Source organism: Engystomops pustulosus, chromosome 10 (genome assembly GCF_040894005.1).
Source record: "Engystomops pustulosus chromosome 10, aEngPut4.maternal, whole genome shotgun sequence".
Lineage (NCBI taxonomy): Eukaryota > Metazoa > Chordata > Amphibia > Anura > Leptodactylidae > Engystomops > Engystomops pustulosus.
The window spans coordinates 75,718,891-75,977,524 of NC_092420.1; the positions used below are offsets into that span (position 1 = coordinate 75,718,891).

At 41.9% G+C, this 258,634-nt stretch overlaps 7 protein-coding genes and 7 long non-coding RNA genes across 19 annotated transcripts in view; 11 read left to right on the forward strand and 3 right to left on the reverse strand.

Moving 5' to 3' along the window:
- Positions 1-2,889: 2,889 nt before the first annotated feature.
- Positions 2,890-4,789, forward strand: LOC140104858 (uncharacterized). The gene is made up of 4 exons (XR_011850434.1): positions 2,890-3,089; positions 4,310-4,361; positions 4,442-4,508; positions 4,587-4,789. It is a non-coding gene; the product is annotated as an uncharacterized lncRNA (long non-coding RNA).
- A 1,594-nt stretch (positions 4,790-6,383) lies between these two features.
- On the forward strand, positions 6,384-13,944 carry LOC140104857 (uncharacterized). The gene is made up of 4 exons (XR_011850433.1): positions 6,384-6,583; positions 13,465-13,516; positions 13,597-13,663; positions 13,742-13,944. It is a non-coding gene; the product is annotated as an uncharacterized lncRNA (long non-coding RNA).
- Positions 13,945-15,538: 1,594 nt separating this feature from the next.
- On the forward strand, positions 15,539-17,454 carry LOC140104849 (uncharacterized). The gene is made up of 4 exons (XR_011850430.1): positions 15,539-15,738; positions 16,973-17,024; positions 17,105-17,171; positions 17,250-17,454. It is a non-coding gene; the product is annotated as an uncharacterized lncRNA (long non-coding RNA).
- A 2,488-nt stretch (positions 17,455-19,942) lies between these two features.
- LOC140104891 (uncharacterized) lies at positions 19,943-21,833 on the forward strand. The gene is made up of 4 exons (XR_011850442.1): positions 19,943-20,133; positions 21,352-21,403; positions 21,484-21,550; positions 21,629-21,833. It is a non-coding gene; the product is annotated as an uncharacterized lncRNA (long non-coding RNA).
- Positions 21,834-26,984: 5,151 nt separating this feature from the next.
- On the forward strand, positions 26,985-28,882 carry LOC140104873 (uncharacterized). The gene is made up of 4 exons (XR_011850436.1): positions 26,985-27,184; positions 28,403-28,454; positions 28,535-28,601; positions 28,680-28,882. It is a non-coding gene; the product is annotated as an uncharacterized lncRNA (long non-coding RNA).
- A 6,654-nt stretch (positions 28,883-35,536) lies between these two features.
- On the forward strand, positions 35,537-61,379 carry LOC140104230 (uncharacterized). Its single transcript, XM_072127663.1, has 30 exons — positions 35,537-35,590; positions 35,676-35,742; positions 35,825-36,047; positions 39,229-39,280; positions 39,371-39,437; positions 40,507-40,732; positions 42,467-42,518; positions 42,605-42,671; positions 42,755-42,965; positions 46,735-46,786; positions 47,125-47,179; positions 47,272-47,353; positions 47,659-47,710; positions 47,797-47,863; positions 47,966-48,179; positions 50,347-50,398; positions 50,482-50,548; positions 50,656-50,869; positions 51,926-51,977; positions 52,063-52,129; positions 53,159-53,372; positions 54,930-54,981; positions 55,070-55,136; positions 55,220-55,433; positions 58,796-58,847; positions 58,933-58,999; positions 59,096-59,309; positions 60,776-60,827; positions 60,919-60,982; positions 61,082-61,379. Exons 3-30 carry the CDS (start codon positions 36,026-36,028, stop codon positions 61,256-61,258), a joined length of 2,844 nt encoding a protein of 947 aa, XP_071983764.1. The 5' UTR covers positions 35,537-35,590; positions 35,676-35,742; positions 35,825-36,025; the 3' UTR covers positions 61,259-61,379.
- A 9,768-nt stretch (positions 61,380-71,147) lies between these two features.
- LOC140105090 (cysteine-rich secretory protein LCCL domain-containing 2-like) lies at positions 71,148-88,826 on the forward strand. The gene is made up of 9 exons (XM_072128989.1): positions 71,148-71,231; positions 77,974-78,026; positions 78,919-78,954; positions 80,964-81,015; positions 81,107-81,173; positions 83,736-84,183; positions 85,555-85,606; positions 87,922-87,985; positions 88,644-88,826. Exons 2-9 carry the CDS (start codon positions 77,975-77,977, stop codon positions 88,815-88,817), a joined length of 945 nt encoding a protein of 314 aa, XP_071985090.1. The 5' UTR covers positions 71,148-71,231; position 77,974; the 3' UTR covers positions 88,818-88,826.
- On the reverse strand, positions 72,186-94,701 carry LOC140105095 (uncharacterized). Its single transcript, XR_011850497.1, has 3 exons — positions 94,418-94,701; positions 93,250-93,347; positions 72,186-72,606 (listed from the first exon to the last, which is right to left on the reverse strand). It is a non-coding gene; the product is annotated as an uncharacterized lncRNA (long non-coding RNA).
- A 33-nt stretch (positions 94,702-94,734) lies between these two features.
- Positions 94,735-100,405, reverse strand: LOC140105094 (uncharacterized). The gene is made up of 3 exons (XR_011850496.1): positions 100,122-100,405; positions 98,954-99,051; positions 94,735-95,179 (listed from the first exon to the last, which is right to left on the reverse strand). It is a non-coding gene; the product is annotated as an uncharacterized lncRNA (long non-coding RNA).
- Positions 95,660-114,382, forward strand: NPL (N-acetylneuraminate pyruvate lyase). 4 transcript variants are annotated; one of them, XM_072128990.1, is made up of 13 exons: positions 95,660-95,973; positions 97,430-97,501; positions 102,904-102,975; positions 104,341-104,414; positions 105,038-105,125; positions 105,350-105,407; positions 108,508-108,583; positions 109,500-109,592; positions 109,784-109,926; positions 110,016-110,062; positions 110,970-111,054; positions 111,579-111,618; positions 113,248-114,382. In XM_072128990.1, exons 3-13 carry the CDS (start codon positions 102,908-102,910, stop codon positions 113,391-113,393), a joined length of 918 nt encoding a protein of 305 aa, XP_071985091.1. In that variant the 5' UTR covers positions 95,660-95,973; positions 97,430-97,501; positions 102,904-102,907; the 3' UTR covers positions 113,394-114,382. The 4 variants fall into 4 exon arrangements, with proteins under 4 accessions (XP_071985091.1, XP_071985092.1, XP_071985093.1 ...); XM_072128991.1 differs by lacking the exon at positions 95,660-95,973 and adding an exon at positions 97,021-97,306; XM_072128992.1 differs by lacking the exons at positions 95,660-95,973; positions 97,430-97,501 and adding an exon at positions 101,121-101,447.
- Positions 114,383-119,582: 5,200 nt separating this feature from the next.
- Positions 119,583-219,040, forward strand: LOC140105093 (speedy protein C-like). Of its 2 annotated transcripts, none has more exons than XM_072128994.1 (2): positions 119,583-120,052; positions 217,957-219,040. In XM_072128994.1, the coding sequence occupies exons 1-2, from the start codon at positions 119,810-119,812 to the stop codon at positions 218,605-218,607; spliced, it is 894 nt and encodes a 297-aa protein (XP_071985095.1). In that variant the 5' UTR covers positions 119,583-119,809; the 3' UTR covers positions 218,608-219,040. The 2 variants fall into 2 exon arrangements, with proteins under 2 accessions (XP_071985095.1, XP_071985096.1); XM_072128995.1 differs by lacking the exon at positions 119,583-120,052 and adding an exon at positions 216,162-216,249 and having other exon boundaries at positions 217,655-219,040.
- On the forward strand, positions 125,561-146,050 carry DHX9 (DExH-box helicase 9). 2 transcript variants are annotated; one of them, XM_072128871.1, is made up of 28 exons: positions 125,561-125,714; positions 126,833-126,964; positions 128,147-128,287; positions 128,400-128,553; positions 130,721-130,836; positions 131,207-131,355; positions 133,478-133,524; positions 134,731-134,867; positions 135,065-135,154; positions 135,379-135,540; positions 135,867-135,944; positions 136,049-136,240; positions 136,316-136,457; positions 136,539-136,621; positions 136,784-136,940; positions 138,088-138,188; positions 138,341-138,554; positions 138,653-138,747; positions 138,846-138,919; positions 140,247-140,399; positions 140,539-140,699; positions 141,187-141,298; positions 141,381-141,542; positions 142,371-142,498; positions 142,668-142,897; positions 143,331-143,446; positions 143,937-144,137; positions 145,497-146,050. In XM_072128871.1, the coding sequence occupies exons 2-28, from the start codon at positions 126,854-126,856 to the stop codon at positions 145,876-145,878; spliced, it is 3,888 nt and encodes a 1,295-aa protein (XP_071984972.1). In that variant the 5' UTR covers positions 125,561-125,714; positions 126,833-126,853; the 3' UTR covers positions 145,879-146,050. The 2 variants fall into 2 exon arrangements, with proteins under 2 accessions (XP_071984972.1, XP_071984973.1); XM_072128872.1 differs by lacking the exons at positions 125,561-125,714; positions 126,833-126,964; positions 128,147-128,287; ... (1 more) ...; positions 130,721-130,836; positions 131,207-131,355 and adding an exon at positions 133,229-133,287.
- On the reverse strand, positions 147,933-188,126 carry SHCBP1L (SHC binding and spindle associated 1 like). Its single transcript, XM_072127768.1, has 10 exons — positions 187,650-188,126; positions 182,341-182,487; positions 178,918-179,132; positions 172,527-172,613; positions 166,141-166,359; positions 164,860-164,965; positions 162,007-162,160; positions 150,549-150,799; positions 149,995-150,120; positions 147,933-148,761 (listed from the first exon to the last, which is right to left on the reverse strand). The coding sequence occupies exons 1-10, from the start codon at positions 188,073-188,075 to the stop codon at positions 148,513-148,515; spliced, it is 1,980 nt and encodes a 659-aa protein (XP_071983869.1). The 5' UTR covers positions 188,076-188,126; the 3' UTR covers positions 147,933-148,512.
- A 5,915-nt stretch (positions 219,041-224,955) lies between the features above and the next one.
- Positions 224,956-258,634, forward strand: part of LAMC1 (laminin subunit gamma 1) — a 78,368-nt gene continuing 44,689 nt past the window's right edge. Inside the window, exon 1 of the mRNA XM_072127886.1 lies at positions 224,956-225,623. Coding sequence (XP_071983987.1) covers positions 225,254-225,623 — 370 coding nt within the window. The 5' untranslated portion in view covers positions 224,956-225,253. The remainder of the gene's footprint in view (positions 225,624-258,634) is intronic.

The window sequence follows — 258,634 nt, forward strand, 5'->3', positions numbered from 1 at the left end:
GGAGAAGCCACTGCTGAGGAGGTCACTGGGTGCAGGGTGTCACACACCTGGGTGCTGCTGTGAGTGTTATCTTCATTCTGGGATGTGGGAGAAGCAGAGAGGAGCTTGTAGCAGGATCACATGTAAGTGCCTGAATCTAACATTACGCCTTAACTGCGCCAAAATTGCGCCTAAACTGTGTTAAAGTAAAGTGATTAATAAGAGGCAGGAAATTACCTTATCACAGATGGTTGTAGCTTGTGATAATTCTGGAAAACAGTGCGCCAGAATTTAGGCGCAACTACTACACTTAGGCGCACAAATGTGATAAATGTGGCCCTTTCTCTCTTATTCCCTTTTATTTTGTGAGGTTTTTTTTGTTGGGAAAATTGACTGATACGATCAACATTCAATCCTCTTCGCCTAATGTGACTACACCGCGACCAGAACATGTCCATAAAGTTATATGTAACACCAAAAACACACACATGTCCTGGAATAAAGTTTTTATTTCCCATCATCCTCCATTATTTCCACCGATGTTATGACATTCTCACTCTCATTCTTATGAAGTGTGGAGGATTCTGTTATTGTGCAGCTAATACATTGGCGCACATCTAAAAGTGACTTTTATTATCTCATTAGAGAGGTTTATGGATATATAGTTATTTATTTGGGTTACCATTGTGTAAGGAACAGACAATGATAGATCTGTGATCTGTGATCTGTGATAGATTTGGTGAATATACACATGTGGGGTATGTGTGATCTCCTCACATCTTACTGTTTTAGGAAAGTAGATTTTCTTTATATAAGTATCTGGATTTGTACATATTTTAGAGGAAATTTTGAATGTTAATTGCCAAATGCATCGCCTGGTTGTCTACTTTCAAAATTCTATAGGTTTTATGGTGCCTTTACTTTTTATTCTGTTTTATTGATATATTTTGCAGGTTGTGACTGTCTAAAAATGTCTAGCTAAAAAGCAGATCTCTAGTTATTACAGTTTTAGTGATATTATGTGGATTTATTCATGTGAACATATCAATAGGGCACATTTGTGAACTCTACAAATGTCCATGTTTGGATCAAATTTTTTGCCATCAAAGTCAAATTTTAAGTATTTTAATAAAATTTTGAATCAAAATTGCATGAAGGCGCCTATGTCTATAAAATCTTTGATGCAATTTTGAAAATGGGGCAAGTGTCTGCTTTCAGAAAATATCGGTCCCTCTCCCCAATGGGCCTCACAGTTTAATCAACCTACCAGTAATTTTTTGGAGTGTGGGAAGAAACCGGAGGACCCGGAGGAAACCCACGCAGACACAGAGAGAACATACAAAATCTTTGCAGATGTTGACTAGCGCTGCAAGGCTGTAGTGCTAATCACGGAGCCACCATGCTGCCCATAAATCTCCCTATCATTTATCATCTCCTATAAAATTCTCCCATATTACAGTTTGTTTTACCATACTAAAGGAGCCTCTTGCTGACTGTGACTGGTCATAAAATAGTTTTATTTTGGGGCCCCACTTTTATTTTTGCCCAGGGCCCCACTTTGTCTAGAACCGGCCCTGGAGATAAGCAAGGACTGTTGCCCAGTTACTGTCAACCTCCCAAATCAATTTCATTGTAAAAATTAAAGTGAAGCTTTGTGCCTGTTTTTACAACAAAAAAACACATTTTGTCTCATACAATTGATAATTCATTGCAGTGACTGCAACCTGTACAACCACAGCCAAGGACATAACAGGATCCTCTGCTAAGTAAGAAGATTTATATATTGTCTAGTTTTACCTTTATCTTCAATTTTTTATTACCATTTTTAAATTATTTTTTTGCATTCCTTAGTGTTTTATGCCCAGCTGAATGCCTCGCTGATGGAACATCTGTGTGGGGAACTGATGTTTATACTGATGTAAGATCAAACCAAAACCATTATTCAAAATTACAATTGGTAATAAGTTAAGCATTATAAATGTATCTATAATTTCTCTTAGGATTCCTCTATTTGCCGAGCTGCTATCCATGCTGGACTAATACCCAATGAGGGAGGAGAAGTCACGGTATGGAAGACACCTGGTCACGTCAGTTATAGTGGATCCACAAGGAACGGGATCACAACAAAACATTATGGAGCATGGCCCGGGTCATTTAAATTTTCTAACTCTACAGATCCAATTACTCCAAAACCCACAAACATGATAACACAAAATATTCCAGGTAATTTACATTACATAAAGTTTCTGTCTATCTGGTATCTATACTCAGTGCTTGTTATGGTTCACATTTGACTAAGCTTGCATGTATTCTGTCTGCTTTTTTCTAGTATCTTATGATTCCTTGACTTGCATTCCTGGTTATCCCTTTGTCTATTGATTTGGTACTTTGTGTTACTCTTGTTATTCGACTTGGCTACTTTTCTTATTAGTTTTTATGTTTTCCCCTCATCTGTTATCACTCAGAGATAAGCAAGGACTGTTGCCCAGTTACTGTCAACCTCCCAAATCAATTTCATTGTAAAAATTAAAGTGAAGCTTTGTGCCTGTTTTTACAACAAAAAAACACATTTTGTCTCATACAATTGATAATTCATTGCAGTGACTGCAACCTGTACAACCACAGCCAAGGACATAACAGGATCCTCTGCTAAGTAAGAAGATTTATATATTGTCTAGTTTTACCTTTATCTTCAATTTTTTATTACCATTTTTAAATTATTTTTTTGCATTCCTTAGTGTTTTATGCCCAGCTGAATGCCTCGCTGATGGAACATCTGTGTGGGGAACTGATGTTTATACTGATGTAAGATCAAACCAAAACCATTATTCAAAATTACAATTGGTAATAAGTTAAGCATTATAAATGTATCTATAATTTCTCTTAGGATTCCTCTATTTGCCGAGCTGCTATCCATGCTGGACTAATACCCAATGAGGGAGGAGAAGTCACGGTATGGAAGACACCTGGTCACGTCAGTTATAGTGGATCCGCAAAGAACGGGATCACAACCAATAACTATGGAGCATGGACTGGCTCTTTCATATTTGTTAACTCTTCAAGTCCAGTAACTCCACAACCAACAAAAGTGGTTACACAGAAGCCTCCAGGTATTCTAATTTACATTCTTCTTAAATGGAAAAATTTGAAAAGCAAATGTTTCCAAAGATTATAAAACAAATTTTAATTTTCTGTCAGTTCTTATCTCCACAGCTTATATCTGTGAATTTGCAGGGCACTATTAGTGGCTGGAAGGAGAAGTTACTTTTGTTCTGCGCTGCTCCTTCTTCCCTAGAGCTTCTATGTCATCTAACAATCCAGTGACCTGTTCTCCGTCTTGTTTCTAGCAAGATGGAATTCAGGAACATTTTCTGAAAGAAATGCAGAGTAGGAAGTACAAAGGGAAAACAAAAAGGGCAAAAGTGATGGGGGAAAGAAGCGCTTATATCTGATAAGTTATAGTTTTTAAAAATCTAGTCACTTGGATTGCTGATTTGATGGAAATGTTCTTATAAAGTTAGTGGCCATTGAAAAACATTTTAAGGAATTGTTATAACAATGGCTGTTGAAGTGCTCTCTCTCTCTCTCTTCTCTCTCTCTCTTTATATATATATATATATATATATATCATTTATATATTTATATATATAATTATATATATATATAATTTGTGTGAGCTGTATTGTTAATAGGAACATTCTTTTTAAAGAGGACATCGTTTTCACACGAGATTGCAATAAGCTTCCATATATAAGCAGTTCAGTCACCTTTGACATCTATACATATAAATAAAGTTTTAAAATATAAAATGTGCTCAACTACTTTAGGCACCTGTACATACAGTTAAGTTGGGTGATTGCGTAGGCACAGTGCTGCCCAGCATAAACCCTGCAGGTATATATTGTATCAAAGCAAGACCTTAATTATTTCATACAGTGAATTGTGTGAAGTAAAGCAATAAAACATACAAAACAAGTGAAGCGTACCATAAAATGATGCAATTTGAAAATTCATCTTCATCCACAAAAAGTCCTCAGCCAGCAACATTGTTCGAAAAATGTAACAGTGCAAACTTTCAGAAGGCAACGCTAAAAAAAAGCATAGACATTGGTGGCTCATGTGCAGGCGGTTAGCATGGGAGTGCCATTGGGCATTTCAGGGATTTTAAGACAGAAAACATTTAAGCCCTTACAGGTCTTTCCCATTATGTCAATGCCCAATCTGGCTGCATTCTGTTGGAATCAAACTCTGCAATACTTAGAAATACTTGTAAGTAGAAATTCCGAGTCTGTTATTACAACAATCCCTCCATATTGTAAATTCATTGCAGTGACTGTAACCTGTACAACTACAGCCAGCGAGATAACAGAATCCTCTGAAAAGTAAGATGTCTTTTATCCTATTTTTATCTTCAAAAGTTTTTATAACCATGTTGTAAATTTTTTGTTATTGTATTTCCTAGTATTTTATGCCCAGCTGAATGCCTCGCTGATGGAGGATCTCTATGGGGAACTGATCTTTATACTGATGTAAGATCACACCAATGACTATTTAAGTAATTTCTTAATGTTACACTTCATTATTACTTTAGCTATATTTTCTAAAAGGATTCCTCTATTTGCCGAGCCGCTATCCATGCTGGAATAATACCCAATGAGGGAGGAGAAGTCACAATATGGAAGACACCAGGTCAAGCCAGTTATAGTGGATCCACAAGGAACGGAATCACAACAAAACATTATGGAGCATGGCCCGGGTCATTTAAATTTTCTAACTCTACAGATCCAATTACTCCAAAACCCACAAACATGATAACACAAAATATTCCAGGTAATTTACATTACATAAAGTTTCTGTCTATCTGGTATCTATACTCAGTGCTTGTTATGGTTCACATTTGACTAAGCTTGCATGTATTCTGTCTGCTTTTTTCTAGTATCTTATGATTCCTTGACTTGCATTCCTGGTTATCCCTTTGTCTATTGATTTGGTACTTTGTGTTACTCTTGTTATTCGACTTGGCTACTTTTCTTATTAGTTTTTATGTTTTCCCCTCATCTGTTATCACTCAGAGATAAGCAAGGACTGTTGCCCAGTTACTGTCAACCTCCCAAATCAATTTCATTGTAAAAATTAAAGTGAAGCTTTGTGCCTGTTTTTACAACAAAAAAACACATTTTGTCTCATACAATTGATAATTCATTGCAGTGACTGCAACCTGTACAACCACAGCCAAGGACATAACAGGATCCTCTGCTAAGTAAGAAGATTTATATATTGTCTAGTTTTACCTTTATCTTCAATTTTTTATTACCATTTTTAAATTATTTTTTTGCATTCCTTAGTGTTTTATGCCCAGCTGAATGCCTCGCTGATGGAACATCTGTGTGGGGAACTGATGTTTATACTGATGTAAGATCAAACCAAAACCATTATTCAAAATTACAATTGGTAATAAGTTAAGCATTATAAATGTATCTATAATTTCTCTTAGGATTCCTCTATTTGCCGAGCTGCTATCCATGCTGGACTAATACCCAATGAGGGAGGAGAAGTCACGGTATGGAAGACACCTGGTCACGTCAGTTATAGTGGATCCACAAGGAACGGGATCACAACAAAACATTATGGAGCATGGCCCGGGTCATTTAAATTTTCTAACTCTACAGATCCAATTACTCCAAAACCCACAAACATGATAACACAAAATATTCCAGGTAATTTACATTACATAAAGTTTCTGTCTATCTGGTATCTATACTCAGTGCTTGTTATGGTTCACATTTGACTAAGCTTGCATGTATTCTGTCTGCTTTTTTCTAGTATCTTATGATTCCTTGACTTGCATTCCTGGTTATCCCTTTGTCTATTGATTTGGTACTTTGTGTTACTCTTGTTATTCGACTTGGCTACTTTTCTTATTAGTTTTTATGTTTTCCCCTCATCTGTTATCACTCAGAGATAAGCAAGGACTGTTGCCCAGTTACTGTCAACCTCCCAAATCAATTTCATTGTAAAAATTAAAGTGAAGCTTTGTGCCTGTTTTTACAACAAAAAAACACATTTTGTCTCATACAATTGATAATTCATTGCAGTGACTGCAACCTGTACAACCACAGCCAAGGACATAACAGGATCCTCTGCTAAGTAAGAAGATTTATATATTGTCTAGTTTTACCTTTATCTTCAATTTTTTATTACCATTTTTAAATTATTTTTTTGCATTCCTTAGTGTTTTATGCCCAGCTGAATGCCTCGCTGATGGAACATCTGTGTGGGGAACTGATGTTTATACTGATGTAAGATCAAACCAAAACCATTATTCAAAATTACAATTGGTAATAAGTTAAGCATTATAAATGTATCTATAATTTCTCTTAGGATTCCTCTATTTGCCGAGCTGCTATCCATGCTGGACTAATACCCAATGAGGGAGGAGAAGTCACGGTATGGAAGACACCTGGTCACGTCAGTTATAGTGGATCCGCAAAGAACGGGATCACAACCAATAACTATGGAGCATGGACTGGCTCTTTCATATTTGTTAACTCTTCAAGTCCAGTAACTCCACAACCAACAAAAGTGGTTACACAGAAGCCTCCAGGTATTCTAATTTACATTCTTCTTAAATGGAAAAATTTGAAAAGCAAATGTTTCCAAAGATTATAAAACAAATTTTAATTTTCTGTCAGTTCTTATCTCCACAGCTTATATCTGTGAATTTGCAGGGCACTATTAGTGGCTGGAAGGAGAAGTTACTTTTGTTCTGCGCTGCTCCTTCTTCCCTAGAGCTTCTATGTCATCTAACAATCCAGTGACCTGTTCTCCGTCTTGTTTCTAGCAAGATGGAATTCAGGAACATTTTCTGAAAGAAATGCAGAGTAGGAAGTACAAAGGGAAAACAAAAAGGGCAAAAGTGATGGGGGAAAGAAGCGCTTATATCTGATAAGTTATAGTTTTTAAAAATCTAGTCACTTGGATTGCTGATTTGATGGAAATGTTCTTATAAAGTTAGTGGCCATTGAAAAACATTTTAAGGAATTGTTATACCCATTATATGGGTTATTGTCTCGTACTAACACTCCTCTAAGTAGACTTATAGGTTGTTTGGATTGGCGATCTTTTCTAAGAGACAATAGTGTATTAAGGATCTGCATTTACTCTTTATTAACTAATTATTTTGTATCTTCAGTCTATCGCTGTTTCTCTTCTAACCCCACAGGTTGTACCGAGTATAGCAGAGACTGTATAAGAGATAACATTGAATCTGTATGCTATTTTGATATAGATGTGATTCTATCAGTCTGGTGTTTTACATTCGCTGTATGTACTGCATTTCTATTGTTACGGATTGGCAGTATTGATAAGTGCTTATAGATCTTTTATAATGCCACCTAAGAATGCAGCAAGAAAATCCCTGGGGACAACACCACCTAGGGAGAGGGAGAAAGAGAAAGGGGGGTCCAAAGGGGATAACTCGGTCAAACTAGACAAATTATGGAAGTCCCCCTCAGTTAAAACGCGTACCGGTGTGACAACACAGAAAAACCTTGAACTAGAGGGTCAGGACCCCAAAAATAGAATTCAAGGGTCGAGGTTTGCAGCGTTAGAGGCTGTAGAACAGGAGGAGGAGGAGGTAGGAGCAGGGGAAGAGAAAGCCATGCTTAGAGAGATTTTAGACTCAATAAAAACCTGCAATGCTGCCATTCTCGACCTTACAGAGCAAGTGGGCGCGTTAAGAGGGGACGTTTCCCTCCTTAGACAGGAGGTGAGCAAGGTCAGAGATAGACAGAAAATTACAGATGACAAAATTGTTAATATCGAGAAAGAGTTAAGTACGTTGAAAAAAGCCATCTCCTTTACTGAAAGGGAAAATAAGAATCTTAAAGGGAAAATGGCCGATATGGAGGATCGCTCTAGGAGAGCCAACCTTAGGGTTATAGGGATACCAGAAAAGGCCGAAGGAGAAGATCCCGTTACTTTTATTAAAGACTGGTTACTGGAGAGAATAGGGAAGGAAAATCTTTCCCCCAACTTTGATATTGAACGTGCCCACAGAATTCCCTCAGTGCCCTATCCGCCTGGTAATAACCCCCGGACCTTTATATGTAAAACATTATTATCAAGAGATCGGGATACGATACTACGAAGAGCTCGCGAGTTAAAAGATCTATCAATTCAAGGTACAAAAGTATCGCTCTATCCGGATTTCTCTAGGGATACCCTAGAGAAAAGAAAAAGTTTCTTAGAGGTGAAAAAAAGGCTTAGAGATAAGGGTATTATTTATTCGTTGATGTTTCCGGCTAAATTGAAAGTAATTTTTCAAGGTCAGTCCCAGTTTTTCAGTACGCCAGACCAAGTGTCGGATTGGCTTGATCTTAAGGGACTTTGACCCGTATGTTATAGATGGGCTTTCTCGCTTTTTAGGTCAGGTTCGGGGGAGCAGGGGTTGGATGGGGGCGGGTAAGTGGCCTAAGTAGGAAGAGTTCTACCATGGTAGGACAGTTGAATGGGAATGGGTGGGGGGGTGGCCGTGTTGCTGGAGTTGTTGATGGGGTATTAATTGTTCCTTTTACCTTATCCAATGGGCACTAGGGTAATATCCTGGAATATAAGAGGGCTGAAAGACCGGCTGAAGCGCTGTATCATTTTTGATTATATTATCAAGCAATTGCCTGCAATTGTGATTCTCCTGGAGACACATTTGGATAAAGACTCCTTAGCATTAGTAGATCGGAGATGGGCCAATCATGTTTATAATGCAGTTTTTTCATCATTTTCTAGAGGGGTCACCATTTTGGTTCATAGGTCAATCTCCTTTCAGGTCCTAGACTACTTGTGTGATACAGAGGGGAGATTTGTATTTCTATTTGGTATTTTAGAAGGTATTAAATGTGTTTTAGCAGGGGTATATATCCCACCTCCTTTTAGATACGACGTGTTGATTAGGTTGATGCGGTTCCTGGAGAAGGTGGGAGAATGTCCCGTATTGGCCCTAGGGGACTTCAACTCCGTAATGTCAGAGAAGAAGGATCGACTGGGGAAAAGGAGGCGTCTAGATACCTCTGCAAGGGACACTCCCTTTGCCAGGTTTTGTCAGGAAGTAGGTTTGCTGGATGTGTGGAGGTCTTTAAATGGTGAGGCGCCTGCTTTTTCATGTTATAATCGCTCTTATAATTCATTTTCTAGGATTGACCTGGCCCTGGCCAATGACCATGCCATTGGCTGGGTACGGAAAATCCGATACGATAACCGGTCTGTTTCGGACCATTCCCCACTGGTTCTAGAGTTGTCTGCCCCATTTAAACCGACCCTTAGATTCTGGAAACTTAACGCGCATTGGTTGTCTTTATTATCAGATGAAGATAAAATTAAGAAAGAAATGTGTAGTTTTATATCTGCCAACAGGACCACGGATAATGTGGGATTGATCTGGGACGCTCTGAAATCCTTCCTTAGAGGGATAATAAATTCAGAAATTATTTTTCTTCGAAAACAATGGTCTAGACAAGAACGGAGCTTGAAAGAGGAAGTCAAAAAAAATGAAAGGGAATATCAAGCTAATAGTTCGCAAGAATCACTTGATAAGCTTAATAAAGCACAAGAGGAGTATAATAGATGCATCGCTAATAAGGCTATGCAGAAGTTATTTTTCCTCGATCAAAAATCACACTGCGAAAGCGGCTCTCCTTCAAAAGGGCTCTTGTATAAAGTTAAGAAACAACAGGAATCAAATAGGATAGCCAGTATTAAAAACTCTTTCGGCGAAGTAACCAGTGATGCTCGGGAGATTGGCGCTATATTTCTCCAGTTCTTCCAAAAAATCTATTCCTCAGATTTAGAGGTGTCATCAGAGCAGATAGGTCACTATCTGGATAATATCCAGTTCCCTAGCCTATCGACAGAGAAAGCAGATAGGCTTGTCTTGCCAGTATCTATTTCGGAACTAGAGGAATCGCTGTTATCCTCTAGACGAAACTCCGCACCAGGGTTGGATGGCCTGCCTTTAGAAATATATAATAGATTCAGTTCGATCCTTCTTCCCCTGTTAGTAGAGATCTGGGAGATGGCACAGAGAACTGGGAGACTTCCTGATTCTTGGTACGAGGCATGCATAGTTCTGTTACCAAAAAAAAATAAGGACCCCCTGGAGGCAGAATCTTACCGGCCGATTTCTATTCTTAACACTGATGCTAAATTATTGGCTAAAGTGCTTTCGAATAGATTAAAAGAATGTGCATCATTACTTATACATGAAGATCAATGCGGTTTTGTAGCAGGCCGACAGGGTAAAACCAATATACGACGGTTGTTTGCGACCCTTCAGTTGGGACAGGGGGTGGCCCGCTCCATTCTGTCATTGGATGCGTCTAAAGCCTTTGACAGGGTGGAGTGGGACTTCCTCTGGGAAGTTTTGTCCAGATTTGGACTCGGTGTAAGATTTGTGGAATGGGTAAAACTTTTCTATCGGGCCCCACGGGTCAGTATTAGAGTAAATGGAGAATACTCCCCGTTTTTTGTACTGTCTAGGGGCACTAGGCAGGGATGCCCCCTGTCTCCTCTATTATTTGCTTTTTTTATAGAACCATTAGCAATAAAACTTAGAGCGGATAGGGAGATCGGGGGTGGAGGAATAGCTGGCCCAAAGGACAAGATTATGTTGTATGCGGATGACATCTTGCTTTGCTTAAAAGACTCTAATACATCAGTCCCCAAGGCGCTTAAGGTGATAGGGGAATTTGGAAGGTTTTCGGGTTTCCAGATTAACACCCACAAATCTATCCTGGTCCCAATTGATAGCGACGGTCAATTTAATCTAACTCAAATAGATCTAAAGATTTCATCGTCATGCGAATATTTGGGCTTGAAGATTACCTCAAATGTGGAGGAATTTATATCTCTGAACCTTGCTCCATTATTAGCAAAATTGAAAAACAAGGTTAATACATGGAATACGTTACCTTTAAATCGAGCAGAGAGAATCGTTCTCACTAAGACTATTTTGCTCCCCCAAATGCTATATGTAGTATGCAACTCTCCGAGGTGGATTGATAAGAAATGGTTCGGACTTATTCGAGCGATTATAAATAAATTGGTATGGGGGAGGAAAAGGGTGCGTATTAAACAGGAAACACTAATGGTTAACAGGGAGAAGGGTGGAGTGTCGCTCCCCTCCTTGTACCATTATTACTTGTCGGCACAGTTACAGTACATCCTGGAAAATAAACGGTCCACTCTATTTCAGGTGCTCAGTGCTCGGGTGGGGTGGAGATTTGAGTCTATTCTCTCTCTACTGGAGTCTGGTCAACTGAAAGCTCACTCAATAAAAAAACTCCCTTTGGCGATCTTGATGGAGAATACTTGGAGAGATTTTAAGAGGCTATATGGGATTAAGGGTGGATTCGAATTTACCCCATTATGGGGCAATCTTAATTTTGTAGAATTTAATAAAATGGAGGATGTCGGATTCTGGAGAAGGAAAGGGATTTATTCTTTGGAACACTTGGGAGAACAGGGGGGGTTGCCCTCCTTTCAGGTTTGGTGTAGGAAGGGGAATTTGGAAGAAAAAGATTATTTCAGGTATTGTCAATTAGCTCACGCCGTTAGTAAGGAAAGTGATCACGTTAAGTTCACGATACACGAGGGAGGTAATTGTTTGGAAATTCTAGGGTTAGAGGCTTCACTTTTGAGAATGTCCACGATTTATCGTTTGATAAGATCTAATATTGATCAGAATTTTAGTCACATAAGTCAAACAAAATGGATAAACCAGGTGGGTTTTATCACAGCGGCACAATGGCGAGATATTTACAAGAATGTGGTTAGATCCACGATTAATTTAAATTATAGATGCACTCAACTTAATATTTTATATAGAATTTATTTTTCTCCACTCTTGATGTTTAAAATCGGTTTAAGTCAAAACTCTAATTGCAATAGGTGTAAAAGCACTAGTGCCGACATCCTACACGTTTTATGGGATTGCCCAAGGATTAGCCTATATTGGGAGGAAATTTTTAAGATAATAGAAAGTCAGATCCAAATGTCTTTGCCACGAGTGGCTACCTTGGGGCTGCTGGGCCTATTGCCGACCTCGATAGATTCGAGAATAAAAAAGGACCTGGTGCTGAAGCTTTTTTTCCTTGCCAGACTAATTTTAGTCAGACATTGGAAGGACGATAAAGCACCAGGGGTGAAAGAATGGACCAATCTTGTGCTACGTACCAGAGCGTATGAATGCGCATACGAGAGACGTTATGGGAATGGTAGAAGATTGAATTTGACATGGGCCCAGTGGAGTAATGGAGAACACAGTATTGCTTTTGCCCCAGGGCGCCCATTGGATGGGTATTTAGGGACAAACTAACTAAATTTTCCTCTTTTTGTTCTTTGTTTGGTACTCCCTTCGCATCTCCAGCACGGGCAAGGGGTGGGGGGAGGGGATGGGTCGGTTTTGTGCATATATTATATGGTATATGTTAGTTAATATTGTTATAGCAGAAAAAAAAAAAAAAAAAAAAAAAAAAAAGGGATTATAATTCTGTGTATATTAAGGTTGATAGTTTGACAATTGTGCAGATAATGTATGATATTGTCTAAGAGTATAACAGATGTTTTTTCTGCCTGAGAAGTTTTCTATGTATTTTGCATTCAAAAAATAATAAAAAAAAAAAAAAAAAAAAAAAAAGGAATTGTTATAACAATGGCTGTTGAAGTGCTCTCTCTCTCTCTCTTCTCTCTCTCTCTTTATATATATATATATATATATATATATATATATATCATTTATATATTTATATATATAATTATATATATATATAATTTGTGTGAGCTGTATTGTTAATAGGAACATTCTTTTTAAAGAGGACATCGTTTTCACACGAGATTGCAATAAGCTTCCATATATAAGCAGTTCAGTCACCTTTGACATCTATACATATAAATAAAGTTTTAAAATATAAAATGTGCTCAACTACTTTAGGCACCTGTACATACAGTTAAGTTGGGTGATTGCGTAGGCACAGTGCTGCCCAGCATAAACCCTGCAGGTATATATTGTATCAAAGCAAGACCTTAATTATTTCATACAGTGAATTGTGTGAAGTAAAGCAATAAAACATACAAAACAAGTGAAGCGTACCATAAAATGATGCAATTTGAAAATTCATCTTCATCCACAAAAAGTCCTCAGCCAGCAACATTGTTCGAAAAATGTAACAGTGCAAACTTTCAGAAGGCAACGCTAAAAAAAAGCATAGACATTGGTGGCTCATGTGCAGGCGGTTAGCATGGGAGTGCCATTGGGCATTTCAGGGATTTTAAGACAGAAAACATTTAAGCCCTTACAGGTCTTTCCCATTATGTCAATGCCCAATCTGGCTGCATTCTGTTGGAATCAAACTCTGCAATACTTAGAAATACTTGTAAGTAGAAATTCCGAGTCTGTTATTACAACAATCCCTCCATATTGTAAATTCATTGCAGTGACTGTAACCTGTACAACTACAGCCAGCGAGATAACAGAATCCTCTGAAAAGTAAGATGTCTTTTATCCTATTTTTATCTTCAAAAGTTTTTATAACCATGTTGTAAATTTTTTGTTATTGTATTTCCTAGTATTTTATGCCCAGCTGAATGCCTCGCTGATGGAGGATCTCTATGGGGAACTGATCTTTATACTGATGTAAGATCACACCAATGACTATTTAAGTAATTTCTTAATGTTACACTTCATTATTACTTTAGCTATATTTTCTAAAAGGATTCCTCTATTTGCCGAGCCGCTATCCATGCTGGAATAATACCCAATGAGGGAGGAGAAGTCACAATATGGAAGACACCAGGTCAAGCCAGTTATAGTGGATCCACAAGGAACGGAATCACAACAAAACATTATGGAGCATGGCCCGGGTCATTTAAATTTTCTAACTCTACAGATCCAATTACTCCAAAACCCACAAACATGATAACACAAAATATTCCAGGTAATTTACATTACATAAAGTTTCTGTCTATCTGGTATCTATACTCAGTGCTTGTTATGGTTCACATTTGACTAAGCTTGCATGTATTCTGTCTGCTTTTTTCTAGTATCTTATGATTCCTTGACTTGCATTCCTGGTTATCCCTTTGTCTATTGATTTGGTACTTTGTGTTACTCTTGTTATTCGACTTGGCTACTTTTCTTATTAGTTTTTATGTTTTCCCCTCATCTGTTATCACTCAGAGATAAGCAAGGACTGTTGCCCAGTTACTGTCAACCTCCCAAATCAATTTCATTGTAAAAATTAAAGTGAAGCTTTGTGCCTGTTTTTACAACAAAAAAACACATTTTGTCTCATACAATTGATAATTCATTGCAGTGACTGCAACCTGTACAACCACAGCCAAGGACATAACAGGATCCTCTGCTAAGTAAGAAGATTTATATATTGTCTAGTTTTACCTTTATCTTCAATTTTTTATTACCATTTTTAAATTATTTTTTTGCATTCCTTAGTGTTTTATGCCCAGCTGAATGCCTCGCTGATGGAACATCTGTGTGGGGAACTGATGTTTATACTGATGTAAGATCAAACCAAAACCATTATTCAAAATTACAATTGGTAATAAGTTAAGCATTATAAATGTATCTATAATTTCTCTTAGGATTCCTCTATTTGCCGAGCTGCTATCCATGCTGGACTAATACCCAATGAGGGAGGAGAAGTCACGGTATGGAAGACACCTGGTCACGTCAGTTATAGTGGATCCACAAGGAACGGGATCACAACAAAACATTATGGAGCATGGCCCGGGTCATTTAAATTTTCTAACTCTACAGATCCAATTACTCCAAAACCCACAAACATGATAACACAAAATATTCCAGGTAATTTACATTACATAAAGTTTCTGTCTATCTGGTATCTATACTCAGTGCTTGTTATGGTTCACATTTGACTAAGCTTGCATGTATTCTGTCTGCTTTTTTCTAGTATCTTATGATTCCTTGACTTGCATTCCTGGTTATCCCTTTGTCTATTGATTTGGTACTTTGTGTTACTCTTGTTATTCGACTTGGCTACTTTTCTTATTAGTTTTTATGTTTTCCCCTCATCTGTTATCACTCAGAGATAAGCAAGGACTGTTGCCCAGTTACTGTCAACCTCCCAAATCAATTTCATTGTAAAAATTAAAGTGAAGCTTTGTGCCTGTTTTTACAACAAAAAAACACATTTTGTCTCATACAATTGATAATTCATTGCAGTGACTGCAACCTGTACAACCACAGCCAAGGACATAACAGGATCCTCTGCTAAGTAAGAAGATTTATATATTGTCTAGTTTTACCTTTATCTTCAATTTTTTATTACCATTTTTAAATTATTTTTTTGCATTCCTTAGTGTTTTATGCCCAGCTGAATGCCTCGCTGATGGAACATCTGTGTGGGGAACTGATGTTTATACTGATGTAAGATCAAACCAAAACCATTATTCAAAATTACAATTGGTAATAAGTTAAGCATTATAAATGTATCTATAATTTCTCTTAGGATTCCTCTATTTGCCGAGCTGCTATCCATGCTGGACTAATACCCAATGAGGGAGGAGAAGTCACGGTATGGAAGACACCTGGTCACGTCAGTTATAGTGGATCCGCAAAGAACGGGATCACAACCAATAACTATGGAGCATGGACTGGCTCTTTCATATTTGTTAACTCTTCAAGTCCAGTAACTCCACAACCAACAAAAGTGGTTACACAGAAGCCTCCAGGTATTCTAATTTACATTCTTCTTAAATGGAAAAATTTGAAAAGCAAATGTTTCCAAAGATTATAAAACAAATTTTAATTTTCTGTCAGTTCTTATCTCCACAGCTTATATCTGTGAATTTGCAGGGCACTATTAGTGGCTGGAAGGAGAAGTTACTTTTGTTCTGCGCTGCTCCTTCTTCCCTAGAGCTTCTATGTCATCTAACAATCCAGTGACCTGTTCTCCGTCTTGTTTCTAGCAAGATGGAATTCAGGAACATTTTCTGAAAGAAATGCAGAGTAGGAAGTACAAAGGGAAAACAAAAAGGGCAAAAGTGATGGGGGAAAGAAGCGCTTATATCTGATAAGTTATAGTTTTTAAAAATCTAGTCACTTGGATTGCTGATTTGATGGAAATGTTCTTATAAAGTTAGTGGCCATTGAAAAACATTTTAAGGAATTGTTATAACAATGGCTGTTGAAGTGCTCTCTCTCTCTCTCTTCTCTCTCTCTCTTTATATATATATATATATATATATATATATATATATATATCATTTATATATTTATATATATAATTATATATATATATAATTTGTGTGAGCTGTATTGTTAATAGGAACATTCTTTTTAAAGAGGACATCGTTTTCACACGAGATTGCAATAAGCTTCCATATATAAGCAGTTCAGTCACCTTTGACATCTATACATATAAATAAAGTTTTAAAATATAAAATGTGCTCAACTACTTTAGGCACCTGTACATACAGTTAAGTTGGGTGATTGCGTAGGCACAGTGCTGCCCAGCATAAACCCTGCAGGTATATATTGTATCAAAGCAAGACCTTAATTATTTCATACAGTGAATTGTGTGAAGTAAAGCAATAAAACATACAAAACAAGTGAAGCGTACCATAAAATGATGCAATTTGAAAATTCATCTTCATCCACAAAAAGTCCTCAGCCAGCAACATTGTTCGAAAAATGTAACAGTGCAAACTTTCAGAAGGCAACGCTAAAAAAAAGCATAGACATTGGTGGCTCATGTGCAGGCGGTTAGCATGGGAGTGCCATTGGGCATTTCAGGGATTTTAAGACAGAAAACATTTAAGCCCTTACAGGTCTTTCCCATTATGTCAATGCCCAATCTGGCTGCATTCTGTTGGAATCAAACTCTGCAATACTTAGAAATACTTGTAAGTAGAAATTCCGAGTCTGTTATTACAACAATCCCTCCATATTGTAAATTCATTGCAGTGACTGTAACCTGTACAACTACAGCCAGCGAGATAACAGAATCCTCTGAAAAGTAAGATGTCTTTTATCCTATTTTTATCTTCAAAAGTTTTTATAACCATGTTGTAAATTTTTTGTTATTGTATTTCCTAGTATTTTATGCCCAGCTGAATGCCTCGCTGATGGAGGATCTCTATGGGGAACTGATCTTTATACTGATGTAAGATCACACCAATGACTATTTAAGTAATTTCTTAATGTTACACTTCATTATTACTTTAGCTATATTTTCTAAAAGGATTCCTCTATTTGCCAAGCCGCTATCCATGCTGGAATAATACCCAATGAGGGAGGAGAAGTCACAATATGGAAGACACCAGGTCAAGCCAGTTATAGTGGATCCACAAGGAACGGAATCACAACAAAACATTATGGAGCATGGCCCGGGTCATTTAAATTTTCTAACTCTACAGATCCAATTACTCCAAAACCCACAAACATGATAACACAAAATATTCCAGGTAATTTACATTACATAAAGTTTCTGTCTATCTGGTATCTATACTCAGTGCTTGTTATGGTTCACATTTGACTAAGCTTGCATGTATTCTGTCTGCTTTTTTCTAGTATCTTATGATTCCTTGACTTGCATTCCTGGTTATCCCTTTGTCTATTGATTTGGTACTTTGTGTTACTCTTGTTATTCGACTTGGCTACTTTTCTTATTAGTTTTTATGTTTTCCCCTCATCTGTTATCACTCAGAGATAAGCAAGGACTGTTGCCCAGTTACTGTCAACCTCCCAAATCAATTTCATTGTAAAAATTAAAGTGAAGCTTTGTGCCTGTTTTTACAACAAAAAAACACATTTTGTCTCATACAATTGATAATTCATTGCAGTGACTGCAACCTGTACAACCACAGCCAAGGACATAACAGGATCCTCTGCTAAGTAAGAAGATTTATATATTGTCTAGTTTTACCTTTATCTTCAATTTTTTATTACCATTTTTAAATTATTTTTTTGCATTCCTTAGTGTTTTATGCCCAGCTGAATGCCTCGCTGATGGAACATCTGTGTGGGGAACTGATGTTTATACTGATGTAAGATCAAACCAAAACCATTATTCAAAATTACAATTGGTAATAAGTTAAGCATTATAAATGTATCTATAATTTCTCTTAGGATTCCTCTATTTGCCGAGCTGCTATCCATGCTGGACTAATACCCAATGAGGGAGGAGAAGTCACGGTATGGAAGACACCTGGTCACGTCAGTTATAGTGGATCCACAAGGAACGGGATCACAACAAAACATTATGGAGCATGGCCCGGGTCATTTAAATTTTCTAACTCTACAGATCCAATTACTCCAAAACCCACAAACATGATAACACAAAATATTCCAGGTAATTTACATTACATAAAGTTTCTGTCTATCTGGTATCTATACTCAGTGCTTGTTATGGTTCACATTTGACTAAGCTTGCATGTATTCTGTCTGCTTTTTTCTAGTATCTTATGATTCCTTGACTTGCATTCCTGGTTATCCCTTTGTCTATTGATTTGGTACTTTGTGTTACTCTTGTTATTCGACTTGGCTACTTTTCTTATTAGTTTTTATGTTTTCCCCTCATCTGTTATCACTCAGAGATAAGCAAGGACTGTTGCCCAGTTACTGTCAACCTCCCAAATCAATTTCATTGTAAAAATTAAAGTGAAGCTTTGTGCCTGTTTTTACAACAAAAAAACACATTTTGTCTCATACAATTGATAATTCATTGCAGTGACTGCAACCTGTACAACCACAGCCAAGGACATAACAGGATCCTCTGCTAAGTAAGAAGATTTATATATTGTCTAGTTTTACCTTTATCTTCAATTTTTTATTACCATTTTTAAATTATTTTTTTGCATTCCTTAGTGTTTTATGCCCAGCTGAATGCCTCGCTGATGGAACATCTGTGTGGGGAACTGATGTTTATACTGATGTAAGATCAAACCAAAACCATTATTCAAAATTACAATTGGTAATAAGTTAAGCATTATAAATGTATCTATAATTTCTCTTAGGATTCCTCTATTTGCCGAGCTGCTATCCATGCTGGACTAATACCCAATGAGGGAGGAGAAGTCACGGTATGGAAGACACCTGGTCACGTCAGTTATAGTGGATCCACAAGGAACGGGATCACAACAAAACATTATGGAGCATGGCCCGGGTCATTTAAATTTTCTAACTCTACAGATCCAATTACTCCAAAACCCACAAACATGATAACACAAAATATTCCAGGTAATTTACATTACATAAAGTTTCTGTCTATCTGGTATCTATACTCAGTGCTTGTTATGGTTCACATTTGACTAAGCTTGCATGTATTCTGTCTGCTTTTTTCTAGTATCTTATGATTCCTTGACTTGCATTCCTGGTTATCCCTTTGTCTATTGATTTGGTACTTTGTGTTACTCTTGTTATTCGACTTGGCTACTTTTCTTATTAGTTTTTATGTTTTCCCCTCATCTGTTATCACTCAGAGATAAGCAAGGACTGTTGCCCAGTTACTGTCAACCTCCCAAATCAATTTCATTGTAAAAATTAAAGTGAAGCTTTGTGCCTGTTTTTACAACAAAAAAACACATTTTGTCTCATACAATTGATAATTCATTGCAGTGACTGCAACCTGTACAACCACAGCCAAGGACATAACAGGATCCTCTGCTAAGTAAGAAGATTTATATATTGTCTAGTTTTACCTTTATCTTCAATTTTTTATTACCATTTTTAAATTATTTTTTTGCATTCCTTAGTGTTTTATGCCCAGCTGAATGCCTCGCTGATGGAACATCTGTGTGGGGAACTGATGTTTATACTGATGTAAGATCAAACCAAAACCATTATTCAAAATTACAATTGGTAATAAGTTAAGCATTATAAATGTATCTATAATTTCTCTTAGGATTCCTCTATTTGCCGAGCTGCTATCCATGCTGGACTAATACCCAATGAGGGAGGAGAAGTCACGGTATGGAAGACACCTGGTCACGTCAGTTATAGTGGATCCGCAAAGAACGGGATCACAACCAATAACTATTGAGCATGGACTGGCTCTTTCATATTTGTTAACTCTTCAAGTCCAGTAACTCCACAACCAACAAAAGTGGTTACACAGAAGCCTCCAGGTATTCTAATTTACATTCTTCTTAAATGGAAAAATTTGAAAAGCAAATGTTTCCAAAGATTATAAAACAAATTTTAATTTTCTGTCAGTTCTTATCTCCACAGCTTATATCTGTGAATTTGCAGGGCACTATTAGTGGCTGGAAGGAGAAGTTACTTTTGTTCTGCGCTGCTCCTTCTTCCCTAGAGCTTCTATGTCATCTAACAATCCAGTGACCTGTTCTCCGTCTTGTTTCTAGCAAGATGGAATTCAGGAACATTTTCTGAAAGAAATGCAGAGTAGGAAGTACAAAGGGAAAACAAAAAGGGCAAAAGTGATGGGGGAAAGAAGCGCTTATATCTGATAAGTTATAGTTTTTAAAAATCTAGTCACTTGGATTGCTGATTTGATGGAAATGTTCTTATAAAGTTAGTGGCCATTGAAAAACATTTTAAGGAATTGTTATAACAATGGCTGTTGAAGTGCTCTCTCTCTCTCTCTTCTCTCTCTCTCTTTATATATATATATATATATATATCATTTATATATTTATATATATAATTATATATATATATAATTTGTGTGAGCTGTATTGTTAATAGGAACATTCTTTTTAAAGAGGACATCGTTTTCACACGAGATTGCAATAAGCTTCCATATATAAGCAGTTCAGTCACCTTTGACATCTATACATATAAATAAAGTTTTAAAATATAAAATGTGCTCAACTACTTTAGGCACCTGTACATACAGTTAAGTTGGGTGATTGCGTAGGCACAGTGCTGCCCAGCATAAACCCTGCAGGTATATATTGTATCAAAGCAAGACCTTAATTATTTCATACAGTGAATTGTGTGAAGTAAAGCAATAAAACATACAAAACAAGTGAAGCGTACCATAAAATGATGCAATTTGAAAATTCATCTTCATCCACAAAAAGTCCTCAGCCAGCAACATTGTTCGAAAAATGTAACAGTGCAAACTTTCAGAAGGCAACGCTAAAAAAAAGCATAGACATTGGTGGCTCATGTGCAGGCGGTTAGCATGGGAGTGCCATTGGGCATTTCAGGGATTTTAAGACAGAAAACATTTAAGCCCTTACAGGTCTTTCCCATTATGTCAATGCCCAATCTGGCTGCATTCTGTTGGAATCAAACTCTGCAATACTTAGAAATACTTGTAAGTAGAAATTCCGAGTCTGTTATTACAACAATCCCTCCATATTGTAAATTCATTGCAGTGACTGTAACCTGTACAACTACAGCCAGCGAGATAACAGAATCCTCTGAAAAGTAAGATGTCTTTTATCCTATTTTTATCTTCAAAAGTTTTTATAACCATGTTGTAAATTTTTTGTTATTGTATTTCCTAGTATTTTATGCCCAGCTGAATGCCTCGCTGATGGAGGATCTCTATGGGGAACTGATCTTTATACTGATGTAAGATCACACCAATGACTATTTAAGTAATTTCTTAATGTTACACTTCATTATTACTTTAGCTATATTTTCTAAAAGGATTCCTCTATTTGCCGAGCCGCTATCCATGCTGGAATAATACCCAATGAGGGAGGAGAAGTCACAATATGGAAGACACCAGGTCAAGCCAGTTATAGTGGATCCACAAGGAACGGAATCACAACAAAACATTATGGAGCATGGCCCGGGTCATTTAAATTTTCTAACTCTACAGATCCAATTACTCCAAAACCCACAAACATGATAACACAAAATATTCCAGGTAATTTACATTACATAAAGTTTCTGTCTATCTGGTATCTATACTCAGTGCTTGTTATGGTTCACATTTGACTAAGCTTGCATGTATTCTGTCTGCTTTTTTCTAGTATCTTATGATTCCTTGACTTGCATTCCTGGTTATCCCTTTGTCTATTGATTTGGTACTTTGTGTTACTCTTGTTATTCGACTTGGCTACTTTTCTTATTAGTTTTTATGTTTTCCCCTCATCTGTTATCACTCAGAGATAAGCAAGGACTGTTGCCCAGTTACTGTCAACCTCCCAAATCAATTTCATTGTAAAAATTAAAGTGAAGCTTTGTGCCTGTTTTTACAACAAAAAAACACATTTTGTCTCATACAATTGATAATTCATTGCAGTGACTGCAACCTGTACAACCACAGCCAAGGACATAACAGGATCCTCTGCTAAGTAAGAAGATTTATATATTGTCTAGTTTTACCTTTATCTTCAATTTTTTATTACCATTTTTAAATTATTTTTTTGCATTCCTTAGTGTTTTATGCCCAGCTGAATGCCTCGCTGATGGAACATCTGTGTGGGGAACTGATGTTTATACTGATGTAAGATCAAACCAAAACCATTATTCAAAATTACAATTGGTAATAAGTTAAGCATTATAAATGTATCTATAATTTCTCTTAGGATTCCTCTATTTGCCGAGCTGCTATCCATGCTGGACTAATACCCAATGAGGGAGGAGAAGTCACGGTATGGAAGACACCTGGTCACGTCAGTTATAGTGGATCCACAAGGAACGGGATCACAACAAAACATTATGGAGCATGGCCCGGGTCATTTAAATTTTCTAACTCTACAGATCCAATTACTCCAAAACCCACAAACATGATAACACAAAATATTCCAGGTAATTTACATTACATAAAGTTTCTGTCTATCTGGTATCTATACTCAGTGCTTGTTATGGTTCACATTTGACTAAGCTTGCATGTATTCTGTCTGCTTTTTTCTAGTATCTTATGATTCCTTGACTTGCATTCCTGGTTATCCCTTTGTCTATTGATTTGGTACTTTGTGTTACTCTTGTTATTCGACTTGGCTACTTTTCTTATTAGTTTTTATGTTTTCCCCTCATCTGTTATCACTCAGAGATAAGCAAGGACTGTTGCCCAGTTACTGTCAACCTCCCAAATCAATTTCATTGTAAAAATTAAAGTGAAGCTTTGTGCCTGTTTTTACAACAAAAAAACACATTTTGTCTCATACAATTGATAATTCATTGCAGTGACTGCAACCTGTACAACCACAGCCAAGGACATAACAGGATCCTCTGCTAAGTAAGAAGATTTATATATTGTCTAGTTTTACCTTTATCTTCAATTTTTTATTACCATTTTTAAATTATTTTTTTGCATTCCTTAGTGTTTTATGCCCAGCTGAATGCCTCGCTGATGGAACATCTGTGTGGGGAACTGATGTTTATACTGATGTAAGATCAAACCAAAACCATTATTCAAAATTACAATTGGTAATAAGTTAAGCATTATAAATGTATCTATAATTTCTCTTAGGATTCCTCTATTTGCCGAGCTGCTATCCATGCTGGACTAATACCCAATGAGGGAGGAGAAGTCACGGTATGGAAGACACCTGGTCACGTCAGTTATAGTGGATCCACAAGGAACGGGATCACAACAAAACATTATGGAGCATGGCCCGGGTCATTTAAATTTTCTAACTCTACAGATCCAATTACTCCAAAACCCACAAACATGATAACACAAAATATTCCAGGTAATTTACATTACATAAAGTTTCTGTCTATCTGGTATCTATACTCAGTGCTTGTTATGGTTCACATTTGACTAAGCTTGCATGTATTCTGTCTGCTTTTTTCTAGTATCTTATGATTCCTTGACTTGCATTCCTGGTTATCCCTTTGTCTATTGATTTGGTACTTTGTGTTACTCTTGTTATTCGACTTGGCTACTTTTCTTATTAGTTTTTATGTTTTCCCCTCATCTGTTATCACTCAGAGATAAGCAAGGACTGTTGCCCAGTTACTGTCAACCTCCCAAATCAATTTCATTGTAAAAATTAAAGTGAAGCTTTGTGCCTGTTTTTACAACAAAAAAACACATTTTGTCTCATACAATTGATAATTCATTGCAGTGACTGCAACCTGTACAACCACAGCCAAGGACATAACAGGATCCTCTGCTAAGTAAGAAGATTTATATATTGTCTAGTTTTACCTTTATCTTCAATTTTTTATTACCATTTTTAAATTATTTTTTTGCATTCCTTAGTGTTTTATGCCCAGCTGAATGCCTCGCTGATGGAACATCTGTGTGGGGAACTGATGTTTATACTGATGTAAGATCAAACCAAAACCATTATTCAAAATTACAATTGGTAATAAGTTAAGCATTATAAATGTATCTATAATTTCTCTTAGGATTCCTCTATTTGCCGAGCTGCTATCCATGCTGGACTAATACCCAATGAGGGAGGAGAAGTCACGGTATGGAAGACACCTGGTCACGTCAGTTATAGTGGATCCACAAGGAACGGGATCACAACAAAACATTATGGAGCATGGCCCGGGTCATTTAAATTTTCTAACTCTACAGATCCAATTACTCCAAAACCCACAAACATGATAACACAAAATATTCCAGGTAATTTACATTACATAAAGTTTCTGTCTATCTGGTATCTATACTCAGTGCTTGTTATGGTTCACATTTGACTAAGCTTGCATGTATTCTGTTTACTTTTTTTCTAGTATCTTATGATTCCTTGACTTGCATTCCTGGTTATCCCTTTGTCTATTGATTTGGTACTTTGTGTTACTCTTGTTTTTCGACTTGGCTACTTTTCTTATTAGTTTTTATGTTTTTCCCTCATCTGTCATCACTCAGAGCTAAGCAAGGACTGTTGCCCAGTTACTGTCAACCTCCCAAATCAATTTCATTGTAAAAATTAAAGTGAAGCTTTGTGCCTGTTTTTACAACAAAAAAACACATTTTGTCTCATACAATTGATAATTCATTGCAGTGACTGCAACCTGTACAACCACAGCCAAGGACATAACAGGATCCTCTGCTAAGTAAGAAGACTTATATATTGTCTAGTTTTACCTTTATCTTCAATATTTTTTATTTACATTTTCTAATTATTTTTTTCTATTCCTTAGTGTTTTATGCCCAGCTGAATGCCTCGCTGATGGAAAATCTGTGTGGGGCACTGATGTTTATACTGATGTAAGATCACACCAAAACCATTATTCAAAATTACAATTCGTAATAAGTTAAGCATTATAAATGTAAGTATAATTTCTCTTAGGATTCCTCTATTTGCCGAGCCGCTATCCATGCTGGACTAATACCCAATGAGGGAGGAGAAGTCACGATATGGAAGACACCTGGTCACGTCAGTTATAGTGGATCCACAAGGAACGGGATCACAACAAAACATTATGGAGCATGGCCCGGGTCATTTAAATTTTCTAACTCTACAGATCCAATTACTCCAAAACTCACAAACATGATAACACAAAATATTCCAGGTAATTTAAATTACATAAAGTTTCCGTCTATCTGGTATCTATACTCAGTGCTTGTTATGGTTCACATTTGACTAAGCTTGCATGTATTTTGTCTGCTTTTTTATAGTATCTTATGATCCCTTGACTTGTCTTCCTGGTTATCCCTTTGTCTATTGATTTGGTACTTTGTGTTACTCTTGTTTTTCGACTTGGCTCTGACTACTTTTCTTATTAGTTTTTATGTTTTCCCCTCATCTGTTATCACTCAGAGATAAGCAGGGACTGTTGCCCAGTTACTGTCAACCTCCCAAAGCGATTTCATAGTAAAAATTAAAGTGAAGCTTTGTGCCTGTTTTTTACAACAAAAAAACACATTTTGTCTCATACAATTGATAATTCATTGCAGTGACTGCAACCTGTACAACCACAGCCAAGGACATAACAGGATCCTCTGCTAAGTAAGAAGACTTATATATTGTCTAGTTTTACCTTTATCTTCAATTTTTTATTACCATTTTTAAATTATTTTTTTCTATTCCTTAGTGTTTTATGCCCAGCTGCATGCCTCGCTGATGGAAAATCTGTGTGGGGAACTGATGTTTATACTGATGTAAGATCAAACCAAAACCATTATTCAAAATTACAATTGGTAATAAGTTAAGCATTATAAATGTATCTATAATTTCTCATAGGATTCCTCTATTTGCCGAGCTGCTATCCATGCTGGACTAATACCCAATGAGGGAGGAGAAGTCACGGTATGGAAGACACCTGGTCACGTCAGTTATAGTGGATCCACAAGGAACGGGATCACAACAAAACATTATGGAGCATGGCCCGGGTCATTTAAATTTTCTAACTCTACAGATCCAATTACTCCAAAACCCACAAACATGATAACACAAAATATTCCAGGTAATTTACATTACATAAAGTTTCTGTCTATCTGGTATCTATACTCAGTGCTTGTTATGGTTCACATTTGACTAAGCTTGCATGTATTCTGTTTGCTTTTTTTCTAGTATCTTATGATTCCTTGACTTGCATTCCTGGTTATCCCTTTGTCTATTGATTTGGTACTTTGTGTTACTCTTGTTATTCGACTTGGCTACTTTTCTTATTAGTTTTTATGTTTTCCCCTCATCTGTTATCACTCAGAGATAAGCAAGGACTGTTGCCCAGTTACTGTCAACCTCCCAAATCAATTTCATTGTAAAAATTAAAGTGAAGCTTTGTGCCTGTTTTTACAACAAAAAAACACATTTTGTCTCATACAATTGATAATTCATTGCAGTGACTGCAACCTGTACAACCACAGCCAAGGACATAACAGGATCCTCTGCTAAGTAAGAAGATTTATATATTGTCTAGTTTTACCTTTATCTTCAATTTTTTATTACCATTTTTAAATTATTTTTTTGCATTCCTTAGTGTTTTATGCCCAGCTGAATGCCTCGCTGATGGAACATCTGTGTGGGGAACTGATGTTTATACTGATGTAAGATCAAACCAAAACCATTATTCAAAATTACAATTGGTAATAAGTTAAGCATTATAAATGTATCTATAATTTCTCTTAGGATTCCTCTATTTGCCGAGCTGCTATCCATGCTGGACTAATACCCAATGAGGGAGGAGAAGTCACGGTATGGAAGACACCTGGTCACGTCAGTTATAGTGGATCCGCAAAGAACGGGATCACAACCAATAACTATGGAGCATGGACTGGCTCTTTCATATTTGTTAACTCTTCAAGTCCAGTAACTCCACAACCAACAAAAGTGGTTACACAGAAGCCTCCAGGTATTCTAATTTACATTCTTCTTAAATGGAAAAATTTGAAAAGCAAATGTTTCCAAAGATTATAAAACAAATTTTAATTTTCTGTCAGTTCTTATCTCCACAGCTTATATCTGTGAATTTGCAGGGCACTATTAGTGGCTGGAAGGAGAAGTTACTTTTGTTCTGCGCTGCTCCTTCTTCCCTAGAGCTTCTATGTCATCTAACAATCCAGTGACCTGTTCTCCGTCTTGTTTCTAGCAAGATGGAATTCAGGAACATTTTCTGAAAGAAATGCAGAGTAGGAAGTACAAAGGGAAAACAAAAAGGGCAAAAGTGATGGGGGAAAGAAGCGCTTATATCTGATAAGTTATAGTTTTTAAAAATCTAGTCACTTGGATTGCTGATTTGATGGAAATGTTCTTATAAAGTTAGTGGCCATTGAAAAACATTTTAAGGAATTGTTATAACAATGGCTGTTGAAGTGCTCTCTCTCTCTCTCTTCTCTCTCTCTCTTTATATATATATATATATATATATCATTTATATATTTATATATATAATTATATATATATATAATTTGTGTGAGCTGTATTGTTAATAGGAACATTCTTTTTAAAGAGGACATCGTTTTCACACGAGATTGCAATAAGCTTCCATATATAAGCAGTTCAGTCACCTTTGACATCTATACATATAAATAAAGTTTTAAAATATAAAATGTGCTCAACTACTTTAGGCACCTGTACATACAGTTAAGTTGGGTGATTGCGTAGGCACAGTGCTGCCCAGCATAAACCCTGCAGGTATATATTGTATCAAAGCAAGACCTTAATTATTTCATACAGTGAATTGTGTGAAGTAAAGCAATAAAACATACAAAACAAGTGAAGCGTACCATAAAATGATGCAATTTGAAAATTCATCTTCATCCACAAAAAGTCCTCAGCCAGCAACATTGTTCGAAAAATGTAACAGTGCAAACTTTCAGAAGGCAACGCTAAAAAAAAGCATAGACATTGGTGGCTCATGTGCAGGCGGTTAGCATGGGAGTGCCATTGGGCATTTCAGGGATTTTAAGACAGAAAACATTTAAGCCCTTACAGGTCTTTCCCATTATGTCAATGCCCAATCTGGCTGCATTCTGTTGGAATCAAACTCTGCAATACTTAGAAATACTTGTAAGTAGAAATTCCGAGTCTGTTATTACAACAATCCCTCCATATTGTAAATTCATTGCAGTGACTGTAACCTGTACAACTACAGCCAGCGAGATAACAGAATCCTCTGAAAAGTAAGATGTCTTTTATCCTATTTTTATCTTCAAAAGTTTTTATAACCATGTTGTAAATTTTTTGTTATTGTATTTCCTAGTATTTTATGCCCAGCTGAATGCCTCGCTGATGGAGGATCTCTATGGGGAACTGATCTTTATACTGATGTAAGATCACACCAATGACTATTTAAGTAATTTCTTAATGTTACACTTCATTATTACTTTAGCTATATTTTCTAAAAGGATTCCTCTATTTGCCGAGCCGCTATCCATGCTGGAATAATACCCAATGAGGGAGGAGAAGTCACAATATGGAAGACACCAGGTCAAGCCAGTTATAGTGGATCCACAAGGAACGGAATCACAACAAAACATTATGGAGCATGGCCCGGGTCATTTAAATTTTCTAACTCTACAGATCCAATTACTCCAAAACCCACAAACATGATAACACAAAATATTCCAGGTAATTTACATTACATAAAGTTTCTGTCTATCTGGTATCTATACTCAGTGCTTGTTATGGTTCACATTTGACTAAGCTTGCATGTATTCTGTCTGCTTTTTTCTAGTATCTTATGATTCCTTGACTTGCATTCCTGGTTATCCCTTTGTCTATTGATTTGGTACTTTGTGTTACTCTTGTTATTCGACTTGGCTACTTTTCTTATTAGTTTTTATGTTTTCCCCTCATCTGTTATCACTCAGAGATAAGCAAGGACTGTTGCCCAGTTACTGTCAACCTCCCAAATCAATTTCATTGTAAAAATTAAAGTGAAGCTTTGTGCCTGTTTTTACAACAAAAAAACACATTTTGTCTCATACAATTGATAATTCATTGCAGTGACTGCAACCTGTACAACCACAGCCAAGGACATAACAGGATCCTCTGCTAAGTAAGAAGATTTATATATTGTCTAGTTTTACCTTTATCTTCAATTTTTTATTACCATTTTTAAATTATTTTTTTGCATTCCTTAGTGTTTTATGCCCAGCTGAATGCCTCGCTGATGGAACATCTGTGTGGGGAACTGATGTTTATACTGATGTAAGATCAAACCAAAACCATTATTCAAAATTACAATTGGTAATAAGTTAAGCATTATAAATGTATCTATAATTTCTCTTAGGATTCCTCTATTTGCCGAGCTGCTATCCATGCTGGACTAATACCCAATGAGGGAGGAGAAGTCACGGTATGGAAGACACCTGGTCACGTCAGTTATAGTGGATCCACAAGGAACGGGATCACAACAAAACATTATGGAGCATGGCCCGGGTCATTTAAATTTTCTAACTCTACAGATCCAATTACTCCAAAACCCACAAACATGATAACACAAAATATTCCAGGTAATTTACATTACATAAAGTTTCTGTCTATCTGGTATCTATACTCAGTGCTTGTTATGGTTCACATTTGACTAAGCTTGCATGTATTCTGTCTGCTTTTTTCTAGTATCTTATGATTCCTTGACTTGCATTCCTGGTTATCCCTTTGTCTATTGATTTGGTACTTTGTGTTACTCTTGTTATTCGACTTGGCTACTTTTCTTATTAGTTTTTATGTTTTCCCCTCATCTGTTATCACTCAGAGATAAGCAAGGACTGTTGCCCAGTTACTGTCAACCTCCCAAATCAATTTCATTGTAAAAATTAAAGTGAAGCTTTGTGCCTGTTTTTACAACAAAAAAACACATTTTGTCTCATACAATTGATAATTCATTGCAGTGACTGCAACCTGTACAACCACAGCCAAGGACATAACAGGATCCTCTGCTAAGTAAGAAGATTTATATATTGTCTAGTTTTACCTTTATCTTCAATTTTTTATTACCATTTTTAAATTATTTTTTTGCATTCCTTAGTGTTTTATGCCCAGCTGAATGCCTCGCTGATGGAACATCTGTGTGGGGAACTGATGTTTATACTGATGTAAGATCAAACCAAAACCATTATTCAAAATTACAATTGGTAATAAGTTAAGCATTATAAATGTATCTATAATTTCTCTTAGGATTCCTCTATTTGCCGAGCTGCTATCCATGCTGGACTAATACCCAATGAGGGAGGAGAAGTCACGGTATGGAAGACACCTGGTCACGTCAGTTATAGTGGATCCACAAGGAACGGGATCACAACAAAACATTATGGAGCATGGCCCGGGTCATTTAAATTTTCTAACTCTACAGATCCAATTACTCCAAAACCCACAAACATGATAACACAAAATATTCCAGGTAATTTACATTACATAAAGTTTCTGTCTATCTGGTATCTATACTCAGTGCTTGTTATGGTTCACATTTGACTAAGCTTGCATGTATTCTGTCTGCTTTTTTCTAGTATCTTATGATTCCTTGACTTGCATTCCTGGTTATCCCTTTGTCTATTGATTTGGTACTTTGTGTTACTCTTGTTATTCGACTTGGCTACTTTTCTTATTAGTTTTTATGTTTTCCCCTCATCTGTTATCACTCAGAGATAAGCAAGGACTGTTGCCCAGTTACTGTCAACCTCCCAAATCAATTTCATTGTAAAAATTAAAGTGAAGCTTTGTGCCTGTTTTTACAACAAAAAAACACATTTTGTCTCATACAATTGATAATTCATTGCAGTGACTGCAACCTGTACAACCACAGCCAAGGACATAACAGGATCCTCTGCTAAGTAAGAAGATTTATATATTGTCTAGTTTTACCTTTATCTTCAATTTTTTATTACCATTTTTAAATTATTTTTTTGCATTCCTTAGTGTTTTATGCCCAGCTGAATGCCTCGCTGATGGAACATCTGTGTGGGGAACTGATGTTTATACTGATGTAAGATCAAACCAAAACCATTATTCAAAATTACAATTGGTAATAAGTTAAGCATTATAAATGTATCTATAATTTCTCTTAGGATTCCTCTATTTGCCGAGCTGCTATCCATGCTGGACTAATACCCAATGAGGGAGGAGAAGTCACGGTATGGAAGACACCTGGTCACGTCAGTTATAGTGGATCCACAAGGAACGGGATCACAACAAAACATTATGGAGCATGGCCCGGGTCATTTAAATTTTCTAACTCTACAGATCCAATTACTCCAAAACCCACAAACATGATAACACAAAATATTCCAGGTAATTTACATTACATAAAGTTTCTGTCTATCTGGTATCTATACTCAGTGCTTGTTATGGTTCACATTTGACTAAGCTTGCATGTATTCTGTTTACTTTTTTTCTAGTATCTTATGATTCCTTGACTTGCATTCCTGGTTATCCCTTTGTCTATTGATTTGGTACTTTGTGTTACTCTTGTTTTTCGACTTGGCTACTTTTCTTATTAGTTTTTATGTTTTTCCCTCATCTGTCATCACTCAGAGCTAAGCAAGGACTGTTGCCCAGTTACTGTCAACCTCCCAAATCAATTTCATTGTAAAAATTAAAGTGAAGCTTTGTGCCTGTTTTTACAACAAAAAAACACATTTTGTCTCATACAATTGATAATTCATTGCAGTGACTGCAACCTGTACAACCACAGCCAAGGACATAACAGGATCCTCTGCTAAGTAAGAAGACTTATATATTGTCTAGTTTTACCTTTATCTTCAATATTTTTTATTTACATTTTCTAATTATTTTTTTCTATTCCTTAGTGTTTTATGCCCAGCTGAATGCCTCGCTGATGGAAAATCTGTGTGGGGCACTGATGTTTATACTGATGTAAGATCACACCAAAACCATTATTCAAAATTACAATTCGTAATAAGTTAAGCATTATAAATGTAAGTATAATTTCTCTTAGGATTCCTCTATTTGCCGAGCCGCTATCCATGCTGGACTAATACCCAATGAGGGAGGAGAAGTCACGATATGGAAGACACCTGGTCACGTCAGTTATAGTGGATCCACAAGGAACGGGATCACAACAAAACATTATGGAGCATGGCCCGGGTCATTTAAATTTTCTAACTCTACAGATCCAATTACTCCAAAACTCACAAACATGATAACACAAAATATTCCAGGTAATTTAAATTACATAAAGTTTCCGTCTATCTGGTATCTATACTCAGTGCTTGTTATGGTTCACATTTGACTAAGCTTGCATGTATTTTGTCTGCTTTTTTATAGTATCTTATGATCCCTTGACTTGTCTTCCTGGTTATCCCTTTGTCTATTGATTTGGTACTTTGTGTTACTCTTGTTTTTCGACTTGGCTCTGACTACTTTTCTTATTAGTTTTTATGTTTTCCCCTCATCTGTTATCACTCAGAGATAAGCAGGGACTGTTGCCCAGTTACTGTCAACCTCCCAAAGCGATTTCATAGTAAAAATTAAAGTGAAGCTTTGTGCCTGTTTTTTACAACAAAAAAACACATTTTGTCTCATACAATTGATAATTCATTGCAGTGACTGCAACCTGTACAACCACAGCCAAGGACATAACAGGATCCTCTGCTAAGTAAGAAGACTTATATATTGTCTAGTTTTACCTTTATCTTCAATTTTTTATTACCATTTTTAAATTATTTTTTTCTATTCCTTAGTGTTTTATGCCCAGCTGCATGCCTCGCTGATGGAAAATCTGTGTGGGGAACTGATGTTTATACTGATGTAAGATCAAACCAAAACCATTATTCAAAATTACAATTGGTAATAAGTTAAGCATTATAAATGTATCTATAATTTCTCATAGGATTCCTCTATTTGCCGAGCTGCTATCCATGCTGGACTAATACCCAATGAGGGAGGAGAAGTCACGGTATGGAAGACACCTGGTCACGTCAGTTATAGTGGATCCACAAGGAACGGGATCACAACAAAACATTATGGAGCATGGCCCGGGTCATTTAAATTTTCTAACTCTACAGATCCAATTACTCCAAAACCCACAAACATGATAACACAAAATATTCCAGGTAATTTACATTACATAAAGTTTCTGTCTATCTGGTATCTATACTCAGTGCTTGTTATGGTTCACATTTGACTAAGCTTGCATGTATTCTGTTTGCTTTTTTTCTAGTATCTTATGATTCCTTGACTTGCATTCCTGGTTATCCCTTTGTCTATTGATTTGGTACTTTGTGTTACTCTTGTTATTCGACTTGGCTACTTTTCTTATTAGTTTTTATGTTTTCCCCTCATCTGTTATCACTCAGAGATAAGCAGGGACTGTTGCCCAGTTACTGTCAACCTACCAAATCAATTTCATTGTAAAAATTAAAGTGAAGCTTTGTGCCTGTTTTTACAACAAAAAAACACATTTTGTCTCATACAATTGATAATTCATTGCAGTGACTGCAACCTGTACAACCACAGCCAAGGACATAACAGGATCCTCTGCTAAGTAAGAAGACTTATATATTGTCTAGTTTTACCTTTATCTTCAATTTTTTATTACCATTTTTAAATTATTTTTTTCTATTCCTTAGTGTTTTATGCCCAGCTGAATGCCATGCTGAAGGAAAATCTGTGTGGGGAACTGATGTTTATACTGATGTAAGATCAAACCAAGATAATTATTTTGAATAATTTTTTCACAATTACAATTGGTAATAAGTTAAGCATTATAAATGTATCTATAATTTCTCTTAGGATTCCTCTATTTGCCGAGCCGCTATCCATGCTGGACTAATACCCAATGAGGGAGGAGAAGTCACGATATGGAAGACACCTGGTCACGTCAGTTATAGTGGATCCACAAGGAACGGGATCACAACAAAACATTATGGAGCATGGCCCGGGTCATTTAAATTTTCTAGCTCTACAGATCCAATTACTCCAAAACCCACAAACATGATAACACAAAATATTCCAGGTAATTTAAATTACATAAAGTTTCAGTCTATCTGGTATCTATACTCAGTGCTTGTTATGGTTCACATTTGACTAAGCTTGCATGTATTTTGTCTGCTTTTTCTAGTATCTTATGATCCCTTGACTTGTCCTCCTGGTTATCCCTTTGTCTATTGATTTGGTACTTTGTGTTACTCTTGTTTTTCTACTTGGCTTTGACTACTTTTCTTATTAGTTTTTATGTTTTCCCCTCATCTGTTATCACTCAGAGATAAGCAGGGACTGTTGCCCAGTTACTGTCAACCTCCCAAAGCGATTTCATAGTAAAAATTAAAGTGAAGCTTTGTGCCTGTTTTTACAACAAAAAAACACATTTTGTCTCATACAATTGATAATTCATTGCAGTGACTGCAACCTGTACAACCACAGCCAAGGACATAACAGGATCCTCTGCTAAGTAAGAAGACTTATATATTGTCTAGTTTTACCTTTATCTTCAATTTTTTATTACCATTTTTAAATTATTTTTTTCTATTCCTTAGTGTTTTATGCCCAGCTGAATGCCATGCTGAAGGAAAATCTGTGTGGGGAACTGATGTTTATACTGATGTAAGATCAAACCAAGATAATTATTTTGAATAATTTTTTCACAATTACAATTGGTAATAAGTTAAGCATTATAAATGTATCTATAATTTCTCTTAGGATTCCTCTATTTGCCGAGCCGCTATCCATGCTGGACTAATACCCAATGAGGGAGGAGAAGTCACGATATGGAAGACACCTGGTCACATCAGTTATAGTGGATCCACAAGGAACGGGATCACAACAAAACATTATGGAGCATGGCCCGGGTCATTTAAATTTTCTAGCTCTACAGATCCAATTACTCCAAAACCCACAAACATGATAACACAAAATATTCCAGGTAATTTAAATTACATAAAGTTTCAGTCTATCTGGTATCTATACTCAGTGCTTGTTATGGTTCACATTTGACTAAGCTTGCATGTATTTTGTCTGCTTTTTCTAGTATCTTATGATCCCTTGACTTGTCCTCCTGGTTATCCCTTTGTCTATTGATTTGGTACTTTGTGTTACTCTTGTTTTTCTACTTGGCTTTGACTACTTTTCTTATTAGTTTTTATGTTTTCCCCTCATCTGTTATCACTCAGAGATAAGCAGGGACTGTTGCCCAGTTACTGTCAACCTCCCAAAGCGATTTCATAGTAAAAATTAAAGTGAAGCTTTGTGCCTGTTTTTACAACAAAAAAACACATTTTGTCTCATACAATTGATAATTCATTGCAGTGACTGCAACCTGTACAACCACAGCCAAGGACATAACAGGATCCTCTGCTAAGTAAGAAGACTTATATTGTCTAGTTTTACCTTTATCTTTAATATTTTTTATTTACATTTTCTAATTATTTTTTTGCATTCCTTAGTGTTTTATGCCCAGCTGCATGCCTCGCTGATGGTAAATCTGTGTGGGGAACTGATGTTTATACCGATGTAAGATGAAACCAAAACCATTATTCAAAATTGAAATTCGTAATAAGTTAAGCATTATAAATGTAACTATAATTTCTCTTAGGATTCTTCTATTTGCCGAGCAGCTATCCATGCTGGACTAATACCCAATGAGGGAGGAGAAGTCACGGTATGGAAGACACCTGGTCACATCAGTTATAGTGGATCCACAAGGAATGGGATCACAACAAAACATTATGGAGCATGGCCCGGGTCATTTAAATTTTCTAACTCTACAGATCCAATTACTCCAAAACCCACAAACATGATAACACAAACTACTCCAGGTAATTTACATTACATTAAGTTCACATTTGACTAAGCTTGCATGTAATTTGTCTGCTATTTTCTGGTATCTTATGATCCCTTGACTTGCCTTTTCGGTTATCCCTTTGTCTATTGATTTAATACTTTGGGGCACTTTGGGGTTTTTTGACTAAAAATAGCTTTGTAAGATTTGGATAACATGAACAGGTGTTCGGTATTATTAACAACTCATAAAGACAATTTTAAAATGATTTATATTATCCAGATTATAATATATCTATAACAAATTACAGTATTTTTATTCTTCTATTACTTGTGCCACATATTTGAAACTTGTATAAATCCAAAGATTATGGAAAGCAGTTAGTTGCTAATGTGAAATCCATTGTACACAACAACATTTTCAGGAATGCTGGAAAATGCTGTGGCCAAAAATAAAAATGCCCTTTCCTTGATCCAGTATTTCAAGGATTCTGCCCCTGCACCTGGAGACCAACGTTCTACTGCCAATTGTGGGCTTCCATTGGCTATGGGACATCACTTGTGATTGAAAATTAGTGATATCTTCTTGTCTGAAACCACAAATTAGCAAAAGCAGGTCATTTAACACCCTTGGACTACTGGCGAGGTGGACCTAGGATTCTAACACCCTAGGGTACTAGCAATAATAGTAAAAATAATTTTTCGGGCTGAGTGAAGGTAAGTGCAAGCTCCGCAACAGATTTTTTTTTTTAAATGCGGCAGTTTTTCTGAATCCGTTGGGTTTTCGTTCGGCCACGCCCCCCGATTTCCCTTGCGTGCATGCCAGCGCTGATGCGCCACAATCCGATCGCGTGCGCCAAAATCCCGGGGCAATTGATTGAAAATCGGCGCAAATCAGAAATATTCGGGTAACACGTCGGGAAAACGCGACTAAGGGTTTTGTTAATCCCTGGTCAGGTGATCTCACTCTCCAATCACACTCGAGTAACAAAGGTGGAATATTATTGGATGATAACATCAAGTAAGATTAACCCTTGTCTATCCAGGCAGTATATATCGCTGCATAATTACCTCTATATGTACTGAATGGTACAAGGGACTTACCTTATATACTCGAGTATAAGCCTAGTTTTTCAGCACAAAAAATGTGCTGAAAAAGCCCAAACTCGGCTTATACTCGAGTCAAAAAAATAAATACCCCTGCATATCTTCTGTGCGATCTGTCCGCCAGCTGCAGCAGGCTATATACACTGGGGCAGGGGCTGGCAGGCTATATACACTGGGGCAGGGGCTGGCTGGCTATATACACTGGGGCAGGGGCTGGCTGGCTATATACACTGGGGCAGGAGCTGGCTGGCTATATACACTGGGGCAGGAGCTGGCTGGCTATATACACTGGGGCAGGGGCTGGCTGGCTATATACACTGGGGCAGGGGCTGGCTGGCTATATACACTGGGGCAGGGGCTGGCTGGCTATATACTGGGGAGGCTGTGACCAATGCATTTCCCACCCTCGGCTTATACTTGAGTCAATGGGCTTTCCCTGTATTTTGTGTTAAAATTAGGGGCCTCGGCTTATACTCGGGTCGGCTTATACTCGAGTATATACGGTATTCGCAACTACTCCTCTGCCATGCACATTGGCAGGGACGTTGCATATGTGTCTCTTTGACCAAATAAAACAAAACCCAAATGGTGCAACTTGGTTTTCTTTTTCAATTCCAGGGCATTTAAAAATTTTTATCAGTTTCCTAGGACTAATATAATAGTGCCACTAGGGAGTACAATTTGTCTGCAGACACCATGGGGCTCATTTACTTACCTGGTCCAGTCGCGATCCCGCGGCTCGCTGTCCGATGTGGATTCGGGTCTGCCGGGATTCACTAAGGTCGTGTGCCCTATATCCACCAGGTGTCGTCCGCCGGAGTTCACCTTCTTCGTCCCGGTGTATGTGAGAGCTATTCTTGCGACACAATTTTTTTTTAATTCTGCAGTTTTTCCTTAATCCGTCTGGTTTTCCGACGACACAAATCGGAAATATTCGGGAAACCCAATGAAAATGCGCGATTGGGACCCTTAGTAAATGAGCCCCCATGTGTTCCTTAAAATGGTCCTACTGAAACACACATCTGGCAAAAAAAAATGAGCCATTGTAAGGATACATCGACCAAAAATGTAAAAAATAGAAATAGTCAATAAAATGTTCTCAACAAGTGATATTTACCACAATATGATACCATATAAAAAATGCCAATGTAACGTCCGTGCCTAAACTTCGCTCTATCCGTAGTTGGCAGAATATATGGCGCTTATTTGTGTGTGAACTGCGGCTTACTGCTTGTGTTTGGATTAACTGAGCCACACCCGGCTCCTTGCATTTCAGTCCTGTCCAGCAAGGGTTACTAGCCTGATGGACAGTTACCCCGGTGTGCTGCTGGAGGCGTGTCCGGGAACGGCCTTATATACCTGCCTACTCCCGTCATACCTTGCTGATTATTCTTCAACTCTTACCTGTGTATCTAGTGCTCCTGCTATCTTGTTTGGTATTCTGTGTTTTGTATCCGATTCTGTACCTTTGCAGCCATCTTGGTTTTTACCCGGTTTGTTTGTCTCCGCTTGTCTGCTTTATCTGGACCTGACCTGTATATAACCCGTTTGACCTAGACCTGACCTGTATATAATCTGCTTGATCTTGACCTGACCTGTGTATAATCTGCCTGAAGACCTGTATATATCTGTTGTTCTGTCCCTGTCTTAGTCCTGTGTTAGTATTCTGTGCACCAGTGTGAACACTGACCTATTCCTGTATTCCGGTTACCTGTCCGCTCCACCATCCAGCAGCTGCCAGACGAAGTAAGTTTCCCCTGTCATCTTGTAGGGTCGCTCAGGGACCGTCAGTTAGGTTCCTGATAGTGGGTTCGCCCTTATCAGGGCAGTTTATCTGTTTTAGGCAGGGCCTTAGCCCACAGGACGTCGCAGGGTGAGTTTGCCACCACTTACCTAGTCTGACAGCTAGCGCCAAGCCTGGTTGTGGTTGCGCTGTTGCTGGACAGGTACTGACAGACAACTTTCTGAAAGCAGTGATTAAAAAACCTTGCCAAGACTTGTAGATTTTTAATTTCCATTTGAAGTAGAAAAGTGAAAATCTGGGTTTTACAGTCTCTATTTTTACAACAATCCCTCGATATGACGTCTCATACTATTGTTAATTAATTGCAGTGACTGCAACCTGTTCAACCGCAGCCAGGGACATAACAGGATCCTCTGCTAAGTAAGACGTCTTGTATACTCACCTATCTTTATATCCATCTTCAACATATTTTACTACAATTTTAAAAAAAATTTCCTTCTTATTTCTTAGTGTTTTTTGCCCAGCTGACTGCTTAGCTGATGGAAGATCTGTATGGGGGACTGATGTTTATACTGATGTAAGATCAAATACAGAGCTGTAGAAGAGCTTATTATCTGTCGTACTTCTTAGTATTTTCAAGCATTTAAAATTCCACGCTAAGTACCGGTAAACTGGAAAAAAAATCCAAATGCAATACAATTGACAAACAAAAGCAGTTGCCCCATTTGAATTTTACAGTCCAAATAATATCAGTTTGCATAGTTTTATAATGTTTTAATTTCTTTTTTTTTTAGTTTTTAATGTGTAGCCTTTATTACGTTTTAATACCTTTCATGGGAAAAAAAAACATTTTTTGAAATATTGCCATATTGTGATGCTGATAACTTTTTCATACTTTGGTGTGCTGAGGTGGTTAATGTGTCATTTTGTGTGGGATGAGCTGATGTCTAAATTGGGGACAATAAGACCTTTTGACGTTCACCATCGGGAATAATCATTTTTATATTCTGGTCGATTGATAGGACGATCAATAAATTTTAATGATGTCACGGTGCCACTAAATTCATTAAACACCTTTGATCGGTCACAGCTGTGTCTGGTGCGTATGTATGTACCCCTCCTTAAAGGGGTTGTCCAATTTCAGTAAATAAATGTTATTGTTTGAATAATGAAAAGTTATTCAATTTTTCAATATACTTTCTATATCAATTCCTCTCGGTTTTCTAGATCTCTGCTTGCTGTTCTTCTATAGAAAGCTTTATTGTTTATTTCCAGTGGACATAAATCTGACCATGGTCACACAGGTGCACGGCTTGTTATATCACACACTCTGATTACTCTCTATGATATAACGAGCCGTGCACCTGTGTGACCAGGGTCAGATTTCTGTCCACTGGAAATAAACATAGAAGCTTTCTATAGAATGACAGCAAGCAGAGATCTAGAAACATGTGAAGAATTGATACAGAAGGTATATTGGAAAATGATATAACTTTTCAGTATACAAACAATTACATTAATTTGCCAAAATGGGAGTACCCCTTTAACAACACTGTGCCATAATAGAACAGAACACATTATTAAGGGGTTTAATAACTTGTTAATGAGTTACACTTCATTATTACTTTATCTATAATTTCTCTTAGGATTCCTCCATTTGCCGAGCTGCTATCCATGCTGGAATAATAACTAATAATGAGGGAGGAGAAGTCACGGTATGGAAGATACCAGGTCAACCCAGTTATAGTGGATCCACAAGTAATGGAGTTGCAACCAAATACTATGGAGCCTGGTCCGGATCTTTTACATTTTTTAACTCTACAGATCCAGTAACACCAGAACCCACAAAAGTGATAACACAAAAGCTTTCAGGTATTCTAAAAATAGGTTCTTGTCTAAGACTCCGTAAGAGTTGGATGTCATGTATAGGTGTTCAGTATTACACAGGCAATTTTCTATTGAAATGTATAATAAATGCCATTATTCTACTTCTTTTGTATTTTATATTATTCTTGAATATTTGAAATGGGTATATCCACGGACAATTTTTTTTCAAGAGCATCTTACACTGGGATTATAGGGGGCATTTAATATTTTTGCCGTTAGGTGTTGCTTTTTGGCACCCGATTTTAGTAGTGTTTTGCACTGTGATTTTATATTGTGGAGGATGGTCTTAATTTGGAGCATCTTAAGATGATCAAATGAGCTTCAGAAATCCCAAACCACATTAATGATGGGGTTTAGAACTTGGTAGTTTTACTTTTTGTTGGGCTTACTATGCACCAACAATTTTGCCAAAAAAAGTGTTAGGAAACTAGAACTGCAAGAAAAGTTTTGGGATTCAAAAACTTCACTAGTGGGAGTATTGGAAAAATTAGGTTTTTATGTCGTCCACCCATTATAAATCTGCCGCACTCAACGTAGTAAGAACAGAAAGAATTTCGGTGCCAGAAAACACAAGTATGATACGTAGTAGATGCCTCAGATTGATTTTTCCTCATGCTTTCCCACAAGATTCATTATGGACTAAAATTCTGTGTTTAAAAAAAAAAAAAGCTATAAAAATCTTTGAATGTAATGTGGTTTTGTGTTTTGAGCTAGAAAAAAAAAATATGAAAGTGGTCTAGTAAAAAACATTTATCCGGTCAATAAGTTAGAACAGGTGATAAATTTGAGAGCCAGTTATAGTGGATCAATGAGAAACGGGATTGCAACTATTAACTATAATGCTTGGCCAAGGTCTATTGCATTTTTTAATTCTACCAACTCAGGGAATTCAGAACCCACAGAGATGATAACACAAAAGCCACAAGATATTCTTGACAACAATTTTGTATCTTCCAACTTTCCTGAATTCAGTAGAACAGTTCTGGGGGATATGCAGGGGCATGCTAAACTGAGGGGGTGGCCTGGGGGGAGAAACCATTGTCATCTCAGAGAGCAACCTGGATTAAAAGGCCATTCCCAATTTTTATTTGCTATAAATAATGGAAACCTACGGAAAGGGACCCTTCCGTGCATGCTGCGCATTAGTAGTTGAAGTAAATAGTAATTGAAGGATTTAATTTACTACAGGCGGTCCCCTACTTAAGGACAGCCGACTAACAGACAAACCCTAGTTACAGACGGAGCTCTCTGCCCACTGTGACCTCTGGTGAAGCTCCCTGGATGCTATATCAGGCTGTAATGATCAGCTGTAAGGTGTCTGCAATGAAATTCTATCCAATTGTCACTGCACCAAAAATTTTTTTGTCTGGAGCTACAATTATAAAAAATATATACAGTTCCGACTTACATACAAATTCAACTTAAGTACAAACCTATCAAGGAACCTATCTTGTGCATAACCTGTGGACTGCCTGTATATCCTAAACATTGGAGGAGAACAGATATCCATCACCATGATGTGAACATGGCCTTATTCAGAATACTTAATAAACATAAATAAAAAATAAATTAAACTCCCTGCTATCCTATAGGTTCAATATCAAACTCTTACATCTTAAGTGTAAACTTTTTTTAAAAATCCTTTTGAATTATCTGTGAAAGTATCACTGTGAAAAATAAAATATGAAGTTTTATATAATTGTTTTGATTTTCTTACAGTGACTGCGTCTTGTACAACGACAGCCAGAGACATAACAGGATCCTCTGCAAAGTAAGACTCCATCCATATTCTCCTATTTGTTTAACCTAATTGTGTTTGGTACTTGACAAATATATTTATAATTTTTTATTTCTTAGTATTTTTTGCCCAGCTGAATGTGTTGCTGCTGGAAGATTTATATGGGGCACTGATGTTTATACTGATGTAAGATCAATTCAAAATTTTATAACTTGAAGATAGTAACGGTTAAAAAATGTATAATTTACCAGATACATAATTTCTCTTAGGATTCTTCCATCTGCACAGCGGCTATCCATGCTGGAATTATACCCAATGACGGAGGAGAAGTCATAGTGCAGAGGATATCAGGTCAAGCCAGTTATAGAGGATCCACACAGAATATGGTCACAAGTAATAATTATGGAACATGGCCCGGGTCCTTTACATTTCTTAATTCTACTGATACAGTGACAACGAAACCCACACAAAAGCCACTAGGTATACTACAAATATTTCTTCCTATAAAATTAGCTCAGAAAGCTTGGATGGTATTACTTGCAAGGCATAACTAGATGCATTACTAGAGGCATTACTAGAGCATAAGCCGAAAAAACTGAATACTCACCTTTCAGATGCCCCCTGCAGATCCTCTACTTGATTCCTGTAGACGGGAAGCGACTGGTCCATGCGTGCTGGCCGCACATACACTATGATGTCAGTTGCTTGCTGACATCATAGCGTGTGCACGGCCAGTGCGCACGGACCTGTATGGATGGCTATATACCGGATGGCATGTGCTGGCTGACTATATACTGGGAGCAGTGGGCTGGCAAGCTATATAATGGGGGACATGGGGCTGGCTAGCTATATACTAGGGGCAGGAGGCTGGCAGGCTATATCCTGGGGGCATGGGTGGGCTGGCTAGCTATATACTGGGTGGAGGCTGTGACCAGTGTATTTCCCCCCTAGGCTTATACTGGAGTCAATAGGTTTTTCCAGTTTTTTTGTGGTAACATTAGATGAGTTATTTTCAGGTCTGCTTACACTTCAGTATATGAGTATTTTGAGTATACAGTAAATGTAAAATTTGAAAATTGTAAAAATACAATTAAAGAAGTACAAAATGCAAAATAACATAAAATATGTGTATATAATAAGATATTTATATTTATAATATAAAATATTTATATACAATATAATAATATACTGTATAATAGGTATTTTCATTATGGCCCATTTAAAACATTACTCATTGAGCAAAAATTTCTACTGGAAGTGACCCAATTTTTGGTAACAGTCTAATAAATACTTATTCATAGACCTCTACGTACAAAAGGCTTGTAGTAAATATCTCAGTTTCCACTTATTGAAGGTATTAGTACGACAACATGATTAAAGGACATCTACCATCAGTATTACTTGTGGTCAATCACCCACTTGTCTTGTTTCCTAGGGGATGGAATCCAGAAAAAAACTTTAGAAAAATATGGAAATGAACTTTAAGTGCCTCTTAGCTGTATGCCATGTTTCAATTTATGCAAGCCCCTATTTTCTTAATATGCTGTGTCCCTCCCATCATCGGCAGCCTGCACTTCTGGAGAGAGTGAAGCATGCAGGGAAGAAGGAGGAGGGACAGGCGCCCCCTGTAGCCTGGTAGAGAATAAACCAGAACTACCTCACTCTGGCCTTATATCTAGTAGATGACACCTTGTGGGCTGTAAGTAAAAACACTGTAGGTGCTCAGCTCCCAGTGCTAGCAATAAAGTCGGTCAGCAAATGTAGAAAATGGAGCGGCACTCACCAGATGCGTTTCAATCTTTTACTCACAGCGCTATTCGGTCCTCATGCAAGCTGCGGCCTTTCTCTACCCTTCGACCCCTGTAGCCTGGCCTTGCTTGTCCTTATTGCAGACTGCTGGTGTCGTCATCCGTATGGGAGGGACCATTTAAGAGCATATTAACAGAAAAGGCGTGTGCATAAATTGAAAGATGGCACACAGTGGAGAGGTGCTGGAGCGCCTCTGGCTCATTTACATATTTTTATAAGGTTATTTTCTGAAGAATACAGCCTAAAAAAAAAACGATTCCCCTAGGAATCAAGGTGAGCAGGTAATTGAGGACAGTCTACCATCAGTAAAGCTTCAACGGTAGGTGGTATATTCCTTTCTTTAGAGCTGGATACCAGATCATAATGTGTGGAACACAATATTCACCAATAGGAGGTATTGTAGTTTCTTATTTATTACCTAGGCAGCAATTAATGTTGCGTACTATACTAATTTCAACAGAAGGTGGTGTACCAGTCTCTCATATATCGTCTGAATGTCTGGGTGTCTACATTGTACTAATATATCAGGTGTCTACATTCTCTATTCTAAGTCAAAGACCCCCTAAGGGTTTATGGGGGAGATTTATCATACGCCAGCGCTCCATTCCCCACCACCATGGCAATAGGCTCAGACCTCATTATGTATCTGCTGGCCGTGCTGGCTGGCGGACAAAACTACACCACAACTATCCAGCCGTAGTTTTGAGTAAACATCTGCGAACATTCAGTGGCTAATGTTCACAGATTTTTAGAAAATGCTTAAGTGCAGTGGAAGGAACGCCCCACTTAACCGGTGGCTGCGCACTTTCATGATCCCTGCAATCTCTTGCAGTGTGAAAAAACTCCAGAAAATTGGCCTAGAAGGACTAACAAATCTCCCCATATATGTCTATAGTTGTCACTACTGCTTCCATAAATACGTACTCATTTGCTAAGGGTTACGGATCACACTTTTGTAGGACTGGGCACCTTTTTCGGGGATTACACGACTTGCACAGGTATGTAACCGGTGTCTGCGCTAGGATTGTGTCGCACGCGATCATTTTTTGGCGCAGCTGCGCTGGGTTCCATATGCCACAAATCGGGAGGGTGTGCCGACTGATTCGGACTGAGCGCGGGATTTAACATTCAAATTGTGTCTCAAGCCCAAGCCCTTACATGCACCACTAAAAAGATTGTGAACTCTGTCGGACCTGAGCGGGGAAGCGACACATGCAGGATATCAGGTGCACAATCTTAGTGAATCGCGGCACAGTCCATTATCACTTCAGTGAACTCCAGCGGAGGGGTAAGTAAATATGCCCCATTATATTACTACTAACTAATAATCTGTAGTCATAAGTCTGAGCTAACTAAGATTCTGGTGCCATTTTAATTTCCAATGTGCAGTATAGGATTTCATGGGGAAATGGACAGTCTATAAAAATAATCGACCCCCAACATTGAGCATCTTCTTTATTGCAAATATCAAAAATTCTTTAAAAATTAGTAAAATCAATACAAAAATAAAATACAAAAAAAAATTATCTCATAATAGTCAAGGGGGCAGAAATAATTTATTTTCTTTGGGGGCGTGTCCCTATTTGCTGTGTAAAAATAAATGGTTACCACCCTCATAGCTGATATCAGCTAAATCATGATAAAATTCTGCGGGCTACATTTTATGAACAAGTGATTAAGAAAATAGAAACCAAATTAATCATGAGTGCTGTGTCTGCTTCATGGGGCATTTCACTATGTATGTTGAACTTAATGACATCACTTGTTTATTAGTTTATTACTAAAAAGAAAAACAGGTCCAATGTTCTCCTCTAGTAACACAATAACTACAATGGTGGGAAAAAAATATCAAATTTGGTCTTTTTGTAAATATGAATTAGAGACAAGCTGTGGCAGTCTGTGTCCGAACTCCCTTTGTTTACACAGCTTTTATTTGTCATTTTAAACCTTTTTCATCCCAGCATGCTCTGCATGTTTACACAATACTAAAAATTATCCAAAATGAGTGTTACATTTCAACAGTATATAAATCATTTAATCAGATCCAATAAAAACAACGGTTTAAAAAAGAAAATCCTAACTCTGTCTCTGTCTTTACTACAATAACTCCATACAATGGGGCACATTTACTTACCCGGTCCAGTCGCGATCCCGCGCTGCGTTGTCCGATGAGGATTCGGGCCTGCCTGGATTCACTATGGTCGTGCGCCCGATATCCAGCAGGTGTCGCGGCAGATCTGCCGGAGTTCACCTTCTTCTTCCCGGTGCATGTGAGTGCTTGATCTTGCGACACAAATAGTTTTTAAATTCCGCGTTTTTTCCGAATCCGTCGGGTTGTTCGATGCGCTTTCACACGAAATATTCGGGAAACCTGACGAAAGTGCGGTGTTCGAACCCTTAGTAAATGAGCCCCAATGACTCTATTGTTATTTCCTTACAGGGATGGAATCTAGTACAACAACAACCTTGGACATAACAGGACCATCCACAAAGTAAGAATCCATTCAAATGCTGCTATTTTATCAGTAAAACATTCTTTACTTAATCGTTAGAGATGAGCGGACCTGAACTTTATGTTCGGGTTTGAGGTTCAGGTGAGCCCCGTGCAACTCAGCCAAATTGCTGGATTGGTGGGCGAATAGCAACCCTAACTAATAGTCATGGCTGTCATTGGCCAGGGGAACACCCTCCCTAGAGGCGTCAATTTGCCGGATTGGCTGTTTGGCCACAAATTCAACCATGTGTCTGGGTTGCACTAGGCATAACTGAACCCCGAACATGAATGAAACCTTTAGTTCTACTCATCTCTGATTACTTTTATTATTTACAGTATTTTAAGCCCAGCTAATGGAGGACCTTTAGGGGGAACTGACAGTCCTACAGAAGTAAGATCAAACTACAATTGAACATTTTTTAAAAAAAGATAACTGGCAATTAGTAAAACTTTAATCGCCATTTCTTACTTTATCTCACTTAGGAACATTCAATTTACCGAGCAAAAAGGCATGAAAGAGTGGTACCCAACGAGGGAGGCCATGTCACAGGGCTAAGGAATAGAGGTAAACCAGTTCTCCTGAATCCACAAGGATCACAACCAATAACTTTGGAGCACAACCTCTTATACAGACACATTACCTTTCGCGCCATTGGCACGCGTCCTTTTTTTGACAGGATGTCTTAACTGTTGATGATAGTCTTCCACTAAGCCCACTGAAGACACTTTTTATAAATCTGCCCCTATATATCCATTGCTTCACATTGATTAAAAATGCAAAAGCAAAATTTAGACCTTATACCTAATTATAAAAAATTATTTAAAAAACTCCACATGACGTCTCATACATTTGTTCTCCTTGTTTTGCAGTGGTGGTAACTTGTACAACGAGAGCCAGGGAGATAAAAAGATCCTCTGCACAGTAAAAATCCCTCTTTTTGTCTCTATTTGTTACCTTAACTTTGCTCATTTCATCACATTGTTATTATTATTTTTTTTTTATTGTAGTGTTTTATGTCCAGCTGGATGTGTAGCTAATGAAGAAACTGTATGGGGAACTGATGCTTATACAGATGTAAGATCAAGCCAATATGTTATATTGGCTTTAAATAAGACAGAAAGTAATTACAGTATGTATGAAGAGTTTAACCAATACATTTTCTATGATTTCTCTTAGGATTCCTCTATTTGCCGTGCAGCTATCCATGCTGGGTTACTGCCCAATAACGGTGGAGAAGTCACAGTATGGAAGACACCAGGTCAAGCTGATTACTTTGGATCCACAAGGAACGGGATCACAACCAAAAATTTTGGAGCCTGGCCCAGATCTTTTACATTTTTCAACCCTTCAGATCCAAAGACTGCAGAAGTAACAACACAAAAGCCGATAGGTAATTTACAGACGGGAAGAGAGGGGTGGGGTAGGCCAGGTGACTTACAAGCGACTGAAAGGGTCAATTTAACATAATAAAATATAGAAAAATTGTTTTATTTGTATTGTTTTATAACATGTGCAATATACCGTATATACTCGTGTATAAGCCGAGTCCCCTCGGCTTATACACGAGTCTATAACAAAACCCACTTTAAAAAAATAACCCACTTAAAAAAATATAAACTTATATACTCTCCCTCCGATGTTGGCGCGGCTCCCCGATGTCGGCGCGGCTCCCCTATGTCGGCGCGTCCCGTCTTCTTTCTTCTCTCATGGACACGGCCATGTTTTCGTCCTGGTCGGCTCATTCTATGACGTCAGAAAAACACGCCTGCTGGAAGAAAACATGGCCGCGTCCATGAGAGAAGAAAGAAGAAGAGCTGTGGAGAAGAAAGAAGACGGGACGTGCCGACATCGGGGACATCGGAGAGCCGCGCCGACATCGGGGAGCCATGCCGACATTGAAGGGTGAGTATATAAGTTTTTTTTTTTTAAGTGCTGGGGGGGCAGGCTGTATACTACTAGGGGCTAGCTGTATACTACAGAGGGATGGCTGGCTGTATACTACTGGGGGCAGGCTGGCTGTATACTACCTGGGGGCAGGCTGGCTGTATACTACATGGGGGCAGGCTGGCTGTATACTACATGGGGGCAGGCTGGCTGTATACAACATGTGGGCAGGCTGGCTGTATACTACATGGGGGCAGGCTGGCTGTATACTACATGGGGGCAGGCTGGCTGTATACTACATGGGGGAAGGCTGGCTGTATACTACTAGGGGCAGGCTGGCTGTATACTACTGGGGGCAGGCTGGCTGTATACTACATGGGGGAAGGCTGGCTGTATACTACATGGGGGCAGGCTGGCTGTATACTACAGGGGGCTGCCACGCTGTATACTACAGGGGGCTGGCAGGCTGTATACTACTGGGGGAAAGCTGGCTGTATACTACAGGGGGCTGGTTGCTGTATACTACTAGGGGCTGGAAGGCTGTATACTACTGGGAGCTGGGGGACTATATGCTACAGGGGGCTTGCTGGCTATATACTGGGGGGGGCTATGACCAATGCATTTCCCACCCTCGGCTTATACTCGAGTCAATAGTTTTTCCCAGTTTTTGGTGGTAAAATTAGGGGTCTCGGCTTATACTCGGTCGGCTTATACTCGACTATATACGGTTCTAGGAAAATACAGTAGATATATCCAAATATTCTGCCTAATGAAATATCTGCCCCAATGTGATAATGTATGGAGTGGATTTCAGACTTTTTGTGACTAAACAGTAGCAAGAAAAGTTTCTCCAGTGCCAGTGGGGTCCAAAGTGGATTTGTGCCTAAATGTATATGAAAAATTAGCAGTCAATTGTCCAAAGGGAAAATTGGATTAGATTGGATCACCCCAACAAAAAGCTGCTAGTTTGGCATAAATCAACAGAGGCAACAATTTTAAACCATTTGGAAACTGAGTTGCCAGTTTGTACCGCATTGCTCTATCTGTTTATATTGGAGGTTTAGACCCCCAATTACTGGCCACCATTTATGGTGTTTTCTAGTAAGTAGGTATGGCCAGTCTGGTAGGGTTGGAATTATGGCTCACCATCCATGTCTGTGTCCCAGCATTACACCTTACTGTCCTATAAGCTCAATATTTTATTCTTGAGAAACTAGAAGAGGAAACTTTAAGCAACTGCTTAGTATTTGAGAATAATAATTGTATACATCTTAAAGCCTTGTGCACACTAAGGTTGTGTGATTAGGGACAGTAAACAATGGGCCTGTGGTTCATTGTTTGCTGCCCGTGTGCCATCATTATCATCATATCTGATAACGGTGGAAAAAAACTACCCAAGCCACAATCTCAGCAAAGAATAGGACCTGCTCTAAAATTTGCGAAACAGGTAGTCGGCTCGTTCACACCATTGTGAAAATCACAACCGTGGGTATGAACCCTTAGAAAAACATGGGGATTTGTGCTAGCCGCTAGAACAATGGCTAACACACATCCCCAATATATGGTCATGTGGATGGGGCTGGACATTGGTTAAACATTTAACAGCAAAATTCTCCATACCTAATATTATCTTCCACATGACGTCTCATACGTTTGTTCTCCTTTCATTGCAGTGGTGGTAACTTGTACAACGACGGCCAGGGAGATAAAAGGATCCTCTGCACAGTAAAAATCCCTCCATATGTTCCTATTTTTCATTAACTGTATTTAATACATCACAATGTTAACATTTTTTTTGTATTTTTTAGTGTATTATGCCCGGCTCAATGCGTAGCTAATAAACAAGAAGTATTAGGAACTGATGTTTATACAGATGTAAGATCAATCCACAATTTTATAAATTCTATGAAAGAATTTAAACAAGATGTAAAGAAATAATATATGAAGACTTAATCCAATACTTTATCTATGATTTCTCTTAGGATTCCTCTATTTGCCGTGCAGCTATCCATGCTGGGTTACTGCCCAATAACGGTGGAGAAGTCACAATATGGAAGACACCAGGTCAAGCTGATTACTTTGGATCCACAAGGAACGGGATCACAACCAAAAATTTTGGAGCTTGGCCCAGATCTTTTAAATTTTTCAACCCTTCAGATCCAAAGACTGCAGAAGTAACAACACAAAAGCCGATAGGTAATCTACACCCGGGAAGAGAAGGGAGGGGTACGGCAGGTGACTTACAAGCAACTGAAAGGGTCAATTTAACATAATAAAATAATAAAAATAAAAATAAAAAATGATTTGTATTGTTTTATAACATGTACAATATACTAGGAAACTACAATAGATATATACAAGTATTCAGCCTAATGAAATATCTGCACCAATGTGATAGTGTGTGGAGTGGATTTGAGACTTTTTGTGACTAAACAGTAGCAAGAAAAGTTTCTCCAGTGGGGTCCAAAGCGGATTTGTGCCTAAATTTACATGAAAAATTAGGAGTCAGTTGTCCAAAGTGGATCACCCCAACAAACTGAGTTGGCAGTTTGTAGCGCATTGCCCTATCTGTTGTGACCCGGCTCTGTCTTCTCTTATCTGTTTGTATTGTTTGTATGTTGTTTGTATTGGAGGGATCGACGCTCAATTACTGGCCAACATTTATGGTGTTTTATAGTAAGTAGGTATGGCCAGTCTGGTAGGGTTGGAATTAGGGCTCACCGTCTGTGTCTGTGTCCCAGCATTACACCTTGCTGTCCTTTAAGCTCAATATTTTATTCTTGAGAAACTCGAAGAGGAAACTTTAAGCAACTGCTAAGTTTGAGAATAATATATGTATATACATCTTAAAGCCTTGTGCACACTAAGGTTGTGTGATTAGGGACAGTAAACAATGGGCCTGTGGTTCATTGTTTGCTGCCCGTGTGCCATCATTATCATCATCTCTGATAATGGTGGAAAAAAACTGGCCAAGCCACAATCTCAACAAAGAATAGGACCTGCTCTAAAATTTTCAAAACAGGCAGTCTGCTCGGGCACACCATTGTGAAAATCACAGCCGTGGGTATGAACCCTTAGAAAAACATGGGGATGGGTACTAGCCACTAGAACAATGGCTAGCACACATCCCCAATATATGGTCATGTGGATGGGGCTGGACATTGATTAAACATTTAAAAGCAAAATTTTGTCTCTAAACCTAATTATAACTTCCACATGACGTCTCATACGTTTGTTCTCCTTTCATTGCAGTGGTGGTAACTTGTACAACGACGGCCAGGGAGATAAAAGGATCCACTGCACAGTAAAAATCCTTCCATATGTTCCTATTTTTCATCTTAACTGTATTTAATACATCACATTGTTAACATTTTTTTTTGCCTTTTTAGTGTATTATGCCCGGCTGAATGCGTAGCTAATAAACAAGAAGTGTTAGGAACTGATGTTTATACCGATGTAAGATCAATCCACAATTTTATCAATTCTAGGTAGTAATGTATGAAGACTAGAGATGAGCGAGCACTAAAATGCTCGGGTGCTCGTTATTCGGTACGAACTTTTCCCGATGCTCGAGTGCTCGTACCGAATAACGAGCCCCATTAAAGTCAATGGGAGTCGCGAGCATTTTTTTCACTAACACAACACATTAAAAGAACAGTAAATAATAACACATTCCACATGTTTCCAGATGTTTTAATTGTAAGAACACATTGAAATAACACTATTCTTCACTTTACAGGTGTTACCGCGTGTCTCCCGCTAAGTTCGGAGATGTGCGCCGAACATCTGGATGTGAAGAATAGTGTTTTTTCAATGTGTTGTGCAATTAAATGCTCCTGTGTTTACGGTTTTCACTGTTTTAACTGTTTTTATTCTATTCTTCACTTTGCAGATGTTAGCGCAAGTCTTCCGATAATGTCGGAGATGTGCGCGCACATCAGCAATGTGAAGAATAGTGTTATTTGAATGTGTTCTGCACTTAAATGCTTGTGTTTTCACTGTTTGCACTGTTTTTATTCTATTCTTCACTTTGTAGATGTTCGCGCATGTCTCCTGCTAAGTTCAGAGATACTTGCTAACATCAGCAATGTGAAAAATAGAATAAAAACTGTGAAAACACGAGCATTTAAGTGCAGAACACATTCAAATAACACTATTCTTTACATTGCTGATGTTCGGGGCACATCTCCGAACTTAGCGGGAGACATGCGCGAACACCTGTAAAGTGAAGAATAGCGTTTTTTTAATGTATTCTTACAATTAAAACATCTGGAAACATGGGTTATGTGTTGAAGAACAGTGTAAACACTGTTCTTCACTGTCTTTTATTAATTTAATGCTCGAACTCGAGCCGGCAAGATACTCGTCCGAGTAACGAGCCGGTCCAAGTATGCTAATACTCGACCGAGCAGTATACTCGGACGAGTATACTCACTCATCTCTAATGAAGACTTAATCCAATACTTTTTCTATGATTTCTCTTAGGATTCTTCCATTTGCAGAGCCGCTATCCATGCTGGATTACTGCCCAATAACGGCGGAGAAGTCACAGTATGGAAGACTCCAGGTGAAGCTGATTACTTTGGATCCACAAGGAACGGGGTCACAACCAAAAATTTTGGAGCTTGGCCCAGATCTTTTACATTTTTCAACCCTTCAGATCCAAAGACTGCAGAAGTAACAACACAAAAGCCGATAGGTAATTTACAGACGGGAAGAGTGGGTGGGGTAGGCCAGGTGACTTACAAGCGACTGAAAGGGTCAATTTAACATAATAAAATGTAGAACAATTGTATTATTTGTATTGTTTTATAACATGTGCAATATACTAGGAAAATACAATAGATATATCCAAGTATTCTGCCTAATGAAAAATCTGCCCCAATGTGATAATGTGTGGAGTGGATTTGAGACTTTTTGTGACTAAACTGTAGCAAGAAAAGTTTCTCAAAGTGGGGTCCAAAGTGGATTTGTGCCTAAATTTATAATATTTATGAAAAATTAGGAGTCAGTTGTCCAAAGGGAAAATTGGATTAGATTGGATCACCCCAACAAAAAGCTGCTAGTTTGGCATAAATCAACAGAGGCAACAATTTTAAACCATTTGGAAACTGAGTTGGCAGTTTGTAGCGCATTGCCCTATCTGTTGTGACCCGGCTCTGTCTTCTCTTATCTGTTTGTATTGCTTGTATATTGTTTGCATTGGAGGGATAGACCCTCAATTACTGGCCAACATTTATGGTGGTTTCTAGTAAGTAGGTAATGCCAGTCTGGTAGGGTTGGAATTAGGACTCACCATCCGTGTCTGTGTCCCAGCATTACACCTTGCTGTCCTATAAGCTCAATATTTTTTTCTTGAGAAACTAGAAGAGGAAACTTTAAGCAACTGCTAAGTTTGAGAATAATATATGTATATACATCATAAAGCCTTGTGCACACTAAGGTTGTGTGATTACGGACAGTAAACAATGGGCCTGTGGTTCATTGTTTGCTGCCCGTGTGCCATCATTATCATCATCTGTGATAATGGTGGAAAAAAACTGGCCAAGCCACAATCTTGGCAAAGAATAGGACCTGCTCTAAAATTTTCAAAACAGGCAGTCTGCTCGGGCACACCATTGTGAAAATCACAGCCCTGGGTATGAAGCCTTAGAAAAACATGGGGATGTGTACTAGCCACTAGAACAGTGATGGCGAGCCTTTTGGAGACAGAGTGCCCAAATAACAACCAAAATCCACTTATTTTCCCGTGAAGTGCCAACGTGGCATTTTAAGCAGTAACTTATTTCTACCTGTTCTTCCGCAACATTCAACTGAATCGCCCCCCTGAGGCAACCAATACAGTTTAAAGAAGTTCAGACTCTCCTTGTAGCTTCTTTCTAGGGTCCCTCTGTAGAGGAAAAATGGTGGGTCCAGCAGGATGACCTCCAAAGATATTGCAGTTCATTTCAACACCTTCTCACTTTTCCAGCAGTTCCTAACAGCCAATGAAGTGTTGCTTTAAAATAGCGCTGAGAGCAGCATCTCTTAAGTTGCCTGGGACTTGGTGGATTTGGTCCTATTTGGTGCCACCTCTGGCACCCGTGCCATAGGTTCGCCACCACTGCACTAGAACAATGGCTAACACAAATCCCCAATATACGGTCATGTGGATGGGGCTGGACATTGGTTAAACATTTAAAAGCAAAATTTTGTCTCTAAACCTAATTATAACTTCCACATGACATCTCATACGTTTGTTCTCCTTTCATTGCAGTGGTGGTAACTTGTACAACGACGGCCAGGGAGATAAAAGGATCCTCTGCACAGTAAAAATCCCTCCATATGTTCCTATTTTTCACTTTAACTGTGTTTAATACATCACAATGTTGACTTTTTTTTTTTTTACCTTTTTAGTGTATTATGCCCGGCTGAATGCGTAGCTAATAAACAAGAAGTATTAGGAACTGATGTTTATACCGATGTAAGATCAATCCACAATTTTATCAATCAATCATAGTAGTATTATATTGAGACTTAATCCAATACTTTATCTATGTCTCTTAGGATTCTTCCATTTGCAGAGCCGCTATCCATGCTGGATTACTGTCCAATAACAGCGGAGAAGTCACAGTATGGAAGACACCAGGTCAAGCTGATTACTTTGGATCAACAAGGAACGGGATCACAACCAAAAATTTTGGAGCTTGGCCCAGATCTTTTATATTTTTCAACCCTTCAGATCCAAAGACTGCAGAAGTAACAACACAAAAGCCTATAGGTAATCTACAGCTGGGAAGAGAGGGGTGGGGAGAGCAGGTGGCTTATAAGCAACTAAAAAGGTCAATTTTACAAAGTTAAATATATAAAAATTGCATTATTGTTCTGTTATATAACATGTGCAACATATTTGGGAAATATTCTGGCTAAAAAAATTTTTTACAAACATTTGGACCAAAAAGTTGCCAGTTTGGTGTAAATCAGCAGAGGGAACAATTCTGAGCCATTTTAAAACTGAGGAAACAGCAATTAAGCATTTCCTTCAATGTGTGCATGATAATGGCCTTATAGAAATCTTTTTGGCATTAAGCTTGGCAATATTAGTTTTGCTGATTACTGCTGATTACATTACAAAGCATCAGTTAATAAGTTGAAATCTCTGCTATTCTATACGCTGAATGTTATATTATCAAGAAACTAGAAGAGGAAACTTTAAAAAATTGCTTAGTGTTTGAGAATAATATATACATTTTAAGGCCTTATGCACATGAACGTTGTGTGCTTCTGGACCACAAAAACAACCGGCCTGTTGCCCATGTGGAAACTTGGACAGAATAGGACTTGCTCTAAAGCAGGGGTCCCCAAACTTTTTACATAGGGGGCCGTTCACTGTCCCCCTCAGACCATTGGAGGGCTGGACTAAAGTTTAAAAATAAATAGCAGTACATGTGACCGCATCCATAAAACACTGGCACCCCCTCAATTAATTATTTAATATACTGTAGCCCCTTGTGAACTATTTTAGATATTGGCCCAATTAATTAATTAATTGGGCCAATTAATTATGAAATATACTGTTACTGTTAATTACTAGACTGCCCCTCATAATTAATTATTTCCTATGCTGCCCCCAACCATTAATTATTTCATATGCTGCCCCTACCATTAATTATTTCATATGCTGCCCTCCACCCTTAATTATTTCATATGCTGCCCTCCACCATTAATAATTTCCTATACTGCCTCTCCACCATTATTTCCTATGCTGCCCCTCACAATTAATTATTTCCTATGCTGCCCCCCACCATTAATTATTTCCTATACTGCCCCTCACAATTAATTATTTCCTATGCTGCCCCCCACCATTAATTATTTCCTATACTGCCCCTCACAATTAATTATTTCCTATGCTGTCCCTCATAATATAAAATTATTTCCTATGCTGCCCCATCACCATTATTTCCTATGCTGCCCCTCATAATTAATTATTTCCTATGCTGCCCCCCACCATTAATTATTTCCTATGCTGCCCCTCACAATTAATTATTTCCTATGCTACCCCTCATAATATAAAATTATTTCCTATGCTGCCCCACAGTGGCGTACCGACCGCGGTCGCAGCGGTCGCCATTGAGACCGGGCCCATCGGACGGGGGGACCCGGGCGACCGTCTCAATGGCGACCGCGGTCGGTACGCCACTGGCAGTCGGGCAGGGGCCTCCGTCCGTCCGGACAGGAAGCTCCTGCCCGTCACTGAATAGTGCTCGATGCGGCCGTAAGCGGCCGCTCGAGCACTATAACTGGAGCGATGTGGCCGGAAGACAACCCCGGCACACATCGCTCCATGAACTGGGATGCGCGGCTGCGTGATGACGTCATCACGCGGCCGCGCACCCCTTCCTGCCTGCCCGCGGCAAGAAGATAGAAGACGCGGACCCGCTGCCAGTGGTGAGTATAGGGTTTTTTTTAAAATGGGGCTTATTGTATAATTAATTAATTGGGGGGGGGGGGATATGTAATAATTGTGTGTGTGTGGGGGGGGAATCTAATAATTAATTGTGGGGGGGGGCAGAATATGTAATAATTAATTGTGGGGGGGGGGAGAATATGTAATAATTCATTGTGTGTGTGTGGGGGGGAGAGATTGTAATAATTAATTGTGTGGGGGGGAGAGATTGTAATAATTAAGTGTGTGTGTGGGGGGGAATATGTAATAATTTATTGTGGGGGGGGTAGAATATGTAATAATTAATTGTGGGGGGTAGAATATGTAATAACTCATTATGGGGGGGAGAGTATATTTAATAATTCATTATGGGGGGAGAGAATATTAAATAATTAATTGTGGGGGGGGCAGAATATGTAATAATCACTGAAATATCGGTTAGCAGAAAGGGTTTTGAGGGGTTTTTTTAGGTAAAGTTGGGGAGGGGGGGGCCCCATTAGGAATTTTGTCCCGGGGCCCAGTGGACTCTAGTTACGCCACTGCTGCTCCATCACCATTATTTCCTATGCTGCCCCTCCACCATTATTTCCTATGCTGCCCCTCCACCATTATTTCCTATGCTGCCCCTCCACCATTATTTCCTATGCTGCCCCTCATAATTAATTATTTCCTATGCTGCCCCCCCACCATTAATTATTTCCTATACTGCCCCTCACAATTAATTATTTCCTATGCTGCCCCTCATAATTAATTATTTCCTATGCTGCCCCTCATAATATAAAATTATTTCCTATGCTGCCCCTCCACCATTATTTCCTATGCTGCCCCTTCACCATTATTTCCTATGCTGCCCCCCACCATTAATTATTTCCTATACTGCCCCTCATAATATAAAATTATTTCCTATGCTACCCCTCCACCATTATTTCCTATGCTGCCCCTCATAATTAATTATTTCCTATGCTGCCCCTCATAATTAATTATTTCCTATGCTGCCCCTCATAATATAAAATTATTTCCTATGCTGCCCCATCACCATTATTTCCTATGCTGCCCCTCCACCATTATTTCCTATGCTGCCCCTCCACCATTATTTCCTATGCTGCCCCTCACAATAAATTATTTCCTATGCTGCCCCCCACCATTAATTATTTCCTATACTGCCCCTCATAATATAAAATTATTTCCTATGCTACCCCTCCACCATTATTTCCTATGCTGCCCCTCATAATTAATTATTTCCTATGCTACCCCTCCACCATTATTTCCTATGCTGCCCCTCATAATTAATTATTTCCTATACTACCTCTCATAATATAAAATTATTTCCTATGCTGCCCCTCACAATTAATTATTTCCTATGCTGCCCCTCATAATTAATTATTTCCTATGCTGTCCCCCATAACTAACTATTGTCCCCCTGCCGCCACAATCTTTTTACTGCCCTGGTAATAAAAAATTAAAACCCTGTACTCACCTAAGTCTCCCGCTGGAGCGATGTGCGCCGGGGTTGTCTTCCGGTTACATCGCTCCAGTAATAGTGCTCAATGCGGCCTGTCTGGACGGAAGGAGGCTCCTGCCCAACTGCCGCGGGGGCCCGCCACTGGCGCGCCAAGCGTAGGGGGCCGGATTGGGGAACCCTGCCTAATAATAAATTCCACATGACATCTAATACATTTCTTCTCTTTTCATTGCAGTGGTGGTAGCTTGTACAACGACGGCCAGGGAGATAAAAGGATCCTCTGCACAGTAAAACCCCCTTTTAATGCTACTATCTTTCACTTTAACTGTGTTTAACGCATCACATTGTTAACTTTTTTCTGTATTTTTTCAGTGTTTTATGCCCCGCTCAATGCGTAGCTAATAAACAAGAAGTATTGGGAACTGATGTTTACACGGATGTAAGATCCATCCACAATTTTATAAATTCTATGAAAGAATATAAATATGATGGACTGTAAAAATGTATGAAATACTTTATCTATGATTTCTCTTAGGATTCTTCCATTTGCAGAGCCGCTATCCATGCTGGATTACTGCCCAATAACGGCGGAGAAGTCACAGTATGGAAGACACCAGGTCAAGCTGATTACTTTGGATCCACAAGGAACGAGATAACAACAAAAAATTTTGGAGCCTGGTCTGGATCTTTTAAATTTTTTAATCCTTCAGATCCAAAGACTACAGAAGTGACAACACAAAAACCTATAGGTATTTTATAAATATGTTTCTTTTTGGGAGAAGAGCCCAAGAAGTCGGGTGGGGAGGGGATTGGGTAGGCATGATAAGTACTACAAGAAACTAAAGGGGTCAATTATATTATGAAATGTGGAAAATAGTTTTATTTGTAGTGTTCTATAATATGTGCGAATGGGTATACTCTTATATTGCGAAAAACTTAATGCAATGTGCAACCAAATTATTGTGTACTAGTGTATTTAGTTTTTGGCCTTTCAATACAATTTAAGACACACGTGTTTCTTTCAGAGCAGCATGCTCTACGTATAACTTTTATCTCATGTTTTCCAATAGGTTCTTTTATGGACCTATAATATATCATACTTTCAATGTCAATAAACATAAATAATATGCGGCACTAACGTTTCTTTAAAAAGGCAATGAAAATCTTTGCATTTTATTCGGGGGCTCTTTGGTGGCAATAAAGGAGATTTTTTTTCTTTTTTACCTCCATTTGTTCAAAAGCTTTTGTACAAATGGAGGTTTTTCACCCCTCCCCTTGTCACTTTGAAAAAGAGGCATGGTGAGGGTACTGTGTGGTGAGGGTGGAGAATACTGTAGGAAAGGTCACCATCCTCCGCCAGAGTAATAATTTTGTATGCCTGATGTAAAAGATGGCTGATTGATGTCTGGCCTCTCAAGGCACCGCACATAATTTATGATGAGTTGTGTACAGGCTCTGTGGTCATCAAAAACATTGGTGTGTGTTTGACAGTGTCATAACAGAAACTTTGTTATAACCCCTACAAGGCACATTGTCATTAGTTTATTAGTACTATTGACTAATTCACAAGGGAAATTTTTTATGGGACAGCACATTGGGTTAGCACTACCGCCTTGCAGCGCTGGGGTCCAGAGTTTGTATATTCTCTCTGTGTTTGTGTGGGTTTCCTCCGGGTCCTCCAGTTTCCTCCCACACTCCAAAACATACTGGTAGGTTGATTAGATTGTGAGCCTCATTGAGGACAGGTAATGACTTGGCGAGCTCTGCGGAATCTGTGTGCGATATATACATATAAAAGAATTATTATTATTTTATTGTTATTATCATCATAAGCCAATGCACAATAAAGTCCCCTCCATCTACACCTGAAGGACTGATGTAGAAGTGCAACTTAGCCTGCAAACTTTATTTGAGTGAGAGCGACCAATATGCCTTTTGACGTGTCCCCTTCCCACCCCTTCAAACATTGGGTTAGGGGGAAAATAATCAAAATTACTGGCAGCTCACAAATAACTGTTATGATTTCAGGAATTGTAAACCAAAAAAACTGGCATACAAGTTCTGATTAATGACCCCCATAAACTCAAAAACAGTTTAGCTCTGTAATATTTGTAATATATCTGAAGACTGACATCAATTATACATCATATTAAAAATATGTCTCTGTACTTAACCAATAAAAAAGCCACATAAAATTGTTCTTGTTTCATTGCAGTGATGATATCTTGTACCACAACAGCCAGGGGCATAAAAGGATCCTATGCACAGTAAAAAAAATACTTCTTTATGCTACTATTTTTCTCTTAACTGTGTCCAGTAAATGAATTTGTTAACATTTGATTTTTTTTTATTTCGTAGTGTTTTATGCCCAGATAAATGTCCAGCTAATGGAAATGTATGGGGAACTGATATTTATACAGATGTAAGCGGAATTTTTTTTTTTTAACTATTATTAAAAAAAGTATCATTTTGTATGTTGTATACAGAGTTCATCAGTTAATTGATGTATCATTTCTTTTAGGATTCCTCCATTTGCATAGCAGCTATCCATGCTGGAATAAAATCTAATGTTGGTGGGGAGGTCACACTATGGAAGACACCAGGTCAAGCCAATTATAGTGGATCCACAAAGAATGGGATTACAACCAAAAGTTATGGATCACGGCCTGGCTCCTTTACATTTCTACAAATTCAGTGACTACACAACCCAAAAAAGACTTTTTGTGCAATCATAACACTTATATATGAGAGGGAAAAGTAATTTGTTGGAGCAATTTTAATAAATAAAACAAATTGGCAGAAAATTGAGATTCTGATCCATAATTTTTATGTAACATTTTATTTTTAAATGATCTGATGATTTATATGTTCTTCCACCTTATGTTCCATACTATTGATTTTCTGCTGCAGACTATGGAATTAGACAAAAACTGGTACACAGACCATAATAAGCTGCAATACCCACAACATGGTAAATAGGTCACATAGGTGGGATTTTGTATATAAGAGGTCAACTAGGTTTAGGAAAGGCCGGCCAAAATTCTTACGGCTCAGTATTGTTTGCAAGAAGGACCAGGATACAGAGTCAAAGGTCTTTTCCGCGTCTTGTCCCAGCAGCATGGAAACCTGGCCCTCACTCTCCAGACCTGCGGCTGTATCTGCAATGACATGTCTGATATTTTTAACTGCATGACGCTCTTTCGTGAAGCTGCGCCCCTTACGTGAAGCCTAACTTGGGTGTAGTATGTGAGGTAAGATGGATGGTCATTATTAGTTTGTATTCATTGTTGAGTAAGGTTATGTGGCAATATAATTTAAGGGAGTCAGGGTTGGGTTTCAATAAGAGTATAGTCATGGCATCTGTAAATCTATCTGCCATCGTTCATTGCCGGTAAGACAGAGGATGGTCAAGTCACATCTCCTACACTGTCTAGGAGATCTGGTCTGGACGGGAGTTGGATGGTTTCTTCGAGTTGGGGAAGGTGATTGGCTTTCCTAATTAGATGGGTTATAAGAGCATGATTGAAGTTCATCTTTAAACTACATTTATTTACAGTACAAGATTAAGGATATAGAGTATATAGAGCAGTACTTAAGTCCATAGCATCTGGGCCCATGTTGGTTTGGAGACTGAGGGGCCCTAGTCGTGTGAACAGCCCGGGGTCCATGGGACACTTAATCCACTTAATTTCAATAGAAGCCTCTCTATACACATAGCCTCATTGAGACCAATAGGTATTGTGATAAAATAGATCTAAAAGAAGATAAGAAACAGTAGTGCTGTGAAGTGTAACATCGAAAGAAATAAGAGGAGAACTTTATACAATGATATGCCATTTGTAGTAACTATAAGCTAGGCAACAATGATACTCATCTGGGTAATACTCAGTGGATTAAGTGTTCCATGGGCCCCAGGCTATTCACATGACTAGGTCCCCCCCCCACCCCCCCCCCCAGCGACCAAACCAACATGTACCTTGATGTTAGGACTTAATTACTACTCTATATACTCTACATCCTCTATATCATTAATCTTATACTGTTCATAAAGTTAAACGATCACTTTCAAACATGCTCTCATAACTCATCTATTTAGGAAATCTGAACTGCATGAAACAGTCCACCCCGAGTACCATCCAGACGAGATCTCCCAGACAGTGTAGGAGATGTGGCCCAGCCTCTGCACACTCTGCAGCTTAACTCCCCCTCATAGTGTGAATACTCACGTATAAGCTGATGCTCCTAATTTTACCATAAGAAAAAACTGGAAAAAGTTATTGACTGCAGTATAAGCCACAAGATAGGAAATATATCCGCTACTAAGATGTCCAGCAGCAGCTGCACCTCATTACTCAAAAGTCCACAGGAGAGCCCCCCTTGTATGAAATGTCCACAGTAGATGCCACTTTAATGGTGTCCACCGCAAATGACGCCTTGAATTAAATGTCCACAGCTGATGCCCCCTTGAATGAAATGTCCAAAGCAGATGCCCTTCTTTAATGAAATCTCCACCTCCAGATACCCCCTTTAACGTAATGTCTACCACAGATGCTCGCTTTAACGAAAGGTTTACCCCAGATGCCCCCTTTAACTAAATGTCCACCACAGATGGCCCCCTTTAATGAAATGTCCACCCCAGATGGCCCTTTTAACTAAATATCCACCCCAGATGCCCCCTTTAACGAAATGTCCACCCCAGATGGCCTCCTTAAACTAAATGACCACCCCCGGTTCCACCTTTGAATGAAATGTCCACCCTAGATAGCCCCCTTTAATAAAATGTCCACCCCAGGTTCCCCCTTTTAATGTAGAGAGTAAGAAGCAAGGGGCACTGTCTCTGCATGGAAGGCGGTATATATTTATACAATGCAGCCTTTGGGGGTGGGCCACCCCCAGATGAAGGCTCATTATGAGCCGAAACGCGCGTCGGGGCGGGTGCCATCCCGGACAGTGGAGTGTTACTTCCCAAACACTAGGGTAAGACCTTTTGTATGATTTAATTGTCATGTTTCCTGATTACCATCACAATGTTTGTACGAATACTTAGTCTCATAGTGGGTCCATACCCAGGATCCCACTTTCATCAGAATAATTAGGTCTCACCCGTTTACATGTATTGATATGTCCCTCCACCCCTTGTGTCCGGTGATGTCCCCCTTTTTCTTCTGTTTTCGCCACCACCTGGATTTTTAATGTTTTATGAATTGTTCAAATAAAGTAAAAAAATATTTTTCTTCACCCGTGTCTATTTCTAGTCTGGCTTCTTTCCTCCAGGGGGGCCCCCTAGGAGGTACAGTAGGATATTTGTCTAACTATCAGCCTTTGTCTAGGGTGCATCTACAGGGGATTTTTTATGCTCAGGCAAATGGAATGTAATGATCCCAACATACCTGTTTCAATATATTTTCCTAAGGGTTAATATAAATGGCAGGTTCTCTTTAAGAAAAAAAAACATTTCCAAAAAGTCATAGGGGGTCAGTTATCTTTATTTTGGCCTTGTTTCCTTTCTCTCAGTATAATATATATCAGGCATGTGTGTCTGGTTTCTCTCTTTCTGCTCGGGAATGTAATTTATTTGCACCAAAATTGTGACTTTTTACTGCAATTTGCAACTTTTAAAGATATATTAGCATGCAAACTTGTCCAAAATATACCAGAAAAAAAAGCAAATCCTAAGATAAATGACCCCCATAGACTAGCCTAGACAAGTATGAATGTGTTGCTAGTCTCCAGTGTTATAATAACTCAACCCTTTCCACTTGATGGAGATTTGCAATCAGCCAATTGGAGAGCACTAGTGATATTAATATAAAAATAATATAAATATAAGATGAAATGTAAAAACTGGAAAGATAAAAACCAGGAGGTTTGAAATCTCTGTGCCTATTAAAGTCTAAAACGGATGAAAAATCAAACTCAACAAATTATTAAAAAAAAAAAAAAAATTACTCAAAAAGAAGTATGTATATAATATACTTCCCACATGTAATATGCCCACCAGAATAACCCTGGCTCTACTGCATAGTTTATTATTAGCCATCTTACCTAGTACTATGTCTTTAGCATTGCCAGCCTTCCCTCTACCAGCCTTTTTTACTTGAAATTCTCTCTCTGGTGGATCCTCCGGTCTTTTGGCTGGAGAACACACAATTCATCATTTTTTTATTGAAGCTACCGATATCTTGAGCTCCTCTGTCTTAATTCATTTTCTTCTATTGCTTTACCCGAGTGAGGAAACTTCCTTGTATGTTTATGTGTCTTTTTGGCAGGGACTGGTATAAACATGTTTGCTGCTAGGTGAGATGAGGTCGGTGCTAAACCGCACAATGATTTGTGACAACATTTAGGTGTATTCTTTCATGTACAATATGTATTATTTGAAATATTATGACTTATTATTATTTCCATCGGTTTTAATCTATACGCAACCATTGTAATTTTTATGCACAAATTATATGCCAACCAATACAACCCCAAGATGCTTCAATTAATCGGGAAGTTTGTGGACAAAGAAGCACCATAGCAATTGTTTTTGTCAAAATCAGACTGTAGTAGAGAAGTAGTTTATTCACTACATACTGAAAAACAGTTATATCGCAGAATTTTAAGTGATCAGTCCCCCTAGGGTTCAAGTACCCTTATACGCCACTGAAGGTTCAGCCCATGTGCCCTCTCCATACACCTGTCCAGGGTCTGTGCCGTAATTGTACGCCACATCTTTAAGAGGTTAAATGAATGCAGGGAATCGCTACTCTCCTGTCATGCCTTCATATCCAGGGTGTTCTATATTATGTTTGTAATATGCATCTGCCTTATATGCTATATTTTTTGTATATTAAGTGCAATATATACAATGCTCGTGATGGTAGGGGGTGACTTTTGAGGTAAATTTTTATATTTTGTACCTCAACTGTACATGCTATGTAAAGAGAGGTGATTATGTAGTTCATACCTTTGCTAAAACATGTTGCAGAATTCCTATGTGACTCCTCCAGGTTTCAGTGGGCCCCTGGGTGACAGAGCCTCAGTGGGCCTCTTTGCAGTAAACTCACATGGCATCATTAAAAATTCAGAAACTAAAACTAAAACAGTGTCCTAAACTATTCCCTAGTAAATCATACCAAACAGCCCCCTCATGCTTATTTTATATGAAGCCCCCCTCACTCCCTATGGATTCATTAGATACAGCCCCCCTCACCCTCATGGATTCCTTATGCACAGCAGCTCTGCGCCCTGGAACTTGCTTAAGTATGCCCAGCATTGGCGCTGGCCCTGCCCCTTTGGACATCACTAAAATTTCACAAGGTTATGTTATATACCCAACAAATGTGAAAAACTTTTTCCTCAAATGGATTTTAATTTTGTTATTTTACTGTATATTTGCTCTCATTAGTTTAGATCCGATAGTTTCAAGTGTAATTTTAGCAGGAAGGATATTTTACTCATGTGACCCTTTCCATAGAGCTTCAATATTATCTGGCATCTCATTGAGCTTTACTTTGTAAAATATCTTAGCAACAAGTCAAAGTTTCTCATAGTCACTTGAACTACTGATTTTATACAAAGTTTGTTAAAGGACATCTACCACCAGGATCAAGGAGTGTAAACCAATCACACTGACATACTGGTGTGTGCCCCCTCTAGACGTTTCTGCTCTTCTTTTAGCTTCTTATGCTATTGTTTTAACATAAAAAGGCTTTTAAATTTATGCAAATAAGCCTTTGGGCTCCATAGGTGTTAATGGAGCCTGGAGCCCCTCAGGCTCATTTGCATAATTTTTAAAACCCTTTATTCTTAAAACAAGGGCATAGGAAGCTTAAAGTACAGCGGATCCTGCCAGAGGGGGCACACACCAGTATGTCAGTGCGCTTGGTTTACAATCATTGACCCTGGTGGTAGATTTAGAAGTAAGTGACCAAGTGCTTTTCAAGAAATTGTAGTAAGTTGATGTAAATTGCTTATGAGAACATATTGGGGCACATTTACTTACCCAGTCCAGTCGCAATCCCGCGGCGCGTTGTCCAACCAGGATTCGGGTCTGCCAGGATTCACTAAGGTCGTGCGCCCGATATCCAGCAGGTGCCGCTGCTGCGCCTAGATCCGCCGGAGTTCACCTTCTTCTTCCTGGTGCATGTAAGTGCTTCATCACAAATCGTTTTTTAAATTCCGCGTTTTTTCCGAATCCATCGGGTTTTCCGACGGCCACGCCCCCCGATTTCTGACGCGTGAAAGCCGGCGTTGTTGCGCCACAATCCGATTGCGTAAACAATTTATCACAAAAAAGGCCTAGAGAAAAAAAAGAATGAGTATTAAAACAACTATATTTATTGTTTAGGATCAAAATTTCCATTCACTCTGAGCTGGACAAGGGACACTTTATTTTAGGACACTAGATGTCAGTAGTGGGCTAAGCCTATGATTTTTTTGATTGATACTGAGTATCCTTTTACAGTCGTATCTGATTGGTCAGATGATACTGTGTATGTGTCCGTCCAGTGAAGGTGATTAGTCACTCTATATGTGGGTTTATCACACCAGGACATCACTCACTTCCGATACTTTGTTGTTTATGTGACAAGGCATGTACCAGTCTCTCTTAAACACACACACACTCACATATTTTTGCCACTACTTCTAATCTGACTATAATTTCTATGGCTCTCTGACTGCTAAATAAAAGAGAGAACACTACGGCCCCCCCTCCCCCCCGACATGTTTCACCACCTTAGTGGCGTCCTCAGGAGTGCCGGGGCTAAGTGTGAGTGCGGACCGTGGTGTGCTGACAGATATAACCTTCTTTTGGGCTGTCATTACTGATGTCAGATCCTTCACAAAAAGGGCATAACGCGATTTGTTGAAAGTATTCAGCAGAAAAGTTACTTACCTACATTCCATTGGTAGATGTTACGATCAATCCGGTAAGTGTGTGCATGAGGGAGGACTTATAGATCTTAGATCTTTGCATCAGGGCCAACGCAGTTGCGCGAGGTGTTAGAAAATTTCTCTGAGCTGCGGAGGGTGTGAGGCCCATGCGCCAGAAGGTGGCGCACGCGCCCTAACTTTAGTTTCTACATACCGTATTTTCCGGGCCATTAGGCGCACCGGAATATAAGGCGCAACAGTCCGATGCGCCTTATATATGTAATAATTCCATATATAAGGCGCATCGGACTATAAGGCGCAGGGTCGGGGGCGTGGCGGAGGTCCGGGGGCGGAGCGGAGACCCGACGGGACGCGACGGGATGCGACGCAGAGAAGAGACGCGGAACGCGGGGAAGGTGAGCGGGGAAGGTGAGGGGGAGGTGGAGAATAGAATACTTACATAGATCCCCGCTACCGGAGACAGCAGATCTCCAGCGGGAACTGCAGACCACGCGGCAGAAGTTGTTCGTGCCGCGTGGTCTGCAGTTCCCGCTGGAGATCTGCTGTCTCCGGTAGCGGGGACCTATGTAAGTAGGGTCCGCTGCCCTCATATAGGGCGCACCGGACTATAAGGCGCACTTTGGATTTCCAAGGAAATCCAAGGCTTTTAAGTGCGCCTTATAGTCCGGAAAATACGGTACTTAAATAACTGGTAGGTGCATGCGCCCAGACTCGGAGATGATTTGACTGATGTAATGTCTGCGCACGCGCACGGACTTCAAAAGTCTTGGCATGTATGATTATACACTAAGTTATGGTATGTAGTTAAATTCAATTGTGTGTTAGCCAAGACAGAGGGTCATACCGATATCTGATCCAATCCGATCACGTGCGCCAAAAACCCGGGGCAATTCAGCACAAAACGGAAATATTCGGGAAACCCGACAAAAGTGCGGCGTTCGGACCCTTAGTAAATGAGCCCCATTGTATTAAAAAGTCATCTTTTTCAAACATGTAACAATAAAGACTACAATAAAGTTCTATATCTTAGCAGTTCATCTTCCATCGGCTTCTATAAATATTTATAACTTTCAATTAGAAAATGTACTCATTATAAAAAAACTAACATATAACATATAAAAATCTAATATATATACACTACTGCTCAAAAGGTTGGGGGTCACTTAGAAATATCCTTGTTTTTGAAAGAAAAGCTATTTTTTTTCATTGAAGTTAACATTAAATGAATCATAAATATACTCTAAACATTGTTAATGTGGTAAATGATTATTGTAGCTATAAATAGTTATTAATGCAATATCTACATAGGTGTTTATCGGCCCATTTTCATCAACCACCACTGCAGTGGTTTCATGGTACATTGGGGCACGTTTACTAAGGGTCCGCAGACGCAAATCCGTCTTTGTTTTCCCAGATATTTCAAATTTGCGCCGATTTGCCCAGGTTTTTGGAGCACGCGATCGGACTGTGGCGCAATCGCGGCGGCTTTCATGCAACAGAAATCGGGGGCATGGCCGTCAGACAACCCGACGGATTCAGAAAAAAACACGGAATTTAAAACACGAAGTGTGTCGCAAAATAAAGCACTCACATGCACCAGGAAGAAGATGGCGAACTCCGGCAGACCTCGGCGGAAGTTGGACGTACAAGCTTGCCGAATCGCCGGAAGACCAGAATCCTCGCCGGAGAACGCGCCGCTGGATCGCAACAGGACCGGGTAAGTAAATGAGCCTCATTGTGTTTTCTAACCATGTAAGAATGCTAATGAATGTTTAGAAAACCCTTGAAAACCCTTGTTCAGGTATCCTAGCACAGCTGAAAACAGTTTGGCTGATTAGAGAAGCTATAAAACTGACCTTCCTTTGAGCAGGTTGAAAATCTGTAGCGTCACATTTGTTTGTTCTATGAAACTCTCACAATGGCCAGAAAAAAAGAACTTTCATGTGAAACTCAACAGTCTATTCTTGTTCTTAGAAATTAAGGCTATTCCATGCACCAGTGTGAACCTCTACAGTGAAGAGGCGACTCCAGGACTTCAGGGCAGAGTGGCAAAGAAAAAGCCATATCTGAGACTGGCTAGTAAAATGTCAAGATTAATATGGGCAAAAGATCACAGACATTGGACAGAGGAAGATTGGAAGTTGGAAGTTTTAGGTATTTGCATCACACAAAAGAACATTTGTGAGACGCAGAACAACTGAAAAGATGCTGGAAGATTCCTAACGCCATTTGTCAAACATGGTGGAGGTCATGTGATAGTCAGGGGCTGCAAATGAAAATTAAACCTTGTCAATGCCTGGACTATATTTTCTTTTCAATTTGCAACTCATTTGAAAAAGAATTGAAAAAGAAAAATTGTCTGGGTGACCCCAAACTTTTGAGTGGTAGTATTATATATATATATTTATAAGTGGAGCACTTCATTTGGATTGTGATCCCTTAGTTCCTGGTATAACAGGCCAGAACATACCCCAATTCCAGACGTAGGGTTATAGTGGCCTAGGCTCGATTATACCCTGGGTATATTTTGGCCTAGGCCAATTTATACCCCAGAGTATAAAGTAGACTAGGTCAATTCATACCCCTTTTTAATTATACCCCCTTTTTATTATACCCTTTTTCAGGGCCAGATTAAGGTTGGTGGGGGCGCCTGGGTGCAAAATCTGGTGGAGGCCTCTACAGAATGTAGACCAGGCAGTGTACACATTTAGCATTTATGTTATAGGTAGGGTCTCCCCTTTGTTAATAATCCATGTAGTAGACATGTTCCCCTCTTAGGCGGGGGGGAAGGGGCGTGATCTGGCCGAACAATTTGTGGCCAGACGACGGTCCTCATCTACAGTCCCTCACCCCTCAGTAATTAATACACAGACAGCCCCCCAGTGATGAATATATACAACCCCCCAGTAATTTATAAATATACAGCCTCCAGTAATTAATATATACAGCCCCCTTGTAATTAGTAAATTTACAGACTCCAGTAATTAATAACTGTATAGCCCCCAAAGTAACTAATAAATATACAGTCCCCAGTAACTGATAAATGTACAGCCTTCCAGTAATTAATAAATGTACAGCCCCCCATTAATTAATAAATGTACAGCCCCCCCAGTAGCTAATAAATATACAGTCCCCAGTAATTAATACTTACAGTCCCCTAGTAACTAATGGATATACAACCCCCTCAGTAATTAATAAATGTACAGCCCCTCCAGTAACTAATAAATATCCATCCCCTTCAGTAATTAATAAACGTATAGCTCCTCCAGTAAGTTATAAATGTAAAGCCCCAAGTAATTAACAAATATATAGCCCCCAGTATTTAATAAATATATGCCAGAGTTCGCCTTGTTTGCATTCGCTTGTCCTGACCTCGTGTAGGAAAAGCAATGGAGTGAATTGCGCATAAATTTGTGCCTTTTTTTTTAAATGTAAGCCTAATAATTCTCAAAAAAATGAAAGGGTCTATTGGCCAACATTTGGCAGAAATTTTATAAAAACAGTTTGGGAATATCATGATTAGTGTCTGTGGGAACAAAAAAAGGACCTCTGGTGCCTGGTTTCCTTTAAAGGCTTCCAAAGCGCTGCCATAATTTGCATATTCTTTGTACAAAATACGACTCTGACAAGTGTAAAGCCCGGAACATCATTTCCATAAGTAAATCCGGTATAATTAGTTCTCTATGTGATGGTTATATAACATAAAACTGTAGACTGTGAGCATGAAAAAACAACTAGTCGAAGAAAAGCATCAACTCCCCAGCACAAGGAGCTTCATCTATACACAGGTACTGATCCATCCAACTATTTTATATGCTGAAAATAATATTGCAAAAACTAATCCATGCCAGATTTTTTTAATCTGAGTGTAATTGTCCTCTGTGAGATCCGTAACCAAAAGAAAATAACACTCTATGGGTCACATGTATCATAAGTCCGGCTTTGTCCATTTTTGGGGACTTTTCTTGGCTTTTCTGCTGGTCAGATGTATCTTAGCAGTTTTTCCTTATTGATAGATGTGGAATTTAGACTTAAGTGAATTTGCGACTTTTTAAAAGAAAAGTTGCAAAAAATCTCCAAAAGTCGCAATCATTTCTAAGCTAATTTCTACACCTGGTCAGGGGCAGACATAGATTTGCGCCAAAATTTGTGACTTATTTGCGACTTTTAAAAAAAACTTACATTGGGATATTATCACATTACATTGTACTCATAGAGCAAAAATATTGTAATAGTTTGGTGAGTAATCCATTTTCAGTAGATGGGTTTATAGTTGTTAGTGGTGGAAAAAAAAATTTCCAAAATGGATACATCATTGTTTATCATTTTGGATGCTAACAAATGTATATTTAACAGAAGTCTATGAACAGCTTTCATCTGCAATTGCTTTTTATTCTGAATTGCTATCTACTCTCACATTGTTCTGTAGCTACTTCTTCCTGTTCTGAGCAGGCTCCTGGTTGGACACTACAGCTGTTACTTAGAGCACAGGGGAGGGGCCGGTGTGTAGTGCAATGTACAAAGCAAATAGCTCTTCAAGATGAAGCACCTCCTCAAGGCTGTTACTAACAACACACACAAAAGTGTCATTAGACAGCACTTCAGGACTGCTACCTAGTACTGTAGGTAGTTCTGCATGGTCAAAAGATACTTATATGCATCCCTCCCAACTTTTGAAGCAAGAAAAGAAGGATGAAATTTCTTGGGGTATCCTAGTCCACATGTACTGCCCAACCCCTTAGAATAACATAATATCCACCTTAACAACCACCACATTGAAGTACCCACTTTCCCCTCCCCTCACATTGTGGACCCTGTCCTCCTGCCCTTGACATTGTGGCCCCCCTCGTCCTTCACATTGTGGTCCCTCTTCTTCTCATTTTTCACATTGTGGACCCTCTCCTCCTTCTTCTTCTTCACATTGTGGTGTATGTGGCTTCAGGGGTGTGTAGTAGCGATAAATGAACCGAGGGTAGGTTCTTCTTCACATTGTAGCCCCTGTCCTCCTTCATTTGACAAACATACTGGTAGGTTGATTAGATTGTGAGCCCCATTGGGGACAGGGACTGATGTGGCAAGCTCTGTGCTATATGGAACGCTCTGCCGCAGGAGGTTGTAATGGCGGACTCTATGTACATGTTCAAGAGAGGCCTGGATGACTTTCTGGAGAGAAAAAATATCACGGGTTATGGGGATAAAACATTTATTTCATTCTTAAAGGTTGGACTTGATGGACTTGCGTCTCCTTCCAGCCTTATATACTATGATACTATGATACTATGATATGAATAAAGGAATTATTATTATTATTGTGGTCCCTATCTTCTCACACTCACATTGTGACCCCTCTCCTCCTGTTTCTGTATATCAAACCAAAAAAACACCATATACTTACCTCTCCCCGTTCCCCTGCAGCAGTCCTTCTTTCTCAGCTGCCACTGGTACACATGGCCCTGAAATAGGCACTATTTACACTATGATGATGCAGGGGACTGATGGCTCCCTTCATTATCACGGTATACAACTCTATCTTCATCATGAAGACCCATAGAGAGGACAGAGAGACAGAGCACAGAATTGGGGACTGCCTCACCGGATCTAGAACAGTGGGAAGGTTTGTGTATGTTACTGTATTTTATTTGACCCCTATTGAACCTATTGTCTTGTGGGAAATTAGGTATGATGTGAATAACACCAGAGTGTGCCTTACACTGTATATGGCTGTACAATTACAGCAGCTAACATTTCCTTTGTCTGGTGAATGTTCATAGGACACCACTAATGTACGTCTCTCAATAAATAAAGAAAATGACAGTGAGATGAAGTGAAGCTTTCATTTGCCTAGAACTCTGCAAAATCCATTTCTTTATGGAAATGAAAAGATACGTCAACAAAGACGCACAATCATTACTATCCCCAGCAAATGTCTCACCAAACATGTACATTGTATACATAGTAAAAGTCATATGTGACAGGAATTAAATCATTTTCCATATGGAGATTGTCGTTTATAGTCACCTTTTATCCCATGACATGTCAGACATTGATGTAGAGGGAGCAGCCTTACTTAAAGGAAATCTACTATCAAAATCCAGCATGATAAACCATGAACATGTACTCATAGATCCAGGCACCGTGACTGTACTGATCTTCTTATATTTGTTGTCCATGGCCTCCCCCCTTCTAAAATCAACTTTGATTCAGAAGGGGTGTTACCAGAGCCCCTTTGTGCTGTAGCTTCACAGGTTGTTACAGTGTGCAAAGAGCATCCCCCCCCCCCCCCCCGCACTGTAGAGGGGCTCTTTTAAGACCTTTAGGAGCCATTCAGGCTCATGGCCATTATTTTAAAAGTTGATTTTACATGGAAGAAGGCCATAGATAACAAGTCTAAGAACATGGATGTATGAGTAAGTGTCCCTGGTCTATCATTTTCATATTTGATGGTAGATTTCCTTTAATATGGCACTGAGAGCATAATTATAGTTTACCCTTTCCCAACCAGGAAAAATTACTTATATATTTCTTACCAAGAACCTGAGTGGAGCATGCATGGCATTTAAGACTCAGTCTGCTTGACAAGGAGTGACTCAAAGTTTCTCCAGTTCACCTAGATCTGCGGTCGTATCTTCACGGATCCAGCTCTTGGCATCCAAAAGCAATAAACAGGTATACAGGTATACAAGACGTTGTCCTGCATACCTGTTTGTTGCTTTTGGATGCCAATCGCCTGATAAGGAGGCCTGCAAAGGCAATCTCCATAATGAATTACTTCCTGACCCATGTCCATGGCCTCTAACCTAGCCAAACCAGTTCCCTACACTGTACCGATGAGATGTTATATCAACTAAAGAGCAATATCTACGATTGTGGGTACATTCCTTTTGGAAACAACTTACTGGTTTAAGGTAGCAATAGAGGCATAGGCCTGCGCGCCGGTGTATGGTAGCACCGCTGCTGCTCTGGCTCCGACACCTTGATGTATCCGGCTGGGGCCTGAGCATGGTTTATCTTTGCACCAGGCCCTTAGAAATAAATGCAGCAAATTTTCAGGCTGGCACCCCCCGGATTGGGGAAGGTAATCGCTAGTGCATTATTTCAGGGCTTTTACACCACTGATGTGGCACAAAAGACCTGATAAATATCTCCCACAGTCCTTCATTTCTCGCTCTGGAAAACTTCTTTGCATTTTAATAACTGAAAGGCACATAAAAACCTAGAGCACCAGGCAAATGTCCGTATGATTTTCACATTGCCTATGAGTACATGTGTAATTTCCCTATTGAGGAAAACATGAGATCTGGTGAGATTACGACATAGTATAAAAATGACATCTGCACGGAAGTTCTGCTTTTATTTTTCTTGTACTGTTTCATTATTAAGATGAAGAAGTGATTTTTTAAGTATTTATCACCAGATACATCCAGAGTGGTCATTTCACAACGGATTTGCAAGAATTATGTCTGCATACAGATTGCAGAGTCCTCCACACTAACCTCCTTACACACTACCACTCGATAAGCACTGTTCAATATCTTGTACCGTACACAATATGGTAAGCACAGAATTTGGCAAACCATTCTTTCACTGGTGTCACCATTCCTGATGTTGGATGATGACATCGGGAACAGCATTGCTAATTCCGAATGATTCAACCAACAAATAGAGAAGGTGAGAAGAGGTCATTGTTCTGAAACCACACACTGACTTAACACTGGATTGCACAAAGAGGAGGAATCCTTAACGTATATGCAACATCCCTGCCAACGTATAGATATTGCCGCGTCCCAAAGGTCCAGATATATCAAAATATAAGAGCAAAGCAAGAAGTTTGTTGTTGGAAAATGCTGTGATATTACTCGCGATATTTGTAACTAAAATAAGATGTAATGGGTGCCCACAGGGCATATATAAATTTTTTCCTATTGTTATAAAACCAATAAAAAATGTTGAAAAAAATAATAAAATATATATATATATATGTGGGAGATTTGGCCCAGTAGAGACCGTGGTAGCGGGGTGCTGTGATGCAGTTCAAGACAGTGACACCAAGGTACAGTCCAAAACAGGTCTAGCCTGCGTTTATTGCAGCAGGAACAAAATAAAACAGCCTTCACATTCGGGCATCAAAACAAATAATATCCTACCCGTCAGGGTGCTAACTATACAGTGATTCTCTAACTCACTACTAACAAAAAAACACTTTGCTGCTCCAGGCACAGAGGTCAGGGCTGTGTGCTCTCCAGCCTCCTTTCAGAGAGACAACATTCTGAGCTCTGCTGATCGGCTTTATTAGCCTGATTGGGCTGTTCCCACCACCTGTGTCCAAGGTGCTGGACAACACAACCTCAGCACTAAGGCCTTACATAATAGCAAAACCTAGGGGAAACATACCGCCCATCCACAGTTAACCCCTTCAGTGTCTCACAAATATATATATATATATATATATATATATATATATATATATATATACACTCACCGGCCACTTTATTAGGTACACCATGCTAGTAACGGGTTGGACCCCTTTTTTCCTTCAGAACTGCCTCAATTCTTCGTGGCATAGATACAACAAGGAGCTGGAAGCATTCCTCAGAGATTTTGGTCCATATTGACATGATGGCATCACACAGTTACCGCAGATTTGTCGGCTACACATCCATGATGCGAATCTCCCGTTCCACCACATCCCAAAGATGCTCTATTGGATTGAGATCTGGTGACTGTGGAGGCCATTTGAGTACAGTGACCTCATTGTCATGTTCAAGAAACCAGTCTGAGATGATTCCAGCTTTATGACAAGACGCATTATCCTGCTGAAAGTAGCCATCAGATGTTGGGTACATTGTGGTCATAAAGGGATGGACATGGTCAGCAACAATACTCAGGTAGGCTGTGGCGTTGCAACGATGCTCAATTGGTACCAAGGGGCCCAAAGAGTGCCAAGAAAATATTCCCCACACCAGGACACCACCACCACCAGCCTGAACCGTTGATACAAGGCAGGATGGATCCATGCTTGTTGACGCCAAATTCTGACCCTACCATCCGAATGTCGCAGCAGAAATCGAGACTCATCAGACCAGGCAACGTGTTTCCAATCTTCTACTGTCCAATTTCGATGAGCTTGTGCAAATTGTAGCCTCAGTTTCCTGTTCTTAGCTGAAAGGAGTGGCACCCGGTGTGGTCTTCTGCTGCTGTAGCCCATCTGCCTCAAAGTTCGACGTACTGTGCGTTCAGAAATGCTCTTCTGCCTACCTTGGTTGTAACTGGTGGCGATTTGAGTCACTGTTGCCTTTCTATCAGCTCGAACCAGTCTGCCCATTCTCCTCTGACCTCTGGCATCAACAAGGCATTTCCGCCCACAGAACTGCCGCTCACTGGATGTTTTTTCTTTTTCGGACCATTCTGTGTAAACCCTAGAGATGGTTGTGCGTGAAAATCCCAGTAGATCAGCAGTTTCTGAAATACTCAGACCAGCCCTTCTGGCACAAACAACCATGCCACGTTCAAAGGCCTCAAATCACCTTTCTTCCCCATACTGATGCTCGGTTTGAACTGCAGGAGATTGTCTTGACCATGTCTACATGCCTAAATGCACTGAGTTGCCGCCATGTGATTGGCTGATTAGAAATTAAGTGTTAACGAGCAGTTGGACAGGTGTACCTAATAAAGTGGCCGGTGAGTGTATATATAAGCAGTTATCCCGGATGGGGAACCTTGTAACATTTTGCAACACATAAAAATTTTTATAAAAAGTCTTCCAGTCCCCAAATGGTAGCAATGACAACATCAACACATCCCTCAAAAAATGACACCTTACACATGTCTATACACTGAAGTATGAAAAATTTTTTGGTATCACAATACGACTAAATGAATAAAAAGAATTTTGTACAAAAGGTTATGACTTTTCAGAATCTATTAAAAAATATTAAAACCTATAGAAATTTTGTATCCCCGTGATGATACCGACCCCTGGAATAAATTAGAGGTGTCATGATAGTGAAAAGCTGTAATAAAGCTGCGTCCATCAGAAATTGGCACACATGCGTTTTTTTAACAATTTCATTTGGAGTTTTTTTTAGCAGCTTCCCAATAAATTTGCATGTAATTCCATCACTAGAAAGTAAGATTTGTTAGGGAGAAAAATAGCCCTCAGACGGGGTGTGGAAAATGGAAATGCAAAAAAAAACCCAAAATGACTTAGTCTTGAAGTGGTTGAAGCTGGTGAAGGCGGGAAATTTGGTGTTGTCCTTAAAAAGGTATTCCCAGAGGAAGTTTTTATGACGTAGTTAGAGCCTCCAATCTCAAATTAGATGCGGGTCACTTTAAAGGGGTGAGTTTGGCCTGTCTTGAGCGATTGCACCCGCTATGGTGCATCAGAAACAGGGACATCTGCTCATATCAGTATCTCAGCAAGATCTGTGAGAGAGCAACACTAAATTTTATTCTAAATCAGTCACGGTGAAAGGGAACATGAGACAAAATTAATTCTCCCAATCTCTGATCTAACTTTTTTTTCTATCACAGAATGTACGTTTTACCTTCAGTTGTTATTGCTGTGGCCATTTACAGAATTGCAGGTATGAAAGTTTTACATGATGAATCTAAGGGGGGTGTCAAACCACAGATCTACAGCTCCCCATTTCTAGATTTTCAACGGTTATAAATAAAGGAGTTATTATTATTACCGTATATACTCAAGTATAAGCCGACCCAAGTATAAGCTGAGACCCCAATGTTTAACACAAAAAAATGAAAAAACCTAATTACTCAAATATAAGCCGTGGTTGGGAAATGCATTGGTCACTGCCTCCCCAGTATATAGCCTGCCAGCCCCTGTAGTATATAGCCTGCTAGCCCCTGTAGTATATAGCCTGCCAGCCCTCTGTAGTATATAGCCTGCCAGCCCTCTGTAGTATATAGCCTGCCAGCCCCCTGTAGTATATAGCCTGCCAGCCCCTCTAGTAAATAGCCTGCTTGCCCCTGTTTCCAATACAATGTCTGTAGGAAAAACAGTGTACTCACCTTCCTACCGTACAGCCCCCGGGAGGTCCTCTTCTATCCATCGCGGCTCCGACATTTGTTTCGTGTCCTGCCCGGTCCGTCGCAGACACCATGACGTCTGCTGTTCACTGCCGATGCCGGCGCACACATTAGAATGTCAGCATGCAGCTGACGTCATGGACTGTGCGATGTCTTTAATGGACCGAGACACAGAGTCGATGCCGGGGCTGCGATGGTTAGAAGAGGACCTGCCGGGGGGCGTAGGAAGGTGAGTACACTTGTTTTTTCTTGACTCGAATATAAGCTGAGTTAGGGGTTTTTGTGCTGAAAAACTCAGCTTATACTCGAGTAAATAGAGTAAATATAAAAGGGGTTTTCCTGCCCAATACTATTAATAACTTATCTGTAGGATTTAGTTGGCCAGGCAACTAAATGTACAATGTAAATATGTGTTTATATTTTTCCCAGGTGCACAGATAGAGTCATGTTCGCTTGGATATGCAGGTAACATTAAAATGTGCTTAATTTTTCCAATTAAACAGTTATAGTTAGGCACTATCTCTAATTCTGCACATTAGAAAGGATTGTCTTATGATTAAATATTAACAATGGCACATACTAGTTCTGTTTTGAGTTTCTTTTCTGTTTCTTAAAGGGGTTGTCCAACTGTAATTAAAGTTTATGCGCCGGGCTGGGGAGGGCCTTTTAAAAAAATAAATGCTGTATCGGGCGCTGGGACATGTTGACGGTGGAATGTGCCAGCCCACCATTCAACAGTGCCCAGCTCTGACGGACCACAGCACGGGACACCAGGAGTGCAAGAGCAGGTGAGTACATGTTTATGTTTTTAAAAAGCCCTCCCCAGCCCACCACCTAAATTTTTATTACAGTTGGACACCCCCTTTAAACTGCTGCAATCAGTGTCTGGTTCTGGATAATAATCCTGGTGTAGTTTAGGACTGTCAGATCTAATTTTACAACTTCAATCATTTGTAATTGTTTATGCCAAAGGCTTTTGGGGGTGTTTCCAAAGCCCCTCAGTAATGTCTTTTCATGGTTGAGCAATGAGCAAAGCAGGTCTCCCCTCCCCCTGCACGTCCTGCTACTGCTAGATTACACAGGCAGCAGGAGGGAGAGAGCATGTTTTCGGCCTGTGAAAAGACATTACTGAGGAGCTCTGGAAACAACTCCAGAACCCTTCAGGCTCCTTAGTATAATTTTAAAAGTTGATTTTAGAAGGAAGGAGGCCATGGATAACAACTAGATTACCACAGTCACAGTGCCTGGATCTGTAAGTGTCCCTGATTTATCATGCGTGATGGTACATTTTCTCTTTAAATTATGCTCAGTCATTAAATGTCTTCTAAAGTGTCCAGCGCTGGTTAGAAGAATCTTCAAAAGTTTTATTAGCAGCCCTACATAAGAGAGGTTGTGTACCAAACAATCAGAATATTCAGGGATGCACAAAAAATTCACCTGAATCGAATCGGAAAAGATTTGGATTCGCTTTGTGCCTACAAAATTGAAGATTCATACCAAATCTATGGGGCTTATTTACTAAGGGTCCCGCAGCCACATTTTCATCGGTTTTCCCGACTTTTCAGGAATAGCACCGGGGATTGTGTGGCACATGATCGTTTTGTGTCGTAATCGCACTGGCTTTCACGCGACGATCCGACGGGTTTGGACTACACTTGGGATTTAACATTTAAATTTGTGTGGCAATCCAAGCACTTACATACACCGAGAAGAAGAACGTGAACTCCGGCGGACCTGAGCGGGAAAGCCACACATGCATGATATCGGGTGCATGATCTTCACAGTGCATCCTTGTCGGAAAGTCCGGATCGGGAAACGTGCAGGGACCGGGTAAGTAAATGTGCCCCTGTGAGTTAAATTTGCTCCCCTTTAATAACAGTAAATGTTGAAGGAGCATTTGATCTAAAATATTTAAGGCAAATCAAAAGGATATGTCATAACTTTGTGAGAGTCGCCACTTCCACACCCATGACTCTCCCTTCTTCCCTCTCCAGGAAAGGACCATGGGGGCATTTATCATGGCTTCTATGCCGGGACACTAGCATAGACTCCCTGGTATAATAACAATTTCTAGTGAATCGCCAGCAATTGCGATTGTTTCCCCCTTCACACCATCTGCATGGTTGAGAGTGAAGGGGCATGCAGTACGTGTGGTAGAGCGTGGAGGGGGCGTGGAGGGGCATGTAGGACGCGTGGTAGAGCGTGGAGGGGGCGGTGAGGGGCATGCAGGGGGTGTGGCCCGCAGCAGAGTGGGCTGACGTGAAGTTGTATTATATTGCATTTTATTGTGTAACTGTGTGATGTTAACCTTTGTAATCTAAAATGTCTTGTCCTAAATGGGTTCTCTATCAGTTTTGTCTAGTAATAATGGAAATCAATGACTGTCCGTTTTTAGTGGATTCTCCTTGCACTCACATAACAGCTTCCCACATGACAACTATTTGTAGTTTTAACTTCCACAATTATTATTTCAGTTTTAGTTCCCTGCTCCGCTACGGCAAAGTATCTGTCAAGTGATACAATGGAGTGAGTACCGTGTCATTGTCTTGTGCTTTCCCTGACGTTGTTCTTGGCTGCAGAACCTTTGTTAACATTAATATTATCTATTGTGTTGTAGTGTCTATTGTCCTTCTGGATGTATTAACAAAAATCTATCTTTGTGGGGAACAAACATCTATACAGAGGTAAATGACTAATTGTTCAATACAGATTTTCCTCCTATAACATCCACTTTTCTGTTATAGGAACAGAAAAACTAGAATTTAAATGGAAATAGAAGACACATGTCCATAAAGTTCAACCAAGGAAGGGAAGGGATTGGATGAGGAAGGGATTTAGGGGAAACAATTCTATATAACATAACTGTCAATGGTATTTAAGTGTAAAAAGGCATCTAGGCCCTTCTTGAAGCTCTCTGCTGTCCCTGCTGTGACCGCGCTGGCTGAGGCAGGCTATTCCACAGATTGACAGTTCTCATAGCAAAAAATGATATAATGGACACAATTTTTATGAAACATAAAGCAGAGACATACGTTCTCTGGGTAGTGGTCAGAACAGGTCACTATAAATCAGCTACACTTGATTTGAATACTTCACAAGCTGCAGTGACCCAGTTCAGCCACTACACTGAAAACTGATCTGTCAGTACTTTGAGAGTAGTTGTTCTATGAAAGTGCTGAGATTTTGACCCGGACCAATCTGATAGCAATGACCTATCCATAGAATAGGCCATTCATATTATTAGCCAGGAAAACTACTTTAAAGGAATCACAGCAACATTAATTCTATTTCATTTTGCACCACAATAGATGGTCCCATAGAGTTAAATGGTGCTAGCTTTTTAACAAACATTGCATAATCCAATTATATACAGGCAGTCCCCGGGTTACATACAAGATAGGGTCCGGAGGTTTGTTCTTAAGTTGAATTTGTATGTAAGTCGAAACTGTATATTTTATAATGGAAGTTCTAGACAATTTTTTTTCTTTTGCCCCAGTGACAATTGGAGTTTCAAAATTTTTGGAGTAATTGGACCAAGAATTATCAATAAAGCTTCACTACAGACACCTTACAGCTGATCATTGCAGTCAGGGACTATACTAAAGCATCCAGAGAGCTTCACCAGAGGTCACAGTGGGCAGAGGGGTCCGTCTGTAACTATGGGTTGTCTGTAAGTCGGGTGTCCTTAAGTAGGGGACCGCCTGTATATGAATATTAGAAATGTTTAAATATGGTGTTTCAATCAAATCACACATTTATATTCTCTCATCCACAGTCATCATTATAGAACAGTCATTATTGTCGGTATTCCAAATAAATATATTAAAAAAGAGCATATAAAATTATTAAGGTTCTTTTTAACCGGGACTGAACCAAAACATATAGCAAAAAAAACAATATCTTATCCTGTCCTTTAAAGGATTTTATATTTCCTTTTTCATCACAGAGCATTTTATCTTAATCTAGGGAAGTTTGTGGATCTTAACAAATATCTCCTGAACATGAATCATAGTTTCATAGTAGATAAGGTTGAAAATAGACAACATATAAATCCTACAGTGATGACATAGAGGAAGGCCTCATTCACACAGCCGCAATGGGGCTGTGATCTGGTCACATGATTTGTGACCAGATCAAGGCACCCATAGATTTCAATGGCTCCCGGTAACAACGCGGTGAGCACACAGAGCATCACTGCACCATGACCGACGACTCGTTCTATACTTTGCCATATTGGCGCTCCCACCTCTTACTCCCGGCCCTGTGCTGGCCCAGGATCCAGTCTGGATGAACATGCGGGTGTGTGAATGAGCTCAAAGGCAAAAAACCCTACAAGGCTGATGCCAATTGTCTCATTCCTGACCACAATATAACAGAATCGCTTCCTGAATTAATATTGAATCCCTGTCTATTCTCCTGCCATAGTGGATGTCCCATGTCTATGACCTCTCCTGTACGTGTAGAGAATGCCCCTTGATGGCAATGGTAGAAACTGCTCACCTCTTAGAGTAGAGGATGCCGCTGTCTATGGTGATGTAGAAACTGCTTTGCTCTAGGTGTAGAGGATGCCTCCCTGTCTATGGTGATGGTAGAACCTCCTCTCCTCTAGGTGTAGAGGATGCTCCCTGTCTATGGTGATAGTAGAACCTCCTCTCCTCTAGGTGTAGAGGACGCCCCCTGTCTATGGTAATGGTAGAACCTCCTCTCCTCTAGGTGTAGATGATGCCCCCTGTCTATGGTGATGGTAGAACCTCCTCTCCTCTAGGTGTAGAGGATGTCCCCTGTCTATGGTGATGGTAGAACCTCCTCTCCTCTAGGTGTAGAGAATGCCCCCTGTCTATGGTGATGGTAGAACCTCCTCTTCTCTAGGTGTAGAGGATGCCTCCTGTCTATGGTGATGGTAGAAGCTCCTCTCCTCTAGGTGTAGAGGATGCCCCCTGTCTATGGTGATGGTGGAACCGCCTCTCCTCTAGGTGTAGAGGATACCCCCTGTCTATGGTGATGGTAGAAACTGCTCTCCGTTTTGAATAGAGGATGCCCCTGTCTACCGTAATGGTAGAAACTACTCTCCTCTAGGCATAGAGGATGCCCCCTTGCTTGTAGAGCCTTCCCACCATCCATGACCTAAGAGGAAAGGCAACTGCTTTAGAATATGGACAGCACTAAAGGGCCTTCCAACTGTAAAGAAGAGTCTGCTGCACTTTTTTCTGATGTATAGTTAAAATTGCCTTTATCTCCCTTTACAGAACACACCAGTTTGCCTTGCTGCCATCCATGCTGGCATAATTTCTAATGGTGGAGGGTACATCATGGTTCAGAAGATGCCAAGCCAAGAGAATTACACTGGATCCATTAGGAATGGACTGACAAGCCTAAATTATGGAATCTCTAACACATCCTTTACCTTTCCCAATAGTTCAATCATGAGTACTGCTACTGTAACTATAGCTTCTACTATATCCACTACAACTTCCATTACTCCTTCCACGACTACTTCTGACACCAAACCTATTTCTACTACTGTAACTACTCCTACTATCACTAAGAGCACTGTACCCACTACAACTGCTGTTACCCCTTCCACTGCTACTCCAAGCACTAGTCTTAGTACTACTACTTTTCTTATGAGCAGTACACTCACTCAAGCCATCACAACTAACAGTCCAGCCACAACCATATTTGCGATTAATATTGGTAAGATTTTCATAAAGTATTTTCTGAATTATCTCAGTTTTAACAAAATTTCATCCATTGCATAAATATAGCAAAGCCACCTAGTTATGAAGAAAACAGCGATACGATTACGTTCTCTTTTTTCTTGATAACTAGGAAGAGTTTCCATTCAGTACCCTAGAAAAACTGTTGACCATGCAGTTTTTTTCGGGAAATGACTGAACACTCAACTCAGAAAGAACAGAGGTCGGCATAGGGCAAAGTTCTTAAAAGAGTTACTCCAGAATTTCACAAAATCCACTATGTCTGTTGTAAATCAAGGCTGGACAGAAATGTCAGCGGTAACGTTACCACTGAAGCCAATCAGAAGCTGGAAAAGCCATGTCACAGCTTTACATCACAGCTTTTGTGTCTGCTATGGCCACTAACTGTGCAGTGGTCACAAGACTGAGGACACCTCCTGGCCAGCCAAGATTGCCACCACATGGAGACTAAGTAGCTTTTATTTTTTTCCTACTTCTAGATAATAAATTAAAGGAATCTACAATAGAATCAAGAAAAAGCAGATGTGATAGGAAAAAACACTTTATCACTTTATCACTTTATTTAGAAATTCTGCACATTTTTTAAATATTTAAAAACCCATATTGGGTAAAAAACCAGAGTACTCCCCAATATCAGACATGGTTTAGACAAGTAAATGCATAAATGTATAACTATTTGACTACTGTTAGTAAGTATTATGTTGCAAATATAGAGACTAGAGTGGAAGTGAAATACAATTATATCGCCCTGTCCACTATAATGAATAAAACCCTGATGTTACAAAGAATACATATAATACAGCTACATTACCGTATACATGAAGTCCTACAAAGGGAGTGTGGATGCCCCACACGTATCACCCGTTAAACAGGCATCATTCATTTATGTATGCTAAACTAGGGGCATTTACTCATAGATCCATATATATTTGTTATCATCCATCAACTTTAAAATTATACTAAAGGCCCCTGGAGGTGTTATTAGAGCTGCAGATTGACAAACTGCTACATCGTGCAGGAGCACTTTCCCCTCCAACTGTGTGCTGAATCTTCCTCTGCTGCAGTGAGATTACATCAGAGGGAGGGGAAGAACTGAGGAAGAAGGGCAGAGGGTTAGACAGTGTTACAGCCTGCAAAGCCAGAGCACAGGGGCTTTGGTTACACAACCCAGAGCCCTTCTGAGTAATTAGCACAATTGGATAAAAAAGGAGGCCATGGATAACCAATATAAGAAGATTACCACAGTCATGCTGGCTGGATTTATGAGTAAGTGTCCAGGGATTTTCTATGCTTAATTTCCATGGTAGATTTCCTAAAGACAGCCTAAACATGTCTTTTTCTCTTACAGGGCTAATTTCTTGTCATACGTATTTAGATATGTTGCAAGGAGACCCACTCCTGTGAGTAACCATAGTATGTTTTATAAGCAGCAAATGCCTACACAACAGCTGACCCCCAAATTAAAAAAGTTTTCTAAACACTAACAAAGTAGCCAGCAGCTATTAAATGACTAGCAGCCGTGCTCCCACCGGCATTACCCTCTCCAAAAGGGCTGTTTAGTGCTGATGCGTGCGCCTACAGGTGATTTAAATGCCGTTGGCGACTTTGCCGGCGGTCACCACCATTCGTGTGTGGAGGGGCTCGAACCCGTAAAAGTGGGTGCAACTCGGGTCCACTCAAAACTATTCACAATCACTGGCCTCATCAGTCAAATGTGTAAGCTACATGGTCCACAATTTATCTCACTCGTTCAGAGTTCTGAGAGCTGGAAGGAATGTTAATGTGTATGGCCAGCATATACTATATCATATCCATAGACTTCTATAGGAAACACATTTACTAAGTGCCATATACATTTTCAATTACACTTATATTTAGGGAAGGGCCTATATCAGGGGTCTCAAACTCGCGGCCCGCAACAATATTTTGCGGCCCCCACCTGGTCACGCTGCATGGAGAGGGCTCACGGGCTGAGCCCTCTCCATAGCCGGTAAGTCTTTGCTGCATATTGCAGCTAGCACCGATCGCGGGTGCTTTCACAGCGATGGCTGCCGACAAAGCTGCCGGCAGCCTCAAAAAGATAGCGGCGCATGGGCGCCGCCATCTTACCTGGGATCGCCGCTCCCCGTGACGTCATCGGGGGGCGGAGATCCGTCTCCATGGTAGCCTCAGGTCTTCCGAAGACCCGAGGTTTTAACCCCTTCATTACAATGTGCTGATAGCACATTGTAATGAATGAGGAGGAAAATCTCCATATACTGCCATACTGTAGTATGGCAGTATATGATAGGATCGATCAGACAACCTAGGGTTAAAGTACCCTAGGGAGTCTGAAAAATAGTATAAATAAAAATAAAAAAAAGTTTAAAAAAAAAAATAATAATAAAAAAACCTAAAATTTCAAATCACCCCCCTTTCCCTAGAACTGACATAAATATAAATAAACAGTAAAAATCATAAACATATCAGGTATCGACGCGTCCAAAAATGCCCGATCTATCAAAATATGATGACGGTTTTTCAGTGCGTTTAACCCCGTTACGGAAAATAGCGCCCAAATTCGAAAATGGCACTTTTTTGCCATTTTGAAAAATATAAAAAAATCTATAAAAAGTGATCAAAAGGTTGTACAGTCCTAAAAATGATATCATTGAACATATTATCAAATTTCGCAAAAAATGACAGCACCCACAGCTCCGTACACCAAAGTATGAAAAAGTTATTAGCGCCAGAATTTGGCAAAATAAAAAAAAATATTTTTGTACAGTAGGTTTTAATTTTTGTAAATGTATGAAAACATTATAAAACCTATACAAATTTGGTATCCCCTTAATCGTACCGACCCAAAAAATAAAGTAGACATGTCATTTGGGGCGCTCAGTGAAAGACGTAATATCCAAGCCCACAAGAAAATGGCGCAAATGCATTTTCATTGCATTTGGAATTTTTTTCCCGCTTCCGAGTACATGGCATGGAATATTTAATACCATCACTATGAAGTGCAATTTGTTACGCAGAAAACAATCCATCACACAGCTCTTTACGTGTAAAAATAAAAAAGTTATAGTTTTTTGAAGGTGAGGAGTGAAAAATGGACATGAAAAAACAGGAAAGGGCCCGTAACCGGTTAATCCCCTTCCCTCCGGTACTTGAAGAAGATGAAGTCGCCGCTCTGAACGCACTTGGTGCAGGTCAGAGCGGCGACTTCATCTTCTTCGATGGTGAGGGACACGGGGAGGCAAGTACCGGGTGGGGTGGGGGGGGAATGGAGTGTCCCTGACTGGGCTCAGTGCGGTAGGAGCTTGGGACCCCTCGGTACACAGGACGCGTTCATAGAGAAAACACGTCTCCCAGCTTGGGGCTTTCCTTGCACTGGGAGACGCCGTGACATTTGAATCTGAATAATGATATTTTGTAAGCGCATTTTGTGTGGAAAACTTGATGCGGCCCAGCCTTACCCAGAATCTACCTCCAACGGCCCCCAGGTAAATTGAGTTTGAGACCCCTGGCCTATATGCAGGAAATTCTATCAGCTGTCACAAGCCCATGACAGATGGTGCCATAATACTAAGGCCTCTTTTACACACACGTTTATTAGCTGTATGAACAGCACCTAACATGCAGCTTCTGTATAAGTGCATTGTGCACGGCACGGTATGGTGAGCCTGGTTTGAATTGTTCTTATTAATAAATTTCATTCCTGTTTTTTTTTTAGAATCCTATGCCCAGCAAACTGCATTTCTTCATATATTGTGTGGGGAACCGACATTTACTCATCTGTAAGAAAACTTCATTTATTATGTGTTAAAAACCAATAGTACTTTTAGCCAATTTTTGGCATTTATTATTTGGATAAGTGTTAACTGATCCTTTTTATATTAAAAGGGGTCGGCCAATCTTTTAAATAAGTTGCCCATGTGGCTTTACTTTCTTAATAATAATCCCTGAATGTTCATCAGGTGATTCAACACTTGCGCTACTTACTTTTGTGCTGTGTGCAGACTCTCCATGATTCTTTGTTTACATGTGTGCTCTGATGAATTGTAGGAGCTGTAGCAGGAGAGTTATGACTCATCCTGCTCCTCCCTTCCACTTTACCTGTGTCTGTCAGTGAGAACTGACAGTGAGAGAGAGACACAGTGGCAGATGCCATGAGGACAGGGTGTAGCAGTGAGAGAGAGAGGGAGGTGTGTATATATGCAGAGGGCAGCATGGTGAGAACAGGGAAAGGCTGAAGCTTTCAAAGGAGGCAAAGACACAGGTACATATACACATGCAGAGACATCCTGAGATCTTATTAAAATTATTGTGAAAATACAGTAACAAAATAAATTGATGATCTCAATATTGGTTGAGTATGAATTCCATGTTAATTTTTTTTTCTTTTCCTTTCACAAATGTAATTTTCATCAGTAAACTGTGTCATGTATGTCCTAGGACTCGGATCTTTGTCCATCGGCGATACATGCAGGGGTGATGACATCCAAAGGTGGATATGTGACGGTGAAACGGGAACCTTTACAGCTACAATATGTAGGATCTTATCGAAATGGGATTCAAACCTCAAGCTGTTCATCAACATTTGTATTGGAATCGTATAGGTTTTTGTAACAGATAATGTTCCCCTTGCAGTAAATGGCATAATAAAAGGTGATATTCTGAGTGTTATGTTTTTGTAATGTCAGTACATGAAAAAACCCTACAGACCGTCATAAAAGAGGTTTATCATGTTAAGATACCACAAGCGTATTTACTCATAGAGAATTGATGTGTCAGAGGGAAATCTCACTCCATTTTACGAAAGTCTTATTGGCCAAAAAACAGATAATAATAGTCATGGGAACAACACAAACCAAATAAATATGTAACTATATAAAATTTTATATATATACACACATATATATATATATATATATGCCACCTCAGGTGGCAGTTTGCGGACCACTGTTTGGGGTGGCAGATCACCAGTAGTACGGACTTGCAGAGTCACAGCCTTGATCTATGAGTAAGGCTGCTTTCACAATTACCACTTTCAAAAAGTAAAAAACAGCTACACATACTTACCTGTCCTCCTCTTCATCCCAATTCCAGCGCTTGTCGTCTTTAATCTTGACACTCTGGGATCACCTGAAAAGCAGGGCGCAGCACAGGGACGAGATGTCCGGCGCTCTTGGCCGCTAATTCATGCCGCCTGCAAGATGCCATCTCCCTCTCCAACATCACACAGGAGTAGTGAATTCACGCCTCATCACCTCCCTCTCCCATAATGTTAGAGGGAGGTGCAGTAGCATTTACAATTAGCAGCCCGAAGCACCAGACATCTTGTCCGTGCACTACGACCTGCTTTTTATAAGTCTCTTTTTCAGGTGATCCCAGCGTTTCAAGATTAACCGGTTCGCGACCAACCGCCGTGTATTCACGGCGGCGGTCGCGTTCCGATGCATGGAGAGGGCTCGCGGGCCGAGCCCTCTCCATAGCCGGTAAGTCTCTGCTGTATACTGCAGCAAAGGCTTACCGGTAACACCCGCGATCGGTGCCGGCACCGATTGCGGGTGTTTTCTTGCTGATCGCCGCCGGCAAAGCTGCCGGCGGCTTCAAACAGATGGCGGCGCATGGGCGCCGCCATCTTTCCGAGGATCGTCGCTCCCCGTGACGTCATCGGGGAGCGGCGATCCATCACCATGGTAGCTTCGGGTCTCACGAAGACCCGAAGTTACTTCGGGTTAACCCATTCATTACAATGTGCTATCAGCACATTGTAATGTATGAGGAGTAAAATCCCCATATACTGCCATACTGTAGTATGGCAGTATATGGTAGGATCGATCAGACAACCTAGGGTTAAAGTACCCTAGGGAGTCTGAAAAATAGTAAAAATAAAAATAAAAAAAAATTAAAAAAAAAATTATAATAAAAAACCCTAAAAATTCAAATCACCCCCCTTTCCCTAGAACTGATATAAACATAAGTAAACAGTAAAAATCATAAACACATTAGGTATCGCCGCGTCCGAAAATGCCCGATCTATCAAAATATAATAACGTTTTTTCACTGCGTTTAACCCCGTAACGGAAAATCGCGTCCAAAGTCAAAATTCTATAAAAAGTGATGAAAAGGTCGTACAGTCCTAAAAATAATATCATTGAAAACATCATCAAAAGTCGCAAAAGAAGACACCACCATCAACTCCATACAACGAAGTATGAAAAAGTTATAAGCACAAGAAGACGGCAAAATAAAAAAAAAATTTTGTACATGAGGTTTTAATTTTTGTAAATGTATGAAAACATTATAAAACCTATACAAATTTGGTATCCCTGTAATCGTACTGACCCAAAGAATAAATTAGATGCGTCATTTGTGGCGTGAAGTGAAAGCCGTAATATCCAAGCCCACAAGAATACGACACAAATGCGTTTTTTCACCATTTTCACTGCATTTGGAATTTTTTTCCTGCTTCCCAGTACATGGCATGGAATATTCAATGCGATCACTATGAAGTGCAATTTGTTACGCAAAAAACAAGCCGTCACATAGCTTTTTACGTGTAAAAATAAAAAAGTTATAGATTTTTGAAGGTGGGGAGTGAAAAATGGAAATGAAAAAACGGGAAAGGGCCCTTAACCGGTTAACACCTTCCCGCCGCGGCCCTTTTTCGATTTTGCATTTTCATTTTTCACTCCCCACATGTACAGAGCTGTGTGATGGCTTATTTTCTGCGTAACAAATTACACTTCAAAATGGTGGTATTCCATGCCGTGTACTGGGAAGCGGGAAAAAAATTCCAAATGCAGTGAAATTGGTAAAAAAAACGCATTTGTGCCGTATTCTTGTGGGCTTGTATTTTACAGATTTCACTGTGCACCCCAAATGACATGTCTACTTTATTCTTTGGGTCGGTACGATTACGGGGATACCAAATTTGTATAGGTTTTATAATGTTTTCATACATTTAAAAAAATTAAAACCTCCTGTACAAATTTTTTTGGGGGGATTTTGCCATCTTTTGGGGCTAATAACTTTTTCATACTTTGGTGTATGGAGCTGTGGGTGGTGTCGTTTTTTGCAGATTTTGATGTTGTTTACAATGTTATCATTTTTAGGACTGTACGACCTTTTGATCACTTTTTATAGAATTTAAATTTTTTTTTAAATGGCAAAAAAGTGCCATTTTTTACTTTGGGCGCGATTTTCCGTTACGGGGTTAAACACAGTGAAAAACCGTTATCATATTTTGATAGATCGGGCATTTTCGGATGCGGCAATACCTAATGTGTTTATGATTTTTACTGTTTATTTATATTTATATCAATTCTAGGGAAAGGGGGGTGATTTGAATTTTTAGTTTTTTTTATTATAATTTTTTTATTTTAACTTTTTTTTTATTTTTATTTTTACTATTTTTCAGACTCCCTAGGGTACTTTAACCCTAGGGTGTCTGTACGATCCTATCATATACTGCCATACTATAGTATGGCAGTATATGGGGATTTTACTGCTCATACATTACCATGTGCTGACAGCACATGGTAATGAATGGGTTAACCCGAAGTAGCTTCGGGTCTTCATGAGACCCGAAGCTACCATGGCGACGGATCGCCGCTCCCCGATAACGTCACGGGGAGCGACGATCCACGGAAAGATGGTGGCGCCCGCACGATCAGCTGTAAAACACCCGCGATCGGTGCCGCAAAAGACTTACCGTCTATGGAGAGGGCTCGGCCCGCAAGCCCTCTCCATGTACCGGGACCCGACATGTGACGTACTATTACGTACTATTAGAAGACAAGCATCGGGATGAATAGGAGTGTAGTTGAGTATGTGTAGGAGATTTTAACTTTTTGAAAGTGGTAGATTTGCTTTAACATAGGCTCGCCTGGCAGTAGCGATGCTCCCCCCCTCCTCCTCTCCATAGTGATGCGCAAACTTACAGCCAAATATACTTCATGGCTACATGGATACTACATGGCGTGTGTGAAAGGGGCCTAAGTGCCTCTTGTTTATAATTTTGATGGTAGATTTCCTTTAAAAGATTTTTTCACCACCCGCTCAATCTCTCCAAAAATGGTTGCTGACTACTACAGGGATGTGACAGGAAATTGGCTGACACTGAAAACCACTGACACCCCATTTATTTCAAGCATTCAATCTCTGACTTATTATGTTTTAGGCCCCTTCCACACTAGCGAGTGTGATGCGATGAACTCGCATCACACTCGCAACGCAAGCTGCCGGGAACGCACGGCCCGAACGCTGCACCGCGGGAGTGAACTCAGCATGTCAGTTCACTCCCGCGGTGCAGCGTTCGGGCCGTGCGTTCCCGGCAGCTTGCGTTGCGAGTGTGATGCGAGTTCATCGCATCACACTCGCTAGTGTGGAAGGGGCCTAATAGTTTTCTTTTTCAAATTTGTTGTTATTTGATGGAATAATTTTGTCCACCGGCACCTATCTGATGGTATGAGGCCAAAGAGAACCTGCCATTGAAAGTGACCCACCCAAATTAAATAATTACCGTATTTTCCGGGCCATTAGGCGCACCGGAATATAAGGCGCATCAGTCCGATGCGCCTTATATATGTAATAATTCCATATATAAGGCGCATCGGACTACAAGGCGCAGGGTCCGGGGGCGTGGCGGAGGTCCGGGGGCGTAGCGGAGACCCGACGGGACGCGACGCCGAGACGAGACGCGGAACGCGGGGAAGGTGAGCGGTGAAGGTGAGGGGGAGGTGGAGAATCGAATACTTACATAGGTCCCCGCTACTGGAGACAGCAGATCTCCAGCGGGAACTGCAGACCACGCGGCAGAAGTTGTTCGTGCCGCGTGGTCTGCAGTTCCCGCTGGAGATCTGCTGTCTCCGGTAGCGGGGACCTATGTAAGTAGGGTCCGCTGCCCTCCTATAGGGCGCACCGGACTATAAGGCGCACTTTGGATTTCCAAGGAAATCCAAGGCTTTTAAGTGCGCCTTATAGTCCGGAAAATACGGTAACTAAAAACTATGATAAAAAAATAAATCTGTTTGTAAACTTAAATGCAACTAACCTGATGTGAGTCCAATGAAGCCCTGCATATTCAGTGGTTACTTGCATCACTCTGCCTCCTTGTTCCTGATTGACAGGTCTCACTGCTATAATATGCTGCTGTATGAAATATTGAGAGAGAGAACTCTGTTACATCATTGGGCACTTAAAGGCCAGGGTGATATCATCTAAGGTCCTGTTACATCTGCAACATTTACCCCATGTATATATCTGAGTACATGATATCACAGCATGCTTCCATGGACTTCTACTCCTCCCTTCATTCTTTATGGAGACATGCTGTGATTTCATGTGATCAGATACATACATGGGGTAGATGTTATAGTTGTAGGCAAGTACCTTAGCTAACATCACCCTGCTCACATGACATGATGTTCTGAGTACTTATAAGAGGCATAGGACATGGGGAAGAGTAGATGTGAGGGGCCGGCCTAGCAGGGCACACCCCTCTGATGCCAGGGAATATAACATAAAGTTGATTTATGGGGGTGTAAGGAAAACAATATTTACCTAAAAGAAGGATGTCAGTTAGTTAATAGGCCTCTATGGGAACATGCCACTAGCTGTATTTATGAAAATGTGACAGGTCCCCTCAAGGGTGGATTAAGACCAGAATGGGCCCCGGGCTGCATGAATAGCATAGTCCCTACAAGTCTAGAATCACTTTCTACATATGGTACTAGAATCAGCTTCTTGGGAAATGGTGGATGTGTACTTTCTGCTGCTTTCAATCTGGGGTTTCAGGACCTTTGGAAGACCTTGAAAGTACCTAAAATGGTTCTAGTGCATATGTATATCGAGAGCAGAAACAGATGTATGAGGATTTCAGGAGTCAAGGTCCTTTGCAGTATAAAATATGGTGGGCGGTTTGTGTGGCCATGGGCCCCCTAAAAGGCTTGGGCCCCGTACTACCACCCAAACCGCCTATATTCCAATCAACTTCTACTACTGGGTGTTCTCTCATAACACGGAGTTACATGCCATTTGTTTTGATGCTTTTTGTGACAAAAAGATCAGGGGATTCAACACACAGAAACCCCTTCCATTCAACTGAATCCGGCTGCATCAATTCCAGTGGATCTGGAATTGCTCCATTCTATGTTTAGTGGCCAGGTTGTGTTACTGCAGACTGCAGTTCTGTTTTGGGTTTTTTTTGTCGATACTGGCACCTGAATCGTCTGATTCCTTGAGTGCTGGATCATCTCCCATCTGAGATCAATCTTTTTTCATGTTTGAATACTACAGCTGCACCCCAAAGTCAGGGATGTTATTCCTATATATTGCTAGGAGCCCCTGTCTGCTCTTGTGAATACAACCCTATACTGTAATCATGTTTTCATTATAGGGCTGTATTCACACACAAGGGGAGATTTAGCATCAAGTTGGTAAAACCAATCAGAGCTCAGCTTTAATTTTATAAATAGCTGTGGAAAAAAGAAAGCTGTGCTCTGATTGGTTGTCATGGGCAACTAGAACAGTTCTGCTCTAGGAGACTTATGATAAATCTGCCCCACAGAATCAGGGATTCCTAACATCATCTATATTTATCATATCAGGAGTCCATGACCCAGGACAGTGTATTGCATTGAAAATAAATCCACAATTGGGGGAGATTTACCAGAAGTGTCTGATGTAAAATTGTTCTAGTTGCCCATGAAAACCAATCACAGCTCAGCTTTAATTTTATAAACAGCTGTAGGGAAATGAAAGCTGAGATCTGATTGGCCGCCATGGGAAACTAGAGCTATTCTTCTCTCTGACAAATTACTGCAATGAGTCTTGGGTGTGAAAGAGATAAAAATGAAATAAAATGATTCCAGGCGTCCTGATCATTGTTTTACACTCCAATATCTTTCTATACGAAGCCAGATTCTTTAGATTCTTTATATATTCTGATGATATCTATGATCTGTAGCTTGTGCTTTGTTGTTCTGCAAAAAAATCAGTAAAGATTTAATGAAATCAGAATGAAATTAATAAGAAATAAATCACACGACAACACAGAATACGAATATAATAATAATAATAATAATAATTAATAATTCTTTATTTATATAGCGCACACAGATTACGCAGCGCTGCACAAGCATGTCAAATTGGTCCCTGTCCCCATGGGGCTCACAATCTAAACAGCCTAACAGTATGTTTTGAAGTGTGGGAGGAAACCGGAGTACCCGGAGGAAACCCACGCAAACACGGAGAGAACATACAAACTCTTTGCAGATGTTGACCTGAGTGGGAATATTCATTGTATCACGTACAGATCCCGCGCACAATGTGATGGATGACGTAAGGTAAAAAGCGATAAATCAGCCATTTTCTTTATTCTCACTTCCCTTGGAAAAACCTGTTTGCAGTCATTCATTTCTCACTTCCACTGCTATTTGGGAGCAGTCAGCCCTCTCATGTGATCCTGCAGAGGAGCAGCTGATCAGCATTGCAGAGGATTGTGGGAGTTGTAGTCTAAGGAGGATGACTCATTTTTTGTTATATCTGGGTTCACAGTGATCAAATAACTTTTGCACATTTTTGTGCTTAGCCACATAGACTACCGCATCCCCCAGGGGAAAAATTACAAAATTTCTATAATACACAGAACCTAATAATCTGGATGTGGGTGACTGCTCCTCCCAGCATGAAGCAGACAGGGACAGGTCATGTGATATTAGCACATAAAGCTCAGCCACAGAGCAGCGTATAGCAGAGAGAAGAGGCTGACAGCGAGGTACGGTATTATGCTGAGCACTGCAGGCAGGATACACTGGTGATATACAATGCACTCATTGGTAGGATTTAAAGGGGCAGAACAATTCTGTTTTATTGCAGGTGTGATTGTTAGAGGTCTGACAACCGTCACTAATCCTAAAAACATGGGGTGTAGATTTTACGGCTGCTGTAGTTCTATCATAGCTGTTAACTTTACGGATATCTGTTGTTGCTTCTGCTTGAAAGACAATTTGGGACAAGATGGTGATACTACATATTATGCGTCCGAATATGTGATCTGAAAATCCTCAGGGCGCTTTCATATGTTGTGTTTTGGCCTGTGTTTTCATTGTGTTTGAAACACATTACAACAGCTGAGGAGAGGTGATTTGCCCAATTACATTACTGTTAACATTTATGTTTACAAAACGCATTGTAAATGTGATGTTAACAAATAAGTTAACAAAGTGTTACATTTGTTGTGGATATTTCCAGGAGTGGCACGCCAGTTTTCTGGTGTACAAGCCCTGAAAAAAAAAACACGTTTACTAGCGAATAGAGATTCCTATTCGGGTTTGGCCTCATGAACCAGACATGTAACCGGAAAGGCGGCTGAACAGCAAATCCGGCAAGTTAAGGCCAACCATAGCCATGGCTAGTTGCTAATGGGCATCAATTTACCGGATTGGCTGTTCGGGTCGTGCAGCCGAACCCGAATGGGAACTGCAGGTTTGCTCATCTCTACTAGTTAACCACCAGGTTTTGTTTTGTTTTGGAGTGTGGGAGGAAACCGGAGGACCCACGGAGGAAAACCCACGCAAACACGGAGAGAACATACAAACTATTTGCGGATGTTAACTTGGGTGCTGCAAGGCAGAAGTGCTACCCACTCAGCCACCGTGCCGCCCTAGTATATAAGTTATTGGGTTATGAATTAATTATATAATGACATACCAAACATTATGAAATTATAGTTTCAGATTCTGACTTTCCTTGTTGTATGTTTCCCTTTATATTTTTAGTTGCTGTATTGTTTCTAGAAAGAAGGATGTAGTTGTGCAGCGCCAGCATATCTGTATCCTGTTCATCTGCTCTACATGACCCTTTGTTATAGTTTAATCCAACAACTGAACTGTAACTGGACGTAAAAGCTCGACTAACCCCCTGTTCTTAAAGGGAATCTCTGCTTACCCATCATAATCATTAATGGCACCAGTAAATCAGTTATTTAGATAAGTAACTCTCTCTGACACTTTCATGGAAGAGACACGGCCGTGTACAGAGACTTCAGCCAATGCTTCATAGGAATAAAGTTATAAAAAGTTTGTGGTTCTATAGTTTTGCCCTTTAAGGTGAGAAAGTAATGACAATGTTCATGCTTTGAATTTCGGATGCTTTCTCTAAACAGGATTGTGTTCATAGGTTTTGTACATTTTCCTAAAAATAATTCTGTTCCGTTTTATTCCTATTAATAGAATAATGGCGTCTGATGGAAAGAGACTGAAGGGGCTTATTGCTGCCACGTTTACACCAATGACTCTGAACTGGTGAGTGTCTCATTTCTAAGTCATACATGACTCTTATTCGTGCAAGTAACAGTATATTGACACACAACAATGTTGTTTTGCGTACCATATTTTTCGGACTATAAGGCGCACAAAAAATCCTTTGATTTTCTCAGAAATCAAAGGTGCGCCTTATAGTCCAGTGCGCCTTATATATGAACCGTACTTACAGATAACAGCTGCCTTGAACTGTGCCTTGAACTGTCATTCATCCTTATAATCCGGTGCGCCTTATATAAGAACCTAGATGTTTTAGCAGGCATTTATTGATGGTGCGCCTTATAGTCCGAAAAATATGTTAATGTACCACACAAGGGATTACCAGCCCATGGAAATTCCTTAGGCTTGGCATAGAGGCAGGTAATGTCTAGCCACGATTTCTTGATTGCTTTCCTTGCCCCTATGCTAAGTATCCATACAGTAAATTAAAAGGCACTGCATTGGATCAGAGCCTTGGGCAACATTGACCCATGTTCCTTTGTTTTCACAATGTAAAAAATGTCCAAAATTCAGTGTATATCATAAAATATCATAATAGAGATTCTTCTACAAAGCACTAAATGGTACATAGCCAAAAATTACAATAAATTCATGTCTACAGCTACCACTAGGGGGAGCTTTATACAGAGAGGTCCTACATGTCCATTAATAATGGCCACATGCTATTAAGACCCCTTGCGCACAGCCGTGGGAGCGCCCCTGGGCGCTGCATGCAGCACCTTCCAGTGCCCTCCGGTATCCAGCGCTGCTGTCGCTCCAGTCCAGGCGCCATGTAAACAAACATGGCCGCCGGAGCAGCGTTTGTTTACATGGCGGACCAGAGCGACAGCAGCGCTGGATACCGGAGGGCACTGGAAGGTAAGTACATCTTTATTGTTTTAAGCAGCCCGCTCCCGGCCACCTACAGTTTTTTTCGGAACTCTCAGACAACCCCTTTAAGTAAATCACCTCTCAGCTGTTGTAATGTGTTTCAAAACGTAATGTAAACGCAATGTGTGAGGTGCCCTTAGGGTGCAGACCTCGTGGCGGAGGTCCGGGGGCGTAGCGGAGACCCGACGGGACGCGACGCCGAGACGAGACGCGGAACGCGGGGAAGGTGAGCGGTGAAGGTGAGGGGGAGGTGGAGAATCGAATACTTACATAGGTCCCCGCTACTGGAGACAGCAGATCTCCAGCGGGAACTGCAGACCACGCGGCAGAAGTTGTTCGTGCCGCGTGGTCTGCAGTTCCCGCTGGAGATCTGCTGTCTCCGGTAGCGGGGACCTATGTAAGTAGGGTCCGCTGCCCTCCTATAGGGCGCACCGGACTATAAGGCGCACTTTGGATTTCCAAGGAAATCCAAGGCTTTTAAGTGCGCCTTATAGTCCGGAAAATACGGTAACTAAAAACTATGATAAAAAAATAAATCTGTTTGTAAACTTAAATGCAACTAACCTGATGTGAGTCCAATGAAGCCCTGCATATTCAGTGGTTACTTGCATCACTCTGCCTCCTTGTTCCTGATTGACAGGTCTCACTGCTATAATATGCTGCTGTATGAAATATTGAGAGAGAGAACTCTGTTACATCATTGGGCACTTAAAGGCCATGGTGATATCATCTAAGGTCCTATTACATCTGCAACGTTTACCCCATGTATATATCTGAGTACATGATATCACAGCATGCTTCCATGGACTTCTACTCCTCCCTTCATTCTTTATGGAGACATGCTGTGATTTCATGTGATCAGATACATACATGGGGTAGATGTTATAGTTGTAGGCAAGTACCTTAGCTAACATCACCCTGCTCACATGACATGATGTTCTGAGTACTTATAAGAGGCATAGGACATGGGGAAGAGTAGATGTGAGGGGCCGGCCTAGCAGGGCACACCCCTCTGATGCCAGGGAATATAACATAAAGTTGATTTATGGGGGTGTAAGGAAAACAATATTTACCTAAAAGAAGGATGTCAGTTAGTTAATAGGCCTCTATGGGAACCTGCCACTAGCTGTATTTATGAAAATGTGACAGGTCCCCTCAAGGGTGGATTAAGACCAGAATGGGCCCCGGGCTGCATGAATAGCATAGTCCCTACAAGTCTAGAATCACTTTCTACATATGGTACTAGAATCAGCTTCTTGGGAAATGGTGGATGTGTACTTTCTGCTGCTTTCAATCTGGGGTTTCAGGACCTTTGGAAGACCTTGAAAGTACCTAAAATGGTTCTAGTGCATATGTATATCGAGAGCAGAAACAGATGTATGAGGATTTCAGGAGTCAAGGTCCTTTGCAGTATAAAATATGGTGGGCGGTTTGTGTGGCCATGGGCCCCCTAAAAGGCTTGGGCCCCGTACTACCACCCAAACCGCCTATATTCCAATCAACTTCTACTACTGGGTGTTCTCTCATAACACGGAGTTACATGCCATTTGTTTTGATGCTTTTTGTGACAAAAAGATCAGGGGATTCAACACACAGAAACCCCTTCCATTCAACTGAATCCGGCTGCATCAATTCCAGTGGATCTGGAATTGCTCCATTCTATGTTTAGTGGCCAGGTTGTGTTACTGCAGACTGCAGTTCTGTTTGGTTTTTTTTTTGTCGATACTGGCACCTGAATCGTCTGATTGCTTGAGTGCTGGATCATCTCCCATCTGAGATCAATCTTTTTTCATGTTTGAATACTACAGCTGCACCCCAAAGTCAGGGATGTTATTCCTATATATTGCTAGGAGCCCCTGTCTGCTCTTGTGAATACAACCCTATACTGTAATCATGTTTTCATTATAGGGCTGTATTCACACACAAGGGGAGATTTAGCATCAAGTTGGTAAAACCAATCAGAGCTCAGCTTTAATTTTATAAATAGCTGTGGAAAAAAGAAAGCTGTGCTCTGATTGGTTGTCATGGGCAACTAGAACAGTTCTGCTCTAGGAGACTTATGATAAATCTGCCCCACAGAATCAGGGATTCCTAACATCATCTATATTTATCATATCAGGAGTCCATGACCCAGGACAGTGTATTGCATTGAAAATAAATCCACAATTGGGGGAGATTTACCAGAAGTGTCTGATGTAAAATTGTTCTAGTTGCCCATGAAAACCAATCACAGCTCAGCTTTAATTTTATAAACAGCTGTAGGGAAATGAAAGCTGAGATCTGATTGGCCGCCATGGGAAACTAGAGCTATTCTTCTCTCTGACAAATTACTGCAATGAGTCTTGGGTGTGAAAGAGATAAAAATGAAATAAAATGATTCCAGGCGTCCTGATCATTGTTTTACACTCCAATATCTTTCTATACGAAGCCAGATTCTTTAGATTCTTTATATATTCTGATGATATCTATGATCTGTAGCTTGTGCTTTGTTGTTCTGCAAAAAAATCAGTAAAGATTTAATGAAATCAGAATGAAATTAATAAGAAATAAATCACACGACAACACAGAATACGAATATTCATTGTATCACGTACAGATCCCGCGCACAATGTGATGGATGACGTAAGGTAAAAAGCGATAAATCAGCCATTTTCTTTATTCTCACTTCCCTTGGAAAAACCTGTTTGCAGTCATTCATTTCTCACTTCCACTGCTATTTGGGAGCAGTCAGCCCTCTCATGTGATCCTGCAGAGGAGCAGCTGATCAGCATTGCAGAGGATTGTGGGAGTTGTAGTCTAAGGAGGATGACTCATTTTTTGTTATATCTGGGTTCACAGTGATCAAATAACTTTTGCACATTTTTGTGCTTAGCCACATAGACTACCGCATCCCCCAGGGGAAAAATTACAAAATTTCTATAATACACAGAACCTAATAATCTGGATGTGGGTGACTGCTCCTCCCAGCATGAAGCAGACAGGGACAGGTCATGTGATATTAGCACATAAAGCTCAGCCACAGAGCAGCGTATAGCAGAGAGAAGAGGCTGACAGCGAGGTACGGTATTATGCTGAGCACTGCAGGCAGGATACACTGGTGATATACAATGCACTCATTGGTAGGATTTAAAGGGGCAGAACAATTCTGTTTTATTGCAGGTGTGATTGTTAGAGGTCTGACAACCGTCACTAATCCTAAAAACATGGGGTGTAGATTTTACGGCTGCTGTAGTTCTATCATAGCTGTTAACTTTACGGATATCTGTTGTTGCTTCTGCTTGAAAGACAATTTGGGACAAGATGGTGATACTACATATTATGCGTCCGAATATGTGATCTGAAAATCCTCAGGGCGCTTTCATATGTTGTGTTTTGGCCTGTGTTTTCATTGTGTTTGAAACACATTACAACAGCTGAGGAGAGGTGATTTGCCCAATTACATTACTGTTAACATTTATGTTTACAAAACGCATTGTAAATGTGATGTTAACAAATAAGTTAACAAAGTGTTACATTTGTTGTGGATATTTCCAGGAGTGGCACGCCAGTTTTCTGGTGTACAAGCCCTGAAAAAAAAAACACGTTTACTAGCGAATAGAGATTCCTATTCGGGTTTGGCCTCATGAACCAGACATGTAACCGGAAAGGCGGCTGAACAGCAAATCCGGCAAGTTAAGGCCAACCATAGCCATGGCTAGTTGCTAATGGGCATCAATTTACCGGATTGGCTGTTCGGGTCGTGCAGCCGAACCCGAATGGGAACTGCAGGTTTGCTCATCTCTACTAGTTAACCACCAGGTTTTGTTTTGTTTTGGAGTGTGGGAGGAAACCGGAGGACCCACGGAGGAAAACCCACGCAAACACGGAGAGAACATACAAACTATTTGCGGATGTTAACTTGGGTGCTGCAAGGCAGAAGTGCTACCCACTCAGCCACCGTGCCGCCCTAGTATATAAGTTATTGGGTTATGAATTAATTATATAATGACATACCAAACATTATGAAATTATAGTTTCAGATTCTGACTTTCCTTGTTGTATGTTTCCCTTTATATTTTTAGTTGCTGTATTGTTTCTAGAAAGAAGGATGTAGTTGTGCAGCGCCAGCATATCTGTATCCTGTTCATCTGCTCTACATGACCCTTTGTTATAGTTTAATCCAACAACTGAACTGTAACTGGACGTAAAAGCTCGACTAACCCCCTGTTCTTAAAGGGAATCTCTGCTTACCCATCATAATCATTAATGGCACCAGTAAATCAGTTATTTAGATAAGTAACTCTCTCTGACACTTTCATGGAAGAGACACGGCCGTGTACAGAGACTTCAGCCAATGCTTCATAGGAATAAAGTTATAAAAAGTTTGTGGTTCTATAGTTTTGCCCTTTAAGGTGAGAAAGTAATGACAATGTTCATGCTTTGAATTTCGGATGCTTTCTCTAAACAGGATTGTGTTCATAGGTTTTGTACATTTTCCTAAAAATAATTCTGTTCCGTTTTATTCCTATTAATAGAATAATGGCGTCTGATGGAAAGAGACTGAAGGGGCTTATTGCTGCCACGTTTACACCAATGACTCTGAACTGGTGAGTGTCTCATTTCTAAGTCATACATGACTCTTATTCGTGCAAGTAACAGTATATTGACACACAACAATGTTGTTTTGCGTACCATATTTTTCGGACTATAAGGCGCACAAAAAATCCTTTGATTTTCTCAGAAATCAAAGGTGCGCCTTATAGTCCAGTGCGCCTTATATATGAACCGTACTTACAGATAACAGCTGCCTTGAACTGTGCCTTGAACTGTCATTCATCCTTATAATCCGGTGCGCCTTATATAAGAACCTAGATGTTTTAGCAGGCATTTATTGATGGTGCGCCTTATAGTCCGAAAAATATGTTAATGTACCACACAAGGGATTACCAGCCCATGGAAATTCCTTAGGCTTGGCATAGAGGCAGGTAATGTCTAGCCACGATTTCTTGATTGCTTTCCTTGCCCCTATGCTAAGTATCCATACAGTAAATTAAAAGGCACTGCATTGGATCAGAGCCTTGGGCAACATTGACCCATGTTCCTTTGTTTTCACAATGTAAAAAATGTCCAAAATTCAGTGTATATCATAAAATATCATAATAGAGATTCTTCTACAAAGCACTAAATGGTACATAGCCAAAAATTACAATAAATTCATGTCTACAGCTACCACTAGGGGGAGCTTTATACAGAGAGGTCCTACATGTCCATTAATAATGGCCACATGCTATTAAGACCCCTTGCGCACAGCCGTGGGAGCGCCCCTGGGCGCTGCATGCAGCACCTTCCAGTGCCCTCCGGTATCCAGCGCTGCTGTCGCTCCAGTCCAGGCGCCATGTAAACAAACATGGCCGCCGGAGCAGCGTTTGTTTACATGGCGGACCAGAGCGACAGCAGCGCTGGATACCGGAGGGCACTGGAAGGTAAGTACATCTTTATTGTTTTAAGCAGCCCGCTCCCGGCCACCTACAGTTTTTTTCGGAACTCTCAGACAACCCCTTTAAGTAAATCACCTCTCAGCTGTTGTAATGTGTTTCAAAACGTAATGTAAACGCAATGTGTGAGGTGCCCTTAGGGTGCAGACCTCAGGTGCACCCCACTCCCAGGTGTGTAAAGCAGGAAGGGGGGACCACTGTGCAGGAGTAATACAGGAAAGGCATTCCTTTAGGCTCAGGATTTTTGGAGTTGCAGGAAGATGTGTTCCAACAACAAGAACAGATGCAAATAGGTGACAAGTGTTTGCTTGTTTATCGAATAATCGGAGAATCAATGATAGAATCAAATGTAACTATGGCTGGTTAGAGTGTTCTCTGCTGATAGATAATAGACTCTCAGAGGATTTACATGGGTTGACAACATATATGTGAAACTCAAAATATTTGGTTATCCTTTCCTTTCTTTCCTCTTCATAGTGAGGTCAATCTCTCCATCATTCAACAGTATGTAGACTACCTGGTACAGAAGCAGAAAATTAGGAATATATTCGGTAAGTTCAAAAAAAAATTTTTACCTTACAGTAAACTTTTATCATCATTTCGTAATAAGAAGTAAAGAAATGAGATGAGTTTCTAACATTCTCAGTTTTGACCAAACAGAGGGTCAGAAAGTGTTAGGTATCCGCCCTGGACATCTGTGTGACCATACCTGTGTATGTTGTTAGTAGGGGAAGGGCTTTATAAAATAAATGTGTGTTTCAGGATTGCAGCTGGACTTGGAGCTCTGGAGATGTGTCCTCACGATGCTGTGATCTTAGCTCTCTGCATAGAACTACTATGCAGCATCACTACTATACTCTGTGTAACTACTATAGTAGTCAACCAGGAGCCTGATACAGCAGCCACTGACAGCAGAGGGGACAGACTGGAAAAGTTCAGTGAAGACAGATCTTACAGCACAGCAGTGTGAGGACATTACAACAAAGTCCAGCTACAATCCTGAAATATAAAATTCATTTTTCACAGTTTTGTTACAATTAAAACATACAAGTATGATTACACAAGGACAATAACTAACACTGGCTGCAGTTTTGCGTGATCATTGATCATTTTTGCCTTTCATAATGTTAATATTTTGATTTTAACAATTTGGTGTTTTTTTCATGTTTTTCAGTCAATGGGACGACGGGAGAAGGGACGTCGCTCAGTGTTACAGAGAGAAAGAAACTTGCTGAGGAGTGGGTGAGGCATGCCAGAGGCAAGTGAGTAGTCTGCACTGAGGGTTATACCAAACCTAATATACTGTCCTAAAATATACTATATCTGGTGTAATACACTTCTCTATAATAATTTACACAAGTGGCTGCAATACATGCAAGACATCAATCAATTTTTCTCTATTTTTAGTGAATTTTAGTTTCACTTTTCCCGTAAATACAGATTACAGTATGTTACATCCATGCTCTGTAATGTTCTTCTCATACAGGATGGACAATGTGATTGTGCATGTCGGTTGCCTGAGCCTGGAAGAAACAAAAGATTTGGTGAGCATATGTCATATATTTGTTTTTTTAAATAAATTGTGTTACTATTTGTAATTTGTTTGAGACATATAATGGGGGAGAAAAAGCAGAATGGGTGAGACATACAATACAACGTGTTCCAGAATTTTGGCCTTTAACAAAATCTTCCATCAAAATCCATCATGATAAATCAGGGACACTTACTCATAGATCCAGGCACAGGGACTGTGGTATTCTTGTATTCGTTATCCTTGGCCTCCTTGCTTCTATAATCAACTTTTAAAATGATGCTAATAAGCCTGATTTGGCTTTACCGGCTGTTACATGGTCTCCCCTCCACTCTGCTCCCTCAGCACTTGTACAGTAAACCGGAAGTGCTGAGGATGCAGAGGGGAGGGTGAGGCAGTGTAACAGCCTGTAAAGTCAGATCACAGAGGGGCTAGGGCAGTGATGGCGAACCTTTTAGAGGCCGAGTGCCCAAAATGCAACCCAAACCCTTCTGACTTGAAGTGAAGTGCCAACACAAAAATTTAACTAGAATAACAAGGTTTTAATTGAGAAAACGAGCCATAGAGAGACACCCCCCCCCCACCATATACGTAATATAGTATAAAATGCATACAGCTTGTCACCATGTAGTATAAAATGCATAAAGCTTGTCGCCATGTAGTATAAAATGCATAAAGCTTGTCGCCATGTAGTATAAAATGCATACAGAATGCCGCCAAGTAGTATAAAATGCATACAGAATGTCGCCATGTAGTATAAAATGCATACAGAATGCCGCCAAGTAGTATAAAATGCATACAGAATGTCGCCATGTAGTATAAAATGCATACAGAATGTCGCCATGTAGTATAAAATGCATACAGAATGCCGCCAAGTAGTATAAAATGCATACAGAATGTCGCCATGTAGTATAAAATGCATACAGAATGCCGCCAAGTAGTATAAAATGCATACAGAATGTCGCCATGTAGTATAAAATGCATACAGAATGCCGCCAAGTAGTATAAAATGCATACAGAATGTCGCCATGTAGTATAAAATGCATACAGAATGCCGCCAAGTAGTATAAAATGCATACAGAATGTCGCCATGTAGTATAAAATGCATACAGAATGCCGCCAAGTAGTATAAAATGCATACAGAATGTCGCCATGTAGTATAAAATGCATACAGAATGCCGCCAAGTAGTATAAAATGCATACAGAATGTCGCCATGTAGTATAAAATGCATACAGAATGCCGCCAAGTAGTATAAAATGCATACAGAATGTCGCCATGTAGTATAAAATGCATACAGAATGCCGCCAAGTAGTATAAAATGCATACAGAATGCCGCCATGTATGATAAAATGCATACAGCTTATCGCCATGTAGTATAAAATACATACAGAATATATATATATATATATATATATATATATATATATATATATATATATACACATATAAACACCTACATATACACATTACATACATATACACATACATATACTCATTACATACATATACATATTAATATACTCATTACATACATATACATATTACATACATATACACATACATATACTCATTACATACATATACACATACATATACTCATTACATACATATACATATTACATACATATACATATTACATACATATACACAGATAAACTTACTTTATTTTCTTTTATTCTACAGAAGGTTCTCCAGGAATGCATGCAGGTTACACTGTATGCATTCTGCACTCCCACCTGGAGCGGAGGAGAGGGGGGCTACGGAGTGGAGGAGAGGGGGCTACGGAGTGGAGGAGAGGGGGGCCACGGAGCGGTAGAGAGGGGGGCTACGGAGAGGTAGAGAGGGGGCTATGGAGCGGAGGAGAGGGGGGCTACGGAACGGGACAGAGGGAGCAAAGCAGTGCGGAGCGGACCGGGACAGAGTAGAGCGGACAGGGAGGGAGCACGGCAGAGCGGAGCGGCCCGGGATAATTAATGCGCATGCGCGGTTTCTATGGGAGCGACTGAAACTTTCAGCGCTTCCCAAGTTACCGCGCATGCGCAAAAACACTGCGGTTCTGTCTATGGAGCGGCGCGTAGTTCCGCCGCTCGCATAGACCAAATTTTTACGGGCAGCGGGCAGAGGCTTACTGGTGACGGTACGCGTGCCAACAGAAACGGCTTCGCGTGCCGTCTGTGGCACGCGTGCCATAGGTTCGCCATCGCTGGGCTAGGGTAACCCCTCAGGATCATTAGCATAATTTAGGAAGGAAGCAATGGATAACAGATACATGAGGATTACCACAGTCCTGGGGCCTGTATCTATGTTGAAGTGTCCCTGGTTTTCATGATGGATTTTGATGGTAGATTTCCTTTAATAGCACAAAAAATATGTTGCATTATGTCACACAAAGTTTTTTTTGGTTTTTTTTTTTTACATCTTTTCCTCATTTTATTTCTTCCAAGATAATAGGATGTGATTTCTAGGAAAAAGTGGGCTTGGCCTAAGTTGCACTAATATGTAACGAAAATACTCCACATTCTGAATGCCATTTACATGTATAAAATAAGCCTAATAATAGGAGGTAAAAGCTAGACTGCAGCCTATACTGTATATTATCTGTCAGTGTGATGTGCCTGGAGCCCGGATCTGTCTAATCTAGCATCGCAGTGTTTGAGTTTATTTGCATCAATTGATTGGATTAATGAAAAGTGTCCAAACATTGTCTAACTCTCCAAGTTAGATGGAAAGGATTAAACTGCACCAAATTAATCAAGATCAATGTGTCAAATGTCAATAATAACTTATTGAGTTATCTTCTATTCTGCAGACCGGAGATAACTTGCTGCGGTGGGACCCCTATGGTTCATGAGAAAGGGGGTCCATTGTACCCCCAAATTAATCAATTAATCCATTCACTGTCCATATCATTGAAGTAGCTAAATACTGTGCTCGACTACATCCATAGAGATGAATAGAGAAGCCGGGTGTATGATTAATACATTTCCCCCAGTGGAGATGCTGCAGTGAATTTAATTTCTCTTCTGCTGCACTTCCATGTGAAAAACATTGTACACTCTGGCAGACATTGCTATTAATGCCTACAATGGAGTCACCTCTTGTTCTTCATCAGGCCGCTCATGCTGCTTCCTGCGGAGCTAATGCCATCGCTGCTGTGAGCCCTTCATTCATCAAGCCTTCAAGTCCAGGTATTACATTGAGATTGGACTACGGTACTTATCCTTAAAATTGGATCTTCATCTGCAGCTCACATTCCTGACTATGTGTGTAACTGACTGTATTTCCAGTTCTGTAGCACATAAAATCCTGATTCTCATGCAATTTGTAAGATGAGATTATTATATTCATGGTTCTACCAAATACCTACATACTGGGGGTCATTTACTAAGGACCCGATTCGCGTTTTCCCGACGTGTTACCCGAATATTTCCGATTTGCGACGATTGTACCTGAATTGCCCCAGGATTTTGGCGCACACGATCGGATTGTGGCGCATCGGCGCTGGCATGCACGCGACGGAAATCGGGGGGCGAACCTGACGTATTCGGAAAAACCGCCGCATTTAAAAACCAAAATTGTGTCGCTTGGGACGCGCTTACCTTCACCTGCTCCAGCTCAGTGTATTCCGGCGCGTTCAGTTGATTTTCAGCGCAGCAGCGCCACCTGGTGGACGGCGGAGGAACTACCTTCATAAATCCCGTCCGGACCCGAATCCTGTTCAGAGAACGCGCCGCTGGATCGCGAATGGGCCGGGTAAGTAAATCTGCCCCACTGTATTCAGTATAAGACTTATCCCTACATAAAAACTGAAAATTAAACATTACAATGATTTAATGAAAATATGGAGGACCTAATTGCATCATTTAGTGATGGGGAGGGGAGCTAAAATTTTTCAATGACCTCAGGCGGAGCGGTCAGAGATAGGGGGCCCGCAGGCCATATAATGCCCAGGTCTATTCTAGATTCTTTAGAGCTAAAGATAGGATCTAAAGTGATGCTATTCTTCCATTGTCTAATAATGACTCATCTCAAGCAAAAGTGACCCTCTTTAGCTTATTTGCATATGAATTTGTAGGTGATTTCTTTTTTTATTCTCTCCTACAGATGCATTAGTTCTGTACCTTAAAGAAGTGGCTTCTGCTGCGCCGAGTCTTCCGTTCTATTACTATCACATTCCTTGCCTCACTGGTATAACATGTGAGTAGCACCTCTGGGGGATTTTTCCATGTTTTTAACCATTTTTAAATGTTTCTACTCCCTTTATTAGAGGCAAAAATGGCACATATTGGCACAAAGTAGGTGTCAAATGGAGGAACTCTGCTAGTGGGATCCCTCTACACCGTATGCACATAATATATCATAACAAATCAATAACTTGTTTCTCACAGTTCGGGTGAGTGATCTGATTGGCAGGATGAAAGTTCACATCCCATCTTTCCGAGGAGTGAAGTTTAGTGACACTAACCTTTTAGACTTCAGCATGTGCGTACACGAATATAGAGAATATGATTGTCTTTACGGCGTGGATGAGGCAAGTGTTTCATTGTAATTTCCACTGTAATACTAGAGGTAATAGAAGTCACAAACCATTTACTCATAGTAATGTTTTTTTGTTTGCAGCAACTTCTGGGGGCCTTGGCGTGTGGGGCTCATGGAGCTGTGGGCAGGTAATTTAGGATCGCTTCAATCATTTTCATTTCACTTCCCAACCTGGATACATAGTGGCATAGAAAATGTAAAGGATTGTCTCGGGACTAACTCGGGAAACTAACAAGCGCCAAAATGTAAGAAACTTGTTTAAGGTTCTATGGCAGACTCCGGAATTTCAATAATTTCTCGCAAATAATGGCACGTACACAGGATATTCCATAAGTGTCCAGAGGAAAGCAGCTTGGTGTAAACTGGATTATGTAGTCATAGAAAGACCCTTTTAATATGGTTTTTGGGGTGTGGCCGGAGGGTTTTCTCTACAGATGAGCGGACCTCATGGTCGGGTTTGGGCGCCTGACATGGACATATTGGGGCACATTTACTTACTCGTTCCTTGGAGTTCACAGAAAGTGCATTGTCCGACGATAATGCACTGTGCCGCGATTCACTAAGATCGTGCACCTGATATCCTGCATGTGTCGCTTCGCTGCTCAGGTCCAACAGTTCATCATCTTCTTCCTGCTGCATGTAAGTGCATTGTCTTGTGACACAATTTGAAACTTAAATCCTGTGCTCAGGCCGAATCAGTCGGATAGTCAGTCGGCACGCCCCCCGATTTCTGTCGCATGAAAGCCAGCAAAGCTGCGCCACAATCCGATCACGTGCGACAGAATGCCAGCGCAAACCCCTGTTAAATACCTGTCAAAGCTGCGCAAATCCCGAAAACGGCGAACAAACAGACGAAAGTGCGATCCGCGATTCTTAGTAAATAAGCCCCATTGCCTGATTGGTGGCCAAACAGCCAATCCAGCAAATTAATTGGTCAGGGGGTCACCTGAACCCCACCTTCGGGTCCGCTCATCTCTAGTCTGCTCTTAATTTGACCATTTGTGTAATGGGAATGAATCAATTATTTTTTAACAGCACATACAACTACCTGGGTGCCACGGCCCATAAAATGCTGGCTGCTTTTGAGGAAGGAGACTTGGAGCAGGCCAGAAAGATTCAGGTATGTTGTTAAACGGAATGTATTATCCCCCCAAAAAAAAAATTTGGTATTTTTTTAAAGTTGTTTTTCGTTACTATAAACTAGAGAAGCCACAATAGGCCACCGCTTCTGGTTTCCTAAATCTCACTTGACAGCAATGTTGTTCTAGGCCGACTTGATCGAACATGTAAAAGTTTTTTTGCCCTAAATTTTCCACCTCCTAGTTCCTGAGCACCATTGCTTTGTGAATACTTTTTTCATAAAGGCGACTTATCTGAGATTTCTGTATTTTTTGGAAACATTCTTGGATGAGCATAACACAGCAGGTGCAGATGGCCTCAGATAAAGCCCTTGTGGGCCGCCATTACGGTGTTCTCAGGTCAACCTCCAGTTTTTAGACGTTTATCCCCCATCATGTCAACCTATTGTGTAAATAGTAGGAATCCTAATACACTTAAATACATTAACAAGTATAAATTTATATTGTTTAAAATTTAGAATTTTATTTTTATATATTTATAATGTGTAATTTTCTTTTATTTCAGTACCGAATCCAGGAGTTGATAAGCTTTGTATTTGCCATGGGTATGTTATTTCTAACATTATAAATCATTTGTGATTGGTTTCTATGTATATTTGAATCACAGCCTCCTTATCATGTCTGCCCTTAAAAGGGGTTTTCCCACAAAGAAAAGTCCACGGGATAGAGCCTAACTTACTGATCAGTGGGGGTATCGGTACCGAGACCCCTACAGATCACAAAAACGAGGGGTCCCTTTTTGCTCCGTCAGACTGATGGAGCAGACAGCCGAGTATGATTGTTCTGCTCCATTAAAGGGGTTATCCGGGTGTTAAAAAATACTGAGGGCCGGGCTGGGGTGGGCTAGTTAAACATAATAAACATGCACTTACCTCGTCCGGCGCTGCCGATGTCCCGCGCCGCGGTCCGTCTCTTCTGTGCGCCAGTTTGTATACAGGGGTGCACAGAGAGCTTCCGGGCGGCCCAAAGCGCCCATCCGACACCATCTCCCAGCGCTTACAACACTGAGAGATAGGGACAGATGGGAGGAGCCGGCCACATCGTGAACCGGAAGCTGCCTCTGCGCAGCTTCTGTGCTCCTGTAAACAGACAGGGGCACGGATCGAAGGGACCGCGGCGCGGGACATCGGCGGTGCCGGAGGAAATAAGTACAAGTTTATAATGTTTAACTAGCCCACCCCAGCCCGGCCCTCAGTAATTTTTAACAGCCAGATAACCCCTTTAATCTCTATGGAGCTGTCGGAAATTGCCGAGCACTGTGCTCAGCAATCTCCGTCAGCTCCATAGAAATTAATTGAGCAGAACGGTCACCCACGGCCGTCTGCTCCATTAGTCTGACTAAGCGAAGAGGGGTCAGTTTTTGTGATCTGTGGGGGTCTCAGCACTGAGACCCCCAATGATCAGCAAATTAGGCCCTATCCACTTTTGTTCGTTGGGAAAACCCCTTTAAGCCACCATTGTTTTAAAATTAGTGGTTAACCTTTGACAGCATCGTCCAAAGCCCTTTAAGAGTAAGGAATAAAAAGCTGATAGGTGAGGGTGAGCATGTTATTTCGTACTTTTAAAGGGGTTTGATGGGACCCCCATCAATCCGGAGAACAGGGCTCCATTCTCACTATTGGGTTGAGAGGCAGGTTGAGCATTCATTGGACCCCACTTGTCAATAGTGAGGCAAACTGACTGGCGCAGGGTCTTCAATAATCGCACGTTCTACACGCTCCAATCATGCTTCAACTGAGCAAACCGTTATTTTCTCTGGTGCACTCGGTTTAACTTTTGTGCACCACATTTCTGTTGGACTTTTGACACGAATGTGGCACATGGTGCGAATCGACACCAGAACGCCCCTTTAGGTGCAGAGTTATGTGTTCCGGCGGGCACAGTGCAGCTGTGACACAAAACTGGCGCAAACATTTCATAAATACTTGTGCAAGCACTTTGCAAATGTATATATGCACAAAGTATGGCAAAAAACTGTCGCAGCCAGTTTAATAAAAGTGACCTATTGTCTTTGTATGTGCCGGAGATAGCAGAGCGCTGAGCTAAGCAATTTCCAACATTCCCTTAGTCGTGCTATGCTTGTCCTGGCGTTCAACCCAATAGTGACAACGGGACCCAGTTCTTTCTCTCATGTTCCATGTTTTTACATGATCTTGTTTTTCATCCTTTTGAAGGTTGGGGACTGGCAGAATTTAAAAACATTATGTCAGATGTATCTAAAATAGACCTAGGACCACCAAGACTACCACTGGTCTCCACCTTCAAAGCAGATCATCCAGGAAAAATCAGAGAAGAAATGAAGAGGCTGGATCTTATATGAGGGAGGAAAGGCGCCCCTGACCGTGTACCCCCAATGATCAGTGCCCGCTCCTCACCACTGTGGTAGAGGGACCTTCTGCTCCGGCACTGGACCTTCAAGGCAACTAATTTCTGTACTAATAATAGCTGTAATGATCTAAAAATAACCAAAATATGATTCACTAATATATATGTCAGAACACTGCCCCGTTCTTATGCTCACACTTGTCCTCTAATTACATTATACTTAAAGTATTTGAAAGCCAAGTTTGAAAAATGTTTAATATATTTTTTTTGGGGGGGGACAAATGGATTTTAATAATTTTTCCAAAACCACTTAATCACACTAGATTTGTAAGGGTGAATGCCCATGGAAAAGAGGATAAGGGGATGAGAATCCTTTTAAAGGGGCTGTTTCTAGCCAAGTGCTGTGCTCACCAATTTCCGATGCTCCCATAATATAGACTGGAGCATCAGAACATTTGCTCAACGTGCCATTTCATCGGTCAGTACTGGACCTCCTGAATGGTGGAGATTCCCGCAGTCGGGCCCCAACCCATCAGATCCCACTATACTGTGCATAGCAGATATCAATCAAACTTGGCCAATGCCTTTAACAGAGACCCACTTGTTCAGGTACAGTATTGTATGTAGTTTATTTAGTTTGGGTTTCAGGTTCCATCAACTCTGTCACCTATGTACAATTAATTTTAGAGATAACCCTTATAGATGTGAATGCTGCATCTCCTTTACACACTATGGAAAATTGCCATGCAGAAATAGGAAATTCTTCCTCATGTTATTTCACTTTCCTAATTCCAATATGGTATTTGTGGGTTTTTTTGGTGTTAGAATGTCAACAATGTTCATACTGTTCTTCAATTTTCTTAGTCTTGTTCTACAAAAAAAAAGTTTCTTACTGCTGTCACTTTGAACTAAAAATTATTTTTGTACTTTTATATGTGGAGATGTAACAAGTGGGAAATAATAAACCCGTTGTTGTCAAAATGCCTTGCCTTTTTCTTTATACGTAATATGGCATTGAGATATTGGGTGGAGAGACTTGTTTTCACCAATTGTATTTAATCACCAACACAATATAGAATCATTGTTTGGTTTTGTATTTGTCGCCCTCTTTCTTAGTTTGTGACCTAATGGGCCAGATCCAGGGTGTTTTGCCTCACTCTTGATAAATTTGGGCCAATGACCTGTTCCCCTAACCAATTTGTATGGTGCCAGTGTATATGTGATATAGTGTAATATCAGCCAAGAACTCATTTCATTTCTGTGCCCTTCTCCTCTGTGTAATAGGCAACATGTTATGGAGCAATAGAGCACTGTGTACATTGGAGCATATATGTATGTAGCTGCTTAGAGTGCACAAAAAAAATGCTGAGCAGATTTCTCAGTCTAGTATCTGTAGATAGAATGTTATAGAGCAGGAGGAGCTAAGCAGATTATACTTTGTATTGTGAACAAATTTGAATGCAGAAAATCTCCAGTGCAATACAGCAGCATTTCGTAGACAATACAGATTTTTGCATGGGTTTTTATTTTGAAATAAAGTCTATGGACATGCGAAAGTCTGCCTCAAATCCGCGATATGATGCATATTTTCTTCTTGAAATGACAGAATAGATGAAAAAAAAAAGAAGCAAGAGATTGAGCATGTGCCCTGCCGTCCCATTCAGTGTCCATGCAGGAGTCCAACACTCCTCTAGGATAGGTCATGGATGGGGGGGGTCTCACTCATGGCCCCCCACTATTTGGAGGCATTCAGGTGATATAAGCCATAGTTGTGCCTGGGATTACAGCTCCGTCCCTTTCAGTTAGATAGGACTTAATGGCAGAAGGGACCACACGGATGATGACCACGACGTCAGTCACTAAGAAATGGCACCAGGACTCCCCTTATTGTGCCACAAATCAACATAAAATCACTGTAATAACCCTGCAACTTTATTCTGCAATATCCACTGCAGATTACAGCATAATACAGCCGCTGCAGAACGTATGAGACATGGACAAGTGTTCTGTACGTGCTGCGGATATTCACCTGCGGAGGAGATTTTACATCTGCAGCAATTTTATATGTGGATTTTCAGCACAACAACAAGTAGCAAGAATCTCTCTCACCCTGCTAATATAAAAGAGAAGGACAAAAGACAAACGCCAACAGATAATGTTTTTAATCTTTTTTTATTTATTATTTTTAGCAGCAGTAAGCAACATTGTAATGAAATATTACCGGCTTTTGATAAAATAATGAGTGCAGCGACTCTCAGGTCAAAATCAGAGACCGCAGAGCCCCCGCACCCAGAGATCCAGGGGAAGGCAAAGAAACCCCCAGAGTATTTACCTCTGGTGGGAAAAAAATTCCTTCCTGACCCCAAAGCTGGCGATTGGATTCCTCCCTGGAATCTACATCTAATGTGTATCTGTAAGTAAATAGCAATGTGTTACATCACAATATCCGGCTCCAATCTAGAGTTTACAATATAAATCTTGCTAATAACAGCTTACAGTCTAAGGTCTCTAACATTTGTCTGCATGAGGCCTAATACTACAGTAAATATAATACAATAAATAATATATTCCACTGTATTAGTACACAGTATAGTTCCCCCTTACAGCCTCCCCCCATTGTGGTCCCCCTCATATTCAGATATCCCTCATATTCTGCCCCCCCAGGAGTAGAAGGCTCCCCTTACTGTGCCCCCATCGGCTTCCCCTATGTGCCCTCCTATCATCTGCTCTTACTGTGCCCCCCACCAGCAGCTTCCCTTACTGTGCCTCCCTAGCAGCCTTCCCTGGTGTGTCCCCAGCGGTTTCCTCCTAGTGTGTGTCCCCAGCAGCTTTCTTTAGTGTGCTCCCAGCAGCTTCCCCTATGGTGCCCCCCTAGCAGCTTCCCTTATTGTGCCCCCCACTAGCAGCTTCCCTTAGTGTGCCCCTTCAGAAGCTTCCCTTCAGAGGTCGCATTAACGCCTCACCACGCGTCATAGACGCGTGATGAGGCGCCATTACCCCCCAAAATAATTGCCATGCGTAAAAGAACGCATGGCAATTATTCCCTGTAGCGCGCAGGCTGAGCGGTTCAGCGCGCGCTGCAAATGAGGGAAATGTCTATCGAGCGATCGCAGCGCGCGCTGGACCGCTCATCAGGACACGTGACTCAGTGTCAGGGGCGGTCAGGAGAGACCCGGAGCGAGAGCGCAGCCCCCAGGGGGAGGCATGTGGGCAGCGGGGCTGCCGCTCCCCATCCTGCTCCAAAAGCTGCCTGCGTTTATGTGATCGACAGGACCGGGTGAGTGTGTGCCGTGTCCTGCTTGGATCACCAATATGTTATCAGATGGGAAGCTTTTGGAGAGCGGATGACGCCACAGTCTGCAGCGGGTGATAACAACGGCCTCCGAAAATAATTGGATATATATTTAATGAGCTCCCGGACGCCTCCAATCATTGACTGCTGTGCACAGGGGGCGCTCTATCTGCACATCTCCCTCCGGAGGTTCATAGGGGGGTATAGATGGCTGCTCAGGGCACATTATACATTTGTGTTAAATTCACTCAAAATGTAATAAATCGGAGGTGTCTGAGGCTCATGGGAGTCGCTTATCCATAGGTGTTTCCCTGCTGCTTCTAATATCAGTAGGTGGGAAATCCTTGCAATTCCCGCATACACATGCATGCTCAGCTTTGAGTGGAGTAAGGCCCAGTCAGACTCAGGCATATGTATTCGATGTCAGAAATTGGCAGGTTTGGGGACCGTCTGATGTGTTTGGGGGTCCTCCTGCACAATTGCAAATGTTCAGAGGGGGGATTGTGCATGTTGGATTTAACCCCTTAAGGACGGAGGGTTTTTCGGCTAATTTCTCGCTCTCCAACTTCAAAAATCCATAACTTTTTCATTTTTACGTGTACAGACCTGTGTGAGGGCTTATTTTGTGCGTAACAAATTTTACTTTCCCGTAATGTTATTTATTTTAACATGCCGTGTACTGCGAAGCTGAAAAAAAATTCCAAATGTGGAAAAATTGAAAAAAAACCGCACGTGCGTCACGTTCTTGTGGGCTCAGTTTTTACGACTTTCACTCTTCACTCCAAATAATACGCCTACTTTATTCTTTGGTTCGGTGCGATCGCGGTGATACCAAATTTATACAGGTTTTATTGTGTTTTAATACATTTTCAAAAATTAAACGAATGTGTACAAAAAAGAAAAAAATTTTTTTGCCATCTTCTGACGCTAATAACTTTTTCATACTTTGGCGCACGGAAATGTGTGAGGGGTCATTTTTTGCGAAATGAGGCGACGTTTTCATTGCTACCATTTTGAGGTCTGTGCGACATTTTGATCATTTTTTATTTCATTTTTTATGTTATGTAAAAAGGTGTAAAAGTCGCATTTCGGACATTTGGGCGCCATTTCCCGCCTCGGAGGTCACCGCCGGCCATAACCGTTTTTATATTTTGATAGATCGGGCATTTTGGGACGTGGCGATACCTAATATGTCTGTGATTTTTACTGTTTGTTATGTTTTATATCCGTTCTAGGGAAAGGGGGGTGATTTGAACTTTTAATATTTTATTAATTTTTTTTATTTTTTAAACTTTTTTTTTTCTTTTTTTTTCACTATTTTTTAGACCATCTAGGGTACATTAACCCTAGATGGTCAGATCGCTCCTACCATATACTGCAATACTACAGTATTGCAATATATGGCATTTTTGCAGGTCATACATTACAATGAGCCACTGGCTCATTGTAACGAACCTGCATAAACCATGTAGCCTCGTGTCAAAAGAAGACCCGAGGCTACCATGGTAACCGATCGCCGCCCCCCGATGACGTTCGGGGGCGTGGCGATCAAAAAAAAGATGGCGGCGCCCGCGCGCCGCCGTCTTTTAAACGCCGCCCACGACTTTGCGGGCGGCGTTTACAGGGTTAATAGCCGCGATCGGTGCAAGCACCGACCGCGGTTATTAGCGGTGGGGGTTTTGTGCAAAATGCAAAAACCCCCACCTCTGTATGAAGAGGACTCAGCCCGTGAGCCCTCTTCATACATCCCTTATACCTCTGCGCCGTAGAGCTACGGCGCAGAGCGTTAAGGGGTTAAAGGGGTTCGCCGTGTCCTGTTTGAGTGTGCCGTGTCCTGTGAGCGTGTGCCGTGTCCTGTGAGCGACCAGTGTGTGCGCGCTATGTGTGCAGTGTATTACCGAAATTTTCATACTCCTCCTCGGGTAAAAATACTCCTCAAAAATTGTGAGAGGAGTATTTTTACCCTTCTGGAAAAATGTTAGTGCGACCTCTGCTTCCCTTACTGTGCTACCCCAGCAGCTTTCCTTACTGTGTCCCCCAACAGCTCCCCTTAGGGTGGCCCCCTAAGCAGTGACTCTCAGGTCAGAATCAGAGTCCACAGAGCCCCTGCAACCAGCCCCCCCCCCCCTCAGTGTTTCCTCCCCCGGCAGCTCCAGCCTAGTGCCCCCCCCCAGCGCCTCCCCTAGTGTGTGTGTGTCTCTCAGCGGCTCCCCCTGATGCGTGTGTGTCCCTCAGCGGCTCCCCCTAGTGTGTCCCTCCCCCCAGCAGTTCCCCCTAGTGTGTCCCTCCGACCAGCAGCTCCCCCTAGTGTGTCCCTCCGACCAGCAGCTCCCCCTAGTGTGTGTCTCACCCCCCCCCAGTAGTCGTAGTACGGCCGGTATACATCGGCACTTCGGGGATGAGCAGGTATATAGTGTAAGGTACAGTGCAAGCAAAAAAATTATTTTACATTTATTTTTCTAACGTTTTGAACCTGTTTTTAGGCCACTTTTAAGAAGTCCGTTGAAAAACACATGCGTTTTTTGACCGATTTTGTCCTTTTTCCAATTATCTTAATTAAGATTATTGGGAAAAACGGTCAAAAACAGATGCGTTTTCAAAACGCATTTTTTAACGGACTGCTTAAAAACATGTTCAAAATGCCACGTTTGCCGCCACCCTAAGGGGAAGTGTTGACTACAAACCTGGAATGAAAGCTGAGCTGTGATTGGTTGCTATGTGCATGGTTTCTTTACACAATATTAATAAATGAGGCCTATCCAGTATCTACACGTGTTATAACAACAGTTTTTTGTAAGGTGAAATGTTATGCATGGACCTGATCAGCGCTGGGTATATAATATAGTATAAGATATAACATGGCATCTTGTTGTGGGATTTCCCTTTCAGATTGGTTGCTATGTGAGTCATGGTGGCAGGTGCCACGCTCAGCAGCCAATAGGATTGCAGGGCATTGTTTCAATGCAGGGAAGAAAACGGCAGTTGGTGCCAGTCCGTGATCGCTCGCACAGAGAGAAGACCGGCTCCATTTTTGCTGAAAGTGACTTTGGATTTTTGGATTTTTACCAGATACACAGAGGATTAAACACCCACACCACAAGACAACACACAAGAGAGACATGAAGAGGAAGAGACAGGAGAACTCACTACCGGACCCCCATGAGCCTGCCCCCAAGAGGAGGAAGCTGGACCTGACCGAGCAGGAAGAGAAGATGGCGGCTCCCCCCAATCTCCAGGAGGACAACGCAGATCTACCAACCACTTCATGTCAAGACCAAGGAAAAGGCATGAAGAGGAAGAGACAGGAGGAGACTTCACCACCCGACCACCAGGAGCCGGAACCCAAGAGGAGGAAGCTGGATCTCCAGGATAACACAGATCTACCAACCACTTCGTGTCAAGACCAAAGGCAAGACATGAAGGAGCCTGAACCCAAGAGGAAGATGGACAAGCAGATGAAGGCTTTCCTCAAACTCCTGGAGTTTCAACCCATCAAGAACCTAATTGAGTGGGACAGAAGCCGCACCCTGACACACAAATACCTCCTGGCAGCCGTGTGTGCGTATTTCAGAAGAGCAAGACTCCCCAGCTCACAGTACAAGTACTTCTTCTTCCCGGCTCTGTACCTCGCCAGTCAGTTTGAGGACGACGATCCGAGCATCCGCAGAATCCTCTTCCTCTGCGCCTTAGGACCGTACTGGTTCATCAACATAGACCAGTTTTTACATCATCGCGACCTGATGTTCCAGAAAATTGGATTCAGAGCCTGGGTAGACGTGGACACCTGTCATCGGCTGATGGCCCAGAATCCCACACACTGGGCATGGACAAGAGAAAAACCAAGAGTCCACCCTAGCCCCTCAGCTCCAGCCCCCGAGGAAAGCAGGAAGAGTCCACCAGCAGTGGCTTCAGCTGTCACATCCTGTAACTTCAGCCACGCAAGAGGAAAGTCTGCGAGATCTCCACAAACATCTCTATATCCACCGGCAGGATGACAGCTGCAAGACCAACGTGGAGAAGAGCAGGAGGCCGGTGCGGATGAAGCCGTCTGTCCATGGGTAAGGTGCAGAAGCCTCACAGCACATAACACCCACTACTCAATCACTGTAGGTAGTCACATGCAGTCACTGTAGGTAGGTACATACACCTCCACTACACACATGTTGTAGCGTTACCGCCCTTAGTACGCCCGGAGGAAGGGCAGTGCAGCGGCCATGGTTTCCCTGCAGGTTTCCTCCACAGGGGGTTTTTCCTGTCCTGAGCGCCGCTGTACACTCCCTGTGAGTGACCGGAGGTAACAACCACTTACATCACACATTAAAAATATAGATTACAATAAAATATCACATTAGTTTACTGACTATACTGTGTTGTGTCTTTTATTTCTAATAATGCATGTAAAATGTTATATAAAGGGTTTCTATAGAAACAAATAAATTATTAATATATTGAATTATTTCCATAGAAAAGCTAATAATTATTCTGTAGCTAATATCTACTATTACTGTACAAGCTCGTGTATAGGGATCTGTCCTGGAGTTTGTTCCCGGCTCCACCAATCAGCCTCTACCGCTCTGATGTGGGCAGTGACATGAGGATATCCTGGTGCCGCTTGTATCCTTGTGTCCACTGGCCTCTGAACAGAAGTACGCAGAGGAGCTGGGGGCAAACTAGAAAAGGGTGACATTATTTATTATTATTAGCTACAAAGTGTCTGAGCACTAGGGGAGGGATGGACGCAGTGTGTGAGCACTTGGCAAAGGGTTCACACAGTGGGAGGAATGTACCTAGACTGCCATTCAGTGCGCAAGTCTTAAAATCCCCCCTGCTGGCGGTCCGGTGCATATATTCACTATGAGGCTCAAGCCTTGGGGAATATGGCCACAAACTCCGCCAGTTACGACCTGTAGATCAGATCAGAACCAGCGGAGCATTTTGATAAATGGGGTGGGCCAGGGCCCTTCCCTTCATGTCTGAGCACTAGGGGAAAGGGTGACTGAGTGGACACTGGGGAATGGTGTAAGGGGAGGGATAAGGGGCATGATTTGGGTCCTGTGTCCCTCTTTCATTTTTCCTAAAGTCAGGGAATTATGGGCGGACATTACACTATATAGAGGAGCCTAGCAGTGGATTATTATATAGGCATATTGGGCAGTAGCCCAAATATTCAAGGGGCCCATTGCCACCAAAATCAACCACCAAATTTTATACTAAGAAGGACTTTCACCCATGAACACCTCATACATATGGTCCTGATCTCAATACACATGTACCTAAGAACCATTTCAGGACCTCCAAAGGTCCTGAAACCATAGATTTGATATAATGCCTCCTTTCTGAAAAGGTAGAAAGGACGCATCATATGTAGGAAGTGATTCCAGACTTGTAGGGTCTATAATATTCATACAGCGCAGGGTCCATGGCAGTCTTAATCTGCCACAAAAAGGACAAAGCACATGGGACAGGGCTTAGTATATGGAAATTTTCTTCAGCTCATGTAAACAAACAGGCGCACTGAAGCCACGCTGCGTTCAGCTTCTGACTAGCCGAGCATGGATTCCATGCCTCTGTTTGTTTACATGGGGCACAGACAGGAGAGATGGTAGTGCGGGACACCTATTTTTTAAGCAGCCCCCTCCCAGCCACCAAGGGTATTTTTTTACAGTCTTAGACAATCCCTTTAAGACAGTATTAAAGGGATTGTCCACTTTCAGCAAAAAATTTATTTTGTTTGACAAAAAGTTATACAATTTTCCAATATACTTTCTGTATCAATTCTTTGTGGTTTTCTAAATCTCTGCTTGCTGTCAAAGCTTCACCGTTTACATCCTGTGGATAGAAGTGGATATCTCTCCCTGGTAATGTGATGTCACACAGGTGCCCGGCTCTGATTCCTCTCTGTGATGACGATAACGAGCCGTGCACCTGTGTGACATCACATGACCGTGGATCAGTATAAACGCTCCTTCCCGCTGAACAACACCAAGCAGAGAAACCATAATAACCCAATCACATGCGGTTCCCGGGAAACGCATATGCGATCGCCTGAGCCCCGCCCCCTGTGCGCTAGCATCACATTATGAACGCGATGTTAGCGGAACGTGTGAACGCGCCATGAGGCTGGTTTCCCACATGGCATTTTCAAACTCATCCAAAACGCAAGTGGGAGGGGGTTGGGCCAAAACACATATGTGTTTGTATTGTATTAGGTCCCCAAGAGTACTCGAACCCTAGGAGGTGTGGTCGCTCTTAGGGTTGTGTCACACGTGGCGTTTTGAGCCTGTTTTTAGTCATGCATTTTCAGTCCATTAAAAAACGCATGCGGTTTTTAACGCACTGAAAATGCATGACTAAAAACGAATTCAAAACGTTGCATGTGACACCACCCTACGGCCGTGGTCACATGTTCCGCTAGCACTAAGTTCATAACAAGGTGCGGGCCTCGGATTGATCACATATTTGGGAAACGCATATGCGATCAGGCCGAGGCCCGCCCCCTGTGCGCTAGCATCGCTTTATGACCGCGATGCTAGCAGAACATGTGACCACGGCCTAAGAGAGACCAGACCCCCTAGGGCAGTGATGGCGAACCTTTTAGAGACCGAGTGCCCAAACTACAACCAAGACCCACTTATTTATTGAAAAGTGCCAACACAGAGGGGCGGTCCTCGGCCCGACCGCACATGCGTTAACAGGGAAACGCATGCGATTGATAAGCCGATCGCATGCGTTTCCCTGTTAACGCATGTGCGTTCGGGCCGAGGACCGTCCCCTGTGCGCTGGCGTTGCGTTATGAACGGACGCCTAGCGGATCGTGTGACCGCGGCCTAATACTCCCTGCTCAATCACAACACCTTCCCACTCCTCCAGTAGTCCCGGGTAGCGCTGTCACTTTACAATAGCTCTATGCACAGCAAGTCCTGGGCTGTCTGGGACTGCACGAAGATACCTGGAGTCCTCTCGGGTGATGGCCTGGGTGCCCACAGAAAGGGCTCCGAGTGCCACCTCCGGCACCAGTGCCATAGGTTCGCCACCACTGCCCTAGGGTTCAAGTACTCTAGGGGACCTAATACAATGCAAATCTTGGAAAAAGATGGATAGAGGTCCTCCAAAAAGGACAGAGGGAACACAAAGGCACTGAGCGTTACCGTATTGTTACGGTTATTGTTACCATTCATCACAATAAAGAGGACAATAAGCAGAAAGTACTGGACTCTCACCTTTCTGCACTGTCAGGAGCATATACAGTACAGTGATCATCCGGTGGCAGCCTCTATCCTCCAGTAGCCAGGTCTCCGATCCAGAGGGAAGGACGAAAGGAATGTAAATCGTTGATAAACCCACATTGTGATGAGATCGTCTCCAGAGTTCGGACAACAATCCCGAGAGTTGTACACAATCAAGTCGCATTTCGACCCAGGAGTCTTCACCAGGCAACATCTTGGGGGCCTAAAAACCTTAATAAAAAATAAATAAATGTAATTCCCCCCTGTTCTCTAAAATCCTAAATAAATAATACGGTAAGTAAACAAACACTCAGGCCGGAAGCAGGCGCGTCATTTTGAACTTGTTTTAGGGCCGTTTGTAAGCAGTCCGTTAAACAACGCATCCGTTTTTGAGCGGTTTTACCAATTATCTTAATTAAAACGGGTCAAAAATGGATGCATTTTTTTAAAAAAACGCTTGCGTTTTTTAACGGACTACTAAAAGACGGCCCAAAAACGGGTTCAAAACGCTACGTGTGCCGCCGGCCTAGCATGTTAGCTATTGCCCGATCTACCAAAAATATATAAACGATTATTCCTGCGAGTGAACCCTGCAACAGAAAATAACATCCACATTTCCTAATTGACAATTTTTTTTAGTCATCTTGCAACACATAAAACATTTTAGAATGCGAGTCTGTACACTGTAGTACGATAAAGTGATTGGTAACAGAAGTTGGTGAAAATAAGTTTTGGTTTTTTTTTTTTTTTTTACAACAGATTAATAAAAAAAATATATATATAATATATATATATTTATCATAAGGGCACGGTCACACATTTTTTATTGTGTTTTAAAACGCATTACAACAGTTGAGGAGAGGCGATTTGCCTTATTACATTACTGATTACATGTGTTAACACATTTACAATGCGTTTTGTAAACACAAATGTTAACATTAATGAAATTAGGCAAATCACCTCTCTTTAGCTGTTGTAATGCCTTTCAAAAAGAAATGAAAATGCAACATAACGTGTAAACGTGGCCTTAGTAATGAGTGGACTTGCGTTCTCCCCACCAGGACATATTGCTGGATTGGCAAACAACCAAATCAGCAATTGAACGCGGCGAGAAGCTAGCCATTGCTAGTAGTTAAGATCGGTTCTTCAACCGACAATATGTCCGGGTGGGGAGACCAAACCCTTCCAACGTGGTGAGGGAGATTTATCATCAAGTTTCTGAGGTAAAACGGTTCTAGTTGCCCATGTAAACCAATCAGAGCTCAGCTTTAAATTTTATAAACAGCTGTTGGGAAATGAAAGCTGATCCCTGATTGGTGGCATGGGCAACTAGGACAATTTTGCTCTAAAAGACTTATGATAAATCTCCCCATCTCTGGTCACCATCATTGCTTATGGCTGATGGATACCATTAGGCATCTGTGTCCAGCCTCCAATACACTGATGATATAATAAGCAATTGCTTGATATACGCGACACCTCAGGTTGTCATTTATATGCACTTCAATGAACAGCTCAGGTATAGCAGCAGGCCAGTGACACCCTGCTGCCTCCATATTACACATCTCTCTCTATTTAGTCGGAGTTTCCCTATTCAAATATGGCGCCGAGTGCTCTTACTTTTCCCCCTGATCAAAGTCTACAACTTCCGGATCAAAGTTCCTCACTTTGATTGGCCGGTGGAGATTCGCGCATGCGCAGTGTGTTAGGCCGAGTCTGCGTGTGATTTCTGCGCGGCCATTTTGTTCGTGGTTGTATTGTGACCGGCGGCCTGTGGTGCTGAGGCGCGGAGATCCTGGTGAGTGCGGGTGCAATCATACAGGGGCTTCCGTATTATCATACACGGTCGTCCGTGTGCTGCATATCAGCGGTGTGCACGGGGTGCGGCTGACTGACAATACGCGCGGACTGAATAGGGCTATAATATGCACTGCGTTTGTTGACTCGTCTGCATGCGCTGTGTTAGCAGCCGGTTCAGGCTTGTGTGCGATTGGCTGTGGTGATGCAATGGTAGAAGCAGCAGCTGCTATAGGACTTTTCTTATAAACATCATTGTGGTGTCTGTAGTAATGGATTAGGTCACCACTTCCCCACCAGTCACTGGATTCTGGGACAAGGAGGAGGGAATTGGAGGTGACTGAATGGTGTTGCTGCATTTCATCCTCCCTTCACTTGGATGGGAGCGGAGCTGCAGTTCCCTGGTTTGGCCACTGTGCAGAGACTGGCGCTGTTATTTAATATTTGATCTGTGGGAGTCCTGAGTGTCAGATCCCTACAATCTGATATTGAAGACTTATCAGTCTGTGGGGTCAGTCTTTTTTGTTAATTTTATATAATAATTCTTTATTTATATAGCACCTACAGATTACGCAGCGCTGCACAAAGCATGACAAATCAGTCCCTGTCCCCAATGGGGCTCACAATCTAATCAACCTAACAGTATGTTTTGGAGTGTGGGAGGAAACCGGAGTACCCGGAGGAAACCCACGCAAACATAGAGAGAACATACAAACTCTTTGCAGATGTTGACCTGGGTGGGATTTGAACCCAGGACCCCAAGTGCTGCAAGGCAGAAGTGCTACCCACTCAGCCACCGTGCCACCCAATTCTAGGGAAGGGGGTTTATTGGAAGTATTACATATTAATTGTTATTTTAACTTTATTTTTTTACTTATTATTTGTGTACTTTTCACAAGTTTAGATTTACCATAAAACCCACCATAAATATCTGCACATCCACCCAGTGAGTAGTTTCACTCTGTGCAAAGCTTAAGGGGGGAATCTGCTTAAAGGGATTGTCCACAAGCGATGAGAGTGTTGCTGTGTCCTTATTTCCTGCCATCCATAAGTACAGTGGTTGTTCTTGGTATTGCTTGAATGATTTTATTAGTATTGATAATGTGGTTTCTGTTCCAGGTCACAAGACTTTGTACCATCATGGCTGATATAAAGAACTTTCTGTACGCCTGGTGTGGGAAGAAGAAGGTTACGCCAAACTATGACATCCGCTCTGCAGGGAATAAGAATCGACAGAAGTTTGTGTGTGAGGTACAGGATTTATGTTACAAATGCATGTATTACTAGAATGTGTTATCCCTATATGATCAGTGGGGGGCAGGTTATGTGGGGGTGCCATTCATTTTAATAGAGCCGAGCTGCCTACAACTAGACGGAAGGTTCCTATGTTTTTGTACATAGTGATAAGAATGATCAGAGATAACTGTCCTCCTAATCATCTGCAGCTTCTACTAGTACCCCCAATACTGTCCTTGCTTTAGTGATATTTTACAGCTTAAAGGGCACCTACCACCACAAATCTACCTATAAAGGTAGATCGGGTTGTAGGTGGATCAATGGGGCGTGAGGATAGCCCTCTTAAGGGCTAATCCTCACGTCCCCGCAATTTTTTGGTAACTTTTATCAAACGTTTATGCTAATTTTATTATGCGGCTACTGGGGCGTGGAGTAGCCGCATCTGAGGTTACATGAGGCGGCTACTCCATGCCCCGGTAGCCTTTTTTCTCCTCCTACTCACCAGTGACCGCGCAGTTATTAGCGTCAGAAGATGGCAAAAAAATTTTTTTCTTTTTTGTACACATTCATTTAATTTTTGAAAATGTATTAAAACACAATAAAACCTGTATAAATTTGGTATCACCTCGATCGCACCGAACCAAAGAATAAAGTAGGTGTGTTATTTGGAGCGAAGAGTGAAAGTCGTAAAAACTGAGCCCACAAGAACGTGACGTTTTTTTTTCAATTTTTCCACATTTGGAATTTTTTTTCGCAGTACACGGCATGTTAAAATAAATAACATTACCGGAAAGTAAAATTTGTTACACACAAAATAAGCCCTCACACAGGTCTGTACACGTAAAAATGAAAAAGTTATGGATTTTTGAAGTTGGAGAGCGAGAAATGAGCTGAAAAACCCTCCGTCCTTAAGGGGTTAAATCCAGTTACTGAGGGATTGAGCAGTACACTGAATAGACCTTGCACTAGCTACAATCTTGGAATATAATTGCTGTTTTTGGTTTTTTTTTTCCCCCCTGCTTCTACTAAAATACACAAAGGTCTCGTTAGACAGAGCTCCAGGGACAAGACCTAACACTGTCTACCACTTTGTATGGTCAAGACTGCTGACAGATTCTCTCTAAAGCATCAGCATTGTGGAGAGTAAAGATTCATTTCACATATAAGTTGTTCATCAGGATTATTTCTTGTCCATAGGTGCGTGTGGATGGCTTCAACTACACAGGGATGGGAAATTCGACAAACAAGAAGGACGCACAGAGTAACGCGGCTCGTGACTTTGTGAACTACTTGGTCAGGCTTGGAGAAGTCCGGAGCGATGAAGTGCCGTCTCTTGGGGTGGGTGACGTCTAAATTTCTCAGTAGAAAATGTGTTTGTACTTATTTGTATGGAGTAATTTCTGGTTAGTATCACTAATGGTAATCCCATTGTACTGGATGTTATTTGCAGGCTGGGCAGGAGGACACCACCGATGGATTTGATGGAATCAAAACTGAAGGCTTTGATGGGCCCAGTGGAGGACCATTGCCCCCGCACCTGGCTTTACAGGCAGAAGGTGGTGGTGGTGGTGGGTTTGGTGGTGCGGGAAGAGGAGGAGGTGGTGGTAAGTGTCAGGAGGGGCTTAAATGTTTACTACTCTGTACAAAAATATTGTTACCAGGTTTTACCCCACTAAACTAAAATCCCCTCAGGTAGAGTTTGAAATGTCCTTTCTGAAATTTCACTGTTTTGCCTAAAAAAAGAAAAATTCTCCAATTTTAACATGAGATCAAGTTTAGTGGGTGCAGGGAAAGTGTCACTACACATTCCTCTATCTTTGGTTCTGTAGTACCTAGAAATATTAACCTTTCCTTAACTTCCCGCCGCAACCCTTTTTTTTTCTTTTAGTGTTTTCATTTTTCCCTCCCCACCTTCGACTTTTTGATTTTTCCAGGTACAGAGCTCTGTGAGGGGTTGTTTTCAGCAGAACAAATTGGTGTTATTTAATATTCCATGCTGCGTACTGGGAAGTGGGGGAAAAAAATTCCAAGTGCAATGAAATTGGTGAAAAAAACTTTTCACTGCTTTTTTGTGGGCTTGGATTTTACAGATGTGATATGGGGCATACAGTGAAATGTCTGCTTTATTCTTTGGGTCGGTGCGATGATGCGGATGCCAAGTTTGTATAGGTTTTATGTTTTCATAAATTTACAAAAAAAAGTTTTGTTTTTTTTGATTTTGCTATTTTCTGGCGCTAATAAGTTTTTCATACTTTGGTGCCATTTTTTTGCGACTTGTTTTTTTCAATTATATCATTTTTAGGACTCTACAACCTTTTCATCACTTTTTATAGAATTTTTTATATATTTAAAAAAAAAAAGGCAAAAAAGCGCCTTTTTCAAATTATTATATTTTAAACGGGCGTTTTCAGACGCGGCAATACCTAATGTATTTATGATTTTTACTGTTTATTTATATTTATATTCACTCTAGGAAAAGGGGGGTGATTTGAATTTCTAGAGTTTTTTTTATTTAAAACAAATTTTCGGAATCCCTAGGGTACTTTACCCTAAGTTGTCTGATTGATCCTACCATATACTTCCATACTACAGTATGGCAGTATATACGGATTTCCCTCCTCATTCATTACAATGTGCTGATAGCACATTTTAATGAAAGGGTTAAATGAGACAGCCTCAGGTCTTCGGAAGACCCGAGGCTATCATGGCGAAGGATCGCCGACAAAGCTGCTGGCGGCGAATAGCGAGTTAACACCCGCGATTGGTGCTAGTAATGTGCAACAAAGACCTACCAGCTATGCAGAGGGCTCAGCCTGTGAGCCCTCTCCATGCACCTGCACCCGCCATGTGACGTACTATTACGTCACATGTTGATAAGGGGTTAAAGGTGAGAATCTCCTCTTTCAAATCCCGCCAAGCTTGTTGTGCTGTGCGCTATAGAAATGGGCAAATAGGAACTGGATCTTTATCTGCAACTTGCATTTCCATCTATGGCTTTACTTGCCTGTATCTCTGGTTTTGTAGCTCACAAAGCCATAAGCCTGATGTGATCTGTAAGATTTTTATGTTTCTAGGTGCGATCGACTTATGGAGTGACACTAAACATGACTTATCTCATGTGAAAATGGGATGAGAAGAGTCAAATTAGTCGTCATATTTTATTAGTTTTTTTAATAAGTAAACTGGTGAGAATTCACATAGCGGAAATTCTAGAAATAACAGGGGTCTAGTAGTGGGGTAAAAACTGGTGACTTGTCCTCTTTAAATATTTTTAGGATGTACCAATGATAATACAGAATATAGGGCTGCCTGTGCTGATCAGAAGGGGGTTTATATAGAGTGAGAGGGTAGACCAATGATCTACACAGATTAGTTGCTATTGAACCAACAAAATAACAAGGTTGCATTTACCTTAGTCAGGGGGAGTGAGGTTCATTCCTGGGGGTCAGTCCTAACACCATGCACCCCCACAATCACCAGTTTTCAGCAACTAAGAATCATAGAATGGAACAGGGTGCAGTCAGCTCCAATCTTAGTGTAGTGGCTGAACAGAGACACTGCAGCTTTAATTCCATGTAAATGAGTAGGAGCTGGTGTGCAGTACCCTGGTCCGACCACTAACCAGAGAACAGAGCTGTCTGTTACCCGTTTCATTCTCTAATTATTAGCTGCTGTGTATTTCCTTGCATCACATTTATAAGAAGAGTCTCATCTTGTCTGTATTGTAAATAGTAATATGACTTTATTCCATGTTTTTCCTCACTCTTTAAGGAGCCACATTTTCGGGCAGCTCAGGATATGGTCCACAAACTGGCGGCTCAAACTGGGACCGTGGAGCCAATCTGAAGGACTACTATGCCAAAAAGGATGAACAGGATGCACAGGCGGTACGTTACATTTAGACTTCTATAAGGATATATTAACACAAAGGGAGGGGGCGCTGCATGGACTCCTGAATGACCTAAAACAAGTGGAGTCTGTGCTCAGCGCTTATTTACATGACCTCTATATGGGCTGTTTGCCATCCATAATCTGAAAACATGGACTGTGTTCTATTATTATGGGTCAGACACTTAGCACCTGTCAAACAGACAGGGCATTGTCAGTGGACCCACCACGGTTCTGTTAAGAATGACAGCGTGAGCAGAGTCTAAATGCAGTTTCACTTTTGACTGACAGCTTTTATACGGTTCTCATTCATTCTTGTTGAATTGCCCTTATTTGTCCGCTCCCCTCCCTCTTTGTCTTTCGGTGTAGACACTGGAGTCTGAAGAGGTGGACTTGAATGCAGGTTTGCATGGGAATTGGACTCTGGAGAATGCCAAGGCTCGTCTCAATCAGTTTTTTCAGAAGGAGAAGACACAGGCTGACTACAAGTACACGGAAGTGGGGCCCGATCACAACAGGTTTGTTTGGTCCAGTCATTTTATGTGCAGCAGCAGATGGACCTCATTTACTTGCTGTTAATGAATTCTGGCGCAATGTTAAAGCGCATCCACGGACATGGATTCCCCATCCTGTGGGAAAAACCTTCTTTATGCCATAATGTTAGGTTTTTACCTGGTAATTTCTGCAGTTCTTGCAAATATGACTAAATGTTATAAAGAAATTATATATGTTATATATGTTTACTTTGTTTTAATGTAGCCTGTCAGCAGGTTCCGAAATATAAATGTATACAAAAGGAAGCTGTGCGGAGCATTGTAATTGGTTTTTATTTGTGAAGCAAATATTTGTGGTAAAACAATTCTGATGCACCTTTTGTTGTAACAGAAGATACATAGTATATATTGTGTTTCTGCTGCTCTTCAATTATTCCATAATGATGAAATATGGTCAGAAGTGGCCGGTCCTCTCCAAATCCTACAGCTGATGGGTACTGTACAGCAGGGGTGTCAAACTAATTTTCACCATAGGGCCACATCAGTCTTGCCTTGCAGTTGTCAGTATAAATGTATCTACTTGAGCTGTTAAAGGGAACCTGTCACCAGGGAGCTCATTTTTCACTAAAGACAGATGTAAAAGCCCATGACACCTGCAGTGCAAATCTGTCTTTTCTAAGCATTTGCATTACAATATAATTGTGTGTTATAACTTACCTTGCATCCTGACAAAAAACCTGGGGTAGTCACAGGGGCTGGACTTAGGTTTAGATGCATTTCAAAAATCAACATGTGACTTGTCTGTTACTCACTCCCCAGAGCTTGGCCTCCACCTCCTGCTCCTTCTCAGAGGTCACAGCCAGGTGAGATGACATCAGTGGGGGAGGGACAAGCTGTACAGGAGTACAAAGATGGAGGCAGCCTGCAGCTCAAAAAAGTCACATATTTTTTTAAATGCATGCAAACCAAAGCCCAGCCCCTGTGACTACCCCAGGATTTTGTCAGGATGCAAGAGTAAGTTATAACACACAGTTATATTGTAATGCAAATGTTTAGAAAAGGCAGAGAGGTAGATGTGCACTGCAGGTGTCATGGGCTTTTACAATCTGTCTTTAGTGAAAAATGAGGTCCCTGGTGACAGGTTCCCTTTTAAGTAGTTAGATTTATACAATATAACTATTACAATCAGCCATTTGAGTGCAACCACAAAGCTGAACAGATTGTTAAATAACCTGAGACACCATGGCCAGTATGTGCCCCTACAGTAGCAAGTAGTCACATTGTCAACCAGTAGCCAATAGTCACAGTGCCTCTACTGCTGCCAATAGTCACAGTGCCTCCACAGCCGTCTATAGTCACAGCCACAGAAAAGGCCCATGGGCTATGTGTTTGACACCCTTGATGTACAGGGTAATTCTATAAGCCATGTGTCAGTAAAGACTGACATGCCTCCCCAACATGTCTATCTACTGTATAAACCCCAGCCTTGGGGATACAGTCCTCTCACAATGCATGTGTGTTTCTCAGCCTGTCGTTGTCATAGAGCATTACAGGGAGCACCTCTGTTACTCCCAGTAAAACTCGATCCTCAAAATTTTCTGCTCTGCTGCAAATGAATATAAATTCTAGTATATGTAAAATCCATCTAATTATTTAAAGAACTGATTTCCCACCCCCCATATATATGACTTCCATCCGCTTAGTCGGCTTCTTTGCATCCTGTTTGTACGTCAACCGATAAACATAACAGGCTATGTGGTTGTTGGGACGAAGTGCGGTGACCCCAGGAATCGGCTTTTTAATTTTCTCTACTACATGGGCTAATACTTAGGCCGGACTAAGTCATCCCATGTGAATTAATTTGCTGCTTGCTGATTCCTGGTGTCACTTTCTTCAGGTGAACAAAAGGCCGGCTGAGAAACACACAGGCGCTGTCTGCTAGGGAGAGATCCGCAGGTCAGTGACGCTGGGATGGAAGAAAGACTGCTCCCCACTAACCTGTGTGAGAGAAATGCTTAGTTATACTTATACTAACTGTACTATCACATGTGTCAGTGTGTATGTGATATCTCAGTAATCCTCCCTCTCCTGGGTGTGTTGGGGGGTGGGCGTTGTTTGATATTTAAACCTTTATCTGTTGTTACAGGAGTTTTTTTGCTGAAATGAACTTGTATGTTAAGCAGCTTGGACGCAGTAAGTTTTTATATGTCTTTGTCTGAAATTATGTATTTTATTATATTTTTTTACAAGTGAAAAATACTGCCTGGTGCACATTGCAAAAACGAAAGTTTCATCTGCTGCCCTCTGCTGGTCCTAGGAGGAACTACATGACATTAAAAACCTTCGTGGCGGCAGTCAGTTATCGACTTAGCTTTTTTTTACGCAGGGACACAGTCCCCTGTGCTCAGCTTCTTGTATAGGAAGGGTATACAGCACTCTATGTAGAACTCATAGAGAACATACCGCATAAAGGAGGTGGGGGGGGGGGGGTTTACAATTTTGATGCTTTCTGTGCTAACTTTGAACTCTTATGCCCTTAAAGGGGTTAGCCACTAAGTAAGGGTGCCAGGGGAGGTACAAGACCCTTGTGTGCATACCCCAGTGAAACTTGTCTGCGGGTCACACGGACCCCTGAACAGTAAGACTCGGGAATTTCTGCAACATTCCCTGTACTGCCGGATTCTAGTGGATTAAGGGGTCCGTACACTCATTACTGTATGCTCACCCTATTTCCATATCGGTGGTTGAATGCTGTGTGGATGTCCTTGGCACCTCCAACCAGTGACATGAGTGTGCAAACAGTAATGAGTGTGTTACCCCCTTAATACGCCCAGATCCGGCCGAACAGAGGAGGTCACAGGAATACCCAAGTCCTGCTGCTTGGGATTTAGGTGTCCTGCAGGCAACAGACAAAAGGTCTTGTACTTACCCTAGTAAACTTGTTAGCCTCACCCCTTTGATTTATTGAAGAAACATTACTTGTCCACCGAAATCTGGGGCAGCTAGTACCTGAGCTGTAGCTTCTACAAGATTCTCCAATATAGTCAATATGTCTGACCATTCAAATTTTTTTTTTTAAAGTGGAATAAAATGGCTGTGCAACGAGTTCTCTAACTTGCACACTATGAATAAGTAGATGGGAAGGTTATTAGTACATGGGTCACATAACAATAGAAAGGGAGCGCATTATTTTTAATGGATCAAAAACAACCAGTGTGGCAAGTATTTATGTAGTCAAGCATAGGCGCCCTTCATCATGTGTGAGACTGCAGAGTAGCCCCCACTCATCCTGATGGTATCCACCTACCGGTTGTATTGGCTTTCTCTTTCTGTCTTCATATTCCCCTACGGTTTGTGTGGCAGGGAGCACTTGTTGATTTCTGACCATTTCTCTTGCAGGTATTTACGCCCGAGAACATGGATCCAATAAAAGGCTGGCAGCGCAGTCTTGTGCTCTGTCAATTGTGCGTCAGTTGTATCACTTGAGTGTTGTTGAACCGTACTCTGGACAAACCAGAAAGAAGGAAGGAGAATCGGTGAGTTAAATGCAATGAACGGTTGACTATGATGTGGCCCAGCCAGCCTGGAGAGTAAGGGGCCAGCCGGAACACATACAGGTCCATGAACCAACCATGGTCTTACGAGCTATTGAATACATTAAATGTGCTGCTTTCCTCGCCGTTTACATGATTCTTTTCATATGACATTGATATTTTCACCTCGATTTGCTTAGATTGAACCCTATGAAGTAAACCTCAATCCTGATGTTCAGAAGCAGCTGAATGGTGTTATGCAAGAATTGAACATTGAGTTGCCTTATCCGGTAAGTATTGTCTTCCGGACATAGGGGGAACCAGATTTGGCACATTTATTTTGCCTGATTGTTGTGTTGCAGCTTGTGGTGTTGGCACGTTGTGTTTGCGCTGTTTTCTGTATTGGCGTGAATAAGGACAAAGTGATGTCTGTCATTTGTAGATTGATCAGTAAAATGGTGCACAGCAGTTCCAGGCTTTTCAGGGTAAGGTATAATCCTGTTCTCATTCACAGCCTGAGGATCCTAGCCAGCCTGTGTCCCTTAACCTGGGAAAGTTGGTACATTTTGAGCCCTCTCAGCGGCAGAACCTTTCCGGCGTGGTGCCCTGGTCCCCACCACAGGAGAACTGGAATCCATGGACCAGCAGTAACATTGATGAAGGACCACTTGCGTTTGTAAGTATTGATGGAACATACAGAATAAGGCTACATTCACATGTGCCGTACCATAGCACATGGCCGCTGCTCGCCTCCGCCCCTCCCCGCAGTGATGTATGGCGCACAGCGCTGTATTCTGGGGGAAGATAGGACATGTCCTTTCTTTCTCCCGGGTACGGAACTGTACAGCTCCTGTGCTGCACCGTACCGCTCCTGTACAGCGCAGTGAGCCCATTGCCGTCTATGGGGGACGTATATACGTCCTCCATACGGCTGTGTGAATGTAGCCTAACTTAAAACTCATGACATGCCATTGATTTGGATACTTTTTCTTTTCATTTAAGGCAACACAAGAGCAGATCAGTTCAGACCTGAAGAATGAGCTGTTGTACCAACTGGAGCAAGATAAGGACTTGCAGCCGGTGAGGGACTTTTTTTTTTTTTATTACATTGCATTACAAGTATTGCCCTCTAGGTAAGTAACACGTTGATGTTATGTAACACTGGCTTATTGGCGACCCCACAGATGCTGCAGGAGCGAGAAACCCTTCCCGTCAAGAACTTTGAAACTGATATCTTAGACGCTGTACGCAACAACTCTGTCGTCATCATTCGGGGAGCCACCGGCTGTGGTAAAACCACCCAAGTCCCGCAGTACATTCTGGATGAGTTTATCCACACTGACCGCGCAGCCCAGTGTAACATTGTGGTGACACAGGTAGGTGGATGTAACCAAACGCCAGCCTGCTGTGATGTAATAGTCACTGCTGTAAATTCACATCGCTCTTCTTAGCCTCGTAGAATCAGTGCCGTTTCTGTAGCCGAGCGAGTCGCCTATGAGAGGGGAGAAGAGGTCGGGAAGAGCTGTGGGTACAGTGTACGCTTTGAGTCGGTGTTGCCTCGCCCTCATGCCAGTGTACTCTTCTGCACAGTCGGTGAGTACATGTCTGACTTGTAGCGGCTTCTGTGCCTTTTATCAAATGCAAACGTGATCATTTTTAGCTTCTCTCGGACAGGCGTGCTCTTGCGGAAACTGGAAGCTGGGATCAGAGGAATTAGTCATGTGATTGTGGATGAAATACATGAGCGGGATCTTAATGTGAGTTGCTCTACTAAACTGTGGGCCTAGTTTTAGATATAAGCCTGGCTCTGGGTACTATGTGGAGTGTAAAGCGAATATGTTTATGGATGAGTTTTTAATGTGAAAATGCAAGTCCTGTGTCGTGTTACGATAATCTCATGTTTGTCTTTTCTCCTGTAGACTGATTTCTTGCTGGTGGTTCTGCGGGATGTGATCCAAGCTTTCCCAGACATTCGCGTTATCCTGATGTCAGCCACTATAGATACCAGTATGTTCTGCGAATATTTCTTTAACTGTCCCATCATTGAGGTGTACGGGCGGACGTTTCCTGTGCAAGGTAATTTTTTTTTTATATATAGAGATAGATAGATAGATATAGAGATAGATATAGATAGATATAATATATATATATATCTCCAAAGAGCATGGGAAATTTGTTCAGATTTAAGGAATATAGGATTCTAGATGTTAACTCTGTCTGGTTTCCACCCCCCTTTACTATTTGTATATGTATCTTTGCGTTGTATATTTTGCTTAGTAGCAATTTCAGGCATTTACAACCTTTCCTTTGTCAGACTAAACAAATCTTAGTAGCCGCAAATACCGTACAGTGGTTTTGCTAGATAAGAAAATCTATAGTATCTCAAAATAAGTCGTCTGTCCCCCTTCCAGGATTCCCACATCTTCATGCCCCCGTTCTTATTTGCTCACTACATTGGAAGGATTCCTGCATGAATTTAATTCACTCCACACAGTTTTTGTGAATTATTGGAGCAGTCAAGTGTTTCACTACTCCTGTATATTACAGTGAAAATAGCCGCACTTATATATGACCACATCCCCACCTTCTTTTAGATTTGCCCTTAGAGTACCCAATGTAACCTTATGTAGGGAACGCAGAGATGGCCACTCGGTGGTGCGCCTCCCTTCACTTCTCTCTGATTTCCACAATACACATGAGCTGCCTGCAGACATTGGGGAGAGATTCTATGCTTAGAAAAGGCGTTAAAGAAAAAAATCAGTTTTTTTTCGGTGCAGAGAGTTCTAGCCACTATAGGTCATATTATTATATTGATGCTTACAGCAGAAAATCCACTGGACTTGGGCATACATGTCTCCTTACAGTCCAGTGTAAGTTAATGCCAAAAATATGCACCAAATTTTGGGTGGACTGCACCAAAATAGTAAATCTACCCCAGTGTCTACAATGTATGCTGGAGGCTCCCTCTACTGGTGGCAGAAGCAGCTTCTGTTATGCAGCTAATGGATATAAACAAATTACTTGCCTCAACATAATTTTTGTTTGCCAAGATGTTATGTAATACTAGTCAAGATGGCTATTATTTCTTCAGTTTTGTTTGTTGTTTCGGGACATGTCAGTTATAATGTTTTTGTTCTATGTTCGAAAAAAGCCAATAAAGTGATTATACATAAATTTTGTTTGTAATAGAAAGAAATAAACCACCATTTCTATCACTTTGTAGAGTACTTCTTGGAAGATTGCATTCAAATGACTCAGTTCAGGCCTCCTCCAAATGATAGAAAGAGGAAAGACAAGGATGAAGAGGGTGGAGAGGAGGACGATGTAAGTAGATAATGTCAGGTTTTTGATGGCTTCATACTGGGATCCACACTTCAGCATTAATATGTAGCCTCCATGAGACAGAATTCTAGAAGAATAAATTCAGACTTGTTGCCTCGTCCATCTAAATGTCACTTTCTCTCTGATTCCTACAGACTAATTGTAATCTGATATGTGGTGACGGTTACGGCCCCGAGACTCGTCGTTCAATGTCACAGCTGAGTGAGAAGGAAACCCCCATTGAACTCATTGAAGCTCTCCTCAAATACATTGAAACGTTGAACGTACCTGGTGCCGTGCTGGTCTTCTTACCAGGCTGGAACCTCATTTACGCCATGCAGAAGCATCTGGAGATGAACCCTCATTTTGGTAAGGCTATTAACCGTCGTATTGTAACAAGTGATTGTGGGATTCCATTGCTCGGCCTGTCCAAACACTATTTTTAATTTTTTTTAAAAATAATATAGGTAGCCATCATTACCGAATTTTACCACTGCACTCCCAGATACCTCGAGAGGAGCAGAGAAAGGTGTTTGACCCTGTTCCTGATGGGATTATCAAGGTAAAGATGATACTTGGAGAACTTAATTATAGCATTTATGAAATAAGATATAAACATTTGTGCATATTGTTAATATATGTTTGTCTTGGCTCCAACAGGTTATTCTATCAACCAATATTGCTGAGACCAGTATCACCATTAATGATGTTGTTTATGTCATAGACTCCTGCAAGTAAGTGAACATAAAGACCTTCCAAAACATGGTAGACAATCCAGCAGATGGATGAATTTGTACTTACAATTTAAAGGACATCTACCACCAGAATCAATGATGGTAAACCAAGCACACTGACATACTGGTGTGCGCCTCCTCTGGCAGGATCTGCTCTTCTTTTCGCTTCTTACGTCATGGCTTTTGCATTTAAAGGCTTTTAAAAATATGCTTAGGAGCCTGATGGGCTCCATAGGTGTTAATGGAGCTTGGGGCCTCTCAGGCTCCTTTGCATAATTTGTAAAGCCTTTTTTCCATTAGCAACAAGGGCAGAGGAAGCTTAAAGAAGAGCAGATCCTGTCAGAGGGGGCGCACACCAGTATGTCAGTGTGCTTGGTTTACTGGTGGTATATGTCCTTTTAATGCCTAGCTTGCATTTCAACACACTTTTTAGTATCTTAACCATGTGTGACTCTATAGATTATCATAAGGCCATTAAGAGGGGGGGCATGGTGTTTGCTGCATTGCTGCCATTTTGGCAGGGATTGTCACTCCCTGTGATTTCATCGGGTAGAGATGATCCATTCATATGACAGCCTGGAACCTTTATGAGACTCCAGGACCTGTCATTCGGAGCACTGGTGCAAATACACCATATACTGCTACACTTTATTATTGCAGTATATGGTAGGGAGTGATCATGATCAGAGCCCCTAAGGACCTAAAAATAGTTTTATTAAAAAAAACTCTCAAAGTTCAAATTAACCCCTTTTCCCCAAAACTGATATGAAAACAAACAAAATAAATAATTAACATGTCAGATATCACCGGGTCCCAAAAGTCCTTGCGGTGAAACCCATAATGCAAAATGGAGCCAAAAATTCTCAATGTCCAAGTGTTTGAGGCTTGCATTGTCACACTGCTTCACTTGGTGCCAAAGATGGTGAATATGGTTGTGTGTGATCTCTGCTCACATGGTCAGGTGATGACGCCACCACATTTATAACACTTGTTAGTTGGGATGTTGCAGCCTGACACTGTTGAGGTGTCTGGCAGTGATTTACACCCCGTTTTTAAGGGCTTTGTCTATGCTAGTTACCCGAAATGGCTCCTGTATCTTAAGCCTGTATGATGATCTAAAATGGGTTTTTAACGTTGGTCATTGATACCTTGGTCTGTTCACCTCTTGTGAATAGTAGAATGAACGACTTATAAGAACGATATCACTGTTTTAACAATTGTCAATGACCATGTGTGAGTTTTGTCTCGTCCAGTCAGCAGGATCTTCTGAAATGTACATTCTTTTTTTTTTCTTTTTTTTTTTTAATAACCATTTTCTCACTTGCAGACAAAAAGTGAAGTTGTTTACCTCCCACAACAACATGACCAATTACGCCACTGTCTGGGCTTCCAAAACCAACCTTGAGCAGAGGAAAGGAAGAGCCGGACGTGTGCGGCCAGGATTCTGCTTCCACTTGTGCAGCAAGGCTCGCTTTGAACGGTGAGGAGCTGGGGCTTGGTTTGGCATTTGGGAATGTTTGTTTTCGTTTTGGTGGGTTGGTCTCTGTTCTTTGGGTTCACACCGATGTTAGGCACTATATGAGCTTACAGGATCCTCTGTACCTTGATGTGTTTTCTAGATTGGAGAATCACCTTACAGCAGAAATATTCCGGACTCCCTTGCATGAGGTTGCTCTGAGCATTAAACTCCTGCGGTTGGGCGCCATTGGACATTTCCTATCCAAAGCTATAGAACCTCCTCCTCTGGATGCGGTCATAGAAGCCGAGCACACACTAAGGGGTAAGTCCTGGTCCACAGAATAACCATAGTTCTGTATTTGGAGAAGATGTGTTTTAGTTTTCTGCTGGCTTGCTGATATCTCATGATGCTTCAACACCGCATCACATGACCAGCCCCCAAAGAAGAGAAACGCTTCTCCTAATTGGGAGTGTCAAGGAATGCATGTACCATAAACAATTTGAGACGCTTGCCTCAGGCGGCACCCCTGGCTGGGTAATGTGGGGCAGCACCTTGGGGATTATATTGAAGCCCAATGGGCTGTTTTCATCGGCAAAAATGTGATTAAATGTGTGCAGGTAAGCACACTGCCACTCCCTGTATGATTTGATTTCCTGCCCCCCAGGAGTATCCACCATATGTATCCAGACAGAAATACATTTGGCATATCCTCCATCATTGAGGGCCTGCAATGAGGTCATCATCTGATCACCAACAGTAAAATTGTGTAATGGGAACATTATGTTTCATGGCTTATTTTAAATTTTAGAGCTTGATGCTTTGGACACGAATGATGAGCTGACTCCACTAGGGAGGATATTGGCAAAATTACCTATTGAGCCACGACTGGGAAAAATGATGATCATGGGCTGTATCTTCTAGTAAGTACTTTACAGATTCTCTATAACCAGGGTTACCATAATCCCTGAAGGTTAGAGCTGATGTGACCTTGTTTTGTTGCAGCGTTGGAGATGCACTTTGCACAATTTCTGCCGCCACGTGTTTCCCCGAGCCGTTTATCAGCGAAGGTCGGAGACTGGGATACGTGCATAGGAACTTTGCTGGCAATCGATTTTCCGATCATGTGGCTCTTTTGTCAGTATTTCAAGCCTGGGATGACGCAAGGTATGTGGAATAGTTATTAAAACGAATATCGGAGAATTTTGGGGCAGTGATACTAAAACTGTCTAGGATGTCTAAGTTAGGCTGGACAAACTTCTTCTGCTCCAGATACATCAGAGGCTGATGCCTGATCTGTCCTATAAACTGGCTTGGGTTTACACTTACACTACAAATAATTGGATAGAGAAAAGGCAGAGATATAGACACATTCTGCAGATATGATTAAGTTTTCTTTCTATTAAGTGCAATTGTCACAACTATACTTCCGTTAAGGGTGAGAGAACATCCTGTTTTCTCAGTGTGCATTGTACAGGAGACCACATAGTAGACAGACTCCACTCACTAGCCCAGGGGCAACTGAATTAGAATATCCAGAAGGGAGATACATTACTGACATCCTATAATGGCCTTTACTATGCTACTAAAATGAGATGGTTGAGCGAGATGTTAGCTGTGTGTGACATGCTGCAGAAAAATAAGCTCCCTCATTCCCCCCTCCCTCTGGATTTCTCTTCAGCGAGTCACACAGCCTCCGTCTCTCTAAACTCCCTCATTCCCGAGGGTGTCGGCATCAGTTAGGAGGAGGGGTAGCTTTACTGTAAGGTGGAACTCCAGAGGGGGTAAAAAAAAAAAACGTTTTTTTAGAAGAATGCTGGCTCTAATCCCATGGATAGAGGCATTAGTAAAACATATATAAAGACATCTAAAAAGTAGTGTGTGGGTTTTGGGTTGCTGGTAAATGGTTCTCTTAAAGGTATAAATCGCACGAATGACTGTGGTGTTAAGGGACCTGTCTCTTTACTATATATAATTTGCCCACTTTCCTTTTAGAATGGGAGGTGAAGATTCAGAGATCAGATTTTGTGAACACAAGCGTCTCAACATGTCAACCTTGCGCATGACGTGGGAAGCTAAAGTACAGCTGAAGGATATCCTGGTGAATTCTGGATTTCCTGAAGGTAAGCAGGCAACGGTGGAGTGGATTTCTTGGTTACCCATCTTCTCTCTGTGTTTGCGTGTGTTTCCTCCGGTTTCCTCCCACACTCCAAAAAACATACTAGTAGGTTGATTAGATTGTGAGCCCCATTGGGGCTATATGTAGTGATGAAACTTTTCGTTCTCTTTCAGAATGTCTAATAAACCAGGTTTTTAACAACACTGGCCCGGACAATAACCTGGATGTGGTCATCTCACTGCTGGCCTTTGGCGTCTACCCCAATGTCTGCTACCACAAGGAAAAGCGAAAAATCCTCACCACTGAGGGCCGCAACGCGCTGATCCACAAATCCTCTGTCAACTGCCCCTTCAGCAGCCAAGACTTGAAGTATCCCTCCCCGTTTTTTGTATTTGGTGAAAAGGTAAATCTGAAATCATGACTATGATAATGAAGACAAACTTAAAGAAAAAACATTTCAGAATTGAAATCCTAGTAATTTGTGGATAGCCGATATATCATTGGTGGTTATGAGACCCCCCTCACTAATAATGAGAACAGGAATCCTGTGTTTTGAATGGACAATGCACAATTGTTTTAAAGTCTATGCAAATGCTGAAAATTGGTGGTGAGTTGTCTTCAGCAGGGAATGTGGGACCCCCCTATTCCTGGAGGAGATCCCACACCACTCCCACAGCTCAACGGTGCATCTCCAAACCCTCTGTCCCCTGCCCCCTATTACAGGATAGGGTTGTCCTCATGACTCAACAGATTCAATATCTGTTCATGTTAGGTAATCAATGGTTAATTGCTCAGCTTATAGTATATTATATTCCATGTTCTTATATTGTGTTTAGATCCGTACAAGAGCCATATCTGCTAAAGTGATGACCATGGTGAGCCCCTTACAGCTGCTGCTCTTCGGCTCCAAGAAAGTGATGTCAGATGGACAGCTCATTCTCTTGGACGATTGGTATGTGTATTGACGTGTTGGCGGAGGTGGTGTCATGGTCTGATTGGGGCCAGATGTCCTGGCTCTAGCACTTATCCCATACATTATACTGTAAAGCTGACAGCCCCCGCAGCAGCTGACCTGCATCCTTGTATTCTGGTATGTTCTGTGTGACAGGATACGCTACATATTGTTTCATATGGTCATCGGTTTCCATATTGAACCTTCTGGTGACAAGCGGGAACCTTTTTATATACAGTAGGGGACTGTAAACCAATTTTAATCATGTCGTTTATATAGGAGCTTTTTTTTCTGCAGAAAATCATTGATTTATGTGGCGCAGTTGTAATTTTTGGCACTGTCTGGGAGTCGCATATGATTCCTATTAATAGAACCCATGGGCTGGATGTTTAATGGATGTCTTAGCAAGTATTGATCCATATCCTAAATATGTTTCCCTGGATTATTTGCTGCAGACCGTGGTTAATCCTAAGGTTGTCTCCTTTTGCAGGATCAAGCTGTCCATGCCTCATGAAGATGCCGCATCTATTGCCGCCCTGAAATCTGCCCTGGAAGCACTTGTTGTAGAGGTCACTAAACAACCAGAAATTTTGTCTCAGCTGGATCCGGTCAACGAGAAGATGCTGAACATGATTCGCTTGTTATCCAAGCCATCCACAGCCGGGATTAATCTTATGATTGGAAATTCCAGGTAAGAAACTGGAGTGGCATTTAAAATACAGGTCCTTAACCCCTTCCCGCCGAGGCCCTTTTTCGTTTTCGCGTCTTCATTTTTCCCTCCCCACCTTCAAAAATCCATAACTTTTTTCTTTTTCCGTGTAAAGAGCTGTGTGACGGCTTGTTTTCTGCACAACAAATTGCACTTCATAGTGATGGTATTGAATATTCCATGCCGGGAAGCGGAAAAAAAAAATCCAAATTCAGTGAAATTGGTGAAAAAAACGCATTTGCGCCGTTTTCTTGTGGGCTTGGATTTTACGGTTTTTGACTCTTGCGCCCCAAATGAATAAAGGTCTACTTTATTCTTTGAGTTAGTGCGATCACGGGGATAACAAATTTTGTATAGGTTTTATGTTTTCATACATGTACAAAAATTTAAACCTCCTGTACAAATTTTTTTAATTATTATTTTGCAGTCTTCTGGCGCTAATAACTTTTCTATACTTTGGTGTACGGAGCTGTGGGTGGTGTCATTTTTTGCGACTTTTGATGAAGTTTTCAATGCTTTGATTTTTAGGACTATAAATCCCTTTTTATAGAATTTTTTCCTATTTCTCAATGGCAAAAAAGTGCCATTTTCGACTTTTTGCTCTATTTTCCGGGGTGAAAAACTGTTATATTTTCATAGATTGGGCCTTTTCAGACGCGGCGATACCTAGTGTGTTTATGATTTTTACTGTTTATTTAGATTTATATGACTTCTAGGGAAAGGGGGGTGATTAGAATTTTAAGGGTTTTTTTAAAACTTTTTTTTTTTTTTTTTTTTACAATTCTTAAGACCCTCTAGGGTACTTTAACCCTAGGTTGTCTGATTGATCCTACCATATACTGCCATACTACATTATGGCCGTATATATATGGGGATTTTCCTCATTAATTACAATGTGCTAATCACACATTGTAATCCCACATTTTTTTTTAAAGCCACCGGCAGCGATGGACAGGTTATCACCAGCCCGTGAGCCCTCTCCATGCACCTGCAGCCGACACTTTCTTGTATATAGAAATCTGTCAATGTGTTGTATCTTACTTCTCTGTATAGAAAGGGCTCTGACATAATGAATAAAATAGAATATTGTATATCGCACTGCATAGTCTGACTTGTCTGGTGACAAAGTTGCTTCAGGACTATTATATGGGGGTTACGTGGACTTCCTTACTCCTATGCGTGAGAAGAGATGACCCGTAGATTCTTTGCATGTTGGTGGTCACCCCGGTCTACAGTGCAGCAGTTATTTGCTTCATTGTTGTATCCTATTAGAGCTCAATATAGATGCAGCAGGCAGTTAATGTTACATTGTGTGTTCATTCTTCTCCTATTTGCCTCTAGATTTGGAGATGGGCCACGTCCACCTAAGATGGCTCGATTTGATGGTGGTTACCAAGGTAATAGAGGCGGCGGTGGTGGCTACCGTGGTAACTCAGGAGGTGGCTATGGATCTGGCTATCGGGGGTTCAGAGGTGGTGGTGGCGGCGGTGGCTATAGGGGCAGTAACTATGGTGGAGGCTTCCGTGGTGGCTACAGGGGCGGAAATCAAGGCGGTGGCTACAGGGGTGGAAATCAAGGTGGTGGCTACAGAGGTGGAAATCAAGGCGGTGGCTACAGAGGCGGCGGAGGATTCGGAGGTGGATACCAAGGACAACGTGGCGGTTTTGGAGGAAACTATCAAGGCAGAGGTGGTTTCCGTGGCCAATCAAATGAAGGCTTCTAAAGACTTTGTTGTTGTTTTTTTTTCCTTCTAATTTTATTTCATTAGTGGAAGAATTGTGCATGTAGCTGCTGTTCCAGGCAGTAGACGCGTCCTTTGTATGAGTTGTGTTCATTGTCATTTCTTTTTTTGTACCAATAAAAGGGGTTGGCAGTCTCATTCACTTTTTAACAAATTCTCATTTGCGTGTTTTATTTCAAAACGATCGGTTTGTATCTAGTTGGAGAACTTTGCTCTTGAGATTTATCACAAAGTAGGACGCAAGTGCTCAGTTTGTTGGTCAATTTTAAAGGGAACCTACCCTTTAATTTACCCCCCCAAAAAAACTTCAAAACTATGATCAAAAAACATTTCCTTTCTCCCTAAATGGATCCTTTCCATGGCTGCAATGTTACAACATCATTCTGTAAACTTATATGCAATGAACGTGATGTAAGTCCTGCATATTAAAAATTTACTTGCATTGCCCTGCCTCCTTGTTCTAGGTCTCACTGCTAGGACATGCTGCTGTGTGGAACATTGAGAGTGAGTTCTGTTATATCATTGGTCACTTGACATCGCCCTGGTCACATGATATTATCTAAGGTCCTTTACCCAGTTTTATTTGCAATGTTTACCCCGTGTATGTATCTGATTACATGAAATCACAGCAGCTTCTACGGAGGATGGGGAGGAGTAGAAGTCCATCGAGACATGCTGTGATTTCATGTGATCAAATGCATACATAGGTTATATGTTGCAAATGTAATTGGGTAAAGCACCTTAGATGACCTCACCCTGGACACATGACATGTGTAGAAGAGGCATCTGACATGGGGAGAAGTAGATGGCATGTCCCCTCTGATGACGGGTTATATAGCATAGTTGATTTATGGGGATGTAAGGGAAACTATTTTTTTTTTTAGCTTAAAGAAGGGTGTCCGTTAATGGGGTTCTATGGGAAGCTGTCACTAGATGTATTTGTCAAAATGTGGTGACAGGTTTCCTTTTAACTGCACCAGATTTATCAAAGTGTCTCACACACAGGTGTAGTGTAAGGCTAGTTTTAAACTGTGCCTTTTGTAATATACTCAACATATATGTAGACACGTAGTTTTTGCCTGTCTAGACAATATATGTCTTTCCTACTAAGCAATGTGACCTCACAGGGGAAACACCCCAAACATCGACAGCTGATATTTGCTCCTTCTCTCACATTTGGAGGGAGGACCTGGCTAAATATCCCAGTGTAGAAGCAAACGGTGGAATATGTCCTCCCTACAAATCTATGCAACCGATGGGTGCAAGTTGTAATGTAGTGAATGTAGCCTTAGACTGTCAGTTGGCTTAGTTTATGCCCCTTGTATGATAGCAAACAGAAAAGTGGTTAGAAAAAAGTTGGATGAAAACCTCATTAATAAAATGTGGTTCAAGATGTTATACAGATATCTGACTGTAACTGATTGAGAAATATGATACACAATTTATGTCTGCAGTGTAACACTGGAGAGCTGTACTCTGCCCTGGCCTCCTTTTACCACTGGTGTCACAGTGTTTCACATTAGTTATCACAATTTCCTTTTATTACTCCAATAAACATCACTATGAAACAGCATTACTTTTTGGGTCTCACCAGTGCTTGTACCACATGGTAAGGGGAGCTAAAAGACTAATTTAATAGAAACCTGTCCTGGAATTGTGTAGCTGCTAAGGCTTTAGAGGTAATGATGACTAGTTGCAGATCACAAAAACTAAGGGGTCCGGCGGACCCTCCTCGCTCCGTCAGATGAATTGAAAATACGGCCCCGTATGACCGTTCTGCTCCATGAATTTCTACAGGGAAATTGCCGAGTGGTCAGTCGATAAGCACTCAGACCCCCACTGATCAGCAAGTTAGGGCCTAACTTGCCTTTGTGGGAAAACCCCTTTAAATTCTCCCCCTATTATAAGAAAAATGTCTTATCTGTGCAAAGGACAATGACATCGCTACAATGCAGAATACTGACCTGTGTTGAGACTAATGCAGTTTCCATCATGATAAATGCTCGTTGATGAATAGAAGGAGTAATACACTTCGATTAGGGTCAGATGCATTAAATCTTTATTTTAGAGAGTATGGAGCTGTACATATTCCCTGGATAGTAAGAATATAAATGATGCCTCATGCCCACTGAAACCAAATACAGCAGCCATTGGGGCACATGTTAGTAAACTGTTGCTGCACCACTTACTATTGTATATTGCAAAGATACCAGCTGACTCGCACAATCTCCTTTTATTGAACAATTCTAAGTATTGGCCTTATGTTATATGTATGAGTGTCACACAATATACAGACGGCTCCAATAACAAAAAAATAATTTATAACTCTAAAACGTGTAACCTGGATAGCAGTGGCTTTTGTAAGTTAAAACTTTTAAAAACTCCCAATGATCCCCATCTTTGCCCAGAAAACCCCTTTTAACTAATAACTGGAATTCATAATGTGAACGCATGTGGTAACTAAAGCGGAAAGGAACTACTTTTTTCCTATAGAATAAACCAAAGCTCTAAAGATAATGGGTTTACCCAAATAACTGGTTTTTGACAACTACTGTGTACCAAACTGAAACTCATATTGTAGAATGAGTGTTACCCTCTCCTCCCCAGCATGTGATTCTAGGTCAAGACCAACCCAGCATTTCCCAGAGAGTTTTTTTCTAGGTTGTTGCCGTCAAGCTCCAGACGAAGATCTTCTAGAACTTTTGTAAGCAAATCCTCGTCCTTTCTATCTCCAGCTGCTGCACCGTCGTTCATAAAATTCATTGTATCAAGCGGCCTCCTCTTGGGCTGCACAATGGTAACACCATGACCCTTGTTGTCGTATATGTGGTTATTGCTCAGCTTCACTACTGGTGCAGGTATAACCTTAATGCAAAGAAAAAAAGGTTTTGAAGTGTGAGCCCACATTTACTTCTGTGGAAGATGCAAACTTCTAATGACTGGAGCTCATTGTAACACGACATCACTCATAGCCTATAACAACATCTACTGGGAAGGTGGTGCTTTCCCAATAACTATTTCTAGAAGTACCGTATAAGACGAGTTATCTTATTTTACCACAAAACTGGGAAAACGTATTGACTTAAGTACAATCTAAGTCTAGGGTGGGAAATGCAGCCGTTACTCTTCAATAAAATGGCCAGTAGTCTCCCCTCATAAATCAAATGTGCACGGCAGCCCTTCCAATTAATAAACTGTACAGAAGAGCACCCCCATTGATAAAATGTCCAGAGCAGAGCACCCCATTAATAAAATGTCCAGTAGAGCTCCCACCATCAATAATATGCCCAGAGCATAGAGCTCCCTTTAAAAAAAATAAACTTAGTACTCACCCTCCGGCACTGCCCCCCCAGCGCCCTCTTCTCCCTGCAGCACCTCTTTGCCTTCCCGGCTGGTCTGGTGGATTCCCGATCTGCAGGCACAGAAACTATGACGTCAGCAGGCGGTGACAGTGCTGCGTCATAGTTTGAGCCCGGGAACCTAAAGACGTGCTGCAGGGAGAAGAGGTTCCTGGCGGTCAGCGATGAGTATTGCGCTTATTTTTTTTACACATTCAATTAGAAGCCGAATATATACGGTAGTTACATATTCTGTTCAGATTTATTGCTATATATATTTATGACAGGTTCCATTAGCCTCTGCCATGCTTATTTTAAAAATTCCTTTGTCAGCATTCTTAATATTTCCACTACTTTACCAAACTTTATTTCATGTTACCTGGCTCCCTACTAGCAGTGTGTAGTCAGACCTCCCCGGGAATGGAGGGAGTGGCAGCTACAGCAGCCCGGGTGCCGATGTCACCTCATGCATTCTTCCTCGCCTCCACACACAGCATCCTCCTCCCTCCTCTGCCTGCTCAATGCACATGACAGGAAGAGGGAGCTGGATGAGTGTGGAGGAGACTGAGACACCACTCTCTCCTGCCTGGGACTCACCAAACATTGCTGGCAGGGAGGTAGGTAATGTAAAATAAAGTTTTATAAAAGGATGCTGACAAAGGCATTTTAAAAAATCGCCATAGCATAGGCTATAGAAACCTGTCACCAGCTAAAACTGACATTTCCGGTGACATGCCCCATTGAACGTATGTAATGTTACCTTTAACTTAATTCCACCTCCTTGGTTGCTTGCTAAGCCGTCTGTACATCTGAAGTTATTACAGTTGTGAATCTTGTTTCCCTCAATTATGGCGCCACTGCCTGGGTATAATTCAATACCTGCTCCCTAAAAATAAAAAGATATTTTATACTATTCCATTTTATGGAAGGTGGACATTCAACCCACCAAACATCTAGGGGTTAATTAATCTTTGTTTAGGGCATTTGTTGTCTTCTTTTATTGGTAATTCCTGGTTTGATTTATCTTAGAGGTTTTTATTAAAAGTCTGCAAACCCCTCTGCTTTTCCTACACCTGAATGGGACTGGAGTTTATTTACAACTTTTGGTGCCAAAATTGCGACACAAAAGATAAAATAACCCCCCACCCCACCCCCTGATGGTTAAGAAGATGTGCTCATTTTTCCTGATTGCAGATCTTGGAAGAAATAAAGTTCCAAGAGTGCTTTTCTTTTCTGCTGAGTAGATATAAATACTTGGCTGACCCTATTGTATATGGATAGAAGTCATTGACTGTGCGTATACAAATAACCTACCTGTGAACCACTTATTTCACAATCTTTCATTGTCAAAGCTGCTCCTGTAAGAACACAAATGCCAGTCCCCTCACACTGGAGATCGCAGTCCTGCAGAGTCAGGTGACCAGATTCCACAACTATTATGCCATCAAATGTTCCCCTCTGCCTTAATGTGAGGTGAATGATTTTGATATTTTCTGCCCTGGAAACAATAAAGTTATCGCTGGACGGTTGTGAAACAATTATTATGTCTTCTTTCTTGCCAATGCCTATAAAAGATTAGTAAAAAAATATTTAAACAAGTGTAAAACACTTCCAAGTGTACATCTTACAAGTACTAATCTTTATATAAATTTAACATGGAGACACTGGGGGTCATTTACTAAGGGCCCAAATCGCGTTTTTACGTCGGGTTACCCGAGTTTTACCGTTTTGCGCCAATTTTCCCTGAATTGGGGGGGGGGCGTCGGAAAACCTGTCGGATTCAGAGAAACCGCCATAGTTTTTTTAAATACCTGCACACAGCCTGGCTTGGTGAACTTTAGTGAACTCCGATGGAATTCAGCGCAGCAGCGACACCTAATGGACATTGGGGGAACTACCTTAGTGAATCGCCGGAAGAGCCGAATCTTCCACAGAGAAAGCGCCGCTGGGTCGCGAATGGACCGGGTAAGTAAATCTGTCCCAATGTGTGGTTTTCCGATCTGTTTTCCAATACATCCTTTTCCTTAATTTGCTGCACCAGCCATCCACCTGATATTTGGAAATGTGTACACGATAGGGGACAATGCATCTTGCAAACACTCAGTCTTTGTTGCTTTGCTGCCATCAGATGTATCATTGTCGCTCTGTCACTCTGGCAGCAATGTTTACTTCTATGCAATGGTTTTACATTTTAGGACTGGAGTTTTTCTATTTAATAGCTAGCAATGCTCCACATGATAAGCCCGATGTTGCCAACCCGGGACCGAATATCGCTTCAAATTTTTTGGTGGTTTTACAGCCTAATAACGTAATTTATGTGCTTTTTATATTCTCTCCTAGTTGGGGGCAAGCCTCTCATCCAATTAGAAAGAATCTTTTTGCATGCCTGCTATAGGGCTCTCTGGATTCCCAAACTAGTTGGGTTGCTTACTTCCAAGTCAGGCATAATACCTAGAATACATATTCACATGACTACTATCAGAGCTATACACATGTCTGCTATATCTCACCCTCCTCCCATCCTGGAAAACTTTGCATATTTTCCCAGAATTCCCCTAGCATCCAGGGCTATAAGACTCCACACGCCTACATGATGGCCTTAATTGGCAGTCCCTGTAAGGAGAACTCTTACTTCCCGACACTAGTCACAAGCCTCTCACTCAGACAAACCAGTTCCTTAAGCTGTACTGAGGAGACCCAATTAGGTCGAAACAGCGCTGCCTACACTTGGGAGTCTGTTCCTTCTGGAATATATACATTGGTTTGGTTTTAATCCTGCATCATGTCATAAAGCCTCTAAGCCTTACAAGGTAACTAAAACAGGGGTGGTTTTCCTTAGGCTACATTCACACTGCCGTTGCCCGCCCGCCCGTACCGTACCGTAGCGGGCAACGGCAGTGCACGGGGAGAGGAGGAGGTGAGCGCAGCTCACCCCCGCCCCTCTCCATAGAGATACACGGCGCCGTATTACGGGAAAAGATAGGACAGGTCCTATCTTTTTCCCGGGTACGGAGCGGTACGGTGCCGCACTATGGAGGACGTATATCGGCCGTATATATGTCCTCCATATGGTAGTGTGAATGTAGCCTAATACTGTCAGATCTGCTGTGCCTCCCCAAGATAAAGATCTTATTTGGCTGTAGCTTTACTCTCCTCACACGCTGGCAGGAAGTCAGTGGAATGTGAACTCGTCCTGGAATGCAAGGGTGGTGCTAGAGGCAGAGAGCAGCTCAGTGCATCGTCGATGTCTACCCGACCCTAAATTTAATAGATACAGGGTCAGGTCTAGTGGCCCCCAAAATTGTGTACACCAGGTTGAAATTATCTGTGAAATGCTGTTTTTTTTTGTTAAAAACAAATTAGAGAATGTGTTATTTTGTTATCCTGATTATATTTAAGAAACTTGTCTTTGTGGGAATAGCCCTTTTAAGTGATTCTGAAATACCCAGACAGTAGGCACAACACCTTCTACCAATAATTACCCCATTCTTTGCATTCCCAGAGCATATGCAGCAGGTTGCCGTTATCATTGTAACAGCGAGGGCATTGAGACGTTGGACGGATATTAAATCTGTATAGCAATTCAGGGGTCCTGTATACTCTATAGATGGAACAATTCACTTAACCTTTGGCTCTTGCTAGGAGACAACTTAGGTATCGTGTGCAACAGGTTGTTCCACTGGTCATCCGTAATTGATTCCATGTCATCTTCCCATTTTTGTCGGCCAGGAATTTGGAATTGGAATTCGTCTAGATATTTCCCCAAAAGCCAGGAGTACAGGAAGGAGAACATCCCCGTTGTCTTTTCTCTCTTGGTGATATACGTCAACAACATAATGCTGTCTCTTGCTATGGTCCCCTCCCCAAATTGGGACACCATAGGGTGCCACAACCGTAGATAGTAATAGAACTTACCCCGCAGGTTGAACTGAGTTGTTCGAAGATTTTAAGTCACTGTCCTGCATAATTTGAGCTACCGTAACCATCCCATTTTGTTCCCTTTAGAGAGAAACCCTCCAATTGAAATGTTTCTATAAGATTGGGGTTGTGCCATAAGGGGCTGCATTCTGCTACCAGGCCCAACCTCGTAAGGTCTTTGAATGAGGCCCAAATGCGGGTCATCGATGTAAGGGTGGGTAACGTGGCCTGATGAAGCTTATTAAAACTCAGCCTCCAAGGCGTACAGATTATCCCGACCAATGGCAAACCAATCTTCCTGCAATCCAGGACCTATCTCTACTCCCCCACCCATTAACAAGATAAAATATAGAAATATAGCACTTTGCAGATACTCATATTTTATTTGGGACACACCTTTTTTCCACACTAGGTTTTGGAAAAGCATAAGGGCCTTGCAAAGTATAGATTAGGAACCAGACTGGGGAGTTGGCACTAAAAGTGGCACTAAGTTATCTGAAATAAATTGAAACGGAAGAGGCGATACGGGCGCCACATGTGTAAAAAACGTTTTTAAGTACAACAAGGTGTTTTAGAGTAATGCTCACCTTTCTAGGTTGTACGGGCGGTACAACACGTTTGAGCGCAGTGGTTGGTTGGGTTTTTTCGGCGGCCTCCTGGGTACCGAGGTGGAAGATTGTTCACCCCGTCTTGTCTTATCTTTTAGTAGTGGTGTCTTCCAGGTTGTCGGCGCCAATAACTCCGTATGGTCGTAATTGTTATAAATTATTTTTATTTATAAGCTGTGTAATACGCGTTTCGAGCCCGTACTGGGCTCTTCCTCAGTTACATATAGCTTCACGGTTTCAGGGAAACACAAGGTTTATAAAGTGTGATTTTTGGCGCGAGAAGCCAGTGTTCTGACGTCAGAGATGTAAACATAAATAGTGTAGTAAAAGGTTCATTCATAAAATCGATTAGCGATTAGTATCGCTATGCTTAAAATAATACAATACAGATAAAAACAGTACAATACAAATAAAAAGCATAATGATTTCATACATAAGGGTACATTAAGAAGAAAATGGAGGATTAGGATGAATTGTGGGGGATGTAAGTATGAAAAGATGTGCGCGGATCTGAATGTGTGGATGAGTTAATACAAATAGTTTATTAGGAAGTCCATTAGTAAAATTAATTCGAAGTTAAAAGATATGTACATGTGTAGTTGCATACAGATCAGTATAGGTATTCTTATTGAATACATAAGGGTACATTGTTAGGGTTATTGAATAACCCTAACAATGTACCCTTATGTATTCAATAAGAATACCTATACTGATCTGTATGCAACTACACATGTACATATCTTTTAACTTCGAATTAATTTTACTAATGGACTTCCTAATAAACTATTTGTATTAACTCATCCACACATTCAGATCCGCGCACATCTTTTCATACTTACATCCCCCACAATTCATCCTAATCCTCCATTTTCTTCTTAATGTACCCTTATGTATGAAATCATTATGCTTTTTATTTGTATTGTACTGTTTTTATCTGTATTGTATTATTTTAAGCATAGCGATACTAATCGCTAATCGATTTTATGAATGAACCTTTTACTACACTATTTATGTTTACATCTCTGACGTCAGAACACTGGCTTCTCGCGCCAAAAATCACACTTTATAAACCTTGTGTTTCCCTGAAACCGTGAAGCTATATGTAACTGAGGAAGAGCCCAGTACGGGCTCGAAACGCGTATTACACAGCTTATAAATAAAAATAATTTATAACAATTACGACCATACGGAGTTATTGGCGCCACTAAGTTATCTGACAGATACTCTTTTGGTGTTGCCGTGACATAAACACCCAGGTACTTAAACTTTAGCACAACTTGTCTCGCTAGAAGTGGGTGGGCATGTTCTGCTAGAGTCTCGAAGGGCAGTATGGCAGGCTTTCCCCAACTGACCCCGAATTCCTGAATAAGGGAAGATGCCTGCGTAAAAAGACACTTTTTCTTCCCTCTCGGGACTGGAACTCCTTGTATGGAGGAGGAGGTTCAATAACTATTGCAAATAACTGGGTGACAATGAGCATCCCTGCCACATGCTCCTGTCTAGTGTGAAGCTATCTGATAGTCCCCCATTCACCCTTAGCCCATGCCCAATTTACCAAGGACTGCCAATAGGAACTCCCACTCGATGCTGTCAAAAGCTTTTGCAGCGTTGAGTGAGAGCAACGCCGGCATTGCTACAAGCACCTGTAGGTAAAGGTATTACCGCCTTATATTTTGAACACTGGACCTGCCTGGGTATAAAGCCTGATTGGTCCTCATCTATCAGGTCCGTGATTACCCCAGTCAGCTGGCTGGCTTTGACTGATATCTTAATGTCTGTGGAAAGTAAAGATGTAGGCCGATAAGAATCAGGGAGGCGATGGTCTTTGTCCGATTTTGGCAAAACCATGAAGACCCTCTACTAACACATCTGTAAAGACGGTAAGCAGTCTAGGCAGTAATGAATCCTTGTACTGTTTATAAATCTCTCCAGGCTGGCTGTCTACCCCAGGGGCTTTTTCATTAGGAAGAGAGGCAAGTGCTGTCTTCATTTCTTCCAATGTTAAAGGAAACCTACCACTTAAAAGTGGTAGTTCTAAGACACAGATACATGGCACCATCTCAGGGTGAGCTGGTGCCGGAGCATATTTTCATTAATACAATAAACCCCCTATCGATGATTTATAAGTTATATTAAAATTTGTCTCGGCGCAGCGCACTAGGGCACGGCGCACCATGCACACGCCCGCGCGGCGGATTCTGAAGTTGGGCAGGCTCGAGTGTGCTGGAGAGCTCGGTGATGTCACCGGCTCTCCAGCACTTCAGAATCCGCCGCACGCACAGGCGCGCGGATGGTGCGCTGTGCCCTAGTGCGGTGCGCCGAGACAAATTTTAATATAACTTATAAATCAGCGATAGGGAGTTTATTGTATTAATGAAAATATGCTCCGGCATATTGGTGCCATGTATCTGTGTCTTAGAACTACAACTTTTAAGTGGTAGGTTTCCTTTAAAGGGAAACTGTCATCAGAAATTGGCCTCATATACCACTACCAGTATGTTGCCAAGGAGATGATCAGACAAAGGACAATTATTACAGTGAAGGGGGAGTTTTAAGGCAGGGAATGATTGACTTCAGTGTTAAACTGAACATCTGACTTCAAACTTGATTTTTTGGAAGATTTCACCTCACTGGTTTTTCGAAGTAAAGGAGGCGAAGAGTTTAAGACTGAAGTCAAGCAATCCCTGCCTTAAAACGCCCCCTTATATGTAATTATGGTCCTGCATCTCGGAAAATCACTGATCAAATCTCCTGAAGTCCGAAGCATGTTATTAATCATGGAGAGCTTGACTTCAGTGTTAAAATCTCTGCCTTCCCGACTTTATCAAACCAACATCTCACTTCAAACTTGATTTTCTGGATGATGCCACCAAGCTGGGCCATGAAAGAAACATCACCTAGAAGCTGCTCAGCTGCTTGACAACATACTGGTAGTGGTTGATTAAGCCAATTTCTAATGACAGGTTCCTGTTAAATTTTCTGAAATAAAGTGAAATCACTGGCTATTAGGTAAAAAAGGAACAGGACTGTGAAATATGAAAGAATTACTGACTGTTAATACAACAAAATTACTAACAATGACATTTCTCATTGTCAGTTACACTGCTAAAGAAACAATCCAAAATCTAGTGGATAAGTTGTCGGATCATGTCTGTATGGTTTCCCACTGCAATCTTTATGGAATATGATTGTACTGAAAGGTTAGTTTAACTTTTGGATATAAGCCACGTTCCTGTTATATCAGCAGCCTTGTGATATTAAATATTCAGTGAACCAGGCAACTAGTGTCTTTTTCCCATACTAATACGTTTGACACCACTGCACAGAACTGTTATATAATCAGAGAGTGTGTATTACTAGAAATAAATGACAGTTTTTAAACTCTGAACAGACTGTGGGGCAGATTCATGCCAACTTTCTGGAAGTAATACTTTGATGCTCAAAGCCACCAATGACCAGTGGCGAACAAATAATGCATGTCAGTGTTCTGTCTGCTGTCAGATCTTCTCTAAAGTGATCCTGTCACCAAGGATATCACCTAAGAATCATAAACAGTACATTGTTCTATAATTTACCATTGTTGCTTTTGTAGCTTCTATTGCTTCCACCATTACTCCAAAAACTACTTTTATTCATCCTCTCTCTCCCCTAAGAAAAAGTCAATGAGGCTGGGGAGATCAGCCATGTACTTCCCCACCTGCTTGACTTTATCTTTGGGTAGAGAGAGGATAAATAAAAGTGCAATTTGGAGTAATGGTGGAAGCAATAAAAGCCATAAAAACAGCAATAGAACACTTGTAAAGTACGGAACAATGTACTGTTTGGCGTTTGTGTGGGATATCCTTGCTGACACGTTCGCTTTAAGTTGCATTCTATTTCTGTTTTGACAAAAATCTTAAAATATTTTTTCGTGTACGTGAAAATTTACTACCACAACACTATATAAGGGTAGAAGGCGCAAAACTGCCAAGCATGGAAATGTTTCAAGTCACTTCAACAAACAGGTCGGAAAGTCCCAAACTTTATAACCTCACTAGTGCATTTTTATCATGTAGGCAACATCCACTTGCCCTCCCTCTGGTTAATCGTTTATGTTTGTAAAATATTTCAGAAGTACAGAATTCATTTTCTCATATACTTAGAAATCCATTTCATCCCACGCATTCTTTTCTATCTATGGACTACCTTCTGCACTGACAACTGATAATCGCACACACAACAAATGATGTGCATAGGTGGGTTGAATATACTGTGCTGTCAGACCCACTCCCAGGCATATTACTGTAGTGCATCACCACTGTTACATACCAGCACATACTGGGAGGTTACTCACTGTATTTGTTTCTCAGATTTTTCAACTAAAATAAATCAACAGAGAATTAAATAAAAATGTGGAGTTAGGTCCTTCCCAGGAATCCTGCATGGATCTTTTAATAATCAAATTAGGTTTCAAATTCCAGTTCCTGGCAAAGATGATCTGCAACTATTAGTTCTGAGATTTTTACTCCTAAAATGTTGGATAATGGCACAACTCCAATTAGGACTGTAATTCACTTATGCCATGACCTAATATTAACCCCTTAACGCTCTGCTCAGTAGCTCTAAGGTGCAGAGGTACAGTGAATGTATGAAGAGGGCTCATGGGCTGAGTCCTCTTCATACAATGATGGGGGTTGTTGCATATTGCAGCAAACCCCCACCACTAATAACCGCGGTCGGTGCTTGCACCGATCGCGGTTATTAACCCTTTCATTGCCGCCGGCAAAGTCGCTGGCGGCATTTAAAAGGCGGCAGCGCATGGGCGCCGCCATCTTTATTACGATCGTCGCTCCCCCGAACGTCATTGGGGGGCGGCGATTGGTTGCCATGGTAGCCTCGGGTCTTCGTTTGACCCGAGGCTACCTGGCTTCTGCAGATTCGTTACAATGAGCCAGTGGCCAGTGTAATGAATGACCTGCAAAAATGCCATATATTGCAATACAATATTGCAGTATATGGTAGGAGCGATCTGACCATCTAGGGTTAATGTACCCTAGATGGTCTAAGAAATAGTGAAAAAGAAAGAAAGAAAAAAATTAATAAAATATTAAAAATTCAAATAACCCCCCTTTCCCTAGAACTGTTATAAAACATAACAGTAAAAATTACAGACACATTAGGTATCACCGCGTCCCAAAATGCCCGATCTATCAAAATATAAAAACGGTTACGGCCGGCGGTGACCTCCGAGACGGGAAATGGCGCCCAAATGTCCGAAATGCGACTTTTACACCTTTTTACATCACATAAAAAATGGAATAAAAAATGATCAAAATGTCACACAGACCTCAAAATGGAAGCAATGAAAACGTCGGCTCATTTCGCAAAAAATGACCCCTCACACATCTCCGTGCGCCAAAGTATGAAAAAGTTATTAACGTCAGAAGATGGCAAAAAAAAATTTTTCTTTTTTTGTACACATTCGTTTAATTTTTGAAAATGTATTAAAACGCAATAAAACCTGTATAAATTTGGTATCACCGCGATCGCACCGAAGAATAAAGCTGAGGTGTTATTTGGAGCGCACAGTCAAAGTCGTAAAAACTGAGCCCACAAGAATTTTTCCACATTTGGAATTTTTTTTCAGCTTCGCAGTACACGGCATGTTAAAATAAATAACATTACAGGAAAGTAAAATTTGTTACACACAAAATAAGCCCTCACACAGGTCTGTACACGTAAAAATGAAAAAGTTATGGATTTTTGAAGGTGGAGAGCGAGAAATGAGCGAAAAAACCCTGCGTCCTTAAAGGGGTATTCTCGTCTGGGAACTCACATTCAGTTTGATAAATCTGCCATATATAAACATTTCTTCAATTAGATGTTATTAAAAAAAATGTTCCTGGGTGAAGATAATTTCTAATAAATGTAGTGATTTGGTCCCTTAGAAACAAGACTGCGTCCCTGGATACGGCCACCTCTGCTGGAAGGATTGCACAAAGAAACAAAAATTTTTTGTATGAAATGCCCAGGAGTTACTGCAGGTCCTAGAGCCGTCCTGTAGTAATGAACGCTGAATCCAGGAGGTCAGGCAGGGCTCTATAACGCATCTCTGGCCACTACTGCCAGAGTGTGACGTGGTCGTAACCGAGGAAGCCATCTCGTTTCTAAGGGACAACATGGCTATGTTTATAGGAAATTATCTTCACACAGGAACATTTATTTTTATAACATCCAATTGAAGAAATGTTTATATATGGAAGATTAGTGAAACTGAATGTGAATGCCCAGACGAGAATACCCCTTTAAGGGCTTAACATTATTTAATGAACTATAAAAATGGGTTCTAGTGACCCATGATAGCACATGATTTAGTCTTTTGAAGCCTCTAGGGCAGTGATGGCGAACCTTTAAGAGACCGAGTGCCCAAACTGCAAACCTAAGGCGACGTTTCTATTGCAAGGTGCCAACACAGCAATTTAGTCCAAAAGTACCACAATACCTCTATACAAGAGACAAATAACACTTTGACATCATAAGGCCAACATTACAACCACATAAATAGCATAATTCTGGTTATAAAGACCACTATAGAAAGGCCAACATTACCAATAATAACACTATACTAGAAGCTAATATAGTGATGAATACTGTATTACTGCCATCACTGTTGGACTGGTGTACCTTGGGCCCACCAGAGAAAATTCCACCCTTCATGTAATAAGAAAGACTACCAGACTACTCCTAATTGAAGTGTAAAACATGTTCTATCAAACATTAGATACATAGCCAAAATCGAGGTCCATACATAACTGTAGCATTCAGCCAAGGTTGCAGCCATATATGCGTCCCCACAATGGCAGTGTGAATGCACACTAACTGTGTCCAATCATCACTGGGAAAACATCTTATTATATTACAGTATACTGCGGCTGTAGCTCCATGTATGGCTGTGTACTGAGGCTGTAGCTCCATGTATGGCTGTGTACTGAGGCTGTAGCTCCATGTACGGCTGTGTACTGCGGCTGTAGCTCCATGTATGGCTGTGTACTGAGGCTGTAGCTCCATGTACGGCTGTGTACTGCGGCTGTAGCTCCATGTATGGCTGTGTACTGAGGCTGTAGCTCCATGTACGGCTGTGTACTGCGGCTGTAGCTCCATGTATGGCTGTGTACTGAGGCTGTAGCTCCATGTACGGCTGTGTACTGCGGCTGTAGCTCCATGTATGGCTGTGTACTGAGGCTGTAGCTCCATGTACGGCTGTGTACTGCGGCTGTAGCTCCATGTATGGCTGTGTACTGAGGCTGTAGCTCCATGTACGGCTGTGTACTGCGCCTGTAGCTCCGTGTATAGCTGTGTACTGCGTCGGTAGCTCCATGTATAGCTGTGTACTGCGACTGTAGCTCCATGTATGGCTGTGTACTGCAGCTGTAGTTCCACCCCCACTATAGAGACAGGGCCTCACTCCCACCCCACTATAGAGACAGGGCCTCACCCCCACCCCACTATAGAGACAGGGCCCCCCCCACCTCAGTATAGACACAGGGCCTCACCCCCCACCCCAGGATAAAGACAGGGCCTCACCCCCCACACCAGGATAGAGACAGGGCCTCACTCCCCACCCCAGGATAGAGACAGGGCCTCACCCCCCACCCCAGTATAGACAGACACACACAGAGGGCCTTACCAAGTGCAGCACCATGTCAAGTGTCGGCGAGGATGCGGTGTCGTCACCGCCGGAGCACAGGAGCAGGCTGGAGGCATCGGGACCCCGCGACTACGCAGGCAGCGGGACGGGGCCCAGCAGGCATCGGGCGCCGGGACCCCGCGACTCCGCAGGCAGCGAGGCGGGGCCAAGCAGGCATCGGGACCCCGCGACTCTGCAGGCAGTGGGACGGGGCAAAGCAGACGGCGCGCTAGGACCCAGCAGGCAGCGTGCCAGGGCCGCACAGAAGTTTGCAGTGAACGAGCAGGCATCGGAGTGCACCGGGGCTGCGCAGGTATCGGAGCGCAGGTACCCAGCAGGCGTCAGGGCCCACTTTGCCAAGACTGGGGAGATGGTATGCGTGCCAGCAGAGAGGGCTCTGTGTGCCCTCTCTGGCACGCGTGCCATAGGTTCGCCACCACTGCTCTAGGGTTTTATAAATGTTTTGGCTAGGTGGTATATTTTCAAAATGTCCCCAACCATATTCCAGAAAAACTAGAGAGTGAACATATAAGAATATAACAGAAGAATAAACACTAATTATTAATGTAGAAAAGTTGACCTTTAATAGTGATGTCATCTGTCAACATTGCCATTGCTTCAGCCTTATATTCCCCAGGGAAAATCACCACAGTGTCCCCGCCATAACTGTTCTCTAAAGCAGTATCTAAATTATTATGTTGCTGAATGAGCGTGTCAGGGGAATATTCTTTCACCTATAAAAAAAATACAGTTTTAAAGTTTATATAACAAACAAGGAAACTCAAAAAGATTATAGAGTATTAACAGGTCCATTCTGTCACATCTGCTAAATTATAGAGATGCCCAAATATTTGCACTGAATGTAGTTGAACATGCTCTCATTTAGATACAAGATTATGCTGATTTCTGTTCTTTTTTGTATCATGGTTATATTGTTGCCACCTTGCTATAACTGGACATCTGTCTGTTTTTAAAGGAAATCTACCTTCAAAATCCATCCTGATATTTGAGCAGGAGGGGGCTGTGTTCTTGTTTTGTGGGAGTATTTTTTCCTGTACAAATCGATGCAACATTATTAGACAATAATTGTACAAAAATGCCATTGTCATTTATTTTTGTTTATCAATAAACGTTACCTGATTTAAAAAAAAATCCATCCTGATAAACCAGGGGCACTTACTCATAGATTCAGGCAGTGTGACTGTGGTGATCTTCTTATGTTTGTTATCCATGGCCTCCTTCCTTCTGAAATAAACTTTTTTAAATTATGCTAATGAGCCAGAAGGGCTCTGAGGGGCATTACCAGAATCTATTTGTGTTGCAGCTTCACAGGCTGTGACACTGGGCAAGAGCACTTCCCCCCTACTACTGTGCGAGATTGCAGAAGGCAGAGGGATGTGGGAAGTACTGAGGCAACAGGGTTAGACGTGCTTATGCACTGTACAACAGCTTGCGAAGCTACAGCTTGCAGGGACTGAGACAACACCCCCTAGAACCATTCAGGCTCATTGGCAAATTTTAAAAGTTGACTTTAGGACCAAGAAGGCCATGGATAACATATATAAGAATATGCGTGCCTGGGTCTATGCCTAAGTGTTTATGGTATATCATGATTTTGATGGAAGATTTCCTTTAAAGGGGTTTCCCCACAAAGACAAGTTAGGCCCTATCCACGGGATTGGGACTAACATGCTGATCAGTGGAGGTCTTAGTGTTGAGACCCCCACAGATCGCGCAAACAAGGGGTCCAACCGACCCCTTACCACTCCTCAGACTAATGGAACAGATGGCCGCGCATGACCATTCTGCTCCATTAATCTCTATGGAGCTGACGGAGATCGTTGCAGGCACACACGTGGTGTGGAGGTGGTGTGGTCACCGGAATTATCGCAAATTATTTAATTGCGCAAGATTTTGCGAATATATCAGTGCTTCTGTGCCAAAAATCTCCCGCTATGTTACTACTGTTCTGAAATAAAGAGGTGATATAGGTGAGGAAAACAGCTCCCCGCCTTTAATAAATGATCATTTTAAGACTGGATCTGGATTGTTTTAGAATTGTAAATGTGCAATAGTAATGTGTATAAATATGCAGAAAGGGGATCTATAGAACTCTGTATAGCGTAGTGTCAGACAGTCCTTAATGTACAGTCATGGATTAAGACTATATGTAATTTCACTGTACTCTTGAGTGGCCTCATGATGGAATAGGATCAAAGTGTTCTTGTAGATTAAAGACTTGGCAATAACCTGCAAAGAAAATCAGTAGGATGTTCTATTGTATTTACAAGGCATACATTTACCGGGAAAAGTATAAATTAGTCTTTCCATAAAGTACCAGTGTGGAATACTTTCCCTTGTAATCTAGGCAATATAAAGTACAAGTAATTGTGTCACAATGTTATTTGAAAATGTTTGCAAATTCTGATCTTGAGATTCTGTGGCCTCCTGAATAAGCTAATTTTAGTTTTCTCTTGCACCAAACTATGATTATAATAGAAAAATAAACACTGTAATATTTTCACAATTATTTGAAGGGGTATACCCATCTGGGCATAAACAATTAATTTAATTCACCTGCAATGTATAAACATTTCTTCAATTGCATGTGAAGAAAAAAAAATTAAACTGTGTTAAGATAATTTCCCATAAATGTATCCATGCTGGGCACCGTACCCCTCCATACACAGGGAAAAGATAGGACATGTCCTATTTTTTCCCGTGTTACGGCGATGTGTATCTATAAGGAGAGGGGAGGGGTCAACCGTCCTCCTCTCCATGGTGCTGGTGCTACAGCCCAGCGGACATACGTTCGTGTAAATGCGCCCTTAGCCAGTTGAAGACATTCCTGTTGTTTTTGATAGGTCTAAGGGATTCATGTCCACTACAACATATAACACATTATCCTGAGAACTTGGAGGCAATAAAACATCACACTGCCATGGTAGGGCTTCAGGACCAGGCCTGATTTTTTAAATTTGCCCTGTGTCATTATAGAAGGTTAAACCTTTGTAATACTTTAACATATCCAGGGGATTATGTGATTGTTTTCTTGTCACACATTGTACTTCAAAGTAATAAAAACATTTTGATATCTTTTGTGCTTAGTTATGAAAAAATGGAAATTTGGCAAACATTTCTAAAAATGATTAATTTTCAAAGTTCTAAATTTTCTGCTTATCAGGCAGATAGTCATAGCACCCAAGGAACTTTATAACTAATATTTCCCAAATGTCTGCTTTATATTGGCAGAGGGTTTTATGGACCAATAACTAGAAGGTGGGTCTGGAGATTCATTTCTCCTTATTAGCCTGCCTACAAAAAGAAATGAGTATATGGGGTAAGGGTCCAACATGTGACGTAAAGCTGTATACAAACCTTGTGCCATTTATAGGAAAGGCACGTATGACATGTCTGATATGTGATTTCTTACCATGTCTGCAGTCATTATATTTGCCACAACGTGCATCACCACTTCTCCTGTATCTCTTAAACCTTTTTTACGCCTCAGTATTCTTGGGAAAAATGGTCCATGCGCTCTGTAATTTTCAAACAGTAACAATTACCCGCTCACATGTTTTAAAATAAATACAGGCATCAGAATTCCATTATTTCTAAATATGGTGAAAGATGAATATTGTAAAAATTAACAAAATATTTTTACATAACAAATAGCAAATGGACATTATTGTCAGTTTCAGTTCTGAACACTTGCTAAAATTTATAAAAAGCATGTATGTACTTTTAAATTCTTAAGCATTGTACCCTACAGACATTGATTCTAAGTGTGTTTGAAAGATTTTTATCCTGTTGCTGGCTGGGGAACTAGGAGAGAGCACAGCCGCGCTCTCTCCACGCCCCGGCTTAGACGTCATGGTCGGATCTTAGTTCCCTGGCCGGCTTCAGGAGGAGGCATGCATAAGTTAAAGTCCGTGGAAGCGGAGAGGAGATGTGCTGCAATAACACGCCATGATCACCAAATAGTTTGTGAATATGTTCATATCCTAAAGCAGTTGATTTGTGAGCCCCAGTCATATTCATACTGAGGTCCTATCCCAAGGACATCTCTTTTAACATAAAAACCAAAATATATCCTTGCCTCAGTAAGGCTTCAGTACTGTAGGTAGTGATTTGTTAAGAAAGTGCAGCCAGGCACATAAGACACATAAAACTAATGTATACTGCACAATGGGCACGAGGAGGAGGAACTTGTTAAAAGCAATGAGACTAAATGTGAATAACTATTGCAAGTCAGGACAAGTGTGGGAAATACCTCAGAAACGTGGTGTGAATGTCCATCTGCATGTGTCATCTTATAGGTGGAAATCATACTTGGATTCTCAAAGTCAATTTAACGAGGTCAACAGTTTAGAACAGACAATTATAAAAGGGCAACTATCATTTTAAAGAATTTTTATTAATTGTGTTCTGGGATAGATTTTACACATTTATTATACAGTACAAAGTTTTAATTTTTTCCATCAATATGTAAAGTCTCTCCTTGCACTAAACACTTCCTGTTACCTGGGTTACTTAACTCCTCATGTATCCCCTGTCCTCCCATTGTGTCCCTGCTACATTGTTAAACAAAGATGACAAAGAAAACAAGTTCAAGTAAAGGAAGGTAAAATAAACCCTGTAATATAAGTGGTAAGAAACATGCATATTTCTTTCATGGTTCAATAAAGTAACACAGTGCTTCAAATTTGTTTACCTGAGTCTTAAATTTTCCCAAATTTTCAATATGCCACTTAACATTTGTACTTCATAGTATTTATTCCAACATTCAACAGCTTCTGAAACTGAGGGATCGTCCTTTATCTTACTCTGAAATTCAATCAGTTCTAAACGCTTGTTCCTGTATTTCTCAAGGGTTCTTTTAAAACGCTGGGCAATAGGAGGAGGAATGTTCCCATCTTGGATGTCACCAAACCTAGAATGGTAAATATCACCATTTTATCTATTTGTGCTTGAAATCAGCATGTTCAACAAATTTCTTGCATGATAGATAGATAGATAGATAGATAGATAGATAGATAGATAGATAGATAGATAGATAGATAGATAGATCGATCTAGTGCTGTCTGCTTTTTATTTTATTTATCTACAAGAAAAAGTCTCTAATTTGATCTAAAAAGACAAAGACAACATATGTCTTGAAAAGATACATTTAGAAACACTGCAACAGACACAACCCACTGGCTAACCTTTCAAAAGGGTTTGCCCATGAAAGAAAGTTCTCAAATTTTAATCCCCTTGTGATGTTTACGCAATAAAGATCATTTTTAACCCCTTCCCAACATGTGACGTAATAGTACATCACACTTCGGGTGCATGGAGAGGGCTCATGGGCTGAGCCCTCTCCATAGCCAGTAATTCTTTTCTGCATATTTTTGGGCGCCACCATCTTGACGAGGATCGTCGCTCCCCGTGTCATTGCTCATCATCTTCCGAAGACCCGAGGCTGTTTTTTTTTTTTTAAACAATCTTTATTGAAGTCAAAAGGCATACATATACACTTATAGTACATTGTATTAGTTACATTCTTGTATACATTTCGACTTCATTTTATTTACATACATGTATACAATGATCAGGTAAAACATGCCATTTTGGCATAAACATAACCAAACTAACTATACAGAAGTCAGACAAAATTTTGTATACTACACTCTGGAGTTATAGGGGCAAATTTGCTAATTCTTTATATTAATTAAGTAACTAAGAAATTGCACGTCAACATGGTGATTTGCCTTCAATTTCAAAGTGTACTGATGCTTTGTAATATATTGATACCAGCCACAGTTCCCATTTCCCATAAAATGATTTTGGGTTACCCTCAGAAAAGGCAAGTAGTTTTTCCATAATACAGTTGTTGTTTACCTTGTTTGTCAATTCTGTAAAATTTGAGGCTGTTTTGTTTTAACCCATTGATTACATTGTGCGAATATAAATAAATATAAATAAACAGTAAAAATCATAAACACATTTATGTCCGAAAATGCCCAATCTATCAAAATATAATAATGGTTTTTCACTGTGTTTAACTCTGTAACGGAAAATAGCGCCCAAAGTCAAACATTTAACTTTTTTGCCATTTGAATAATATAAAAAATTCAATAAAAAGTGATCAAAAGGTCGTACAGTACTAAAAATGGGAGCAATGAAAATGTCATCAAAAGTCGCAAAAAAAATGACACCACCCACACCTCCGTACACCGAAGTATAAAAAAGGTATTAACGTCAAAAGATGGCAAAATAAAACATTGTTTTTTTTAATTCTTGTAAATGTATGAAAACATTGTAAAACCTATACAAATTTGTTATCCCTGTGATCATACTGACCCAAAGAATAAAGTATACATGTCATTTTGGGCGCACAGTAAAATCCGTAAAATCCAAACCCACAAGAAAATGGTGCAAATGTGTTTTTGTAACCAATTGCACTGCATTTGGAATTTTTTCCCCGTTTCCCTGTACAGGGCATGGAATATTCAATACCATCACTATGAAGTGCTATTTGTTACGCAGAAAACAAGCCGTTACACAGCTCCGTATATGCAAAAATAAAAAAGTTATAGATTTTTGAAGGTGGGGAGTAAAAAATGAAAATGCAAAAATGAAAAAGGGCCTTGGTGGGAACCCATTAAAGGACACCTGTCATCAGGTCTGTGTCACTTGTCCTGTCACTACAACCTGTTGGAGCAGCTCACAACAGGGCCGGTTCTAGACAAAGTGGGGCCTTGGGCAAAACTAAAATCGGGGCCCCTAAATAAAACTATGTTATGACCAGTCACAGTCAGTAAGAGGATCCCTTTTGTATGGTAAAACAATATGGGAGAATTTTATGGGAGATAGATATATGATAGGGAGATTGATGGGCAGCACGGCGCCTCAGTGGTTAGCACTACAGCCTTGCAGTGCTGGTCAACATCTGCAAAGAGTTTGTATGTTCTCTCTGTGTTTACGTGGGTTTCCTCCGGGTCCTCCGGTTTCCTCCCACACTCCAAAAAATTACTGGTAGGTTGAATAGATTGTGAGCCCCATGGGGACAGGGACTGACCTGGCAGGCACAGTGCGGCTCTGCGTGATCTGTGTGCACTATATAAATAAAGGATTTATTATTTATAATTATTATGATAGAAGATAAATATGAAAGATGATAGAGATTTCTAGATGCAGAATATAAAGTAGATTATATATACAGGAGATGGATATGAGAGATAAATACAGTAGAAGAGAAATAAAAGATTGATTGAAAAATAGATAAGGAAAAAGCGAGATATATAAATGGTCAGATTATATGAGATAGATAACTAGACATATAGATATATATATATAGACATGTTATAGATGATAAGCATCTTCACCCGGGAATTCAACCAAGGGGGATTAACCCTTTCACCGCCAGGCATTTCTGGATATTTTGTTGCGTTATTGGCCAGAGCAATTTTTACAATTCGAAAATACAGCAAAAAGAATTACAATAAACCCAACAAACCACAAATTTTCAGCAAGCAGACACTTGCCCCATTTTCAAAATTGCATTAAAGAGTTTATAGACGTAGGCGCCTTCATGCAATTTTGATTCAAGTTGCAACATTTTATAAAAAATACTTAAAATTTGACTTTGATGGGAAAAAATGTGCTGCAAACAGAAAATATTTACCTTCACATCTCCTAAATGTAATAAATGGACATGTGTAGAGTTCACAAATGTCCCATATTGATATGTTCACATAAATAAATCCACATAATATCACTAAAACTGTAATAACTAGATATCTGTTTTTCAGCTACAAATTTTAAGACACAACCTTCAAAATATATTAATAAAACAGAATAAAAAGTAAAGGCACCATAAAACCTATTTAATTTTGAAAGCAGACAACCAAGCAACGCATTTGGCATTTAACATTCAAAACTTCCTCTAAAATATGTACAAATCCAGATACTTATATAAAGAAAATATACTTTCCTAAAACAGTAAGATGTGAGGAGATCATACACCCCCCCACCTGTATATTCACCAAAATATGCAGCAAAGCGAACGTTAAATCCACAGGGGACACCAAACTATTTTTGCTGAAAACTGCACTGAGTTTCACACAGATATATTACTGTATGTTCCCTTACACAATGGTAACCCAAATAAATAACTATATATCCATAAACCAAGGTAATGATATACAAAAGTCACTATTAGATGTGCGCCATTGTATTAGCCGCACAATAACAGAACCCTACGAGTTTCATAAGAATTTGAGTGGGAACGTCATAACATAGGTGTAAATAATGGAGGATGGTGTAAAATAAAAACTTTATTCCAGAACATGTGGGTGTTTTTGGTGTTACATATAACTTTATGGACATGTTCTAGGTCGCGGTAATAAGAGAGAAAGTGTGTTCTTAGAAGTTCTTAAAAGTTTATATTATTATTATATCAACTACTATACTAAATTATTATAGTAACATATAAAGTGAATATTTCCATTATCTGTGAGGTGCAGCAGGTCCTGTGTCCAGCAAATTCTCCCTATAGTCTGATGGCTAAGAATATGGAGGGGGCTACACTTCAGGGGGCTGTATCTCTGGCTCTGTGAGACATAGAACCTCACTTCGTTTTTCATATGAAAGAAGAGAGTCTCCTCTTTTATATGAATCTGTGTTTCTAAGTGTCAGGAAAACGGAGCTATTAACTGTTAAACTGCCGTCGGGAGTGATTTTTATACATAAAAATGGCACCTGATATTCTCACTTTAAACCTGAATATCTCTGGATCCATAGCACCTAGAAACAAAATTCAAGATTCATTTGAAAGAAGAGATTCTCCCCTTTCAGGAAGCCCTGGGCAATTGCCCACTTTGCCTACCCATAGCGCCGGGCCTGGCTCACAAGGATCCCATCCCAGCCTTTATCTAGTCAATTCATACATTAATCATTATAAAATCATCTTTTCTTTATTATGTAAATGAGGCTGGTCACATGGTCAGAGGCAGTGATGTCACCCCTGTTACCCCTCCCCTCTCCTCCCCCTGCTCATGTCTGTGTGTAATGTATAGTAAAGCATGAATAGTGTGTGTGCTGCATCTGCTGACATGCTGCATCCCCCTAATACACATGTGAGAGACACAGACATCAGCTACACAAGTACTTGACATGTTCTGCTATAACATGGCTGCCTGGAGCTGTTGTATCTCTCCTATACACACACACACAGGTTGCAGGGGGCGCCAGCACCAGGAAGCACATCATTATACAGGCTGTCAGTCATGTGTACAGGAGTATCTCTCACACACAGGCTGCAGGGGGCTTGGCCGCCAGCACCAGGAAGCACATCATTATACGGCCTCACATCATTATACAGGCTGCCAGTCATGCACTGGGGGTGTGGCTGTGCCTCCCACTCATGAATAAGCTGGACAGCTTGAATATGCTAATGACTCATTGGACATTTCACAGGTCATTTGCATACAGCTTTAGGACCTCATTGCTTGGGTTTACAGGCATGTAGAGGGACAATGAAGGGATAGAGGCAATGCTCTCTAATGGCAGTTTATGAAAATATATTTAGTTTAGGGGGTTATTTTGCCTGACGGGTTCTCTTTAGGTTTATCGAGGTTTGTGGTCCTATTACACAGTCATGGTCAGTGTGGGAAGGGACTCTTCATGATCCCTCTGTGATTTGAGATGCTGTTTTCTGACAATGTGCATAGATTTTCAGGGTACAGGGTTTTTCTACACTTTCATTTAGCTTCTGAAAATTCTAGTAGTATCTGGCACATAGAAAAAGAGAGATGAGACAGATCGGAGTGATTCGGCACTGCTATCTCACCTAGAACTCACACAGTCAGCACTGCTATGCCTCCACCTCCCCTAGGATAAAGACCTTATCTTTTAGGTAGCTTGTAGAGTAAGTCTCTGCTCACTGCTTGCTGGCAGGAATGACCTGGCTTTGTAATACAGAGGGGAGGGGCAGGAGGCAGAGAGAACTGCAGTGTGCAGATAGGAGAAGCTATTCATGAGAAGAATCCAACCATAGTCAGAAGATATATTGCTGGATCCAGGGACAACCAAATTGTAAAAATCAGGACTGATAGAGAGAGGTTGGAATCATATCTGTGAAATTAGAGAATGTGTTATTTTGTTATCCTGAGTATATTTAAGAATCTTGTCTTCGTGGGAATACCCCTTTAAAACCCTGGCATAGTTGCAAAAATGCACCTAGAGGGGGTTATTTATCATTAGACCCGATCCTTGGGAGAGTTCTATGCCTATTTGTGGAGCTCCATTTCTCATCAGATTCATTTAAGTGGCTTTGGTCCTTTAATTTATGAATCTGGTGTTACGCTCTGGTCTATCAGTTGCATTGAAATGAATGGGGTAGTGGCTATGCATTCAAATTCCTGTTCTATTTCCATTACTAAGCACATACCTTATGTCATAACTGAGCAATGTGACTTAGCTCTTGGGGAGCCCTTTTAGATGGCTACTTAGGAGCACCGTGACTCGGCTACTGGGGAGCACTGTTAGATGGCTACTGGAGAGCACATGGTTACTGAGGAGCACCGTGACATGGCTACTGGGGAGCACTGTTACATGGCTACTGGGGAGCACCGTGACATGGCTACTGGGGAGCACCGTGACATGGCTACTGGGGAGCAGCGTGATGGTATGTGATTTTCAAGTTACATGGGTTTCTCAGGTTATGTAACAATATGTTCAGCTTTCTACTTCTTCTCAAATGGTTGGTTGTGATGGTAATACTCTTATAAGTCTACTTTCACACGAACGTGTGGCTCTCTCAGGTCTATCAGTTGCATTGAAATGAATGGGGTGGTGACTACAAATGCAGACTCTATTCCATTACTCATGGAATAGAGTCCTCATACTCTATTTCCATTACTAAGGATATCCCAGCTTAGTTTAACTGGATTTAAGGTCTCACCATATAGGTAAAGTAATGTACGTATTATCATGGTGCCTAACATTGTTCATATTGCCAGTGTTTCATACGTCCCTGGGGCGCATTACAAGGGCGCTTTGATTACTGCATAGTAAATGTTGTATAAATGCTAATATAGAAAGTTAGTCACTCACAATTTTATCCTTTCTTCAATGAGAACAGAATAATTTTCACAGTTTTCTTCGTCATCCCAATCTCTCCAGAGGTAATCAAAAAAGAATCTGAAACAAACAAACAAAACAGTAGAAATATTAGTCTACCTAATAATCCCATACCGACTTCTATACACCAATGCATAAAAATATGGACTGCACAGGGAAAGCACTAAAAACAAAGCCCACTAGAAAATTCGTTTTTTTTTTTTTTTACCATATTTAGAATGTTTTCAAAATTTCCAGTACAATGAACAGAATATTATATGGTGGCACTGGGATGTAAAATTTGTCCCAAAGATAAAAACTCTCATATGTAAATGGGAAAATTAAAAATAAATGGAAACGCAACAAAACAATTCTTTTAAAAGGGGTTAAATTAATTGCAAAGCTTAGAGCATGGGTGTCAAACACATGACCTTGTGTTGACCAGCCCAGCTCCATGCTCCTGTACTTAGTTACATACTTAGTGACTAGGATACTAGTAGAGAGTGTAAAGTGGAGTAACGTCCGAGAAGGAGATATCTCTGGAAACAATCGGTCAGGAGATGGTAAGACCAATGGTTACTGGGCAGCACTGCAAGTTAGATACCGGGCTGCAGAGTGACTTGGCTCCTATGAAGCACTGTTGGATGGCTACTGAAGAGCACTGCGACACAGCTAATGGGGAGCACTGGCTCACGGCTACTGGGGAGCACTGGGTCACGGCTACTGGGGAGCACCGTTAGCTATTGGGGAGCACTGATGCAGGACTACTGGGAAGCACTGCGGCATGGCTTCTGGGGAGCACTGCGGCATGGCTTCTGGGGAGCACTGCGGCATGGCTTCTGGGGAGCACTGCGGCATGACTGCTGGGGAGCACTGCGGCATGGCTTCTGGGGAGCACTGCGGCATGGCTTCTGGGGAGCACTGCGGCGTGGCTTCTGGAGAGCACTGCGGCGTGGCTGCTGGAGAGCACTACGGCTTGGCTGCTGGGGAGCACTGTGGCGTGGCTGCTGGGGAGCACTGCGGCGTGGCTTCTGGGGAGCACAGCGGCATGGCTACTGGGGAGCACTGCGGCATGGCTGCTGGGGAGCACTGCGGCATGGCTTCTGGAAAGCACTGCGGCGTGGCTGCTGGGGAGCACTGCGGCGTGGCTACTGGGGAGCACTGCGGCATGGCTACTGGGGAGCACTACGGCATGGCTACTGGGGAGCACTGCGGCATGGCTTCTGGAAAGCACTGCGGCGTGGCTGCTGGGGAGCACTGCGGCGTGGCTGCTGGAGAGCACTGCGGCTTGGCTGCTGGGGAGCACTGTGGCGTGGCTACTGGGGAGCACTGCGGCATGGCTGCTGGGGAGCACTGCAGCATGGCTGCTGGAGAGCACTGCGGCATAGCTTCTGGAAAGCACTGCGGCGTGGCTGCTGGGGAGCACTGCGGCGTGGCTGCTGACGAGCACTGCGGCTTGGCTGCTGGGGAGAACTGCGGCGTGGCTTCTGGGGAGCACTGCGGTGTGGCTTCTGGAAAGCACTGCGGCACGGCTGCTGGGGAGCACTGCGGCACGGCTGCTGGAGAGCACTGCGGCACGGCTTCTGGAAAGCACTGCGGCATGGTTTCTGGAAAGCACTGCGGCATGGCTACTGGGGAGCACTGTTAGATAGCTACTAGGAGCACTGATGCTTTAACAAAAGTAGACTGGTAGTATGTGAAAGCACCACACATCCATCATTTATAGAGTTTCTTTAAAATAAGAAAGGAGAAGATGGCAACTTCCTCTGTCCTGTTTGATCATCTTCTAAAAAACTGTGGTACTTATTGGCATAAGAAACAAGTCTGACACAACTTTTTGAGCTGTGGGTACACACAGAACTCTAGCAGCAACATCACTGACTTTCAACCAAGTGACAAGAAAATCCAAGCAGCACATAACGCACTGCAAATATTGTATACCACCTGTCAGGCACCAGGGGTAGTGGACCCACTGTACCACCACGGACGATGACGTAAACCGACACCTGGGAGCAAAGTCTAAGTGGCACCCGGTTTTCACCGGAGCCACAAAGCGGGTTGGACTTACTGTGGCAGGGTACCACCAGGTCGCTCCACAGGCGCGACTTTGTCTGCAGTGGCGGCCAAGGCGAAGTACAAAGTCGTATAGCAGAATCGCAGTCGGGAACAGGCAGAAGTCAGGACAGACAGCACGGGATCAGAGTCGGGGATGTAGCGGGAGTTCAGGACAGACAGCACGGGATCAGAGTCGGGGATGTAGCGGGAGTTCAGGACAGACAGCACGGGATTGAAGAACCGGGGTCACAACAAGAAATCGCAATACAAGCACGGGCATCAAACAAAGCTGAGGCACAAAAATCTGGCATGAGCACATGGGACACTACCACAATTGTACAGCTCTGTTTTCTGTTGTGGTAATAAAGATAAAAGAAAGGCCCTATTGTGCCTGCCATATTTGCTGGACCTGCTTTGTTAAGCACAGCTGTTACACAAAAATCTCTTCCTGCGCGAACTCTAAACTACAACTAATTTACAGACTTCCACACACCAGAATAAGGCGTTAAAAAGTTGCAAAACCCTAGTTTGCTAATTTTTAATAAAATTTAAGCTGTTTTGTGTAGTTTCAAGCTAATGTAGATATGTAGCCACTTCAACTCTATGCATCATTCAGTTGGTGTCACTCCATTGATTCTGGAGTATTTGGAAATTCTCTGTAGCCCCTACTGTTCCTGAATAATCAATGATTTACTTGTGGTAAGACTGCCCCCACTGACATACTTGTTACCTTAGGGCAGTGGTGGCGAACCTATGGCACGGGTGCCAGAGGTGGCACTCGGAGCCATTTCTGTGGGCACTCAGACCATCTCCCCAGGACAGAGTTAGCCAAATATCCACCAGATCCAGATCCACCAAATATCCACCAGAGCCAGATCCATCAAAACTTCCTGCAGTCCCAGGAAACTTAAGAGATGCTGCTCTCAGCGCTATTTTAAAGCGACACTTCATTGGCCGTTTGGAATTGCAGGAATGGTGAGAAGGTGCTGACAGAACTGCAATATCTTTGGAGGTCCTGCTGCTGGACCCAACATTCTTCCTCTACTGACCCTGTAGAGAAGCTACAATGATGTCTGAATTTGCCCTTCTTCTTTGAAGTGTATTGGTTGCCTCAGGGGGCCGATACGATTGAAAGATTTGGAAGAACAGGGAGCAATAAGTTACTGCTTCAAATGCCATGTTGGCACTTCACGGTAAATAAGTGGATTTTGGTTGTAGTTTGGGCACTTGTCTCAAAAAGGTTTGCCATCACTGCCTTAGGGGGTACTGGCCACCTTTTTTCTTATCCTTTTCAAGTTCTGTTTTACCAAGAAATAAACTTAATAAAGATATGATAATGAGACAGAGTCTCTCTGGCCCACGACAGATGATCGCTGTCTGGCTCTGGCCGCTCATCAATTATTCACACCCTGCATAATCAAAATTTATTTTCTGTCCCCCTGCTAGATGATGATGACAGATGATGACAGATGATGATGTCAATCGGCTGTCTGCAAGTTTCACGCATGCCCAGTAACACCTTCCTTGCAGAGGCGGCTGAAGACCAGCTGGGTTTCCTTGAGAAGCTGGCTGGAGACCAGTAAAGTGTTACTGCACATGCGCAAAACTTGCGACAGCCAGGTGACGTCACGGGCTGTCTGCAGCACTAGCAGGCAAGACAGAAAAGGAATTTCGAATGTGCTGGGTGTGAAGAATTGATGAGCAGCCGGCGCCAGAAGGTGCTTGGTCGACGTAGACCAGAGCGTCTCCGGGTCAATACCATATTTTTATAAGTTCAATTTTTTGGAAAAAAATTTACTTTATAACACCCCTTAAGGTAACAAGCATGGCAGTGGGGACAGTCTACCAGCAGTTAATCTGGTGGTAGATGTCCTTTAAGCCAGTGATTTTCAACCAGTGTTCCGACACATGGTCGGGTGTGCCGCAGGGAAATTTCCCTAAACTATGGTGCCCCCTGTGTTTTGTTTCCCGGCAATGCGCAGCAATGCACAGTCACGGCTTCTTACAATGTAGGAGACGTGTACAATAACACATGCGCAAGCTTTGAACCTCGCGCGATAAAATTACGTCACCGAGACCGGCGCATCATCCTGAGAGCGGAGAGACTCACGCATTTGCCCGCCACCAAGGTAATGCCTACCAATAATGCTGACTATATGAGCTTTTGCCTGAGTATATGAACTGTTGGCAGAATACTCAGCACATGAGCTGGTACTTTTAGTACTCCAGCAGTATACTGCATATAACAATGAGAAATGTAAAATGAGTATATGAGCTGGCACTTGTACTCTGGCCACAAAGGTAAATGAGAGAGCCCTCAAAGCTAGCTACCTTGTTACTGAACGCATAGCTAAATCAAAAAAGTCCCACACTGTGGCAGAAACATTAATACTACCAGCTTGTAAAGCTATTGTAAATCAGATGCTTGGTCCTAAAGCAGCTAAAGAGACAGCTAAAGTGCCTCTCTCTGATAACACAATTGCCAGACGGATTGATGACATGTCTGCGGACATTGAAACAGTTGTTTTGGAAAAGGTGCGCATCAGTAAGAAATTTGCCTTGCAACTTGATAAGTCGACGGATATCAGTGGACATTGTCAGTTGTTGGTCAATGTGCGTTTTGTGGATGGTGAAGCCATTAGAGAAAACTTCCTATTTTGCAAGGCACTGCCAGAAAAATCAAGTTTTTCAGTAGAGGCAATATTCCAAGTCACATCGGAATATTTTGATAAAAGTAGACTTACATGGGAAAACTGCATAGGTGTCTGCACTGATGGAGCCGCAGCCATGATCGGGCGCATCAAAGGCTTTGTAAGTAGGGTTAAAGAAAGAAACCCAGATGTTCTTGCTACCCACCGTTTCTTGCACCGTGAGGCCCTCGTTGCAAAGACCTTACCAGCAGATCTAGCTCTGTGTTGGATATTGTTGTGCGCATAGTGAACTTTGAGAAGACGCGACCTTTGAGATGTCGCTTATTTGCGTCTTTGTGTACAGAAATGGGAGTGGAACATAAAATCTTATTGCTCCACACGGAAGTCAGGTGGCTGTCACGCGGCAAAGTGCTGGCCCGTGTGTATGAGTTGCGAGAGGAACTTAAAATATTTCTTACAAACAAGAGGTCCGATTATTCAAAGCTGCTTGCAAGTGATGAGTGGTGTGCAAAGCTGGCATACCTGGCTGATATATTTCAATATCTGAATGAACTAAACACACGGATGCAAGGTCGAAATGAAAACCTGCTTACAAGCACTGATAAAATGAACGGATTCCGTTTAAAGGTGCAGCTCTGGCAACAACATGTGCAGGGTGGCAACCTTCAGACGTTCCCACTCACCGAGAAACTGCATGATGACAATACTGCTGCAATGTGCGAAGCGATTGGCAGACATTTGAAAACTCTTGAGGAGAAGTTATCGTTCTATTTCTCTTCAGCCTTCACAGAATGCCTTGACTGGGTTAGGGACCCATACAGCTCATTATCCGTTGCTGGAAAGGACATGACTTTAAAGGAGCAAGAGGATCTCATTGAACGGAAGCAAGATCGTGGTTTAAAGCTAAATCTTCCTTTGGACATTTTTTGGTTATCTGTTGCCAAGGAGTTCCCCATTCTGGCCAACAAAGCTATTTTGACATTGCTCCCATTTTCAACCACACATCTATGTGAGCTGAGCTTCTCAAGCTTGACTGCGATAAAAACTAAAAACAGGGCGAAACTGAGAACTGTTGAGGAATAGCTTCGTGTGTGTCTTTCCACCATTCCTGCCAGGATATCCCTTTTGTGTTTATCGAAACAGGCCCAGGTTTCACACTGAGTGAGTAAAATAAATTTAGAATCTATATTATTAACTATGTGTATAATATGACTGTTTTAGTGTCATTTTGTGCTATTTTGGTTGGTGGTGTGCCCCAGGATTTTCTAAGTATAAAAAGTGTGCCGCCGCTCAAAAAAGGTTGAAAATCACTGCTTTAAGCATTAGACTCTTGTTTCACAGTATACCAAGATTGCAAATGCTTATTTGCTCATTACAGACAACAGCAAACCACTTATACTTTTACTCTGCAGTAACACTTCTTTCTATCCGACCATCATTGTTAGCTATCATTCTGCACAGTATTCATCGCCCCAGAGTCATTTATTCCGGTTCACTACAAATTAACACCTGGGAAGTTGGAACAGTTGGAACAAAAGAAGTACAAAAAATAAACACCTGTCAAGATCTGCCGAAACACATTTTTCTCTGTAGTTACAGCACATCATTCTTTCCAGTGTAGTTATGTACCTTCTGGAAACATATTTATTAAAAATAACATGCCAATAGAATTATGGTACCTGACAATTTCCAATGCCTGTGCAATTTCACAAGTTACATCATCCTGTCCCTTAGTAGGGTAGATCTCTAGCAGAGGCACACAGTGACCAAGTTGTTCCAGGAAATCATCAACTAGCTCTCTCTGCATGTTAGCAATATTGCAAGAGAATGGTTCTGCAATGTGAACTCTGGCTATTAAGTATGAAGATACATTTGGAGATGGCTTGCAAGTAACCTAAAAGCAAATAAAGTGAAAATTAATGTCTACAGAATGACTTTTATATATATAAATAATACAAATTGTATGTGCTATTACTATACATACTGTGTTTTTTAACTCTAGTTCAATGAAAATAGCCCAATTTAATCCCTCATAAACCTTTATTCAATCCATGATACAATTACAGTATCAAGCTCATTATACACATTAGTTGTCTCGAACCTACTTTTATCCGAATGATCAATAAGGATACAGGCAGTCCCCGGGTTACGTACAGAAGCCCATCACACCTCCAGAGCAAAAATGCCTCTCTGCCCTTTATAAGCAGATTTTAGCCCCCACCTTTGTGGAGCTCCTCCTCCCTATATATATATATATATATATATATATATATATATATATATATATATATGCAATCGTCATGGAGAATAAAAAAAATATGAAGAGTGCTCACAGCCTCAATTGTTTTGGTGGTCTATACATTTCTATTAGTTAGTTTTGTTAAACCAATCGGTTCCCCACTTAAAAGGACTAGAATTTACTAAGAGTCCTAACAGTGTACAGTATTTTTTGGACTATAAGGCGCACCGGAGTATAAGGCGCACCATCAATAAATGCCTGCTAAAATGTCTAGGTTCATATATAAGGTGCACCTGATTATAAGGATGAATGACCAGCAGGTGGCAGACCTGTGCACAGTGCAAGGCAGTTGTTGTCTGTAAGTACGGTTCATATATAAGGTGCACTGGACTATAAGGCGCACCTTTGATTTCTGAGAAAATCAAAGGATTTTTAGTGTGCCTTATAGTCCGAAAAATATGGTAAGTATTTGTCATTTTGCACTGTGGAAGCTTCACTCTGAACATCCAGCTTTCCCAGATCTATTTATGGAACCAACTCATTTTGGGGATTCTGAAACTGTTGGTAATTTGCAAACCTCTACAGGATCCCACAAAACCACTTGGTAAGGGTTGAAAATCCACAGCATTTCATTATAGCAATGTGGTGTATGGCATTCATTCAAATCCCATATGCACACTGTGGAAAAAATCCACAGCAGAAATGGCATTTTGCTACGGAATTATGTCCTGATGCATATAATTGCTGCAGACCTGGAGAGGGTGCTTGGAGATCAACAGAACTCCAAACACAAGGTAAGTATGGGAGAGAAGACAAACAGAGCGCTGTCGTAGTGCAGTATCTAAGGTACCAAAGTATAAAATAAAAAAATCACGGCATGTAATGAAATAGAAACCAGCTAATCGCGGCTGATGTTTCTGATGCTTGCAGAATGGCTGCATGATTACAGACAAGGTAAGTTCCATATTCATGATGCTGCGTGTGCAATTAGTCCAAGGCTCTGCTTAGGATAGTGACATGATTTTATTCTACATGTACACTGATGGTTCTGTTATCATCCATTTAATGATCCATTAACATGAATTATAATTGGTATGGATCACAATTTTGAAAGTAATATGGAAATATTCTGATTCTTCAAACCTGTGTGAACTGAGCCTTTCTAATGCTGTGTTACAGAACTGGAGAATTGTAGCTGTATATAGAGTGAAGAAAATAGTGTTTAACTATAGCAAAGGAAGCTCGTTTTCTCCACATGACAAATCGAGTAGGATTATGGTAGTCAAAGCTGACAATAGCTAAAATGTGTTATTATTGGTTTAGTACACAAAGATTCCTTTCTAGAGCTCTATACCCGTGTTTCCACATGCCCAAAAGGAAAATATGTACCTGTCTAAAAGAAAAACTAACTATTCTACACCCAGTCCAGTTTGGAAGTGATTTATCTTCTTTGTTGTGACTACATATTTAAACACAATTTCTTTAATGCAAGTTGTGATTTTGGGGCACGTCTTAGTTTGGTATAGCAGGCTTTTACATGTAGTTTCTTCAAATCTGACCCAATTCAGATTGTTTTGTTGATTTCAGGATGTTTTTGATTTAGGGAATTAAATTATCTTGTATCAGGCAATTTTCCTATTATAAGATGTATACTCTTTGTCACCAACACAAAAATTTCCTTATAGGAGAAAATACTTTCCAATTGCCCTGTCAGCCACTTGTCACATTAAGGAAATGTCATGTTTCATGAAAACAACTCTAAAGCTACCTTTTACTTGAGAAAGTAAAAGCACTATCCATCATTGTTTCAAACCTCACAGCACCATTGCCCTATCCTCATTTCCTATTCCCTTAGGCTATATTGCAGACAAGAGTTTTTTATCTGTGAAATACACAGATTGGTTTAAATACACTTGTTAGTTTTAAAGAAGTTGCCTGATTCAAATACTTTAGGGCTGGAATATGAGTAAATAAAAAAAAAATTACTTACCCATCTTATATGGAATCACTGGTCTCAGTGTTGACCTCCGCAAGTAAAGGACACTACTGATGTGGTGGATTACTGACATTATGTCACATGCTGGCTGCGGGGGTATGGAGAGGGCATGAAGTAGACATGTCATTTGGGGGCACAGTGAAAGCTGTAAAGTCCAAGCCCACAAGAATACAGCGCACATGTGTTTTTCACCATTTTCACTGCATTTGGAATTTTTTTCCCGCTTCCCAGTACATGGCATGGAATATTAAATACTGTCACTATGAAGTGCAATTTGTTACGCAGAAAACAAGCCCTCATACAGCTCTTTACATAGAAAAATAAAAAAAGTTATGGATTTTTGAAGGTCGGGAGTAAAAACTGGAAACGGAAAAACGGAAAAGGGCCTCCGTGAGATGGGTTTAAAGGTGTTTTCACACCAATCCACATGATAGGCCTAACTTGCTGATCTGTGGGGTCTCAGTGATGAGACTCTCACAGATCACAAAAAAACGAGGGGACCGATGGGATCCCACGTACCTCAGTCAGACCCTATGTCACTACATGAGAGTAATGGAGCAGACAGCCGTGCATGACCGTTCTCCTCTTTTCATCGCTTGGCAATTTCCGTTGGCTCCATTGAGATGTATGGAATGGCACGGCCTAACTTGAATTTATCGGAAAACCCCTTTAAAGGTCACAGTGACATTGGTTTGACAAACTTTTCTTCGGTGCCAGAAACTGCAGCATAGCTACATTTAATTACTTTAGTTATGTAGCTCCCTGCACAATGGTTGGCTGGAATATCCACTTTTGTATATAAAAAAATTATAGATATGTATAATACAAATGTATCTAAATAACAAGTTAAAATTCACAAATACATACCTCAACAAGAAGTCCAACATACTGTATAGAATCTTCATATTTGTGAAAAAAAAGCTCTGGGTTTGTTTTCCAAACCCCAATCCACTTATTTTTTTTCTTTAACTTCTCTGAAAGATAGCTACAAAGTGCTTCATCAACTCCTTCAGCCTAAAAAAATATGACAGTATTAAAAAAAGATTAATGGGGTTTTCACCTTGTGACATTACTGCTTTGTATCACCAAAGAGCATTAAGGCCATTGATTTAGCCACAGTGGTCATGTGAATGCCAACACTTTCCATCACAGCCACAATTGTACAGAACAAGCATGGGGTCACATTGAGGGAACAGAGGCAAAAGGAAGGTAACCCCCTCCCGATGCTATTAAAGGGTTATTCCCATCTAATAAAACAATGGAAAAAAATTCTAGGACCAGAGGTCACAATAATACCTGTCAAGGCAATTTTATAATAAAAAAAGACTTGTGTGTATTATTAATATGCATGAGCATTTTCTCTCACTTGAAATCATGTGAAATAAAGAGCAGGTAACACATTCAAGTCAGGCAGCCTCAGCTATTTATAACTCTCCAATAAATTATATGGATTCTCCATAAAATTCACATTTCAAGTATTTAAATGTTATAAATGTGGGATCCACATCCATCTTGAGATCAGGTTCCCATGATCCTCCATCTCCTGACATGCAAAGTGCTCTCCATTTAAAGAGGTTCTCCTTTGTAGTAACTTGCTGGTTGATGGGAGTCCAATGTACCCCATCGCATCCCGAGATGACCAGAGCAGCAGGTCCTGCATGTACGCGCTGCCCCTTTAATCTCTATGGAGCTGGGTTCCTGGGTTCCAACCAGGTGCCAACACCAATCATGGACTATCACCCAAAATAAACGCACAGGAGCAATTACTAAAGTAAGCAGCTCCCTAGTCCAGTAATAGCAGTGTTAAATTGCTAGCTTTATCGGAACATATCGATAAAGCTAGGAAACACTGCGGTACATAGCCGTCCAAACACCGGACCAAGCTTACACCGCTACGCAACGCATGAATATGCCAGACCGCTATGTAATGCAGTGTTTCCTAGCTCTATCGGTATGTTCCAATAATGCTAGCGATTTAACACTGCTAGTACTGGGGTAGGGCTAGGGAGCTGCTTACTTTTGTAAGTGCTCTTGGAGCATTTATTTCGTGTGACAGGTTCTCTTTAAATGCTGCTAGCAAAGTCTTCAGCAGCAATCAAACTACTGCGGGCGCACGCCAGCAGCCATTATGGGGAGGTCGTCAATCCCTAATAACATCACAGGCAGTAGGTTGAGCGAACACGAAAGTTTCATAATCCTTCAGCCTTGGTCACATGTTCCGCTAGCTTTGCGTTCATAACACGGAGACAGACCTCAGCCTAATCACATATGCGTTTCCAGGAAAACACATGCGATTGTTATCCCGGCCCCGGTGTCTTGCATTTAAACAATACAAGACACCGGGGTCCTAGTTACCGATCACATGCGCTTACCTGAAAATAAATATATACGATCTGGACGAGGCTTACCCCCTGTGCACTAGCATTGTGTTTTGAATGCAATGCTAGAGGAACATGTGACCGCGGCCTTCTTCGCAAGTAGTTTGCTAAAAACATTTCTTTGTTCTTTGCCAATCAGTATAAGGGTGGTGTCATGAGTGGCGTTTTTAGCCCGTTTTTAGTCATGTGTTTTCAGCCCGTTAAAAAAATGGATGCCTATTTGAAAACGTATGCGGTTTTTTGAAAATGCATCCGTTTTTGTCCGTTTTTAATTAAAGAGGACCTGTCACCCAAAATTTGGACACTAGGAGCTGCTTACTAAAGTCAAACGCCGCAGTGTTAGAGTGATAGCGTTACCGGAAACCTCGCAAAGCTGTCCGATGTATTCATGAGGGGGCGGGGCTATTGAGCCGGCCTATGGAGTTAGCGGGGTGGTCCGGGGAAGAGGCAGCGCCTCGGACCACCCTCTCATGAATACATTGTACATTCCGGTAACGCTATCACTCTAAGGGTGAAGACACACGTGGCGTTTTTAGGCCGTTTTTACTAAGTGCGTTTTCAGATTGTAAAAAACTCATCCGTTTTTGTCCGTTTTTAATTGCGCAAATTCGGAAAACCGGGCAAAAAATGCATGCGTTTTCAAAAAACGGATGCGTTTTTTACAATCTGAAAACGCTCTTAGTAAAAACGGCCCAAAAACGGCACGTGTGTCTTCACCCTAACACTGCGGTGTTTGTTTAAACACTAGGAGCTGCTTACTTTAGTACGACGCGCGCCGGGTCCCGGTGCATGGAGAGGGCTCGCGGGCCGAGCCCTCTCCATAGCCGGTAAGTCTCTGCTGCACATTGCAGCAAAGGCTTACCGGTAACACCCGGGAGGTGTTTTCACCTCGATCGCCACCGGCAATGCTGCTGGCGGCTTCAAAGATGACGTCACGGGGAGCGGCGATCTGTCGCCATGGTAGCCTCGGGTGTTCCGAATACCCGAGGCTACTTCGTTTTAACCCATGCATTACAATGTGCTAATTGCACATTGCAATGAATGGTGAGTAAAATCCACATATACTGCCATAATGTAGTATAACAGTAAATGATAGGATGAATCAGACTACCTAGGGTTAGAGTACCCTAGGGAGTCTGAAAAATAGTAAAAGTAAAAATAAAAAAAAGTTTAAAAAAAAAAATTATAATAAAAAAAACCTAAAAATTCAAATCACTTCCCTTTCCCTAGAACTGATATAAATATAAATAAACAGTAAAAATCATAAACACATTAGGTATCGCTGCGTCCGAAAATGTCCGATCTATCAAAATATAATAACGGTTTTTCACTGTGCTTAACCCGGTAACGGAAAATAGCGTCAAAAGTCGAAAATGGCATTTTTTTGCCATTTTGAAATATATAAAAAAATTTATAAAAAGTGATCAAAAGGTTGCACAGTCCCAAAAAATGATAGAAATGAAAACGCCATCAAAATTCGCAAAAAATTACACTACCCACAGTTCCGTACACCAAAGTATGAAAAAGTTATTGGCGCCAGAAGATGGCAAAATAAAAAAAAAATATTTTGTACAGGAGGTTTTAATTTTTTTAAATGTATGAAAACATTGTAAAACCTATACAAATTTGGTATCCACGTGATCGTACCGACCCAAAGAATAAAGTAGACATGTCATTTGGGGCGCAGGGTGAAAGCTGTAAAATCCAAGCCCACAAGAAAACGTTGCAAATGTGGCTTTTCACCATTTTCACTGCATTTGGAATGTTTTTCCTGCTTCCCAGTACACGCCATGGAATATTAAATAGCGTCACTATGAAGTGCAATTTGTTACGCAGAAAATAAGCCATCACACAGCTCTTTATGTGGAAAAATAAAAAAGTTATAGATTTTTGAAGTTGGTGAGTGAAAAATGGAAGTGAAAAAACTAAAAAAGGCCAAGTCGTTAAGGGGTTAAGGTAATTGGGAAAACTGGACAAAAACGCATGCGTTTTTCAACGGACTGAAAGCGCATGACGAAAACAGGTTCAAAACGCCACGTGCGACACCGCCCTAAAGCTGCTTTCACGCGTAGCATTTCAATTGTGTTTTAAAAGGAGGGAATTTGGCTTACATTTTGCGTTTTTCACTGAAATGATTGCGATCAGGAATATGTGCGTACGGACCAAACACCCTCTTGTTGTGTTTGAATTGCGTTTCAAAATGCAATTCAAACGCCAAATGTGAAAGTGGCCTCAGGCTGGTTAAACACACCAGCTCGTGATGACTTTGGTTACACAACATATGAAATGGCTAAAAAGATGGTGCCCTGTTGCCTAAATAGCAAATGACATGAGTGAATTGCAAATTTTGGCATCCTGTTATCCTCACTTTCACTAAGGATGCGGTCACATAAATGCATTTAAAAAACTGAACGTGTGTTCAGCTGTGCTAGGGTACGGGCCTTGGTCCGATCGATCACATATGCGTTTTTATAAAAACACATGCCTTCGGTAACCAGAATCCGGCGTCTTGCATTAAAACAGTATAAAGACACCAGGTTCTGGTAACCGATTGCTTGTGTTTCCATGGCCCACCCCTGTACCCTAGCGCTGCTGACACGTTCAGTTTTCCAGATACATTTTCTGATGTCCACACCAGGAGTAGATTAAAAATTTTAGTTGTAGTAGCGCCTTTGAATTATATGTTTTCATTAATGCAAAACACCGGCAGCTCGTTCCCGATCGCAGGCGTTTCCATAGAAACGCCGATGCGATCGGGCCGAGGCCCGCCCCGGTGGGCGCGACTTTGTCTGCGTTTGCAAGCGCAGACAAAGCGCCACGTGTGGCGCCGGCCTTTAGGGTGATGCCACACATGGTGTTTTGAAACCGTTTTTGGTCCGTTTTTAAGCAATCCGTTAAAAAACGCATCCGTTTTTTGAAAATGCATGCTTTTTTTGACAGGTTTTCCAAATTTGTGCAATAAAAAACGGACAAAAACGGATCCGTTTTTAAAAAACGCATGCGTTTTTTAATGGACTGCTTAAAAATGGACCAAAAACGCTTTCAAAATGCCATGTGTGGCATCACCCTTTGAAAACGCAAACGCAGACAAATTAAAGACACATTAAACTAATGCAAAACACCGGCAGCTCGTTCCCGATCGCAGGCGTTTCCCGATGCGATCGGGCCGCGGCCCGCCCCGGTAGTCGTGGCCTCGTCTGCGTTTTCAAACATGGGCCTAAGGCCGGCGCCACACGTAGCGCTTTGTCTGCGCTTGCAAACGCAAACGCAGACAAAGTTGCGCCCACCGGGGCGGGCCTCGGCCCGATCGCATCGGCGTTTCTATGGAAACGCCTGCGATCGGGAACGAGACGCCGGTGTTTTGCGTTAAATTAACGCAAAACACCGGCGGCTCGTTCCCGATCGCAGACAAAGCACTACGTGTGGCGCCGGCCTAAGGGTGCGTTCACACATACACTTTTCAGAAGCAGCCAAAGGCCGCGGTCACACGTTCCGCTAGCGCGACACTAGAGCACAGGGGGCGGACCCCAGCCCGATCGCATATGCATTTCCCAGGAACCACATGCGATCGATAACCCGTTTGCATGCATTTCTGTGGAAACGCATATGGAAATGAGCCAAGGCCCGCCCCCTGTGCGCTAGCGGCGCGTTATGAACGTGACGCTAACGGAATGTGTAACCACGGACAAAAGCGGGAGTGAAACTGCATCTGAAAATGCAGTGTGAATGCGCCCTTAGTGAGATGCGGTGACATGTACTGATGTTTCTCTTTCAGGTTATGTGGGAATCATCGTGCACCTTGCAATGGCGCAGGATCTTCTGGCAGTACAAGGAGATCCTGTCCTCCACAGACAGCGCCACCCCGGACACATAGATAGGCGGCAGGGGCTGGGCCTGCACTGAAGAGCCGTACAGCAGCTCCTCCGCATCCCACTCATCCTCGGCCGTGTCCAGACACGGCGGTAGCTGCAGCTTGCGGCACCCGCGGCGAGCGCCGGACATCTTTAGGTTTCTAGGTGACGCAAACACAGAGCGCAGTGTGGGGCTGCTGTCAGACCCCTGCGGGGAGAACGGGTACTTGAAAGGGCTTAAACTATTGGGTTTGGGTATTTTCGGACGGGTGGACGGCATCTGAAGGGAACTTTCTTCACGTTTTGTGAACAATTCGGCAGAGACTGAGGACATTTCTAGCTGCGCCATCAGGTCACTGCCGCCCGCCGCCATTTCTCATCAGACGATTGTAGTAACGTTCCTTGCTCCAGATTCCCGCCTAAACTTATTGAGCCAATGGCGGTGCAGACTCTTGTCACGTGAGGCCGGTGTATAAACTGCTTAGGTGGGAACACAGCACGGAGGGGCAGGGGTAAATCCCTGCACAGAAGATATTACATTGCGTTTTATCAGTGTGAATTGAAGTTAAAACCATGGTTTAAAAATATTTTTTTTTTAATATAATTTCCAGCGAAACTGCACTGTGTGAAATATGCATTTGGCACAGTTTGTTATTAAATTGTTTTATCTGTAAAGTATTTCCACAAAATATAGCATGAAGTGTTTTTGTAATGCAGTTTTGATATATTTTATCAAACGTGATGCTATTTTTAACATTTTTTTTTTTCATTAGAGACCGGTGACACAAGTGGCGTTTTGGTGTGTGTTTTACATTTAGTTTTTGCAGCGTTGTTTTGCATATTGGCTTTTTAACCCCTTAAGGACGCAGCCATTTTGTAGCTTAAGGCCACATAACCGTCCGTCATAACGCGACGCTAGCGCACAGGGGGAGGTCCTCGGCCCGAACACACATGCGTTTCGAGGGAAACGCATGCGATTGTTATGCCGATCGCATGCGTTTCGAGGGAAACGCATGTGCGTTCGGGCCGAGGACCTCCCCCTGTGCGCTAGCGTCGCGTTATGAACGGACACCTAGCGGTACGTGTGACCGCGGCCTGAGGGTGAAGACACACGTGGCGTTTTTGGGCCATTTTTAGTTAGTGCGTTTCAGATTGTAAAAAACGCCTGCGTTTTTGACAATTTTTACCAATTATCTTAATTCAAACTGGTCAAAAAAGCATGCGTTTTTACGATTTGAAAACGCACTAACCAAAAACGGCCTAAAAACGCCACGTGTGTCTTTATCCTAAGGCTCAGTCCCATTTTTTGGGATTCTGACTTGCGTCTCTTTATATGGTTATGACTTTTGAACTCTATTACTTATCAAAACGATTCAGAGATTGTTTTTTTCCTCACATGTGCTTCATTTTAGTGGTAAATTTTGGCTGATAAGTTTTGCGTTTGTTTACAAAAAAAAGAAGAAAAAATGATAATTTTTTTTAAAAAATTTGCCATTTTTGAAATTCAAAATCATCGTGTTTTCAGGCAGATCGATTTACCACCTAAATAAATTGCTGAATAACATTTCCCATTTGTCCACTTTACATTTTCATCATTTTTGAAATGTCTGGATAATTTATTTTGATGTCACGCGGCTTACAAATTGAATATCGATTTTCCGGATTTTCAGAATTGACTATTTTGGGGATAAATACAGTTTTGAATGAAATTTTACATATTTAGCATCGAATCCCCCTATACCAGTGATGGCGAACCTATGGCACGGGTGTCAGAGGTGGCACTCGAAGACCTTTCTGTGGGCACCTGCGCCATCACCCCAATGCAGAGTTCGCCAGACAGGACTCAAGGCCTCCTGCAGTCCCAGGCAGCCCTTATTTCTACTGTATTGGTTTCCTCAGGTGCCTATACAATTTAAACATGTAACAGAGCAGGGAGTCATAAGTTAGGCCCCTTTCACACTTGAGTTTTTCACGCGCGTTTTCTGCGCGTGCTTTTGATGTGCAGAACTTGCATTGCACTATGACCCATTGTAACCAATGGGTCTTTTCAGACTTGCATTCTTTTTCACGCACACACGCGCGTTTCTTTTAACGCGCGTTTAAATCTCGGCATGCTCTACTTTTGCATGTCATGCGCGAGAAAAACGCACCATACAAGTCTATGGAGATGCATCAAAAACGCATTGCACTCTGAGACACTTGCAAGTGCAATGTGTTTTTCATGCATCAATTGCCATAGAAAAGATAGAGCTCAGTCCATTTCACGCGCATTTTCGGCGCGTGAAAAACGCATTGAAATTGCATCAAAAACGAGCGTGAAAAACTGAGACTCTGAACAAACACTGACTGAAAACTGATTGCACTCTGATGCAAAATGCGCGTTTTTCACTGACCAAACCCTGATCGCACCCTGATCAGACTCTGACGTGATCTGCAACGCAAGTGTGGAAGGGGCCTAAGTGTTTAAATTGTCAAATTGGCACTTTGCTAAAGATATTTGGGTTTCGGTCATAGTTTTGGCACTCGGCATCTAAAAGGTTTGCCATCACTGCCCTATACAATCAACCCATTTTCAGATCTGCACCCCTCAAGCTATCAGAAACAGCTTTTAGAAAGATTGTTAACCCCATGAGATCTTCATAGTAAAAACGGACCAAAAACGGGTTCAAAACGCCATGTTTGGCATCACCCTTAGGCCAGCAGCACACATGGCATTTCGAACCCGTTTTTGGACCGTTTTTAATCAGTCCGTGATGCATGTGATTGTGGCAGCCATAAGTATTAAAGTAACATTTAAATCATAATCATTTGACGTAGCAACTGTATCCTAAACATACGGGAACTTCTGCTGGAACACTAGATTCTGTGCGTCCATTGTGCTTTGTGGATGTAAAGTATCTGGATGTACTTGGCAGTGAAGTTCAGCATTGCTGTAGCATCCCTAATCAGTTGTGATGGTATAAATGCATTAACCATGGGAATTGTTTGGAGGGTATCAAATAAAATGAACTGGGAGCTAAAATCTAAGCAGCCGCTCACTATGAAGGCGGATTGCCAGTATTTATGTAGTGCATATATAATCCCAGAATGAGTACACATCATATGCTGAGAAATGATGAGCGGTAAAGAATATCTGTCACGACTGGAATCAGTTTATTAAAATATTGCACTGAAAATTGACATTTATTTCAACAATTTTTACAAATGAAAGTGCAGTGTGCATATGGATTCCTGAAATACTCAATCTTTATCTTCGATAACAACTGCAAGTGTATTGGGGGATGTCTTTACCAGCTTTGCACCTTTAGAGGCTGGAGCACTTGTCCATGTGTTGGAGAACAGCAAGATTCTCAGTGGCATTTAGTTCAAGACTATTTTAACACATGAGAAATCTACCATCAGAAGTAGATGTACAATCCCCGGGTTACTTACAGGATAGGTCCTTTAGGTTTGCTCTTAAGTTGAATTTGTATGTAAGTCAGAACTGTATATTTTATAATTGTAACCCCAGACAAATTTTGTTGCTCTCTGTGACAATCGGATTTTAAAAATGTTGGATTCTCATAATAACCAAGATTAACAATAAAGCTTCATTGCAAACACCTTTGATAACTGTTATAGCTGATTATTGTAGCCTAAGGGTGATGGCACACGTATGCGTTTCCAATCCGTTTTCAATGCGTTTTTAAGCAAAACGGGCCAAAAACGGATTGAAAAGGCATACGTGTGACATCACCCTAAGGCTACAATACCTTTCCTCTATTGCGCATGTCTTCATTCACCTGTTCATTACCACACCTATTGTTTAGTATAAAACATTGGGGATCATTTACTAAGGGCCCGAATCGCGTTTTTACGTCGCATTACCCGAATTTTTCAGTTTTGGGCAGATTTTCACTGAATTGCCCTGGTTTTTTGGCGCACGCGATCGGATTGTGGCGCATCAGCACCAGCATGCACGTGACGGAAATCGGGGGGCGTGGCCGAATGAAAACTTGACGGATTCGGAGAAACCGCCGCATTTTTTTTTAAAAAGTGTCGCTGGACACGCGCTTACCTGCACTCGGCCTGGCTTGGTGAACTTTAGTGCATTCCGATGAACTTAAGCGCAGCAGCGACACCTGGTGGACGTCGGAGGAACTGCCTTTGTGAATCGCTGGAAGACCCGAATCCACCGCAGAGAATGTGCCGCTGGATTGCGAATGGACCGGGTACGTAAATCTGCCCCATTGTGTTGTGTATATGGGCAGATAGACCATGACTAAGGACGACATGCCAGTATCTGTCCGAAACACGTAGGTCTGCCGGCTCAACACATTTTTTAACAGGGAGCATTCCAGCTCTTTTTTTTTAACATGGCTCCTTTGTTTTTGTATTTGCATAAAATGGATTAAATAAAGAATATGCAATTTTAACTTATCTTCAACGAGTGCTGGATCCATCAATTCCTTCATTTCATGCTACACCTGAAGCGGCACAGGCTCCTTTTTTCAACTAGGACCCAAGCACCGTTCACATTTGGACTTTGGATATCACACAATAAGAAGTAACTTATATGCAGAAAAGGTGAGCTGGAAATTTTTATACAAACTATCTTTATCTGCATGGGGGAAAGATTTATAACAACCACCACCACAGCGCACAACATGGGTTTCTCCATCGCTTGCTCAGGCTGATGTGCAGTGTTGGTTTTCCCACCTAACAAATAGTTCACAAAATTTTGGTCTTGTCTAACCGTAGAAACTTCTTTAGGGGGATGAATACCTTTTGCACACCAAACTTTTAATTAGCCAGAATTTTTTTTTACTCTTCACAAATACTTGATACTTTGTGTTGCTCTATCCAATAGGGTAGGGAGAAGACAGAGGCGTTTTATTACCACTTCTGCCTTCTCCTTTCCTCACTGCCAGTCACGTGATCGTCGGGTGTGCAGCGTCAGATATCAGCCCCCACAGGGGGTCATTTTCCCCCTTTATGTAGGGCTCATAGATGCCCTAGTTACTCGGGAAACTTATAAGTGAACAAAAATAAATTAAAAACTTATTAAAAAAAAAAACTTTGCCAGTAGGCAAGATAATAAAGTATCTTACTGTTTTGTATAGTGCAAAACGAGTCGTTCTTCACACACTTATCCCCCGCATGCTGTATCCCTCTCTGTGTCACTCGTATGTCCCTTTTAATGGAGAGACGAAATAAAGACAAGACGTTTTATGGATGGTGAGTGCCGAGTTTTTCTATCTTTTTTGAGTACATGAAGACTATGCTCCTCTGCCACAGTCAGAGCACCACCACCTCGATTTTGCACTAGTCACCTTCATAACAAGACTCAGATTTTATGTCACAAGCCGATGTCTACATGCGGATACTGCCCCTTACACTAGCACGACTTCATTAGAAGGGCCCTATTCAAAAGCCTGCTATGAGACCCTACCATTCCAGATTCAGTGGGACAGTGCCCGTTTTCGTATACGTCCATTTTTTCCTATTAGCAATGCGCCACACGATTACTTTGATTACAGTGATAGTGGAGAGAGCAGGCAGTCTTCATTGTTTCTCTTATTCTGCTGTATGTAGCAGAGGCGCCGGTGATGGCATCATGTGAGCAGAAGGAGAGAAAAGAGGAGCTGCTGTGGGAGAACAGAGAAAGGTGAGTAGATGTGTTCATTATTTTACGGTGGGGACACAATAAAAGGGGAGACTGCTGGCTGGGCACAATAAGAGTGAGAGCTGCTTGGGGGTGCACTATAAGAGGTTAAACCGCTGGGGGGGGACTGTAAGAGGGGGAACTGCTGGGGGAGCATTATAACGGGGGAACTGCTGGGGGGCACAATAATAGGGGAATCTGCTTCTGGGGGGCACAATAAGAGGGGGAACTGCAGGTGGGGCAAAATATGAGGAGTAACTTCTGGGGGGGCTTTTAATACTGTATTAGGGGGAACTGGGGGCATAGTATCATAGGGGCTACAATGTGACAGGGAGCTGGTTGAACACAATGGGGCACATTTACTTGTCCAAATTGTTCACCGAAAGTGCATTGTCCGATGATAATGCACTGTGCCGCATTTCACTAAGATTGTGCGCCCGATATCCAGCATGTGTCACCACTCAGGTCCGCCAGAGTTCACCTTCTTCTTCCTGGTGCATGTAAGTGCTTGATCTTGCGACACAATTTGAAAGTTAAATCCCACGCTCAGTCTGAATCAGTTGTATTGTCCAAAGGCACCCCACCCCCGATTTCTGTCACATGAAAGCCGGCGCAGCTGCGCCACAATCCAATCACGTGCAACACAATCCCCTGCTAAATACCTGTCACAGCCATGCAATCCCCGAAAATGCATCCGCGGACTCTTAGTAAATAAGCCCCAATGTGAGGGGGAGATGGAGGCACTGAGAGGGGAAATTATAATATGTGGGGGTGGAGCAAGGGGTGAAGCACACGCCTCGGCGTAGGGCCCAAAAAATGTTTTCTCCTCCAAAAGTTGGGAGCTATGCGGAATCTGAATATCTGTGTTTATACTCATTAATTTAGTCCACAATATGGTAGCACATAAAAAGTATATAGGTCTGTAAATGGGGACCAAAAACCAAAGCCCCCTCCCACTCATGTGAATGTCTAGTCAGAGAGTTTCGGAAAACTTTGATCTTTGGTTAAACATATATTTAATGTGGCTGGAACGTTGCGAACAAACATTGAATGTGATCCACATTTTTTCTGCACTGCTGCTTTCTAGGAACTGCAGCTTAATCCAGCGATTTATATGATTCATCTTTGTAATCCACTCGTGAACCCAGGATTGTGAAAGGTTTAACCATCGGTGGCTTTACCTGTACAATAGTCTATACAATAAGCACAGATGTGAAGAGGCTTGTCCAAGGCTGACAACATTATAAAACTTCAGCGTGAAACATTGCAACTTGTGAAATACATATGATCATTTTTATTCTACTCGTACTTGTAAAGACATGCACTGCCTGAATTTTTATTGTTTATTTGTTTCTACTTATGTTTGCATTTTCTAAACAGAACATGACAGAAGAATGCGAGCGACGAGCTGCAGCCACGAATGAAAGGAATTCAAGCTTTTTTCCTAGAAAGCAGAAAAGAGGAGGTTTATAAATGTAGAACACATACAATAACAGACACATACAGAGAGATTTACATAGTTAGCAAGAGGAATTTATCATGCCTTGTACACCAGTTTTTGAGGCTACATTTCAAGGCTTTTACGCCCCACGGGCCACTTCTAAAAAAAAAAAAAAAGTTGGTAAGAAAAAAAAATGAGCATTTTTGTCACATTTAAAAGAAATCTACCATCAAAATCTATCATGATAAAACAGGGACACTTACTCATAGATCCAGGCACTGTGACTGTGGTGATCTTTTATAGTTGTTATTCATGGCCTCCTTCCATCTAAACTCAACTTTTAAAATTATGCTAATGTAATGATGTTGTAGCTTCACAGGATATTATTTATTTAATTCATACCTTACGATCTGTAAAGCCCTGGGTTTTAATGGGCCAGATTAATGTACTTAACTCAGTTCTACCCAATTCCTACAAACTGAATTAGGTATATAACTTATCTCAACATAATAAACAGTTTATAAAACATTACAATGATTCAATGAAAATATGAGCCAAATTGCATCATTATTTAATGATGGGGAGAGGAGTTAAAATTTTTCACTGATCTAACGCGGGCCACTATAAGGTGCTGTATGTACAGAGCTTTTTGAGTACCGTGTATAAGCCGAGGTTTTCAGCACAAAGAATGTGCTGAAAAACCTCACCTCGGCTTATACACCAGTAAATGAAAATAAAATAAACTTACATACTCACCCTCCGGCGCCCCGATGCTCGTTGCGGCTCACGATCCTCGTGGTGGATTCTGGCGGCTCCCCTTCTGTCTTCTTTCTGCTCCATTAGCTGGCAGAGACCCTTTCTCGCGATCTTCTGGTTTGCGCAAACATATGACGTCATCAGCGGCGACACCGCCGCTTCGTAGTGTTGCACCGGCAGATCGCAAGGAATCGTCTTTGCCGGCTAATAGAGCAGAAAGAAGACAGAAGAGGAGCCACCAGGATCCGCCACCAGGATCGGAAGCCGCAACGACCATCCGGGCGCCGGAGGGTGAGTATGTAAGTTTATTTTATTTTCATTGACTGGTGTATAAGTGAGGTTTCTCAGCAACGAGGATCGGGAGCCGTGAAGAGCACCGTATGTAATTTTTTTTTTTAATGTGCTGGCGGGCTGGCTGTATACTACTGGGGGCTGGCTGTATACTACTGGGGGCCGGCTGGCTGGCTGTATACTACTGGGGGCTAGCTGTATACTACTGGGGGTTGGCTGGCTGTATACTACTGGGGGCTGGCTGGCTCTATACTACTGGGGGCTAGCTGTATACTACAAGGGGCTGGCTGGCTGTATACTACTGGGGGCTGACTGGCTGTATACTACAGGGGGCTGGCAGGCTATTTACTGGGGGGTCTGTGACCAATGCATTTCCCACCCTTGGCTTATACTCGAGTCAATAGGTTTTCATAGTTATTGGTGGTAAAATTAGGGGTCCCGGCTTATACTCGGGTCGGCTTATACTCGAGTATATACTCACTTTTAATATGGCACATGATGGATCCTATACAGCAGCACATACACTCACCGGCCACTTTATTAGGTACACCATGCTAGTAACGGGTTGGACCCCCTTTTGCCTTCAGAACTACCTCAATTCTTCGTGGCATAGATTCAACAAGGTGCTGGAAGCATTCCTCAGAGATTTTGGTCCATATTGACATGATGGCATCACACAGTTGCCGCAGATTTGTCGGCTGCACATCCATGATGCGAATCTCCCGTTCCACCACATCCCAAAGATGCTCTATTGGATTGAGATCTGGTGACTGTGGAGGCCATTTGAGTACAGTGAACTCATTGTCATGTTCAAGAAACCAGTCTGAGATGATTCCAGCTTTATGACATGGCGCATTATCCTGCTGAAAGTAGCCATCAGATGTTGGGTACATTGTGGTCATAAAGGGATGGACATGGTCAGCAACAATACTCAGGTAGGCTGTGGCGTTGCAACGATGCTCAATTGGTACCAAGGGGCCCAAAGAGTGCCAAGAAAATATTCCCCACACCATGCTAGTAACGGGTTGGACCCCCTTTTGCCTTCAGAACTACCTCAATTCTTCGTGGCATAGATTCAACAAGGTGCTGGAAGCATTCCTCAGAGATTTTGGTCCATATTGACATGATGGCATCACACAGTTGCCGCAGATTTGTCGGCTGCACATCCATGATGCGAATCTCCCGTTCCACCACATCCCAAAGATGCTCTATTGGATTGAGATCTGGTGACTGTGGAGGCCATTTGAGTACAGTGAACTCATTGTCATGTTCAAGAAACCAGTCTGAGATGATTCCAGCTTTATGACATGGCGCATTATCCTGCTGAAAGTAGCCATCAGATGTTGGGTACATTGTGGTCATAAAGGGATGGACATGGTCAGCAACAATACTCAGGTAGGCTGTGGCGTTGCAACGATGCTAAATTGGTACCAAGGGGCCCAAAGAGTGCCAAGAAAATATTCCCCACACCATGACACCACCACCACCAGCCTGAACCATTGATACAAGGCAGGATGGATCCATGCTTTCATGTTGTTGACGCCAAATTCTGATCCTACCATCCGAATGTCGCAGCAGAAATCGAGACTCATCAGACCAGGCAACGTTTTTCCAATCTTCTACTGTCCAATTTCGATGAGCTTGTGCAAATTGTAGCCTCAGTTTCCTGTTCTTAGCTGAAAGGAGTGGCACCCGGTGTGGTCTTCTGCTGCTGTAGCCCATCTGCCTCAAAGTTCCATGTACTGTGCGTTCAGAGATGCTCTTCTGCCTACCTTGGTTGTAACGGGTGGCGATTTGAGTCACTGTTGCCTTTCTATCAGCTCGAACCAGTCTGCCCATTCTCCTCTGACCTCTGGCATCAACAAGGCATTTCCGCCCACAGAACTGCCGCTCACTGGATGTTTTTTCTTTTTCGGACCATTCTCTGTAAACCCTAGAGATGGTTGTGCGTGAAAATCCCAGTAGTTCAGCAGTGTCGGAAATACTCAGACCAGCCCTTCTGGCACCAACAACCATGCCACGTTCAAAGGCACTCAAATCACCTTTCTTCCCCATACTGATGCTCGGTTTGAACTGCAGGAGATTGTCTTGACCATGTCTACATGCCTAAATGCACTGAGTTGCCGCCATGTGATTGGCTGAATAGAAATTAAGTGTTAACGAGCAGTTGGACAGGTGTACCTAATAAAGTGGCCGGTGAGTGTATATTTCTGTAGTAGAATGCTCCATAGCCCCTTGTGCTGCAGTGAAGCCTCTGTGCATACAGTGTTTTACATTTAAGCCCCCTCTCATGGCCCCATATTTTGTATGTGCTCTCATCAACAGTGAAGACAGAGAACAGAATTTATCCCAGCTGAGACACTGTTTTTCTCATGCGCCAATTAAGCCTCATTCAGACAGCATGAAGCACCCACCCCTGGAAACATTTCTGTTTACCAGCACAATCTGGCTGTGTGGACCGCACCAGAAGACAGCCGGAATCCTTTAAGAGAACACCTGCCAGTACTTTTTACATCTGTGGGCGGATTTTGTGACACTGATGAGGTCCAGCTTGTGGAAATTGTTGGCACAAAAAAAAAAATCGCATACCAAAAAACTCCCTTGGGCTAAAACTTTTTTTTCTGTACTTAATTCCACATTGTTTTGACCAAGAATTCTTTATGATACTAGAACAGCTGTAATATAACAAATCACATGCACAGATCCGAAGCAGCAGCGACAATTGAAGTCACTTTGGGTCCTTGAGGCACCATAGTCCCTCCTAGTAGCTGTCACTGTGCCCCCGGAGACTGTCTGCCCATTAACTCGCCTCTCCAGGCTCCAGCGTCGCCCTACTCGCTCCCCGCGGTACGACGCGCGGGTTCCCGTCTCTTAGGGTGCGCGTGCCGGCTCTGTAAGATTTAGAGGGCCAGCACGCCGATAATTTGTGCTGGTTTCCGCCTGCCAAGATTAATTCCTGCCCCTTCCTGTGTCCCCTGCTGGATCTTTACGCTTCCATGCCTAAGAGAAATCTTTGTTCCATGCCCTTTGCGATTATCCTGATTTCCCGTTGTGACCTTGATTCCGTTCCTGACTCCGATTCCGTGCTGGCTGTCCTGACCTACTGATATGTCCCCAACTCTGATCCTGTGCTGCTTGTATTGACCTCCTGCCTGTCCCCGACCACGAGTTTGTCTGACGATTCTGTACTACACCTTGGCTGCCACTGCGGACAAAGTGGTGCCTGTGGAACGACCTGGTGGTAACACGCTGCAGCAAGTCCAACCAGCTTTGCGGCAGGCTCTGGTGAAAACCGGGTACCACTTAGAGGTAGTCCAGAGGATGGGCTACCTCCGATCCTGACAATAGCAATGGTTAAGACAATACCTGTCATTGAAGAAACAAAAAGAGCACATGAGCATCATAAATGACAAACCACATTCATAAGGCTTAGATGTTGGTAGACTTGCTTATTGCACCAAAACAAGAGTCGGGAACCTAGAAGTGCAGGAGAAGTGTTGGGATGGAAAAGCGGCGTGCCAAACTGAGCAGGAAAGAAAAAATGGCCTCCTCCTGCCACCGGCCAGGGAATTAGGATCTAGGGCCGTGATGGCAAACCTTTTAGGCGCTGAGTGCCCAAACTACAACCAAAACGCAAAGCGCCAATGCGACAATTTAAGCAGTAACTTATTACTCCCTGCTCTGTGACAGGTTTAAATTGTATAGGCACCTGAGGACACCAATACAGTAGAAGGAGAAGAAGTTTGGATTATCATTGTAGCATCCTTCTAGGGTCCTGGGCTGCCTAGGACTGCAAGAGGCCTTGAGTCCTGTCTGGTGAACTCTGCACTGGGGTGATGGCAAGGGTGCCCATAGTGAGGGCTCTGAGTGCCACCTCTGGCACCCGTGCCATAGGTTCGCCACCAATGATCTAGGAGAACTAGGGGCTGTGCTCTCTCCTAGTGCCCCGGCCGGCGGCAGGAGGAGGCTTCCAGCGGGGTGTGTGAATAAATTAATGTCCATGGAAGCTGAGAGTTGCTCAGGCGCCGTCAGCTGAACACCTCCAGCACTTTTACATAGTTAGTATTTCGGTAATAAAAACTCTGAAGTACATGTAAAACAAGGTCCCCCATCCCCTAGACGTAACGAGCAGCCTATTTAGGACACGCTACCACATTGTGTAATCTATAATGTAGTGTTCCTTATCTCCAGATAAATGTACCTTGTTTTAGGACTTTCTAAGAACCAGGTGCTTTTTTTATGTCCTGACATGTAAAACTATAGAATTCATTGTGGGAGGGTTTTCTCTCATGGCTTGTAAATTACATAAAACCCATGAGTAATCCACAATGTATAGTGATGTATATAACATGGTGAATTAAGGATCTAGGCTTACGTACATAAGATCACACCTGTCTTCCTCTCTTTCACATTGCCTTGGTGAAACCATCCCCCATGCTGTCATGTGCAGGGGGAGCCTCCCTGTAGACTCTGTTAGATAAAAGTATGAAAAGAATGTTCCAGTGGAAAGCCGCGTTGGATAAGGACTTTACAGTGTATAAGAAAATGTCGTAGATCAATATGACATGAGAATTCTCCCAGAGAATGTACATCCTTAGTTTGCCCCTGGGAAATTTTGAGGTAATGTTGTGAAGGCCTTTATTACTCTACTTGTCTGAGAATTATTATCTGTGAGTGTCTCTACTTTACATACGGTATAAAGATGTGTACAAACACTTGGGCCCACATTTACTAAAAATAAAGTGCAAATTGCACTATGTGCAGTTACCTGTGTAGTGTGCAGGGGGCACCAGATTCATGATTTGTGGCACCCGTTCTTCATGAATCTGGCGCCCCCTGCACTGCTCCGACAGAATGCACCAAAAAAAAAGTTGTATGGGGCGTGTGAAACAATTCTGCGGGACTTTGTATGTTAAATGTGGCGCAAGGTCAGACTGAGCACCGGAACGCCCTCTTCAGTGCAGAAATTTGTGTGGCATGAAGAATAGTGCAGCCGTACCACAAAAGTCGTGTGCAACACATATGTGGCGCGGACACTTCTTAAATACCTGTGCAAGCAGTTTGCACTGAAAAGAAAGTGCAAAGTGAAAAGTGGCGCAAGCAACTTAGTAAATGTTCGCCTTGGTGTGCCAGAAAACTGGAGTACAAGGCATGATGAAACTGCCCCTAACTGTCGACTTCTCCAGTTATTATTTTTGGGCGCCAGGTGTTGTATTCTGGCGCCTGATTTTAGCAGTAATTTGCATTGTTATTTTATATAGTGCCGCATTGCCTTAAAGGGGTTTTCCCACCAAACACAGGATAGGGCCTAACTTGCTAATACCCCAACGATCAGCAGGTTAGTGACCGGCGCTCCGGGCTGATGACTGGACAAGATGACCGGCGCTCCGGGCTGCTAATTATGCACGCCCTTGCACCTCCCTCTCCCATGCTGGGAGAGGGAGATGACGTTGCCTCGGGAGGGGCGGGGAGATGCATAATTTGCAGCCCAGAGCACCGGTCATCTTGTCCCTATGCTCTGTGCTACTAATTATAAATTTTTTTTTCTAGGTGATCCCGGCATGATGAAGGACAGCGCCGGGATGTAGATGATATTAGGCCTAATATAATTTACCCTTGTATGTGTCTATCTGCATACATGATAGCATGTTATTGGAATTGATGGGGCTACCTACAGTGACTCATGCATGTATTTTGTGTAATCATTTGCACTTTTACATTGGTCACGTTACAAAAACATCCTGCCTTTTTCCCTGGATACAGCATGTAGGGGCTCATTTACTTACCCGGTCCTGTCGCGATCCCAAGGCGCATTCTCCGAGGTGGATTCGGGTTCTGCCAGGATTCACTAAGGTCGTGCGCCCGATATCCAGTAGGTGTCGCTGCTGCGCCGAGGTCCCCCTAAGTTCACCTTCTTCGCCCCGGAGCATGTAAGTGCTTGATCTTGCGACTCATTTCGTTTTTTAAATTTCCCGTTTTTTCCGAATCCGTTGGGTTATCCGACGGCCACGCCCCCCGATTTCTGCCATGTGAAAGCGTGATTGCGCCGAAATCCGATCGCTTGCGCCAAAATCCTGGCGGAATTCGTCGCAAAATGGAAAAATTCGGGAAACCCGATGAAAGTGCGGCCCCGGAGCCCTTATTAAATGAGCCCCATAGTGGTCAAATGGAGGCAATAAGTTTGACTCCCTCTGAAACAGTGGGGCATATTCATCAGGACCTCTGCGCTACGCCAGTGGCGCAGAGGCACAGAAATAATCGCAAATGCTAGCTTATTGCTAGCTTTTGCGATTATTTGCCCCGATCCGCCACCTTCACGCCAGTGGGGCGTGAAGGGGGGGTGCGGCCAGCCGAGCAGAGGGCGCGGCTGGCTGGGAGTGGGCCGGCGCGGGCCGTTACGCTGCGCAGCCGGCTGCCCGATACATCAAGAGGCGGAAGCCTCTTGATGTATCCCGCTGCAAACATGCAGCAGCGGGGCTATCATACGCTGGCGTGTCCCCTATATGCCCCTATATGTCAATGTATACGCGCAGCCTATACGTTGGGAGCTTTCCCGATGTATATGCTGGGTGTACACAAATAACATGATGTGAACCCAGGCTAACACTGTCTGCAGCGTTGTGTGGTCAAAACTGCTGGTTAAAACAAAACCCTAAATAAATGTATTCTGAATTAATAGAACGTCTTGTTTTCCAGGATAGTTCTTCTATCGTCACAAAGACCTGCAGATTTTTCAGTTTACTACTGGCAGAGTTGCTGCACCCATTCTACAAGCAGTGATCAAAGCCTGGAAATCCAAGACTTGTTTGAGCCTGTTAACAGATAACTCACAAACGTGCACCTGGCAGCCATCCAAAAGTGCCCTTTGCCAGCGAAGATAAAAAGCCCTCTACATTTTACACAATCGACAGTTTGTTCTTATGGTAAGATTCTCCACATTCTTTCTGCGGCCATCCCTAGGAAGCAAGGAGTCAAGCAGGCGTCACTGGTGACATCATGACATCAAGTTAGATTGGTGATGATTGAACATGAGTTATGAGGTCAGGGGAAAATCTGATTCTATTCCAAATAATAAATAACTGATGGAAGGAATCGGCAAGGTTCAACTCTTTTTCCCTTGTACTGTTTGACAATGTTCTTGAAGTGAAAACCTCCCGTGTCTCATATCTGATGGAGCAGAGGACATGCATGCGCCATCCAGTTCTATGCACCATCCAGTTCTATTTTAAAGGGAAAGATGAAATTCCAGTCACACTGTTGTGAGCTTGAAGATTGCTATATTCACAGTACACTATAAGTGACGTATTGGTCATACAATAGCCCTTCATCAGACACTATGGGGCACATTTACTTACCCATAGCTTGCAGTTCACAGAAAGTGCATTGTCCGATGATAATGCACCACAATTCACTAAGATCGTGCAACCGATATCCTGCGTGTGTCGCTTCCCCGCTCAGGTCCGCCGGAGTTCACCTTCTTCTTCCCGATGCATGTAAGTGCTTTGTCTTGCAGCACAATTTGAAAGTTAAATCCCGCGCCCAGCCCGAATCAGTCTGATCGTCCGACGGCGTCCGATTTCTGTCACATGAAAGCCACAATCCGATCGCATGCGACAGAATCCCAGCTCAAACTCCTGTTAAATACATCCTGAAAACGACGAACAGTCCGTTGAAAGTGAGTAGTGCGACACTTAGTAAATAAGCCCCAATTAGTAGCAAGTGTATAGAAAAGATCGCTTATAACAAAGGATAACATAAAATGATAAGAATGCTCTAGCGCTTTTCTTCCATGCGGCGTGCTGCACCATTCTTCTCATTTTGCGTTATCCATTGATATATTGCGATCTTTTCGATACACTTACTACTAATTGTATCTGATGAAGGTCTATTGTATGACCGAAACATCACTTATCAGTACTTACTGGGGGTCATTTACTAAGGGCCCGATTCGCGTTTTCCCAACGTGTTACCCGAATATTTCCGATTTGCATCGATTTTCCCTGTATTGCCGCGGGATTTTGGCGCACATGATCGGATTTTGGCGCATCGGCCCCGGCATGCACGCGACAGAAATCGTGGGGTGTGGCCAAGCGAAAACCTGACGGATTCGGAAAAACCGGCACATTAAAAAAAAAAATGTGTTGCGGGACTCGCGCTTACCTTCACCAGGCATAGGTCGGTGAATTTCAGGGCATTCTGACGGGCCTCGGGGAACTTCAGCACAGCAGCGCCACCTGGTGGACGTCGGAGGAACTACCTTAGTGAATCGCCGAAAGACCCGAATCCACCGCAAAGAACGCGCCGCTGGATCGCGAATGGTAAGTAAATCTCCCTCACTGTGAATAAATCTTCAATCTCTCAAAAAATGTGACTGGAATTTGATCTTTTGCAATTAAAGGGTTTGGGTCCCTTCCAGCGCACCTGTGAAACTACTTGCAGGAGGATTCCTAACAATTCTTTTTTAACATATTTTGTATTAGGTTTTAAAATAAATAATAGTGGTTGTACATAAAATAATGGAATAAACTCCCCCACGCAGAGGTGTTTTGAAGCATGACAATGTAAATTCATGTAATTTACAAGAATTGGTGATACAGCATTAGAAACAGTGTAGTGGGTCAACACTAAACGTCTCATTTGACGATAATGTTTTAAAGGGGGCCTAAAACCACCCAAAGAGCATGTTGTAGTAAAATGCACTATGATTTCAATTATAAGTGTATTATTTGTATCCCATTCTTAAACCATATGCTAATGAGGCAGTTGGTGCACCAAGGTTATGTCCACAGCACCCGGAGTTATGCTATTCCTGGATGGACCAGCATCCTTAGACTTAGGGACACAGTGCCCATTTACTTATAATTGGTGAGGATGGGGGGAATAATAATAAAACAAGGGTAATAAATTTCTCTTGACCCTATTATTTTCACACAGTAAGCCAGATATATAAAAATTGGTACACTGTGCATTAGTTTTATTTTGAACTTACTTTGTGCAGGTTGCACCACATTATTTAATAGTGTTGCACGTTCTTAGTTGATCGGGTCAATTTTCAGAATGTGACAAGTTGCACTTTTCTCCCTGCTGTTGCAACAGAATTTTGGTGCATCTCAGTAATAAATGTGCCGCAAACTAGGTACACACACTACCATGCCACTTTTTCCAAATTTTGTGTCGGACAAAATGCAACCACAACATAATTGTGGTGCTCGGAAATAACAAATATATTTGCAAGGTCCAAAGACTTTTTTTATGCGAATGTGGACAAAAAACTGTCGCAGACCCAATAATATATCTGGCTCAGTGGGTTTCCATCAATTGCTTTAAAGGGGTATTTTCACGAATACAAAATATGTAAACATTCTCGGGATGGCAAAACAAAAATAATATTGTTCTTTAATTGTACTTAACCGTATTGGCGTCCTGAGTTCACCAATGCAATAGAAAGATGATGGAGAAATTTGGATTGCAGCTTCACTGCAGGGTCCCCTGAAGAAATAGAATCAGGGGACCCATAGGAGGAGATCAAATGACAATCCATATCTATCCCTACCTTCTCGCTCCTCCTGTAGACCTGGCTGCCAAGTATGTCACTTTAAAATAGCCCTGAGCATGGCACGTCCTGGGCTGTATTGCCTGTAAAGCCTTGAGTCATATCTGGGAAACTCTTTGTTGGGGTGAAGGCCTGGGTGCCCACAGAAAGGGCTCTGAGTGCCACCTCTGGCACCCGTGCCATAGGTACGCAACCACTGTTATAGGGTTCTACCATCAAGATGAAGGATTGTATGTTAATGAGCCTAAAGGGCTCCAGGCTCCATAGGTGTTAAAGGAGCCTGGAGTCCCTCAGGCTCATTTGCATACTCTTTCATCCTGGTGTCAGATGACAATCCATCTCTATCCCTACCTTCTCGCTCCTCCTGTAGACCTGGCTGCCAAGGATGTCACTTTAAAATAGCGCTGAGCGTGGCACGTCCTGGGCTGTATTGGACCACAGGAAAAAGCCTTGAGTCATATCTGGGAAACTCTGTGTTGGGGTGAAGGCCTGGGTGCCCACAGAAAGGGCTCTGAGTGCCACCTCTGGCACCCATGCCACAGGTTTGCCACCACCGTTATAGGGCATCTAGCATCAGGATGAAGGACTGTATGTAAATGAGCCCAAGGGGCTCCAGGCTCCATGGGTGTTAAAGGAGCCTGGAGCCCCTTAGGCTTATTTGCATACTCTTTCATCCTGGTGGTAGAAGTCCTTTAAGTGAAAAAGCCACCGGTGACAAAAAACTGGTGTAGGCACCTGGCCAGTGCTAAATCAGCCTTACTCAGTATTCATCTCTTCATCTGAATGGGCGCCATGTAATCATACATTTCCCAGGAATCATCTCTGCAGGGGAAGTGAGCGACCGCATGAGATTCTCCTAGCGATAACAGCTGAATTCTTATGGCTAGAAGCCAGACCCAGGGAGATAAGTACAACACTTAGGCAATTTCATTCAAACAATGTATTTACATAAGACATTTTTTTGCAAAATCCTAGTAATTCACTGTAATTCTTAACTTTGTGACTTTTCAAATCTCACTCCTTCTCCTTCTTGAATGAATGTGCATTGTGGTGTCTTCCAGCTTGTGCCCGTGTGTCTGTGACTTAATCAACACTTTATAACATAGAATTGAGTAGCAACATCTGACAGAATAGCGATGCAAGGCGCCATAACACAGGGGAAGATAGAATATGTCCTATCTTTTCCCCGTGTACAGAGCTTAATAGTGCTGCACTGTACCATTCCGTGCGCCCCTTAGCCAGCCTATGGGAGCGTATATACAGCCGCAAACTTGCAGCCGTACATATGACCCCCCCGGCAGTCATGTGAATGCAGCCTAAAGCCCCTTCTACACTGGCGTTTTTAAACATCTGCAATTTGTTCTTCACACACATATATATTGTTCTTCACATGCTATTTTGGGCGCACCGTTCCGCGCGTATCTCCCGACAAGTAAGCAGATGTGCCGAACATCTGTAATCTATTCTGCACTGTGTTCTGCACTGTTTTTCTCTTAAATGATCCTGTGTTCACTGTGTTCACTGTTTTTATTCTATTCTTCACTGTTCTTCACATCTGCTAACTTGTCGGGAGATAATATACACGGGGAACAGTGAAGAATAGATCGCAGATGTTTGCAACTTATCAGAAGACATTATTTTTCAATTAAATAACACATTTTAATCCCAAACCATGGTCCCTTTGAAAAATGCTCGATTCTCCCATTGACTCGCGCGTGAAAAATGCGCCGAAAACGCAAAAAAAACGCTAACAACACGCGCGTGAAAAACGCTAATTACTCCAAGGAAAAATGGAACAAAAACGCAGCCAAAAACGTCAGTTTTTCACGCATTGCACCCTGACGTGAAACGCAACGCTAGTGTGGAAGAGGCCTAACTTTTATATTTTTTCTGTCACTTTAGCTGTATGAGGTCTTTTTTGGGATAAATACTAGTTTTTAATAGCACAATTTTGTTTTTCGTATTTCCTACTGGTGAACTTTTATTAACCCTTTCTGTGTCACATATTTTAAAAAAAAACGCATTGACATTGTTTTTTCTGATAAAAATTTCTGCCTATATCGTTAAACCTAAATAATCTAATAATTTTGGATCAATACACACAGCGATACCAAATTTAGTGGGCTTTCTTTTTTATATGACCTTCATTTACATAACAAAATACTTTTGGGGACATTTTCTTTTTTGACACTTTTCAAGCACCATAACTTTTCAAATATTTGAATGTTGTGAAATGACCTGTAGATTTTATTCGTACACAATAGGGGTTCATAAAGTTTTTTGATTGCGAGTGGTACAATTTTTGTGTGATGGATGATTAAAAAATGTCATTTTGGGCATTGTTTTTTCCTTTATGCTTTTTGTCGTATTATAGTTCTGTAGCCTGGGCCTGTACGGGGGGTGGGGGATGGGTACAAAATGTGTGCGTTTTTGTTTTCTTTCGAAAGGGCAGTCAATTTTTGTGTGTTGTTGGGGTTTTTTTGTTTTTTTTTAAACAAAAAACACAACCAGCCCCTGCACCAGCAGGACCTGACATCCTGCACATTTCTGCTGACAAGGCGCTGTAGAAATGCTTGCATCATAAGTAATGCCATTAATGACCACTGTAGAATTCTAATACTGTGGTAATCGTCATCGAAGGGTTAACATTGCAAAGTATTTAAATAATTCTGTGATTATGAGCAATTCAAAGACACACAATGGGGCACATTTACTTACCCTTCCCGTTGCGATCCCCGCCATGCGTTGTCCCACTAGGATTCGGGTCTGCCGCGATTCTCTAAGATCGTGCATCCAATTTCCTGCATCTGTCGCTTCCCCTGCCGAGGTCCACCGGAGTTCACCTTCTTCTTCACGGTGCATGTAAGTGCTGATCTTGTGACACAATTTGCTTTTTAAATTCCGCGGTTTGTCTGAATCAGTCAGGTTGTCTGACGTCCAGGCCCCCCTATTTGTGTCGCATGCAAGCCAGTGCCGATGCCACAAAATCCGATCGTGTTCTCCAAAAACCCGAGGCAATTCAGGGCAAAACGAAAAAAAAAAAACCCGAAACCCCACGAAAATGCGGCGTTCGGACCCTTAGTAAGTGTGTCCCAATCTCTCTCTCTCGTCCTCTCTCTTTATCTATCTCTCTCTCTCATATTTATATATATATATATATAGTGTGTGAGTAATTTTTAACCCTTTTCAGGGGAGTTCATGGTGGCACAATAGAACAGCTAATTGATGACCATATGACCTGTGTTCTCATATTCCAGACTCTTGACCACCAGTCACCCACATGATAAGATATTTGATCATTCTGATAGCCAAGGCCTTTGTGCCTCCCACCCCTTCATTTCATGCTTTCATCTGTTCTCTCAAAGTTCCCTTAACAATGAGGGTTTCTTTTTGTCTGTAATGTTTCTTTTTATTTATTGGATGGTCTGCGGGTGTCTGGAGTCATTATCATTATTATGATTGTGCTCATTGAGAAATGCAGACGAGCCTGTGGGAAGCCTACACATCATGGGGGTCAGGCCAGGGCATGTCTGAGAGGAGGGGAAGGGAGTCTAGATCCCCCCCTTTCCATTTACTAGACAATCCATGTCCTACAAGCTGCAGAGGACGCCTATGGTAACATCACTGGGCTTTCCCATGATCTCTCTAATTATCTTAATTTGTAGCAAAAGCAACATTACCATTGTGTGGTGATACATGAGGAAGCATGTCTAATGGCCAATAAATATTAACGGATATGCCCCTGACTGTTTCACTACTAACATGGTTAAATGTAGGATTGAATTGCAGACCTGGTATTGAGAATGGAACATATGTCTGTGCTGTGTTTGAATGACATGAGCTTAGTGAAATTAATTAATAATTGTAAAATAGCTGAGCACCTCATAGACTCTCATGAAAGAGGTTTTCCCATCATAGAAAGTAATTACACAGAGCTAGGATATGACATTACTTTCTGATGAATAGTCGTTTGACTGCGTGGTTATCGATAAGGATACTCGTTCTCACACAACAAACAACACCAGAAAGACACCAAAAGTTTCTAGGTACTATACATCTGAAGATGGGGTCGTTTGAACCGGCACTCTGCTTGCAATCTCTAATCTTGACTCATCTTGTCAGAGTTCGGGATTTGTGGACCCTCTGGACCACCGTGACATCCAAGGTTGAGGTCCCTTAGGAGGTGACGGTCTCGTGGTCAGGCTAAGCGGGCAGTCAGGGCAGGCAGCAGAGGTGCAAAGTCAGAGTCCAAATCCGGGGTCAGCAACGGGAGGCCAAGGCAGATGGGAACGGGAACACAGGAACACGGAACAGGAATGCAGGAACATGGGAACACTGGAGCACGGGAACAGGAACACAGAGGGGCTTTCACTTCAGGAAATGGCTTGTCCCAATGTCCGGGAAACTCCAGCACCTTGGAAATTTGGGCTTCACCACGCCTAACAGTTAGATCCGGCCATGGATCCCGCCAAGGTGTCACGTCTGGTACTGGTTGATCCTTCCAGCGTTGTCGTCCAGCAGTCCCAACAGATTGCGGCTCAAGGAGAACTGCTTGGCACAATCGCACTGACTTTCATGCGACACAAAGACAATGCACTCAAATACACAGGGAAGAGGATGGTGAACTCTGGCAGACCTCAGTGGGGGAAGCGACACATGCAGGATATCGGACGCACGATCTTAGTGAATCGCAGCAGACTTCCTCCTCATCGGGCAACGCACCTCGGGGAATGCGCAGGGACTGGGTAACTAAATGTGCCCCATTGAGTTGTTGTGTATCATCTAATGTAATTTGGCAGTGATAAGTTAATCTTATCTAGCTTCTCTATCCATTGGCGATGACTTCCAGGATTGACTGGAAATTATGTCCAACATGGCCTTAACAAAGTCTTAATTGTTAAAAGCCTCTCCCTTAGCCAAACTAGTTCCCTACACTGTACTGACGAGACGTAACAACGTCAAAACTGTGCTGTACAGTTGGGAGTCTGTTCCTTCTGGAATAGATATACTGGTTTGGTTTTAACCCCACATCATATCATAAGGCTTCTTGTAGGTCATGCTTAATGTCAAGAGAGCTGCCTTACAAGGTAACTAAAAGAGGCGTGGTTTTCCTTAAACAGGCAGTCCCCGGGTTATGTACAAGATAGGTTCCATAGGTTTGTACTTAAGTATTTGTATGTAAGTCGAAACTGTACACTTTTTTTGCCCCAGCAACAATTTGAGTTTCAAAATTTTTTTGCTGTAATTGGACCAAGGATTACCATTACAGACACCTTACAGCTGATCGTTGTAGCCTGAGACTATAGTAACATCCAGAGAGCTTCACCAGAGGTCACAGCGGGCAGAGAGGTCCGTCTTTAACTAGGGGTCGTCTGCAGGTCGGTTCTCCCTAAGTAGGGGACCGCCTGTGGCATCCTGGAAAACTTTGAATATTTGCCCATGTAATACATTGGCTGGTTCTATCATATTGCAGGTTTTTCTTCCAGTGTCTGTTCTGGCTCAAAGAAGGAGGACGCAAAAGCAGCGCTGGATTCTGATTCAGACCCGACAACTATCTGTCCTGCATATACAATGCTGTGAATAGGGGCGGGAGGGCCTCGGCCAGCCGGAAGCTGAATCCAGCGCTGCTCCCGCAGCCATGTTTGTTTACATGGACCAGAGCGATAGTAGCGTGAGACACCTGGAGGGTGCCGGGAGGTTAGTACTTCTTTATTTTTTTTTAAGTGGCCTCCTCCTTTTGTTTTTTTTAATAAGTCTCGGACATCCCCTTTAATAATGACATATGCCCTCATGTCTTTGAGACCTATTAACTGTTATACATTGGATAAAATAAATGTTGGGCCTTTGATATCTAAAGGATGATAATACAGGTCCCCACAAGGATAGTCATCCCCCAACTGTTGGTAGGTAAATAGCCTTAAAATTTCCAGTATACATATAGTATATATAAAAATAAAAATCCATTAATTACAGTGTCTGAAGAATAATAATTAGAATGGGAAATTCCAGCTACTACTGAACTTTCCGCCCCAGTGTTTAGACAGTATCCATATCAGGAAGCTCAACCATGTTGTCTATCTCAAACACAGATTGACGCGCCTTTGGGATTATAGATATGAATTTCACAGAAAACAGGATCTTATAGCAGCTGACCACACATGTACAGCACCAATCGCAGCAACATGACAACTCTAAGATCAGCAAATGGGAACAAGTGGTTCTTGTGTGTTTTCATATCTATACAGATATACAATGAAGCCGAAAACTGATAATCCTGAAATGAAATGATGTCTGCTAGGATACATTCTTGGGAAGTTTTTTTTTTTGTGTCAGTGACTTTGGAATGTTGATTGTAACTCTTAAAACCCAGTAATGTAGAAATATTTGGAAAAAAAAATATTAAGGATTCAATGTTTATGTCAGGAGTTTAATTCGAGTTCTGCAGAGTGTGCGGTCTCAACTCGACTAGAAGTCGTTTTTTATGTCGAATGTGTTTCTTTTTGTGGTTTGTGACATGTGTGCCGTATATATGATGTGTCAGCTTCTTTTCTGACAATCACACCATTTGTTTTTTGTCGCACAATTTGGGTGGAAACTCTTCAATCCCAACACTTTTCCTGCAGAGAACTGCTTAAATACTTTGCAATTTTAAGGCTGTTTTTGTTTTTGCGTTTCCATTTTGTACTCCCCACCTTCAAAAATCTATAACTTTTTTTATTTTTCCATGTAAAGTGCTGTATGAGGGCTTGGTTTCTGCGTAACAAATTGCTCTTCATAGTGACGGTATTTAGTATTCCATGCCATGTACTGGGAAGTGGTAAAAAAATTCCAAATGCAGTAAAAATGGTGCAAAACGCATGTGCGCCATATTCTTGTGGGCTTGGATTTTACGGCTTTCACTGTGCATCCCAAATGACAGGTCTACTTCATTCTTTGGGTCGGAGCGATCATGGGGATACCAGATTTGTATTGGTTTTATAATGTTTTCATACATTAACAAAAATTATAACATCCTGTTCAAAAAAAAATTCTTCATTTTGCCATTGTCTGTGCAAATAATTTTTTATGGTGTATAAATTCGATGTAATTTGTTATCCCCATGATCTCACGGACACAGGATTAAACTACTGTATAACTATCGAATATAAGCCAAGATTTTCAGCACAATTTATGTGCTCAAAAAGCTTCACTTGGCTTATACTTGGGTATATAAAAAACCCCATAGTACTCACCCTCTGGCGCTGTCCCCTGGCCGTCTATGCTGCACTACCGCGTCATAATTTGGGTGCCGCCAAATCACAGATGTGGCCTGGCCAGGAAGCTGAAGACCTGCTGCGGGGAGAAGAGGATGCCGAGGGACAGCGGCAGAGGGTGAGTACTACGTTCAATTTTTTTAAGGGGGGTCTCTGCTGAATGCTAAATCTGTGGGGGCACTCTGCTGGAGGATAAATCTATGGGGCACTCTGCTGGACATAACATCTATAGGGGCACTGCTGGAAAAACATCTATGGGCGCACTCTGCTGGCTGTTAAATCTATGGGGCACTCTGCTGGACATAACATCTATATGGCAATCTAAGATGTAACATCTATGGGGGCACTCTGCTGGACATAAAACATCTTTGGGGGCACTCTGCTGGATGTAACATCTATGGTGGCCCTCTGTTGTGAGTAACATCTATGGGGGCCCTCTGCTGCAACATCTATGGGGCCACTCTGCTGGATATTTTATTAATTGGAGGGGCTGCTGTGAACATTTTATTGATTAGAGGAAACTACTGGACATTTTATTAGTGAGTAGCGCCTGCATTTCCCACCCTAGGTTTATACTCGAGTCAATGGGGCAGATTTACTTACATGGTCCTGTTCCCGATCCCACGGTGCGTTGTCCGATGAGGATTCTGGTCTGCCGCGATTCACTAAGATCGTGTGTCCAATTCCTGCATGTGTCTCTTCCGCGATTAGGTGCGCCGGAGTTCACCTGCTTCTTCCTGGTGCATGTGAGTGCTTGATCTTGCGCCACAATTCCGTTTTTAAATTCCGCGGTTTGTCCGAATCTGTTGGGTTGTCCGACGGCACGCCCCCCGATTTCTGTCGCATGCAAGTTGTCACCGTTGCACCACAATCCGATCACGTGTGCTAAAAACTCGGGGCAATTCGGTCCAAACGGAAATAATCGCGAAACTCGACGAAAGAGCGGCGTTCGGACCCACAGTAAACGTGCCCCAATATGTTTTCCCATGGAGGGTAAATTCATGGAATTGCAACTATTTTCCCAGTTAGGCCTCCACTGAGTGTGGAGAGGTGTGTAGTTGGCTGTGCTACGGGGCCATAGCAAAGCACTGCAGGGACCCAGGGACCGTGCATCCTCGGGCTACGGCTGCTACGGCGGTAGTTACGCCACTGACATGGTGTAAACAGATCAGATCAGGGTGCGGTCACACATACCGCTACAGGAAGGTCTCGGTCCTATCTCATTTGCATTTCCAGTGAAACACAGGTCACGTGACTCACCGGCCCCATGTCCTTTGTCCTGCCTCCGCTGGATGGAGGGGATTGTGCAAATATTACTGTGTGCCAAAGACAACCCCCACCACTTACTGTATATGGGAGCGGATATAATGGAGGGGGCCTACAGACAGTAATGATTGCACAAACCCCTTCATCCACTGGAAGCCGGCAGGACATGGAGCTCACGTGAGCCACGGCTCCTATCAAACAGGGTAAGAAAAATGTGGACCCCTTTTAAAGTCTCATATAAGTGGCCAATCCCTTGAACAGTGGCGTAACTACCGCCGTAGCAGCCGTAGCGGTTGCTACGGGGCCCGTGAGCATCAGGGGCCCGGACGGCGGCACAATCACAATGTCTGCTGACAGCGCTGGCGCTGCATTTCTGTACCCGTTCAGACCGCCGCCCGGGCCCTGCTATACGGCGCATTAAGGTCAATACCAAATACCCCCCTCTTTGTCAAGCCCGCCCCAGTGTTTCTGTCCCGCCCCGCTGCTCCCGCGGCCCCCTGGCCAGCATGTTGTGCCCGCGGCCGGAACACTGGTTCCACAGCTGCCCGCCCCGCCGGCTCTCCACTCTGCTACAGTGACTGCCCGGCAGGTACCCTGGTAGCGCAACTGCCTGCCCGCCCTCCACTCTGTTACAGCGGCTGCCCGGCCGGTATCCTGGTCCAGCAACTGCCCACCTGTACTCAGCGTTGCTTGGGAGCGTGCCCTGCAGGCATGCTACTCCCACGGCCTTCAAGCAAACTCCCTGGTCCCACGGCTGCCCGGCCGGTACCCTGGTCCCGAGGCCGCCCGGCCAGCACACTGGTCCCGAGGCCGCCCGGCCAGCACACTGGTCCCAAGGCCGCCCGGCCAGCACACTGGTCCCGAGGCCGCCCGGCCGGTATCCTGGTCCCGCAGCTGCCCGCCTGTTCTGAGCACTGCTCCCACGGGTGTCCGGCCGTTACCTTGGTCCCTAGTCCCACTAGTCCCGCAGCTGCCCGCCCTCGACGCTGCTCCCGCGGTCCCCGGTCCCACGGCCGCCCGGTTGGCACCTCGGTCCAGCGGTCGTCTGCCCTCCACACTGCTCCCACGGCCACCCGCCATGTAGCTGCTGCGGCCGCCTGGCCGACACACTTCTTGGGCTCGCAGGATGAGACCTAACTGACCCACCCCACTGCAAGAAATGTAAGTCCCTATATATCTATGTATAGTTAATTAATGTATGCTATATGTGTGTATTTACTGTGTGTAAATGCTGTATATACTGTATATATGTGTGTAAATGCTGTATATACTGTATATATGTGTGTAAATGCTGTATATACTGTATATATGTGTGTATATGCTGTATATACTGTATATATGTGTGTATATGCTGTATATACTGTATATATGTGTGTATATGCTGTATATACTGTATATATGTGTGTATATAGTGTATATATGTGTGTGTATATGCTGTATATACTGTATATATGTGTGTGTATATGCTGTATATACTGTATATATGTGTGTGTATATGCTGTATATACTGTATATATGTGTGTAAACGCTGTATATACTGTATATATGTGTGTAAACGCTGTATATACTGTATATATGTGTGTAAACGCTGTATATACGTGTGTAAACGCTGTATATACTGTATGTTTGCTGTGTGTATATACTGTATATAGATTAAGTATGCGTGTATATGGTGTCTTTATACTGCATGTATATGTATACACATTGGGTGTATACCGTATGTAAAAGAATATGATGTATGTATGCTATATGTATGTATATATACTGTATGTATATATAGTGAGTTTGTATATACTGTATGTATTAGTGTATAGATGTATATATGAGTGTATACGTATGTATGTGTGGACGAGTATATAAAAGTGAGTGTAGAATGTTATGTTGTGTATTCAAGTGTATAAATGTGTGTGATTGTATAAACATGTGTGTATGTGTGAATATTTTTAAGGGGAAGGGGGGCCCCATGCAAAAATCTGCTATGGGGCCCTGCCTCTCCTAGTTACGCCACTGCCCTTGAATAATGAAAATACAATCAGAAAAGGACAGATTTGGCTTTAAAAAGAACACAATACAATATAGGTGTGGGTAGGATTTTTGCGAGCTTCACACAAGCAATAATTGTGAACAGTGAAAAGGAGCGTGGCTAGGGGTATAATTAATGTTCCTCTTTCTATTTCTGAAAAGTTGGGCTCTGCAGGTTTCATGGGGCCTTGTCCTGCACTGCTCCTCCCCCATCCCCTCACACTGCTCAGCACCATGGAGGGAGGCAGCCACAGGTAGTACAGCCCGGCAAGAGCAGAATGGCGCTGTGCCCTGGGCATGAGGAGTGGCAGGGGCTGCCAGGTACAGGGGAAAGCATTATATATGATTATATTATATATATATATATATATATATATATATATATATATATATATATAAATGGTCCTGCACTGTTAGAGCTGTAGGTTGGTCCTGCCAGGGGAAGCAGGCAACAGCACAGTCTACAATGCAAAGTATTTTTTTTATCTAGTGCAGTCACTTCTATCTGGAGTCCTTAGCAGTGTCCCTGTGCTACTGAGATTGAGGAGCGCTGCAGCACCCAAAGGGTTAGCTTCTCTCCTGCTAGTACTGCCATTACACTGAGGACCCTGATATGGCAGCTCAGTAGTCAGGGGTGTGCATCAATGTAGTCAGTCCATGATCTATGCTGAGTGGTTTGGCTTGGAAATGTAGTGCAGCTCTGTATACATTACCTATACATGTAAATACATAGGTTTCCTGCCCCTCCTGGCCCAGCAGCCACCACAGGGTCCTCCCCCCACACATATACTTATGTCAGTGACTGTGCGGAGCCATTCACAGGGCAAGTACAGAGAAAAGATTAGCAGGGATGTAGATGCACGGGGCCTTTATCCTGCCTGCACAAGTGTCTATGAGGCCTGTACAGGCAATAATGTGACCTCTGGTCTATCACATAAAGCGGCAGCTGAGGTTTTGCTCCTCTGTCGCCTCTTATCCATGCGCCGTGTTACATGGAAAATGTATTTAACAGCACAAAACTGTCTGAAAGAAAATCACAGCGCAGCTTTCATTTTACTTCAGCAGCTTGAGGAATAAAAGCTGAGCTTTCATTGGTTAATTACTATGTGCAATAATCACATTTTTACAGTGTTAATAAATGAGGCCTGTAGTATAATCCATAACGACAGTGACTACATGATATGTGTCCTGTATCTGCCCAGCAGAAGGGAGGCAGCAGGTATGTAGTGTAATGTACAGGGCACAGTGCAAGCAAAAAATATTTTACATTTATTTTTCTAAGGGGAAGTGTTGACTACAAACCCTTAATTTGGTAGAAATGAAAGCTGAGCTGTGATTGGTTAATTAATATGTGCAACAGTCACACTTTTTAAATGGTTTTAATAAATGAGGCCTGTAGTATAATCCATAGTGACAGTGACTACATGATATATATCCTGTATCTGCCCAGCAGAAGGGAAACCGCAGGCATTTATTTTACATTTATTTTTCTAAGCGGAAGTGTTGACTACAAACCATTAATTTGGCTGGAATGAAAGCTGAGCTGTGATTGGTCGCTATGTGCACAGTTTTCTATACACAATATTAATAAATGAGGCCTATCCAGTATCTGCACGTGATATTACAACAGTTTTTGTAAGGTGAAATGTTATGCATGGACCTGATCAGCGCTGGGTATATAATATAAGATATAACATGGCATTTTGTTGTGGGATTTCTCTTTCAGATTGGTTGCTATGTGAGTCATGGTGGCAGGTGCCACGCTCAGCAGCCAATAGGATTGCAGGGCATTATTTCAATGCAGGGAAGAAAACGGCAGTTGGTGCCAGTCCGTGATCGCTCGCACAGAGAGAAGACCGGCTCCATTTTTGCTGAAAGTGACTTTGGATTTTTGGATTTTTACCGGATACACAGAGGATTAAACACCCACACCACAAGACAAGACACAAGAGAGACATGAAGAGGAAGAGACAGGAGAACTCACTACCGGACCCCCATGAGCCTGCCCCCAAGAGGAGGAAGCTGGACCTGACCGAGCAGGAAGAGAAGATGGCGGCTCCCCCCAATCTCCAGGATGATGACAACGCAGATCTACCAACCACTTCATGTCAAGACCAAGGAAAAGGCATGAAGAGAAAGAGACCGGAGGAGACTTCACCACCCGACCACCAGGAGCCTGAACCCAAGAGGAAGATGGACAAGCAGATGAAGGCTTTCCTCAAACTCCTGGAGTTTCAACCCATCAAAAACCTAATTGAGTGGGACAGAAGCCGCACCCTGACACACAAATACCTCCTGGCAGCCGTGTGTGCGTATTTCAGAAGAGCAAGACTCCCCAGCTCACAGTACAAGTACTTCTTCTTCCCGGCTCTGTACCTCGCCAGTCAGTTTGAGGACGACGATCCGAGCATCCGCAGAATCCTCTTCCTCTGCACCTTAGGACCGTACTGGTTCATCAACATAGACCAGTTTTTACATCATCGCGACCTGATGTTCCAGAAAATTGGATTCAGAGCCTGGGTAGACGTGGACACCTGTCATCGGCTGATGGCCCAGAATCCCACACACTGGGCATGGACAAGAGAAAAACCAAGAGTCCACCCAAGCCCCTCAGCTCCAGCCCCCGAGGAAGAGCAGAAAGAGTCCACCAGCAGTGGCTTCAGCTGTCACATCCTGTAACTTCAGCCACGCAAGAGGAAAGTCTGCGAGATCTCCACAAACATCTCTATATCCACCGGCAGGATGACAGCTGCAAGACCAACATGGAGAAGAGCAGGAGGCCGGTGTGAATGAAGCCGTCTGTCCATGGGTAAGGTGCAGAAGCCTCACAGCACATAACACCCACTACTCAATCACTGTAGGTAGTCACATGCAGTCACTGTAGGTAGGTACATACACCCCCACTACACACATGTTGTAGCGTTACCTCCCTTAGTACGCCCGGAGGAAGGGCAGTGCAGCGGCCATGGTTTCCCTGCAGGTTTCCTCCACAGGGGGTTTTTCCTGTCCTGAGCGCCGCTGTACACTCCCTGTGAGTGACCGGAGGTAACAACCACTTACATTACACATTAAAAAGTTACATTACAATAAAATATCACATTAGTTTACTGACTATACTGTGTTGTGTCTTTTATTTCTAATAATGCATGTAAAATGTTATATAAAGGGTTTCTATAGACTTTCGTCTTTGTGCTCCTGTACAGCTCCTCCCTCTCTCACTGATGTCATTTCAACAGGCTGTGACCTCTGAGAAGGAGCAGGAGGAGGAGCACAAAGGTGGGGGCTAAGATCTGAGGAGTGAGTAACACAGACATGTTTTTTGAAATGCATCTAAACCAAAGTCCAGCCCCAGGATTCTGTTGGGGTGCAAGTTAAGTTATAAAACACATATTGTAATGCAAATGCTTATAAAAGGCAGAGAGGCAGATTTGCACTGCAGGTGTAATGGGCTTCTGCAACTTGTCTTTATTGAAAATAAGGTCCCTGGTTCCCTTTAAAAAAGGATCCAATGATGGACTGATAAATTGCAGGTACATATAGAGCCTACAACAACTTCTAACAGATTATGACAAAAACCACATTCCGCTCTTCACTTCTCAGACCTGTGACATCACTTGTGTTCCTTATACGGCCTGTACCAAATACACAAGAAAGAGTATAACAATATGATTGATGAGGTTCTGACTGCCGGGACCTCCTGTGATCAAGAATACAGACTTTTATTATGGACATGTACAAGCCGTTGTTTCTACAGCTAGCACACGTCCCCAGTCTCTTATATGGGGTCATGCACAGGACTGTTGTTTCCACTGCCGTTTGTTTAGGTCGACTGCCTCTGCCGAAAAGCCCATAGAAAGTCCTATTCCTATCCGAGTTTACTGCTTGGACAGACTTAGGGTGGTGGCACAAGTGGCATTTTGAACCTGTTTTTAGTCCGTCAAAAATACATGCTTTTTTTTGTCCGGTTCTCCCAATTATCGTAATTAAAAAGGGACAAATACAAATGCTTTTTAAAAAGTCCGTTAAATAAAACGCATGCATTTTAACGTGTGGAAAATGCATGCATTTTATTTAACGGACTGAAAACGCATGACTAAAAATGGGTTCAAAATGCCACGTGTGCCACCACCCTTGAATATTTTCTTTGGCACGTGAGCAGTGGTAACACGCCACTGATTGTTGGGCCGCACACAACCGGCCGCAAGAACATTTTTTGGCTTGACTCACAAGTGTGTTGTGTGAGCTTTGTGAATGGGAGCTCTGCTGTTTGTGACACTCCCATACCATACTATTGAATGGAACGTCAAGCAAGCCAGATAAAGCGCTGTGCGCGAAACTTGCGTTTTTATGAGTCCCTGCACCTTTCCCTCCCTTTACACAATCGTCATCATGACTTTGTTTTTGTAAGTATTCATTAATAAAAATGTATTAGAAAAGAAGACTTTGGTGAGTGCCGGTTTCCTGATTTTCCCCTATTGAATGGAACGACAGGCTGCATGCTCGCCTTGTGCTCCATCCATTAGTGAGAACAGGACCCCATTTCTCCTGATTGTAGGGGATCAGTGGGGTCCAAGGACTCGGAATGGCAGTCTTAGTAAAAAATCTTCTGCCAGGATGGCTTAAAACTGCACCTACACCAGCCACTGTGATAATAAATTAGAGAAATTACTCCAATATCATAATTTTGTGTTTTTCTGCATACAAATCTGATTAAGAATCTTGGAATGTGTGAGAAAACAGTCTCTTTCTTCATAAACCATAATCATACATACTATCTATATTGTGAAGTAGGAATCCTTCATTCTGGGAACTTGCAAGAACTTGATAAACTTGATAACTTTGCTGCTGTAATACCAGGTGTGGCCTATAGGTGGTGTCACTGTCTTAAACCAAAAGTGATGACTAAAAATCGGTAGAGGCTTCACTATTGCTGGACGCTGTTAACTACATCTACATTTATCTTAAAATCAGATTGGATCCCTGTGGATAAACTAAACAAAAAGGGAGTCATCTATGTCACTAAACTAGTGAGTGGTGCATTTTATACCCACCTTGTATCGGGGGCCACTGAACAGTAAGCGCACGTCACGTGTATATAAAATACGCACCAAAGCAGCTTGAAAATGAAATAGTCTGTGAAGTTGACACTTGACAAAAAAAATATAAAAGTTTAAATAATATATTTTTTCAATATGCCTAAAGGGATTTCCAATGAATCCTGGAAAACCCTTAAAGGAAACCTACCATTTAAAAATCCACATTCTGACCCACAAATACCTACACACAGGTCAGGTTGGGCTGATGCAGGAAAATGGCTTGATTAGTCCCAGAAATTGCTTTTTTCGTCTGGAAATCGATTCTTATATTATGCTGATTAGCCTTCGGCGCTTCTGTGTATGTCACAAAGTGCGCACAGTGATCCAGCATAATTATACACGCCATTTGCGTGCGTCATCACAATTCTTTCACTTCGTTTCTCGCTCCTGAGAGCTGGTGACATCACCAAGCTCTCTGGAACATGGGCGCATGCGCATCCTCATCTCAGATGGCACAGCTGCCGGCTTGCAGGACGGGTGCGTGAACTAACGCTGAAACCTCGTAGTATCATGAGGCTTCGTACAAGAGACCGCGGGAGTGAGTTTAGATCAATATAGTTATAGTGATCTGAGATGAGGAGGCGCATGCGCTCCTGTTCCCGAGAGATTGGTGACGCATCCGTTTTTGACCTGTTTTAATTAAGATAATTGGTAAAACCAGTCAAAAACGGATGCGTTTTCAAAAACTGCATGCATTTTTCAAAGTTGCATGCGTTTTTTTTTAACGGACTGCTTAAAAACGGGTTCAAAACGCCACGTGTGCCGCCGGTCTTACAATCGGGAATGAGCAACATGTGTTCTGTATTGTTTTCTGGTTCTCCCCAACCTGCCTACTTTTGCATCAAGGGGTCACAAAGAAACCCCCTGTTTCGGGATGGGATGAGCTAAATTTTCCAGGACTGCTGTGGAAAATACTGGACTATCCGAGCAGCTTCTGGGACTGTTGACAACTATGATGCATACAGCATACAGCGATTGTATGGGATACAGGTAAATGTGACCAGGCAGGTATTGTTATAACCACTAATAAGCAGATTGATATCTAAGCCTGCAGTTGGGTCGGCATGCTCCTGTATTCCTGAGCTAGGTGCGCCTCGGGTGGTATTTTTATTTTAAATGAATCCCTAAAAATAGTTTTGTAATATATAACAGGGCTAGATTAGGGTTTTTTTTCCATAGTAGCTTCCTACAGGTAGCTTGAGGGTGATGCTACACGTCACGTTTATGGACCGTTTTAAAGCATGCGTTTTCAGTCCATTTAAAATGGATGTGTTTTTAAATGTTTACCATGTATTTGGATGGTTTTAATCTGTTTCACAGCTGCCTACACTTCTAGAAATGAAGATAAACAGATTCAAAGCAGCCAAACGCATGGTAAACACAAATAACTCAACGTGTGGCATCACCCTAAGGCCACATTCACACAATGTATGCCCGCCCTACCGTAGTACGGTGGGCATACATCGGCGCCAGGGAGAGGAGGAAGAGGAGAGCGCTGCTCGCCCCGCCCCTCTCCATAGCGATATACGTCCCCCATACGTTCATGTGAAACACAGTTTCTTTGCTAAACTATAAAGGAAATCTACCATTAAAACCAAGCATAAACCAAGGGCACTTACTCATAGATCCAGGGAAGGGCTCATTCACGCGGCCGTTCATGGGGACGTACATGCGGCGGTACGGTGTCACACATGTCTTTCTGCAAGTCTTTCTATCTTTCTGCGAGTGTGCGGCCATGCGCCGCTGTTTACTATGGAGGGGTCACCTCCTCCTTACCTCTAGCACACAGCGGTATGCCCACACGGCGGGCATACCACGTGTGAATTAACCCTAATGTGACTGTGCTAATCGTATATTTGGTATCCATGGCCTCCTTTCTTCTAAAAATCAACTTTTAAAATTATGTCAATGAGCCAGAAGAGTTCTGGGGGCATTACCAGAGCCCCTCCATGCTGTAGCTTCACAGGCTGCTACATTCTCTACGCTCCCCCCTGGGCACTTCCACCTCGCTCTGCCTGCTGTAATCTCAAACTGTGGAGCTATAGCACGAAAGGGCTCTCCACCAGATCCCTTCTGGTTCATTAGCATAATTGTACATGTTGATTTTAGAAAGAAGGAGGCCATGAAAAACAAATATAAGAATATTACCACATCATGGTGCCTGGATCTACAAGTAAATGGTTAATAATGCTTGATTTTGATGGTACAAATGTAAAGAAAGAATAATACAATCTTAGGGATAAGTTCCCCTTACTATGAATGAGGTGGCTGTCTACATGCATATTATTTGCTTCAATGGGGATGACAGGATTGTGATATTGCATAACTGTATAGTGTACAGAGCGTATGTGCACTTAGTGCTTCATTCACAGAGGACTCGGGGGTTACCTCATTTTCCAAATCAACTAAATTGTTGGATCTACAGAGATCTGACACTAAAACCCTATTCATCAAGGGGTTTTCCCAGAATTATGGAAAACTCCATGGGAGTAGGGGTGACCCAATTCCAGCCTTGCTCCTCTGGTAAATATCCAGCGCCTGCATCCAGCCATAAGTTCCAGGGGGGGTCACAGGACCCAATGACTCTCCTTGGACCATTTATTGGCCAATGCATGTCCCTTGCCTCCCTTAGAACCAATGCAGGAATTGGCAGCTGGGCAAGTACAGAATTCTTGGCCATACAACTTTGATAAAAGTTAGTGAAAAGTGCAGAGATTTGTTTGCAGTGTTGAAAGGCGCATGCTTCAGACAACCAATGGATGACATAAGTCTTTTAAACTAATGGCCATTTTTGGAATTTTTTGTGTGTATGGGACTCCGGAGTGAATCTCCTGAGACGTAAGCGCATTTGATACATAATTGTGTTTCATCACTTTCTGGTCATAAATCAACCACTTGCAGGTCCAAAAAAGTTGGAAAGAATCAATTGTATGTGTATAAGACACATATACAATTTATTCCAAGTGTCTACCAGTTGAGACATGTACGGTATGTGCATTCTGCCTGCGCATACTGTATGATGTCATTACGCAGCACCACCGCTGCCTCATACACTGTGCGCAGGCAGAAAACACAGACGTGCCTCTTCCCACGCTGCAGGAACAGCCGAAGGAGAAGAGAAAGCCGGAGCACAGTAGGCAAGTACTTAGTTTATTTATTTTATACTGAGGAGCCGTGTGGGGAAATTTTAAATAGTAAGGGGAGGCTGCTCCTATGCATTTCATTAGTGAGGGGAGGTTGCTGGACATTTCATTATTAAGGGGAGGCTGCTGGACATTCCATTTACAAAAGAAGATGCTACTGAACATCCCATTATTAAGGGGAGGATGCTGAACATTTCATTAGTGAGGGGAGACTGCTGGACATATCATTAAGGGGGAGGCTGCTGAACGTTTCATTAGTGAGGGGAGGCTGCTGAACATCCCATTAGTGAGGGGAGGCTGCTGGACATTTCATTATTAAGGGGAGGCTGCTGGACATTTCATTATTAAGGGGAGTCTGCAGGACTGTATGTATGGTATATGGTGCTATGTGTATATGTATACTTTCACATTTAATGTGCGGGATGAGGGGAGAGTTTAGGTCCCGCTGTGGTCTTGTTACTCCATTGCCCAGTGTTGTATTTCACCCACGACCTTCATCAGCATTCAGCTGCCAGTGATTGGAAAAATGATTATTATTTTGATCGTTAAAAAAGTGTATCATAGATTAATGTACAAGATTATTAATCTGCTTGTTGTCCCAGCATCTATGGGAAGCTTCCATCTATGGGGTGGGGGTGCAAACATGTAGTCAGACGCCCCATAACTAACAAAATTAGGTCGTGTTCTCCAGCACGAAGTTTGCCGAAAAGTGTGGAAGTGTCGTCCGGCTCCCGGGATCCCGTTGTGGCTCATTAATATTCATTCCCAGGCTGCACCGCGATGTCAGAGCCCCCACCCCGTGTCCTCGGCCGGCCCCTCTCTCCTGCCCCGTAGAGGAGACGCGGCGCGCAGTGTCCCCCCCGCCCAGAGCTGATCCCCGGGAGCCGTGCACCTCCTCCCACCCCAGCCCCGGCTCTGCAGTCCCGGGCAGTGCCCTCCGCTCCCGCACAATCTGAGCCGCTCACTCCGGAGTCAGGAAACTTTGCTGGAAGTTGCGGTGTGCGGGCGGTGCTTGTAACCAGTGATCCCGGGAGCAGCCCGTGTCTCCAGCCTAGTCTCCCCGCAGCACCGAGTCCCGGAGGGAGGATGCGGCCTCCCGTGATCGCGGCGGCGCTGCTGCTGCTGGTGGTGGCCGCAGCCCGGGCCGCCATGGATGAGTGCTCGGAGGGCGGCCGGCCGCAGCGCTGTATGCCCGAATTTGTCAACGCAGCGTTTAACGTGACGGTAGTGGCCACTAACACCTGCGGCTCCCCGCCCGAGGAGTACTGCGTGCAGACCGGAGTCACCGGGGTCACCAAGTCCTGCCACCTGTGCGACAGCAGCCGAGCCGACCTGCAGCACAGCGCCGACTACCTGACCGACTACAACAACCAGGCCGACATGACATGGTGGCAGAGCCAGACCATGCTGGCCGGCATCCAGTACCCGCACTCCATCAACCTGACCCTGCATCTGGGTGAGTGCCATGTAACATATAGGGTGCCATGTAATATGTGGGGTGCCATCCTATACCCTCCACACCAGTGTCCAGGGGTGTGTCATGGGTGCCCAGCATGGTTATATACAGGGGCATAGTGTGCCATGTATGCCCGCCACATCCATGTCTAGGGGTAGGCTATAGTGTGCCGTGTATGCCCACTTCATCCACGTCTAGTGGGTAGGCTATAGTGTGCCGTGTATGCCCACTTCATCCACGTGTAGGGGCTCGGGTACAGTGCCATGAATGCCCACCACATCCATGTCAAGGCGTGTACCATGGGTTCCCAGCATAGTCATGTCCAGCAGTATAGTGTGCCATTTATACTCCATGTCTAGGGCGTAGGTGCCCACCACTTCTGTGTGCAGGGTGCTAGGGTGTAGTGTGCCATGTATGCCCATCGCATCAAAGTCCATGGTTATAAGGTTCAGTGTGCCATGTATGCCCTATACCAGTGGTGGCGAACCTATGGCACAGGTGCCAGAGGCGGCACTCAGAGGCCTTTCTGTGGGCACCCAGGCCATCGCCCCAGCACACCAGACAGGACTCAAAGAATCTTCCTGCAGTTCCAAGCAACTTAAAAGATGCTGCTTTGTCATATATTTAAGTGATACTTCACTACTTGGGAATTTAGGAAGAGTGAGAATGAGTAGACAGGGCTGGATTACCTTTAGAGGACCTTCTGCTGGTCCCATGATTTTCTGTGTACAGAAGGACACTGGAAAGAAGCTGAAATGATGCAAATTTTCCATAGGCTAATATGAGCGAACGTTGTTGAAGAGCAGGGAGCAATAAGTTACTGTTTTAATTTTTGGTTGGCACCTCGCTATAAATAAGGGGGGTTTTGGGTTGCAGTTTGGGCACTCGGCCGCTAAAAGGTTCGCCATCATTGCCCTATACATTCATGTTGCGGGGTGGGGAGGTGGTAGTATATAGGTTGGTTATGGCTAGGAGGTTGGGAATAATGTGCCATTGAATGCCCACCTCATCATTGCATGAGGAGGGTATACTGTATCGTGTGCCATGGTATTCCCACTTCATCCATATTATGGGGATAGGTTATGGTGGTCCATGTGTGCCCACTACTTTCATGTCCAGGGTGGTAGGGTTGGTCCTGGGGCCAGGACTGATATAAAGTGTGTTGTTTTGTTGGCCCCTGCCTGCCGCCCCCTCCATGGCACTGGCCTCCAGGGTGGCTGCGGTTTCCTTCCACACTTGATAACTGTATGTGTGAGCGGCTCTTTCCATATCCTGGGGCCATGGAATTCACGCTCTCATCCTTTGGTCTATCATCTCGCTCCTCTGTCTTTCTACACCACGGTTTTGCTAAATTTCTTGCCTGCTACATACTCTGCCAATGTCTTACTGCATTTACTCTCTGCTTCTGTTTTGATGCCTGCTGCTGGCATAGCGCTCTGCTGCTGTCTCCTTCTCTTTGGCACCATCGGGTGAACTCGCCTGTGATTCTACCTGTTGTACCCCAAGAGGTTGCTGCCAAACTAAAAATCTTTTGGCACCCTTCATGTGACTTCATTCTGTTGCGTCTTCTGGGGCCCTGCCAGCCGGTTACCTCTGTTGTGTGGAGATGTGCACAGACCGTTATTGTTGTCATGTGTGTTATACATTCCCCCTTGTCCGGTGGTAGGGTATATTGTGCCACGCTGTGCCCACCCCAAAGGTATTATGAGTTGTAATATAAGTTCTGATACACGGAGCAGTAGTTCTGATACACGGTGTAGATACATTTCTTCTTTCTGGCATAAGGTCGGATCTTGTCGCTGGAGATTTTGGATATGTGTTGCGGCTTCTCATTATGTCTTTGCTTCTAGGAATTTCATGAATTTTATGAATATTTTGTGATTTTTAGGTGGATTTTAGAGTATTTACACATCAAGTATCTGCACCTTATTCCACAACAAAGCACAGTATAAGGGAATTCCGTGCATAAAAAATCCAAATCTTTTACTACAATCTCTGCGTAGCTGCACACAGTCAGAAATTGATCAGTATTTTTCATCAGTATTTATAAGCCAAAACCAGGAATGGTCCAAAACATGTAACGGATACATATCACTTGCCTATAATGTGTTGGGTCCACTTCCGTGTTTTGGCTTTCTAATACTGACTGCGTGCAGCTACCTGTAGAAAAATAAAACATTTTCTTCGGAAAAGATTTGGGGGCGATTCAGAATCGTAATATGGATGTAATTCGGTCCCAGTGTGAACTAGCCTCAACATATATGGCAACAAGTTGGTTTACCATATGGTGGCATTTTAGTTTGTCACAGTCATCGTTCCACGTAGTGCCATAGAGTGTGCCAGGCAACCATGGAATAAGAAAGACTTGACACTGTCGTAAAAAAAAAACTTGCTGGAATGTTACAAATTCTGAAAATTCCATTCACCTTCATTTGATCATTCATCATATTTTGTGAGTTTTCTGTGTGTGCGAGGCTGAGTTTCCAGTTTTATCCACAGGATCTGATTTCAACTCTTCCAAAAAGGAAGAGAGAAAAAAAAAAGTGGGCGTCAAACATACCAACAGGTCTGTGTGAACCCGTCCGTAATGAATGAGGTCCAGATTATACCTTTGTGTTATTAGACCTTTTAATTCTTCCCTCCCTTAAGGATGCCACTGCCTAGTGCAGAAAATAGCACCTCGGGCACCTCCTGTGTGAGTGAACGCACCATCTGCCGGCCGGGGCCACTGCTCACCCCGCCTGCCATTAAAGGTGAATGAACCTTTAGTAGGAGAGGTGTGTCACAAGCCCAAGCTCAGGATATTTCTGGCCGGCGGATCGCTTATACGCCTGTCTGTGATTATTTTTGGGGTCATTTGTAAAGATCAGTCTATTTTCTGCCGTTGTTGAAGTGGAAAAAACAATTGCGTAAATGGACTTCAGTAATGGAGACGTCTTCAAAGCCGCTTGTCTCCTCCTTTCTTTTTTTTTTTTTTTTTTTTTTTTTTTTAAGTGGAAAGATCTGAAATCCGGTTATTTTGTCTATCGCCCCGGGCTTTTCCTGCTGGACCCTTCCTTGCGCCCGCTGAACTTTTACTGAACTCCTCTCCTTGAACTAAATGAAGGGAAGGAGCTAAATAAAATCTGTAAAAGACGTTGAGAATTCTGACCGACAAGGAATATGAGGTACAGATGTATCTCACCTGCCTTTTTTGGTGGCGTATTTCACTCATTTTCCCCCACTGTATATGTGTCACCTGCCTCACAATCCTCAAGAAGAAGCAGGTCAAGATATGTTTGCACATAGAATAGTTACCTGCAGTATAATGCATGGGGGACATACCTATAGTCTGTTATTGTTAAAGGGGGTTTCCCACAAAACAAGTTGGGCCTTATCCTGTGAACTTGCTGATTGGTGGGGGCCTCAGTAATGAGACCTCCACAGATCACAAGAACGGGGGGTCCAATGTACCGCTGTCACTCCCCAAGATGAGCCGAATACGTTGCGTCATCTCTGGGAGCAACGGTGGTTAAAGCGATGGGTACATCAGACCCCCTGTTCTAGTCATGTGTGGGAGTCTCATCACTCATCAGCAAGTTGGGCCCTATCCTGTGGAAAACCCCTGTAAGACCAGACATAAACTTAAAGGATATCAACAAGATAGATTTAGTGGTTTTACCCCAAGCATACTTGCACGCTGTGCCCCCGTGAAACAGGATTTGATTTTCATTTAGCTTTTCATAGCTTATTTTTTATGAAAAGGGACTTTTTAAAATATTCAAATGAACCTCAGGGGCTCCTGTGTATTTCACAGCCTCTTCTGGCTGTGTTGGCTGCTAATTATTCACGTCTTCTTTCAGCATTTACACCCGCCTCCTACTGGTGACGTCTGATGGAGCCAAATGGGCTTTATGTGACGTACAGGAGCTTCTGAACCTCAGGTGAAAAGTCCCTTTTCACAAAAAATAAGCCATTGACAGCTGAATGGAGAACAGATCCTGTTTTGGGGGCCTACGTCAATCTACCTGGTTGACTTTCTTAAAAATGTATACAGTTGTGACTCAAGACCATCTCGTAAAGTGATGGCTCCTGAAGTCTACTGTTGCAGCCATGTGTAAGGCTACCCTTCCTATAAATCTGTGTTCCTCAGTGCTAGTATCAGGGCAGGTAATATTTGCTAGTGAGGTGTGTCTTGTATTGTCAGTAGCACCTGGCAGACCTTAGACATGCACTTCTCAGGTATCCTTTTTGTGTCCTTCCAAGGTGCGTGCGAGCATTTGCTCGGATGAAGTTGAAACCTTCTAGCCTTCCCCTTGAGATTGTCCATGCTTCTTGGTGGGTTCTTCTTGTCAAGTTATCTTATGAGTGCAAATTCACTACTAAAGTAGCAATTGCTAAATATTGGCTGCTATCGTTACCCCGTGTCAACAATATGGCGGCACTCCTGGAGATGCCAAGTGTGCTCGTAGATGGAAGAGTCTGGGGGATCGCTGTTGAGTATTAATGAACATCCTTAGCAGGTACCTTCTCCAATCTGTAGCATGCTCTATGGATGATCTTACAAGCATTTCTGCAACTAAAGAATCTATTCTACACACCTGTGTATCCTGGTAATGGAAATATTTACGCCTCATAGAGAAATCCTCTGAGGTTACGTCATGGATTGACACGTGAATTTCATGATGATTTCAGTTCATGTCTTGGTAGCACCAGACAGATGTTTTATAGTTTATTTTATGATTTACTAGTCTGCATGTAGTGAATATTGTAGGCGCTTTGGCATGGGGAATGATTTTCGGGGATGAGTGCTCCTCCTAGGTAGGGGCACGCTCTGTAGTAGCTCACGCACAATGGGAACATTTAGTTAATAACAGATTCCAAGGATTAGAACCAGATTTCCTTCACGTCTCCCGGCTCGCAGGCACATACTTCATATGTCTCGCATTTTGTTTATATTGGTTAATTGTGCTTCGATTTCTCACGAAAATAAATCATCTCCTTCTTGTTGCTTTGAACTGAGATGTGAAGTCTTGTGAGGTTGTGTTTGACTCTGAACATCGAGCGCTTCCTTATTGCTTGGAGTTTATGGATGGAGCTGTCACTTGCAGGTGGCGCCTCGCTCAGCTGGTGTACGCAAATTCTACTCGTTTATTGATTTTTCACTTTAACGTGCTGGTCCAGTATGAAATTGAAATTTGGTGTTTGACCTACAGTGCTACAAATAACTGGTCTGTGTTCTGTTTTTTGTGGTCATTGTGTCATAAGTATGTAAATCCATTGGCAAGCTGTATGTCTGCGAGGGAGGTCCGTGTGTCATCTACTTTTGTGGTGACACACGCTTGTCCCAAACACTTCAAGAGTCACACGATTGTGTTATGGATTGCATGCATATGACTCCTGTGTGCCATCTGTATTATTCATGTTCCCTCATAGACTTCTATTGGACGAGCCAAAATGTGAACGGGTAGGAATAGGACCTGCATTAACTTCTCCACAGCTGCCACACAAATCTGTGAAAAACATGTGCATGGATCCATCCGCAGTATGAAATTGGTTAAAACAAAGGGGGAGATTTATCTGAAGTGTCTGAGGTAAAACTGTTCTAGTTACCCATGGCAACCAATCTGAACTTAGCTTTCATTTTCCTACAGCTCTTTATAAAATTAAAGCTGGCCTCTGATTGGTTTCCATGGGTAATAAGAACAATTTTACCTCAGAAACTTATGATAGATCTCCCCTCAATGGACACATGAATGAAAACAACATTCATATCTATGTAGCCTATGGTTCGATCCAATAATTCACGGTCCGAAGTTCTAACACTAGGCTCATTCCATTGATAAGAGTTTTTGTCCGAAAAATCCCACCAGCCCGCGGGGAGTTTTTTTCCCCTCAGACTGAACTCGCTCGCGGGCACCCGTAGTATATCTGCTTATCCAGTAGTAACTTTGATGTGTGAAACTCTCTTGAACTTCTAGGAAGCGCCACCTCTGTCTTATCCTCCTCCATCTTTATTTGTATTACGATAACCTACTTTCAAAAAGAACAATTGCGTTCAGAGAGAGGGGGATGTAGGCTAAATATCCACTTATTTAGTCTAGGTGCAGGACTTGGCAGACGTTGTGCCTGGAAATACCTCACCCACATTGCCAATTCTGTGATGACAAACCTGCACGTTATTCTTTAAAGGAAATAAAGCTAATGTTGTCCCAGGTTGTTGTCATAGCAGTTTTGGACTTTATTCCACGTTTTGTCAGTCTCCACAGGGGATCTCAGGTTACGTGTTTGCTCTTCTTGGTATGAATAGGGCAGAGCCTGCTTACTGTGCGCGATCCGCCATAGACTTCAATGGGTCCGGGAGTGAGTTATTGCAGTCTACTATGGGGGCCCTGCTAATTTATGAAGTGCTAAATGTTAAAAATGTTTGGTGGGGGAAGTCCGGATTGTGACCACATCAGTGATCAACTGATTGAAGTGGGTCTGACTACCGACAACCCTAGAAAACCCGCTGATCTTGGTAGGGATGGCATATCCAGCCAGACAAGTGGTAAAGGAAATGGTGTCACGTGGTTGCCACCAAAGTGAATCAGAAAAAATTTGTGAGAGAGTGGTTAAATTATGTTAAAAAAAAAAGCTTTAGGTTCCTACTTGTTCAGTTCTGTCACATCATAGGTCTCTCGCTGTTCTGTAATGATGCAAGGACTCCCATCCTGTGCAGTCTGTGGGATCGGACCAAAGCGGCTGTGACACCAGGGTGTCGTGCAATGGTGGCTCCCACCTACCGCTAACTTTTTAAAGATTTGTTTAATTGAATTGGACGGCCTAACCATAGAAATGTGACGCTGCTTAATCGTTAAGCAACCTGTGTCCCGACCTGTGTGAAATATTGTTGACATTAAGCGTTTTATCCCCTGAATCACATTTCTCTCATATTTTCAACGCTTTAATATCAGGATTTTTTGGATCCCGATTCCAGAGTTTTCCCATAGATCTGGGAACAGTACAAATGATGAAATTACATAATCTACCGCCTACTCCTTCTGGAATTTTGGGAAAATAAAGAGAATTGTGTTTGAGAAAACAAGGCGGCATTATGAAGTCAGCTCATTCGGGAGGAATGTGTTTTAAAGGAGGCTGCTTCCCCTTAAACTACACATAGAGGAATGTGATGTTACATGAGCGAGACAATCGCTGCTGTATTCATGTGGATGTATGTGCACAGAATACCTCGACACACAAGTGTTCTAGGAGTCGGTAACGTCATAGGACGATATGTCCAAATTTCCTAAGACCCTGATTACATGCATCTGTATTCTAAGGCCTTGTGCACATATTTTTAGGGATGTGTACTATCTTTTGATATATGGGGACATGCTAGCCATTATATTCCTATGCAGTTCATACAAATGGCCCGTGTGTCATCTTGCTGCCTAATCCGCAATATTTGGAGCAGGTCCTAGTTTGTCGATTTCTGGATGTGATGGGGGAAAATGGAAGGTGAATATCTGACATAAGTAGGATGACGTTAGGACTTAGAAAATGGATGGTTGGAGAGCACTAGGATAGCACTAGGACTAAATTCGGACCAAAGTTATCAAAATCATATGATTTGATTCTTCGTTAGCGGGCAACAGAGTCAAAGAAGCTGAAGTCAGTGGGCAGATGTGTTTTTACCGGGTCCCCCTGTGATTAGGGGTCCCCCTATCTTGGAGGAAGATGCTTGTTCCATAGATATGTAAAATAAGTCTATGTTCTGTTCTAAAAACACTGCTTGCCGACCCAAACACTGTGCATAGAGCAGGACAGACAGACCATTATCTACCTCCCCATGGGACCAGCGTCCTGTACTGAAATCTTTCCGTATGGGACAATAGTCAGAGAAGGCAATGATTCCCAGCATCATAGATGACCATAGCTGAAAGATGTACTGGCGACGGCTAAAAGTTGTCTAAAAAGTTCTAGTAACCCCCGTAGTACAAAAGTGTTGATATTGCATGACGGTCTACCAGGATAGTTCTGTATATCTAAATACCAATTATTTGCTTAGTAATGGAGGGACATATGATGCTCCTGGTGATTAACCAAGCCGCACGTATCGCAGCTGGAACAGTGGAAGCGTGATTTACATCCGCGTATCCTAACCCGTCCTCGTATTGTAATCAGGAAGCTATTAGTAGGTGACCTTTATAGAAGGACAAGCGTCCCTCGTAAATTAATGGAGCTGACCCCATGATGTGTTTATGTCTGACTGTGGCCTTTTCCCTTCGGTTTTTAAAATAGAAATGTAATTATTATGTCTATAGACACAGTGACACGCAGAAGAGTTGCTTCGTGGCTATACTGCAGGGCTGGTTGGTATTGGCCTGGACCAATGACTGGTAGCTCCAAAGAGGACATTCATGGATAGACAAGAGGTTTTTCTAGAGTAGAAATGTACTGACATTTCCCAAAACAGCTCTAGTTACTTCAAATTTTCTTTGGTTACAGATTTTACCATTTTTTTTAAATCTGTGGTCTCATCCTCCATCAAGAAAATAGACAATAGCCGCCTTCAAATTGTCTTCTGCTGAACATCTGGGGTTCAGTATTGGGTTAGGACAATCCTCTGGTAATATTATGGGCCAGTCCAGACTTGTTCGCAATATTACATATTCGTTATAGGGTGCCCATTGGCAGTTATCCACACTTATAATGTCTTGATATTCTACACAAATGCATTAATGATTGTTTGCTTTCCTAAGAGAAATGTATATGTGGTTGAAGGGGTGCACCACTCGATGGAAAGCACATGCCTCTAAGTCATTCCAAAAATTGTATAATAAGTCTATCTGACCTGTGAGAGTATTTAGAGATCATAATGATGGTCCCCTTGTATGAGTAAAAAAGGATGATTTACTCCATAAGAACCGATCCCTTTCTGAAGGACAGGACCTTCCTAGTGTTATAGGCAAATCCTTTTCTATGAATGTAACCCTACATTGCCTAGCTGGATGCTACTGCTTCCCCTTATCCAGAAAAACTTTTGGTGAGGCTATTCCCATTAGTCTTCAAGCACGTGAACATGTTTGTTTGGTCCTGTTCTATGGGCCTGAAATTCGCGGCCCTGTGTGTGAGAGGCCTGCCCGAGCCGCCAACTTTAGAGCAGGTCCTATTCCTGTACATGACATACGGTTGTCTTGGGTCCGATATTGCACACATTTGCCGGAAGCATAAGACGCGAGATCATGTCCTGGTTTTGTCTTTGTACAAATATTTCTAGTTGCAAACGCCCATGGCCTCCAATAGTTGTGCAGTTTTTCATAAAATTTTGCGGTGTTACTGTCCTGTCTTCCTAATCATGTGGCAGTCATGGTGCCGCAGGTGGCACTTGTGCTTTGTGCTGCCTTCTCTTGCTGCTCTCTGGCTGTATTTTTGCAGAATATTTTACTCTTACTATTTTGATGTATTACTAACATTTAACTGCACTTTTACATGGCACATAACGTATCTTGTGCATAGCTACATCACTGATAAATGAGATGTAACTACTTCCAGGTTCCACGTTGTCTCGTGCATAAGAGAAACTTCCGTAACCTTAAGTTTTTGTTTTGTTTTAATTTGTGTCTTTTTGTTTCCCATGGTTATTAAATCTCATTGTACCCTTCCTTAATTTTTGCAGCTAACAAGTGCCACCTGTTCCTTCGCGGCAGCCTGTCCGTCACGCAGGAAAGCGGTCGAGCGAATGTTTTGCAAACTTGTCTCTGGTTTCTGTTGTGGATCAATCTTGGGAATCGAGGCATGTTTCCTGCCTTGTGCATGGGGACACATTGGAGAGACAGAGGGCTGAGGTCAGGGGAAGGGGAATATGTTTTTTGTCTGTTGGGACTGGAGAGAGAGAGAGAGAGAGGAGGGGAGGTTTGGGAATGCTCATGGATATTCTGGTTGTGTCCACCTCGCTTTTGGCGGGGGATGGGTAGGGATTTTCCAGACCACAGGCTAAAGTGCCTTTTTTTGTAGCATTCCAGCTTCAGTAAGCCCTTTTATTTTCAGCAGAGTTAAAATTCAGGCCCATTCCAGGGACAGGGGCGACGGAGCAAACAAAGGGAGCGCTGTTGGTCGCAGTTGGTCAGAAATGTTTGGGACAGTCGTTGCGTGTGTCCTTGTCCTCTTCACGGAGATGAATTTTCCAATTTCCGAGTGTTTGGAGGGGGCAGAGGACAAGCTCCTGGGAGACTCAAAAGTAACATCTGTATTTTTCCAAGTTTTCTTCTACAGTTTCAATTTTTTTTTTTTTTTGCCTGTGGGCTTTCGAGTTCTGCTCCCACGACCCGATGTTAAGATTTACTTAACCCAGACAGTGCTGGCGCCATTGCATCCATGCCACTTTATTTTTATATAAGAAGCGAGCCGGCGTTGAATGCTTGGCATGCTCCGCACGGATAAGCCACTCTTTGTTTATCGCATACACTTCTTCCATAATAGTAGCAAGGTTTGCTCTGTGGGGTATGTTTGTCACCATACAAAGGAACGGTCATCTGAATGCCGGGGACAGAGATGTTTGTATCTTGACATATTGGTGTCTAAATCGGATTGGGAATTAATTTGTGTACAAGGGTTTTGTTGGTAGTGTTGCGAGGCGCAGATTTTAGACAATGTCGTTGAGTGCCCTTAGGGGGGGGTAGGGAATTGGAAAATGAATGTTTGTGCAGTATCCCTGCAGGTCTTGGCCTACATCTTCATCCAACATTAGATTCTTCTCCGTAAACCCACCTCTGCTCTGAGGCAGGAATTCCAAAAATCCTGATGGTCACGTCACAGATCCGTGAGCTTTTCTGAGGTGTGCTCCGGCGTTTGGCATTAGGTCTTCGGTCCGGAGGTTTGTCAGGAGCTCTCAGGGGAAATGTTTGACTCCAGATTACTTTAAGAGGAGTCTGGACCTTGTGTAAACACACGAGTAATCCATATTGCAACTGTTGGCCAGCATAATTGGCTTAGTATCCTCAGGAAGTGATGCTGCTGGGATCTTCACTTTTGGCTTCGGTCACTTCAGTTCCTCCCCAGGGGTGAAGATTTTTCTATTATCGGTCTTCATTCCTCTCCATAGATAATCTTACAGAGCTCGGTTTTCCTGCTATCATATTTCCACCCACACTTTAAATAACATTCGAGGCAGGGAATTATCTGTTTTATTTTCCCAGGAAGAAAAGTTTGACTTGTAGGAGACGGTGATACGGAACTTTGGAAGTTTTTGAGGAAAATTAGAACGCTGTTTTTTTGGGAATGGGTGCAATAAAACGGGTAATATTTGCCAAGTCGTGCTTTACTTCTGAAACTTCTCAGACTTTCTTTTTACAAGATTTCACAAAGGATTGAAATCTTTACATGCACAGTGTAGCAGACCTCCTGCGCTCGCTGAATAAATATGGGGCCATTGTTAAGGTGCCCTTTCCATGACTTTTTTTCTGGGCCTTTGCTTTCTTTATTTACATTGGCCTGAATTAGAAGGAAATAATAAAATCACATTGGGGTTCACATCCTTTAATGCATGTCGTGTCCGGCAGCAAGGTATGGCATGTAGATGATAGGATTTGCTTTCTCCCTTAAAGGGATATTGTAACCCCTTTTATCCCCTTTTAAAGGAAACCTACCATGAGGAATCTATCATTAGAAATATATCTGATGGTAGATTCCTCCTTCCTGCCTCTGCCCTAATCTGTAATTTAATAATCCTGGAACCTTATCTAATTTGTTAAAAACTTTATTTTAATAATATGTAAATTAACTGCAAAGGCTACTGGGGCGTGTACTCGCCTGGATGGGCACTGGGAGCTAAGGCTAGTACACGCCTCAGTAGCCTCTGCAGTTAATTTGCATATTACTAAAATAATGGTTTAAACAAGTGACGTTAGGTTCCAGAATTGTTAAATTAAAGATTAGGACAGAGGAAGGCAAAAGGAATCTGCCATCAGATCTACTTCATGGTAGGTTTCCTTTAGGGTAGGGTATGAAATGTCCTTTCAAGAATTCCTCCTTTTATGTGAAATCTTACCAGTTAACCTATAGAAATAACCTCCAAAATTATATGTAAATGAGGAGAGAAGTGCCATATGTTGCCTAAGATGAGTCATGTTTAGAGGCTGCTGAGGGAGTGTCACTTTAGACACTATCTTTGGTTCTATAGTACCTAGAACCATGATTTTGGTGTCATACTATAGAGAAGAATCTCACCTTTTAGATTGGATCAGGCTTGTGGTTCTACAACAGAGACCGTGTTACAGGCAGTCAAAGAAATAGATGTGAACTGGATCTTTATTTACAGCTCAAATTCTCAACTTTGTCTAAACTTACCCATATTTCTGGTCATGTACTTCAAAGAACCACAATCCGGTCTGAACAATGAGATTCTTATCTTTAATACAAAACTAACAGCAGGTTTCTAGGTAATATAGAACTGATGATGGGGGCTTCTGAATTGATGCTCCTCTTCCAGCCTCTAAAAGTGACTTGTCTCAGTCAAAAAGTGACACCTCTCAGCTCATTTTTCACATGACTTCACCTATTTTTAGGTAAAGAAATATTACAAATATTTACCTATTTTTTTTCTAGGTAAATAGGTGAGATTTCCCATAAATGGAGAGGGGAGGGGGGGGATTCTTCTTACCCTACCTGAGTGGACTAGTAGTTTAGTGGGGTAAAATCTGGTGACCGTGCATGATGTCAGGTTACACTACATGTTCTTCCATATGATTTGGGGGGGGGGAGGGGGGTCAGATGCAATAAACCATTGCACCCTAAACTGTAAAATGCTAAAGTCTCTGAGAATTTTTTTTTTTTTTTAGCTCCTGCCTTGGAATTTGTCTGCCCCCTTAGGGGGTCTCTATAAGGCATTCTGACAAAGAGCTGCTGTTAGGTGCATGCGTGTCTGGACTAGAACAGGTTACTGCACACTTTTAAGTTTTAAAGGGGCATCCTCCCCTCTCAGCTGTTAAATATCCCCTTTGTCTTTCATTAATTGCGTTTTTTGTCTCCCTTTCCGCCTGGTTACCTTTTTTCTTTTCTTTTTTTTAAGCACATACACCCCCACCCTTTGTGCCGTCCTAGGAGTGCAGTCTCAGAAGCTTATCCATTGAGTCCTGAGCTTATTTTAAGGCACTGCCAGAGTTGGAGTTTTATGGCATGCTGCAGCTATTTGCAGAAGGGCTGAAGTAGAGTGGTGGTGGGGGGCGCCGATGACTCGTCTGACGCCAATGCCACACACTCCCGAGACCACATCCTGCACTCACCTGCAAGCCTTCCCTTTCATGTCAAGGAGACTTGACCCTCTTGAAGTCACAATGGTATATTATAAATGACATATTAACACCTGGTGCAGCAGAACAAACCTTCACCTCCTTTTTTGGATGGCCGCCCTTGTTCCGAAGATCTTCACTTTCTCCAAAGTCGGGGCATTACATGGAACCCTATTAGAAACTGTCCGGATAATTGCTCCCGGATGTCAGTGTGAGCTTTACATTTACATTCCGTAAGGACTGAAATAGGGAAATCAATCTGATCCTAATAATATAACTCCCGTCTATTCCGGACATGGAGCTTTGTGGTTGATGAGGGACTAGGAGTGACATTTGGTTTGTGCTTCTAACCTGATGGTCGGCTCTTCTTGCAAGCGACGCTAGTTTTTAAGCTGGCCGTACACATCACATGCCGAGCGCCCTGATTTGTTAGGATTGGTCAACCCTACAATGTGTAAGGGAACCACCCGACTACCTACTGACTCCAGTTGTTTGGTGTGCAGAAGAGTTTAGCCCTTCAGGTTTTGGAATCTCTGATCTTTTTATTCTCAGGGCGGGGGCATAACAAGGAGAGGGAGGGCCCCCTAGCAGGCTTCTAAATTGAGCCCCCTCTAAATATATAAACTTATTTGTATTCGTACATGTGAGTTACAATCACACACAGTATATATGAATCACATATACATACCTACAGCATATACACACCCAATACCCCAGATGATGGGGCCCCCTGACACACTGGGCCCCATAGCAACTGCTATTGCTGCTACCCCTGTAGTTATGACCCTGTCTCAGGGGAATAAACCGTTATGTATTGTGTGCTGAGGATACATGTGCAAGATACATGCACATTGGTAAGGACATTCTACACCTGCTGCACCTCCTAAATCTTCATTGATCAGAGCAGATCAGAGGTGGACATTTATCAGAGCTTCTATGCAAGAAAACTGTAGAAGCCCTGATTTAATTGCAATAGTTAGCAAACCATCAGAAATGGCTGAACGGACGCTAATTAATTGCGCACTTCTAGGTAGGACCTGGAGTTGGAGATATCTGCTGCACAGCCAGGAGCCACATATATTAAGAAGCCGGAGTCTCTTGAGGGGGCGCTGTGCTTTTTCATATGTAGACATTCCCATATGATAAATGTCCGCCCTTCTTTTCAAATTTAGTGCAATATTTCCGCCCCGTTTCCAAATATCTTTTGGATAACGTGTACATTGTCAGAATAAAGTTATGTATGATGTTCCCATAGAGCTATAAATCATATATCCTGAGCGCTTTTCTGACGCGACCTATGAAACTGCTCCACGCTAGTTTATTGGCAGCGTTTGGTATTGCAGCTCGGACCCAAGTTCCTGTGTTATGTGTGCGTTATTGTGGATTTTACTGGAGACAGAGGGTATAGGAATGTTACACTGAGTTCTGTGTAAGTTGCGTAGAGATGAATGACTTTTGTGGTTATGGTCTACATGGGCTTTAATATGTTGTTTTCTGTTGCATTTTCCATGTCCGCTCCACATAAATGACCGTTTTGTTAGTCTGGTGGCGGGTGATTTCATGGCTTCATGCTTGTAATATGATAAGTTGCTTACATTGCCTATGCGTCGCTTAGCACATAAAAGATGCATTATTATCCGGAGTATGGGAAGACTTGTAGGCTGTAAAATCGCTGCCCTGCTTCCCCGGGGGAGGGAGAAATTCTCATGCAATGGCTGACCATGTACTACTGACGATATCCTGGATGGGTCTACCAGTATGGTAGCTGATGGGATTCACATCATTGATGTCCTCCCGTTGGGATTGGCAATCGCCATTAGGAACTCTGGGGGTAGTGGGGGGGTCTTATTGGTTGTGACCATGGTGTGAGATGAATACAGTAGCACATTAACCGCTCAAGAGCTCATTGTATCCTGGCTCATAAGTGAGCTTAGGTCGCTCAAACCAATGGAGAACAACCCAAAAAGTTGGATGTCAGTAGCAAACTTTAGTTTCACGTGCAAGGAAGTTAGTGAAAATGATAAAGCTGTGTCATAAGTTTCCAAAAGTTGAACCATTAAACTGGAGCCCTTGGGGCGTATTCTCAAGTGGAGTTTTTGTTCCGTTTTTAAACTTTTTATGGGAAACGCATATGCTTTTAAAAACGCCACTTGGGAATCCTCCCTCAGACTAGCCATGTTCGGTATCAATTAGCCAAAACTATGGCCCAACTTTCGATCTCTATAGATTTGTTAGACTTTTGGGACTTGGCTCTTCTGTACTTTATGCTTTCCTGGAAGGCTGAGTGTCTGGGCCAGGGTAGGGCTAGTTTCGGTCCCCCCATACTCCTCATTGCTGGAGGTATTGACCTCCTCCCTATCCCTGCTTTCCTCATTGAGGTCAGTACCTTTCCCAATCTGTTTCTGCAGTACCAGAGAATGATCCGCACTTGTTGGAGTGTGTGTGGTCTGTATAAACCCCGTGTCTAGTGGTAAATGCCATAACTACTCTCACTCAATGCGGTTTTATCCACATCATGCCTTGCGTTGACAGTGATGGGTAAAGATTTAATGGAATATTTCGGAGCTGGCATTACGTGAACTGATGTTCTGCCAAGTTTATATGGGTGCAAATGCTTTTCTGTTTACTTGGGATATCTTGATGGTGGTATTTTGGCATTGGGTTAGTGAGATGGGAACTGCATTAATATTTTACTTGTGCGCGTACAAAAGTCACATGGTTGCACATGAGTAGTTCCCGCCATACCGGTTATAGTCAAAGCTGTAATCCTTGACCTTGTGTGTACTGTAATTATACCACGCTCTAGGGCAAGTGTTACCCTTTGAGTAAATCATTTTTACGTTCCTGCATATTCTGGCAAATAGTTTTAAAAATTTTTTGTGTGCGTTATAGACCATAGAATCTACAATGGTGATAGGGAACATGCATACCTCTGTGTTAAGAATTGATGACCTATATGTTACGTCTTTTATTCTGTATGCATGTACCTGGGCGCACCGGGGAAGGCTTCTTGCTGCCAGACCACCTTTTCTGGACAAAACCCATCCCCTCTCCTTAGAGAAGATCCACAGATCGGCCTGTATGATCACACAGCCACAGCACCCGGAGGTCTTCGCATGCGCGGTACAGCCCGATTCTCTGACCCAGCTTTACCGCAGCTACTGCGCATGCACAGACCTCTGTCAGTGCCATGGCTGCTGCACAATGTGTCAGCTGGGTACCTGTGACGTAGCGGGTGATTTCACTCTTAGCGGAAGAGGGTGATGATTGTGGACGCAGCAGCGGTGCACCAAGGAACCGATTTGCATACGGAATGAAAGGTTTTTTTTGTAACATATGGACCACCGATTGCTAACCGAGATATGTGTCTTATCACCATATGGGGCTGAGGAACCCTATGGGTGCTGAATCGCAAGCTTTAGGGAGGTGATAGGCCCCTTCCACACTAGCGAGTGTGATGCGATGAACTCGCATCACACTCGCAACGCAAGCTGCCGGGAACGCACGGTCCGAACGCTGCACCGCGGGAGTGAACTCAGCATGTCAGTTCACTCCCGCGGTGCAGCGTTCGGGCCGTGCGTTCCCGGCAGCTTGCGTTGCGAGTGTGATGCGAGTTCATCGCATCACACTCGCTAGTGTGGAAGGGGCCATAGACTTTAAGAGACTCTATAATACTGTTGGCAGCCATGTCTCATGGGAGCAATTCCATATATACGAGTCCCTATTTGCTGTGTACATGTAGGGACTTTACACCTTCAGACAAGCTTTTTATTAGACTTTGTGCTAAAACCATTGTAGTAAAATGTGTCGGCCACCTGAACGGGAAACACTTAGACATTTTTCCGTCATTGGAGACTGTAAGAAATAAAGTAACAGGAATTTTTCGCCTCTATGGAATCTTCCAGGCATAGACATGGAAAAGGAATAACGCCAGATGTATACAGTTAAAGTTTTTACAAAATGGGAAGCTTCATTCGATACTCCGTTGTCTCCATTTACAAACCAAAGCCATTCAGATTATTGGGGGGGGGGGGGGTAAAACAATGGTAAAAGGGCAAAGTAGAGGCTCCATATCGAGACTATATGGAAGATATGCTCAGAAACACAAGGACCTTTTATTCCATGTGGATTCAGAAAGTAGAGGAGCCATTTATTGTGACGATGGGTCAACCCTTCCCCCTCCATTCATAGGATGAGTTGTTATTATTAGATAACATGAGCTCCTCTCAATGGAAGTAGCGGTCCCAGCATTTTTACCTGCTGACGTGTATTATGTGTCTAGCACCAGGCTTTGAAGTTCGATGGAGTTTGAAGAGTGGCCGTTCTTTGTAGATGTGTCCGGGCCCCTTTTCATTAGTGCGTATTTTCGTTCTCCCTTCCTAATTGACTTCCAGGTGTGTGAGTATTCGGAGCACCCACTCCCCCTACATTAGGTCGCCCTCCTCCCCTTTCTCCTATTCAGGAAATGGCATCTTTGTCCTTCTCTAGGCAGCTTATCTCTTGTAGCTGGGGGTCACTCGTTGAGAGCTCTTTGATGCTAAATCCCTCCTGCCCATCGCATGCCCAGAGGGAAAGCCCTGCTGAGTAAGATTTCCTGGAGAGCGCCTCACAAGCTTTGAATCCGTGCCCTGCAGTCCCAGCTAAGCCGATCAAATTGATTTACATTGTGGAATAATTAATTATACTTGCTTGTTTCCCTGGCAAACAAAAGGGTGAGGCTCCTTTCTCATTTGTGAATTATTGGTCGGAGTCATTAGTGTAGCGGGATGGTGAGAAGCCGCTGGCGTTGGCGAGGCATCGCTCCGCATTGGCAGGAGGGTATTTGTAACAGCAACCCCAGTGCGTTGACTTGTTCCCAGTAGTATATTGGCTAAATATCAGACAGGTTGACTTATGGCTGGTACGACACGATCATGCCAAAGCGGAGAGATGTCTTGCTGATGCCAGAACTTGGTATTGCGTATGGTAAGGGTCATTCTTTATAGGACTCAATTCATATTAGAAGTCACTAAGCCATAGTACATTGTACCTCTGTACCTCATGTTTTATCAATGGGCACCATATGTTGTCCCCTTCCTTGTGGAAGATGACCTAAAATCTTCAGCCAATGGTTTTAAGGTGTCCACGTATGACCATCGTGAGACTTGTCCATTCTGTCGAAAGTGCAAAAAGATTTGCCAAAAACTGTCCCTTTTCTCTTTGATTGCTCCTTTTAGACTTGAGTATTTTTTATTTTATTTTTTTGGAAAAGGAGAATAAACCGTTGCCAAACACATCTAGTGATTTCTTTTCCCTATGGGAAATTATTGATCAGTCTTGATAAGGTATAACATGTCTTATCAATATTTTCACCATCCATCAGGCCTATTCTCGTATATTAGAGACAAGCTATTCCATCAACATTTGCATCATCGTTTCTCTTATGTGGACGGAGACCTTGTTGAGTATCTACAACCTCTGACTTGTGAATGAGATGTGTTGGCCTGTTCATCATGGATATAACTCCTTCACACCCCCATGTGTAATATGCTTCATCATAACACTTAAGGCTTCTTAAAAGGTTCCACTTTAATCCTAAAGCAGAACAATGGAGATGTCATCTTTCCATGACTTTGTTTTCTTCTCCTTCTGCCAACAATCCTTGACCTTCTACCTGACATAATCCGAACTAACGGAAACCTACCGGAAATGGCAAGCGGTTGACTGCTTTCTTTTGTGTTTTAACTTAAGTAGGTGTATCTAAGTGGCATGGGATCAAGGCAGGAAGGTTGCCTTATGTCTGAGCATGTTGCAGATCAGTTGAAGAGATTAGGAAGTTGGTGAGGTGGGGGATATTGTGGTTAACCAGCGCACTCGCCTGTGGGTGGAGAGATATTTAGACCCATCAGTCCGTTCTGATCTTCTCTTCAAAGATTCATTCTAGACAATACAGCTTTTGTAGAATTTTCGTCATCGTGTAAATGAGAGCCCTGTGTCTTTGGGTAGTGAGATTTCCTAAGTATGCACTATGTCTTATAGTCCATATTATATAGTAACCCGTTGGCAGTTTTATAGAATGCCAAAGATGTTTTAGAACTTAAGATAAATGGTGAATCTCCGAAACTGCTTGTTTTAGAATAGTCACAATAGCTACTTTGCTCCAGGCCCATAGATTAGTTGTCTTGATGAGGATGCAGCAACATAGAAATGATAATTTTGTAATAAATTATGGCCCATAACGAGAGACACATTAGTGGTGGATATACCCATATTTACTGGAACAATATTATATGATTGCCTTGGCTAAAATTTACTTGGAAGAAGTTGTCCGGGAAGACAAGAGTCTGCTTTCTTTGCTCAAAATTGGGCTGTGTGAAAGATCTCAGCACATGTCCCAATCCCTCCTAACGGCGGTGATCGCCACAGAATGCTACTAAGAAAAGAAGCGCGTTGGATCATTAAGACCAACGCGATGGGCCCGTTAGGGCTTAATGATAAGAACGATATGGGGGTTTTTCTCTAGAGTTCGAAGGATATGCAGTGGCTAGCATTCTGAATAGATGGTTTTCTTTCTCTTGTTTCAAACCGTCTAAAGAAGGGTTAACGAAGCTAGCAGTTTGGCCTCGCTAAAATGTTCTCTGTACTTTTGCTGCACATAAATAAGCTAGCGTCCGATGTGAGCTTAAAGGAGTAGTCTTTCCGTTTTTAATTGTTTTTAGACTTGCACGTGTGTAAATAATCACCTTTGTATGTTTCATTTTTGACGACGAATTATATGAATACGTCATTTCCGCTACGAAACATAGCGTCTATGGTTGCTGGGCTACCGGAGCAGTGACGCCCCCGCCGGCTCAATTAATAGCCAGGTGAGGACGCCGTTTCTCCGGAGGCTAGAGAAAGCGCCAGACGGCGCGAAACGGCTGTCGCCTTTGTCTGTACCCCTGCTCCCCTCTCTACCCCATGTTGGCATATTAGCCGAATGTACTTTTATCTTGCATGAAATAAAGAAGACAACATTTTCCGGGTGAGTGCCGCTGTTTTCTGTTTTTTCTATGATCTCAGCACATCTACTTTACTTTTTCTTGGTTGGGTACTAATCATAACATGAGTCTCCATTTTGGTTCTAAGCTTCCTTGGTAAAATCGGATGTTTGTTGGGACTGGGACCTAACTCAATTGGCTAAATACTAACAGAGGATGCATACTTAAAGGGGTTGTCTGTGATGCAAAGATACTTGTGCTGTATCCAACTGGTCAATGTAATGCCTTCCCAACATGAATGTAGAGGCTTCCAAGTACCCTGGTGTGTGCACCATATGAATCGGGAATTGGTGCACTTATGTGGCGCCGTATTTATTTTTATTGGGCTGTGGGAGATGGCGGGCAAGGACGTCCTGTAGAAGGGAATGGAGCACTATATGAGAACGCACACGTCATATGGATTTGAGAAAGAAGACGTCTAGCAACAAAACACTGAATTATCGCCAGTAAACAATACAATGTCTGTGGGTGCAGTCTCGAGGGGCCCTCCTAGAACAGCCTGTCTTTTAATCATAAAAATTCATGAGCCTCGCATGCTTTTCCACCCTGAGCACTTTTGAAATTTTGCCTGGAAACACAAGAATTGTTTTGTCCTGAGTACGTGAGGCGATGTTGCAATCCATGAGTGCACAGCGACAAGTGCCAGACCTCTTCAAGACAAATTCGACTTGCCAGTTTCGTTAGTAGGAACTACAGATTTGCCAAAAAAAAATATAAATAAATTTGTGACCCAATATTACTTTGTCTGTATGTGGTTGTTCTCATCGGAAGCAATAGGCCATTTACTTACACGGCGCAGGGAACCAAAAAGTGGATGCGTCCATCCGGTTTTTAGCGGCCCAACTAACTGCAGTGGAGGTTCCCATTGTAGTATGTGGGCACTGAACCTGTATTAACGCTGCATGGCTACTAGACGGTGGCCACCACAGCACGGATGGGTTGTTGGCCCCCAAACTACGAATAGGTCATCAATATCAAGAAGCTGAAAAAAAATCTTTTGTGGAAGCTTTGTCGATATCACGTGTTCCATAAGAACTGGAATTGAGAATCCCTCGTCTGGAAAGTTCGGCAAAGCCTTTGTCCATTGTCTGGTGAACAATTGGTTAAACCCCCGGCTAGCGTGCAGGGGAATATAAGTGTGTGTGACCGTGACTAGGCCCTCGCTTAGAGAGCAGAAGTGCAGCCATACGTGAAATACAACAACTTCTGGGATCATTGATCTTTCCCCTCGGTTTATGCACAACCTCACGTGCTCCAATCCCCGGCTCTGCTTAGCGGTAGTATTTATATTCTTATTTATGCTACTTACTCTCTCCATGATGGCCGAATTAATATGAATGAGACATGATTGAGTCTTAAACAATGGGATAACTGCAATGGAGTATAGGGTGGGGTGCGAATAAGTCGTAACCTTTGGCTCCTTGAAGGGCTAAGGTGTTATCTGCAAGATTTTCACAAAACTAGTCGACTTCCCTATGGCTATAGGCCACATTTACCAGCTTTACCCCATTACCCATTAGACTACAAAAAATATCCTTTCTAGCATTCCTTATTTTATGTGAAAATGCTGAAAAAATCCTGCCAAATCATATGCAAATGAGGAAAGAAAAATATTTTTTTTCCCCTCAATTGAGTCATCTTCAGAGCTTCATTTCAGTCACCCCCTATCTGTAGTTCTATAGCACCCAATACCATGGTTCTGTTGTCACCTTAAAGAGAAGAATCTCCTCGGGCTTTGTGAACCACTGAGATTCTGGGCATTCTCATTTGCGCTCGCTTATTCTCTCTCTCGTAACTCTAAAACTATTCGGCCTGGATATGGTATAAGCACTGGAGATATGACTCGCAGTCACCCGTGACCTTTCCTTTTTAGAGATTTGTTTCCTATTAAGTCAGTCATGTTCATTTTTTCGGAATGCAACAATATAATCATCGAAACTTTCTATATACAACAGAATTTTGGCCATGGTGTATCTTGTCGTTCTCAGCCTTTCCCCTCTGTCTCCGGGGAAGGGGCTTTTATATTTTGGCATTTTTTGGCAGAGCGCGGATCGCAGTTCAGTTTCCCACAGGAAATTCAATAATATTTATAACTGGTCTGTATCACATTAGCATTCGGGATTGTGGCTTTGTGTCGTATCGATGAGGCTGCAGGAGGAGGTCAGCGCTGGATATTTATAGGGGGGTTAAATAAAAATAAATGGCAGCGTGCTCGTGCCCGGCATTGGTTGGTATTTATATGGGGAATTTGGATGGTTTGACATCAGGCAGCACGGTGCTCATATGTCTATATATAAACTAAACTTTTACAATCTTTATACAAAACCATATGCCCCCTCCTTCCTACCAGATTCCAATATTTGTAATTTATTATTCTTCATCATAATTAGTTTATGTTCTGTCCTGATGAACTAATTAGCAGAAATTGTTAATAGTAATTTGGCACGATATAAAGATTATTATTAAGAGTGAGTCTTGGGACGCATTATGATCACTGTGATCGGCATTGCTTGGGTGAGGGAGGAGCCTCTGCCGTTTCCTGCTTAGCTCCAGACTCTCTAATTTAAAAAAAATTTGACATGGCAAAATTTTAATTTATGGGGCTGTCTGTAGGTTAAAAATCATGGCCACTTTCTTCCAAAAACGCTGCCATACTTGACCATGTTAAGTGCGTATTATTGCAACTAAGCTCCCATCGATGTACAGCTGAGCTACAATACTGGCACAAACCATAGTGAGGTGTGGATCCATATTTGGAAGAAAGCAGATGTTTTTATTGGACAACCCCTTTAAAGGAAATCTACCATTAAAGGCACAGTGACTGTGGTAATCTTCTTATATTTATCTATGGCCTCTTTCCTTCTAAAATCTACTTTCAATCAACTGACAGTTGGGGGACACTGGGGGTATTATCAGTGCACCTCCATGCTGCAGATTCACAGGCTGTTAAACTGCACAATGAGCACCTCCCCCTTCCACTTTGCGCTGAAACATCCTGTGCTACAGTAAGATTACATTAGGCAGAAGGAGGGGGAAGTGCTGAGGGAGCAGAGGTGGAGACAGTGTGATAGCCTATGAAGCTGCAGCAAGGAAGGGCTCTTGTAACACCCCCTCATAGCACTTCTGACTCAGAAGAATAGGCATCATTTTAAAAGTTGATTTTAGAAGGAAGGAGGTCATAGATAACAAATATAAGAAGATAATCACAGTCACAGTGTCTGGATCTATGAGCAAGTCCCTGGTTTATCATGCTCGATTTAGATGTGGTGTGTATGTGTATATGTATAAGTATGTGTATAATACATATCACACATACACACACGTACACGTAAAGGGCATCTACCACCAGGATGGAAGGCTGTATGCAAAACATATGTAGCCTGGAGCCCCTCAGGCTCATTTGCATACAGTCCTTCATCCTGGTGATAGATGCCCTTTAGTATATGGATTCTGGACCATCAATGCCCCTTATCAAATCATCCCTTCGAGGGGTTGATCAGGACCTATAAACCATGACTGTAATCTTTTAGTAATGCCTCCATTCTTGTCTGTATCTGGCGTTTCATATCTGGCTCCATTAATGTGAATAGTGTGTAGCTGCAGTACCATACACAACCTGTGGATGTGGGTGGTGCTGTTTTGGGATGAAAGCAGACATAATTATCTGGTCCCTGACAAGCCCATGTAATATTTGGTGGTATTAGTGTAGTGATGTTTCCCCTGTAAGGTGAATTGTCGTACCCCTCAGATGTTTGTTGTCACTTAACTTTTTTCATCTCCTGCCCTTTAATTTTTGGCACAATGATGGAGAAGCCTGTCCTGAGTTCAGAGCGAGGCGAAGCTTTGTGTGGGATCTCCCTATGTGCTCACCTGCAGTGACATCACCTGAAGATAGCAGGTCCTGTCATCACTTGCCAATCCTCTGCTCACCACCCTGAGAAAACAGGCCCGGAGGGGAAGGGGGCCGAGCGCAGCCGCTATTGAACCTCTAATACACCTGGTTAAATACAGCCCTGTGCCTCTCACGAGGTGCAAATGATTAATGAGCGCGCTGAGGTTTTGTGTCTCTACACCCGTCTGGAGACCTGTGTGGTCAGTGGCTTGTAATTCAGCGCGCTCCATTTATAACCACGCAGGGTATGATTTCATCCACCGAAATAGTATCTGACGCATCATCATTGTGCCTTACTAGGATTACACCTGATGACAAGTGCTGGGCTCTGTCCGCTTGGATCATCCAAATTTTATGTAAATTAAAAAAAAAACAATTTTTTTATTATCTGATTTAGATTTTGCCTCCAGTCTCACCCACAGTGTGTTTGCCTGGCCATAGAGTAGCCACTTTTGTCTAATTACATTGGTGTCAACATTGTGTTTACACTTTGTTAACGTGATGTTAACACATGCTAACATTGCGCTAACACTTGCGTTTTGTAAACGCAATTGCGACAATGTAATTAGGCAAATCTCCTCTTCAGCTATTCAAAAGCGCATGCATTAGACTGCGGTCACGGGTTGCGTTTTGTTTGCGTCTAAGGGCTCTTTCACATTGGCGTTGTTTTTCGCGTCTGTGGTTCAGTGATTTCCACGGATGCCTCAAAGCCACTGATTTCTATGGGCGTTTTCACATTTGCTTGTATTTTAACTGATCCTTTGTCCGTGGAAAAAAATTATGAAACACGTCCTATTTATTTTCAAGGATGTGGATCACGGAAGGCAATAGAAGTCTATGGGTCCGCAAAAACAGATGAAACATTGGGGTTTTTTTTCCACTGATGAGTCTAAAAAAAACAGTTTTTTTTTTTTTTGCGGACTCGGAGACAAAACGCAATGGATGCGCAACTGAAGCTGAACACCAACGCCAATGTGAAAGGGCCCAAAGGGTCAGTTCCCATCTGCGTTTTGGCTTCCGTTTTGTAGTTTCCTTTTGAAAACTGATTTAACGGATCCGATTTTTCCCATAGAGTTGGATGGACTTGGGCATTAGTATCTCTTTCTTCATCTCCCATTAGACCTTCCGTTATTTGAGCTGATAGTAAGAATAAAAAAAAACGGATAGTTATAAAATGTCGCACGGAAATTGACATCAGAAAGCAGTTTTTTTATCCGTATTTGTGTCCATTTAAAAAAAGTAAGAAAAATGGAATCTTTAAAGGTATCCATTGAAAAACAGCGATACGTGGCTATTAATGTATCCAGCAATTTTGTTAAAAATTGCAATTCTTTGCAGAACCTGCAAAACTGAAGCCTAAACGTAGATGGGAACTGGCCCTAAGCGGAATCTATTTATTGAGCAGACACAGGAGCTCTAGACTTGTCTGTAGCCGCCTTGTCCATGGGAGAAGTTTCATACAATAGTGGAAAACTTTTCATTCGCTTTAAGGCCAAAAACCCTCCTTCTGACTCCCAGCGGTTTACCCCACTGCCCAATTTGATGGACTTATCCAGACTGCGACTATTTCTGTTCAGTGAACCCTGGAAAATCTCCTTTTCACATACGCTGACGGCTACTTAACCTTTAACTCTTTAACTCTGGTGACCATGTGACACCACTTTTTTTTTTTTCGGTGTGGCTGCTGCCGGGGCCATTACGTATTTTGAGCTGTTATTACGCACATGATAAAGTAATTTGAGGGGACGATAATGGGTCCAGGGAGGAGACGTGAAGGCGCTTGTTCTGCTTGTGTGGTTGACTTCCGGCCCCTGTGTCCTCTGCACTCCCTGTGCTGATACTGTGACCTCCGGCATGTAGCTGTCACCTCCGCCTCTAGCAGAAAAATGTTGCCTCTAGCTGTGTGTATTTAAGTCCCTTCCCCTCTTTTTTTCCTATTGTTCAAAGATTTCATGAATTAAGGAGGGCAATAGACAGGAGAATGAAGGGTGTGTGTGAGTAAGTGGGAAAAATACTCTAAACTACAATCTATCCTCAGATAGCACCTGCTAAGCTGTGGTGTATGATATTGGGGCATATTCAGACTGTAGGTTTCAACATTGGGGATTTACTTAAACGGCCTGTGTCACCAGCTTTTGAACCACTAAATCGGAAGACCACCTGAAGTAGAATATAAAATATAATTTCTAGAATTCTCTCTTTTAAGCAAAATCTCACTTATTTAAAAAAAAAAAAAAAAGTTTTTTATGCAGTAGTGCTGATGACTCATCTCTGGCAAAGGTGGAGCATCATTTCAGATGCCCCCAATTCCCTCCTGTAGTTTCTAGAAACTTCCATTTTTTTTTATCATGTTAAAGTGCAAACTTGTCTCATATCACATAATGAGGGGTCGTATGAGCTTCAGAACCAGAGATACAAGCAGTTAAAGATAATTGGATCTTTATCTGCAGGTCACATTTCCAACTATGTCTGACCACCTGTATCCGATTTTTTTTGTAGATCACAGAACCACAATGCGATTTGAAAGATGGGAATCTCATCTTTACAATGACACCAGAATGGTTCAGGTACTACAGAGCACATAGAGTTAGTCATGTGACATGGTTAGAGCCATAGGTCAATGGATGAGTTTTAACATAAAAGGGAATGCTAGAATGGATATTTTATACTCTACCTGAGCGGCTGGTAGTTTTCTGGTGACAGGACTTACCTTGGGGCGTTGACTAACCAGCAGTTTGGCAATGTGCTGTCTGATTTTATATACAGGCAGTCCCCGGGTTACGTACAAGATAGGGTCTGGAGGTTTGTTCTTAAGTTGAATTTGTATGCAAGTCGAAACTGTATATTTTATAATTGTAGGTCCAGACAAAAAAATTTTTGGCCCCAGTGACAATTGGAGTTTAAACATTTTTTGCTGTAATGGGAACAAGGATTATCAATAAAGCTTCATTACAGACACCTCACAGCTGATTATTGGAGCCTGGGACTATAGTAAAGCACTTAGAAAGCTTCACCAGAGGTCAGAGGGGTCCGTCTGTAAGTATGGGTTGTCTGTAAGTCGGGTGTCCTTAAGTAGGGGACCGCCTGTAATCTTTTCCCCAATTCTAGTAAGTTTTCATATGAAACATAGGACTATGCTTCCCTTGGCCATAAATGTTGGGGTACATTTGTACTTTCCAATGTATATTACAACTATCTTACTGGTTTGTGTTAACAGGGGGACATGGACCTTCAATAGGTGCCGCTCTATAGGTTCACGTGATCCTATTGCTCCTATAGGGTGTAATTTGGTGACAGGGACATGAAACCAGCCTCAGAAGGGCAGCTCCATTGTGTTACAGTCTAAAGGACCTTGGATCGCTACCAGTAACCCTGGTTGGACCTTAAAGCTCCTTTGGACTCTCCGCTCTGGTATTGCATGTTAACCCTATTTTACACGGATGGGAACATGTAGCAGACACTGCACCCAGAGGAGACCCTGTCTCCTATATGACGCCCACCTTCCAGCATTTGTTTGACACTGATCATACACTTATGTCAAGAGCCCTTTAAAAGGAACCTGTCATCAGAAATTGACCTAATAGACCACTACCATCATGTTGTGAAGCAGCTGAACACCTTCCAGATCATGTTTCTTTTATGATCCAGTGTGGTAGAATAAAAGTAAGATGTAAATCGGTTGTATAAAGTCAAGGAGGCGGAGATTTTAACACTGAAGTCAAGCTCTCTCTTCCTCAGAAAGGCCCTTCACTGTAATTAATGGTTCTGCATTCAGACAGACCACTAACCAGATCTCCCGAAAGCCAATTAATAATTTCACAGTGGAGCTCCCCACCTTGACTTCAGTGTTAAACTCTCCGCCTCCTTGACTTTATCCAACTAATTTACATCTCACTTCAAAGCTGATTTTCTGGATGATGCCATCACCCTGGACCATGAAAGAAACAAAAACTAGAAGGTGTTACCCTACCTGACAACATACTGGTAGTGGTTTATTAGTTCAATTGCTAATGACGGGTTCCCTTTAACTACCTGGCCCTGACCAGGGGTCACTATCCCTTTCAAAATATTCTGAAATGGACATGTATGTAACAGATGTTAGTCATGTTCTGGAAGATCGATCAGTGGTTGGGTACATCCATCCACCCTCCCTTTTATTTGGCGTTCTTTCAGAAATGGTAATTTCCTAAGTGTTTTTACACATTCAGCTTCTCATTACAGCGACAAAGGATTTTATATTTTTTAAGTTTTTTTGCAGGTTGGTGTAAAACAGTCCCTGCAGTTGTGGATTCTACATTCTTCAGTTGTCTTAAAAGGAAATCTACCACCAGGATGAAGGATTGTAAACCAAGCACACTTACATTCTGATGTGTGCCCCTTCTGTCAGAATCTGCTTAAAACCTTAAAAAAAGGTTTTAAATATTATGCAAATGAGCCTGAGTTTTTTTTCGGAAAAACTAAGGCTTAAGAAGCTAAAAGAAGATCAGATCTTGGCAAAGGGGGCACACACCTGCATGCCAATGTTCTTTGTTTACAATCCTTCATCCTGGGGGTAGATTTCCTTTTAAAGGTGAAGGTTTATTTTACCTTCATGTTCTCCAGCGCTATAATAAATTCTGTGTAATTCCTAGTAAAAATAAAAGGAATGTATGGCTGATATCTGGATCTCTGTAACCGGCTGCTATTAGTAGGTTCCTACATTCTTTTACTGCAATGTGTGGTGTTGGGATTTATACAATCCCCTCCTTAAAGGCGGCTTTCTTTGTGTTAACAGTTTGGAAACCTGGTAAATGCAAGGTGGGATCTGGAAAGGTAATTGACCTTACAGCCTCCTAAATCACTGAGCTTTGAATAGGGAGTCAAACATTGTTCTTGTAAGTGTCGTATTCTCATGGAGACTGGCACAAGGTGTGTTTGTTTGCACTTTGAAAGGGAGGAGGAGAGCGAGGAATCTCGGGAGGAAGGAAACACTATCCAGAGCAGGTCTTCAGGAGGAGAGTCCGTAGGATCCCTGTATATATGTCTTATTCATACTCCCAACTGTAATGTAGTTATATTTACACCTATAGTAGGAATATAACATATCGTCCATAACCGCATCTGATGCAGGAATTTAAAGGGAACCTGTCACCAGATTGTACCCCACTAGTAGGGGTAGGGTATGATATGACCTTTCTAGTGTTCCCTCACTAATGTTAAATCTCACCCTTTAAAAAAACATTAAAAAAAGGAAATTGCAAATAACATTTTGCTTGAGATCAGTCACTTTTAGAGGCTTGAGGTGAACCGTTGTTTCCTATATCCATATCATGGGCTCTATGTTACTTCAAAGCATATTTCTGTCTTCAAATTAAAGTGAAGAATCTCCTATTGGCATCAGTGTTGTGGTTCTGTAAGCTACATAACCAAAGTAAGTGGTGGGAATGGGGGTTTGATGTGCAGAAAACATTCCCTACAATGTCTTTTAATTGCCTATCGGTCAGATTTGGTAGCTCATAGAACCATAAGTCTGATGTAATCTGGAAGATGATATCCTTTATCTTTTAATAGGACATCAAAAGCTTGTGTATAGGTTTTGTAGAACCAAAGATAAAGGCATCTAGAATGATGTTCCCCTTTCAGCTTCTAAACATGACTCGTCTCGGACAGAAATTGACACTTTGCTTATTTGCATATGACTTTAGTTTTTTGTTTTTTTACATTTTTTTTTTTTATATGTAAGCAGTAGAGATTCAACATGAAAGAAGGAAAGGGAATTCTAGAAAGGACTTTTTGGACCCTACCTGAGGGGGGCTTGTAGTTTAGTAGAAGCTGGTGACATGGTCCCTTTAAGGCATGTTCTTTCTTTTTTTAGTGACCGCACCTAGCAGGTCCACTTTACTGTCATTTTTTTTTTTTCCTTTTCATTCCATGGATTCCAGCAGGTGACAAATTCTTTACATTCCATTTGGACAATTAAGAGTTGCCTTCAAACATTTCAGTGGATCTTTAACTTTTAATTAGGATCCTTATCAAGTGGGATGGGCAGAGATGGGCAGTGTACCTATTTTCTCAACATTGCTTATTTTATGGCTTGTACCATATATATACTCGAGTATAAGCCTAGTTTTTCAGCACAAAAAATGTGCGGAAAACCCAAACTCGGATTATACTCGAGTAAAAAAAATAGGTTTTCCCAGGTTTTTGTGGTAAAATTAGGGGCCTCGGCTTCTCGGCTTATACTTGAGTATATACGGTAAATGTGTTGGAGGATGGCCAGGAAGAATCTGTTGGATGTTCATCATCAGCCATGACCTATATATCCTCATGGTAACACTTCATGTTGATACAAGATGATACCTCTATCTAATCCATCTATTGTTGAATCCATTGGCTCTACAACCTATTGTAGTAGCCCCCCACCTTAGTTTCCAACATCCCTTCCCTCCACTTTCTTCTATACATGGCACATCGGCATCATATCGGCATTGGATTGTTTAGTTGGGCATTATAGTGGGGGTACAGTGTTATTTGGTACTTGTGATGTCGCCCCTTAGTCTGTAGACATGTGCCGCCCTTGTCTCCTATTCTATTACACCAATGCTTTTAATGACACTTGGTGCATTTTTGTCCTATTTTAGTTGTACGCGGCCGACGCATTGTCTCCTCCTTGGTATAAAGCTTGGATCGCTTTGGTTGTCAGTGAGGCTTTTAATAGTCCTCTGATGAATCTAATCTATTTTTATTGCAGCGAGAATAAAAATGACTTCAGCGTTTACAGTGTGCACATAAAAAGCTCTGTCTAATGGAATCCCTTTTTATTATGGTGGTAATAAAGGTTATAGTAGGCCACCCATGCTGCACCGGTGGCTATAACACTGCTTTACACACGAATCCTGATGAAGGACTTATCTATGGGCTGGAAATTGTATTATAAATGACAGTAGTTGCATAGGTCTATATATGTAGCGCATTGAACTGCACTCAATTATTTGAGATGTGGGGTAATTTTTATTAAGATTTGGAATTTTAAACACTATACATTTTGAACCTACGCTTTTAAAGGCCCGAAAAAAAAAAATCTGTTGATGTCTGAAGTGGAGGAGGGGCTCGCTAGGGGAGTCTTGTCCATTTGTAAAGCATAATAATCAGAGGTGCAAGTTGTCAAACTCTCACCAATCTGATCTTGATCTTCTATCATATTCATAAATGATCAATATTTCAATCACTTGAAGGAAATCTGATTTGATGCGTTATGAACCAAACGTACCTTGAGAATGCTGTAGCGTCAGTGATGCAGAAACGTATCTTGTTTAATCCCTGAACCCAGTGGTTATGCTGAAAAAGCGATTATAAAATTATGATAATGAGGCTTTGTCGCTCCTGTGGCTGCTCCGGTGCTTCTCCTTTTACCCTAATTATTCACTGCTCCAGAGAATAGTGTAATCGCAGTGTTGTGCCTGATTGGCAGGAGTAATCAATCGCTGCACCATCCTCAACCTGAGCCATCTAGCTCAGATTGATTAGTCTTGTCTGGACAGTTCAGGAAGCTCTGTGAAATGTGTTTATGAACGGCAGCATGCATGCAACCCAGCTTTCCCAAGGTCCTGAATTTTACGATGTTTTTTTTAAGCAAAACCACTCGAATCAGTGATTAAACAAGATATGTTTCTGTATCAGTGTCGCTACAGCATTCTCAAGGTATGTTTGGTTCAAAATGCATGAATACAAAAGGTAAAATTCCTTTAATGCTGTTTTATTATGTAACAACTCCTCTGTCTATCCTGCCACGAGGGCCTATATATTTTGTGGAGCTTCCTAAATGCTATAACTAAATATCCTCATGTTCCCTTATCACGTTCCCAAAAACATATCTGACTTCATCAATCTATTAGGCAGATGTTCTGGGACATTGGGCCAAGATGCAAAGGACATCTTGTCAAAGGACTTTTTTATGACCATTTCCACAGCTGCAACCTTCAAGAAGAGAGTGCAGCCAAACATAATGTAAAGTTTGGTGTGATACAAGAGCACGTGCATTTCGGGAGAGGGGGGAATTCATAAATGGGCCTAGTGGCTAAAGCTACCTCAGTTGACCTATTGCTGCTCCTGTGTATGCTGCATTCTTGCAGACTTATGTGTGTCCATGGTAACAGACAACAAATAATCACCTCCTGCAGTCATTCAATCTTCATTCAAATCTCTACGCTTCTTCTTACCAACCTGTTGAATGCATTTGATTGTGAACAGTTGAAGGAGACCATGAGTACAGAGTCGGGTCATATTTGTTTGTAACCAAGAAGAATGTTGAGAGAAGTAGGAAATTTGGTTACAGTTTTGCGCGTCCATGCGTGGGACAATTAAAAATAAATTTGGTTTTGGATGTTTAAGGAATCCAACTTCCTTTGCTTTGCATTGGTTATCTTGACCTTCATCCGTGGAGTTATGGAGAGTGTACCGCGTGTGCGTCTCGCTAATGACAGTGACACGATAGTGCTGTGCGGCTCTTCTGCATCTTGTGTAATGTTTAATTGTTCCCTAATTCTTGGGGTCCTGCAGCTGCAAACAAGATGTTGGCTTAGTCTGCGGTCAGATGGTAAGTTTTTAATGGGTTTCCTGTAGGGCTTCCTGCCAAACAAAAAGCACTCCCGATGAACTTGGCGATTACTCCTCACTTAAAGAAGTTCTAGGATGTACAAAGATGTCTTTTATACCTTGCCATTGATGAGGGTCCTCTTTACATGCATTGTTTCAGGAACCAGACTATGAAGGCATTCATGTGTGCCCTATAGCCATCTAATGTTCTTTCACCAAACCAAGTGGGATTTATACAAATATTGACCATTTCGGTAATGTCTCAACGTCCCCTTC

Bases quoted from the DNA above. Each gene is read 5' to 3' on its own strand.
- LOC140105093 (XM_072128994.1), top strand. From the start codon at position 119,810: ATGAAGAGGAAGAGACAGGAGAACTCACTACCGGACCCCCATGAGCCT. The intron at 120,053-217,956 runs CTCCAGGATAAC...AGGAAGCTGGAC, and splicing joins CCAAGAGGAGGAAGCTGGAT to CTGACCGAGCAGGAAGAGAA.
- NPL (XM_072128990.1), top strand. From the start codon at position 102,908: ATGGCGTCTGATGGAAAGAGACTGAAGGGGCTTATTGCTGCCACGTTT. The intron at 102,976-104,340 runs GTGAGTGTCTCA...TCCTCTTCATAG, and splicing joins ACACCAATGACTCTGAACTG to TGAGGTCAATCTCTCCATCA. The intron at 104,415-105,037 runs GTAAGTTCAAAA...CATGTTTTTCAG, and splicing joins GAAAATTAGGAATATATTCG to TCAATGGGACGACGGGAGAA.
- LOC140104230 (XM_072127663.1), top strand. From the start codon at position 36,026: ATGATAACACAAACTACTCCAG. The intron at 47,180-47,271 runs GTAAGATCAAAC...TATCTCACTTAG, and splicing joins GAACTGACAGTCCTACAGAA to GAACATTCAATTTACCGAGC. The intron at 50,870-51,925 runs GTAATCTACACC...CTTTCATTGCAG, and splicing joins AACAACACAAAAGCCGATAG to TGGTGGTAACTTGTACAACG.
- SHCBP1L (XM_072127768.1), bottom strand. From the start codon at position 188,075: ATGGCGGCGGGCGGCAGTGACCTGATGGCGCAGCTAGAAATGTCCTCA. The intron at 164,966-166,140 runs GTAAACAAATTT...TGAAAATTACAG, and splicing joins TGGGAAAATTTAAGACTCAG to AGCGCATGGACCATTTTTCC. The intron at 150,121-150,548 runs GTAGGTTATTTG...TTTTATTTTTAG, and splicing joins GTGAAATAAGTGGTTCACAG to GGAGCAGGTATTGAATTATA.
- DHX9 (XM_072128871.1), top strand. From the start codon at position 126,854: ATGGCTGATATAAAGAACTTTCTGTACGCCTGGTGTGGGAAGAAGAAG. The intron at 138,920-140,246 runs GTAAGTGAACAT...TCTCACTTGCAG, and splicing joins TATGTCATAGACTCCTGCAA to ACAAAAAGTGAAGTTGTTTA. The intron at 144,138-145,496 runs GTAAGAAACTGG...ATTTGCCTCTAG, and splicing joins CTTATGATTGGAAATTCCAG to ATTTGGAGATGGGCCACGTC.
- LOC140105090 (XM_072128989.1), top strand. From the start codon at position 77,975: ATGTACGTTTTACCTTCAGTTGTTATTGCTGTGGCCATTTACAGAATT. The intron at 78,955-80,963 runs GTAACATTAAAA...TTATTATTTCAG, and splicing joins ATGTTCGCTTGGATATGCAG to TTTTAGTTCCCTGCTCCGCT. The intron at 81,174-83,735 runs GTAAATGACTAA...CTCCCTTTACAG, and splicing joins GAACAAACATCTATACAGAG to AACACACCAGTTTGCCTTGC.